This window comes from Manis javanica, chromosome 7 (assembly GCF_040802235.1).
Source record: "Manis javanica isolate MJ-LG chromosome 7, MJ_LKY, whole genome shotgun sequence".
NCBI classification, from domain to species: domain Eukaryota; kingdom Metazoa; phylum Chordata; class Mammalia; order Pholidota; family Manidae; genus Manis; species Manis javanica.
In genome coordinates this window covers 18,987,553-19,275,910 of record NC_133162.1, presented here as the reverse complement: position 1 = coordinate 19,275,910, position 288,358 = coordinate 18,987,553, and the positions used below count along the sequence as shown (strand labels likewise).

General features: G+C 39.4%; 1 protein-coding gene, 1 long non-coding RNA gene and 1 pseudogene across 13 annotated transcripts in view; 2 read left to right on the top strand and 1 right to left on the bottom strand.

Moving 5' to 3' along the window:
• Window positions 1–18,067, bottom strand: part of LOC140850559 (uncharacterized) — an 18,324-nt gene extending 257 nt beyond the window's left edge. Inside the window, exons 1-3 of the long non-coding RNA XR_012133493.1 lie at window positions 17,912–18,067; window positions 15,824–15,953; window positions 1–2,072 (exon numbers count right to left, since the gene is read on the bottom strand). The exon at window positions 1–2,072 is cut by the window's left edge and continues 257 nt beyond it. This is a non-coding gene — a long non-coding RNA (uncharacterized lncRNA). The remainder of the gene's footprint in view (window positions 2,073–15,823; window positions 15,954–17,911) is intronic.
• A 56,010-nt stretch (window positions 18,068–74,077) lies between these two features.
• Window positions 74,078–238,353, top strand: ADD3 (adducin 3). Of its 12 annotated transcripts, none has more exons than XM_073240445.1 (16): window positions 74,559–74,680; window positions 181,707–181,841; window positions 206,941–207,164; window positions 219,650–219,788; window positions 223,506–223,657; window positions 224,587–224,667; window positions 225,655–225,804; window positions 226,278–226,421; window positions 226,532–226,630; window positions 227,720–227,902; window positions 228,482–228,739; window positions 230,049–230,165; window positions 230,630–230,716; window positions 233,615–233,738; window positions 235,356–235,451; window positions 236,069–238,353. In XM_073240445.1, the coding sequence occupies exons 3-16, from the start codon at window positions 206,970–206,972 to the stop codon at window positions 236,359–236,361; spliced, it is 2,118 nt and encodes a 705-aa protein (XP_073096546.1). In that variant the 5' UTR covers window positions 74,559–74,680; window positions 181,707–181,841; window positions 206,941–206,969; the 3' UTR covers window positions 236,362–238,353. The 12 variants fall into 12 exon arrangements, with proteins under 12 accessions (XP_017532997.2, XP_036857183.1, XP_017532978.1 ...); XM_017677482.3 differs by lacking the exon at window positions 74,559–74,680 and adding an exon at window positions 76,555–76,798; XM_073240446.1 differs by lacking the exon at window positions 74,559–74,680 and adding an exon at window positions 179,172–179,188.
• Window positions 119,236–120,451, top strand: LOC118968902 (E3 ubiquitin-protein ligase RNF13 pseudogene; annotated as a pseudogene).
• Window positions 238,354–288,358: the final 50,005 nt, after the last annotated feature.

Here is a 288,358-nt window from a genome sequence, read left to right as displayed (position 1 = left end):
CAGTGCAGGGACTGTCTGTGTAGTTTAATGATGAACAATAAATGACTTGTAGAGAATTCCATTATATATTTTCTGCATGAAAGAATGACCCCTAAATGTGCAGTCCTCAAAAGTAGGGACCATAGCTCTCTTGTTCACTGTTAGGTTCCTGGTGTTTAGAATGGCACCTGGCAAAGAGCATTTAGGAAATGTTTGCCGCATGAAAGTGACCATATTTTTAAAGCTGATCTACACCTCTTGCTTTGGCCTTGATGAAGACTAACATTACCTATATCACATAGGTTCTGCTGCCTGCAAGAACTTGAAGTTCTAATTGTTATTCAATAAGCATTTAGACAAGCTAAATTAGGCCCTGTAAAACAAGTATGGAGGAACTAAAAGATACGGTGACTTGGAAGGCAGCAGATGGCTCTTCCACATCCCCAAATTTATGGAGCCCAAAAGAGAGAGATTGTAAATAGAATGATGGTTCTGAGACAGGGACTGTGGATGTAGTCAGAGTAGGGTGGGGGCCTCCGGAATAAGCAAGGCAAGATATTTACAGTCAGAGCAATGTAACTACGTGCAAGGAAACCTCCTACCAAAATTCTGTGTTAAACATTAAGCTCTAGAGTCATTCTTCAGTGAGATCAGTTGATACTCCCCAAATAAAGGAAAGTAGGCCATGTTTTTATTATGCTATTCATTTGTAATCATGTGTAAGATTCACTGTAGCATGCTAAAAGAGACTTAATGTCTCATCAAGGACAAACATTCTAAAACTGCTTTGAACAAGTCCACACCCTAAGCCCTTTATCAGTTCCCAAAAATCCTCAACTGCCTATAAATCCCCTAGACAACACACCACCCCTCGGTGTCTTGTCCCCTCCTAACGTGTGCCAGGGGTTCTATCCTCTCACTGTATCTCTCAATAAAAGCCTCTCCTTGGCTCTCCTACCCTGGGTGTTTGCTAAGTTCATTCTCTGACTCCAGAAACAAGAACCCTGGCATCATTTTCAGCCCACATCTGAGAAATGGTGGGGAAGATCAAGTTATAAGAGAAAAAAGGAGATGTCACAGAGATAGATAAATGGGACCTAAAAAGAATAGGTATTTCATAATCATATTGCCTAGGAAGAGTTTCCTCAGAATTCATGGCATCTGGCTTTAGGAGCAAAAGAGAAATACTTTGTGTTCCCTGAACCAGATTTGAATTTCTGTTTACAGGATAACAGCACGCCTCCCACTCTTGAGCTTTTTGTAGGAGAATCTCAGAGAGGAGTTGATGAGCCAGTTTATCACCAGGGGGTGACAACACTAAGGTTATTATGTCAGGCTCTTCTGGCCCTGTGGGCCTCACATGTTTGAAGAGGTGGGACAATCACACTAACATTTACTGAGTGCTACATGACTGGCCCACAACATCCCAGTGAGTGAAGAACTGTTATCCTCATTTTTCTGGTTGAGGAGACTAAGGTTTGCAGAGATTAAGTCACTTGCCCAAAGTCCTCAAGCTGGCCAGTGGTGGGACTCTGTGGTATACATTCAGGCATAAAGATGGATTCCTAGTCCCCCAACACTTAATCAATACGCGATATGGAAGGGACCCCAAGGATCAGCTCATTCAACCTCCCAACACATGCAGTAGAGAGAGAGAGAGGCAGCCAGACTGGTCATTCAAACTCAGACTGGTTAGGTTTTATGCAGTCAGACACACTGTGTGTGGAAACAAGTTATGGGTTGAATTGGGCCCCCTCACAATTCATAAGTTGAAGCCTCAGCCCTCAGTACCTCAAAATGTGGTCTTATTTGGAAATAAGGTCACTGCAGATATAATTAGTTAAGATGAGATCTCACTAGAGTACTGGACTGCTAAGCTGACATGACCAGTGTCCTCATAAAAAGGGGAAATTTGGACACAGAGGGAATGCCATGTGAAGATGACAGCAGAGATCAGGGTGATGCACCAAGCTAAGGAGCGCCAAAGATGGCCAGGAAACCACCAGGCACAGCATGGCACAGATTCTCCTTCACTTCCCTCAGAAGGAGCCAGCCACGCAGGTACAGTAATCTTGGACTTCCAGCCTCCAGAACTGTAAGACAATAAATTTCTGTTTAAGCCATCGAGTTTGTCTTTGCTACAAAAACCCTAGGAAACAATACAAAATGAGCTCTAAATGGACAATTGTGTCAAGCGTGGAACTGTTATTTTGGCCACACAGCATTCATCCATTTTCCTTCTGGTAAGCATCTTACTAGTTCCCTCTGAGGATTCATCTTTCCTCCTTCCCTCCCTCCCTCCTTCTCTATCTTTGTTATCCTGGTGTTAACACCTGTATTCCAGGAGTCTGTCCTAACCCAGGTGTAAACCACAGTGATAGGCTGAGATTGCTATCAGACTAGGGCAATGAAATTTCCACAGTGAGAGCTGAAGCCAAGGCTTGTCCTCTGCCACGCAGGAACCTGGATGTGTATTTTCTTGATGTCTCTACATGCAACATGTGAATGGCACCAAAGCAACAGAAGACAGAGCAAAGAGAGAGGAAGAGAAGCAGAAATTTCATAACATTATTTGAGCCCTGAATCCTGCTATGCCTGAAACCAGATGTCCTCTTGGGTTTTTCAGATGTCAGCCAAAATATTTCCTTTTGTGTTTAAGTCATTTTGACATGGATTTTCTGTCACTTGCAATGGGTTGCTCACTGAATCATTTAAGTAAGTTATGTTCCATCTGTACAACTGAATTTCATGCATGAAGTAGATAAAATTTTATTAATATCAATAATTGTGAACTATGAAATGGAAGTAGACTATAAAATAATGTGAAATCCCATTTTTATAATTATATATGTATGTATATTGATATAGGTACATTTTCCAGAATAAATAAGAAGAAAATTATCCACAAAATATTAACAATACTTATCTTGAGGTTACCAGAATTTGCAGTGATCTTAATTTTGCTCTGCTTCTTTATTTTTTTGCTATTTTTTAAAAAGAAAGTCAAAGTACTAATCATTTCTCTGACCCTTTGTTCTTTGAAGACAGAATAAAGGACCTGTTCCCCCCTCCAAATGCGAGCACCCCAAGCAATACTCACCCTCCAGGGCTCAATGTGATGGTTGATGCCCTGCCCATCTGTTGGTGTGTACTGGGGAGAGGGGACTGACCTACAACCCTTCTGGTAAACCCCCAGATGAGAGGACTGAAAAAATAGAAAGTCTTGCAGGATATCAAACCAAACTACAATTTCAGAGGAGGATTTTAACCTTTTAAACACTTTTATTTGTTCTAATAAAATTGATGGTTAGAAGGACCTGTGAGTAAAGACTTTATGAGTAAAACTTTCATAAATTGTTATAATAGGGCCTTATTTTTTGTAAAGTTAACTGAAAGACAGGCTTGTGGTTACACCCTAGAAAGGAATGGGAGCATAAAAGCCAACTTTCAGGATTGTAGAGATTGCCAAAACAATGTACTGTAAATTAAGGGTGGGAGAATGCATTTGGCTCAGTTCAGAATCCACTCACCCTTTGTATTCAATGAAAACTGAACTCAGACCTTTTGATATCTGAGTTCTATTTACTCTTGGCAAAGTTCAGTTCTCTGGTTCATGAAAAAAAAAACTTTTAAGAGGCCCAGAGGGTTTCTTGGACATCAAATTGTTCTTGCACAAACAACATATTGATGAGCTAAGTGTAAATGAATCAGAAACATACAGAGTAAGTGACTAAAACGCACAGATCCTCCCAAGCTAGAGAACAAAAGTCTGAGGGAAGCACTATGCTTGTTTCTTCCTTGAAGGAATATTCCATTTTACTATAGTTTACCCCTTTCTCAAGAAGTCTTTGAAGGACCTTTGTAAAATGTATGAAGGAGAAGAGAGTATACCCAGCTGTTCCTGACGCTGACTTTTCATAGTCTCTTTATGGCTATGCCTTGAAAGCTTCACTTTGGATAGATGCAGCATGGCCTAGAGGTCAAGGTCAAGAGATAAGTTCTGGCCCTGGCTCTGCCATTAAAAAGACATGTGACTTAGAACTGGTAGACCGTCCTCTTCTCTGGTTTCCTAAGAATTGTGGTTTTACCAGCCACCTCTAGACCCACTGTGCATTTGATCAAATCCTAATTGAAGGACTTGAAGTTGGCAGTCTGGCAGATATGTTTTCTGTGGCCCTAACTGAATTCTTTTTATAACAGTTTTATTAGGATGTAATTCACATACCACATAATTCACCCATTTAAAGTAGGCAATTCAATGATTTTTACTATAGTCACAGAATAGTGCAACCATCACCACAACCAATGTTGAACATTTTCATCACCCCAAAAAGAAACTGACACCCTTTAGCAGTCACTTCCCCACTCAAGGCAACCACCAATCTACTTTCTATCTCTCTAAATTTGCCTCTCCTGGACATGTCATATAAATAGAATCATAATATATGGTCTTTTGTGACTGACCTCTCTCACTTAGCACAATATTTTCTAGGTTTGTCCAGGTTGTAGCATATATCAGTAGTTGATTCTTTTTTATTGCCAAATAATATTCCATATGATGTTTATCCATTCAAAAGTAGATATTTAGATTATTTCCACTTCTTGGACATTGTGAATAATGCTGCTATGAACATTCATGTACAAATTTTTGTGTGGACACATGTTTTCATTTGAGTCTATACCTATGCATGGAAATATTGTCATATAATCACTCTACGTTTAACCTTTTGAGGAACTGCTGAACTGTTTTCCAAAGGCACCATACTATTTTACATTCCCACCAGCATGTATGAGGGTTCCAATTTCTCCACCTGCTCTCCAACATCTTATCTTTTCTTTTGATTCTAGCCATCCTAGTGGCCATGAATGGTATCTCACTGTGGTTTTGACATGTGTTTCCCTGCTAGGTAGTGACACTGAGCTTCTTTTCATGTGCTTATTGGGCATTTGTATATCTGCACTGGAGAAATATCTGTTCAGATCTTTTGCCCATTTAAAAATTAGGTTATTCGTTTTTTTATTATTGAGTTGTAAGCATTCTTTATACTAGCTGCAAGTCCCTCATCAGATATATGTTTTGAAAATATTTTCTCCTATTCTGTAGGTTGCTGCATTTTTTACTCTAATTAGATGGCAGCATTTAAAAAGGAAAAGTTTGCTATTTAAAATCTACATCTTTAGCTTCTTTTGGAAAATCAGAAGATTGGTTTGGCAACACTGGTCCTTTCTTCCTTTCTTCTATGCAGCAACAAGCAGCATGAATGGAGCAGGGTCTACTCCCTTGTGAGGGGACAGGAAGCCCTCCATTTGACCATAGGCCTTCTGTTTTATCTGTCAGGCCCCTGTAGACATCCTAGTTTGTGACTCCTTCTTCTAGGAATTTAACAAAGCATGGCCTGGATTTCACCTCCACTGAAACTACCTTGCAATTGAGTTAAATCAACTACTTGTTGCCAGAATGTTTTACCTTTGGCACTTAAACACAGAATCCCCCAAACTTGGCACCAATAGCAAATCCTTCACTCTTCCTATTTCATGATCTGGATTTTGTAAGGCATGAGACAACACACTAGGGCTTAAGCAAGGCCTCCAGAATTTTGGCAGCCCTCTTGGTACTGATGTCATGAGTGTCCCTTGCCATAATGCATCCTCAATACTAAATCAAAGTAGCCAAACTCAAGCAAATGGCATTGAAAAAGAGAGTAACAGGCTGCCTGAGTGTCAAAGCACTGCATAAAAATATCAGAAAAAAAACTTAGTGTTTATGACCATAGCCAAGAATAAAAATCCCATTTCTGATTGTTAACCATCTCCTTCCCTAATCATAATTTGCCTGCTAAAAGCAGGTCCTTCTCAAAATAAAATGAGAATCTCTAAGAAGATATATTAGTAACTTAACCTAGCAATACCATATAACAGGCTTTTCTCCTGTTTCTCATTAACCTTTATTTAACTTTTTCTTCAACTATCCCTTCATTTAAATATTTTTATCCTTACTATTTTTTTAATAACTCTACTGAAACATATTTCACATACTATAAAATTCACCCTTTTACAGCATAAGTAGTTTTTAGCTTACTCTCAGAGTTGTGCAACCATTGCCACTAAGTTCAGAACATTTCCTCACCCCAAAAAGAAACCTCATATTTATTAGCATCAATCCTTATTTCCCCATCCTCCACAGCCCTAGGCAACTGCTAATCTGTTTCCTGCCTCTATAGAGTTGTCTGTTCCTGAGCATTTCATATAAATGAAATCATGCAATATTTCACCTTTTGGTCTGACCTCTTTCACTTAGCATAATGTTTTTAAGGTTCATCTGTGTTGTAGCATGTATCAATGCTTCACTCCTTTTTATTGCAAAATAATATTCCCTTATTAATGATTATACATTGAGCATTGAGTCCCCTATACAGAATTTTATTGTTGTTAACAACCATTTGATCAATAAATAGGAGAGATGCCCTCACAAAAAAAAAAAAGTACACACTTCCAATTGTAAAATAAATAAGTAACCGGGATGTAATGTATAGCATAAGGAATATAGTCAAAATATTGTAACAACTTGGTATGGTGATAGCTGGTACCTAGAATTATCATGTATATAAATGTTCAATCACTGTGTTGTACACCTGAAACTAATGTAATACTGTGTGTCAACTACCCTTCAATAAAAAATAATTATCATAAAAAATAAAAATAATAATAATAATAATAATATTCCTTTATTTGGATATGCCACATTTTCTTTATCCATTGAAATGAACATTTGGGATATATAAGAAACTCATACAATTCAAAAGCAACAGAACAATCTAGTGGAAAAATGGGCAAAGGTCCTGAATAGAGATTTTTCCAAAGAATTCATACAAATGGCCAACAGGTGTATGAAAAGGTGCTCGCTAATAATCAAGGGATATGCAACACAAAACTACAATGAGATACCACCTCACATCTGTGAGGGTGGCTAATTATTAAGAGAACAAAGGATAAGTGTTGGCAAGGATGTGGAGGGACAGGAACCCTTGTGCATTGTTGGTGGGAATGTAAATTGGTGTAGCCATTATGGAAAATAGTATGAAAGCTCCTCAAAAAATTAATAATAGAACTACCATATGATCCAGCAACCCTGCTTCTGGGTTTTTATCCAAAGAAAATAAAATCATCATGTTGAAAAGATATACATGCTCCTGTGCTCATTGCAGCATTAGTCACAATAGATAAGACATGGAAACAACCTAAGGATCCATTGATGGGGATGGATAAAGAAGAGGTGATACATATACACAATAGAATATTATTTGGCCTTTAAAAATAAGGAAATCTTCCCCTTTGAGACAGTACAGATGAACCTGAAGGACATTACGCTAAGTGAAATAAGCCAGACACAGAAAGACAAATATTGGATGATCTCACTTATATGTGGAATCTAAAAAATAAAAAAGTCAAACTCACAGCAACAGAGTAGAATGGTTATTATCAGAGGCTGGGGTATAAGGAAAAAGAGGAGGTATTATAACTGTCCCCAAGTGTTTGCTATGCTGGGTTTGCACAAACTGCTTTCTAAAGTGTCTGCACTGATATGACCATCAGCAATGAATAAGGGTTCTAATTCTTCCACATCCCTATCAGTTCTTACTATTCTCTATTGATATATTGGCCTTTCTTCCTCCATCAATTCTTCCCATATTTCATATTAAATTACTAACGGCTTTTGTCCCTGAGGAAGAAAGGTGGCACTTTATTTTAGACTGAATCCTTACTTAGACACCCATTTTAGGGAAGCCATTGGAAAAAATTATACTTCAAAGGTCTCCCTTACTATAGCAAATCAGATTTGTTTCCACAGTGCACTGCAAGCCTGTCTCTAAGCACCCAGTTAGATATTTTAGATATAAACAAAAGGAAGCAATTCAACCACTTAAATTAAAGCCAGAGATTCATAGAATTTTGGAACTAGAAGGAACCCTACAGATCCCTTCACCAGTGCTTTTCATTTTATAAATGAGGATTTTCAGAACAAGACATTCATGTGAGCATGGTCACACAGCTGGCTTACTGCAGAATAAGACTGGAACACAGGTCTTCTGATTCCCTTCTCAACCCACAGCCTCTCAGTCAGCTGTGCAAACCCAGCTTAGCAAACACTTGGGGCAGTTATAATTTCAAGAACAAGGTTATGCACTGGGTGCCCGAGAGCTAAGTATAGGCCACAGATAGTTTAGCTTCTCCTATGTGGTACTTTTAAGATTTTTAAAAAATAGTTACCAACTTATTAAAATGAAAATATTTCACAGATCCCCCCACCCCACCCCCCATGGGAAAAAAAATCTATTAGTATTGGGCCTGTGGTTCCTGCTTAAATTTTGTACCAGGGTGGAGTTGAAGAGTGCTATCCAAGTACCCACTCAGTGGACCTTGCACATCATGCTACTTGCCTAGTTCCTGAAAATACTAGATTTGGAACTCTTAATCCAGATGACTGAGACATATGTGAGGTATTGGTGTTTTGCTGTCTGTAGGAGTATTCTAGATAATTCCACCATAAACATCTTTGCTGTGAGCATTCTTGTCACATAACTAATTGTCAATAAGGCAATTTTTTTGTAAAGGATAAAATCATGAAAAATAAAATAGGGACATTTATTTAAAAAGGCATAATGAAATATGAGAAATGAATAACAAAATGTAAAAGACTATTGCAAAATACAAACTATATGACTATATTTAAAATATATGATATAGATTGCTGGCAATATTACACAAATAACAGTTTATTTTGTGTACTGTACCTAAGCATTTGTCTTCAAAGTCTGTCATTCATAGTATTATACTATTTTTTTTTTTTTTTTGCTTATTGATTCATCTCCTTGTTTGGCACTGTACTTTTTTCTTTTTTTGCTAAAATTTCTTACTTCATTAAGAAAGGTGTTCATTTCCAAATACCAGGATACGTATTTGTGACTGTACTTAGTGTTGTATTGTTAAAGCCTTTTCCACTGTTGTTTGCTTTTGGCGTATTGTCACATCTCCACTGATAGATGTTCCAAAGTTCTATGGGAAAGGTGGGTTCAAAACTTTCTACCACTGTATAGGCCATTCTGAGAGCTCAAATTTATATACAAATTTTGTCTGTGTCAGTGGAGAAATGAAATCAAACTGCCAGCCAGCTGATGAAACCACTAAACTATCAAGCCACACTGTCAGCCATTTTTAAAAAATTTTTTAGGGTAAATTGCCTTACAACCAATTAATTGTGCAGTGAAAATGCTTGCAGCAAAGGTGTCTACAGTGAAGAAATCTACAGTGAAAATACCAAACACGCTGCAGAAGTACTCCACTTTATATGGTCCTGGTTAAGAGAGAGAAAAACAGGCACCAGACAGGAAAATACTGGTGGGCAACTGAGATCTTTGCAGGTTTGGAGGGCTTATTGGGGAAGCAGATGGTCGAAACAGAAACACCAGAGAGCTTCAAGCAGACTGAGGAGGAGTCTGTGGGGCCTCCAAGGGGCCTCCCTGTGGCCCAAGTTCACAAAATAAGCAGCAGATGCTGCAAGGCCTCTGCAGATTTCAAAGAGAAATAAAGAGCACCAATTCCCACGAGAGAAAGTCTGGGAACAGCATGCAGTCTTGTGAGCTGGGGCCCTACACCTCCCCAGGTGCAAGGAGCTAGGGGATACTTGTTCCATCTGGGTTGCTTTGCTGTGCAGCACATCAGCCTTCCTAATCAATTGCTAATTGATGATTGGGAAAAGAATACCTGACTCTAAAATCTGTTCTGAAGACTAAACAAAAGAACACAAGAGAAGCACTTTGCACCATGTCCAGAGCCCAGAAAGAACACAGTGAATGTTAGCTCTATTACTGGCGAACTCCCAAAGTGCATTTCAAAAATCTGATAGCCACACATCTTCATAAAATCACGACTGTCAAAACTGGAGGGGTCCTTGGAAATTATCTAGCTCACTAAACTTATGAGAAAAGCAGTTTCCTCCATAAGATGAGGTGGTGGCCCTGACCAGTGTGTGGTCCCATCAGTCTAAGGTTTTGTCAATGCTCTTATTGTGTAAAGCAAGGCGCACCTGTAGACACCAGATTAGATTTGCCCACAGGGCAGGATTTACTGTTATGCTAAAGAGTCACCTTTCCTGGCAGTTTTGGCTCACTACTTAATAGTTAGAATTTAAGAGGCCCCTGGGTGAGGCTCAGAGACACAGGAGCTGGGAACATATAGGGGAGGGCATGATTAACATACTTTCCCGCTTTGCTGCAGTTGCCTGAGTGTGTGAGGAGTGGGATGGATGGCTTTCAGGTTGGAGTTCAGCACAGCTGTAAAAACAGCCTGTCGCCATGGCTTCCCCCAGTTCTTTGGCACAAAGAAGCTATGGAGGGGCTTAAGGAAGTAAGAGCAAAGGAGAAATTGCTCTTAAATGGAGAGAGTAAAACAAAAGGTTTCTATTGTATGACCTCATCACCAAACAGCTTTCTTCTTTTCTTTGAAATTAGGTGGAATTGGAATCATGTGAGTGTTAAGTAATTTTTTAATGTAATAGATTAAAAATATCTAAAGAATATTTTGTTGTATGCCATGATCACCAGTTCTCAGGGCCTGTCAACAGCAAACAGACTTGAGAAGTCTAAAAACCTTAAGCTGCTGTGCTGAGCAAAAAGGTTCTGTCCCTCCCTCCAGCTCACCAATGCCCCACTCTCTGAGCTTCACCTTCATCTTCTAGTCGCTCAAAGGGGCATTCCTTTATGCCTCAGGACCTTTGCACCTAAGGGGCTGCAGGTTTGCTGGGACAGCAACTGTGCTGGGCTGAGAGAGGGAGATGGGGAGACTCACACAGAGCTTAAAGGAAAGGGGATCCAACTGATCTCTCAGAGAAGCAACAGGATGATCTGGAAGGCAAAGGGGTCCTGGGTCTCAGAAGACCTGGTTCTGAGAGCTAAGCTATGTGACCTCAGGGTCACTAACCCCACTAGGCCATTGTCTTGCCTGAGGGTTTCAGCCCCAGGCAAGTTCACTATGGATTCAGTGAGACTGAAAAATGACAATGGAACATTCTTGGGGTAAAAGGCTTTTACCTGGCTTTGTTCTCACATCAGTAGGTCTAGCACTAGAATCATGTCTGCAGGTCCATAATCCTCCTCGGTCTCTGCCTTCACTCAGAGCACTGGGCAAAGCTCTTTTATGACTATAATTACTCAGTCAACAGTATCTCATTGCCTACGGGTGTGGAAGCATTAACCTAGCAGCTGGCCAATTACATCATCAAGTAGGTTAGGGTTAGTTGAGGATCCTGGCCACAGGAACATCCATTTTCCCCACAGTCATAATCCTCTTATTTGCAATATAGAGGACTGAGTGTGTTCCAAGCCGTGTTCCTGCTCCAGCATTCTGTGACTCTATGATCAAGTGAATGACCAAGATATTCATCTCCCAGGTCTGCACACCCAACAGACAAACAGACATGTGTTCACCAGAAGGCACATACAGTTGTATTCTAGCAGTAGTCATTGTAAACTGTGGATAAAATGAGAGTTCCTGGGGCCAGGATTCTCACCTGGGCCTGGCTGACTAGCTCACTGCACCCCTGTGGGCAATACATGGCTGTTGACTCTATAAAAAGAGCTCTGCCCAGTGCTCTGGGCACGACAGTGACAGGGCTGCAAGGCTGCAGGAGAGCAGAGCGGAGGCTGGAGTGGTAGCAGCGCCAAGGACAGAGGCCCAGAGGACAGCTGTGCAGGACGACTGTGCAGAGAGGCCCAGAAGATGTCTGTGCAGGATGGCTGTGAGAGAAGCCTAGAGGACAGCTGTGCGGACAGAGGGGCCCAGAGGCAGAGAATGGCTTGCTGCATGCAGACTCACTCTGAGTGAATGGGATTTTAGTGACTGATTTGCCACTGTGAGAATAAAGTTGGGTATAACCCTTTCACCCCAAGAACATTTTGCTGTCATTTTCTTTGGTCACACTGAATCCATAGCGAACTTGCCCGGGACTGAAATCCATTGGCAAGATAAAACCCAAATCAGAAACTATGCAAATGTTCATGAACAGTACAATGGATCAATTGTGGCACATCCATAAAATTGAATGGTGGAAGCCATGAACAAACTACTGTTACATGCACAACATGAATGAGTCTCATAAACAGGATCCAGACACCTGAGAGTATATGCTGTATGAATCAGCCTTTATAAAGTTCAATAACAGGAAATGCCCTTTTGTAACAATAGAAGTCACATTATTGGTTACCCTAGCAGGGGAATAGTGACTAAAGGAGAGAGAGTGGGGCTTCCAGGACACATCATGTGCATGAATGTATTGACTTGTGAAAATTCATGGAGCTGCACTCATAACTTCTGTACTTTCCTGTATTATTATAGCTCAATTAAAATTTTACTTAGAGCACTTTTAAGAAAAATTACAGGAGACTATCTTTAAGATATTGGGGTAGGGAGACATTTCTTAAAGGTGATATAAATAACACAAATAATTAAGGAAAAGATTTATTAATCAATTACATAATTTTTTTAATTAAGAGGGAAGCAGAAACAATGACAGCAGTGATTCTACAAAGAGCTTTATTATAAGTGTAGGGAAAATGGAAGTTACCAACGCCAGTATCCTCACCTGATCCTAATCTACGTGCCCACTATGTATACACACTGATGTAATAGTTATCCCACTACGCAGGTGCATGCTTGCATACCCATTGGCAATAAGCCATTATTGCCTGTGTTGCTATATAAAGAGCTCCGCCCAGTGCTGGCAGAGCAGAGGCTGATGGCAAGAGCAGATGCTGGAGAAGGGCAGAGCCTGAGTGGAGACAGAGACAGACTTGCTGCATGCAGGCTTGCTGGATGCAGACATGATCCTAGCACTTGACCTGCCACCATGAGAACAAAGGTTGGTGTAAACCCTTTACATTCATCATTTCATTGTTGTTATTTGGTCTCAGTGAATCCAGAGTGAACTGCTCACAGGTGGGAACCCTCTCCCCGCCCAGAGCTACATAAAGAATAACATCCTGAGTAGATGACATTTACTTTGCTATGAACTACGCCAAGCCTTTTGCAAAAATTACCCATTGAGCCCTCACAACTACCCTGAGAGATCAATGCTATTATCATTCCTATTTGCAAATGTATAATCTGAGACTTGGAGTCACATTGCTTACCTAAGGGCACTTGGCTAGTGAGCCGGTACTTGAACTTAGGTGGGCCTGACTTCTGGGCTCTTCTGCATTCCCCAGTCAGCCTAGGAGGTTCAGAGGGCCTGGCTGGAGGGAGATGAAGGTCACAGGTCCAGATTCCCATCCTAGTCCAACCCCAGTAGTGTTTTCAAAAAGAGCAGATAAGTAGAGTTTTGATGCCAAGCCACCACTCCCGAGATCATGAGCCCCAGGACCAGTCTGACCTTTCTCCTCCCAGTGTTCACTTGGCGCAGGAGGCTACAGAGCACCTAATGTGGCTAGTATGAGGGAGAAATTGAATTTTTCATTTTATTTAATTTTACTTAATTTACATTTAAATAGCCACATGGAGCAAGTGGCTATACTGGATAGCATAGCTCTGGACTATGCTGACTCCCTGTATGGTCTTGATTTTATTCCTCCAAGAACCAAATACAAAGTTGATTGGTTCTCTAAATATTGTATTTGCTTAAGTTGTTTTGGGAGCTGAACTCTTAGCATAAAAAAGGAATTAAAGGTAGGAAAAACTTACTTTTGTGATAGGCACAGAGCAGGTTGGCTTCCTGCTAAAATCAGTTGTCTCTCTGAACAGGCAGAGGCAGAGCACAAAGCCTGGAATGCTTGGAACCTGAGGCGGCTGATGCGGCTCTGCGGAGAGGCCGTGGGCTGGGGTGTGATTCCAGGGAAGAAGCTAATAGCTCCCCTGTGACAGAAACAGCGCCTAGCGCCCAGATGAGGGCGGCTTCAGCCCTGGCCAAGTACTAAGGCTCATCTGAGGCCTCCTGCATTTCCCGGAATTCTCTTCCTGCACCCCAGAAGTGGCTCACGCTTCCAGTAAACGCCCAGGCAGAGTGTGGAGAGATTACAAAGCAGCAGACAGGAGGGAGCTGGAGAGCGCTGAGTGCTAATTAGAGGCCTTAACCACAGCATTCCTGTGAAGCCCTGGTCTCCAAGCTCCAAAACATCCTCATTGAGATGTTCTCTCTGCAGCACTGACCGAACAGCACAGGTGGAAAGAGAAGGTACCTGTGTGCCTGGGCACAGGCCCAGTCACCGCAGCTTGTCCTCAGGCTCTGCCCACCAGCCTAGGGCAGCAAGAAAATGGGGTCAGCTGGGGCACTGCCAGCAGCAGATGGAGAACAGAAGAGGCATGCGTCCATGGAGACAGGAAGATGGAAGGCACAAAGGGACTAAAGCCCTTAATGTTCATCAGATCCTCCCATGGCTCAGGTGCTCTCACTGGTCAAATAGGGATTTTGAAACAGATGAAAGTTGAGTTGTAAGATGAAGACAGGCGCGAAAGGAAGAGAGGGTTTGGGGAGTCTGGACATTGTGGCAAGTAGCCCACACATTAGGCAGTCTGGGAGGTGCTTATATGGAATCTGAAGAGGCCCCAGTAGCTTCCTTTAGGGTGAGGTGGGAGGTGGTGAGGCACGGAGACACCCACTATCACCTAGGATGCCCTAGCCCCTGCTGGGAGATGCCCTGGGCTAGCCTGGTGAAGGGGAAGAGCAGGAAGGTACCTGTGTGCCTGGGTGCATTACAGATGAGTGCCCTGGAGTGCCACCATCCTTACTTAGTCTAGAAGGAAGTATTTGGGGTCTATATGCTGTGGTATGCATACCCCTGTATGCATCTGTAGTAGAAAACTCCAAGCCCCACCTCCTAAAAATACCTACACCTGCCCTCTTGTCCAGAGAAAGAGCATCAACAGGTTAAGGGGCCCTTTCAGGCCCTGTCAGGAAAAAGACAGCCACCTCCCACTTCTGAGTTCTGCCTTCTCTCTTCTTGACCTTCAGAGAGGCTCTGCATGGTGAGGTCCCCTGTCACTGCCTCCAACACCTCACTTCCCCTCTCTCCCACCCCTCGTGTCCCTCTGCAAGGGTCACCGTTGACCTCCCAGCCACCAGGCCAAGCAGACACTGCTGAGGTCTCATCTGACATGGCCACTGAAATGACCCATCCCACCCTCGTGAACTGTCCCTCCCCAGGTCTTTTTGATATGTGTTCTCCTCACTTCCTCCAGCCCCCTTGGCTGCCCCCTTCCTTTTCCTACTTTTGTAGATGTCAGGCCTCCTTCCTGCTCACACCCTCCCTGGGGCTCACCCTGCTCTGCCCCTGTGTGTTTTCCCTGAACCAAATTTCCTCCACTGTCATGTCTTTAACTATCATAGTTGTATCTCCTGCCCAAACCTGATTTTATGAGTACTAGGTTCAAATTCCTAACTTTTTACTCACCAGTATTGCCCAAATATTCTGCAGGCACTTGAAATTCAACATGTCCAAAATTAGAATTATCCTCTTTTGTATCCTTGAAATTTGATTCTCTTGTTGCATTTACAAATACCCAGTGCCATTCTATTAATAAAAAGCCAGCACCTAATGAGATGCATTTTTGCACTTTCTGTTAACAGTATAGGGGTTTCTGTGCAGTCAGGAGCACATATGTGCACACACACGCTCACACACACACACACACACACATGTGCATCTGGAAAAGATGGTGCCAGGCACAGCCCTTGTTTACCAGAATGTCCCAACATCTTGGCCACAAAACTTAGTTTAGGAATAGGCAGCACATGGCCCAGTTTGAACTAGTGAGATCTGAGGAGATATTCTCTGGGAAAAAACTGCCTCATACTTACCAACTCCATGGACAATAGCCTTCCTCCTGATGGACAGAAATAAGGGAGCATGTAATTTTCAGAACATTCTGGCAGCCATCCTGTGATCATAAGGCAGCTAGTCTTGGAGTAAAGCAGCCAGCCTAAAAGTCTGAGAAGAAAAAGGAAAGAAATTGGGTCTTTGGTGAACTTCTGGATCAAGCTGCTCCTAAAGGCCACATTACCACTGGGCTAGTCAAAAAATTCCTTTTACATTTTACTTCTGTTGGAACTGAATTTTCATTTGCAACCAAAAGCATCCTAAGTGAAACAACTAATGGTAAGTCCTCAATAACGATTGAATTGGCTGACCCCTAAAAATGCATTGATTATGCATTGGGCTCTAGGCAATGTAATGCCTTGATCCATTAAGACCCCTGATCTCACTAAGAAAGCACTTCAATGTCAGACTGCTTATTGTAGAGGTTTCCAGAAACAGGCTTTACGAAGTATCTCAAGTCATACCATGGAGGTAGCTAACCATGTTGCCTACACATGAGCCTGGTTTTTTCTCTGTCAATTTTCTTGGCTCTAAATAAGGGTGATAAAACTTGCACTTCCTTTTACTGCCCCTGCATCATGAAAAAGTTGGGAAATCAGAAGTTTTAAATTTTGTAAGTTGTTTTATTTTTTTCCACAGCAAAAAATTCAGATGCTATATAAAGCAGTCCCTAATAACTTCACCTTTGGAGGGGCAATTTCTTCCTTGGAAAAGTTGTGAGAAGAAACCTTAGGTTGGCTGATTCTAATGAGGTATCAAAATCACAAAGAAAACTTCAGCTCATTATGTTCAAAACAAGCGTATCAAGCTACAAGAAAATCTGGAAAATGAGAAGGTAGAACTAGATCAGAGGTTTTTGATCACACTGCTCCCAAACACTGTCACAACCCATTTGTAATGTGTGCTGTAATTTCTTACTAATAGTTGTCTAAATATCATGTTTGCTGTAGTGAACATCTGTTGGTTTTGCCCACCCAGCTTCCATTCTCCTAGGTTCTGGTTTAAGGCCCCTCAATTTTCCTTTGGGAAAAACCCCATACCCACTCTTAGATGACGTGGTTGAGATGAGGCTGGCCCCATCTCCATCCCCCATTCCCCTGTGGAAAAGACGGACAAAATATAGTCCAATCCAATCAGCATATTCCATTGACCAGAACTCAATGGCTGATTCAGGGATGGGGAGCAGTGCTTCCAAGTCAGTCCAATAAATCTTAATTCTGGGATTTATGCTGGAACTATTGGAAAAACAAAGCTCTCTTTTCACAGAGGGTGCTAAGCTTTGAGGATACAAGCCTAGGGCTACCAGCAGCTATTTATCACTCATGAAGAGATTCTGTCTGAAAACGTCAATACAAAGAAAAGTAGAACTTTTAAAATAATATGCTCATGCATATTATTTTTAATTAAAAAGCTAGAATTTAGAGAGAGATAAATTGTCCAAGTCCTGATGAACCCATTTGAACTCCTGGATCCAGCCATAACCGAAGCATCTGCCCCTAGATATTCTCTTACTACACAAGTCAGTAGATTTTATCCTTTGCCTAAGTCCAGTTTGTTTTCAGGTTTTATTATATATGAGACCTGAGTTTGGATTTTTGGAAAATAAACTGAATGAAAATAAATTGAGTGAAATCAAGGTGACCTTTATAACAACATCTCTCTCTCTTGCATCCTGACATGCTTTATTGAGTGAGAAAGAAACGGAAGAGAGAACCAACAGCAGCAATAACATTCGGCCTATGGTTTAAGTGTCTGTTGAAGTGAGAGACCAAAAATCTGACCCTACGAAGAAATGTGTCCTGTTTTTGACCACAATTCCTCTGTGGGTTTTCACAAGACAAAGGTTGGAAACCTCTTTACTGTGTTATGTCTTAGGTTCCTTCCAGAGTGTGTAAATGACTTTTATCACCACAGCACTTTTCTGCCTACAGGTTTTTGGATTTCCCAAAGCATGCACCCAGTCCACTCACAGGCACATTCGCACTTACACAAGCCTAAGCACGCAACGGCAATCATGATGCCCCTTCATAGAGGGAGAAACTGAACCCAAGAAAGATGCAGTGACTTACCCAGCCGCAGAGCAGGAGCCACTCAGGTTTGCTCGTCCTAACCAGCTCCCTCTTCTCCCACTATGAGGGCAAGATGAGATCATAAAGAGAAAAGGACTTTGGAAAGAAGGAAAGTCTATCTAGGCCAGATGTATTATTATAAAGCCAACCCTAAGTACAGGATGACCTTGTTATCACCCCTGGACCAGGGACACTTACAGCCTGGGGAGAGCATCTGGGGCTTCCTTCAGCAGGCTTGCATGTTCCTGACATCACCTTCTCCAGAGGGGACCCATCAGGAAGAAAAGAGTGACATCTCCTTCATTTCTTAAAAACATCATTCCCCAGTTATGCTTGGCTCAGGCCAATCTGAACAACAGAAGGTAATAGTATAGATGTCAGGATTCAAAATTTATAGACAGTGTGGACATGTGTGATGGTTGGTTTGGGGAAATGGATTTGTCACATGCAAGATATATGGCACCAGATAAAACATCCTGACAATATTACATGCTTGGGGAGGGGAGAGGGGGGCATACGAACATATTATTTTGAAAACACACTGTTATGACATTTTACAAATTCCAGAGTGAATGCTGAGCAGATCCAGAGGCTGCTGCGATGCGGGAATGTGCAGCTGTGCAGGAGCAGAAGAAAAATCATCCATTGTGCATCACAATATGAATTTTTCATTTTCTTCTCTCTCACATCATGAAGCTCAATGCATTTTAAGCAAATCTGATTGAAGTATATTTAAAAGTACGCAATGTAAAAGTAATGATAAAAACATTTTTTTTGGAATTTTGAAAATACAAATACTCTAAAATTAAAAATGTGTTCAGAATTGCAACATTTGTAACCTAAAAGCCCAGCAAATTGGAAACTCCACTTACGCTCTTGCCAGCTGGCCAACATAAATAGCTGCCATCCTTTGCCAGGAGGAGTCTTGCATCATGAAATTTATTTGTTTTTTACTTATATGAGGTCTTACAAAGTGCAGCCCTCACTTAAAATGCAACTTCCTCATATTCAGATGCATTAAATATTTTTAGAGGGCTTATTATGTATAGGCTTTCACACATCTGTCACTTTGAACTTCACAAGAGCCTACAAGGTAGATAATACCACCCTTATTTTTTGAAGAGAAGATGGAGTCCTAGAGGATTTGATTAACTTGCTGAAGGTTACAGAGGCGGAAGGATGCAGAGCCAGAACTCACAGGCAGGGTTTCTAACTCAAACCACAACCGCCAGCGGCTCTTAGGGCCTAATTCATCCCTAATCCAATCAGCTATGACTTTGGGGGTGGAGTGGGGTGAGGAGAGGGTCCTGCGGTACTGAGCCTCCTACCTATGCTCAAGGAAGATCTTAAGACTGTTCCTTTAGCAAGGAACAGGAGGGGTAGGATTGCCAAATAAAATCCAAGATGCACAGCAGTGAGATTTTAATTTCAGATAAACAATGAATAAATTTCTAATATAACTATGTTCCTAATATTGCATGGGATTTGCAAATATTATTTACTGCTTATCTGAAATTAAAATTTAACAGGGTACCTTGTATTTTTATTTGTTGAATCTAGCAACCCAATGCCGGGGAATCATTAAGAGTTGTAGATGTGCTTCTAAGCCTTGGCCAGTTCAAAAGAGAGAGGAGGTAAAAGAGCCAAGGTCACAGAGGCAGAGAAGGACATCCAAAGCGATTACAGAAGTTGAAGATCAGGAAGCAGGTACCAGGGATGGTAAGCCCAGGCCTCCAGAAGAGAAATCCGCAGGTGGGGGAAGTAGTAGGAGGGAAGTCCTGAGTACATACCTGATGGAGAAAGCTATTGTCCTCAGCTGGCTTCTAACTGACCTCCTTGGGCAGCGTTGGGGAGGGGACACCAGAAGACAGGAAGGCAACAGGGTTGTGCTCCTGAGAGATCAGTTCATTCAAAGACACAACCAGTACCTGTCAATAGGAATAGGGAGATGTTAGGGATATTATCCAGTTCCAAGAACAAATTGGTTTACAAGACGCAGGCAGCATCCAGAACGCCAGCATGTTTAAGCAAAGTTGAAGCAGAAACTCAGTCGTTTTAATTAGGCAAAGGAAGCCATAGGCTGCAGTTCAGTGAGCAAGTGTGTCTCTGGGACATACCTCATGCCATCAGGATACTGGGCCCTGATGAGCACAACAAACTTGATGTCCTACTTCTGCAGGCTAGAGACTCTGGCCAAGTGTTTGCCAAGGAAATGGTGGGCTCAGGAATGAGAGCAGTTAGAGCTGTGGGGAAGCCCGCAAGAGAGGGCTGGACTTGGAGACTCAGACTGCAGTCATTTATCCACCTTTCTCTCCCTGGGGGTGTTGGGGAGTTTTGATATAATGAGTTGTAAGAAATACTTATTTCCCAGGTATATTTGATCATCATGCACATTCCTGAAAACACTTCAGAGCCTTAAGAGTGAAATGGGTGTCTTGTCATGTTAATGAGAGACTTTTAGAACCCACCCAAGAGTGGGGGATGGAGGTTGAATCAGCCAGTGGCCAATGCCTTAGTCAATCATGGCTATGGAATGAAGCTCTCACAACGCCCCCCCACCCCCACCCTGGAGAGTGTGCTCTCTTGTGCGTCCTGCTTCTCTGTTGGAGAGAATTTCTGCACTTGGGGAACGAGAATGCTTCCACTTGCCAACAAGCCAGGCCTCAAGCTCCCTAAAGATAGAAGCTCCTTTATTTGGAACCTTTCCCTAAGTATCTCTTCATCTGGCTGTTAACCTGTATCCTTTATTAAAATGGTACAGGTAAATATATTTCTGAGCTCTGTGAGAAGCTCCAGCAAATTAATCAAACCTAAGGGGAAGGTGGTTGGAACCTCCACTCTGTAGCCAGTTGGTCAGAAGCACAGGTAACAGCCTGGGTCTTGCAACTGGTGTCTGGGTCAGGGAGTGGAGGGCAGCCTTGTAGGATGGAGCCCTTAATCTGGGAAATCCGGTGTTGTCTCCGGGCAGATAGCATCAAAATTGAGTTGAGTTCTTGAACACTGTGTTTGAGAATTGCTGGTGTGGTATGTGGGAAACCCCCCACCCCACCACACACACACACATTAGTATTGGGTCTGGGAAAGGAGCTCCTGCTGTGTAACACAGGAATCTAATTAGGCTGAACTTCCTCGAGCTGGGCCTGGGCATGTAGCTGAGAGGAAGAAAGTCTGAGACCTGGATGACTGGGGAGCAAGAATCAGATACGAAACAAAGGGTCAGCTAAGAGGATCAGTTGAGATGGCAGGGGACAGTTGGGGAGGCAAGGTCCAGAGAGACCCTCTGAGATAAACATCCCAGAGTGCCTGCATAAAACCTGCAGGCGAACAGGTAGGAGTGAGGGTCACTGCCTGATTTGGACTTTGGTGTGGCTTTTGGTCTTTTTGCATCACAATACACACTTTATATATTGATCCAGTATACAAATAAATAACTATGGCATAATTTCACAGAACAATGTTGGCCTTTACTAGGTGGTTTTTCTATCAGGAATTTGAAATTAGACCATTGAAATCATAGTTGTATGGAGGGTGGTTCTTGAGACAAGTTTGTAACATATGGTTATACAGATTATAGACTACACGATTCTAGGGGTTACCAATCACATAGTCTATAGTGTAAAAGGTGTCCCCTAGAGTTGCTTGGTATACAATGTATACAACTGTCCATGACAACTCGGCAGGAGCTGGAAGTTAATTTAGTTCTAGGGGTAAAATAGCTATATTTCATCATGTCCATGAAAAACATTTTTATGATATTACCAACTGGAACCAGAATTCATTTTAGGGAAAGAATTATCTTTGTAGGGGAATATACCTTGATAACCTACTTAGGGAATCTTTCAGTAACAAACATGCATTGGTGCTGAGGCATCAGAGAAGGAGGGAAGCTACACTTCTTGAGACAAAAGGAAATGTTTCTTGGTGGAGAACAACTGGAAATAGAGCAATGCTGTATTAGCAGGAAGCTGATAGGCCACTGCCTGGAATGACAATCTATAAGCAGCAGTGAAACCTCAGTAGGGGAATAAAAATGCCACTGGAAACATAAAGGAAATGTGAAATTTGAGGTTACCGAACCTTCTCTTAGAAAGAGTAAGTTGGTAACATACTTTGATAAGCCACACAGGTTGGAATGAGACATCAGGGACATGATTACATAAAACGTAATTGGTTTTAAAGCAGTTTCCTCAGAGAGTGGGTCAAGCTAATCGCAATTCTCTTATTCTACTGAGTGAGCTGTGCAAGTTTGGAGCCAGCACTGAATTGTTCAGGATGACGGAGCAGAGTGTGATCCCCTTCCATGCTTCCCCGTGAACCCCAGGCAGGTCATCGCCTCTCCTCCAAATACTGATTCGAAAAGAATTCTTATTATTAGTATTGCCATTGTGCCAAATTATTAATCTGTCCATAGTATTGAAGAGCTTTTACCTGTTCTTGGTATATGTAAAGAGGAAAGGGAAAAGCGGGGAGAGAAAAGAGTGAAAACTAAGGAAATCATTTCAGACTAGGTGACATGAAGAGCCCGCAAAACTCCCCAGAGGTGGGTGACTTAAGAATGGTGATACCTCTGTAAGAAATCCAAACTTCAAATTGTAAAATAAATTAGTCAGAGGAATGGAAGTACAACATAGAGGATATGACCAATAAGATTGTAATATTTCGGTATGGTATCAGGGGTAACTACACTTACAGTAGTGAGCAGTCAGTAATGTATATAATTACCAAGTCACTACATTGTACATCTGAAACCGATATAATATTGTATATCAACTACATTCCAATAAAAACAAGTAAATAAATATAACCGTTAAAAATAAATTAATAATAATAAAAGAATGGTGACACCTACTGTATCACTTAAGGTTTGCACTACTGGGGTTGTGAGCTCTTCCTCTATTTCTTCCTCATCATTTCCTCAACACAACCTCTCATGCTCATAGTCTGTGTGAGAGGTGTATGTGATATGCTTGTGTGTGTAAGTCAGGAAAGAGTCTGAATTTCATGTCTGGTCGCTGTGGAAAAGAACAGAGACCCTATGAGCTGAAGAACTCAAGAGAGAAAGGAATCCATAAGAACAGAAGCTCGATTGGGCATGCAGAGACCTCTTGGAAAAGGCTGTGGATAACCACAAAACAGGAAACTCAAAGAAAAGGGAAACTCCAGCTAACATCTGGGTTACATACTAAGGAGCAATAGAAGCCAGTCTTCAGAGAGAAAGGGTTAAGCAGACACAGAGAGACCATGTTGCTTCTTGTATTAATTAAGTTGGCTAAGCTGTGGTAACAAGTATACAGAATTTTATAACTGCTCGATAATAATATGAGTTTATTTTTCACTTGCTCAACAGTGTAAAGACAGCTCTCTTCCATGTGATGATTCAAGAATCCAGACTCCTTCCGATTTGTGGATGCACTGTCCCCTAGGGTCTAGGACCTCATCATTATCTATATGCAGCCAGGAGAAGGGGAATGAAGCAAGGAGGGGACACACAACTTTCTTGACCTAGAAATGGCCTATATCACTTCTACTCACATTCTATTAGCTGTAACTCACATAGCCACATCTAATTGCATGTGGTAGCCTGGGAAGTGTGGTCCAGTCGTTTGTTCAAGAAGAAGAAATGGATTTTTAGTGAACAGTTGTGAATCTATCACAGTCGGCTCTTCCAGAGACAGCTGTCCATTTGCCCCTCATACCCTTCTTCCCACATAGCAAGCCTCCATTCATGCCTTCTCAAGGAAGACACCCCAAGGCTCCATTTGATCACTACACGCACCTCAAAGTCTGGGACTTTTGAGAACACAATGCCTCCTCGATTAGGTCTACATGTGCCACCTCATTACCCAGCAATTGATTAACTAAAACACCAATTATCTGCCCCTCTAACACATATCCACTATACACGTCATCATGGTGAAACAGGGACTTGATAGCAACAATAAGACTCCCATTCAGAAAAAGGGAGAATGGGAACAGCAGAGTCCTTCCTTAGCAGCACAATGGACCCCTGCAAGGTGGGCAGGGTGGAGAGGGTATGAGGGAATAAGTTTCTTGTTTAGTCCTTTTCTCTCAGGGAGGAATTCATTTTCTGTTTTCTCTAGGGCCTCTTTCCCCACACTCTCAGATATCCTTCCTTGTCCATTATCCTCTTTGGCCACTTCCAAAGTACCCTTCTTCAAGACTATAGAATCTTCATAGCCCACTTTCTGCTCATGTGCATTCAGGACCAAAGGGTAAAACTCAACCAATCAAAAATGATTTCATCTGAGCTTGTGACTTCCTTGGTAATGCAATTCCCTCAAAAATTTAGTAAGCTTCTCATTTATTTGCTTCCAGTAAGTTCCAAGTGCCAGTAACCACAACCAAAATTCTTTCCTGGACAAAGTTCTGAAGCCTAAGTTATTTGCTTATTTGTCTCCATGGCTTTTTCTCAATTTAATGGCAGCTACCTTGAGACCATGTGAACAATAGATTTGGGTGGAAAGACTACACCCTTAATTTGATCTTTGCTGTAGGAGTTGAGCTGCTATATTTAACTAAGAATTCTTAATGGACTTTGTCCTCTCCGAGTCTGGGGTTTTAACTGTTTGGTTTTAATTTTTCTCTTCTCATCCTATGTTTTACTGCTTGGGATCCAGAATCAATAGCTTTTCCCAGGGGTTCATTCCTTTTTTTTCTGCTATAAGCTGGTCAGTTATTGCCAGGGATCATATTTTTCTAGTAATAACTTGTAAGCAGCAAGGAACACAACTCTAACACATGCTAACATTCTGTTTCTTTCTAATGGCTTCCCTGGAGCCCTAGGCTCATCTTGGTTTGCTTTCCAAGTGAGTGTGGTAAACAGTTTTAACAAATATTTTGCCACTGTATAACATGGGTCACCGTTTTTGCAGCCTACTCTCTTTTCTTGTCTTTCATTGCACAACACTGAGTGCCACATATTTTAACATTAGCACTTCCTAACACCAATTTCTGTTTTACTTAAGGTAGGTAAACTGCTGTTAAAATAGACCAAAAATGTAGAATGACTTGAGCAAAATATAAATTTATTTCCCACTCAAGTAACAGTCTGAGGCAGTTACTCCTGATCACTGGGTCACTCCCCTCCACACAGTGACTCAGGAATCAGACTCCTTTATCCTTGGCTCTGCCACTCCAAGAACTTGCTCACCATTTACATACAGTCTCAGAGGATAAAGAAAGCGTACAAGGACACACCTGCTTATTAAAGCTTTGACCCAGAAGTGGTCCACACAACTTCCACTCACGTTGCGTTGACTAGAACTCAGTCATTGGCCACACTCAGTTACAGGAGAAGCTGGGAGATTGGTTCCCAGCGGGACAGCCATTTTCCAATAACAACTCTATAGTCTGGGATCATAAACTACAGCCCACAGGCCAATCGAGCCTACTGTCTGGTTTTTGTTTTTCTTTTCTTCCTTCTCAAGTGCTTTTATTCATTTCAAGGAGGCAAGTAAGCTTATCTTTTTGCTCTGTTTTTTAAAAAAGTTTTATTGGAACATAGCCATGCCCACTCATTTGCATATTCTCTGTGGCTGCTTTTGCAGTCATAATAGCAAAGCTGAATATCTGTAACACCAACAACATGACCCACAATGCCTGAAATATTTCCTATCTGGCATCTACAGAAAAAGTTTGCTGATCCCTGCTTTACACTCTAGAGGTTGGAACAGTTGCAGACATCCTGTCACCACACGGGGAGTCTGGAACTGCTGGGGCCACCACATGAAGACTGAAAATGGAGCCAATCAAACAGAAGGCAGAGCCTAGATGGAGAGAAACCAAGTCCTGAGAACCTCATTTGAGCCAGGAAGCCAGCAACTGCTAAAGCCAGCCTAGCCTTGGGCTTTTTAGTTGATCCAAAATATTTCCTTTTTCACTTAAACCTATTTGAGTTGAGTTTCTGTCTCAACAGAAAGGACCCAAACTGCTAAGCTGTGCCACCCTAGCAGTGGCAGGCTATGGGAGAAAGTGATGCTTATCCTAAGAATCAGTCAGACTTAGCACACCGGTGAGTCAGGTTTAAACTGTGAACAAGTGCTACTGAGGTGTAACCAACATGGGACACTTCCCCAATTTAACCCTGCAAGCTGTTGACACACTGATCAATAGGCACTTCCTTTGAATATTTCATGTCTCCATGTGAGTCGATCAAATTTCTCCAAGAGGGTGAAGTAAAAGCAGGGGTTCAGCAAGGCCGCTGCTTAACAATCCCTCAGCCCCTAAGAGACCTTGGATAAAACCCGGTCAAGTAACAAAGCAGACATTTTTTCAGTCCAGCCTGTCCTGGAAAGGCCCTGTGTCACCTACACAATGAAACATAATAAGCGGTCTCTCTTTCAAGCCGAGCCCTTGGAGCTCTCTGCAGGTGCACTGGCAGAGCATGGAAAGGCTGGCAAAGGGCAGGTGGCTTTGTTCTCCCTCTACCTCCTCCTTCGAAGAAGTGGGATGGTGGTGTTACATAACATGAACTCGGCCTGATTCCTCCAGAGTACAAAGGAGAGCAAAATATTTAAATGTCTTCAACATGCAGCAGACTGAAAGGATTATATATGATTGACCATATGTAGAACTCTTTAGACACTGACAGATAGACAATACACTGATGTCACAATATTGCTTAGACTTCCTGTAAGGTTCCCCTTATGAAGGCAAATACTTTAAATGATAAGTGTCTTCTAGAGTAAGATCAACAGCAAATTCTCTATATCTAATAATTCTTGGCATTGGCCAAGCAACCCCCTTCCATGTATCTCCAAGAGCTTTGCAAACATTTGCTGCTAAATAACTTTATACACACACATGTGACTGTACTTAAGTTTTAAAAATCTCCCTAGTGAATAAGCAAAAATAATTATACACACTCCATTTTAATTAACAAACACATATTTCTATAACCACATATGTCCCGTGACATGAATAAGAAATACAACACTCAGGAGATGGAAATGAGTCTGGCTGCCTTTTAACCCTTTGTAAAAGTATGGGAATGCTGTGCAAAGAGTGTGGTTTCTGAGCAGAAGAAGTACAAAGGACAAGAATGCTATAAGCTCCTGAAGCACAAAGACAGGAGCCCTGGAAGCTGTGAGCATATGGATAGCAATACATGCACCTTGCTGAGCTTAGTCATACCTGTCCGGGTCCCTTGGGGTCCATCAGTGAGGTCTCAGGGTTGGAGGAGGATGAGAAGAAGTTTGATCCTGGAAATAAACGGAAGCCAGGCCAAAAAGAAATCATGGTCATCCAGGAGAAAAACACAGGGCTGAAGCTAGAAATGCAGAGGTGAGGGGTGAGGCAAGTTCATGTGCAGAAAAATAAGCCAGAAGCTGAAAAGGTGAGGTAGGGAAATCAAGTGCAAGGTGAGTTAGGGCAAATGGTCCAGCAGGAAAAGTATATATTGAGAGAGAAAAGAGAGATTTATTTTCAGAAATGGATTCATGCAATTGGTGGGGCAGGTAACCCTGAAATCCACAGAGAAAGCCAGCAGGCTGGAAATTTAAGTTAGAGGTGTTATTACAGGCTTGAGTATGAAATTTCTGAGGCAAGCCAGCAGAATTTCAACTCAGGCAAGATTTCTATGTTACAGTCTTAAAGCAGGATCCCTTCTTCTCCAGGAAACCTCAGTCTTTGCTCTTAAAACCTTCAAGTGCATGGGTGAGGCCCACTCACTTTTTGGAGGGTAGTCTACTTTAATTAAAGTCAACTGATCATAAATGTTACCCAGATCTCTAAAGTACCCTTACAATATCATCTAGAACAGTGTCTGACCAAACACCTGGGCACCATAGCCTAGCCCATTGACACAAAAATTAGCCATGATGTGGTGTTTAAAGGTGCCCAAGAGAACCAGATGTCTACTAAATTCCTTATACCATAGTGAGTTAGGGCTAGGAAAGATTCTATAGATAATGAATCTAAGAACCAGACAATGGTGAAGAGTGAACCTTCAGTCATCCAGGAGAAGCTAGGACTTAGGTCTTACAAATGCCAATCCAGAGCTTTTTCTCAAACTCTGCAGCTAGGCACCCTAAGCCCCAGTGCTGACTCCCACACAGTTTCTTTTTTTGACCAAACTTGGCTGCGTGTGAGAACAGACATATGCCTTTAAATTAGTGCCAGCTAGATCACATTCTGATCATCCAAATATCTATTTCTTCAATAACTTCAGGAGGAAGTTAGGGATAGTGGAGGCTAAGGACAACAGCAAAATGCAAATGTTTCCAAGAGTCTGGAAAACATATGCTGACTTGGAGCTTTGCCCTCGTGGATTTTCATTCTGAGTCAACTACAGCTAAGCAGTAATTTCTTTGGAAATTCCCATTTACACTGATGTTCCTCTATTTGCAAAAATGAATTGCATCAGCATGAACTTGCCTATCAATATAGGGTCGTTCACGTTTCCATTTGTGAGGGCTGAAATGGCAAAACCAGCTTGTTTCTAGCTTTTGATGAATGAAGTAACAGTGTTTGCTGTTGGGAACCATCTGGCCCATGCACAGCATGGAATGTTTGCATCAAACCCTGCCTGGTATCCCTCTAAGGTCAGAATCCTCCTATGGCTATGGTGTTTCCAGGAAGTGCTTAGAGCAACAAAAAACTTGGCAAAACTAATCCACAAGAGCATCATGAATGCAAAATCTCTTCCCACAGCAGAACAATTATCAAACAAGGCAGGCACTTTTCTGTGGGAACCAAGGTGTGCTTGAAGAAATCACCCAGAGGCCAAGGCAGAGAGAAATGATCTGTTACCATTCTCCCAATTTGGCCTGCTTTTATTTCTCTAAAATCACAGTTTGCAATGTGTGGGTGTTACCATGCTGTTTTTCCCCTGGCAGATATGAAAAGCCAGGTACTCCTTTTGAGCAAGTATTTGTCAATTTGAGTGGTATATACTGAGTTATCATAATAGCTAATTCAGGGCTTATGTACCAAGGAGTGTTCTAAGAATTTTACATGAACCAACTCATTGAATACTCACAGCCACCTATTATTATTTTCATTTTTTAACTGGGAAGATGAAACAAAGGTTAAGTTAGAGGAAGATTGAAATTTCCTCAACCAGTGCCATAGTTCATCAGTTCTAACACCTATTTTTGTCACATTTGAACATGACTGAAATTAGGATGTACCCTACAATTGATGACATATTAGCATTGTATCATAATTTAGTTGATGGCTTTTTTTCTTTCGTACTAATGCTTAAAGTAATGATGTGTCTTATGGTCAGTAGCATCTTAAATTTGATGAGATGGTGGGAGAGCCAGGATAAAACACAAGCTATTTGGTTCTAGAACTATGTTCTCAGGCCATGCAGTGAGAGGTTCCACCACCTCAGAGAGAAGGGGAAGCGAAAAGTAGCCTTCGATTTCAGCCAGGAATTCAGAAGTATGAATAGGATTTCCAAGAAGACCACCCCATTTACCTAGTTCTTAAATTGATAATTAAAAAGCAAAACTTTCACTTAGTTGGTTTTGAAATGGAAAAAGGCAAGGCAGCCTAAAGCAGTTTCCAACTCTTTTTTTGTTTTTTTAACCCTCCATGCTTTTTGATTAAAAAAAAAAAACCCAAAAACCAAAAGTTCATACTGGTTCCCTCCTCTGACACCTCCAGGAATTCGGATATACTGATCTTACCATCACCCCACTCAGAGTGAGAATCTTTGCCTGAAGAATATCTCTTCTGCATACAATCATGCATGAGATTTGATCCACCTTTCTCTTTCCTTATCTTCACATGCATAATAATATCCACACGGCAAGAAACTTAACATTTTTTAAAGACTGAGGGTGAGTCACAGGGGAAAGAGGGCGAGTTAGGTTTGTGTGCATGTGTTTGCTGTGTGTGTGCACTAGTGCTGTGTGTGTTGTTTGAATTTTTTGTTTCCTTTTTGCTTTGTTTTATATTTTGGGCGGATGGGAGAGAAATCCCTATACTGAAAAAAAGAGAGAGAGAAAAATCTGTAATGTAAACCAATTTGTATTCCCAGTTTTTCTATTAACCACACACTGATTTCGTTGTCCAGGAAACTGGAGGGAGTTTCTGGAGAATTAATTACCTCATTCCAAACCAAGGGGTCACTAAACGCTCTCTATTCAACTCTGTTTTCATAGGAAACAAAGGCCCTTCCTTGTAGCTCACCTGAGTCTCTAGTCTGAAACCTGAGCCTTTACTCATTCCTGGGATTTTGGACTTTCTGCTGCAAACCATATGTGAGGTTATAACGGGAAAACCCTATAGTTACAGTTGGGGATGGTGGGTGAGAAAGGGTGAGGGCACAAACCTCCACATGGGACAATCACAGCTGTAACCCAAAGCTGCTAGAAAAACATATTCCAATAAAGTAGAAAGATTGTTTTCATAGCCCTTCAACTTTGACATTTGTCTCTTAATGGTTGGAAGTGTCTTTCCCTGTACTGCATGTCATAAGTAGGCTCTTTCTGGACATCTGCAAAAGCTAGTGGCAAGCTGCCCTGGCTTGTAATCTGCCTGGCTTGTGTTCCTTGCACCTGGAAAGTTCTTTTAATTAGATGCATTTTCATTCTTCTCCCTTCCTTGTAGAGATACCACATACAGAGGGCCTGGAGAGAGGTGGGGGCTCCGGAGTCACTAACCCAGACTCAGGTCTCTTAGGTGCTTTTGATACTGCTGAGGACCCACCTGGGACTCCAGCAAAAGATGCCTCAGGGATCCAGATGAGAGCACCAGGGGAGAACATTCCCTCCCCAAGGCACAAGAATGGGAATGAAGGCTCACTCACGTTGGAAAGAAGACCTGAGTCCCATACTCCAGTTACCAGTCTTAGCCAAATGAAGCTCATCACCAGGCATAAGAACATAGTCATTGTCCTGTAACTAGAGGACATCAGCAGTGTTCCCTTAAAAAGAAGTGGCAGAGAGCTGGCTCATGTCAGGATGGTGGAGGAGAAAGGGAACAGTATTTGAAATCCAGCATAACCAAATTTGAATCCTGGCTCTGCCACTTACTCGCTGGGTGATCTGCAGTGAATTACCTGAGCTCTCCAAACCTCTGTTTCTTTCTCCATAAAATGAAGATTACAGTGTAAAATAGGATTCCTATGAGAATTAAATTATCTCATGTATTTACAGAGCCTGGCCCACAAATGCGCAGAATAATTGCTCTGTCCCTGTGCAATGCACAGGGCTTCATGTCTTTGCATGAGGGGATTAGGGCCACACCTTTGCTTGTGAGGGAGCATGTATGTCTCTGAAATAGCTGTTTTTGCTCCTTTTTCTGCTCCCCAACAAAGCTCAGACTTATTCCATTCCTCAGCTTTTCTCTGGGGCTCAGTGGACCTCAAAAGTTAGATCCATGCTGCTTCCACTTCCCCTAACAAGAGACCAGGAACGTGGACACCTCCGGCCTTCCAGGAACGGTGCTTTCTGAACCAATCTGGGTTCATGTCATGAACCACTTGCTGTCTTGTACACTTTCAAAAACAACCTGAAGTGGTATCCTTCTTTCTCTTCTATGAATTTATTCCCACATCACAAGCATATTTTAGATGCCACATGATCTATTGCTGCATCCATTAATTCTTTTGGTGGCCTAGTAGCCTTTAAAATCTTCATTCTGCCGGATTCAAGAACCCCACCTCCTCTGTGAAGCCCTCTCTGGTTGCCCAGCACCCACTGTGCCCTCCCTTCTCAGAATCCCTATAACATGCTAATCAGGACAACATGGTTTGGCAGGGAATGCACCTCTTGCTCCATAGTGCCACAGTCCTCTCTCTTGATTGCTCTTGAGTCTCTCAACTAGGGTTGCCAGATAAAATACAGGATGCCCAGTTAAACTGAATTTCAGAGAAGCAACAAATACCTTCTTAGTACAAATATATCCCAAGTATCGCATCCTGTATGTTTATTTGCTACATCTGAGGACAATAAGGCCAGACTCTTATGTTTCTGATCTATAGTAGCACTCAGCCTGGAAGTGAGACTGTTCTGGGCCACATAGTAAATAATTACTGGTAACAACAATAATAATATCAACTAATATTTATTAAACATCAAGCACCTACGTTTGCCAGTTACTGAGCTAAATAATAGTCCATGTCAGGGAGAGGGCATGTTTACATAAACATGTCGTTGACAACACAAGGTGGAATATGATTTATTTTTAAAGCAATGGAGCTTAAAGAATGAGAGGAATGCCTCTGAGCCATATAACCCTGCTCTGTCATTTACTGTCCCTATGATCTTGGGTGTCCAATCTTTCCTTATTCTTCTCATTTATAAAATGATGTCTTTCCTGAAGCTGTTTGACAGAGATAATACACTAGAAGTAAATGAAATAATACATTAGGGACACAGCATGGTGCCCAGCACATAGTAAATTCTCAGAAAGTGTTAAAGATGCCCTGGTGGTGGGGATGGTGTCACTCTTGGGATTTAGAGAGGGAAGCTCTTTGGCCTAAGTGGTCAAGAGAGCCTTCAAGGACTGGTAAATTTAACAAGTCTGGGGCAGTTCCCAGAAGAGCAGGGAAGTGAATGGCAATTTTAGGAAATGGAGAGCAGACTTATTTGCCAGAAATCAGCAATCCAGCTGCTTCAGTCTGCATGGGATTAATTAAAAACTTTCTTTTCCATCAAAAATGCTCTGTAAATCTAAATAAATGTTAAGACCTCATAGATTAAAAAAAAGAAAGATTTGCTGTCTTAACTAGAGTGATATATAGGTCTAAGGGCACAAGTTGAATATTTAGTGATAGAATGGATTTTTTTTTTAAAAAAAGGGAACACTGTAGACCTATACCCTGAAAATTATAAGACACTCTTAAGAGAAATTAAAGAGGACACTAACAAATGGAAACTCATCCCATGCTCTTGGCTAGGAAGAATTAATATCGTCAAAATGGCCATCCTGCCCAAAGCAGTATACAGATTTGATTCAATCCCTATCAAATTACCAACAACATTCTTCAACAAACTGGAACAAGTAGTTCAAAAATTCATGTGTCAACACCAAAGACCCCAAATAGCCAAAGCAATCCTGAGAAAGAAGAATAAAGTGGGGGGGATCTCACTCCCCAACTTCAAGCTCTACTACAAAGCCATAATAATCAAGACAATTTGGTACTGGAACAAGAACAGACCAGTGGAATAGAATAGAGACTCCAGACATTAACCCAAACATACATGGTCAATTAATATATGATAAAGGAGCCATGGACATACAATGGGGAAATGACAGTCTCTTCAACAGATGGTGCTGGCAAAACTGGCCAGCTACATGTAAGAGAATGAAACTGAATCACTGTCTAACTCCATACACAAAAGTAAATTCAAAATGGATCAAAGACCTGAATTTAAGTCATTAAACCATAAAACTCTTAGAAAAAAACATAGGCACAAATCTCTTGGACATAAGCATGAGCAACTTCTTCATAAGCATATCACCCTGGGCAAGGAAAACAAAAGCAAAAATGAACAAGTGGGACTACATCAAGCTGAAAAGCTTCTGTACAGCAAAGGACACCATCAATAGAACAAAAAGGTACCCTACAGTATGGGAGAATATATTCATAAATGACAGATCCGATAAAGGATTGACATCCAAAATACGTAAAGAGCTCATGCACCTCAACAAACAAAAAGCAAATAATCCAATTAAAAAATGGGCAGAGGAGCTGAACAGACAGTTCTCCAAAGAAGAAATTCAGATGGCCAACAGACACATGAAAAGATGCTCCACATAGCTAGTTATCAGAGAAATGCAAATTAAAACCACAATGAGATATCACCTCACACGAGTAAGAATGGCTACCATCCAAAAGACAAACAACAACAAATGTTGGTGAGGTTGCGGAGAAAGGGGAACCCTCCTGCACTGCTGGTGGGAATGTAAACTAGTTCAACCATGTGGAAAGCAGTATGGAGGTTCCTCTAAAAACTAAAAATAGAAATACCATTTGACCCAGGAATTCCACTCCTAGGAATTTACCCTAAGAATGCAGCAGCCCAGTTTGAAAAAGACAGATACACCCCTATGTTTATCGCAGGACTATTTACAATAGCCAAGAAATGGAAGCAATCTAAATGTCCATCAGTAGATGAATGGATAAAGAAGATGTGGTACATATACACAATGGAATATTATTCAGCCATAAGAAGAAAACAAATCCTGCCATTTGCAACAACATGGGTGGAGCTAGAGGGTATTATGCTCAGTGAAATAAGCCAGGCGGAGAAAGACAAGTACCAAATGATTTCACTCATATGTGGAGTATAAGAACAAAGAAAAACTGAAGGAACAAAACAGCAGCAATCACAGAACCCAAGAATGGACTAACAGTTACCACAGGGGAAGGGACTGGGGAGAATGGGAGGGAAGGGAGGGATAAGGGTGGGGAAGAAGAAAGGGGGTATTACGATTAACATGTATAATGTGGGGAGGGCTGTGCAACACAGAGAAGACAGGTACTGATTCTACAACATCCTACTACGCTGATGGACAGTGACTGTAATGGGGTTTGTGGGGGGGACTTGGTGAAGGGGGGACCCGAGTAAACATAATGTTCTTCATGTAATTGTAGATCAATGATAACAAAATAACAAAATATATATGCTTTCAAAAAAAAAGGGAGCACTGCATACAGTTCTAACACTTGATTTTTAAGGTTATCAACATGAGATCCTATTAGCCAAGGCACTGAGATATTTATTGACTATGAATCTATGTATCAGCTGACCATAAAAAGAAATGTACTGTTTTGGTAATGAACCTTGAGAATCCCACCTAAAGTCCTTTTGCCCCCTTCTTTCCTGCAGGAAGACTAGAATACAGACATGTGGGCACAGCACTTGGGCCTTTCACAGAGTCTGGGCTTCTGCTGAGGCTTCTGCTCAGAGCCGGGGCTGTGGGAATGAAACCAGAGAGGATGCCAGATGGTAGGGTGTGGGAAGTCTCTGGCTGGAAAGGGATGGCCAAGATAAACAAGCGACTGGAGGTCTGAAAAATGAATGGATAAACATTCAGACCAAAGTCAACAGTACTGGAGAATCCAACCCCGTCTCCGCAGCCGGGGAGGTTTTGCCACACGAGTTCAATCTCAAGTCCTTGAAAGAACTTTTGTCGATCTGATTCTTAAGCATCCCTGCCTTGGGGCTCTGGGTTCCTGAGATTACACAGTTCCTGTAGCGATGCAGGAATTGTTTCATCAGTATGATGAATTCTTCTGTAAAGTTTCTGCTTAAAACTCGATAGGTGACTGGATACTAGTTGGCATTAAAGAGGTAATGTTCATTTTAAATGTATGATCATGGTATTGTGTTTGTGTTTTTAAAACAGTCTTTATCTTTTAAAACTATATATGGAACATTTACAGATGAAATGATATGATGTTGTATATTTGCTTCACAATAATCTGGGGATGGAAGCTGGGTATCAGCCACAAATTGTTAATTGTTAAAACTCAGAGAGAGTTATATTATTCTCCTCACTTTTGTATTCGATCTTTGAAATCTTCCGTAACAGAAAGGTTTAAAGAAAAGTCGTCAAAGACGCATTTCTTTTATAGCATAAAAAAATCCATACCAGAATTGGATAATAGAATATATGTCTGACTTTTTTTTTTTTTTAGCACAAAGGATTTGGGTTTCAGTTCCACATAGAACAAAATGAAACGGCACCTGGCAAAATTAACCATTTGGAGCTCTGAAATAGACATCTTACTTCTGAATATTTCACAGCAGAATGTGTATACTTTCCTATATATTCGCAGATAACATGCGAATTTTTTCGTAGTGTTATTGGTATTCTCACTCTCCCAAATCACTGGATTGTGGAGACCTACTCTTGGGCAACAATGAATTCATGGAGTAGAACTTAACGGTGTGGATCTGAGAGATGCTTCAGACTTGCGATTATTAGCTATTCCTTGGTCGGCCGGGGGCCCTTTTGCGGTTTTGTGGGCCCCTGACACAGACTGGGGCAAAAAGAGGAAATGACTCCTTGAAAGTAAGGAGTCCAACACGCTAACCAGAAAGTCCCGCTGGAATTCTCTGAGCCGAACTCATTTCCTCCCAGCCTTCTGGCACGATGGGTTTCTTTGTTTATTTGTTTTGTCTTTTAAATCCCGAATAAATTTGAATTATAGTCGCTCTGTGCTGTTTGCTGTGGGGAAAAACAAAAAAGCGAACTGTTTAGAATCTTTGTTTAAACTGGAATAACTGATTCAGCTTTGAAAGTAATACATGATCGTTTCCTGGCCAGCAAAAGCCCCCAAGACCTGTGTGAACAAAGTTAGTTTTTTTAACAAAATGCCTCGACTTTGCTGTGGTTGGGGGCTGGGTAGAAATGTCCTGCTGTTTCTCTAAAGTACGGTTGGCACAGTCAGTGGCTATATAATCTTACTTAGTTTGCAAACGTTGTTAGAAAACCAGCACGTGTCCTATCATATTGTTTTTAACGTAGTAAAGAGTCAGATGATACTGTACAGCTCACACGGCCGTGTGCAGGCCCGGCTGCTCTGCTCACCGAGTCCAAATCAATTATGCTCTAATCAGGACTGTTTCCGGAACTGGTCGGATGAAGGTTAAGAGTAAAAAGAAAAAATTGCTATTTCTTTCCAGATCCTGTTTGCCTCAGCAGACTCCATCTGAGACACATCCTGTCTCACCTCTGGCATAGCAGGGGAGGCCACTGTTCTGTTGGACTTCCGACTGTCCCTGATCTGTGGCATCCACTTTTTTTTTTCTTTTTTTAGGAAGAGCTTGAATTAGAATTAAAACTCAGTCATCATCTTCAGTGTATAAGGATACACTATTTAGGCTATTTGTTCGCTCAAATAGTGGTCCCTAGTGCATCAGCACCCCCAGGATGCTTACCTAAAACCCAGCCCTGCCTTGAGACACAGCCTCTAGGAAGGTGGTGTTCTAACAAACTATCCAGGTGATTCTGAAGGGTAGTCAAGTTCAAGAATTTGCATCAGGATGAGAACTGCTCAAATCCAAGTTCCTAATCTTAGGTTACTGACTCCAGCCAGACCCAACTCTCTTATTTACGCTCTAATGCTGGAAAAATTGCTTTGAATTTTGGGCACCTAGAAGGGACCACCGAAAGAGTTACACCTGCCTGTTGGTACAGGAAAACTTAAGGAGAAACATCTATACGTTCCCAAGGAGTGGTGGGAGAGAAATGGAGTGCCAGCAGGAAGGCTGCTGCCGGACCCTGATCATGTCCTCACCAAGAGTCAAGTGAAATTAATTCCAGGTCTTTTGTGATCACGATGGCCGTATCTTTCTACAGATGTTAAAATATCTCTCTTAGTCCTTTTGGGCTGAGATAACAAGATACCATAGACTGCGTAGTTTATGAACAACAAAAATTCATTGTTCACAGCTCTGGAATCTGGAAAGTCCAAGATCAAGATGCCAGCACGGTCAGCTTCTGGTGAGAGCCCCTTTCCTGATTCAGAGGCACTGTCCTCGCATGGTTGAAAGAGTTAAGCATCTTAAGGGAGCTTCTCTTAGAAGGCACCAATCCCATTAACAAGGACTCCGCCCTCATGACTTTCGCACTTCCCAGAGGTGATGTCTGGGAAACACACACATCTATTTTGCAGCCTCATATTGGAGGTCAAAGTTTTTTTAGTATTTTCTAGTCCATGAAGTGTGCAAGCTGAAGCCATTGGCATAATAGTAGTAATTTATAGTTACAGTATTAGAATATAGCATTTCATAAAAATATTAATATGATAATGATTTATTAAATTATTTATTACATAATAGTAATAATAACAAACATCTCACAATCATTTCTAGCTCTGAGAACTTAAACAAGTTACTAATTTCTCTAAAACAGTTTCTTCATTTAGCAATGAAGGTGGGGTGGGAAACAAAACCTTCTTCCTGAAGTTGTGAGGATTAAATAATGAATAGAAAGCACTTGGAGCCTTGAATCCAGGGCATTACTGATATGTGGAACATGGTTATAAAGAGTTGCCAACAGACAAATGCTGCCGAGAGGTTACATAAGGCTGGAAGTGTGCATCGACTCTGGCAGTTGAAAGATCAATGAAGAGTCAGAGCTCAGCAGAGAATTACCAGCAGAAATAGGAGCTGGCAGGAGGGGAGTGGCAGCTAATGGGGAGAGGAGGTTGGTAGTGAGTACAGTGAAGTTGGGCACTATGTGGTTGTCTCAGAGCAGGCGAGGTCTTAGCTAAGGAAATACCATCTGGCAACAAAAAGGAAATTCTGGTCCTTTATCTGTATTTTCTAAATACCTATGAGAGAAAAACTGTGTAGTATGGTATTTCTTTTCTTTTTTGTCGCCCTAATCCTACTTGTAAATGGGAGGAGATGGAGAGTGGGTCCCTTTTGGAACTCTGTTGGGAAAAGATAAGAAGTTAGTAAGTGGTAAGTGCTATTGAAATGAATGTTAAGAAGTGGCTCATTTCATCTTGAAAAGGGAGACGTTACAAGGATTTTTCAACACTGATGATGGAAGTAATGCATCATGTGCTCATTTATCATCTTTTGTTTGGTTGAATGTTTCTGGGGAATTTCAAACATATAGTAAGTCGAAAGACAACATAATGAACCCTATAATCATCTTCAACAATTATCAACTCATGGCCAATTTCCCTGTGTCTCTCCCCAACATTATTTGAAGCAAATACCAGACACCATCTCATTTTATCTCTAAGTATTTTGGCATGTATCCCTAAAAGATAAAGATTCTTTTTAAACACAAAACTGCAATACTGTTGCCATCCTAAACAATTAACAATAATCCCTCAACAACACCAAATATCCAATTAAGTGTTCGAATCATCAGTGGTCTCATGAATATCATATTTTCTTTAGCAGATTATTTAATCAAGATCCAGGTAAGAGTCATACATTTTGATACATTCATACATTTGTCTTTCACTGTCTGACTTATCTTACTTAGCATAATGCCATAAAGTTCCACACATGTCACAAAAAGCAGGAGTTCCTTCTTTTTTATGGCTGAATAATATTCTATATTTCATACATATTGATTTTTTTTTTGAAAAATCAAAGGACCTCCCTCCATTTCTCTTTCTACCTCCTTGCAACTTACCTATTGAAGAAATGTCTTTCTTTCCTTCAGCCCAGATATTGCTGATTGTATCCCTGAGGCAAAGTGTAACATGCTCCTCTCAGTCCTTCCTAACTTCTGTAGTTCCTAAAAATTGGGAATTGCATCTGAAGGCTTAGTCAGATTCAGGTGTGATTTTTTCTCTTTTGGCAAAAGACTATTTCAAAATGTTTGCTTCCATCAGAATGGACTTAATGTATTGTTATCTCTTTTTTGTGCTGTTAGCAGCCACTGCTGTTCAATGACATGTCTCTCATGTTCCATGTTTTAGATTTTCCACCTCTTTTATTCACTGTCGTCCAGTGAGCTGTTACTTCTGCTCAAGGTAGAGTCACAAGTGAAGGTGTCCCAGCTTTGGACCTCTGAGAATTTTCAAAGATCCATCACCCCAAAGCTATGCGCTATGCTTTTCTTAGAATTTCTTTTTCCAGTTTTCTTGAGATATAATTGATATATAATATTGCATTAATTTAAGGTGTACAACATAATGATATTATCTATATATAATATGTCACATTGTGTATATATATATACATATATATATATAGCAAAATGATCACCATAATTAAGCGTAGTTAACATTCATCACCTCACAGTTACAATTTTTTTTATGTGATGAGAACTTCTGAGATCTACTTCCACAGCAACTTTCAAATATACAATCCATTATTGTTAACTATAATCACCATGCTGTACATTGCATCCCCAGAACTTAATTATCTTATAACTGGAAGTTGTATGTGGGATGACTTTCATACATTTCCCCATTCCCTACCCCCTGTCTCTGGCAATGGCCAATCTGTTCTGTTCCTGAGTTTCATTTCTTTAGATTCCACATAAGAGAGATTATACAGTATTTGTCTTTCACTGTCTCACTTATCTTACTTAGCATAGTGCCACAAAGTTCCATCCACATCACAAAAAGCAGGAGTTCCTTCTTTTTTATGGCTGAATAATATTCTATTACACATGCATACCACCTTTTCTTCATCCATTCCTCTGTCGATAGACGCTTCACTGTTTTCATGTCTTGCCTATTTTAAATAATGCAGCCAAGAACATGGGGATGCAGATATCTTTTCTAAATAGTGATTTCATTTCCTTCAGATTTATATCCAGAAGTGGGATTGGTGGATCATGTGGTTGTTCTATTTTTAATTTTTTGAGGAACCTCCATACTGTTTTCCATGGTGGCTGCACCGATTTACATTCCTTCCGACAATGCACAAGGGTTCCCATATCTCCACATCCTTGCCAAAGCTTATTATCTCTTGTCTTTTTAATGATAACCATTCTAACAGATGTGAAGTCATATCTCATTGTGGTTTTGATTTACATTACCCTGTTGATTAGTGATGTTGGTCACCTTTTCATGTGTCTGTCGGCTATTTGTATAATCTTCTTTGGAAAAATATCTATTTAGCTCCTCTGCCCAGTTTTTAATCAGATTGTTTTTATTGAGTCATACGAGTTCTTTATAGATTTTGTGTATTAACCTTTTATCTGACTTGCAAATACTTCTCATTACATAGGTTGCTTTTCCATTTTGTTGATGGTTTCCTTTGCTGTGCAAAGCTTTTTAGTTGTAATCTAACAACGTAATACAACTTGTTTATTTTTGCTTTGTTGTGTTTGTTTTGGTGTTTCATCCAAAAAACCACTGTCAAGACCAATGTCAAAGAGTTTACTGCCCATATTTTCTTCTAGTTTGATGGTTTCGGGTCTTATGCTCAAGTCTTTAATCCTTTATCTGTATTTTTCTGAACACCAAGAAGGGAAAAATAGCATAGAATGATATTTCTTTAAACCCCATTTCTTTCTGATGAACTTCACCTTGTTCTTGTGTTTCTTTTAGTAAAACTATTCCCACCCCCCAATCTTCTCCAAAAACATTCTTGTTGGTTAATGTGCTTTGATCTCCTCTCTACCTTCCCTTCTGATTCTGTATCGAGAAAACTCAAAGAACCACTCATCTCAATGACAGAATCCTTAAGGACAGAACAATTCACAAATACACAATCTCCTTGGCTATCAAGAGTGGGGACAGGGTGGGAACTCTGCTGTGTAATCATTTTTGTCCCTTCACAAATGAACAAATAATAAATTACACCAGACCAAACTCCACTGGGATGCAGAGACCCATGAAATGTGCCAAGGGGTGTACCTAAGCAAAACCGAGGTGCTGTGAGAAGACTATGCCCATAAAAATGGTGTTCTACATTTAACATGAATTAGTTGACCACAGGCACTTTGCTGGACCAGCCAGAGCAAAGTTTGTGTACAGAGACCATTATAGGGCTCCCCCAGCAACTGTGTTAAGAGAGTCAGTTAATCTCTCTGCATGCAGAGCTGGCATTTTTGACCCTGAACCACATACCATACTGTGGCATGCTGCCTGCTTCCATTCTGCATAAGCAACCCATGGCCAAAGCCTGTGGTGAAGTACTAGGAGAATCCTGGGCATCAGGCCCCACATCCGGCGGTGAGCACTTTATGGGCAAAAGAATACAGGAGCCAGGGGTAAGGGCTGGTTGCTTAGCTCTGAAAGCATGCCAAGTTCCTTGGAACAGATGCCTCTCCCAGCATCTCCTTCCTACTCCCTCCTCTGGGAAAATTAGAGCCCATTTTAACAAGGCAGAGAGGTGGAGATTTGACTGTGTGTTAAAGTTGGTTATATTCAAGATGATACTCTGGTATGTAGGGGTGACTTGATGATAGGGGGAGTCTAGTAAACAATGTTGCTCATGTAATTGTAGATTAATGATCCCAAAGTTTTTAAAAATTAAAAAAAAAAGATGATACTCTGATTTATTTAAACATGTAGTGCAAATAACTGGTTCATGTGTTTCACCAATTCAAAGGAAAGATGGATATCAATGTAAGCAATAACTCTTTTTACACCAAGAGACTCAGACTAGGAGAGGCCAAAACAGCAGAGCTCTGGAGCTGATGGGGGCCAAGGCCTTAGGATTACACAGAGCTTGTCACGTCCTGATTTCATCAATTTTTCTCTGTGTGTCCTTGGGCAAGTTGCTTAATCATGCTAAACACATTCTCTTTATCTGTAAAATGAGGAAAAGGAACCATGCCTTCCTCATAACATTGTGTGAACACATGTGTGGTACACTTGGCATTGTGCCAACCAGAGTGTAGTTTCAATAAATAGTTTCTGTGATTGCTACTAAGAGTTCTCGGAGAATCAGACTTCATGAATGTGCACATTTTCTTTTAATAAATTTAAAACTTTTGGAATAATTTTACATTTATGGAAAAGTTGCAAAGATATTCCAGAAAATTCCCATGTACCCTTAACCCAGATATTTTTTAATGTTAACATCTTACATCACTGTGGTATATTTGCCAAAACAAAGAAGCCAATATTGGTACATGACTATACTCTAAACTATTACTATTAACATTATTATTACTATTAAGCTCAACACTTTATTCAGATGTCACAGTTTCCTTTTCCCGGATACAGTTTGGAGTATCACACTGCATGTAGAAAAAGTGTTTTCAATTGACACAACAAACAGCAGTATTAATCAATAAATTAATTACTTCAAGGTCAAAACCTAAGTGTGCCTTTCTAAAATGCTTGAGAGATCTTAAAAATCATTTATTCTCTTAAACCTTTATTTTTGTAAACTTACTGAGCTCTTAATTGGCACAGTAAATCCTTTTGCATGGTTAGCAAAATAGTCCAGTGCATGTTAGCATCTGCCTGCATTATCACAATATTCAATTTATTCAGATTTGAAATTGCTACGATTTTACTGTGCACATAATCCTGGCTTACAAATAGATACCGTATCTGGCACTTAGTAGGTATTTATCAAATAAATAAACTGTTTATTGAACCCACACTCTGGAGGGCACAATGCCAAGTGTCCCACACGTGTGCTCACACAAGGTTATGAAACAGGCATGGTTCGTTATCCTCATTTTACAGATAAGGAGAATGTGGTTTAGTGTGAATATGCAACTCGCCCAAAGACACACATGTGTCACTAAGTTAAATGTTAAAGGGGCTTCAGTTCCCCTGACAGCTTGATCTATTTACACGCGCAGTTGGGTGGATTTTGCCTGGAGCTGGGTCTTGTTTTGAATGATCTCTTAGAACCTGACTTTGCCTTTGCTCATAGAACCTGCATAAGACTATTCAGAATCTAGGTGAATGAGATTTACTGTTCCGTGAACTATGAATTTCTCTACCATCTTCCACTCAGCAAGGACCAATTCTAATATTGAATGTATATCAGTTTTACATTATACATTCAAAAAAAATATTCATGGGTGTGAATTCAATTTCTTGGAGGGTAATTGTGGTAGTTGCTGTTTTAAGGAATCGTATCAACCGGGGATGATGAGAACCCCTAGGGTAGCTCTGGAGATGAAAACGACAGACAGAAGGGTGCCCGGCCACCCATGAGCTTCACGGCATGACTGGGTGGTCTGCAGCAGCCACTCTGGGACCTCAGGAGTAAGTTAGTACAAGACAGGGGTGGCAAGGACATGGCTTCCTTCCCCAGTGCTTACAAAGGCAGCAACACATCCACGTGGTTCATTTAATCATTCCTTTATTCAACCTAAAATACCTACCAGGCAACCTCTATCGACCAATTAGTAGATCTCTGCTACTGAAAGTGTGGTCTGTGGAGCATCACTTACTTGGGGGTTTGTTAGAAATGCAGAATTTCAGGGCCCACCCTAGTCCTCTGGATCAGAATCTGCACTATAACAAGATGTGTTGGTGATTTTCACATGAGAAACACTGGACCAGATGATGGGGTAAGAGCCAGGGTCATGTCAGGAGACAAATGATAGATTTATTGAAGGCACTATTAATAAAATTTCAGTCTGGTACAGGACAGCGATAAAGAATGGTGAAGCAGCCTGGAAATAGTACTAGCAGAAAGCTGTTACCTTCCCAGCAAGAGCCGTAGCTGCAGGAGAGAGCTGCTCAGTAGGACCAGTGGTGTTTGGTGGAGGGAAGCCAATGTTACCAGAATGTGCCTTGGTGAGGAGTGAGCCAGGGAATAAATGCCCAGGCTTTCTTTCATTTTCCTGACTGTGCCCCCAACCCACAGCCAAACCAGAGGGCACGGGAGTCCAGTTTGGGTGCATTGTGGAAAAGTCATATGCCCTGGGAAGAGAGCACAGTGAGAAGGGGGGCAAGGGTCTCTGTAGTACCGACAGGGAATACCCATCACACCAAGAAACACGGCCTCTGTTTCAGGGAGTTTGGTCTCTAGAACACCTTGCTACCTGTGGTGTGGAGATGATGATAGCCCCTATTGTTCCAACTTAAACAAAAACTGTATTTTCAAAATGGCCTGAATATATTCTGTGCTTCTCCTAAATCACCCTTTAACAAGCTAACCATATTTCTGAGTAACTATTATGTGAAAGGCAATCAACTAGACACTAAGAATGAGAGAGAAGTGTTTATATATGGTCCCTCCCTTTAAGAAGTTTGCAATTTTAGGAAGTCAGTGCTTCCCACATAAAACTTTGCAGAGAGGCTCAAACGATCAACCAAAGAGGCAGTACAGGGGGCTGAGATGCTGGAACCAGACGCTGGCTTCCAACCTTGGTCCTGACACTTTACTAGCTGTGCGGTGTGGATGTTCTGCCTAACATCTCTGTGTCTCTGTTTCTTCGTCTGTGAATTTGGGATGATAAAAAATAGTTACCTGCCTCAATGAACTGTGGTGGGGATGTGGTAAGGATTAAATGACTTAGTATGTGAAAAATATTTTCAGTGGTGCCTACTGTATCGTCAACTGTCTATGTGCTAGTTGTTGGAAGCTAAGATAGAACCACGTTCCCGGTGGCATAGAGTTTAAAAGAGAAGAGGATCAGGTCCATGATGTAAAGTGGCCCTTCTAAAGGTATGTATTGGAGTAAGTTGATTAAATGAGAAAAATAATAATAAAATGATTGTACAGCTGGCACAAGGATAAGGAAGTATTGAAAAAAGTGTTTGGGAAACCCTGAGCCCCAGTTACTTCTACCCCTAGATTCTGTGCAATGTCTTGTCAGAGTGTCCTTTGAGAGATTAAGAGACTTCCTAAGAGAACAGATTCCTACAAACCTTTCTGGTTTAGAAAAAAACAAAGTAGAAAAATAGGAGTCCTTTTAAGCAGTGGAAGTTGTTTGTGTATTCAAAACTAACTAAAGGAATTTTAGATACATACAGGGCACAGCTTCTCTGGGTAAAAGTGTGCTATACAACTGTGCTAATGGAAGTCATGCACAGACATCTGAGGGCAGAAGTTAGCTCTTGAGATTTTGTTAAGTTACCTCTCTATAAAGATTCCCATTGTTGCAGGATCTTTTGGTTAGATCCAGTGCTGGTTTTTCTTTGCTTTTTGATGAACTGTTGACCTAAATTGTATTTCTAATCTCTAAGCATTTAGTGGAAGACCATTAGTGATCGGTTAAGCACACACATGCACACATACACACACACACTCATCTATTACATTTTCAGACCAATGGAATTACAGAAGGAACCAATTTGAAAAGTTATCAAATTAAAACCCAGAAGAGCAAGATGGGTTTTATTGTTAGTGGTTGGCATGACAACTTGATATGCTAGAGAGTAATATGTGCTGAGTTCATGTTGTTGGAGACTCTGACAACTTCAAGGCCAGGCTTTTGCCTCTAAATCTTGTTGCCTAGGTAATGCAGCATAAGGCCAGAGTCCACTGAAATGAATACCTCTGACAGCTCATGCCAGCAGGAGCTATCTGATTAAAAGGGATCTTTTAAAAAAAGAAAGCAGTATTTTAACAAGAGCAGGAGAAGAATGCAAAGGCGGGATATTGAAATATGGGCAACAGAAAATCTGAAAGGAAAGCAGCCAGTGGGTGCCAAGAAGTAACTAAATAAAGGGGTCTGTTTTATTAGCAAGGAGTTGGTGACATGTGACGGTCTGCAGGCAGGGATTCCAGCCTGCTGGGCCATTTGGTTAGCGAAATGATACTGCCCTGGTGTGGTTCCCTGGCTCCAGTTCCACAGAATGATTTCACTTGATTGGTGGCCATCTGCCTTCCCACCACAGACTTTGATTTGACAGATTTTCTTCTCTGATAATACATGAAAGGAAATGGTTTCTGAGGGACTCTATAGGTCACACATCAGTCTCCAGATGAAAAGGGAATCCACAAAAACCTCAACCCAGAGAAGAGATCACCAAAATGTCACTGCCTTTGGCCACTAGAATGGCATTTTAGAAATTCTCCCGATTGGCATCCTAGCAATTTGTTAGTTGGTGATTTATAGGGTGATTCTTAGGATCCTGATTTTATGGGATCCTTGTTTTCTTAGCATTATGTGCGAGTTTACCTGGATTTGCTCACCATGAAACTCTGGTCCTTGGAGTTTGTTATGTTCTGAGTATGGAGAAAAAGAAAGCATTCTCCATGACCTATTTCCCAAAGGGATTTGACCCAGACCCCCCGTGGGCTCACTCTAGTTTGCACTTCCAGGGATTGAATGAGGGGCTAATCAGTAAATGGGGACATGCAATTAAGAGGGTGAAAGGTAGAATCTGAAAGGAATTCAGAATCCCAGATCCACAGTTCTTATTTAAAGTTCTTGTAAATTCAGAACAGAATGTTATTTCATAAACAAATGAGGGGATGAAAATGTACTATAACTATCTTACCTCATACAGATAGCCTCTATAGTGTACACTGTAATGAAGAAGATATTGGCCTTAGAATTACTGACTGAAATCCAGCTCCCTCCTCTGCATTGATTTGCTGAGGCAAAGTATTCAACATGTTGGTCTTTGTTTGTTAAGCTGTAAACAATGTGGCTTACCTGAGCCCTTTACTGTAAGAGTAGTTCTCTGCCTGGAACTACATTTGGATTTTAGCCAAATCACAGAGAGAACTGTTTTTAGAAATTCAGATTTTCTGGGCCCATCCTGATCTCCACTGAGTGAAAATTCATGCTTTTCAAAAGCCTACACATGATTCTGATTTGCGTCTCTGTTTAAGAACACCAAAGATTATACATAACTTGTAAAGATGAATGAGCTAAGACAGACACACCTCGGAGATACTGGGATTCCGTTTCAAACCACCACACTAAAGTGAGTGTTGCAATAACGAGAGTCAAATGAACTTCTTGGTTTCCCAGTGCTTATAAAGGTTAATGTTTACACTACACTGTAGTTTATTAAGTATCCAATAGCATTATGTCTAAATAAACAATGTACGTACCCTAATTAAAAAATATTTTATTGGCAAAAAACATTAGCTATCATCTGAGATTTCAGTGAGTCAATCTTTCTGCCATTGGAGGGTCTTGCCTCAGCGTTGATGGCCTGTGACTGATCAGGGTGTGGGTGCTGAACACTGGGGTGGCTGTGGCAATTTCATAACATAAGACAGCAATGAAGTTTGCCACATCAACGGACTTTTCCTTTCAAAACTGATTTCTCTGCAGCATGCCATGCTGTTGGATGGCATTTTACCCACAGCAAAACTTCTTTCAAAATTAGAGTCAATCCTCTCAAGCCCTGCTGCTGCTCTATCAACTAAGTTTATGCAATATTCTAAATTCTTTATTGTCGTTTCAACAATCTTCACAGCACCTTCACAGGAATAGATTCCATCTCAAGAAACCACATTTTTGCTCATCCCTCAGAAGCAGCTTGTCACCCATTAAAGTTCTATCAGCAATTCAGTCACATCTTCAGGCTTCATTTCTAATTCTACTTTTCTTGTATTTCTACCACATCTGCAGTTACTTCCTCCACTGAAGTCTTGAACCCCTCAAAGTCATCCATGAGGGTTGGAATCAACTTCTCTGAAACTCCTGTACTGATATTTTGACCTCTTCCCATAAGTCACAGTTGTTCTTAATGGCGTCTAGAATGGTGAGTACTTTCCAGAGGTTTTCAATTTACTTTGCCCAGATCCATTAGAGGAATCTCATCTATGGTAGCTATAGGCTTACAAATGAATTAAACAACAAGTCAAAATGACATCTTGACCAATGGGCTGCAGAATGGATGTCATGTTAGGAGGCATGAAAACAACATGCAAATCATTGTACATCTCCATCAGAGCTCTTGAGTGACCATGTACATCGTCAATATTTTGGACGGAATCTTTTTCTCTGAGCTGTCAGTCCCTACAGCGGGTCTCAACTATTCAGTAAACCATCTTGTAAACAGATGTGCTCTCACCTTGCTTTGTGGTTCCATTTATAGATCTACTCTGCACAGACAGAGTAGATCTGGCATAATTCTTAAGGGCCCTGAGATTTTTGGAATGGTCAATGAGCACTGGCTTAAACTTCAAGTCACCAGCTGCATCATCTCCTAATGAGAGTGATTCTGTCCTTTGAAGCTTCAAAGCCAGGCACTGACTTCTCTTCTCCAGCTATGAAAGTCCTAGATGACATCTTCTCCCAGTAGAAGGTTGTTTCACCTGCATTGAAAATGGCTGCTTACGAGCCACCTTTAATTTCCTGAGCTAGATCTTCTGGACAACTTGCTGCAGCTTCTCCAGCAGCACTTGATGCTTCACTCTGAACTTTGATGTTATGGAGTTCAGGTCTTTTCTTCTGCAGCTTCCCCAGCTCTCTCCAACTTCACAGAGTTGTAGAGAATTAGGGCCTTGCTCTGGGTTAGGCTTTGGCTCAAGGGAATGTTGTGCTGGTTTGATCTTCCACCCACACTGCTCAAACTTACTCCATATCAGCAATAAGGCTTTCTTATCATTGGTGTGTTCACTGGAGTAGCACTTTTAATTTCCTTCAAGAACTTTTCCTTTGCATTTGCAACTTGGCTTTTTGGCACAAGAGGCTCAGCTTTCAGCCTGTCTCAGCTTTCGACATGCCTTCCTCACTAAGCTTGTTCATTTCTAGCTTTTGATTTAAAGTGAGAGATGTGGGACTTTTCCTTTCACTTGAACACATAGAGGCCATTGCAAGGTTATTAATTGGCCTAATTTCAATACTGTTGTTTCTCAGGGAATAGGGAGGCCTGGTGAGAGGGAGAAAGATGGGGAATGAATGAGCAGTCAGAATCTACCACATTTATTAAGTTTACTGTCTTATATGGGTGTGGTTTGTGGCCCCCCTGAAGCAATTATAATAATAACACCAAAGATCACTGATCACAGATCACTATAACAAATATAATAACATAATAATAATGAAAAAATTTGAAATAGTGTGAGAGTTACCAAAATGTGACACAAAGACATGAAGTGAGCAAATGCTATTATTGTAAAAATGGCACCAATAGGCTTGCTTGATCCAGGGTTGCCACAAACCTTCAACTTATAAAAAAATGTAATATCTGGGAAGTGAAATAAAATAAGTTATGCCTGTATATGTGAGTTGTTTTAAGCTACTTAATGAATCAAAGGAGAAGGGTGCTGCTAGGTTCAGCTTAATTTTTTTCAGGTTCTATTTTTAATATTTATAACAGGCCAAAGAAATTAGGAATGTAGGAAAGTTGGCTGCATAAGGTGGTTCACATTTCCCTTTACCATTTGAAGTATTTGGAGATGTCCAAGCTTTAAATGAAGAGCTCTTTGAAGTGGCTCTATTTGTTCATGGTTTGCAATATTCTCCTCAGTCTTTATTGATCTAGACAGAATGATAATTGATATTTATCTAATACTTAATGGCACTATTCTCAGTGCCTTATAAGTGCTGACTCATTTGATCTCATCCCCTTACACACACACTGTGGAGAGATCAAATACCTGTCTAGGGCCTCATGGGTAATAACAGGCTGAGGTGGGCTTTGAACCCAGAAGCCCCCCTCCAGAGCCCCACTCTTAATCACTGTGCTAGTCAACCACTTGGTAGTCACACATTTCCAGTGTAAATGATTCCACTTTCTCAAGTGAAAACAAAAGACTATGTATAAAATTTTTCTAGGGCTGGATCATCATTTCTTAAATGTGGGCTTTAGACTTTATACATCTGAATCATCCAAGGTGCTTATTAAAAATGTGGTTTCCAGAGATGATTTCCAGACCTGTTACACTAGAATCTCAGTTATGAATGAGGGCTGTGAACTGACATTCAGAAAATATACTTCTTAGAGGATTCTTTTTTGGCCCCCAAATAAGATTTGTATATATTTAGGTTGTACGAAGTGATTTTTTTAGATGTAAAATATGATTCAATATATACATAGACATTGTGAAATGATTGCTATAATCAAATTAATTAGCACAGTCATCACCTCATATAGTTTCCTTTTGGGTGTGTTGGTATGTTGAGAACACTTAAGATTCATTTTCTGAGCAAGTTAGGGGACTCTCCAACCCAGCGAAGCTTATGAACCACTGGCCTGGATCAACATTTGTGGGTCACCGTGATGGGAGATGAGGATAGATGGAACACCTTGGGAGCCATTAAATCAAAGCTGTTTTCCAGAATCAGACACTGGGCACTGCCCAGGGTGGAACATTCAGGCTTGTGGCTGCATGGACGTTTGTTTCCACCCAGAACAACTGGTTGTTATCTGTCACAGAGGGAATCCAGCACACTGACAGTATGAATTTGCCTTCAGGGCCCAGATCTGATTTCCCCTCAAGGGGGTCCTCTCAAGGGGTCCCACTTGTTGGTGGCCTGTTGATATTTTCCTTGTGAAAATCTACAAATGCCAGGGAGGTTCGGCATCACTGCACACACTGTCTCAGGCACAGTAGCAGAGTCAGGGAGCAGACTGGAATGTGGTCTGGCCCCACTGGGGCTTTGAATTAAGCTGGAACTTGCAGACTCTTGCAAGAATTCATGGTGGTGTCTTTTTCAGATGGGCAAAGAAAAGGAGGACAAGAGGCTAATCCAGAGGGTTGGGGTTTTGTACTTTGGATGAATGCCATAGAGATTCTTTAAGGAATTGAAAAGTTTTGGTGATTTATTGAGGTATAATTTATATGCAGTAAATTTCACCTTTTTTGGAGTGTACAGTTGAAAGAGTTTGAGGACCTATTCTCAACATCACCCCATCAATGCCAGTTATGAGTTTTAACTAATGTATACAGTCAGTTAACCAACATAAAGTAAGATACAGAACATTTCCAACTCCCCCAAAAGTTCCCTGTACCCCTTTGCAGCCAATCCCACCCCCCTTCTCTCAGTCCTTGGCTACCATTGATCTGATATGTGACTGTATTCCAAAATGACATAAATGGAATCTTAAAATGAGCAGCCTTTTGTGGTTGTGTATGTCAATAATTCTTTCCTATTTATTATTAAGAAGTATTCCATTGTATTGGTCACCACAATTTATTTATTGATTTACTAGGTGAGGGGCATTTTCATTTTTGGGTAGGCATTGAGATTTAAATGAGCACTAATTCAGCAAGCATTTATTGAAATGCATACAAGTAGACTCTGAAAAATGAGATGTTTATGCCTCGGCTCTGATAAAAATAATCATTTCACTGGAAATTGTATCTGACACCTAAAGAAGAAGGAACTTCGTTTGTGGCCCTGGAAACAAAAGGAAAGGAAGACAATGCCATTAAACAGTGTTGGAGTTATAAGAGCATTTTGACCTTTGAAAGCCCTGAAATGATACTACCATGCTGAGACACATGAGGGCGCTCTAACCAACCAGCATCAGTAAACACTTTTTTTTTTTTTTCATTCTAACAAAGGTTGTTTGTTTAATTTATTTAGAATGCTTTGTTGAAAACCCTGGTGAATTCTCACTCCCACCCTTGGTCTCGTTGGCCACTCTTGGAAGACAGAAAAGAATTTGGCATCAAGTGAATCTGTGTTTGACTAATCCTCAGGGGTGTATTGTCCCCAACCACAGTTTTATGGTGAGGCTCCGTTCGGCTTCCCTACTTAAACTTACATGCAAAGGCTTCCCAAGGAACTCTAGATGAGAATACCTCATAAATCACACCGTCCCTAAAATTCCCTTTTTATTTTATTGTTATTTTTCAGGCCTTCCCAGAATGTAGTATACAAATGTTAAAAATAATTACTGGGCAACATTTTAGAAAGACTTAGGAGGCCCTCCTTTCACATGGGTCAACAATTTAGCTGGTTGAAAGTTTTCATTTTTGTCAAAGGAACCACTGTGATCCATGGAGAGGAAAGCTATCTTTATAGCAAAGCAGCAGGGAGGGAGGAGAGAGAGTTACTGGAAAAAAGGTTCTGGATACATTTAAAATTTTTTGAAAATCAATGAGTCATTTGTTACAGCGGAACGAAATACAAAATAAAAGACACTTCATATCAACAGCATTAGAATGCTCTGATGGGACTCTAAATGAATTTAGTGCTAGAGTGCATGATTCTCTTGCAAAGTCTTAGGAAGTCTTAGGGACCCCACTCTAAGGGAAAGGGGATTGATTCCATCATTTGCAAGGATGCCTCTGCGAGGACATTCTACAGTTAACAGGATAAAACGTTCACTTGAAGAAAAAAAACTTTTACTCAGTCAAACCTCTCCAACATAAAATACGATGATTGCTTCAAGGAGAAAATTATCTTTGGCTATTATATCCAAATTATATAATAGCATGGCTTTAAAAACAGGAAGAAGATAATGAAGAGATAATTCTAAGGACAGGGTGTGACCCTGGCCTGAATTCATGGATGCTTGGCCCCAGTCAGGAGGACCACCCCGGAGTGCTCTCTCTTCCCACTTGAGTAAAATCCTGAACCATTCAACCAGACCTGGGCCCTTCACATAGTCCACCAGAGACCCTCTCAATCCCCACCTTCAAAAGGCATTCTCCCATTCTATTTTTTTGTCCCTTGGATCCAAAGCTCAGGAGCTGCTGTAATTAAAAGGATGGACCAATGAATCTTAGCTGGCTATACGATCTTAAATACATTACCTATCTAGACCTCAGTTTCTCCTGCTGCAAAATAGAGATTGCAGAAGTATCTATTTCAAGTCTCCATAATAGTCCCTATCTTAAGTTGTTGGGAAGATTTAATGAGAAAATGCATTAAAATAATGTAACCCAGTATCTGATACATAATAAGCCCTCAAGACAAATTGACATTATTATCATCATTATTATTTCTAGTTTGGCTACTGTCAACTCTGATCTGACCTCCCCATCGTGGTAATACATCTCCAGACTCCTGTGGTATGAATCTTTTTAGTCAACCAAGACCTTAGGCTCTCCTGTCCCTGCATCTCCACCGAGGATTGTCCTCCCCTCCCACCAGGGCTCATAAACAAAATGCAGCTAGTGCTAATAATCTTGTTCCATCACATATCAGAGTTGTGCTAAGAATTCCAGGAATGTCAAATGCCATCACTTTAGCTAACCATCATTTGGAATGGATTTACTTTATAGGTGACTCACCCTCCAGTCTATTATAAATTCTTACACTATTCATTCATCCAGGGAGAAACATGACTTCAAGGGCACCTTCTGCCCATCAATGATCATTTTCTTATAAGTGAGATGAAGAAAGAATACAATGTGAGTGGAAAGGTGTTCTGTTTAAGGAGGGGAAATGCTTTATTTTTATATCATTACAGTTATGCATTACAGTTATATCATTACAGCAAGCAATAGAGTCAAGGCTTAAGCTGACGATTGTAACTCTAAGTTTTGCAAGAGAAATCGAACAGAGGGAAAAAGGAAATCCAAAGAGAAGGTGATCCTAGTTTTGCAAAACTGCCTCTGATGATAAAGTTCTGCAAAAGAATGAGGAGAAGCAAAGTGTCTCAAAATGTATCTGTTAACATTTCCCTTTTAAGAATGGGAGGGAGAGTGTTTCCTACAGACATTTCAGAATAAGTGACAGTCAAGTTGTATTTTAAACAAGTTTTCTTGATTACTTAGAGTAGTGCTCAGGAGTGTAGATTCTGGATCTGTCCAGCTAGGTTGACACTCTGCCTCTGCCCCTTAAACTCCCTGTGCCTTGGTTTCCCCATATGTAAAATGGGGATAATACTATTGTCTATCTCATAGCACTGTCATTAGAAATAAATACAATCATCCATTTATACCACCAAGCACAGTAAAAAGACAAGAACATAAGAGAGTAGATAAAGCAAAGAGGGACCTTGTCCAGACTAATGATGAAAGACCATGTGAACCCACAAGTATGATTAATTCAACCCCAAGTACCTGAGGTCCAAGGAAAGTAGTAAGTTTTAGTACACGGACTTTGGCATTGTGTTTGTTCATTTGGTACCTTGTGGCTTATTGCCTCATTTTCCACTGCCTCTCATTAGATGAGTTTGCTAGACAGCCAAGTTCGGAAGAAAAGGCATAGCAAGCAAAAAGGAGCTGAAGCAATTTTACATATGCATACAAGTCAGTCCACAAGCCAAAGGGATTTTAAAGAATCCTCAAATTAACTCTCGGAGGTTGGAGAGGTTAAATGGCCTGCTCAAAGTAATGCTGTTAAGGAGTTGCCAAGCCAGGACTAGAATCTGAAGGCATCTTAGGGTCCTCCCCAGTACATCAGACTGCAAAAGGCCTGGAGATTGTAACAGTAACACTACCTTATTTCATATCTTGTGTCCATTGATAAATGAAAGAGAAGCTTCTATGCCGGCATCCTTTGAAGTTCAACTCACAATAGGCCTTACACTTTAAATAGGTCACTCTGTGTCACCATGGTGACTCCTCCAACTTCTCCTGGAATCATCAGCTGTTTTCTAATGAGGGCACTCCCCAGAACTTGCAAGTCCACCAACCAGATTAAGTATTTCCCAGTAGAAAATACTTAGCTCCTGAAACAGCTTAGTCAGCGATTGCTTGTCCTTCACTACTTCTCAGGGAGACAGTCTACAGCATGCTCTTACATTTGCTTTAGATGACAGAAAGTTCTTTTAAAAAGACTTTTTGATTCTACTGATGTCAAGTCCACTTCCCTGGGTTTTGTGTGACGTATATATTGAGAAACAATCACCTTCCTGCCTGCTGTCTTTCTAACTGAGCACTAAAAAGCCTTGTAACAGTATGGCTTCTCCTTAAAAAATTAAAAAAGAATTACATATGATTTAGCAGTTCCACTTCTGAGTGTATATCCTAAAGAATGGAAAGCATGGTCTCAAAGAGATATTTATACACTCATGTTCATAGCAGCATTATTCACAGTAGCCAAAGCTGGAATCAACCCACTGATGGATTAATGGATAAACAAAATGTGATACATATGATGGAATATTATTCAGCCTTTAAAAAGAAGGAAAATTCTTATACATGCTACAACATGGATATTTCAGGATGCTGCTAAATAAAATAAGCCATGCACAAAAAGATAAATGCAGTATGATTCCACTTATATGAGATATCTAGAGTAGTCAAATTCAGAAACAAAGTAGAACGATGGTTACCAGGGACTCGGAGTATGGAGAAATGGGGAGTTGTCATTTAGTGAGTATAGAGTTGAAATTTATAACATGAAAAAGTTCTGGAGACTGGTTGCAAACAATGTGACTATACATAACAATACTGAACTATACACTTGAACTGGTTGAGATGGCAAATGTCATTATATGTGTATTTTACCATTTTACCACAGTTAAAATTTTTGAAAAGTAAGAGAGTGGGAAGGGGAAGCATCTACATCCCATACAATTTGTTAGGAGAATGTGTACAATTATTTTAAGATCTCATTAGTCTCATACTTCTCAGTCACAATTGTGAAGCTCCCCAGGCAAAATCTCAGGGCATGGAGGCCATCGGAAGCATCAGCTTAATGCTGTGTAAGCAGACAGCAAATGAAAGAACAGTGAAGACCAAGTATTTATATGTTGTCACTTGAATTTCACAAGTTTTCACTCAGCTCATATTGTTCTCCAGTTAGAGATGTCTGTTCTTCTAGGTTTGTCAATATTCCCAGAATTTCTTTGTGTAAAATATATTTGACCAAAGCTTAGAAACTAGGATGTTATTTCACAGGAAAAATTAGGTTAATCTCTGCAACAGACAAACTGAAATCACTGAAGCTCAGTCCTCACACATGACACAGTTCACAAAAGCATTTATACCTACTTTTATGGGTTGAATTGTGTCTCTCCCCACCAAAAGAAAAGTTCTGTGGTGAAGTCCTAAACTTTAGTACCTCAGAATGTGACCTCATTTGAGAATAGGGTCCTTGCAGATGCATTTAGTTCAGATAAGGAATAGTATGGGCTCCCCAGTCTGATATGACTGGTGTCCTTAGGAAAAGGGGATTTGGACATAGACACCAGAAGAAGGACATGTGAACATGAAGACAGATCTGCAATCCAAGGAATGCCAAAGTTTGCCAGCACACCACCAGAAGCTGGGGTGAGGCATAGCACAGATTCTTCCTCATGGCCCTGGGAAGGACCTAACCCTGCCGAAACCTTGCTCTTGGACTTCTAGCCTGCAGAACTGTGAGACAATAGATTTCTGTTGTTTAAGTCAATAAAAAAAGAAAACAAAAAAAGAAAAGCCTTAGCATGAGCTTCCCCAATGACACCATTTCCCTTTTCCATGATTGTTTTGCCTCTTAGCTCTTTCTTTTTGCCAATTCTTTTCCCTCCAGTTTCCCTGCCTGCTGGGGTTTTCACTTCCATCATGCATGATGGTGTATTTAAAATGGTTAGGCTATATTTTTATTTAATTTCATTAACTTGTTTCCTTTTATTATAAGAATAATATATAGTCATGTTTAAAATTTTACTTTCACATATTTCCTAAAGGAAATAAAGTGAAAAGAAAGAGACCTTGCTCTTGATCCCTACCTGAGCAGCCCTTCTCATCACTTCCTTGAGGCAGTCTCTGTTAAAGTTAGGGAGTAGTCCTCCAGAATTATTCGTGCCTGTTCATGCATGCATGTATGATTTTAAATTTTAGACTGTATTTTTAAAAGATACAGTGTAATCAAATAATGCAAGCTGTTCTACAACTTGCTTTTTTTCAACTTACAATACATCCTGAGCAGCTTTTCCTATCAGTACATATGCATGCCTCTTTCTGTGTGGATATTCCTTAAGTTATTTAATCAATTCACCAGTAAAGGGTATTGAGATTATTTCCTGTTTAGCACTATTATAATCAGCACTGAAGTGAGTACTCTTGTGCTTGTATCTTTGAGGACTTAATTGGGTGCATCTACAGGATTAACAATTCTGCACCCAATTTACAATTTACAATCACAATATCACAAGGATAAATTCCGAGAAGTAGAATTTCTGGGCCAAAGGGTATATGCATTTTATACTTGCAGAGATATTCTCCATGGACCTTAGTATCAGACAAAGCTGGGATGGAATCTGTGCTCTGTCACTTCTAGCTGTGTTACTTCAAATAGGTTACTTTATTCATCCCCAACTTCAATTTCCTTGGCTATAAAATGGACATAATTTAAAGTCTATCTCAGAGTTTTTCATGGATGAAACAATATGCATAGTTCACAACAGTTAGCAGTCCACTTACAGACATTCATCTCTTTCTTTCTCCTTCATTGTCTAACATCCTTGGGTTTTTGCAAAAAATCCTATTTCATTTCACATCAACAAATAGTTATAGAACATCTAATAAATGCAAGGTCTGACAAATGCTGGAGGGACTCTATTTTTTTTAAGCACTGTCTTCTTTGGAGCTTATGATGTTATGCAGGGGAAACACATCTCTGGGGCCTTACTCTCTGGTGAGCCCTGACTTAATGTCGTTGGAATGAATGAGTAAAGGAAGGAATGTTGTTGAATGACTTAACACCACCCAGTCTGGAAAAGAGCTCAGTGGAGGCCCTAGCATCATAACCTGGAATGTGGAGTCAGGAGTGATGGAGATGAAGCTTCTCAAAACATTTCCTCCGAATCCCACCTAATACCAGGGAAGCATTGAGGCTGAAGGCCAAGGCATTTGGCTAAGAAATGATTTGACATCTTGTGTTTTATCTTGAAACTACACATAAAATTTGTAATCTCTCCTGTAACATATCATTTGCTTCCATACAAATGGCACCCTTCTCTTCAATCCTAGAGTAAAAGGGACACACCAGCATGATGCACCACATTTATCAGGGGGCTCATGTTCCTCTTGACATGCTGTCAGGGTTTGAACACCTGAGACTGAGAAGCATGAGATTAAGAGATATGCTGAATGACCTCTCACTTCATGCTTCACCATCATCTCCCCATCTGCCCTACGCACCCATCTCGTGCCCTCATCCCTCGCAACTTACTGCTAAAACTTTCCTCCACCCATGTTGCCTCCTCAGTCCTGATTTTGTTTTCCTAACTAATCAAAATTTTATGTTGAAACTCCACTGCTCAAAAAATATATAAGACAAATAACTGCTAAATGCCTCCAATAACAATTGGAGGTCATTTAAGTCTTGTGGGAAACCCTTCATTTATTCACATCGTGCTGGCTTTGGTCTGCCTCTTCCCTGCCTTCTGTGACACAGCCTCTCCCAGGGATGCAGCTTGTTTCATTTAAATCCTGACAAGCACCCAAACTAATGCCACGGTCAATTAGTGCTGCTCTGTTCTGAACACTCAGTAAAGGGCTCTTCTCTGTGTTTAAAGGACTGCAAATGGAACATATGTTTTGAATTGCTTCTCCAGAGTTCAGGGTGACTCTGAGCTGTCCGCCTCTTCTCCATTCCCATTGCCTGGGCTCTGGGTCAAGCCCTCATCATCTCTCACTTAGGTTATTGCTCCAGCTCCCTACACGGTTCTTCTTATCTTTCCAACCCACCCTCCCTGAAGCTGCTGGAGTGACTTTTTTTTAAACAGAGGTCAGCCTGTGCCATTCTGGTGCTTAAAATGTAGGTGACAAAGAACTACAACTACATGCAATGACATTACATTTCACTTATCAACATAAGTGAAAGAGCCAGACAGAAAAGAGTACATTTGTTAAATAAAACACAAAACTCAGCAAAACTAATCTTTGGTGTTAGAGGTCATGATAGTAGCCAACAGGGATATGAAAAGCTGCCCAACATTATTAATAATCACAGAAATGCAAATCAAAACCATGAGACGTCACCTCACACCTGTTAGGATGACTGTTACTTAAAAACAAAACAAAAGATAACAGTGTTAGTGAGAATGTGGAGAAAAGGGACCGCTAAACCACTGTTGGAGGGAATGTGAACTGGTGCAGCCACTGTGGGTATGGTGGTTCCTTGAAAAATTAAAAACAGAACTACCACATGGCCCAGCAATCCCACTTTTGGGTATGTATCCAAGGAAACTGAAATCAGGACCTTGAATAGTACCTGTACCCCCATGTTGTTTGTAGGGTAATTCTCAATAGCCAAGATATGGAAACAAGCTGTTGACATATGAATGGACAAAGAAAATATAGTATATATATGATAGAATATTATCCCAGCTTTAAAAAAGAAGGAAATCCTGCCATTTGCAATAACATGGATGGATGCTAAGCAAAATAAGCCAGACACAGAAGAAAGACAAATTCTGCATGACCTCACTTATATGTGCAAGTTAAAATAGTCAAACTCATAAGGGCATAGAGTAATGGTGGTTGCCAGGGGAAGGGAAATGGAGAGGTGACAGTGAAAGGGCAAAAGTTTCAGTTCTGCAAGATAAAAAGTTCTGGAGATCTACTATACAACACAGTGCCTGTAGCTAACAATACTGTATTGCACACTTAAAATTTTCTAAGAGGGTACAGCTTATGTTAAATTCTCTTACCACACACACACAAAGATAATTATAATAAAGGGGCAGGAGGAAACTTTGGGAGGTGTTAGATGTTTATGGCCTTAATGGTAGTCAGGAATTCATGTCATGCACTTATCCACAAACTCATCGAGTTGTATACATTAAATATGTACAGCTTTTTACATGTCAGTCATACCTCAGTAAAGTGGTTAAAAAGGAAAAGAAGTCAGGATAGTAGCTATATTAGGTAGAGGTAGAGAACAGTAATGATTGGTAGGGACTGTGAAATGGGCTTCGGAGATGTTGTTTATGTCCTACTTCTTGATCTGGATGCTAATAAAATAGATGTGTTCAGTTTATGAAAATCTGTCAAGCTACACACTTGTTTTGGGCTCTCATCTCCATGTCGAATTCCTTCAATAAGAAGTAAAAACAAGTAAACAGCATTGGCTGCTCTCCTTTAGCATGATACACAGGCTTTCACATTACATCCCACTTCCCAGGATCCAGTCACACCAGATGACTTAATGTTCTCCAAACACAGCAGATGTCCTATTTTTTCCTGATGCTGTTCTCTTTGACAGGAAGCCCTTCCATAAAAAGTCAACTTATCCTTTGATGTGCCACTCAAATATCATCTCTTCCATGAGATTTCTTCCTGACCACCTTCAGCACAATTGTTTCCCTTCTCTGTGCTTTCACGTTACTTTGTTATTTCTTTCTTACAGCTGCAGTGACCATACTTTAAATATGTAAAAAACAGGATTCATACTCTGAAATGTATGAGTTATACTTAAGGGGTCAATAGGATAGAATACTGGGATAAGGGATGGCCTGGAACATCTGGGCTGTGCAAAGCACATTGTATTATAGTAAATTCTCTGGAGCTGTGTCTCCACCTACACCAGAGGTTCTTAATCTTTTATGGGCCATGAAACCTTTTGGCAGGCTAGTAAAGTCTATGGACCTCTCTTTTTATAAAGTAAATTTTTACTGAAATACAACTATAGGTGCACTGATTATAGATAGATAACTCCATGAATCTGTACAAAGTGAACACATTCATATTGCTAACATCTGGATCAATAACCCAAAGATCACACACACCCCTCTCAGCCACCATCCCACAGAAGAGTAAACACTACCTTGACTTCTAACTCCAGAGATTAACTGGCCTGTTTTTAAACTTTATATAAATTGAGTCATACAGTATGTTCCCTTTTGTGTCTGGTTTCTTTTTCTTAATCTTATGCTGGTGAGGTTCATTCATGCTGCGGAATGTAGCAATTGTTTATTCATTCTCACTGGGGGTAGTATTTCATTGTATGAATATACCACTACTAACTAATCTATCCTTCTATTGAGAATATGTAGTTTGTTTTCAATTTTTCATTGTAATGAATAGTGTCTTATAGACATCCTCGTACGTGGTAAATATATGTTATGTGCTCATTTCAGAATACTGCTTTTAAATTCATAAAATAAATAGGAGCACAAAATAAACTAACATATAGCTTTCAAAATATAAAACAAACTTTGAGATATAGTTACATATGTGCTTCTTTATTAACACAATTCCCAGATCTAGCAGTAGGTCTAATAACTATTATAATTTTGAAGTAATGTGTACAAAAATGAAATATCAAAATTTCTGCAAAACTACAATATGCTATGAAAACGTCTGTGATTTCTGTTGGTGACAAAGTCACATATATTGTGACTACCTCTGTGATTTGTCAAGTAAATTCATAATTGAAAGAATTAATTATGAATTAATTAACCTCAGTTAGAGATTATTGAAAAATAGAGCTGTGATTTTTTTTTCCCCATCCAAGTTCTGGAAGTCCCTGAATTCACCTCTCATCTAGACTTAACCATATTAAAAGCAAGGATCATACCCCAACCATGTTAAAAATTCAGAATCTGACCCAAAACTTAGCATTCAATAGGTGCTCAATACATTTTTTTTAGTGACGAACTCATGAATGACTGTAGCAAACTTTGGTAGGTACTATACTAGACTCTTTAAATGTACTATGTGCCAGGTACTGTACTAGGCTACTTAAATGTTCTTAAAATTCTCACAACTTCTTGATTACTGCCCCCATTTTACAGCTGAGGAATGGAGGCTTGGCAAGGTTATGTAACTTGCCAAGATTTTACAACCAGTGTCGGGCCAGGAATTCAAACTCAAGTATTTCTGACTCCAAAGCCCGCAGCTGACTACTGACTTTTATGTCTTATTGAAGAAAACTGAATGAAGAGATTAATGAATAAGTGAAAGAACAAATGAATGGACTTAACCAATCACACCTTCTACTCCCTAATTCTTACCACCAGTGGGAAAATTTTAAGAGGCAACAGGCTGGAATTTGTGATGAAGTCCATGGGTGGTAGAATAATAGATTTTTGTGTGAGACAACTTGGTCCCTTGAAAAAAATCAAACCCAAGTGCTCATTAACATCATTCTTTAATCAACTGAATTGGCATGCAGCAAATGTTAGATGACAGAGGTTCACAGTGCTTTAGAAAGCCAACTCCTGGACCTCCAAGCTTTATTCAGAGTAACCAGGATTTAACTCCAAGTGCACACAGAGTTTGTGAAATAGAATCTGATGACCAGGTCTCACCTTCTTTCAAGGAAAACACTCTTAACAGTCACACTCCAGTTAAAATATTTTGCTCTGCCTGAGGTCCGAAGGGAGCAATAGAGAGATATAAAGGCACCTTGGGATGTCAGGGATTCCAGATTCCTCGAGGACTTAGGTGGGTGAGTGCCTTTCTAGGGAATTAAACAAGATGATCTTTCCATTCTGAGGTTTTTTTAAATCCAATGGAAACAGATTAGTTTTATCCATTTCCTTTGAAAAGGTATTCTCTGATTAAGGACTCTTAAAATTTAGGAAAAGATAACTAAGTGCTTAAATATGTTTCTGAATTTAGCTGTTCTCTTTTCATTGCTTTTAAAAATTATACCAATGATGTTTACATGTGTAAAAGTGCTCAGATATATAAGCATAACTATAAAATCAAAGTGTCCCTCACTCTCCTAATTCCATGACTCAGAAGTAACTACTGTTAACAATAACAGTTTCTTGTATGGATTTCCAAACTTTTCTCTAAAATATGTCACATATTTACATCTATTTGCACACACAAATAGATATACAGTACACACATATACTTACATATATACAAATACAGCATTACTCTTTGTGTATTGTTTTACAACCCACTTTTCTTTAACACTATATCATGGTCAGGCCAGGTTAGTATATCAAGGTCAACATCAGGTTTCATTAATGCTGCCTAGCATTTCATTTTATGGGCCCATTATAGTTGTTTTTACTGTTCTCCTGTTGAAAGATTTAGATTTCTACTTCTTTTGTTTGCTACTGGAAACCACATGGCAGTGAACATTTTGTAACTATCTTGTGTAAATGCTCATACAAGTATTTCTGTGGATAACTTCTTTTAAGTGGATTTTCTTAGTCAAAAAGCCACATGTTTTAATTTTTGATAGTTATGGCTAACTTCAAGAGGAGACACTTTGAGGTTTCCAATCCTAAGGAGACTTTCCATGACGTTTCAACTGACTCTGAGACTCACAGCTCTAAATATTTCACTCCTATACTTACAGAATTCCTTTTACTCCAGGAGAGTGAGCATGTTCCCTGTATTGGTACAATCTGTCCTCCCAGGGCACATTTTAGCTCCTACCCAAACTATGGTTTATTTCAGAAGCAAATGATTTCTTCAAAGCAAAACTCAGAATCTCCTCATACTTCAGAGTAAAGACTAAACTCCGCCTCTACCATGGTTTACTATTTTCCTAATTAGTCAGCATATACTGTACTCACCCACAATTTCATTAAATCCATGTTCAATCTACTTTTTTAATTGCACAGGCAAAAGAATATGAGGATTTATTGGGAAGGGAAATCTATAGGAAGTGATTGTTTATTTAGGACTGGAACAAGGGGAAAGGTTGAGAAACTTTCAGAACAAACCATTGTAACAAGAACCTGAAATCATGCCATAAACTCTTCAGGCCACAATAAATACTGATTTTATTACATTTAAAAAATAATAATTCTCTTAAGTCTTTTAAATAAGCACTCTTTATGAGATGACATTTTACATAAATTATTTCTAATTGTCCCAACAAACGTACAGAGAAAGTTACTATGTCTCAATTAGACCAATAAGGAAACAGCTGGGTTTCCTTATTGGTCTGATATAGACCTGACCCAATTTGGTTAAGATTTTGCAGCTAGTTCAATGCCTGAGATGGGATCCAGACTCAGGTTCATTGGATTCCCTTTCCACTGTACTATGTTATCCCTGTTGCCAACTCAGAACTTCACAGGAAGCACCAAGACCAGTGATTGGAGGTCCTGAGGATGCAAAACTTACAGAAGAGGTAGCTCAGCCGAAAGAGGATAAGGAGGTAAGGAGAGCCCTGTCATGGGGAGCTGGGTGATGGGTTTTCTGTCAGGAATATTATAGGTGAAATTCCTGCAGTGGGTGAGTCTGGATCAAATGACTTCCAAGTTCCTTTCCAAGTCTACAGATACATAATTTGACTCCCACACCCATTTTACAGATAGGGAAACGTTCGTCCAGAATCATGAACTTGCTCAAGTTCACAGCCAACGAGTAAGAACCAAAGCACTCTTCTACTGACCTTTCCACAGCACACACCTGCTTCCAAGATCGTAGACTTCCTAGCACTTTGCATAATTTTGAATCTCTTTACCCATGTGTTTATGATAATGCTAACCTAGGTTCCACATTGATATCTACAGTGAATACATGATTGGGGCAGGAAGAGTCATGCCTTGCCCCTGCTGTCTCAGAATTCTAAGAGCAAAGACACAAGGAACAGGACCATTTGGTGTTACACTGCCTTCTTTCTTTCTTTTCTTCTTTTAACACGTTGGATTCCTAATCCAGTCATAAAGTATTAATGCGATATATAAAGGAAGTAATGGCAAGAGGGAAGGAAGGCTGGCATACTCCCAGAAAATAACAAAAGCCAAGCCCAGCCAGAGGTACTGTAAAAAAAATGTGGCAATCTTTTAAAAAGCAGTCAAAGTTGGATCAATTCTACATCCCACTTCACAGGAAAGAAAAAGGAAAAAGGCTAGGACTAGTCAGCAAGCAACCACCACTTTTGGACTGATGTTGTGTCACTGCCAGACTGCAGGGAGACTGGCTCAGAAAACCCACACTGTAGTTGAAGAGCCTCTGAATGTTTGAGAGTATGTAATTTAATGTATGTGTCACCCTCACTCCGTACCCAGGTTGCTCCCAGATGCAAGTCCCAGCTGGTCTCTCAATTACCCTCCCTGGCAAAGAAGTAAAACCCACCTATCAAAAAAAGATAGCGGAGAGAGATTTTCTGGTAGAGGTTGCCACCCATCCCCCATCCCAAATCCACTATAACAAAGGGTACGCCCTTAAAGGGAATTTGAAAACAGAAAGGCCTGCCCATGCATTTGGAGACTTGATTCAATCCTTAAATTCTTACTACTTTGCTTAAATTCTAACTTACCCAGTAAAATCTGGGTTGAGTAAATTTCTGTCAAGGCCGCTGGAAAGGCTTACCATTTAGTTAACAACATCCAAACAAGTTGGCTTCTGGAAAGCCTATTTATTTTGGTTACCTTGCTCGGGTAGTTTTCAAAATGTAATATTAAATATTCAAAATGAGGGTCAGAGGGACTCAAGTACAGGTAGGAGAGACCAGCTACTGTTTCACTAATTGGCCAAGCAGTGTTGGAAGCTGGTAAGGGAAGTTAAGAACCCAGATTGTGGAGCCATTTTATTACCTTGGATTTGAAACCCAACCTCTGTCACTGAACAATTTGATCTTCAGCAAATTAATTTCTCCACACCTCAGTTCCCTTGTTCCTAAACAGGGATAATATAATACTTCATAGTGTCGTTATAAAGATTAAATGAGATATCTCCATTAGTATCTGGAACATAGTGTTCAGCAAATGTTTATGACAATATTTTATGTTTTAATGATAAGAAAGGTGATTCCCCTCCTCCCAGTTTGAAATGAAAATGATCATTCATGTAGACTGTATGTAGATTCATATCCAAATGTTGCTGGTATGTTTAGTTTTCACAAAGCAACTAGTATTAAAAACAAAAAAATTTAAAAATTGACTGCTTTTTACATTTGATCTCCATTTATACCACATATAATCTGCAAGTGATTAGATATCATTTTTATTACTCCTGCAAAACTATAACATGCTCCATATCTCTCCCTGGGCGTGGTTCACGCTCAGCATACTGTTGGCTTTGTTTGGCATCCTACCTGTTGTGACTTAATTTCAGTAACCACTACAAATGAGGTTGTGAGAAACTTGTTTTCTTCAAAAAATATTGCTTATAAGACATGAGTTAAATCACTAATTTCTTAGAGTCTTCAAGAGTTATAGGTCTTTTTTTAAATGGGGGGAGGGGAGAGGTCAACAAATGACTAGGATTTAACCCAAATGATTAAAAGGACAGGATGTTCTTTCCTTCCCCTTAGGGGCCACAGGAGGAAATGAGAACTAAATTTAATATTATGAGTTGTCATGTTCATAAATTGATGTCTTAGGTTTATGTGTCCTAGTAACTATGCCCTGCTTTGGAAAGGCATACTCTGAAAGTTTGGTCTGAAGATACAAATTCAGGACCTGAGAGGGCTGAATAGAACTATGAAACAAAAGTTTTCAGAGTTCCCAGCAAGGTATTTATCTCACGTGAACTCAAGCCAATTCATGAAGTGACATTTATGTGCCATGTCCCATCCATCTTTTTCCTTCTACCTCAGTGTTAAAACTGATGTCAAGCCATGAGCTCTTCCATTCTCCTCTGCCTGATGAAGTGTGTTGTTCAGGCTCTGCTATCAAAAGACATTTACACTCCAGGGAAAACTTAGGTCATGTATTACTGCTCCCAGGAAGGATTTGTTTTCAAAACTTTACCTCTAATAACAGATTGCAAGCTGTGTAATCACAGTGTCACAGATTACACTGCAAGCAACTGAGACCATCTAATTAAATGTATTTAAAGAATAAGGCTCATGGTTCATAGAATTGAAGGAAAAGCTGAAGAATCAGGTCTCAGAAAGGGCAGGAGTCAAATCATTTCTGTGAGATTTTTGCAGCAGTATCTAATCACATTATCTTTAGGAACCTCCCTCAAAATGAACTCTAATTTTTCTTAAGTCTTTGTGTCCCTCTTCTCAATATTCAAATGCTGGGGAGAGAACATCTGGTTGGTCCAACCTGGGGCCAACCCCTTGCTCCGGGGAGGTCAGGGTGCCAAAACTGCAGCAATGGGGTAAAAAAAAGGTTCCACAGAGGGATACTGAAGCACTCTTACTGGAGAAAGGAATAGATGTGCAAAACAAAAATATTTCCTATTATCACCAAGTAAAAGAATTTCACACACCTGTAAATAGGGGTGAGACACACCCACTGGAGATGTGGTACAAGAGGAGGACGTCCCAGCACTTAGACATCCATCTTTTGTCACATTTCTAGGTGATCCCTTCCTGGCCTCCAATGATACCATATGAGTCAAATGAGAGGAGGTCCCCCCGGAATCTTTCAATGCTTTTCTCTCAAAAGCCTTTACATCAAAACTTTATATGATTTGACTGTATTTAAGAATACCATTGAGTTTCTGAAGCCATACTTCATAGTCTTTTGGGATGATGCTGAAATGTGGTTTCTAAGGTCAATATTTGAATAAGCAGTAATCTATCTAAATCACTGGTTTAGACTAGATCACTGCCCATCTGTAGTGCAATTTAAATATGATCTTTCCTGGGTGCTACCCCAAGTCTACTAAAGCAGTCATGGTGGGGACGGTCAGGATGGAGGTTGATTCTAACCTTTTAGTAAGCTGCCCAGGTGGTTCTGATGTGTGGTGAAACTCATCAAAGCCAACACAACAAATCCCAATATTTACTGAGCATATACTTCGTGCCAGCCAGTGTTCTAGACTCCAGGGATACAATGATGAACAAGATAAACAAGATTCTTGCTCTTTTGAAGGTTCTTATGGGGAGGAAATTAATGATGAACAAGTACAAAAAAATAAATGAACAAGATAATTACAGAGTGGAGTAAGTACTCTGAAGAAAAACTGGAGGGTAATCTCAAGCCAAACGTGACCAAACAGAACTGTTCACTTTTACCTGTCATGCTAATTCTCAAGTCTTTTCCTTCTCAGATAATGGTGTCTCCATTCACCCACATGCTCAGGCCAAAGGCCTGGAGATCATTCTGGGTGGATTCCTGTCTTTTCTCCTTTTCCTTAACCCCCATGTGCATTCTATCAGCAAGTCATGTCAACTCTACCTCCAAAATACTCCCCAGTTTCGATCACTTCTCCTCATCTTCAGAGCCACCCTACAAGAAGATCCCAGTTCCTCAGTGTGGATTTCAATGGCTTCCTAACTGGCCTCCCTGTCTCTCTAATCACCTTTCTAGCACCTATTCTCCACATAGCAGTCAGAGTGAAATTTCAGAAATGTAAATGAGACCCCATTCCTCCTTTGTTCAAAACCTCCCAAAGGTCAGGCTCTTGCCCTGACCTACGAGACCTACCTGATCTAACCCCCACCCAGCTCTCAGGTCAAATCTGGGGCCTCTCTGTCCCTTGCTCACAGTGCTCAACCACCATGCCCTTCTCAGTACCTCAGACATCCATGCTTTTTCCTGCCTCAGGACCTTTGTACTTGCTTTTATTTCCAGCTGACAACTTCAGATTATTTGGGTTTCAGCTTGAATATTACCTCCTCAAAGAAGCCTTCTTCATCCGTCCTACCTAAAGTAGCACCCTGTCCACTAACACCCCCAAGTCATTGTCAGTGGTCCATTTTATTTCCTTCATAGCTCTTAGCACCTGAAGATAACCTTATTTACCAACTAATATCTGGGCTTCCCCAGTACAATAAAAGTTTCATGAGCATAAGGGTTTTGTCTATTGTATTCACTGCTCTATCCCTAGCACCCAGAACAGTGGTTGGCACATAGTAGGAGTTCAATAAAAACTATTGTCCCAATGAATAAAAATGAGTGAATTAATAGAAAGTAACAGGAGGTAGAGCTACTTAGACAGGCAATTAGTAAATGAAGTCTGGATTTTCAGGGTCCAGGGTTGGGGGGTGCTACATAAATTCTAACTTTGCCCAATACAAATTCTTTATTCCAAGCAAACAGACTTAGTTACTGTTCTATCAACACATTTCATACTTTCCTAGTCTGTTCAGTGAAGAGCCCTAGGTCACACATTTACTGTAAGCATGTGCCTGAGCAACATGCCTTTGGTAACTGTAACAGTGATTATTTCCTCTTGTTATTATCAGTAAAACTGTAATACCTATGTCTTCATAATTATTAAAATAAAAAGTAATATTATTGATAATAGGCAGCTATTTATCAAATACTTAGCATTTGCTAGGAGTTTTATATTTATTATCTCATATGGGGTGATTTTGCAATCTAGTTGCTTCATACATTTTTGTTTTATTTCCCAACTAGATTTTTAGGACATAAGCTATGTCTTAGGTTTTTGTTTTTTTTTTAATCATCCCAATGCCAGACCAGTGCATAGTTTACAGTGCTCAAGAACTATTTGTTGCAAATGATGTGATGATTTGTAACTCTGAAATTCAGTGACTTGCATTATGTCAGAGCATAAGTTGATTTGGAAAATCAGACCAATTTGGCTTGCGATTTTAAGCTTGGGTTTAGTTATGTCAGTTGCTTAAACAGTTTGCCTATGAAATCTTTGCCTTCCATTCATTAAAAAAATACTTGGAACGTCATTAGGTGTTCTTTTATAGGCAAAGGCTTCTAGAATAGGTACATGATGGTATTCATTTGTCTGTATTTCTGGCATGTTGATAAACTCCATTTTAGCAGTTGCTTATTCCTTCCAAGAGACTGGTTCATATGTTGGAATCTAAGCACATAGAGAATATACAAAAATATGACATAATGAGCAGTTCCTCTCTAGAGTTGGAAAGCCCGGGTTTGAATCCCAGCCCTGTGAATGCTTTGCTCTGAGATCCTGGGTGAGTTACTTATCCTCTAAACTTCAGTTCCTTCATCTGTAACATAAAAATAATAGCCCCTACCTTTAAGGATTATTGTAGGTATAAAATGAAATAATACATACAAAGCATTTAGTGCTGGCAAACTATGAGAACACAGAATACTGATTATTGAACTACTAGTTCATATTCCTCTACCAAGCATATTAAGGACACTGGGCAAGAAGAATGCACCTGTAAACTCCTTTTTGAATGAGGAGTGAGGGAATGAACGTATACTTAAGTTCTATTATGTGTCAGGCATTAGAGTAGAAGCTCTCCCCATTTAAAGCTCACAACACAGTGAAAAAAGTATTATCTCACAGATGAGGATACTAGGACTCAAGAGAGATTAGTATCTTGTCCAAGTTTATGCTATAGAGATGGTGGAGCCAGGGTTAATATATATATATGTATTGAAATATTATACATATTATAATATTACTTCTCTGATACCTTTCACATAATGAAAAAGGGCCCACCTGCATTTTCTTCACTGTGTCTCTGAGATTCTGTACACATTTAATTTTTTCTGTAAGATAGCAGTGTCCAAATTTTGGTGTATATGAGAATCACTTGGAGTGCTTTAAAAAAACCCAGAGTACACTTTAGAAGATTCTAATTCAAGGATAAGGCCAGGAATCGGCATTTCAGGAACACTCCTCCTCCCAAGTTTTTCTGATGCAGGCAGCTCCTGATCACATTCTAGAAATAATGCCATAAGGATTCAAACACCTGGTTTTAAGACCATGTACTTCAGACATATCTAGTAAAAATTAGCTGCTGAAATCTTAAGGCATGTGAACATGAAAAAGATCTGTAAGTAAACTGACATAGTTTTGGTTTCACATAATAATTGCATACTTTGTATTCATTTTACAGTTTTTCCACACAGAAATTGGTAATTCTTAAATTGATTTTGTATGAGTTTTATGTCATACCTATGAGTGGGCCTCTCAGTCTGAGTATCTTCTTACTAGCAGTTGTTTATTAGTTATTTGTGTAGCTATGATGATTTTAAAAGACCCATCAAATGGAAAATTAATAAATGAAGATAACTACCTTAAAAAAAAAGGAGGACTGTGCTATTTCATGAATGTGACAGAAATGTATCAGACCAGATTACTTAAACAGTGGTATGAGGCCATGTCAGGTATATAGCTGAAGTAACTCCTTTAAAATAAATCATATAGGTCACATAGTACTAATAAAATCTGTTGATGAATCCTTGAGTATTGTCCTGATTATGTCTCCTTGGGGATGGAGAACTCATTAGCATGAGTTCCATGTCAGCACTTCCTGCTCTGTTCCCCAAGTACTTTCTAGACAGGCTTGGCATAAAAGGGGGATCAAGATGTATGTATCATGGCCAAGTTTCAAATGAATGGCTCATCTAACCCCACTGATTAAGTACCTGACATTATGTAGTATAAAAAGGCTCTTTTGCTTCACTGGGTTACTTTTCCTTCTGAGAGCTTCAAAAAGGTACACTGTAGAGAAGGGACGAAGGGGGGCTCCCTATATAAATTCTTGGCTCTTTGTATTCATTTGCAGACCCACATTTCCTGATCCAGAGGAAAATCAAGGTTGAGAATTTGTTAAATTGAGAGCAGTAGGGTGTGTGTGTGTGTGTGTGTGTGTGTGTGTGTGTGTGTGTGTCTGTGTGTCTGTGTATGTGTGCATACACACAGGGTGACAGATAAACCTGTTTGTTCTCTGCAATAATAAGTTGGAAAACAGGTTGTTTAGGGTAAAGTCCCTTAAACTAGATAATTTATTTTAAATATATGTGCCGGTAATAATACCTTATATTTATACGAAGCTTTGTAAAGTTCAAAGCATTTTTTACATTTGTTATCTTTGAACTTCACAACAACCCTATGAAGTATGTACAGTAGACATTATAATCCACTTAAAAGGTGTCTAAACTGAGGCACAAGTATGTCAAGAAACTTGTTTGAGGTCACATAACCAGTTGGTGTCACAGCTAGTACTAGAGCACTGGAATTTTGAAACATTAGCATGTGTTTTCTTGGCAGAAAGTGTCCTGGCTACTGATTGATCTACCCAGAGTTCATGTGGAGATTTTTGGCTACAATTTAATTGGAGAATACAAATCATGGATGCCTAAAGAGCTCTACAGAGAAGAGATTGTTTCCCTTAGATCAAGACTGTGTTAGAAAAGGGAGGTTAGAGAATGGAGTCAGTTGTTTTAGACGATGCAAATTACAAACAAACAAAAACACTTTGTAATCATTTTCGGGATATTTTGGGGGCTATTCATGCATTAATTTGTGTATTCATTTTTAAAAGTATCTATTAAGTGCCTTTATATAAGAGACTGTGTTCAGCACTTTGGGGAAGATACAAAGAAAAGCATTTAATTTGGGGGAGTTGCTTTGCATTATGCAGGTAATCATTTTATTCATTGTCCGTTAGCAACTAGTAGATGAAATGAAATACTTTCTTTGCAGAAGAGCAAGATAAACAAAAACAGATGAATCAACTGTGCAACTAATTTCCTTCAATTCTCTCCCTGTAGGGAACATTTTTGAAAAAATCAAGGTGGTAAATTGTCCACCAAGGTACACAAATCAACAAGTCTGCTGTGTCATCTGATATAGCACAGACTTTGACTGTAATGTCCCCTTGAAACTAGGGAGAGTGAGCTTAGGTTAGTGCCAGGTTCCTTATCAGGAAAACTAGATCAGGATTTAAGGGGAAATGTTAGTATCTAGTCCAAAAAGCATCTTCCAAAAAGTATTTCTGAAGGCAAGAATTAAGTCTCTACAGTATTTTCCCCTGCCTGGCTCCAAAATGATCTTTTCTTCTTGGCAGGCATGCTTGAGGATGTAGTCAAAAGGGAAGAGAGACACCAACGAGTGTGGGGAAAACACTGACAGAGTTGATGGCCCTGTCATTTGGGTGGAAGGTAAGGAAGGGTCATTTCCCTGGAGAACAGCTGGGTTTTTTTGTGTTTTTTTTTTTAACAATTCCCTGGACGAATTTCTTTACTTCCTAGCAAAAACTCTCCCAAACCTGAAGGCAAAATCTGTGCTAATAGTTACACACATTGTGAGTACTTGTTTGATATATTTCTTCAGTTTATACTACATATACACAAGTAGAGTCATTGAGTCAAACTACCTCTATTTTGTTGTGACAGTTCCTGCTCAGCCCCCAGGATGGGCATGTGAAACAATGTGTATGTCCACACATGTTGTTTATTTGCCTTTAGTGTTTGTGAAGGGTGGACTCAGTAAACTCCAGCTCTCTTCCTCTGTCCCCATTTTGCTTCTCTGGGTTTCATTTCCTCCACTTAAAAAATTACAGGGTTGGAGTGAGTGAGTGCTAAACTCTGTTCCAACTCTATCATCTGATGATGCTCCAGTTTTTAAATATGTTTTTGTTATGATGAAACATACATAGTGTACTCCAGTCCCTTGGTGTCCTTAGTAATATAGTAGGATCCTGCTTTAGGAAAATTGGTCAGAGTTGGGTATAAATTTGTAAGTCAGATAAAATCAAGTTTATTCACTTCAAAAAAGTGATTACTTGATTTGCAAAATAATCATCAACTAGAGGTAAATAAACTCAGGCTATATACTTAAAGATTTATTTTTAATCCAAGTTTTTAGGAAAAATAATTTAGAGTGAGTCACACTTGAATTACATAAAAAATATAAACATATAAGTATCATAAAATCATAGTATTTTGGAATGCTAAAGGAGAATTTCAACCTAACATCCTCATTTTACAAAATAGAGAACTAAGCACCAAATACTGTTACTTACTAGCTCAATATCACAAAAGTAGTTAATAAAGGCTGTGCAAAGAAAATCAACTGCAGAATACTTTCCATATTTTTCTCTGTTCATGTTTTGAGGCCACACCTGTTCATTTACCAATGAATAACAACAACAAAAATCACAGATGGTCAGTGCTTAAAGCCAGGAATACTATTAAAAGTAAAATTAAAAGTGTAATTCAGATTCCCAGGTTCCTCAGGTATGGGCACATCATGTGTTAATAGTCTGCATAGTAGATTTAAAGGAAGTTAATCTACTTACAAGTTTCTTAATTTTGTTGATCTTTGAATTGCCACTGAAACTGCATGTACTCCACTGTTATTTCAGAAATTATTTTAGATATATTTTTTATTTTCCTGTAACTAAATATTGTTATTTTTTATAACATGAGTACACATTGAAACCTATCAGTAATATATTTTCTAATACGGATGTTCACTGAAATTCCAGGTATGCTTATAAATGTAGTAAGACTTAACTCTATTGCTCCTAGTCATGTAAAAGAGTTTTATTTTATTACTCTTTTTCATATTCTTGTTTTAAATACTAATACCCTTCGTTTATATAGTTTTATATTATTCTTTTTCATATTGTTTTAAATACCAATAACCTCCATTTACATAGTTAACATTTTAGTGCAATGATCGGAAATTAAATATTAGCCCCAAATATTAAAGTCACATCGCTCATTTTTGCTACGAACCCCAAGGTCTGAAGTTAGCAGGGCTCTTTAATGCTTCTAGCATTTCATTGACTCACACTAAATCGGTCCCTCCATCACCCAGTTAATTTTAACCTTGACCTCCCACAGCTGTACTGCTTTAACTCAGTCCAAAAAAACTCCCTGCTTCCACCCCTTCTGCTGCTCATGAAGCAAGAGGAAGAGGAAAACAAAACTCATTCCTTTAAGAAAGATTCCGCCTCCTCTCTTATAAGCAAGCGCCTCACGGTAACTGTGGAGTCTCTACTAAGGCACACACTACTACTCAGCACTGGGAGAAGCTGCCGCCGCCGCCGCCGCCGCCGCCGCCGCCGCCGGTCTGAGGCTGCAGTGGGTTTCTGTGCAGCACTGCAGAATCCACACCTACAGAAGACACACACGTCTGCTACCGTGCACACAAGAAAGCCTTGGTTCCTCAGCGGGTAAGCAGGTTTTTATCCATTTTGTCCAGAGACTGTGGGAAAGCGAATGATCATGGAAAAGATTGCTCATCAGACATGCTTAAAATGGATTGTCAATTTGTCTCCCTGGGTTTGGGGGTTGGGGGGAGAAGTCTAGATTTGTGACTAGCAAATGCTCTGAATAGTGGAGACTATTGTTTGATATGTGCCCTTAACGTACTTTTTTTTTCTGCTCTTCATAAAAAGACTAACCTTGATTCATGAAAAGCTTTTCATTTTTGGATTTTTAAATGCAAGGAAACATCCAACCACTCCCAATCTCTCTCTCAAACACTGCAGATATTTTTAAATGTCTAATAAAATGACAGGCTGAGCATTTTCCAAATATTTTCTCCCCAAAGCCGGGAAGCTTTCCCCACTATCCTTAGGGGTATTTAAAAATCACAGGCATGGTTGGATTTTGAGCAAATGGGAGATGGTGGTAGGCTTAAATTTTCTGTAGCTTTAGTTCGGTGGAGAGAGAAAATAAAGATAAATAAATCACAGTTTATGCAAAGACAAGATTCACTTTCCACACTTCCTATGTGGGAAGAGGAAACTACATTTTAATTAGCACATTTTTAGGGAAGAGGGAGGGGAGGAGGATGAGGGGGATGGCGTGAAGTATTTGAGGGGGAAGAGAAGAGTGCAGAGGAGGAAGGAAATGAAGTGGACTGTCGCCAGTGCTTTGGAAACGAAGGGAGATAAGGGTGGGGAATGAAGTTTGCTCTATTTGTTAGGGTGGGGTTGACTCAAGGGACCATGAATAACCAGAATGGCGCTCGGAAGGGTTTGCTTGTGAGTGGATTCGTGCCGGTGGAGGACACATGTGGGGGAGGGATGTGCAAGCCGTGGGTGGCAGAGAAAGGTGTGCAATGCTGGGAGGTCTATTCCGAGAATAGGTTGGGGTGAGAAACGTGTCTGGGTGGCGCGGGTGGGAGGACCGGTATCACCTGTGGATGCATCCACTTTCCCGCAATTGCGTGTTGCAAAGTTTACCTGCCCCTGGATTCATTTTGAAGGCAAGTGATACCTCCACTTTTCAATTCCAAGAAGTCAGCTCTCATAAGGCCAGGGGCCAAAGTGGGGGTGGAGACCCTCAACGGGTCCCAGCGGACGATTGAGAGGGCCCCTCCCCTGCGCCTCCGTGGAGGTGAGCAGAGGGAAGAGGCGCCCCAACAGGCAAGAGTGCAGAGAAGAAAATCCAGGCCCCTCCTATGGGGGGCGTGCGGAGGTTGATTCTCAGCAGTGGCTCCCCCTGAAGACCCAGCAGCCGGGGTAGGAGCGGCAGGCTGACCAGAGGCGACGGAGCACGCATGAGAGGAGACGGGCTCGCCCAGGTTAGGGCGAGCGGGATTTCCGAGGCTCCCTTTCTCCCCTTCCTAGTCCAGTTTCCGTCGGGGTCGTTTCCCCCTTCAGCCTTCAGGGGACGCCGCAGATCAGAGCTGCATTGCTGGAGGAAGACGATGAAGAGGTGCCAGGCAGCCGCCCAGCGCCAGACCTTCCCAGAGGCCCGGCCACAAGGCCCATGGGGCCGCAGATCCGCAGACTCGGCCATTGCCGGCGATGAAGGGGCTGTCGGGGCGGAGCCAAGACTCTCCCAGAGGCGCGAGGGGCCGCGAGAGGCGGGGCTTAATGGAGGCGGGGCCAGGAGCTTCCTGTGACTGCTAGGGGCGGGGTCAGGATGCTCGGGGCTCTAAGGGGCGGGACCAGGGGCGCTAGGGTCTGCAGGGGAGGGCCTTAGGGGGCGGAGTCGAGGGCATTTCGGGGCGGGACCAGGGGACGCTCAGGGGATTCTCCGCCAGTCCCGCCAGAGCGTCAGCCGCTCGCCGGTAACGGTCGGCAGAGCCGGGGGTGGGGAGGGGAAGAAAGGGGTTTAAATTATATTTTAAAGAGCAACGAGATCTAGAGGCATTGCGTTCCAGGTGCCGCCGCTTCCTGCTGCACAGGGCTCGGCGCCCGGGTCCCTCCCGCCTCACGCCCCCTCCTCTCTCGAGCGGTGGGGCGCTTAAGAGGCGGCTGCGGCGGGTCCAGCGGCGGCTGCAACCCGGCGGCCGCTGAGGAGGAGGGAGAAGCACAAAGCCGGTTGCGCGCGGCGAGGTAATCCCGAGCGGAGAGAAGTCGCCCTGGTCCCGCCCCTCCTCCCAGCGGGGACGACGGGCTGGGCTGCGGGGGCTCTTCCCGGGGTCGCGCGGCCGTCAGCGCGGCCGAGGGGACTTCCTATTGGCCGCCCCTACGGCCTCAGGTGAACTCTCCCCGCGAGGGGCCGCAATTCGATCCCTGGGCCGGTCTGAGGGGAGTGGACCTGCGGGGCGGGTCTCGGGGCGCTTCGGACTGGATCCGACCCTCTCGGGCGTCCTCTGGCTTCCCCAGGAGGGAGGTAGTTTTAAAAATCAAGAGTTAGGTGAAGCTTCGGTGGCCCGGGGACCTGAAGGTTGAAGGTGCGCTCCAGGAGAGTGGGAGGTTCCCGCGCTTGGAAAAGGTGGAGGTAAGGGAGGAAGTGTTGGTTTGTTTTGTTTTCCTCATTTAGAAGAACTTCTGTTATTACTTGAAAGGGTTCGTCCACCCTTTTCCTGTAATCCGCGACCCTATCCTCCCAACACCGACACCCCCCCCACCCCTACAAACGCATATACGTTAGAGATTGCGTTTCCTGCCCGGGGTGACAAGCAGAGTTGGCACCAGGTTTTCTTTGCTGGTGTTTGGGGCACGTCAGCCTCTTTGGAGGTATGCTGTTAAAGTTGAGGCAAGACCATAGAGACCGGTAGAATAAGCTAGGCCTCTATTAAAATGGCAAGAATGGCCTCAGGTGAACTTTTTTTGTTGCAGAGATTTAATTCCAAGTAGGTGCCCGTTTAAAATGGAAGTGTAGTAAAACCACTGATTTCCTTGGCACATGTGCTGTTGCATTTGACCTACTAGACGTGGTGTGGAGAGAAAAAGAATTTAACTCAATTAAGAGGTTTTGCGTGGAAATGATACGCAAATTAGGTGGAGTTGATAAGATTCTGGAGGTTGGAACCAGCTACAGAAACGTGTGTGCACGTTTGTGTTAAATTATACGACATTTTATATTTAGCAGTTTGAAATGGTTGCTTTTCTTGGAGTGCGTCTGCATCATGCCGAGTACATCCTAATTTTGCCTTTAGAAGACTTTTAATGAGGGTGTTGTTAAAGAGTAAAACAAGACTACAGCATAATTCGTCTTTTTTAAATTAAGATGCTTGACTATTAAAACATTGTGTAATTAAGGTACAGGACTGACATGTATAGGGTTAAATTACTGTTGGAGTTTACATATGAAGTTTTTATATCTAAATTTCAATTACATTATAATTTACCTGTATCTCTTCTTCCTTTGCTTAAAACGAGCAGATTAAGTTTGCAGAGGGGTATCCAGAAAAAAATGCCCACTTTTGCTACCATTAACCCTTGATCTTTCCAAAGAGTTCAGTCTGCTAACTCTTAAAATTGACCTCATGTGCTAGCGTGACCTCAAGTGCTGGCATGTTGGTAATGGTTGCTTTTAAAGAAAGTAAGTGATGTATCTATTTTGAATGTTAAAAACAGTTTAAAAGTTCTTGAGATAGTGAATGCCTCATAACCAACTATCTTGCAGCTTTTTACATGTATGATGATATCAAGGAATATTTGTTCAACTTTTGACATAGGACATAGGTGATCATATGACAACTGGGAAATACTTATTTTGCATGATAAAAGGATTTTATTTTCTGAATATAAGTTTTACACCCTGAAAATCAATGAAAAATTATATTGTATGCTTTGCTATTTCTAATCCCTTTTTTTCAGTAATGTTATATAGGGATGAATGTGAATTCTGTTCAGTGATGTTTCAAGTGTGGATTTTGTCTTTGTAAAACCATAATGTCTTTTGAAACTAAGAAGACATAGGATTAGTGTCAGTCTACCTCCTACACCAGTCCTAAAACCTAGATACAGGGTGGGGCTCAACTTCTGAGGTTGTGAGGTTTCCTGAAGTAGGTGTATAATGTGTGAGTGTTTTTGTCATACCCAAGCCTATGTAGGCTGTTAGCTGTTTAATCTCTTCTATCTCAAAGCAGTTGGTTAGATGTGCCTGGCGGCACTTACGCATGTCAGGGTTTAGGAAGCATTTCTGTTAAGGGAAGAAATCACATAAAAGCATAGAAACCCAACTCTGAACAAATTGAGTTTGTACAATGTTTGGGAATGATAATAACAGAACCCTGGCCTAACTGAATTGTACGTATTTAGAATAGTCTGGTGCTCAGTAAGTGCATTATGTACTAGCATCATCAGTACATAAAATGACACTTTTTTGAAGGTGGTTATGTCCTGCCCAGCAAATAAAGACTCAGCAAATACTTGTAACAACCAACATTATATTTGCTCTACCATCTGTGCCAGCACAGAGTTTTATATGATTTAATTGACTTAATCCTCACGACAACCCAATGACTAAACAGAGACATAAGTTAAATATTTGGCCCAAGGCATACCGTTACTCAGTGACAAAAGCTGGTTCTGAACCTGGAGTATGGCTGGAGAGTGAGTCCACAGAACTAGTGGGCCCTGCTGCTGTTGTGTGTGTGACACTGGCAGAAATAGTTGAAAATCAGTGAAGGTCTTAGTAGCCCCAAGACTGCAGGTGTACATGTGGCATGTTTTTAGCCACACCGTCCTGTATTAATACTACCAACAGGTTATGTTTAAATCTGAATGTCAGTGTTTAATTTGCATTAACTAGAATCACCTTTTGAATTTGGAAGAGAATTCTCTTTTGATTCATGTGACATGTTTGGCTAAGAAGTTAGATTTTGGGCTAGAATATGTTATCTTTTTGATTGCTAAAGAGTTAAAAAGTGTTTTTTTTTGTTTTTTTTTTTAAGCTTGCCAGGTATGTAGTAGGGCTCCAGCTGGCCCAGTGGACACTAAGGCCCCTTGGAGAGTTTCTGGTTTGCAGTAAATCAATAGGCCTGATCTTCTGATTATCAAAACCATATCAACCTGAGATGGATTTTAACTTAAATTTGTTCTAAATTCCAACTGAGTTGCCTCCTAAAATTAGCCTTAAGTGAAAAGATGTAACTTGTGGGTTATACTTTGTTATTCCATTCCTCAAGGAACTGTGTGTTGCTGAGTCATCAGTGTAGTTGATAGGTCAGCAAATTAATTAAACCGAAATTAGGAGATGCTTTAAGTAATGTTTAGAATTATTATTGTAGAAAGCTGAGATGTCTGTCCTTTGTTGACAATTTAGTGAAATGTAATGTTAGGAAAAATATTTAAAAGCAAGTACATAGCAAATTAAGAAAGCTCAAGTTGTACCGAAGACACAGGTTACTAATCTCTCACACTAAAACACTAATTTGGGGACTGTAATTTTTGGTGCTATTTCAAATCCCTTTGGAAATACTAAATATGTGGAGTTTGCATAAAAAAATTTTAAATGTCTAATCAAGAGTGCAGTTCTTCCTTTTAAACATAGACCCCCTATTTGAAATTAATTGAGCAGTTGTAGACTGTGATGTCATTTGAGATTCATGCCCTGATATTTTCTTTCATGCCTTCTAGGTTAATGCTTTATCATTTGATCTTGGGGTCCATGCCAGTATTATTTATAGATGAGATTGTTATGAGGTCTTTCAAGTTCTGTCAGTGATCAAATAAATTCTCTTGGCCAGAAGCCAAGACAATCTCAGATTTTTACTCTAATGGGTTGTATATATTCAGAATCCTCTTTAAATCACACAGGTTAGAAGTCTGTCATTGTCTATGGCTTGAAAGAAAAGTCTGCTCTTCTTATATAGTAATTAAATGAATTTAATTCATTTTTTTTCTTCTCACAGTAACTAGTTATGGACAAATGTGTAACCATACTACTTGAAGGATACTCGTCCTTTCAGGCAAAGTTAAAAGTTATTCACCCAGCATTCATGTAGTAAATATTTGAGTAACAACAATGTGCATAGAACAACTTTAAATGAAAATTAAACTGAAAGTGTGTGTAAGGCAGAAAGTTGGTGGACTCTATTTATCTCATGTGTATTTTAATAATGATTTTTTAAATATCTGGACAAGTCTCGCAGTTCAAAATTAAGTTAATTGCACAGTTGGAAACATTTAAATGCTAAGAAAGTACTGTTCAACTTACCCTAAGGCCTTAGGTGATAACATAGATAATGAGAATTAGAGTTTCTTGTTTCCTTAGGCTTTTTTTTTGTTGGGTATCTTTGAAAAGCTGCATTAATATTCTCTTTCAAGTTTCTAGGACATTACTTACTACACTGAGGAGCAATTAATGAAGTATCCCAGAAACCTTAAAGAATGAATGTGGCTTTCATTGTTGTCTAGTATAACCCAAAAAGTAGTAGCACAGTCACCAAAAGGTATCAAGTGAGTGAAGCCCATCTTTGATATTAAAAGGCTTATCATTCTTATAAATTTCCTTCGTAGGAAACTTTCTTTCTTAATCTATACACTAGTTTTAACTGTGCCAAAGCTGAACTGTTATTGTAAAAGATACATAGGCTTTGACATGTAGTTATATCTTTATAATGAGTTTAGATCTAAATTGAGCTTTTACCTAGTGTCAGACTGATTCCCACTGCCACCATATATTTTACTTGTTTTTAAAAGTTGGCTTTAGTTAAAGCATAATTGAAAATGGTAAGAGTCCCTGATATAAGATGAACTTTGAAACCTTTGTTTCAAATTGCCGGAAACTGGGCCTGAGGGTACTGGTATATAGGCAGTACATTAACTAGCATTTAAGATCGCTATGTCCTCAAACAAGGCTACAGTTTGAACCTTAGGTTATGAAACTCTCTTTTTCTGCCGTAGGCATACATGATTTCCATAGCATAAAAATTAACCATAGCCAGCCAGGCAGGGGTTTTTAAGAAACTTAAGGGTAATAACAACATAATATTCTCAAAACCAGTGTCTCAAGAAGTATACCATCTATATTAATAAAACAATAAAAAAAGTGGTCACAATGTGCATATGGCAAGTAGACATCATGGCAAGTAATGGATTAAGCAAGATGAAAACTTCAAGTAACATACATGAAATTGTTACTTTACTCTTTGTGCAAGCTCTTATACCCCTTTAAATTCTTATAGTTTATTACTTCCCCATCCCCCACCAAAGAAGTGCTCACCTCTTTGGCTGGAAGAGGAAAGGACATTGCAGGTGTGACTTCTGGAACCTGTTTAATTCAGTTCCCATGTCTGATGTTGGTTGCTTTCTAGGGGAGCTGGAATTTTAACAATGTAGAAAGCAATCAAGTTGGAGAAGTGCTGAGTTTTTCAGTATCTTGGGGACTTGGTGTATGCCTGTAGTTTACCACCATCAGCAGTGTTTCTGTGACATTCTTCCACAATGGCTCAACTCATCCTGTGCATGGACAGCATTTCCTTTTTCCTTTTCCATACAGTATTCTCATCCTGTCATCTTCTGACTTCCTGGAATGACTAAGTGCCATAGCAAAAAGATGGGTTTACTCAGTATCCTTGTGGAGACAATAATCAGGCTTACTTGGTATGTTTAAAGTAGTGTTATTTGGGGATCAAGTCCTCCTCAGGGACTCTTTAAGACTCCTTTTAATCCTTCAGAAATTGGAACCAGCAACTGTTAGCTGCACTGTCACTTCTAATCTCATTTGTCTTATTAGTACATAAAAAGATTCTGTAAGGTCAGCCTTTTCAGTATCTAAGGAAGTGGTTAGGGAAGGGTGATGGTCAGAGCTCAAGTGGAGTTGTGAATTGGCTTAAGTGCATAGGGTGAGCGCCACAGGTGAGTTGAAGGGGGAAAAGAGACTGACACTGAAGGTGATATATTGGTCTTACTCCTTATCCCCACTCCCAACTTTTTAAAAAAAACTAAAACAGTGTTCCTCTTACCTTGCCTTCCTCCTGTGACTTTTATTGACATAACTGAATTTTATGTCCCCTAGAGAAAGGTAAAATTTTTAAGGTATTCCTATCCAAATGTGGAAAAGTTTGGCTTTCAACTGGAGGTTACAATAAAAGGAATTTCTTTCCATCTATCCCGTAACTGTCTGCTTTATAAATTTCAGAGAAGATCTCTGAAACAAGAATGAGACACCTTACTCATTACATAATAGTTGGGAGCCATTATGTATTAAATATTAAAGTACATACCATTAATGAATCAGAAATCTATACTACTTTAAATGCATCTTTTTCGAAACTAGATCTATAGTAATTTTGTATTATGGTGTTTAAGTGGATTTCAAAAACCATTTTCAACCAAAAAATGTTGAAAGTAATATAGCTTTCATTGGTTTTAGTACATGTTGATAATGACAATATCATAGTTCCTTAAACACTTTATTATTAAAAACCCAAATGAAATATTTGATAGACAAGGATGTGGTTACTGGCCACTGAAAGGCTATCAATTCTATAGCAGAATGTAATAGGAAAGGAACATTTTATGCCTGACTAAGAACAGGGTATCTGCCTGGCTTATAAAAGGCTCTGAGAAGCTGATTACTTGGAAATCACTTGAGTTAGGTGATTTTATATTATGTTTGATGTTTTATAATCTGAACTTCCCTGGGCTCATTAAAGTGCCTGGCTGGACCATCGGCTTTTGATGAATGCATTTCTGGAGGGATTGTGACTATCAGTTAAGTGCTTTGAAGAGAGAAGCCTGCTTTGAATCCCACCTGAATGTCATGGAGCATGTTTCTCGTGCTTATTTCATTTGGGCTCAAAGGAAAGAGTGCCATCTACTGAATGGCCGGCATCAAGTTGCGCAACCCCAAGTTTTCTTTACTAAACTTTCAGCTGGCTAGTGAGAAACCAGACTCAGCTTCATTGAGGGATTTGACAGGATCTTAGTACCCAATGGAATTGTTGTTGCCTAATTTTAATTTTGCTTCCCATCAGGAGGTCTCAGCACATGATGAAGAATTCATTTGTTGGAATGCATGGGAAAGGAGAAACTTTAAGTAAAGTTGTTGAGACTTTATATTAAAAAATAGTCTAGGTGGTGAAATCATTAAATTAAAAATGATAGTTATTTTAATGAGGCATGTTTCATTAGTACTTCTGGTTATTGATGGATGCTGCAGACAACAGTGATGTTTAAAATCTGTTGGGTTTAAAATCATCGAATCATTTGCTGAACTAGAGGTAAGGGTGTTAAGAGTACTTGAATACTTTGATCTTTTTTTTTTCTCTTGTCCTTTTACTTTGTCTCAGTTTCTAAAGGAGTGATTCCTGCTTGAGTGAATTCACTGTTTCGAAGTGGATTTTGTTGTTATTTTGGTTTACTCAAGTGGCCTCCTATATTATTTTTGTGTCCAGTTTTTCCTAACCTTCAGAAACTGCCTATAGCAGTAGCCCTGGGTAGAACTAGAGGTAGTAGAATCAGTTAGTTACAGGTTTGTGGAGGTTTATGATACCTAGAATAGTCCTGTCAGAGCCAGGCAAGAAGGAAGTTTGACAATATGAATTGAAAGGAAACTTTGAAATTGTTGCGATAAGAAGAATATATCTTTGTCATTATATGTTTATTACATAGAGTTACTTAAGTAATCAGTAACCATTGTTCTCAGACCATAAAACCTGCCAACGAAGTTTAGTTAAGTAACTTGCCCAAGATCATATGGTTAATAAGTGGCTGAGCCCAGATTTGCGCCTAGGGCTAATTCCTTTGGACACTGTGCACTACTGCTGATTTATTTAAGCTCATTCTGGTTGGTGACTGCACAAAAGACTTGAACAAAGATTAGAATATTTCTGTCTTTTCTGGAAAATATTGGTAATTGTTTAAGAGGGTGATGAAATGGTGTAAATAGGATTGAGATTTCACTAGGATTGAGATTTCACTAGAATGAGGGAGTATGTATGAGATAGACCTTCAAATATTTGCTGTTTGATTTTGTCTATAATGTTCATTTCTTTGTTCCTTTGTCTGTATTATTTGTTAATTTAAAACTACAGGAATAGTTTGTTATTGAAACATTGAAGTGAATCATCTCACATTGCTTAAAATATGCTACTTCATGGGAGGAGGGGTTGAGTTTCTGAAGGTTTTTGAGGCATGGGGTGAGGATTTGCTACTTGTCTTTGTATATTATGCTTATTCCTCCATAGTTTTAGGTAGTAGCATTTTTTGATAAGGCAGTAATATTCCATGCCCATAGCACAATAAAATTCAACCATGGGCCAGTCTGAGGTCCTGGGGGAATTTCAACTTCTTGTGCACACTAATGTGTGCTCTGTAGACCAAATGGACCAAGTGAGTACTGTACCTCATGTGTATGTACTAATACTTTTGAATGCATATATCCTGTCAATTAAGAAATATTAAATACCTGACTACTATATAAGTGTGTATTTGGTTTTTTAAAACACATTTTGACTTTTAAAAGCATCCTTATTACTTTAAAAGGTTGGGAATTATTGTTTTAGAACCAAAAGCTTCTAAAATTGCAAATTCAGTTGTGATGGTGGTATATATTCTCAACCCAGTGACTCTCTTAGGGCCTCTGTTCTTCCCCTTATGTGTAACAGAATTGTGCTTTACCTTCCAGAAAACCCCCATAGGGATATGAATTACATGATTCCTTGGGATTATAACTCTGCTTTCTAGTCAAACAGAAAAGGTCAGCAACAACTAAGACTTGCAGGAAAAAGATGTTACTTGCCATTGTGTGGTGCCTGCTGACTGGCAGGTAGAGATAACAAATGCTGTAGGTTATCTGGTGTAAAAGAGTACTGTAGATGGAGTGGTCAGAAAAAGATCCCCAGCAAAGGTGAACAAGAGAGGGCCTTGAAAAACAGAACAGGATTTCACTAGGTTTAGGCTATAGAAGGATGTTGGCAAGAAATTACTGTTCAAAAGAATCATCGTTCTTTTACTGTAGCATAATGGTAGATTGTTCTTAACAGTGGTCCAAAGTCTCTTCCCAATGTAAGATACTTGAAGACTACAGCATGATCTTAGCAGTAATAGTGCCAAGAACACACCTCCCGAGGAGATATAGTGCAATATTGCCAGGCTGGTGGTGGTGAAGATCATTTAGATTGTAACAATACTTTCTCTGAACCCCACACAAAAATGATTGGCTCATAGAAATATCCTTATACTGCTATTTTAAAGCTAGTAATGCTTAAGAAAGTTGGTACTTGCAAAAATCTTTAGAAATCCTCATCATTCCCAACACTGGACAGGAAATGCTCCTTTTGAGAAGAGGAGTACATTTTTTTTTCTTAATTCTGAATATGTCCATTATTTCCTTTGTTTGCTGATGGCTGGAGTATAGCTCCGTTGATGGGCTGTTACAACTTTTAAATCTAATGTTTAAATCTAATGTAGATAGATAGAAAGAGTTGTTCATATTATGAGATACAATCATTTCCACTAATTTTTGTAAATAACATTGGATAGTTTTAGAGGGTTTGTTCCAAGTGTCTTGGTTCTCTTAAATTTTGTAATGCTTATTACTATTTGAAAAATACTTTGTGTAGCCATTCAAGGTATTTTGAGCAAGTTGGTCTTTTTTTTTACTTTATCTTTTTTTTTAAGTTATCTTTTTTACTTTAGTTTTCTTATATATAAAATATGTGAGAGGTTGGGATAGAGCATCTTTTGAAGTTGCAGTGATTGTACTTCCAAGGAAGATAAATTCACCAATTAGTGGTTTAGTTGAAAGGTGGCCTGAGAAACTGTGATTGTACTGTGTGAAGGTGCTGAGAATGGGTCTAACCGAAGGCCAAGGTCATGAAAGCCCTTGCTTGGCTCTATGTATATGTGGAAGTTGAGAAAGGACATCAGCATTCCAGGAACTTGTGGACTCCCAGAGTTTATTTCAGTTCTTCAGAATCTAAGGGCCCTTGGCAATAGACAATGGTAGATCCTTTTCAAAAACAATGAAATGAGCAAGTTTTTCTAAAACAAACTATGGAAACATTGTGACATTTCTCTAGAAATGGTGCTTTCCTCCCATCCCAACTTTTATTATGTTTGGTATATTCCTCATAAATTTTCCCTGACTGCTGTTTAGCTCTTTTCTGAGCAGCTTTATACTCCCCCTTTCATTTGTTTCTTTATTAAGGAAATACTTATTGAGCAGTGTGTGCCAGACCCTGTTTTAAGTTATGGGAATTCAGTAGTAAGCAAAACAAAAATCTTCCTGCCCTAATGGAGTTTCTGTTCTTGGAGGGAAATAGAAACAAACAAGTAAAGTGTATGTTATGTTGGTGTAAATGTGGAGAAGTATAGATCAGGGAAAGAAGATTAAGGGAGTGTTGGGGATAACAGCAAATCTAAATAGAGTGGCCAGATGAAGTCTTCACTGAGAAGATGACATGTGGTAAAGACTTGAAGAAGGTAAGGGGCCATGTATGTGATGTCAAGGGGAAGATCGTGACAGGCAGAGACAGCACTGAGCCCAAAGGCTCAAGCGTATCTGGCATGAATGAAACAGAATGAGGGACAGGTGGTGGGGAAGGCATTGGATGACTCTGAACACAGGTGGGATGTGATCTGATATATATTTTAAAAGGAATATTTTGGCTGTGTTTTGACACCAGACCATAATGGTACACTAACCTTCCTGAGATATGTCTGTCTAATAGAGGTGGTGAGATTTGACTGGAGGCTGGATATACTTGGATGATAGAGCCAGTGGGATTTACTAACTAGATGGGGGATATGTGTGAGAAAAAAGTCAACCTTGACACTAAGGTTTGTGGCCTGGGCAAAAGTTTGTAGGAAGAACAAGTGTGGTGGGCCAGAGAATAGGAGTTTAGCTTGACAGTGTTAAGTTTGAAATGTCTATTAGACATTATTGGGGATGTTTATTTGACGGTTGTTGTGAGTGGAGATCAGTGTGTGGCTATTGCTGACTATACAAGCTTGAGAGTTGTCATTATTTTCCTCTTTAATTTTTAAATATTTGCAAATTTAACTCCTTTGATGACTTGAAACCCTTTGTATTAAGGGTTTGATGTATTCCTTATGTTTTGAAGGGGTTTAATCAGTTTTGTAAAACCTTGAATTTACTTTAACTTCTAAGGACACTTGGTCCCCAAGGAAATCTTTTTCTCTAGGGATAGAACAATTTGTTTTTAATCAAAATCTGAAAAAAGAAAGTGTCTGCCAGACCCTGTTTTAAGTCCTTTAAAAATGTGTGTGTGAATGTAAAATGGAACAGTTTGGCTGCTCCTTAAAAAGTTAATATGGTTTAATGGTTAAAAATAATAACCTACAGTTACCATTATGTCCCAGCACTTCTACTCCTACTCAAGAGAAATGAGAACATGTTCACACAAAAAACTTATACACCAATGCTCGATAGCAGCATTATTCATAATAGCGAAAAACTAGAAACAGCCTAAATGTGTGTTGACTGAGTAATGGATATATACAAGTGGTATGTCCATGCAATAGAATATTATTCAGCCATAAGCAGGAATGAAGTACATTCTACAACATGGATGAACCTTGAAAACATTATGCTATGTGAAAGAAGCCAGACACAAAGGCCACATATTGTCTAGTTCTGTTTATATGAAATGCGCAGAATAGGCGTATCCATAGTGACTAAATGCAGATCAGTGATTGCTTGGGTCTGGGACTAGGGGAATCAGGGAGTGACTGCTTAATGGATATTGGGTTTCCCTTTGGGGTGATGAAAGAGTTCTAGAACTAGATAGTGCTGATAGCTGCACAGCATTGTGAATATACCCAAAATCACAATTTACAGTTTAAAAGAGTAAATTTTATGGCATGTGAATTCTATTTCAAATTTTTTAAAATATAGGAAGAAAAGCATGTGCACTCATGTACACAAGAACAACTAAAACAACTTATGTGGACGTCATGTCTAAAATAGAACTGCTTTCCTGGTAGAAAGTTAATGAAGCAAGAATTACCACACTAAACCTGGTTTAGCTTGGTTTGCTTAGAGGCTGAGTTAAGGTACTTAGGTCATCAGGTAAAAGCGGGGAGGCAGTTTGTGAGCCTATCCTTGGCAAGTCGTAGGTGAATCTAAGTTTTTTTAATACCCAATTTCACAGAGATGGCCTAGATGAGCAAAAGAAGGCTTTATGACTGTCATCTCTGGGTTCCAGAGAGCAGGGACCAGTTTATAAATAAGTTGTTAGGTCTTAAATCAATAAAGATGGTTGACTTTTTTTCTCCATACCTATAATTTAAAAATATGGAGAACTCAATTCCAAATAATTTTTTTTTAGTCAACCCAAGATGATATTTACATTCTTAGACACATTATAAACAACAAAAAGTTGCCTGCTGAGGAAGTTTACGAGGACTAACTTTAACTTTCATGTACTGTTTATTCTATTTTATTATGAGTACACACACACACACACACACTCACTCACTCACTCACTCACTCACTCACTCTTCTTCCTCTCCCAGAATGAAAACTTGTGGAGAAGAGGCCAGTATTATTTGAATGGCTTGATACATTTTCAGCATTTTAAGGGAAGCATATATGGACCAGACAAGAACTGTAGTGGGAAGGTAGATTATGTAACTGACTCCACCAACAGCCTGAGATCTATGCTACAGCAACAATTTAAAGGAGGTGCAGGTGGGCACAAAAAAGGGAAAGGTTTTTCCTACTGGAGGGAAACAATTCATGGAGGAAGATAGCATTTGAGCTGAGCCTTAGAGGATCTCTCAAATGTTGGAAGAGAGTGAATTACAGACCAAAATAATAGAATATGCAAAGGGACGTAGGTCTGTGGGATGGATGTGTGGGAGAGGAAGCAGGAAAGGTGAGGTTGAGAACACTAGATCATGAAGTCTTGGAGTGCTGTTTTAAGAAATTTAGATTTAAATAAATTTGTATTTTGTTCTGTGGCACTTACATTAGCTGATGAGAGGCTAATCAGATGTGTCTGAGATTTGGTGGTGTGAAGAATGTTGTGGTGGAGACAGTGTTGGCAAAGAGACAAATTAGGAGGCATTTAGAGATAAGCAAATGAACTGAGGTGCAATGGCTTTGAGGAATGGGATATTTTGGAGGCAAAAATCCATACAACATGCTGAACAGTGCAGAGGATGAAGGAACATCTGATCACCAGGGGTAGAAATTTAAAGGCTACATTTTACTCCATACAGAGGGGAGATAAGCCTGTACTTCTAGAAATTGAGTTTTTGAAGGTATCTTTTCTTTATCATGCATAAAAGACTTAAGAAACGTAGCTATTAATTTTATTTAAATTTTACTGCTTGTCAACCATTACCCAATTGTTCAGTCTTTGGATTTGTTTTCGTTTGTGCATTTGGAAATGGTTGAATAGTCATCATTTTGGCTAAAGAATAGTTTTTTGTTTCCAAGTAAATCTCCCTTGCTGTCCTCTGTTTTTATGTTTCATTTTAAATTTTTGTGTAGTGGAATAATAAAAGAAGAAAGACTTGAAGACACTGGGCATTGCAGTGTCAATGCATACTCTTATTACAGGAAGTCTTGTGCCATCTTGAAGTTTCCCCCTAAGAAGCTTTATCTTGAAACTTCAAAAGTAAATATATGGTAAAAATCTATAAGAAACTATCAGAAACATCAAAAGAAACACATGCAAAATCATTTGTTTTTGCTGTGTAAATTTAATGGAAAGTCCAATCCAGTAAGACTTTTTGCACATTTACATAATGAAACAACTAACATTTGGCTCATCTGATATTTCTCACAGCTTATTTACAGGCAAAATTTGCCATGTTTGTTTGTTGTAGTTCCCTTTAATAAGACATGTAACAAAGAGGGTGTTATTAGGACATAGTGATTTTATAAATGGGTGGATATATAAAGGGAAAGAAAATTTGACAGAACTAATTTCTAAAATATAGCAGGGTACAACTTGGTTTCATGTTCAAAAATTTTAAGTATTAAATATGTTTAAAATAACTTATTTAAAAGCAACTCAAAAATACTTCATGGGCATAAAATAAAGTGTTTAACAATCAGAATAGAAAGCATTCTCACTGATTTCTTTTTAAAGCAAGAATGATTTTATTAACTTGGTTTATAAGCTAAAACAGTTTGAGTCATATTTTTATAGAATCAATTCATTTAAAAATATTTGAAATTAATTTTTGAGTAAGAGACATATGAACATGGAACAAAATCCAGAAGTCACCAAAGATTATACAGTGAGAAGACAGTTGTCACCCAACTCCAAACCACTGAGGTCTCCTCCTTTCTTGTACTATATTATTCCAAAGGTATTTTTCATTGTTTGTTTTTAAATTCCTGAATCAAGACTGCCTTCCTACCGGTGGCAGATGAATTGCTGCATAAGAAATAGAGCTTTAGGCTCAGAACAACCTGGGAAAATAGCCAACCTTGTTCTCCTAGGTGTAGTTTCCACATCTATTGTCTTTTTTTTTTTTTTTATTAAAGAGTGTCCTTTCCTACCTTTCCCTCCACTTAAGGCAGAGGTATGGAAAATGAGAGGTGGTAATTGTAATCATCTGTCATTCATATCTTATCCTAGGCAGTGACAAATAACTTTAAGGAATGATACATGCTGACAAAGCAAATTCCAGTTGAGAACTGCTCCCACAGAAAAACATTCTCTAGTAGGGAGGGCAGAGAAGGGGTCAGGAATGGTCAGCCTTTACCATCTTTGTGCATCTCCCCATTATGCCAGCTGTAACTGGACCTCTTCTAAAACTTTTAATTTTTAGTACTTGTCATTTTTTTTGTTGACTCTGCCTTTGGCCATCCACTAAGTCAAAAGATTTTCTCCCAAGCCTTGGGATTACCTGACTCCAAACTCAGATGTTACTAGAGTTGGTTTCTCTTCTACTTTTGAATGGTATTTAATAGAATGGTATTCCTATACAGAAACTATAAATAGTAGTCTTATATTATTCCTTGAGTAGGGAGGAGTCTTTAAAAAATTTTTTTAGATTTCCAATATATTTATTTTTGTACCAGCATCTTTTATTGGGCATTGATTCTCAATTAGGATATGAAAGGATTCAGCAGTGATCACACTCCTCAAGGAGGAGTACCCTGTAAAGGTCATAGTTGGCTATGCAGAAAGCACTCTTTGCACTGGACCCTCAGCAGTGGTACTTGCATGATGGCTGCTCATATTCAGGTTCCTTGGAAGAAAGGTAGAAGTTGGCAAGCACATACGCTGCCAGCCACAGAAACTCCAGTAATGCTCCCTTTCTTCACATTGACATACTTGTAATACCAGTAGTAACCTCTTTGAAGCCCTCCAACAATACTTTAGGATGAAATCCTGCATCAGTATCCAGCTGGGCAACTCCCCTATTTTACGTCTATGAGTTTCTTCTCCACCGGTGTAACTGATGCCATCTTGAGTCCTGGGTGTCTGCTGTCTTCCAATATTTTTTGCTGTGGTAAATTACACAAAAAAATCTAGCATCTTAGCCATTTTTAAGTGCACGGTTCATTGGCATTAAATACATTCATAAAATTGTGTAACCATCACTATCCATTTCTAGAACTCTTTTCATCTTGTAACAGTGAACCTCTGTACTTGTTAAACAATAACTCCCCATCCTCCCTCCTATGTTCTTAGATCAAAAAAATGGTTTTAAGATCAAGGTTTTGGGTGATATAAAATTTATTATTCCTGTGCCTAATCAAGATTATATTTGGAACTCTATACATGTCTGTATTATGTGACAAAGGTTATGATTGACATTCAAGCCCCTGGAGTTGAGACAGAAGGCACAGAACCTGTAGAATTTCACTCATATTTAAGTGTGAAGAACCACAGATAGCTTCATTATAATTGGAAGGGACCCTACCCTTCACCTGTGCAAATTCTATGTTGGTGGGTGTGAGAGGGAGTTTGATAATTATGGGAGAGGTGGGAATGTGCACAGTGGTGTTAGCAGACTTGTGCTTCCATTACCAGTAGAAAGGAAACTTCCCCATTAATGGAAGTAGGGGCTCCCCATGTTTACAAGTCTCCTTGGATGCTTAAATTCTGCCGTTGTGTGAATCATTTAGGCTTGCTTATATGAATAGAAATGGGGGTTCTCTGTAAACTTTAAAGTTTGGAGAGGCAAATAGTAAAGAGGGAAATGAAATCTAAACTCAGAATTTTATGGATGAAGGACCGGTCTGGTCGAATGAAGTGACATGTTTAAGGTAAGACATCAGTTGTGGCTGATGTAGAGACTCACAGCTGGGTTCCTGACTCTCGGCCCATTGCCTTTTCTACTTTATCACATTACCAGCCATCTAAACTCATTCATGTGATTTTGGGGTGGGGTTGTTCACCAGAATTCTCCTTGATGTTCCTGAGAGCAGGGTTTACACAGGATGAGAGACCTCAGTCTCAGGATTGGAAGCTCCTTTTCAAGAAGTAGTTGGTACCTGTCTTTGCTTTTGGTTTTTTAATCTTTCATTGAATTGGGCAAAGTTTTGTGAATAAGTTTTATAAAAATTTGGAATTTGTCATGGACTTAATTGTTTTGACAAAAAGCTATGCTGATCTTCTGTATCTCGTTCCAGTTTTAGCATGCTCACTCCTAAAGCAAAGTAATGTACGTGGTTAATGTTTCTGACATGTTTAGGAACTCGATACTGGAAATTCAAACTAGATGTATTTGGCTCCCTTGACTTTATTTTCTTTTGGAAAAGAACATATTTAAACAAAAAACAGTTCCATTCTCCAGTGAAAAGTAAAAGTTTTAGGTCATTTGTTTGAGTAAAAAAGATTATAGGATTTATGGCCCCCAATTTTCCATTATTTTCAACTAACTGGGTCATTACATAATGCACATTGTTTTTGTTTGAGGCAAGTTATGCTCAGAGACTGAGATTGTGTTTGCCAATAATTTATTTAACACAGGTTCACTGCAGGAGTTTTAATTTGTAATAATATTTCGTAAGCCAATAGCATATAAGATAATGTCTCATAATAAGCCAATAAAGAAATAACTCCAAAACAATGATAGATTAATTACAGTATTGTTCCAGGCAAAGAGGAGATGAAAGATAAAGTCCAATTTTAGTTGAAGTGTGTACCTTTCTGTGAGTTGGTTCTTGGTAGGGTCAGTCCTTCCAACAAAAAGTGGGGTCTTAGCGGCTGGCTTAGGTCTCTTTCTGCTGTAAGGTGACAGCACCAATGTTGACAGGCAAGGGGGTGTGCTCTGAACGTTATTACTACAGGGACCATTGCATGATATGCACCACTGCCTATGAGAAATGCCAAGGCAGGATCAGAGACTGGTGTTCTTTCTGAAACTGCTACACGGTGTAAACCACTGCTGACCAAGAGTAGCCTGGCCTTTCTCAGAGCAAGTGCCTCAAGATCTTTGTAGAGCTATGTTATCAAAAAAGAGTAGCCTTGCCCAGAGTGAACACTGTCAGTAAATCCTCACAAATTGTTGTTTATTTAAAGTTTAAATGCTCATTATGTTATAGCTGCTCTTCCATAAGTTCTAATTAGTAAGTCTCCAGCAGTGCCTGTCATCAGTTGAGCTGCTGAGTGCTTACCAACAAGTGTTGATGACAGCATCCTGATAGAGCTTCCTCGGTGTAAACAGATTCACCCTTAAAACAACTTAAGTCAAAGACAAGTGAATCTGAAATCATAACAAAGCAATATACAACACACAGTGAAGGAAGAAACTTTTCGCACTAGAAATGTTGATGTTTAATCTGACTGATTAAACTCATTTATCAGTAAGCGTTTTAGCCATTAAGAATGCATTTTATTTATGTTGTATCATACCAAGGACTTTGAACGGAGTCAACCGGTTTGTTCTTATTTTTTCCATGTTTTGCTATGGCATTCGGCTTTATTACAACAGTTTTAGAAGGCAACTTTCAAGATAACCTGGTCTTTTCAAAATAAATCCTTCAATAATACATCCTTCTGAGAAACTGAAAAGATTTATTATGGTTGGGGTCTAAATAAAGTATAATTGCTTCTGATTTTACTTTGAGTATAGAAGATGTCTTTTAATCTATTTCTAAATCAACTTTAGTAGGAATAGGTACAAGGTCAAGACACTTCCTGGAGAACTTTGAATTCAGTATTTTGTTAAGTTTATTTGAAGTGCTTGGTTACTAGCCATGTTGCATGGTGACAGTATTGGTGTTTAAAACCCTGTTAGGTCAATTTTTATGACGACCATGTAATATTTACTTTAAGTTAATTATCAGACTTTTCATTAAGTTAATTTTAAAGATTCTATTGGTGCTTTATTCCTGAACTTTTCCTCTCCAGAGAATGAAATGTCAACTAAATAAAAAATTAAATTACCTAAAATTCCTTGGTCCTCAGCTCTAATGAGAGGAGCAAATGATTAAGGATACAAATGGGTTTAAGGGATGTATTAGAGCAGTAACTTCTAGGTGGGTCCTAAAGTCAACATATGACTCCTGTATCTTCTATAGTCTACTGTGCTTAGAATCAGTATTTCAAATAAAGGCCCTAATACCTTGCACAATTCTTTATTTATTTATTTATTTATTTATTTTTATTTTGGTATCATTAATCTACAGTTACATGAGGAACATTATGTTTACTAGGCTCCCCCTTCACCAAGTCCCCCCCACATACCCCTTCACAGTCACTGTCGATCAGCACAGTGAGATGCTGTAAAATCACTACTTATCTTCTCTGTGTTGCACAGCCCTCCCTGTGCCCCTCCCCACATTATACATGCTAATCATAAGCCCCCTTTCTTCTTCCACCTCCTTCTCCTTCCCTTCCCACCCATCCTCCCTTGTCCCTTTCCCTTTGGTAACTTAGTCCATTCTTGAGTTCTGTGAGTCTACTGCTGTTTTGTTCCTACAGTTTTTGCTTTGTTCTTATACTCCACAGATGAGTGAAATCATTTGGTACTTATCTTTCTCTGCCTGGCTTATTTCACTGAGCATAATACCCTCTAGGTCCATCCATGTTGTTGCAAATGGTAGGATTCATTTTCTTCTTGTGGCTGAATAATACTTCATTGTGTATATGTATCACATCTTCCTTATCCATTCATCTACTGATGGACACTTGGTTGCTTCCATTTCTTGGCTATTGTAAATAGTGCTGTGATAAATATAGGGGTGTGTCTGTCTTTTTCAAATTGGGCTGCTGCATTCTTAGGGTAAATTCCTAGAAGTGGGATTCCTGGGTCAAATCGTATTTCTATTTTGAGCTTTTTGAGGAACCTCCATACTGCTTTCCACAATGGTTGAACTAGTTAACATTCCCACCAGCAGTGTAGGGGGGTTCCCCTTTCTCCACAACCTCGCCAACATTTGTTGTTGTTTGTCTTTTGGATGGTGGTGATCCTTACTGGTGTGAGGTAATATCTCATTGTGGTTTTAATTTGCATTTCTCTGATAACTAGCGATGTGGAGCATCTTTTCATGTGTCTGTTGGCCATCTGCATTTCTTCTTTGGAGAACTGTCTGTTCAGCTCCTCTGCCCATTTTTTAATTGGATTGTTCCCTTTTTGTTTGTTGAGGTGAGTGAGCTCTTTATATATTTTGGATGTCAACCTTTTATCAGATCTGTCATTTATGAATATATTCTCCCATACTGTAGGATGCCTTTTTGTTCTGTTGATGGTGTCCTTTGCTGTACAGAAGCTTTTCAGCTTGATATAGTCCCACTTGTTCATTTTTGCTTTTGTTTCCCTTGCCTGGGGAGATATGTTCATGAAGAAGTCGCTCATGTTTATGTCCAAGAGATTTTTGCCTATGTTTTCTCCTAAGAGTTTTATGGTTTCATGGCTTACATTCATGTATTTGATCCATTTCGAATTTATTTTTGTGTATGGGGTTAGACAGTGATCCAGTTTCATTCTCGTACATGTAGCTGTCCAGTTTTGCCAACACCAGCTGTTGGAGAGGCTGTCATTTCTCCATTGTATGTCCATGGCTCCTATATCATATATTAATTGACCATATATGTTTGGGTTAATGTCTGGAGACTCTGTTCTGTTCCACTGGTCTGTGGCTCTGTTCTTGTGCCAGTACCAAATTGTCTTGATTACTGTGGCTTTGTAGTAGAGCTTGAAGTTGGGGAGCGAGACCCCCCACCCTACTTTATTCTTCTCAGGATTGCTTTGGCTATTTGGGGTCTTTGGTGGTTCCATATGAATTTTTGAACTATCTGTTCCAGTTTGTTGAAGAATACCTTGCACAATTCTTAAGCATAAAAGATAAATATGTTTATGAAAGTATATGAAACCAAAAGTTGGAAAGTGGCTTTTAAGATTGGGGAAGGACATGAGGGAGAAGGCTATATTTGGTTTGTTACCATAGGAATTGATATTTATTTGCCATTTGTGATCAGAAAAATTATATGATTTTCCCTAAATGTTTTTCTTTTGCTAGCCCACTACATTTTTCTTTTAAGAGGTTTAATGATAAACTTTTGGGCCTTCTGTTCAGGGGTAACATTTTTGTACAGATGGATGGCCTTTGTACAAGCTACTGCATAGTTTCACCTGAAGTGTCATAGGAAAGGCCTAAATATTTGTTCCCTCCACCTACAAAATACATATGGAATTTTAAATTTTCCAGTAGCCATGTTAAAAATGTGTGTGTGTATAAAGTTAATTTTAGTAATGTTTTATTTAACCTAATATATTTAAAATAATATATTTCAACATGTAATCAATATAAAAAATTAATGAAATATATTTTGCTCTTATTTTATACACCCAAAGTCTTTGAAATCCTGTGTGTATTTTACACCATAGCACATCTCAGTTAAGACTAGCTACATTTTAAGTACCCAGTAGACACATGTAACTAGTGGCTTCCAAACTGGACAGGCAATCCTAGAACATCTCCCTCTTTTGTTCCACATCAGTGTTGAGGGTTCTTCCACTAGCAATTTATTTTGGAGGACTAAAATCTTGCCAACTCTATGTGTAGTCTTCTGTAATTGAATGGAAAATGAAACACTTCAGGGAAAAAAAACATTTTTAGTCATGTTAGTTTAAACCATTTTTTCCCCTTTTATAATGTAATGACCCAAAATAGTACTACTGCAGAAATGCAAATATTACTTAATCAGAACTTTAGAAGGCAGGTACAAATAGGATGGGTTTTGCTCTCAGACTCTTCCTGGCCTTGAGCAAGTTACTTAGCTTCTCTGAGCGTTTTTACTTTATTCCTATGTAGAATTAGGATGAAAATACCTATGTCTTCAGTTGCTTTGAGGATTAAAGAAGATGATGTGTAAAATATGTCATATGTACCTGGTACATATAAGATGCTCAGTTAATTTGTATTGAATAAAGAAATTTGTTTACTTACACCCTGCACTCCTGAATCCCTGATTGTGAGAAAGGAAGGGAAAGGAGTCAGACCTAAAATGAATGTATTATATTAAAGAGACTGATACTGTTAACTAAATTTGCCTAGGATTCAGTGTTTGTTCAGAACAAACTAGTTTCTAAGCATTCTGGCTAATTGAGATTTTAATTCAGGACCATCGTCAGAAAGTTTCAGAAAATAATGATGTGAAAGTCCATACTCTGTTTAAGTAGTAAGAAGTGAATTTTGCCAGTTTTATTTCAGTATGCTTACTCCATTAATCAGTAAAAATAGCATCTGTAAATGTTTCTAGGTAAGTTTCAGTTAAAGAGAAAAGTCTTAATGATTAAAGATACTTGTTTTGGTCTTTTCCTAAACATGATACAAGTGTATCATTTTCCATTCTTTAAAAGTATTATCAGAGGGGTTATTGCAGTTTGGAATTTAAATATGTTTTGCATCTACTTTGAAAGTCTAGTATACAAAGGAATAATTTACTGGTGACTGTAAACTGGTGTAGTGATTGCAATTAAGGGAAATGTTTCTGAATGGAAAGAAAACTACCACTTGGTGACTAGGCTTACCTTATAATGCAAGTGACCTATTTTCTTGTTCAGACATTAACATCAATTTGTTTTTTTTAGATAGAATGGGGACTTTCTGTGACTTTAGCTGCATGGTGTGTTCTGAATCTATTTAGTAGGAGGGAGTTTTCAATCATAAATTTCTGATTTGCTATGCATTTTAAGAACTTTATTTGAAAATTTGAAACATCATTGAATGTGGAAAAGCATGGAAAGTTCTGAGTAAATGATTAGATTAGATACAAACTTTTCAAAGTTTTATAGTCACCCAATGTGTAGGCCACATCTGTGATGATGTTCTTTGAAATCAGTTACATTTGAAAACCCAGTTCTCTGCCAACAGCATATGGTTGCACTTTATATTGCATACTATAAAAGTACTTTCTGAATTGAAAAAAAAAAATAAACCATATGACACAGACTTTTCTTACCTGATTGAAAGTTGTTTACTACTATAGTTGAACTTAAAGCAAACTTAGATGCCTAAAGGCATAATTGTCCAAATGCATGGATTATTGTTATGGAACCTCAGAGATAAAGAATTCTTATATTTATCTGCTTTTTAAAATTGTCCAGACTTTTACATTTTTCTAGCGACTTCCTTAGAGAGGTTTTATTTGCCAAAATTCTTTCAGGTTTATGAAATTTTAAAGGTGGAACCTGATTAGAAGAACTCTAGTAATGGGCAATCAAGAAATCATGTTGATTGATGTAAGTGGTGTATCCCTCTATCAATTTCATAACTGGTCCTGACAGCTGTACTAGTTATATACTTGTGTACATGTCCACAAAGCTGATTACGTGAGCTTTTGATATACAGGCGTCTTGTTATAGCCATCTAGGGTTTGGCAACCTAGAGAAGATGTGTGAGATGATTTTAAGTGGCATGCATCTAGATAAATCTGAGAACTAAGCAAAATGTCTTTGGTGCCTTAAGATTTCCTTCACAGCACCCTCTTTACCTTCCCTTTGCTTTCTTCCTCTTGACATCTCAGATGGCTAACCTGTGCCAGGTAATCCCTGTTGAAATGTTAGTGGGTTAGTCTAAGGCTTTTCCAGAGATGTTTACATTTTAAAAGTGAGATTTTTTGTTATTTAGGATCCCTAGTAAGCTAGTGGAACAACAAGTATTAGGGTAGATTCTTTGGACTGGGCCAGGCTTGGTGCCAGGATTGCAGAGCCCCACTGTCCATTATGGTAGCCTCTGTAAATGTGGCTATTGACCAATTGTAGTGGTCCATGTAACTCAACTCAATTGAGATGTGCCGTTAGCACAAAAATACACACTAGATTTCTAAGACCTAGTAAAAGAAAATATAAAATGACTCAGTTTTTATATTTATTATACTTTGAAATAAAATTTTTATGCATTGGATTAAATGTATTAAAGTAATTTTGCCTGTTTTGCCTTTTTTAATATGGCAACTAGAAAATTTGAAAATGGTTGTATAGCTCACATTGTATTTCTGCACAATCCTGTTACAAAGACAAGAGGGTTTATGTTGTGTTCCCACTGTTGGAAGCTTGCAGAGGTTCAGGGAAATGCACCTCCAGAATGCCTTAGCTACAGGAATGCCTCAGCTACAGCTATCTAGCTCAGTTGGCTGGGCCACTTTGTGTTACTGTAATGTTTTGAGGGCTATTGTCTCTAAGTAGCCAATGCCTCTCCTTCTCTTAACAAGCCCAACCATGAGGTATTAAAAAAAAAAAACTCTGCTCACCACCTCTAATGGTTGCTAACTCCTAAACAGTTTCTTGAAGGTAGGTGATTTTTTAAGAAATTTATAGCTACTATTTATTAGCCCCTGCCTTGTACCAGATCCTGTACCAGGTACTTCACATAAAATCTTGGATCCTCACATGCGTTCTGCAAGATTGATATTATAAAAGAAAGAAAGATACAGTTATGTTGTGACTTTGCTCTGGGTCAGCAGAATAAGGATTCCAACCTAAGTCTGTCTGATCCTAAGGCCATTGTTCTTTCTGTTGTATTGTGTTTTCTTTTGACTACGTGTGGCCTTCATCTTGAATCAAAGTATTTAAAGGGTCTCTTGCCAGGTGGTGTTGACTGATCCTTGAGTTGAATTCCACTGTCTTGATGAATGACTTCAGTGCCTCTGACTCCAGACTATCCTCCTTCCCTATCTGGTACTTAGACATTAATGGAGAGACTTAAGCTTATTGACAGTCTGTCTGTTGAGCAAGACAGATAATCTCAAAGCTTCTTGTGAAAGAGTATCTCTCTACCTTCAAAATCAAAGAATTTCAGACGCCTTCAGGAAGAGATAGAAGAAGAGTATCTTTCTCTAAATGCCAGGAATATCAAATCTTAGATTTTAGAGACTAGCCATTTGAGGAAAGGGCTTTTTATAGACAAAGAGGGCTGATGTATAATGGGATAGAATAAGTGTATTGAGCTGGATAAGTCTTGAGTAATCCTAGGTCACCTCTTAATGGCTGTGTCCTTGCATTAAGAATGAAAACGAGGGAAATTGCCCATGTGTTGTCATGCTGGTCTGTAAAGAGTATCTGAAAGCCTGGATGCTGCCTTCCCAGAGGCTCAAGCAAGTCATGGTTACTTTGGAAGGATCAAGAGAGAAAAGGAAGAACAAAGAGGTTCAGAGAGTAAAATTAGACTGGAGGTGGGCCACAAGAAGGTCAGGCAAATTCAAACTGCAGAACACTTTTGTACATATACATGCACATTATATTTATAATACTAAAAGCTTTGTAAACTGTAAAAAACTAAAAAACTGAAAATAAATTGATTTGCTAGAAAAAAATAAAATTTCTAACTAGATAGTGTGGGTTTAATTTTCCCAGCTCTACTAATACATTAACTGGGTAACCTTAGGAAATTAAAGAATCTGAGATAATCATTGGCTGTCCTCCTTTCTGGATTTCCTTCATGATTTAATAGGTCATGATGAGTTTGAAAACACCTAATGCATGCTTATATGCTGTAGAGACATACCTCATTTTATTGCCCTTCAGTTTATTATACTGTACAGGTGTTGTGTTTTTTGTAAGTTGGAAGTTTGTGGCAATTCTGAATTGAGCAAGTCTATTGGTGTCATTTTGCCAGCAATAGCATTTACTCACTTTGTGTCCCTGTGTCACATTTCAGTAATTCTCACACTATTTCAAACTTTTTCATTATTATTATATTATTATATTTGTTATAGTGATCTGTGATCAGTGATCTTTGGTGTTATTATTATAATTGCTTTGGTCGGGGGGCACAAATCACACCCATATAGGACAGTAAACTTAATAAATGTTGTAGATTCTGACTGCTCATTCATTCCCCATCTTTCTCCCTCTCACCAGGCCTCCCTATTCCCTGAGAAACAACAGTATTGAAATTAGGCCAATTAATAACCCTGCAATGGCCTCTATGTGTTCAAGTGAAAGGAAAAGTCCCACATCTCTCACTTTAAATCAAAAGCTAGGAATGAACAAGCTTAGTGAGGAAGGCATGTCAAAAGCTGAGACAGGCTGAAAGCTGAGCCTCTTGTGCCAAAAAGCCAAGTTGCAAATGCAAAGGAAAAGTTCTCGAAGGAAATTAAAAGTGCTACTCCAGTGAACACCAATGATAAGAAAGCCTTATTGCTGATACGGAGTAAGTTTGAGCAGTGTGGGTGGAAGATCAAACCAGCACAACATTCCCTTGAGCCAAAGCCTAACCCAGAACAAGGCCCTAATTCTCTACAACTCTGTGAAGTTGGAGAGAGCTGGGGAAGCTGCAGAAGAAAAGACCTGAGCTCCATAACATCAAAGTGCAGAGTGAAGCATCAAGTGCTGCTGGAGAAGCTGCAGCAAGTTGTCCAGAAGATCTAGCTCAGGAAATTAAAGGTGGCTTCATAAGCAGCCATTTTCAATGCAGGTGAAACAACCTTCTACTGGGAGAAGATGCCATCTAGAACTTTTATAGCTGGAGAAGAGAAGTCAGTGCCTGGCTTTGAAGCTTCAAAGGACAGGCTCACTCATTAGGAGCTAATGCAGCTGGTGACTTGAAGTTTAAGCCAGTGCTCATTGACCATTCCAAAAATCTCAGGGCCCTTAAGAATTATGCCAGATCTACTCTGTCTGTGCAGAGTAGATCTATAAATGGAACCACAAAGCAAGGTGAGAGCACATCTGTTTACAAGATGGTTTACTGAATAGTTGAGACCCGCTGTAGGGACTGACAGCTCAGAGAAAAAGATTCCGTCCAAAATATTGATGATGTACATGGTCAAGAGTTCTGATGGAGATGTACAATGATTTGCGTGTTGTTTTCATGCCTCCTAACATGACATCCATTCTGCAGCCCATTGGTCAAGATGTCATTTTGACTTATTGTTTAATTCATTTGTTAGCCTATAGCTACCATAGATGAGATTCCTCTAATGGATCTGGGCAAAGTAAATTGAAAACCTCTGGAAAGTACTCACCATTCTAGACGCCATTAAGAACAACTGTGACTTATGGGAAGAGGTCAAAATATCAGTACAGGAGTTTCAGAGAAGTTGATTCCAACCCTCATGGATGACTTTGAGGGGTTCAAGACTTCAGTGGAGGAAGTAACTGCAGATGTGGTAGAAATACAAGAGAAGTAGAATTAGAAATGAAGCCTGAAGATGTGACTGAATTGCTGATAGAACTTTAATGGGTGACAAGCTGCTTCTGAGGGATGAGCAAAAATGTGGTTTCTTGAGATGGAATCTATTCCTGTGAAGGTGCTGTGAAGATTGTTGAAACGACAATAAAGAATTTAGAATATTTCATAAACTTAGTTGATAGAGCAGCAGCAGGGCTTGAGAGGACTGACGCTAATTTTGAAAGAAGTTTTGCTGTGGGTAAAATGCCATCCAACAGCATGGCATGCTGCAGAGAAATCAGTTTTGAAAGGAAGAGTCCATTGATCTGGCAGACTTCATTGCTGTCTTATGTTATGAAATTGCCACAGCCACCCCAGTGTTCAGCACCCACACCCTGATCAGTCAGCAGCCATCAACATTGAGGCAACACCCTCCATCAGCAGAAAGATACTGAAATCTCAGATGATAGCTAATGTTTTTTGGCAATAAAATATTTGTTAATTTTAGGGTATGTATATTGTTTATTTAGACATATTGCTGTTGCACTTTACATGTAGGCTACAGTGTAGTGTAGACATTTCTACATGCACTGGGAAACAAAAATTCATTTGATTCTGTCTATTGCAATACCCACCTTTATTCTGGTGGTCTGGAACTGAACCTGCAATGTTTCTGAGGTCTGCCTGTGTACATATTGTTACTGTTATTTACTCTTTGTCTGAAGTATTGCTTACCTGCAACTTTATTGAGAGGAAAAATGTGTACCCACGAAATCCCACATGATTAAGGAAAGTTAGAGTTAAATGAAATGATCAACCTAAACAGGGCTAATTTGGCTCTCATCCTGAGGCTTTATCAAAGGGACAGTGGCAGCCTTGTGGGTGGAGGGAATGTGGACCTAACTGCTTCTTTAATTTTGTCATTCATCCCTTTAACCCCTTTTAAAACTTGACGTTTTATATGTTGATTATAGAACGGTGAGTGCGCAAGCATACACTGTGTTCCTTTTTTAAGTGGAAAGGCTTGTTGAAGAGCTATTTTTTTAAAAGATTTTGATATATTCATAGTAATAAACCTATTTTGCATTTCTTTGAGGTTCATAGTCTTCAATTTCCGGCCTAGTTTGTAAAGGGTTGCTATAACTACCAGATGGCAGTCTTTCCTAATCCAGTGCTAAACGCTAACAGACTAACACAGAATAAATGTGGGTAGAATTCAAGCACAGAATTTGAAGTATTATTTAAACTGCTCATCTAGCAAATTCAGCATGAAGAGGATAAATTAAATATATTCATGTTACCATACCACTGCTTGGTTCTCAGGGCAATCCCGGAATGTATTTTTAATTTTGTTCCATGTAAAATGCTGGCTGGGTGCAGGGATATTTTGCCAAATGCCAGTTTGAAATTCACTTGGAATCCATCCAGCTGGCTAATCAGTTGTACTAATCAGATGAGCCCATTTCTGGGGAATGGAATTTCGTAGCAGAAGCAATGTTCCTAAAATGTAGTTACTTGAAATTAATTTTCAATTTTAAAATTCTCATTTGCTATATTAAAATATAGTGTGAACATTATACTACACAGTAAAACTACTTAATGTGTTTTTGTAAATAATATCAGGGACAGTAAGTTAATTGCATTATATTCATTTGTTTTTCATTTCTGTTTTGAGTTCCTGGGATCATAACTTGTTTTTTCCCCCTTAATCTTTGTGAACAGCAAAAATACTGAATTGCAGAGGGGTCAAACCTAATAACTGTAAGGAACTAACTTTTGTGCAAAATAAGCTCTAAACTAATACTCTGTTTAAGGTAAGCAAATAGGCCTAATCAAAGACGACTTGGCACAAATGAAAAGGAATTCAAACTTCATAGAGGGGGATTAGATCCAAAGAACTAATATGGGTCCTTTTTAACCTCAAGGTTAATCCTGTGTAAGAGTAATGCATTGTCATTTTCTCATTAGAAACCTTATGCCCCAGAGTAACATTTCTCACAGTAGATCAGTAGTTCTGAGATATTTCCCAGGAAAAAATAGTTCCAAATGTGTTTGGGAAACTACTTTCTCTTAAAGGTTTATAACTCACATTAGTATAGCAAAAACTGAGAAGTATTGCTAAATACGGGGTTTACCTTAAAAAAAAAAGTGTTTCTCAAATAGGTCTAATAAACTAGGGAAATCAATCTCTCTAGTAAAATATATTAATATCCCATGGAATCTTGTTTCTTAGAGCACACTTGGGGGAAACAATGCCCTTAAGTAATGTGTTAACATATCTCAGTTTACTTTTGTAATTACTCTTTAAAAAAAAATCACAATTGAAATTTTATTTGGCAGTTATAGATATTTAGCCTGGGGGATATAATACTTGGGTTTAAAATTTTTGTCTTAAAATCAGTGTTATAAGACAGTTTTGCTTAGAAACATTCATTTCTATAGGGTATGTCTTTAAATTGATACTGACACTATCTTTGGGGGGCATTTTGATGCTTTTTGTAAATGTTATTTACCTTATATATTTTTTCAGGAGTAAAATGCTTTAAATTCAACTATTAAGTTAAGAGACATTTTAACATAATTAAACTAGTCTGTAGTTGTTTTTATTTGAACTGGAAGGAAAACTGAAGATTTCAATAATCCAAGTTATTGCCATGTAATTAATTCTATGAAATGAGGTTTTGAGGCTGTCAACTTAGACAGTGATACTCTAAGGATAAATTGCTTATCTATACCAAAGCCTATTGTTTATATTCTCTAGTCTGAATACACATCAAGGATCTTAAGCATTTCTTTGCTTTCCATGAAATTCCTTAATGTTACAGCCAAATGTTGGTCTTGAATCATCTCCAGGTTGAAAAACTGAAAAGTTGTGTCATACTGTGAGTAATAGAAAATGCTAAATATATTCAAACTTCTAAGCATGAGCCAGTGCATAAATTAAACCAAAGAGCTTAACCAGCCATGTTTCAGGATTTGGGACATGTAATATATAAATGTAACCTCCTACCCGAAAAGAAATAGTTCTCTTACCATTAAACCACCAAAATCAAACCACAAGGCAGTATTTTATTTTCAGTTGTATTTGGAAGACCATGTATCAGCTGTGGTGTGCCATTTGCTGAGTAACTGAAACAGGCATGTTTAATACTAAGTAGCATTTATGACTAGACCTTTAAACCATAAATGGATTGGAGGGATTCTTTCATACTGAAATATAAAATAGATGTTTTTCCTTAGTGTTGTGTTAGTACCAGATCCTTAACTCTTGTGGAACCTAAGGTAATTATCTCATCCGTATGGTCCTTTCTTCAGTGGGTCCATCCACACACTGTGGTCCTGCTGCTAATAACTTTTCATCGATATTCCCTGTCTACCTCCATCCCCCACCCCACTGCACTCCACCCCATCAACACTTCATCTTTTAAAGGAATTACAGGTAATAGGGAATAGACTCACCAGAACCATCTTTATTCTGCAGATATTTGCTTGATTAGGGTGATTAAACTAACTCCACTAGAAAGGAACTGCTCAGCAACAGAAATGGGATCAAAAACTTTAAAGCCAAGCTAGACTGGCTGACTAACCAGAAACTGTACCCCTGAAGCAAGCTCAGCTACTTGCTGCAAAGAATAGTGGGAATCCTTTGAGACTGGTGCTTCTCAGATTTCAGCATGCAAGGGCTGCATTGGGGGAGGCCACAACCCCACACCTTCTGACTCTGTAGGTCTGAGGTAAGTCCCAACCGAATTTGCACTTCTTAACAAGTTCCCCAGCAATGTTGTTTCTGCCAGTCTAACAATTTTGAGAACCACTGTTTTTTAGACTAGGACATTTGTTTGAATCTTCTCTTCCCTTCTGTCCTATTCCTCCCTTACATCACCACTGTTCCCCTCAAAGCCTGCTGTCTTCTGTTATGGACTGTCCCAGAAACCCTCTTAATTAGTTTTTTGACATTGGTTCCTTTATTTTTTTTTTAACCATCTATAGGGAAGCAGCATTGTACAGTGGAGTCAATTTCTATTGTAACTGGATGGAATTTTTACCAGTTTTGATGTGAACATCCCGTTTCTCAATTCAGAAGCTACATTTTCCTTTTAAAGTTGTCACATTTCAGTTTTTAAATAGATGCTACCCACTCTCTGGGGTACTTTCATATATGTGATCTTTGAATTCACTTGGCTTTTTAAGGCATAAGAATAGTGTTTCATAGAGGGGTGTGCAGATGATTGCCCAGCACTGGAAAGTACTATCATGACTGTCCTGCTGAAGTTAGAATTGGGTGAGGAGAAACAGACTACCCCTTTATGGGCAGCTGTGGTGTTAGCCACAAACAGTACAACCTCTTTTTTTCTGTTACATGTGAGTCCTTTCCTGGGCTATGGTTTAACCACATCAGTGCTTTTTGCCTCCCAAAAATAGCCAGGTACTGAGTTCCAGGGGTGAGCAGATGGGTTTTCTGGGGATGAAGTATTGTAGGAGCGATAGGTGCATCATAAGAAAGTACGAAAATGCTAGTTGGAAAGAACTGTTCACAGACCTTAGAGGTCATCTAAGTTCCTTTCCTCATACACAGTCAAAAGCGGAACGTTTCCCGGACTTGCCCAAGGTCATGTAGCTAGTCAATGACAGATCACTTGACCACCATTCCTGTCTTGTCGCAAGGCTTCTGCTGCTCTTTAACACTGGCATGAGGGGAAATTTTTGTGGCCGCTCAGGTAGTGACTGGCCACATAGTGCAGGTTAAGAAATTAACAGCATATAATGCTTAGTTTTTCCATCATAGTGTCTTCGGTGATTTAAAATTTATATAAGTCCAGAGAAATTGGTGCCATACCATAACACTATGTGTATGTATGTAGGCAACACTATATTTTTAAAAATAATGTTTATTTCTATTTCTTGTGTAAAATAACACAAGCCCATTGTAAAATACTTGGAAAACACAGATACAAGTTAATAAATCAAAACCAGAAATAAACCACCCAGAAAGAGCCTGTTATATTAGAGCCTGTTATATTAGGGTAGATTAATTATGCTTATAAACATTTCCAAAATTTGTGACTTAATGCAGTGGTTTACTTTTTACTATGTGCAGTTCAATATAAACTAGGAGTCAGGAGGTAGGAAAAGCTTTGTTCTAAGACCCAGGCTTATTTATCTAGTGACTCCATCTCCCAGGGCCAATCCTGCACTGGATCTTGGATCTTTTGCAACCAGCTAGTTGAGTGAGGGGCGAGAGAGATCATGAAGGAACCCAGAGCAGTTTTTATGAACTAGTGCCCAAACCTTGCAGAGCAGCGTAAAAAAAAAAAAAAATGTATCTTGTTTTATTAGAACATTGACTTATCATTTACCCCTGGTCATGAAGTATTACTGGAATATTATGAGCCCTTATAAACTGTTTCATTATTAAGTGTTATTTTTAAATGGATTTGATAGGTAGCTTCTCTACCTATTTAAAAGCACATTTGTGTGTGTGTTAAAATGTTTATGTTCTTTGACTCAATCCTTCTCCAAAGACTTTACCAACAGAGCACAAATGTGAAAAGTTGTATGTATAAGGATGAAAATTGTATCTGTAGTAAAGAACTATAAAAAAACATGAACGTGTTTGAAAGTGATGGGTCAAATTTTGGCACTACGGACAACACTGGAATACAATGCAGCCATTAACAGTGATGATTTATTTGCTTAGATGTTATAATAAGTGAGAAAGGTAGGTTACAGAATAGCATGTATACTATGTAAAAATGAATACATGAATATATGTGTGTATATGAAGAGATAGATGTGTTTTGGTGTACATAAAGAATATTCACCAAAATGTTAACAGTGATTGTCTCTGAATTCTTAAATTTGGTGATTTTTTTCTCATTTCAAAAATGTCTCAGTAGTGTTAAAGTTTAATGAGCATGAATTATTTTTATAAAATCTATAAAATTAGTAAAATATGCCCAGGGTTATATATATATATATATATATATATATTTACATATCAGATGTTCTCTATAGTATCTTGAGCTTCAAAGGTACACATTTTTCTAATTATTGTGGAGAAAATTATAAAGTCACATTTCATTTGTAGAGGAAGTTCCAGTGTAGTAAAAGTTCCAGACTCTGTATGTAATGATCCTTTTGCTGATAAAGACAAGCTTAAATGCTTAACTATAAATTTCAGACATAGGAACCACATTCACATAGGGATTGGAGGTCCTGTTTTATAATATATTCGTGGACTGTTGCAATGTTTCCTTTCTGAATCATTTCTCTCAGTTATTGTCATGGGTACTTTCTGTTTTATTTACCACTAGATCATACTTGTCTGTTATATTCTTAGAAAACTGACTTAGCCTGTAATCACAGCTAAAATGTAGGTACAGGTTCTGAAATAACTCCAGGAGCCCGTGCTTCCATCCCTTCCCTCACCTGCCTCCCTTCTTTCCATCTCCTCAGCCCTTCCTCACCTTTCACAGATACCAGGTACCCGAATGCCTTTTATGGTTCTGTTTTTTAGTGTTTGGATTCTTTCCTTTAAAAGCTAGTATATTACTCAAGTTTGAAAAATGCTGCTTTGAGAATTTCTGGCTTTATGTGGGAGATGGGGGAAGAATTTGTGCTTCCAAGAGGAAAGCATACTCGAGTACTCTCTGATATTAAAATAAGCAAAATCTAAAATGCTATATTAGTTACCTATTGCCATGTAACAGATCACCCCAAAACTTAACAGTTCAAGACAACAAACATTAGTTACTTCCCACTTGCTGTCGGTCAGAAATCTAAGAGCAGCTCTGGTTCTGGCTCAGGGTAGCCCTCTTGAGGCTACAGGCAAGCTGCTGGCTTGGGCTTCAGTCATCTCAAGGCTTGACTGGGGCTAGAAAATGGGCTTCCAAGCTTCGTTGTTGGCACGCCTTGTCTTGCCACAGGGCTGTCTTGAGCATCCTGAATACATGGCAGCTTTATTCCTTCAGAACAAGTGTGTAGGGTAGGTGTGTAGGGTGACAGGAGTGGAGGTGCAGGGAGGGAGGATCCAGATTAATCTTCAAACATACCGTTGCTGCTGTCATATGCTATTGCTCACAAGGCAGGTCATAATACAGTGTAAGAGGGACCACATAAGAGTGTAAACGCAAGGAGGGTAGAGTCATTGGGGGCCAGCTTAGAGGCTGCCTACCTCAAATACCAATGGTGTTTTTAGGAAAATCATTAAGGAAGTTAATTGTTTCACAGATTTCCAACCTTTATTTTCCAAAGGGCTGTTAGACAGTGCAGTGGTGCTTGTTTGGATGAGAGACAATACCCTCAGTGGTAAATGTGATACAGCTTGTTTCTCTACCTAGGGAAGATAGATCATGTAAAACTCTTGCCAAGATTGAGAGGTTATTAAGGATCCAGCTTACCTGAAACATGATGGCACAAATTGACACTGACAGAATTACAAGGCACACATTCAGTTGAGTCAACTAATGTATGTATACTTATACAGTAATTCTTAATTATTATCTATAATTGGGAGTAGTTAATTGTGAGTCTCAAATATTCATTCCATTGTAATATAAAGCAGATAGTAGTTTCATAACAGATTTTTATCATGGAGAAATTTACATGCCATGTTAAAGAATTTGGACTTCATTCTTTGGGAAATAGGGAAGCATTGAAGGATTTATAAGAAGTGGAGTGATGTCAGTGGTCAGATTCGTTTTAAAAATACCATTTTGGCAGTGGTATTGAAAGTAGACTGAGGGATGAAAGGTTGAAAGCAAAGAGGTTATTACAGTATTCTAGGAGAGAGAAAGTGAATGCCTGAAATAAATCAGTAGTCTCATAGAAAGAGACTAGCCCTCAGAGAAAAAATGGTAAAATCAGAAGGAATGGGTTACAACCTGGATGTGGCAGTGAATGTCTGGCTAAAGAAACTCCAAGATTTCTGGTATGGATAAAGAGAACTGGGACAAAGATCTGTTCTGTCTCTATCTCTGTAGAAGAATCTGGGTAATAGGAGTTTGATTTTTCAACATGTAACGGTTGAGCAATGTGAACAGCAGTAGGAGATCTTAAGTGAGCAGTTGGACATATAAATCTGCACAAGTATGAAGTTTGATAGTACTGGAAAAACAGATTTGTGAATTGTAAGAGGAGAAATGATAGTTGAAGTTGTGGGAGGCAGATGAAGTTGTCCAAGGTGAATGTACATGAGTGAAAGAAGAATGACAGAACTTTGTTGAATGCCAAAGTATAAAGTTATTCTTTTTATAATTGCACTCCAGACTAAGAGAATACCAGTGTAGGGACCCATTCTAATCCTGGCTCTGCTTAAATTACATTGATTGAAGTACCAGGACTCCTGTGTGACAGATTGCTTAAAATTTCTGAGCTTAACTTTCTTCATCAGTAAAATGAGGGAGTTGGTTCAAATTAGCAGTTCTCAAGCAATTTTTTGATGGATTGTGTTTAACAGGTGTTAACATGCACAGCACATTACTACAGATGTGCTCAGAATTATGTATAATTTCACTGCTTTGGCTTTCCCTGTCATATAAGAACTGCAAGTAAATGAGAGTCATGTTAATATAAGGATGACTTTGGGTCTGTTCCATTATATATTTCAAAAAGCATCTATTTCACAAACTTGAATAACAAGTTATTTAATCAGTTACTTAATCAGCAACAAGTTAGTTGTGATAGATAACCTCACAGCTGATAGGTATGTCCCAAGGAAATCAGACTTAAAACCCCCAATCTAGTTAACACTGGGGGTCACAGCCACTTTGAGAATCTAATAGAAGCTGTGGACTCTACCCAGAAAAGTACACATATAATTTTTTGTTTTTAATTTGAGCGACTCTAGATTAGTTTTTCTGAAGTTTATCTACAGAATCTCTTGGGCTCCATGAAGCCTGTGTTAAATTCCTTATCTAGAAAAATCTCCTTAAAGATTTTCTGAGTTTGTATGTTGCAAAAGGAGACCTTATCCTTTGGAAATACTCATTTTGGTTAGTCTTGCCCAAGTGACTTGGAGGTGTTCAGGAGTATATGTTAGGTGAGCTGAGAAATAATAATTCTTCATGATTATGTTTTAGTGGTGTACATTTGGTGAGCTGAGAAAGAAAAATAAATAATTCATTTCAATTAAAATAGTGCTATTTTTAACCAGAAAGTATTCTAGAATAACATGGAATGTGGATTTTAGTTAGAATTAGCACCTAATACAATATTAATAATAATTACAACCTTGCAACTGAATTTTGTCTGGTACTTTTTTCCATCAGTTTTTTTCACTTCTTAAACTCAAGAACCAAATCTAATTCTCTGACAATTACAAAAAAGTACAACTCCAACAATTTCCATCATCCAATTATTTCATAAGAAAGCTTCAACTAATGGTGAACATTGATTTTGTTCTCTGTCTAAAATTTTACATATACCAACAAATTTAAATTAGTCTTGAAGTAAACTACTTTTTAAGACTTAGAGAAAAAAGTGAAATGCATATTTTTTTACTTCAGAGTTTTAATGGGTAACTTTTCTTTTTGATAAATTATTATGTATTTCAGCTTTATAGCAAAATGCATGCACTGGGCCAGTAATGATTAATCCTGATTTTAAAAACTTATTTCCATTCTGTGGATCAGCCTAGGGAGGACATAGTAATTTTGGTTGTGTTTGAATTGCTTGCTGGGAACCTTTGTCTGGTTGTTGGGCTGATTCAATTTTCAGTTGAACTGCCTGCTCATTACAGGTGGACCCTTCCTCTTCCTGCTCTTCTCCCTTTTTTTCTCATATAGTATTTGCGACATTACTTGAGGAGGTCTCAGCCTTTAAATCCAAATGAGTCGTTTTTCTCCTGAAATAATTTTAAGCATTAAAAAATAGAGTTAATATATCCATCAAACCTTTTTGATATTTTAAAATCATGTCATAGAAACTCATCAAATCTGCAGTGTAAATTTTTTAGAAAATGAGTGTTTTAGCTGTATTTGAGTTAATGTTTTTAGAGACAGCTATAATATTATATTAAAAAAATCAACCTCCCTTCAGTTTTTTCTAACCATCCTGTTTTTTTAAAATATAACTAGTCTAAGGACTTTCTACACATACTGTGCCACTACATTTGGGTGTTTCTACAAATTTCGCTTGTGCATTTGCTGTTATTTCACTTTTAAGGGTAAGTTACCCAGTCTGCTTTTTTTTTGTTTTAGTGTTTCAGCCAAGGATGAATAGCTTGGGAAGAGTGACATGGTAAAAAGAACATGTTTTTCTTTAAGGGAGGAAAAAAACACCATTGGAGCCATATTTTTCCACAAATAAATTCTCCCAAAAGTAAATTGGGAAATTTTAAAACCAACATCAATCACTTAAAACTGAGATGCTATTTTCAAATTATACAGTGGGGTTCTAAATTCTTATTTCAATAAATATTTTAATTCTTTGTACTAAACAGGACAGAGGATACAAAGATAAATCAGAAATAGATCCTTTCCTCAAGGAATATCATGTCGCTTGGGGAAGATATGCTGTGGACTTAAATAACTACAGTGTGAAGTACAAAGTGATAAGGCCAATCTGTGGCAGCTCAAAGGAGGATTGATTATTTTGAGTTTGGAAGGACTGCGAAGATTAGGGAAGATATTCTTATGAGTATTGTATTTTATGATAAATCTGTTAAATACTTAGTAGGAAAAGGAAACTTCTGGTTATATAAATGAAATTTTATAGTTTGAGTATATCCTATGGGAAACCTTAAATGAGAATGTGTCATTTTGTACCATTTGTCTTCTGGCCTGTTAGACCATCAGCTCCTTGACAGTAAGAATCATGTATTTTTATCTTTGTAGAACTTTATACTTGATTAGTTGTTTAGTACATGAATTTTGAGAGAATGAGCTAGCTAGGCCCTAGAAATTTCTGTACTGAATATCAAAGGATTTCATGTACTTTTGTGTTCTAGTCTAATGTAGGTGCCGCCCTCTGTAACATGTGCTTCAAAACATGAAAAACATAGAATAATGAGAACATCCCTAGTTGATATTCACATGAGATTTTTATTCCAGAGATAGTGATGTCATGGGAAGAGGAACAAATATACTCTTTCACAGTCAAATTATAAACTGCAGAAGTAATAATGTGTGTGAAGAGTACATAGTGGATGGAGTTTTCAAATTTTTCCTATGAAATGTAATAATGACCTTTTAATTCACAATGGAAAACCATTGTGATTTGTACTTTGAACTAGGTAACTTTACAATCTTGTCAAACGTTACTTCTAAAAATGCTGTACCTAATAGTATTCATGGAAAATATGTGCATATCTATATATGACAAATATTAATAGCCATACCTAAAAATAGATTGTTATGTGCTTTTGGTGAGGATTGGATTTTGACTGCAGCCTTACAGTGGAATCTTACTGTATAACACTCCCTGGCCAGAGGAAGAACATCAGAAATTCGGGGCCAAGACATAGCTGACTGCTTGCCTTGAGTACTTTAGCCAACACACATAGTTTGAAATAGAGTATTGATGCTGGTACTTCCACCACACTTTGTTCCTGATGGTGAGCGTATAAATTGTTTTAGGGTCCTTTATTGCTGTTTAGCTTTTTAGAGTTTGAGCTATTTTGATAAATCAAAAATTTGTTAAATTTTACCTACTTATGTAATTCTAGAGACTGGGAGGATCAAAAGCTTTGAAGAACATAAAATGCATTCTAAAGTGAAAATTTTATATAATGTCCATAAATATATAGGTTAATTGGAAAGCTGTAGTTAGATGAGCATGGGATCCAAATCTAGCTACTTAGTTGTGACCTTGGCGAAGTTGCTAAACCTCTTTAGGTTTTATTTTCCTCAGCTACAAGATGGAGATAATAGTTGTCTCCTTAAGTTAGTGGTGAGCATTAAATAAAATATGTATGTAAATTACTTAACATGGTATCTTATATATGGTAAGTCCTTCAAAAATAGTGTTATGATGAAGCATTATAAAATAATGGTTTGAAAATCATTTGAAATTAAAATAAAGAATAAAACTTGAAATACTGTCATAATCCAGGATAATTCATACCTCTTTTGGCTTGTTTTATGGAGTTCATACTCAATCAGTGCTGAAATCTAGTGTGATTCTGAAGTAATATTTACTATAAGCCATGAGGTTTGTCCATAGGTAGCAAATGCTGACTTCAGATGAAGTACTTGTTATCCTAAAGCCAGTGGAATGGAATTTTCACCAGGTCACTTGGTGGTATGTGTTTTAAGGGTCATGCTTTTCTAGTGTGCTCTGAATGAGGTTAGCTAGTTCAAAGTAACTAAATATATATTACTCATTATTCTTTAATATTTACCTTCAGGGCAGCTGTAAGACCCCTCCTATTGACAGATCTTTTTTTTAAGCTAATAAATAACTTAATATCTAAAAAATAAATGTACCAAAATAACACACTTTTAGCAAACATATGAGTAATATGGGGTTTACTGTAATGTACTTAAAGTTGGGAGACTTGGGTTCTATTACATGACCTGTGGCAAGAGAGGCTTAGCTAACTCAGCCTCTATTTACTCAACTGTAAAAGCACACTGTAACACAGAATTGTTACATAGAATTGTCATGATGGTCAAATTTTTTTTTATGTGGATTCATATAAGTGAAAGTTTGCACAAACCCTATCTTATAATGTTTATTCTTCTTTGAATCTTAAATGTGTTATTTTGGGGCCAATGAGAGAAACGCTTGTCATGCACCTTATCATAGGCCTTTAGGAAAATAAGAAAAGACAACCATGGGAAGAAGACTCAGTTGCAGAGCAAAAAATGAGTGAGATACTTTTCTTAGAAGCAGAAGTGAAAAAAAAATTTAAATTGCAGTGATTTCTCACTAAAAAATTTCATGCTCATTCCCAGTCAAAGAACATCTTAGGAATGTCTGGGGTGGTAAGGTAAAAATGAGTATATTTTAAAATAATATTCAACTAATGAGAACCACCAGCCCACTGGAAACAAACACATTACAAAAAGATTTACCTAAGTATGGTATTTACAAACATTAAAAAATGTGCTTAAGTATAATATGAAGTATATTCTGTCTCAGGCCACATTATATTGCTCTCAAAAATGTCTTTGGATGATATGGAAAATGGATCCTCATATATCAGCCAAAGTGTAAGTTGGTTTATGCTCTTTGGAGGGCAGTTTGGCACTGTCAAAATTAATATTGCTCCAGAAATTAACCCTTGCATGGCATGTATGGTTAATTGACTTTTAACAAGGGTACCAATACCATTCAATAAGGAAAGGACAATCTTTTTCAACAAATGGGGAAACTGGATGTCCTCATGTAAAAGAGTGAAGTAAACCCTTATACTGTACAGTAGTCCACGCTTATCCATGGTTTTGCCCTCTGTAGTTTCAGTTACCCATGGTCACCCATGGTCTGGAAGCAGAGGATCCTCCTTCTGACAGAGTCAGAAGGTCAGTAGTAGCTTAATGCTGTCACAATGCCTGGGTCATTCACTTCACTTCATCTCCTCACGTAGGTATTTTATCATCCCATGTCATCATGAAAAGAAGGGTGAGTACAGTACAATAAAATATTTTGAGAAAGACCACGTTCAGAACTTGTACTATAGTATATTGTTATAATTGTTTTATTATTAGTTATTGTTGTTAATCTCTTACTGTGCCTAATTTATAAATTAAACTTTATTGTATGTGTCTATGTATAGGAAAAAACATATTATATAGAGAGTTCAGTACTATCTCCAGTTCCAGGCATCCACTGAGGATCTTGGAACATACTCCCTACAGATGAGGGGGACTACTGAACATAAAAATTAGCTCAAAATAACAAAAGCCTAAACTAAGAGCTAAAACTATAAAACACACACTTAGGAGAAATCAGAGGGGAAATTCTGATGACATTGGATTTGGTGATGATTTCTTAGATATGACATCCAAAGTGCAGGAAATAAAAAAGTAGATATATTGGTCTTTATCAAAATTAAGTTTTATACATTACAGAACACTGTTTAGAGTGAAATATTTACACAATGTAAGGGAACATTTGCAAGTTACATATATGATAAGTAAGTAGTATCTAGCATATATATATCACTTCTACAATGCTACAACAGAACAAACAACCCAATTCGAAAACAGATAAAAATGAGAGTCTAATAGACATTTTTCCAAAGAAGATAGACAGATGGCCAACAAACACATGAAAAGATGCTCATCATTAATAATCACTAGGGAAATGCAAATCAAAACCTGAAATGCCACTTTATGGCCATTAGGATAGCTGTTAACCAAAATGATAAATAACAAGTGTTGGTGAGGTTGTGGAAAAATTAGAAATTGCCGGCAGGAATGTAAAATGTTACATCTGCTATTGAAAACCAGTAGGCAGTTCCTCATAAAGTTAAATGCAGAAATACTGTATAATACAACAATTCCACTTCTAGGTATCTACCCCAAAGAATTGAAAACAGGGACTCAGAAACTTGTACACCAATGCTCATATGCAGAATCCACAATAGCTAACAGTTGGAAACAACCCAAATGTGCCTTGACAAATAAATGGATAAACAAAATGTCAAATATACACACAACAGACCTTTAAAAGGAATTAAATTCTGAAATTTCAGTCTGAAGACCTGAGCACACCAAGGGAGCCAAGTGGTGTAAATCCCAGTCCGAGGGCAGGAGATGAGATGAGATGAGATGTCCCACCTCAAGCATTAGGGCAGAAGAACAAAATTCTGCTTCCTCCAGCTTTTGTTCTATTGAGGCCTGCAAAGGATTGGATGATGCCCACCCACGCTGGGGAGAGCAATCTACTAAATCCACTGATTCAAATGTTAATCTCATCCAGAAGCACCCTCACAGACATGCCCAGAAATAACGTTTAATCTGGATCCTCTGTGGCCAGTAAAGTTGACACATAAAGTTAACTGTCACAGGCACTAGGCCCTTTCAGATACAGGGCTCCTGGAAAAGTTGGAGTAGGAAAGAAGAATTTGGTTTCATTAAAGAAACCATTGTTCAGTACAGTGCAGCAATAGCCACATTGTAAGGAAGTATAGCATGTTCTGTTGAATTAGTAAATAATAATGAGAATTTCAATAATCTATTCTGAGATGGGCAAAATACCTGGTGTAGAAAATGAAAAACACATGGGAATAACTTCAAAAACAGTAGGGAAGATAGAGCTTTTACTTTAGTCAGTGGGCAAATATTGCTTCCCAGTAGTATAGTAAATACAATTCAGATGGCTGACTGCATAAGATCATAGCAGAAGGGGGAAAAGTAGACTCAGAAATTTACCATAGGAATTTTTCTACATTTGCACATTTAGTTCAGTAGTAGTAACAAGGATTTTCTTAGATTCACTGTAAGTAGGTGAACTTAAATAATACTAGTGTCTGCCTGGGCTTAGTGTGAATATTTCTTTTTTGTGGCAGATGATAATGGGATATGAAATAGCTTTTCACTTTTCAATGAGCATTTCTCAATATATCATTTTTTTATTGTTACTATTAGAAACTCTACATCAGGATTCTGTAGGGTGACTTGGTGTTTAGATATATTTTATGTCTGCATTTCTAGTAATATTCTACTAGAATCTAGTCATGTGCTTTAATACCCAACACTTCTTTTTCTAGGTATAAACTTAAAGTAGTAAAGTTTGTATCACAGAATGTGCTTGAATTATTCATTTGTTTGTATAGTTTGATTTTTGTTGTTTTTAACTTAAAAAGGTAATTGGAATATTTACTGACCATTAGCAGTCCAATCTTGCTGAGAAGTTACTAGAACCACTGATTCCTTTTCCTTGAGCATTAATGTTTTCATTGCATACAGAAATAAGAATAGGTGAGATTCCTCTGAAACAGAAATTGTAAATGAAACTAATTCTAAAGTATATGCTGGTCATGAGACTATTAATAAGTTTAAATTACATGGAAGGCAATTTATCAATATTTATCAGAGGTTAAATTTGCCTACCCCTTGCAAATTAAATCAATTACATTTCTAGGAAGTTACCTTACATTTTCCTTCCCAAAAATTGCAGAGTTGTATGTACAAAGATATCCATTACTGCAGAGTTTGTTATGATTTTTTTAAAAAACTGAAAACAGGGATGACTGTGGCATAATCATACACTGTGACCTTTGAAGAATGACATCGTTCTCTCAATACTGGCTTAGAATAAAATGTCCATGATATATTGGATCATTAAAAACTCAGATGTAGAACAGCATATGCAGTGTGATAAAAGTTTTTTTAAAAAGTGTGACCAAGGGGGGGGACGGTGCGGATTTTCAGTCATGAAGTCTGGATAGGAACTTCTCCCGCAGCAACGCGGCTGACCAGCCTCTTTGTGTTTTGGGGTCAAGCTTCCAGGTATTTTTGCAGCGAGATGCTGCTCTCCATAGGAATGCTCATGCTGTCAGCCACACAAATATATACCATCTTGACCATCCAGCTCTTTGCATTCTTAAACTTACTGCCTGTAGAAGCGGACATTTTAGCATACAGTTTTGAAAATGTGACTCAGACGTTTGATGATCTTCCGGCGAGATTTGGTTATAGACTTCCAGCTGAAGGTTTAAAGGGTTTTTTGATTAACGCCAAACCAGAAAATGCCTGTGAACCCATAGTGCCTCCACCAGTAAAAGACAATTCATCTGGCACTTTCATCGTGTTAATTAGAAGACTTGATTGTAATTTTGATATGAAGGTTTTAAATGCACAGAAAGCAGGATACAAAGCAGCCATAGTTCACAATGTTGATTCTGATGACCTCATTAGCATGGGATCCAACGACATTGATGTGCTGAAGAAAATTGACATTCCATCTGTCTGTATTGGGGAATCATCAGCTAATTCCCTGAAAGATGAATTCATCTATGAAAAAGGGGGCCACATTATTTTAGTTCCAGAATTTAGTCTTCCTTTGGAATACTACTTAATTCCTTTCCTTATCATAGTGGGCATCTGTCTCATCTTGATAGTCATTTTCATGTGTAAAAGCAAGAAAGTATAGAAAGTGTGAAAATGAGTCAAGGAAACTTCATTTAAAATGGAGTCAGGAAGCCCTGATGGGATGCTCTCTCTCATGTACCACTCCTTGCAGCCTTCATAACCAGCAGGAAGAAGGAGGATCTCCCCTTCTTCCACAACAAAGAACTGATCACCACTTACAGCCAATGAGAAACTGCCACGACCTCAAACTCTTGTTCTTCTCTAATGAACTTCTGTTCAAATCAACTTAGTTTGCTCCTAAAGTCTATAAAAGCCTACCTACCTTCCTTTTGTCTCTTTGGACTTGCCTGTGGTTTTCCATAGTTTGATTGTCCCAAATTGCAATTCCTCTGCTATTCCTAAATAAATCTGTTTTCTGATAAAATAACTGGCAATTGTATTTAAGGTTGACAAAAGTTAGAACTACAAAAGACAAAAAATACCCTTGCCAAAGTAGGAGTAGATGTAAATACCCATAAGCTAATAAAGATTATTGATTAAAAATTTTAAGTGAATATTGTTAAATGGTGAATTATTAGAAACCTTCCCTTGAAAGGTAGGAATAAGAAAACAGAATGCCTACTGTTTGTGCCTCCTGTTTAACATTCTGCTATTTTTTTCTGGTAAAACAAGAAGAAAAAGGCAGGATAAGGATGATAAATACATAAACCAAATTTTAATTTGCTTTTTTCTTTTTTAATAATAAATGGGTGCTGAATTAAAAAAAAAAAAAAAAGTGTGACCAAGGATCATGGGAAGATGGCAGTGTGAGTAGTTCAGAGGAAATCTCCTCCCCAAAACATACATATTTATGAAAATACAATAAATACAACTATTCCAAAAGAGACACCAGTGGATGCAGTACAACAGCCAGGATACATCTACATCTGCAAGAACTCAGCATCACATGAAGGGGGTAAGATACAAGTCGCGGCCAGGCGGGACCTGAACACTTCCCCACCCCAAAACCTGGCAGGAAGAAAGGAGTCGGAACGGAGTGGGAGTGAAAGCCCAGGACTGCTAAACAACCAGCTCTAGAAATCCGCACCTGGAACGCAGACATAAGGTGCACAGGGTGCTGGACATTAGAGAAATGGAAAAGCAAAACCTGTGGGTAGGTCCCCGCAACCAATGCCCCTGAGACAAAAGAAAAGTGAGTGCTTTCTGCAAGCCTTAAAGAGACAGCGACCCCATAGCTGGATAAAGTTGTCGTGGCACACATAGCCAGCATCTGGGAATCTTGGGGAAACTTAGGTGCCCTAAACCCTGGGGAGGCAGTGCAGCTCTGAAGCCTCTCATGGCATAAAGCAGCCTGCCAGTTGTTCCCCCTACTGGCGCGGACCCCGACACACCGGCCCAGTAGCGGGAGAGTGGCAGCGCGTGCCAGGGACAGCGGCGCTGGAAGGGACCGAGAGCAGATCCGTGCACCAACAGCACCAGAGGAGACCAGGAGAGGCTTGTGCAAGCCCGCAACGGTGCGACCAAACAACCCGGGTGTGGCTTGCGCGCACCGGCGGCAGGAGAGCCAGAGGAGCCCGGTAGAGATGCGTGCACACCTGCAACAGAGCCAGAGGGAGCAGGCGCGCTCCCAGCAGCTGACTGGAATCCCAGCCCAACACACAGCCACCCGGGCCAGATCCAAAGGCCACTGCTGGCACAGAGCTGCCCAGCAGGGACATCGCTAGCACAGAGGAGTGCACCGGGCGTGCCTGCCACTCCCCGCAGGGCTCTGCACTGCTCTGACAGACACCCCACCCACAGCAGCTTAGGGGACTAACCTGGTGGCTGCTCCAGGAGTGCGGGTAACCGTCCCAGGCAGCGGAGAAGGGCAAGGCATCCAGCAAGCAGGAAAGGACTTTCTTCTCCCAGCTGGCACACGCACAACCTGCCTACAGCCACTGCAATCACCATGAAAAGGCAAAAAAAGTTGGTCCAGACCAAGATAATTCAAACAACACCTGAGAAAGGATCTGCAGAGGCAGACCTAACCAGTCTCCCTGAAAAAGAATTCAAAATAAAAATCATAAACATGCTGACAGAGCTGCAGAGAAATATGCAAGAGCTAAGGGATGAAGGCTGGAGGGAGATTACAGATGTAGGGAGGGAGATTATAGACGTCTGGAGGGAGATTACAGAAGTGAAACAAACTCTGGAAGGATTTATAAGCAGAATGGATAAGATGCAAGAGGCCATTGATGGAATAGAAACCAGAGAGCAGGAACGCAAAGAAGCTGATACAGAGAGAGATAAACGGATCTCCAGGAATGAAACAATATTAAGAGAACTGTGTGACCAATCCAAATGGTACAATATCTGCATTATAGGGGTACCAGAGGAAGAAGACAAAGAAAAAGGGATAGAAAGTGTCTTTGAAGAAATAATTGCTGAAAACTTCCCCAAACTGGGGGAGGAAATAGTTATGCAGACTACAGAGGCACACAGAACTCCCTAGAGATGGGATCCAAAGAGGACAACACCAAGACACATAATAATTAAACTGGCAAAGATCAAGGACAAGGACAGAGTATTAAAGGCAGCCAGAGAGAGAAAAAAGGTCACCTACAAAGGAAAACCCATCAGGCTATCATCAGACTTCTCAACAGAAACCTTACAGACCAGAAGAGAATGGCATGATATACTTAATGCAATGAAACAGAAGGGCCTCGAACCAAGACTACTGTATCCAGCACGATTATCATTTAAATATGACAGAGGGATTAAACATTCCCAGACAAGCAAAAGTTGAGGGAATTTGCCTCCCACAAACCACCTCTACAGGGTATCTTAGAGGGACTGCTCTAGATGGGAGGACTCTTAAAAAGAGCACAGAACAAAACACCCAACATATGAAGAATGGAGGAGGAGAAATAAGAAGGGAGAGAAATAATCATCAGACTGTGTTATCAATAGCTCAATAAGTGAGTTAAGTTAGACAGTAAGGTAGTAAACAAACTAACCTTGAACCTTTGGTAACCACGAATCTAAAGCCTGCAATGGCAGTAAGTACATATCTTTCAATAATCACCCTAAATGTAAATGGACTGAATGCACCAATCAAAAGACACAGAGTAATAGAATGGATACAAAAGCAAGACTCGTCTATATGCTGCTTACAAGAGACTCACCTCAAACCCAAAGACATGCACAGATTAAAAGTCAAGGGATGGAAAAAGATATTTCATACAAACAACAGAGAAAAAAGCAGGTGTTGCAATACTAGTATCAGACAAAATAGACTGAAAATAAAGTAACGAGATAAAGAAGGACATTACATAATGATAGAGGGCTCAGTCCAACAAGAGGATATAACCATTATAAGCATATATGCACCCAATACAGGAGTACCAACATATGTGAAACAAATACTAACAGAATGAAAGGAGGAAATAGAATGCAATGCATTCATTCTGGGAGAATTCAGCACACCACTCACTCCATAGGACAGATCCACCAGACAGAAAATAAGTAAGGACACAGAGGCACTGAACAACACACTAGAACAGATGGACCTAATAGACATCTACAGAACTCTACTTCCCAAAGGACCAGGATACACATTCTTCTCAAGTGCACATGGAGCATTCTCCAGAATAGACCACATATTGGCCACAAAAAGAGCCTTAGTAAATTCCAAAAGATTGAAATCCTACCAACCAACAAAGGCAAACTAGAAATAAATTGTACAAAGAAAGCAAAAAGGCTCAGGAACACATGGAGGCTTAACAATGCGCTCCTAAATAATCAATGGATCAATGACCAAATCAAAATGGAGATCCAGTAATATATAGAAACATACAACGACAACACAAAGCCCCAACTACTGTGGGATACAGCAAAAGCAGTCTTGAGAGGAAAGTATATATTTAAAGAAGGAATATTTAAATCCAGGCATATTTAAAGAAGGAAGAACAATCCCAAATGAATGGTCTAATGTCACAATTATTGAAATTGGAAAAAGAAGAACAAATGAGGCCTAAGGTCAGCAGTCGGAGGGGCATAATAAAGATCAGAGAAGAAATAAATAAAATTGAGAAGAATAAAACAATAGAAAAAATCAGTGAAACCAAGAGCTGGTTCTTCGAGAAAATCAACAAAATAGATAAGCCTCTAGCCAGACTTATTAAGAGAAAAAGAGACTCAACACACATCAACAGAATCAGAAACGAGAAAGGAAAAATCACGACGGACCCCACAGAAATACAAAGAATTATTAGAGAATACTATGAAAACCTATATGCTAACAAGCTGGAAAACCTAGGAGAAATGGACAACTTCCTAGAAAAATACAACCTTCCAAGACTGACCCAGAAAGAAACAGAAAATCTAAACAGACCAATTACCAGCAATGAAATTGAATCGGTAATAAAAAAACTACCCAAGAACAAAACCCCCGGGCCAGATGGATTTACCTTGGAATTTTATCAGACGTACAGAGAAGACATAATATCCATTCTCCTTGAAGTTTTCCAAAAAACAGAAGAGGAGGGAATACTCCCAAACTCATTCTATGAAGCCAACATCATTTAATACCAAAACCAGGCAAAGACCCCACCAAAAAAGAAAACTACAGACCAATATCCCTGATGAACGTAGGTGCAAAAATACTCAACAAAATATTAGCAAACTGAATTCAAAAATACATCAAAAGGATCATAGACCATGACCAAGTGGGATTCATCCTAGGAATGCAAGGATGGTACAACATTCGAAAATCCATCAACATCATCCACCACATCAACAAAACGAAAGACAAAAACCACATGATCATCTCCAGAGATGCTGAAAAAGCATTCGACAAAATTCAACATCCATTCATGATAAAAACTCTCAACAAAATGGGCATAGAGGGCAAGTACCTCAACATAATAAAGGCCATATATGATAAACCCACAGCCAACATCATACCGAACAGCGAGAAGCTGAAAGCTTTTCCTCTGCGATTGGGAAAAAGACAGGGATGCCCACTCTCCCCGCTGTTATTCAAATAATCCAATTAAAAAATGGGTAGAGGAGCTGAATAGACAGTTCTCTAAAGAAGAAATTCAGATGGCCAACAGACACATGAAAAGATGCTCCACATCGCTTGTCATCAGAGAAATTCAAATTAAAACCACAGTGAGATATCATCTCACACCAGTATGGATGGCTACGATCCAAAAGACAAACAACAACAAATGTTGATGAGGTTGTGGAGAAAGGGGAACCCTCCTACACTGCTGGTGGGAATGTAAATTAGTTCAACCATTGTGGAAAGCAGTGTGGAGGTTCCTCAAAATGCTCAAAATAGAAATACCATTTGACCCAGGAATTCCACTTCTAGGTATTTACCCCAAGAATGCAGCACTCAAGTTTGAAAAAGACAGATGCACCCCTATGTTTATCGCTGCACTATTTACAATAGCCAAGATATGGAAGCAACCTAAATGTCCATCAGTAGATGAATGGATAAAGAAGATGTGGTACATATACATAATGGAATATTACTCAGACATAAGAAAAAACAAATCGTACCATTCGCAACAACATGGATGGAGCTAGAGGGTATTATGCTCAGTGAAATAAGCCAGGCAGAGAGAGACAAGTACCAAATGATTTCACTCCTATGTGGAGCATAAGAACAAAAGAAAACTGAAGGAACAAAACAGCAGCAGGCTCACAGAACCCAAGAATGGACTAATAGTTACCAAAGGGAAAGGGACTGGGGAGGACGGGTGGGAAGAGAGGGATAAGGGCGGGAAAAAAGAAAGGGGGTGCATTATGATTAGCATGTATAGTGTGGGGGGGCAAGGGGAGGGCTGTGCAACACAGAGAAGACAAGTAGTGATTTTACAGCATCTTTCTATGTTGATGGGCAGTGCTGTGAACAGGAATGTGGGGGGTACTTGGTGAACGGAGGAGCCTAGTAAATATAATGTTCTTCATGTAATTGTAGATTAATGATACCAAAATAAAATTTTAAAAAAAAGAAAAATCAAAAACTAGAAGGGAGAGAATACTCCCAAACTCATTCTATGAAGCCAACATCATTTAATACCAAAACCAGGCAAAGACCCCACCAAAAAAGAAAACTACAGACCAATATCCCTGATGAACGTAGGTGCAAAAATACTCAACAAAATATTAGCAAACTGAATTCAAAAATACATCAAGAGGATCATACACCATGACCAAGTGGGATTCATCCCAGGGATGCAAGGATGGTACAACATTTGAAAATCCATCAACATCATCCACTACATCAACCAAAAGGCCAAAAACCACATGATCATCTCCACAGAGACTGAAAAAGCATTCGACAAAATTCAACATCCATTCATGATAAAAACTCTCAACAAAATGGGCACAGAGGGCAAGTACCTCAACATAATAAAGGCCATATATGATAAACCCACAGCTAACATCATACTGAACAGCGAGAGGCTGAAAGCTTTTCCTCTGCGATTGGGAACAAGACAGGGATGCCCACTCTCCCCACTGTTACTCAACGTGGTACTGGAGGTCCTAGCCACGGCAATCAGACAAAACAAAGAAATACAAGGAATCCAGATTGGTAAAGATGAAGTCAAACTGTCACCATTTGCAGATGACATGATATTGTACATAAAAACCCTAAAGACTCCACTGCAAAACTACTAGAACTAATATCGGAATTCAGAAAGTTGCAGGATGCAAAATTAACACACAGAAATCTGTAGCTTTCCTGTACGCTAACAATGAACTAATAGAAATCGAAATCAGGAAAACAATTCCATTCTCAATAGCATCAAAAAGAATAAAATACCTAGGAATAAACCTAACCAAGGAAGTGAAAGACCTATACCCTGAAAACTACAAGACACTCTTAAGAGAAATTAAAGAGGTCACTAACAAATGAAAACTCTTCCCATGCTCCTGGCTAGGAAGAATTAATATAGTCAAAATGGCCATCCTGCCCAAAACAATATACAGATTTAATGCAATCCCTATCAAATTATCAACAGCATTCTTCAATGAACTGGAACAAATAGTTCAAAAATTCATATGGAACTGTCAAAGACCCTGAATAGCCAAAGCAATCCTGAGAAGGAAGAATAAAGTGGGGTGATCTCGCTCCCCAACTTCAAGCTCTACTACAAAGCCATAGTAATCAAGACAATTTGGTACTGGCACAAGAACAGAGCCACAGACCAATGGAACAGAATAGAGACTCCAGACATTAACCCAAACATATATGGCCAATTAATATACGATAAAGGAGCCATGGACATACAATGGGGAAATGACAGTCTCTTCAGCAGATGGTGCTGGGAAAACTGAACAGCTGCATGTAAGAGAATGAAACTGGATCACTGTCTAACCCCATCCACAAAAGTAAACTCCAAATGGATCAAAGACCTGAATGTAAGTCATGAAACCATAAAACTCTTAGAAAAAAACATAGGCAAAAATCTCATGGACATAAACATGAACGACTTCTTCATGAACGTATCTCCCCGGGCAAGGGAAACAGAGGCAAAAATGAACAAGTGGGACTTTATCAAGCTAAAAAGCTTCTGTACAGCAAAGGACACCATCAATAGAACAAAAAGGTATCCTACAGTATGGGAGAACAGATTCATAAATGACAGATCCAATAAAGGATTGACATCCAAAATATATAAAGAGCTCACATGCCTCAACAAACAAAAAGCAAATAATCCAATTAAAAAATGGGCTGTGGAGCTGAATAGACCGTTCTCTAAGGAAGAAATCCAGATGGCCAACAGACGCACGAAAAGATGCTCCACATCGCTAATCATCAGAGAAATGCAAATTAAAACCACAATGAGATATCACCTCACACCAGTAAGGATCACCATCATCAAAAAGACAAACAACAACAAATGTTGGTGAGGTTGTGGAGAAAGGGGAACCCTCCTACACTGCTGGTGGGAATGTAAATTAGTTCAACCATTGTGGAAAGCAGTATAGAGGTTCCTCAGAATGCTCAAAATAGAAATACCATTTGACCCAGGAATTCCACTTCTAGGGATTTACCTCAAGAATGCAGCACTGAGTTTGAAAAAGACAGATGCACCCCTATGTTTATCGCTGCACTATTTACAATAGCCAAGATATGGAAGCAACCTAAATGTCCGTCAGTAGATGAATGGATAAAGATGTGGTACATATACACAATGGAATATTACTCAGCCATAAGAAAAAAACAGACCCTACCATTCGCAACAACATGGGTGGAGCTAGAGGGTATTATGCTCAGTGAAATAAGCCAAGTGGAGAAAGACAAGAACCAAATGATTTCACTCATGTGGAGTATAAGAACAAAGGAAAACTGAAGGAACAAAACAGCAACAGAATCACAGAACTCAAGAATGGACTAATAGTTACCAAAGGGGAAGGGACTGGGGTGGATGGGAGGAAGGCAGGGATAAGGGTGTGGAAAAAGAAAGAGGGCATTACAATTAGCTTGTATAGTGCTTGGGGGGTATGGGGAGGGCTGTGCAACACAGAGAAAACAAGTAGTGATTTTACAGCATCTTACTATGCAGATGGACAGTGACTGTGAAGGGGTATGTGTGGGGGACTTGGTGAAAGGGGGAGCCTAGTAAACATAATGTTCTTCGTGTAATTGTAGGTTAGTGATACCAAAGAAAAAATTTGTTAAGGGAGTAGAAAATAGTGGACACTATTCAAATATTTTTAATAAAACAATCTTGATAACATAAAAAAAAGTGTGACCAAGAATGTTTCTGTTTTATATGTGCTGAGAAAATGTATGAAAGTACACCTGACAAACTGTGATTAAAACTTACTTATAAGGATTGGTGTTTAAATATGTGGATGTATTACTTTTATAATTTTCAGAACTTATGAGTATAGTATAAAGATTAAGAGCTATAACTCTTAGTTATGAAATATTTGAGTACTACCAGATAATGGTACTATTGTTTGTTTGTAATGGATGGAGCACTGGATTTAGAGTTAGGAGTCTTAGATTCTTTTTCTTATTCTTGGTTCAGAAGAAACTTTTTTTTCATTTTTAAGTGAAATCCATGTACAGTATTTAGCATGTAGTGAGTGCTCAATAATATTAACTTTTATTTACGATGCTACTGAAAACTTCTTTGACTGACATGTTCAAACTGGAAAAAAAATAGAAGGAAAAGAATGAGGAATAAACTGTGGTAATGAAACATCCAAGCAGATGTATTCACAATATTTGAACTGCTGAACTTGTTGCCCAAGTGTTCTGAATCATTTTGGCATTCTGTGGATATAAAAAGTAATGGTAAATGAGTGGCTTTACATAGACCACTCAGCTGCTTATCACTGTTATCCTTAATTTCAGAAATACTATGTGCAGTACTTACTGAACATTACTTTATGCATATTTCAATTTTTTTTTCTCTTCAAGTTGATTTTTTTTTTGGTATCATTAATCTACAATTACATGAGGAACATATGTTTACTAGACTCCTCCCATCACCAAGTCCCCGCCACAAACCCCATTACAGTTACTGTCCATCAGTGTAGTAAGATGCTGTAGAATCACTACTTGTCTTCTCTGTGTTATACATATTTTAATTTAAGCGCTGAACATAAGAGTTCAATATTTATCACAGTTGATCAGAAATCTGGGTTGCCCCCAAGTGTCCGTGACGGATAAATGGATAAGCACAAGGTGGTATGTACGTTGAATGGAATATTAATAAGCCTTTCAAAGGAAGAAAGAAATGAATAAGCTACAACCTAGATAAAACTTGAGGACACTGTGCTAAGTGAAATAGGAGAGTCGCAAAAAGACAAGTACTGTATGATTCTACTAACATGAGATACTTTCACTAGTCAAAACCATACAGATAGAAAGTAAAATAGTGGTTGCCAGGGGTGGGGGGGAGGGGAAAATAGGAAGTTACTGGGCGGTGGTGGTGATGACTGCATAGCATTATGAAAGTATTTAATACTAGTGAGCTGTACACTTAAAAGTGATTAAGATAGTAAATTTTGTGTTATGTGTATTTTCTAACAATAAAACTGAAAAAAAATGGGTTGCCAAATTTCAGTATATGTTATCTCGATGATAGTATTGTCTAGGACTAAAAATCTTTATGAATATTTACAGTGTTAAGAGCATGTTTTTCCACGATTTTTCATATTGTAAGTCTAAGAAAAGTCCAAATAAAAAAACCCTGAAAATCTAGAAGTTTAAGTGATTAAAGTATGGTAGCACCTACCTAAGAATAGAGGCTAGCTAGCATCAGAATACTTGTCTTCCAGTCCTAATTCTGCCATTTACTCCATGTCCTTGATGCATTTCAGTCTGTGTAATGGAGATATAATTTTAGAGTTGTTTTGAGCATAAAATGAAACAATAGATATTAAAGTATATTGTAAACTAGAAGGCCCTGTGCACACACAAGGAGCTATGTAATCTTTTTCTAATCTGGACTTTCTTTGCATGGTATGTTTTATTAGAGACATAAAAGCCAATCATGCCAGTTTTCTTAATGGAATGAGACAGTAATGGTAAAATGGAACACTTACTGTGAATTCATGCCAACCACTATGAAATCTTTTGGCCTAGCTAAACATGCAGACTAATATAGTGCCTGTGGTAACATATATAAGTTTATAACCTGAAGACTGTTGAATTGCAAACAGATTTTTATAAGTCATCAAAGACATCCAAAATCACATCAGAGTTCCAAGTGTTCTTAATGAGATGACTAGCTGCATTACCCACCCTCCCTCAGTTTCAAAGTTTAGGTTTGGAGAGGAAGACTTAATCCTTGAGCTGACATAATTCAAAAAGGGTTGGGATAAGGCTCAAACATATGTAATATTTAGTTTCATGAATAAATGGCATATTAGAATTACTGGCATTTTGCATTTGCAAACTCTCTATTCCTGTATTGAGTGGTATGTTTTCTAGTCATTTGGTTCCTTAATCATCAATTTTGGAAAAGAGCAGTAATTACAAAAAGCAGGAAAATGCAAGTGAGAACTATCAAGGATTAAAAAAATTAGTCCTAATCTCCTTTTATATTAGGAATTAAAATTATTTTGAAGATGACAACCCCATTGAAGTTAGAGATTTTTCCCCTCATCACAAATAGTAGTCATCATTTTTAGAAGTAGAATGCCTTTCCCTATGCTTTTGAAAAAAATGAAATTTTTTGCAAAATAATTCTAGGATTTGCAGTATGAAAAATTAACTTTGTGGTTTAGAGTGTTAATTTGCTCTAAGAGTTAACTGAAGGAAATGGAAAATGGACAAATGAGATTTTTCATCTAGTCAGGACTGAATAGATCACAAAAGTATTGATTGGAAACCAAAGGCATAAATTTAAAATCCAAGATCCCTACCCCCAAACCCTTACCAAGTGAACCTGAAGTTACTTTATAGACCACCTTCCTCAGAAGTAACCTCACTCACTGTGCACCTAGAGCAAATGGAGAACTGTTTCCTTTGATTGGTCGTCTTTAGCCTCCAAAGGGATTATTTGGACAGTGGCTATTGCTGGTGGGAAGAGGAATTATAGTTAGATTATTTTTAGTTCTTTCCAGACCTATGTCTTTATTAGAAACTGTTTGGATTCCTGTGTTCAGTGACATAAGGAAACACTAGGTTATTAACAGTTTCCAATGATTTCCTCAAGAGTTCCTTTGGTTGCAAAATCTTTTGATGCCTTTGTTGGTAAGATATGGACTGAGAATAGTGACTCAGTGACACAGATTCTTAAGTCTGTTATATTTGCGTATTCTTCCTTCACACCCCCAGTTCTCCCTTTCTCTACTCCATTCCACCCCCCACTTTTCTAATCTGGTATTATGTGACGACTAACTTTTCTTGTGTTGAGTATATTACATTGTTATGAATCCAAAAATAATTGCCAATAATTTTCCTAAATAGTTGCTCTGAAAAAGTCTCCTTTTCTTTGACAAGATGCAGAAAAGCATTTTGACTTAGTTAAGAAATGTTTTCATTTTGTGCCACTACATCTTTTTTCTTTTAATTTTTTATTAAGGTATTATTGATATACACTCTTATGAAGGTTTCACATGAAAAAAAAATGTGGTTACTACATTTACCCATATTATCAAGTCCCCACCCATACCCCAATGCAGTCACTGTCCATCAGTGTAGTAAGATGCCACAGATTCACTGTTTGCCTTCTCTGTGCTAGACTGTTTTCCCCATGAACCCACACACCATCAATGCTAAAAATAATAACCCTCAATCCCGATCTCCTTCCCTCCTCACCCGTCCTACCACACCCCTCCTCTTTGGTAAACTAGTCCCTTCTTGGAGTCTGTGAGTCCGCTGCTATTTTGTTCCTTTAGTTTTGCTTCGTTGTTGTACTCCACAAATGAGGGAAATCATTTGACACTTGTCTTTCTCTGCCTGGCTTATTTCACTGAGCATAATATCCACCAGCACCATCCATGTTGTTGAAAATGGTAGGATTTGTTTCTTTCTTACGGATGTATATATGTACCACATCTTCTTTATCCATTCATCTACTGATGGACACTTAGGTTGCTTCCATTTCTTGGCTATTGTAAATATTCCTGCGATAAACATAGGGGTGCATCTGTCTTTTTCAAACTGGGCTGCTGCATTCTTAGGGTAATTTCCTAGGAGTGGAATTCCTGGGTCAAATGGTATTTCTGTTTTTAGTTTTTTGACGAACCTCCATACTGCTTTCCACAAAGGTTGAACTAGTTTGCATTCCCACCAGCAGTGTAGGAGGGTTCCCCTTTCTCCACAACCTGGCCAACATTTGTTGTTCTTTGTCTTTTTGGATGGTGGCCATCCTTACTGGTGTGAGGGGATATCTCATTGTGGTTTTAATTTGCATTTCTCTGATGACTAGCGATGTGGAGCATCTTTTCTAGTGTCTGTTGGCCATCTGAATTTCATCTTTGGAGAACTGTCTGTTCAGATCTTCTGCCCATTTTTTAATTAGATTATTTGCTTTTTATTTGTTGAGGTGTGTGAGCTCTTTATGTATTTTGGATGTCAGCCTTTTATCGGATCTGTAATTTATGAATATATTCTCCCATACTATAGGAAGCCTTTTTGTTCTATTGATGGTGTCCTTTGCTGTACAGAAGCTTTTCAGCTTGATATGGTCCCACGTGTTCATTTTTGCTTTTGTTTCCCTTGCCTGGGGAGATATGTTCATGAAGAAGTCTTTCATGTTTATGTCCAAGAGATTTGTGCCTATGTTTTCTTCTAAGAGTTTTATAGTTTCATGACTTACATTCAGGTCTTTGATCCATTTCGAATTTACTTTTGTGTATGGCGTTAGACAATGATCCAGTTTTATTCTCTTACATGTAGCTGTCCAGTTTTGCCAGCACCATCTGTTGAAGAGACTGTCATTTCCCCATTGTATGTCCATGGCTCCTTTATCTTATATTAATTGACTATATATGTTTGGGTTAATATCTGGACTCTTTATTCTGTTCCACTGGTCTGTGGCTCTGTTCTTGTGCCAGTACCAAATAGTCTTGATTACTGTGGCTTTGTAGTAGAGCTTGAAGTTGGGAAGCGAGAATCCCCTGCTTTATTCTTCCTTCTCAAGATTGCTTCGGCTATTTGGGGTCTTTTGTGGTTCCATATGAATTTTAAAACTATTTGTTCCAGTTCGTTGAAGAATGCTGTTGGTATTTTGTTAGGGGTTGCATTGAATCTATAGATTGCTTTAGGCAGGATGGCCATTTTGACGATATTAATTCTTCCTAGCCAAGAGCATAGGATGAGTTTCCATTTGTTAGTGTCCTCTTTAATTTCTCTTAGAGTGTTGTGTAGTTTTCAGGGTAAAGGTCTTTCACTTCCTTAGTTAGGTTTAGTCCTAGGTATTTTATTCTTTTTGATGCAATTGTGAATGAAATTCTTTTCCTGATTTCTCTTTCTGCTAGTTCATCTTTAGTGTATAGGAAAGCAACAGATTTCTGTGTATTAATTTTGTATCCTGCAATGTTGCTGTATTATGATATCAGTTCTAGTAGTTTTGGAGTGGAGTCTTTTAAGGTTTTTTTGGTACAATATCATGTCATCTGCAAATAGTGACAGATGACATGATATTGTACAGTGTCTTCTTTACCAATCTGGATGCTTTGTACTTCTTTGTTTTGTCTGATTGCCATGGCTAGGACTTCCAGTACTATGTTGAATAACAGTGGGGAGAGTGGGCATCCCTGTCTTGTTCCCAATCACAGAGGAAAAGCTTTCAGCTTCTCGCTGTTCAGTATGATGTTGGCTGTGGGTTTATCATATATGGCCTTTATTATGTTGAGGTACTTGCCCTCTATGCCCATTTTGTTGAGAGTTTTTATCATGAATGGATGTTGAATTTTGTCGAATGCTTTTTCAGCATCTCTGGAGATGATCATGTGATTTTTGGCCTTTTGGTTGATGTGGTGGATGATGTTGATGGATTTTCAAATGTTGTACCATCCTTGCATCCCTGGGATGAATCCCACTTGGTCATGGTCTATGATCCTTTTGATGTATTTTTGAATTCGGTTTGCTAATATTTTGTTGAGTATTTTTGCATCTACGTTCATCAGGGATATTGGTCTGTAGTTTTCTTTTTTGGTGGGGTCTTTGCCTGGTTTTGGTATTAAATGATGTTGGCTTCATAGAATGAGTTTGGGAGTATTCCCTCCCTTCTATTTTTTGGAAAACTTTAAGGAGAATGGGTATTATGTCTTCTCTGTATGTCTGATAAAATTCCGAGGTAAATCCATCTGGCCCGGGGGTTTTGTTCTTGGGTAGTTTTTTTATTACCGATTCAATTTCATTGCTGGTAATTGGTCTGTTTAGATTTTCTGTTTCTTTCTGGGTCAGTCTTGGAAGGTTGTATTTTTCTAGGAAGTTGTCCATTTCTCCTAGGTTTTCCAGCTTGTTAGCATATAGGTTTTCATAGTATTCTCTAATAATTCTTTGTATTTCTGTGGGATCTGTCGTGATTTTTCCTTTCTCGTTTCTGATTCTGTTGATGTGTGTTGAGTCTCTTTTTCTCTTAGTAAGTCTGGCTAGAGGCTTATCTATTTTGTTGATTTTCTCGAAGAACCAGCTCTTGGTTTCACTGATTTTTTCTATTTTATTCTTCTCAATTTTATTTATTTCTTCTCTGATCTTTATTATGCCCCTCCGTCTGCTGACCTTAGGCCTCATTTGTTCTTCTTTTTCCAATTTCGGTAATTGTGACATTAGACTATTCATTTGGGATTGTTCTTCCTTCTTTAAATATGCCTGGATTGCTATATACTTTCCTATTAAGACTGCTTTTGCTGCATCCCACATAAGTTAGGGCTTTGTGTTGTTGTTGTCATTTGTTTCCATATATTGCTGGATCTCCATTTTAATTTGGTCGTTGATCCATTGATTATTTAGGAGCATGTTGTTAAGCCTCCATGTGTTCCTGAGCCTTTTTGCTTTCTTTGTACAATTTATTTCTAGTTTATACCTTTGTGGTCTGAAAAGTTGGTTGGTAGGATTTAAGTCTTTTGGAATTTACTGAGGCTCTTTTGTGCCCTAGTATGTGGTCTATTCTGGAGAATGTTCCATGTGGACTTGAGAAGAATGTGTATCCTGTTGCTTTTGGATGTAGAGTTCTATAGATCTCTATTAGGTCCATCTGTTCTAGTGTGTTGTTCAGTGCCTCTGTGTCCTTACTTATTTTCTGTCTGGTGGATCTGTCCTTTAGAGTGATGGTATGTTGAAGTCTCCCAAAATGAATGCATTGCATTCTATTTCCTCCTTTAATTCTGTTAGTATTTGTTTCACATATATTGGTGCTCCTGTATTGGGTGCATATATGCTTATAATGGTTATATCCTCTTGTTGGACTGAGCCCTTTATCATCATGTAATGTCCTTCTTTATCTCTTGTTTCTTTCTTTATTTTGAAGTCTGTTTTGTCTGATACTAGTATTGCAACTCCTGCTTTTTTCTCTGTTGTTTGCATGAAATATCTTATTCCATCCCTTGACTTTTAATCTGTGCATGTCTTTGGGTTTGAGGTGAGTTTCTTGTAAGCAGCATGTAGATGGGTCTTGCTTTTCTATCCATTCTATTACTCTGTGTCTTTTGATTGGTGCATTCAGTCCATTTACATTTAGGGTGATTATTGAAAGATATGTACTTACTGCCATTGCAGGCTTTAGATTCGTGGTTACCAAAGGTTCAAGGGTAGCTTGTTTACTACCTTACTGTCTAACTTAACTCACTTATTGAGCTATTGATAACACAGTCTGATGATTATTTCTCTCCCTTCTTATTTCTCCTCCTCCATTCTTCATATGTTGGGTGTTTTGTTCTGTGCTTTTTTTAAGAGTCCTCCCATCTAGAGCAGTCCCTCTAAGATACCCTGTAGAGGTGGTTTGTGGGAGGCAAATTCCCTCAACTTTTGCTTGTCTGGGAATGTTTAATCCCTCTGTCATATTTAAATGATAATCGTGCTGGATACAGTAGTCTTGGTTCGAGGCCCTTCTGTTTCATTGCATTAAGTATATCATGCCATTCTCTTCTGGTCTGTAAGGTTTCTGTTGAGAAGTCTGATGATAGCCTGATGGGTTTTCCTTTGTAGGTGACCTTTTTCTCTCTCTGGCTGCCTTTAATACTCTGTCCTTGTCCTTGATCTTTGCTATTTTAATTATTATGTGTCTTGGTGTTGACCTCTTTGGGTCCCATCTCTCGGGAGTTCTGTGTGCCTCCGTAGTCTGAGCAACTATTTCCTCCCCCAGTTTGGGGAAGTTTTCAGCAATTATTTCTTCAAAGACACTTTCTATCCCTTTTTCTCTCTCTTCTTCTTCAGGTACCCCTATAATCCGAATATTGTACCATTTGTATTGGTCACACAGTTCTCTTAATATTCTTTTATTCCTGAAGATCCTTTTATCTCTCTGTGCCTCACCTTCTCTGTATTCCTGTTATCTCATTTCTATTCTATTAACAATCACTTGCACCTCATCCAGTCGCCTCTTAAGTCCTTCCAGAGATTGTTTCATTTCTGTAATCTCCCCCTGACTTCATCCCTTAGCTCTTGCATATTTCTCTGCAGGTCCCTCAGCATGGTTATGACCTTCATTTTGAATTCTTTTTCAGGAAGATTGGTTATATCTATCTCACCAGGCCCTCTCTCTGGGGTTGTCTGGGTGATTCTTGACTGGACCAGATTCTTCTGCCTTTTCATGGCAATAGAGGTAGTCGTAGGCAGGTGGCATGTGTGTCAGCTGGGAGAACAAGGTCCCTTACTTACTGCTTGCTGGTTGCCTTGCCCTTCTCTGCTGCCTGTGCCAGTTACCCACACACTGGGAGCAGTCTCTGGGTTAATCCCCTTAGTGTCATGGGCAGGGCAGCCCTCGGGGTAGCCCAGAGCCCTGAGGGGAGTGGCAGGCACGCCACTTTTATTCTCCTGTGAGAACAGCTCCCCTTTGCGCCTTGCCCAGCCTCCTCTGTCTGTGCCAGGGAACCGCGCACCGGTGACAGCCTCTGGGTCTGGCCTGGGTAGCTGCACGCCGGGAGGAGACTCTGGAGGGTTGCTGTGAGTGGGGCTGTTCTCCGGCAGCTCCACCACTGTGCTGTGGCAGTGCCGGCCAGGGAGAACGAATGGCAGGCTGCTTATTGCCGTGAGGGGCTTTGGGGCTGGGTTGCCACCCAAGGAGTTGGGGCACCTGAAGTTCCTTAGTATTCCCAGCCTGCTGGGCTGAGTGCCAGAATGATTCCATCCAGCTGTTAAGCCCCTGTCCCTTTAAGACTTTCAAAAAGCACTCACTTTTCTTTTGTCCAAGGGGAGCCGGCTGTGGGGATCCGCTCGCACATTTTACCTTTCTGTTTCTCTAATATCCAGTACACCATGCAATGTGTGTCTGTGCTTCCGGTGCAGATTACTAGGGCTGGGTATTTAGCAGTCCTGCACTTCCACTCCCTCCCCGCTCTGACTCCTCTCCTCCCACCGGGAGCTGGGGTGGGGGGGAGCACTTGGGTCCTGCTGGGTCACAGCTTTGTATCTTACCCCCTTCATGAGGCACTGAGTTCTCCCAGATGTAGATGTAGCTTGTCTGTTGTACTGTATCTTCTGGTCTCTCTTTTAGGAATAGTTGTATTTGTTGTATTTTCAAAAATATATATGGTTTGGGGAGGAGATTTCCGCTGCCCTACTCACGCTGCCATCTTGGCTTCTCGATATTTTTAGTTCTTTGAGGAACCTCCATATTGCTTTCCACAATGGTTGAACTAGCTTACATTCCCACCAGCAGTGTGCCACTGCATCTTTTATCACTCTATTCATAGATTAGAAAAAGATGTCTTAAATATGGAAATTTGGAAGGTATTTTTTGTAACATGGGTTGAGCTGTGTATGTAAATATAATGTTAAAAGGCAATAAATACATTGTTTGGTTAACAGGCAATATAACAAGAATTAGAAATGGGGTTTTGTGGTTTCTGTTTGTATTATGATTTTACTTTTCCATTATGTTATTTTTTTTTTTTTTTTTTTTTTTTTTTTTTTTTTTTTTTTTTTTTTTTTTTTGTGGTGAAAGGGTTATACCCAACTTTATTTCCAGATGGCAGGTCAGTCACTAAAATCCCATTCACTCAGAGCGAGTCTGCATGCAGCAAGCTAGTCTCAGCCTCTGTGCCCCTCTTTCCTCACAGCCATCCTCTGGGCCCCTCTGTCTGCACAGAGGTCCCACACAGCCGTCTTCCAGGCCTCTCTGCACAGTCGTCCCAAACAGCCATCCTCTGGGCCTCTGTCCTTGGTGCTGCCACCACTCCAGCCTCTGCTCTGCTCTCCTGCAGCCTTGCAGCCCTGCCACCATGTCATGCACAGAGCACTGGGCAGAGCTCTTTTTTTTTTTTTTTTTTTTTTTTGAGAGGGCATCTCTCATATTTATTGATCAAATGGTTGTTAACAACAATAAAATTCAGTATAGGGGGGTCAATGCTCATTGTACAATCATTAATCCATCTCAAGCCTAATTCTCGTCAGTCTCCAATCTTCTGAAGCATAACGAACAAGTTCTTACATGGTGAACGAATTCTTACAGAGTGAATAAATTCTTACATGGTGAACAGTACAAGGGCAGTCATCACAGAAACTTTCGGTTTTGATCATGCAATATGACCTATAAACCATCAGGTCAAATATGAATATTCATTTGATTTTTGTACTTGATTTATATGTTGATCCCACATTTCTCCTATTATTATTATTATTTTTATTTTTAATAAAATGCTGAAGTGGTAGGTAGATGCAAGATAAAGGTAGAAAACATAGTTTAGTGCTGTAAGAAGGCAAATGTAGATGATCAGATGATCAGGTGTGTGCCTATGGACTAAGTATTAATCCAGGCTAGACAAGGGCAGCAAGACATCCACGGATGCAGAAGATTTCTCTCAAAGCAGGGGGGGTGAGGTTCTGAGCCTCACCTCTGTTGATCCCCAAATTCTCACCTGATGGCCCCCCTGCGACTGTGCCTGTCTTAGGTTGTTCCTCCCTTGAGGAATCTTACCCGTCTCTGGCTAACCAGTCATCTTCCGGGGCCATACAGGGAAATGTAAAGTTGGTAAGTGAGAGAGAAGCCATATTGTTTGCAAAGGTTAGCTTTTTACTTCTTTGCAGATTTATGCCCTGTGGCTTCTATGCCCAGCACTTGTCTCGAGGTATCTTTACCACCTGGAGGAATTATGATACTCGGTAACTTCGATATGAGGCACGAATTCTATTTAAAGTTTGTAATTAGGAAGGAAGAAGAAAAGCTATAGATGTAGCATATGAAGGAAACTTGGGAGGATTGATTATTTCTTTGACATATCTTCTTGTATAGTACCTTAAGTATGTATAGGTTTTAAACTACTAACTAATTTGCACACACATATTGACATAATAGGAATACGGTGACATAAACAAAGCAAATCTATAATTACCAGCCATCTCCAGTGAAGCCAAGAAAACCATTTAGGCACCCTAGGCATTTGTGAAAATTTATCTATGATCTGATGGATATTTTCCAACTGTACTTGAACCATCAGACAAATTAAAGCAGCCCATTTCTGGGATCTGTTCACATCCCATATGTTCTTTTAACCATAGATAGTCTATAGTCATGAGATTTTGGGGTGCTACAACTTGCACCCCTCCCAACTCCTGGTTGAGTTCCAACAGTACAGATCCAGTCAAATTCGTTGTCTCACTGTATGCACATGCCAGCCTAGACATCTCCCTCCTCCTTCTCATGGCAAGTCCAGGAGATGGTGGGCTGGATGCAGCCACAACCGCAGCATCGTCCGGATCCCTGTGGAGGCTTTTTGATGATCATCCCCCGGCACGAGTCCTCTAGAGAGTGCTGATGCCGGAAGCTCCTCCTCATATCGTATCTTAGTTCATTTTCTGGGTATCCAAGCTAGGCCTTGATCTTCTGCGTAGAAACAAACAGACCCTTTGCCCACACTTTGACATGCCCTCTATACCACTGTGCAGAACTCATTGGAGGTCAGCACACAGTAACTGCTTTTTTTTTTTTTTTTTTAATTAAGAGAAAGGAATATTATCAGAAAAGAGTACCTCCATAGCTGATCATCTGACACCCTTTAAGTGATCAACATTAAGGATATTTAAAGCATGCGTTGATCTTTGATTTACCAATAGTTTTATCCTGTTAAGGAGTAATCCCCCTTTTCTTTCTTTCTTTCTTTCTTTTTTTAATTTTTAATCTACACTTACCTGAAGAATACTATGTTTACTATGCTCTCCCCTATATCAGGTCCCCCCTAACAACCACATTACGGTTACTATCCATCAGCTTAGCAAAATGTTGTAGAGTCACTACTTGTCCTCTCTGTGTTGTGCAGCCCACCCTCCCCTTTCTCCCTCCCCCCCATGCATGCTAATCTTAATACCCCCCTTCTTCTTCCCCCCCCTTATCCCTCCCTGCCCACCCATCCTCCCCAGTTCCTTTCCCTTTGGTACCTGTTAGTCCATTTTTGGGTTCTGTAATTCTGCTGCTGTTTTGTTCCTTCAGTTTTTCCTTTGTTCCTATACTCCTCAGATGAGTGAAATCATTTGGTATTTCTCTTTCTCCGCTTGGCTTATTTCACTGAGCATAATACTCTCCAGCTCCATCCATGTTGCTGCAAATGGTTGGATTTTTCCACTTCTTATTGCTGAGTAGTATTCCATTGTGTATATGTACCACATCTTCTTTATCCATTCATCTACAGATGGACATTTAGGTTGCTTCCAATTCTTGGCTATTGTAAATAGTGCTGCGATAAACATAGGAGTGCATCTGTCTTTCTCAAACTTGATTGCTGCGTTCTTAGGGTAAATTCCTAGGAGTGGAATTCCTGGGTCAAATGGTAGGTCTGTTTTGAGCATTTTGATGCACCTCCATACTGCTTTCCACAATGGTTGAACTAATTTACATTCCCACCAGCAGTGTAGGAGGGTTCCCCTTTCTCCACAGCCTCGCCAACATTTGTTGTTGTTTGTCTTTTGGATGGCAGCTATCCTTACTGGTGTGAGGTGATACCTCATTGTAGTTTTAATTTGCATTTCTCTGATAATTAGCGATGTGGAGCATCTTTTCATGTGTCTCTTGGCCATCTGTATTTCTTTTTTGGAGAACTGTCTGTTCAGTTCCTCTGCCCATTTTTTAATTGGGTTATTTGTTTTTTGTTTGTTGAGGCGTGTGAGCTCTTTATATATTCTGGACGTCAAGCCTTTATCAGATCTGTCATTTTCAAATATATTCTCCCATACTGTAGGGTTCCTTTTTGTTCTATTGATGGTGTCTTTCGCTGTACAGAAGCTTTTCAGCTTAATGTAGTCCCACTTGCTCATTTTTGCTGTTGTTTTCCTTGCCCGGGGAGATATGTTCAAGAAGAGATCACTCATGTTTATGTCTAAGAGGTTTTTGCCTATGTTTTTTTCCAAGAGTTTAATGGTTTCGTGACTTACATTCAGGTCTTTGATCCATTTTGAGTTTACCTTTGTATATGGGGTTAGACAATGGTCCAGTTTCATTCTCCTACATGTAGCTGTCCAGTTTTGCCAGCACCATCTGTTGAAGAGACTGTCATTTTGCCATTGTATGTCCATGGCTCCTTTATCAAATATTAATTGACCATATATGTTTGGGTTAATTTCTGGGGTCTCTAATCTGTTCCACTGGTCTGTGGCTCTGTTCTTGTGCCAGTACCAAATTGTCTTGATTACTATGGCTTTGTAGTAGAGCTTGAAGTTGGGGAGTGAGATCCCCCCTACTTTATTCTTCTTTTTCAGGATTGCTTTGGCTATTCGGGGTCTTTGGTGTTTCCATATGAATTTTTGAATTATTTGTTCCAATTCATTGAAGAATGTTGCTGGTAATTTGAGAGGGATTGCATCAAATTTGTATATTGCTTTCGGCAGGATGGCCATTTTGACGATATTAATTCTTCCTAGCCATGAGCATGGGATGAGTTTCCATTTATTAGTGTCCCCTTTAATTTCTCTTAAGAGTGACTTGTAGTTTTCAGAGTATAAGTCTTTCACTTCCTTGGTTAGGTTTATTCCTAGGTATTTTATTCTTTTTGATGCAATGGTGAATGGAATTGTTTTCCTGATTTCTCTTTCTATTGATTCGTTGTTAGTGTATAGGAAAGCTACAGATTTCTGTGTGTTGATTTTGTATCCTGCAACTTTGCTGTATTCCGATATCAGTTCTAGTAGTTTTGGAGTGGAGTCTTTAGGGTTTTTTATGTACAGTATCATATCATCTGCAAATAGTGACAGTTTAACTTCTTCTTTACCAATCTGGATTCCTTGTATTTCTTTGTTTTGTCTGATTGCCGTGGCTAGGACCTCCAGTACTATGTTAAATAACAGTGGGGAGAGTGGGCATCCCTGTCTGGTTCCCGATCTCAGTGGAAATGCTTTCAGCTTCTCGCTGTTCAGTATAATGCTGGCTGTGGGTTTATCATATATGGCCTTTATTATGTTGAGGTACTTGCCCTCTATTCCCATTTTGCTGAGAGTTTTTATCATGAATGGATGTTGAATTTTGTCAAATGCTTTTTCAGCATCTATGGAGATGATCATGTGGTTTTTGTCTTTCTTTTTGTTGATGTGGTGGATGATGTTGATGGATTTTCGAATGTTGTACCATCCTTGCATCCCTGGGATGAACCCCACTTGGTCATGGTGTATGATCCTTTTGATATACTGTTGAATTCTGTTTGCTAATATTTTATTGAGTATTTTTGCATCTACGTTCATCAGGGATATTGGTCTGTAATTTTCTTTTTTGGTGGGGTCTTTCCCTGGTTTTGGTATTAGGGTGATGTTGGCTTCATAGAATGAGTTTGGGAGTATTCCCTCTTCTTCTATTTTGTGGAACACTTTAAGGAGAATGGGTATTATGTCTTCTCTGTGTGTCTGATAAAATTCCGAGGTAAATCCGTCCGGCCCCGGGGTTTTGTTCTTGGGTAGTTTTTTGATTACTGTTTCAATTTCTTTGCTTGTAATTGGTTTGTTTAACTTTTGTGTTTCTTCCTTGGTCAGTCTTGGGAGGTTGTATTTTTCTAGGAAGTTGTCCATTTCTTCTAGGTTTTCCAGCTTGTTGGCATATAGGTTTTCATAGTAGTCTTTAATAATTCTTTGTATTTCTGTGGAGTCTGTCGTGATTTTTCCATTCTCATTTCTGATTATGTTGATTTGTGTTGACTCTCTTTTTCTCTTAATAAGTTGGGCTAGAGGCTTATCTATTTTGTTTATTTTCTCAAAGAACCAGCTCTTGGTTTCGTTGATTTTTGCTATTGTTTTATTCTTCTCAATTTTGTTTATTTCTTCTCTGATCTTTATTATGTCCCTCCTTCTGCTGACTTTAGGCCTCATTTGTTCTTCTTTTTCCAGTTTTAATAATTGTGATGTTAGACTATTCATTTGGGATTGTTCTTCCTTCTTCAAGTGTGCCTGGATTGCTATATACTTTCCTCTTAAGACTGCTTTCGCTGCATCCCACAGAAGTTGGGGCTTAGTGTTGTTGTTGTCATTTGTTTCTATATATTCCTTGATCTCTATTTTGATTTGTTCATTGATCCATTGATTATTTAGTAGCATGTTGTTAAGCCTCCATGTGTTTGTGAGCCTTTTTGTTTTCTTTGTAGAATTTATTTCTACTTTCATACCTTTGTGGTCTGAAAAATTGGTTGGTAGAATTTCAATATTTTGGAGTTTACTGAGGCTCTTCTTGTGAGCTAGTATGTGGTCTATTCTGGAGAATGTTCCATGTGCACTTGAGAAGAATGTATATCCTGTTGCTTTTGGATGTAGAGTTCTATAGATGTCTATTAGGTCCATCTGTTCTAGGGTGTTGTTCAGTGCCTCTGTGTCCTTACTTATTTTCTGCCCGGTGGATCTATCCTTCGGGGTGAGTGGTGTGTTGAAGTCTCCTACAATGAATGCATTGCAGTCTATTTCCCTCTTTAGTTCTGTTAGTATTTGCTTCACATATGCTGGTGCTCCTGTATTGGGTGCATATATATTTAGAATGGTTATATCCTCTTGTTGGACTAAGCCCTTTATCATTATGTAGTGGCCTTCTTTATCTCTTGTTACTTTCTTTGTTTTGAAGTCTATTTTGTCTGATATTAGTACTGCAACCCCTGCTTTCTTCTCACTGTTGTTTGCCTGAAATATGTTTTTCCATCCCTTGACTTTTAGTCTATGCTTATCTTTGGGTTTAAGGTGAGTTTCTTGTAAGCAGCATATAGATGGGTCTTGCTTTTTTATCCATTCTATTACTCTATGTCTTTTGATTGGTGCATTAAGTCCATTTACATTTAGGGTGACTATTGAAAGATATGTACTTATTGCCATTGCAGGCTTTAGATTCGTGGTTACCAAAGGTTCAAGGTTAGCTTCTTTAGTATCTTACTGCCTAACTTAGCTCGCTTATTGAGCTGTTATATACACTGTCTGGAGAGTCTTTTCTTCTCTCCCTTCTTATTCCTCCTCCTCCCTTCTTCATATGTTGTGTGTTTTGTTCTCTGCTCTTTTTAGGGGTGCTCCCATCTAGAGCAGTCCCTGTAGGATGCCCTGTAGAGGTGGTTTGTGGGAAGCAAATTCCCTCAGCTTTTGCTTGTCTGGGAATTGTTTGATCCCACCATCATATTTAAATGATAGTCGTGCTGGATACAGTATCCTTGGTTCAAGGCCCTTCTGTTTCATTGCATTAAGTATATCATGCCATTCTCTTCTGGCCTGTAGGGTTTCTGTTGAGAAGTCTGATGTTAGCCTGATTGGTTTTCCTTTATAGGTGACCTTTTTCTCTCTAGCTGCCTTTAAAACTCTTTCCTTGTCCTTGATCCTTGCCATTTTAATTACTATGTGTCTTGGTGTTGTCCTCCTTGGATCCTTTCTGTTGGGGGTTCTGTATAATTCCATGGTCTGTTCGATTATTTCCTCCCCCAGTTTGGGGAAGTTTTCAGCAATTATTTCTTCAAAGACACTTTCTATCCCTTTTCCTCTTTCTTCCTCTTCTGGTATCCCTATAATACGAATGTTTTTCCTTTTGTATTGGTCACATATTTCTCTTAGTGTTGTTTCATTCCTGGAGATCCTTTTATCTCTCTCTATGTCAGCTTCTATACGTTCCTGTTCTCTGGCTTCTATTCCTTCAATGGCCTCTTGCATCTTATCCATTCTGCTTATAAATCCTTCCAGGGATTGTTTCACTTCTGTGATCTCTTTCCTGACATCTGTGATCTCCTTCCGGACTTCATCCCACTGCTCTTGCATTTTTCTCTGCATCTCATCCCACTGCTCTTGCATTTTTCTCTGCATCTCATCCCATTGCTCTTGCATTTTTTTCTGCATCTCTGTCAGCATGTTCATGATTTTTATTTTGAATTCTTTTTCAGGAGGACTAGTTAGGTCTGTCTCCTTCTCAGGTGTTGTCTCTGTGATCTTTGTCTGCCTGTAGTTTTGCCTTTTCATGGTGATAGAGATAGTCTGCAGAGCTGGTACAAGTGACCGCTGGAAGAGCTTCCCTTCTTGTTGGTTTGTAGCCTTTTCCTGGGAGAATAGCGACCTCTAGTGGCTTGTGCTGGGCAGCTGTGCGCAGACAGGGCTTCTGCTTCCTGCCCAGTTGCTTTGGGGTTTATCTCCACTGTTGCTGTGGGCTTGGCCTGGCTGGGGCTGTTCCTCCAAAATGGTGGAGCCCCGTTAGAGGGGGAGCAGCCAGGAGACTATTTATCTCCGTAAGGGGCCTCTGTGCTCCCTGCTGCCCAGGGGGTTAGAGTGCCCAGAGATCCCCAGATTCCCTGCTTCTGGTCTAAGTGACCTGTCCTGCCCCTTTAAGATTTCCAAAAAGCACTCTCCAAACCAAAACAACAACAGCAACAATGAGAGAGGGAACAGAAAGGAAAAAAAAAAGAAAAAACACGCGATTTTTTTTTTTTTTTTCCTCAGGTGCCGGTCCCAGGCACCCGCGCACTGGTCCTGCTGCCCTGTCTCCCTAGCACCAGGGTCCCTGTCCTTTCAAGGCTTCCAAAAAGCACCCACCCACCGGTCCCGCAGGGAAGGAACGCTCAATATTCTTTGTCCTCAGGCACTGGTCCCACGCACCCGCTCACCAGTCCTGCCGCCCTGCCTCCCTAGCACCGGGGTCCTTGTCCCTTCAAGGCTTCCAAAAAGCACTTGGCAAAAAGAGAGAAAAAAAAGGGGAAAAACGCGCGATTTCTTTCGTCCTCAGGTGCTGGTCTCAGGCACCCACCCACCGGTCCCACAGGGAAAAATGCGGGATATTCTTTGTCCTCAGGTGCCGGTCCCAGGCACCCGCTCACCAGTCCCGCCGCCCTGCCTCCCTAGCACCGGGGTCCCTGTCCCTTTTAGGCTTCCAAAAAGCACTCGCAGAAAAGAGAAAAAAAAAAGGGGAAAAACGCGCGATTTCCTCTGTCCTCAAGTGCCGGTCTCAGGCACCCGCCCACCGGTCCCGCAGGGAAAAACGGGGGATATTCTTTGTCCTCAGGCGCCGGTCCCAGCCACCCGCTCACCAGTCCCGCCACCGTGCCTCCCTAGCACTGGGGTCCCCGTCCCTTCAAGGCTTCCAAAAAGCGCTTGTCAAAAAGAGAAAAAAAAAAAAAGGGGAAAAACGCGCGACCTCCTCCGTCCTCAGGCACCGGTCTCAGGCACCCGCCCCCAGGTCTCGCAGGGAGAAACGCGGGATATTCTTTGTCCTCCGGCGCTGTTCCCGGGCACCTCCTCACCGGTCCCGCCACCCTGCCTCCCCAGCAACGGGGGCCCGTCCCTCTAAGGCTTCCAAAAAGCGCTCGCCAAAAAAAAAAACTGCTCCGGTTTCTCTCCACCCGCCGGGAGCCGGGGGGAGGGGCGCTCGGGTCCCGCCGGGCCGGGGCTTGTATCTTACCCCCTTCACAAGGCGCTGGGTTCTTGCAGGTGTGGATGTGGTCTGGATGTTGTCCTGTGTCCTGTGGTCTCTATTTTAGGAAGATTTTTCTTTGTTATATTTTCATAGCTCTATGTGTTTTTGGGAGGAGATTACCACTGCTCTACTCACGCCGCCATCTTGGCTCCCCGCCCATTATGTTATTTTTTTAATCATGGACTATACTTCTTTTTAAATTGAAGTATAGTTGATATACAATCTTATACTGGTTTCAAGTATACACCACAATGGTTCACCAGTTAACCACATTATTAAATCCTCACCCCAACTAGTGCAGTTAATTGTTAACATAGGAAAATGTTACAGGATCATTGGCTATATTCTTCATGGACTATACTTTTATCAAGTACATTCTTGGAACATACTAATGGAACATACTTAAAGCTTTTAGAATGTTCACTTAAAGAGAAAAGGTGTATATACCAAAAAGTGAGGATGCTGGAAATTATAGCACATGGTATAAATATTTAGAAATGCTTATGACTCATCTGTGAGATGAAAGCAACCAAGAAGGGATCAGTGACAGCCTGAAGGATTTGGTAGTAAAATCCTTGAGCAGAAGGCTTAGTGGTGAAGTAGAAGAGCACAGGGTTTATAAACTAGAGAATAACAGGCTCTCTAGATGCAAGTTTTAAGATATCATCAAGTATATTCTCTAGAAAGATCTGTGTAGGTCCAGAATGAAAACTCTTTAAATAATTTTGTAAATCAACTTCTCTAATTTTTAATGAGATATTTAAGTGAAGGGAATGCCCTTTCATGGGGAAAAATTGAGTTCTGTTTTGCCCTTACTAGATAATTTGAATTGCTATTTAAATAAACTTATATGGAAATGTGGAATTTAAAGAGATTGTATTTTTCTTTATAAAGGACTTGAATTTTGCTTATTTTTTGGTTTTCCCTTTAATTCCACAACATTACTAATAATAACTGTCTTTGGGTTAGGGCATTTCCTAATAATTTGGCCTGTATTCTTCCCATTGAAAATCAAAGCATCTTGATTCTGGACTATTTGATTTTTCCCAAACATATACTTGAGTAGTGGTGCCTAGCTACTTCTTGCTAATTTGGACCTCAGTGTGACTTTTGATCCTAAAATTAAAAAGGTAATACAGTGAGAATTTTTTAAACAATTAAGTTCTTCTGCTATGATTATCTGTTGTAGAAGGAGCTCTGTGCTTCATGTGGGTCAGCGTATCCCAGGATGACTGTTCAGTCCCCAGTTTGTGTATCCCAGATGCCCAAGAAGGAGTCAGAAATGGCAAGCTTGATAGCCCCCTGTGCAGGGGTTACCCTCTGACTAGGGCAAGGGATGGGGAGGTGCTTTCATGGATAGCAGGTAGATCTCACCTTCCCACTGAGAAAATTGTCCTATGTCCCCAGTGAATCCCCGTACTTTGGGTTGGTAGGTTTGGGAGAACTTAGAGCAATCTCTTTCTAGGGATTTTTTCTTTTTATTCTCCATTCCTTTAAGCACCTGAAGTTGAGAACGAATGCCCTAGTTCACTAGTACTCAAATAGGACTATTCTTTAGAGTCATCTAAAAGCTTAAAAAAATAGTGACGTCTGGGTTTCATCCCCAGAATTCTGATTTAAATGCTTATGGGGTGCATCCTGGGTATTGGGATTTTTCTAAAGCTTCTTCTGTGATTCTGGTTTGCAAAGTGTTGAAAACCACTCCTTTAGTCAGTAAAACTAAACAAAGGGATTTTTAGAATAGGTGCTTCATAATTGTGAATAATGTAAGCTCCTTGAAGGCAGGAAGCTTGTTGTCCACTGTGTGTCCAACTTGTAAACTGGTATCTAGTGCATAGTAGGCACTCAAAGAATATTATCTGTTGAATGAAAGAATAAGCTTATTTAATTTATTTAAAGAATAGACCATTCAAGTATCAATTCTTTGAAATAATCTCTACTATAAGAATTAGTGATAAGTTAATGATGAAACATGGATCCTTTGTATATGTGTAAGAATAGCTGAAACTAGATATTCATTTAAAATATATAGATAAAAATCCCTGCATGAATATAAAGTGCAGATATGTTCTTATCATTCCCCTTAAGTGTATTTGCAATTGAGATAACCCACTGGCACAAAATGACTTTCCCACTGAGGCGAACTCCTACCATGAAATGTCTCCTTTAGGTATTTTCTCCTTTATCTCTGAAAAAGATTTTTTCTGCTTGCTGTAGGCATGTATTTGCTCTTCCTGTATGTGTGTGTGTATTTTAAATAAAGGCAGTGTCCTGTTCCTTTCCTTCAGGAAACACCTTTTTTTTCTGTGCGATGCAGTCAGTTTTGTCATTTCCACTTTCATGTGAACTAAGAAGTCATCCTTTCCTGTGACAAGGAAATTTCCCAGCTGTTCATAAATTGTGGCTCCTGCTGTGGGAGAGGGCAAAATCTCAGAAAGAGTTCCTCCTGTATTCCACGTGTTCTTTTACTGTATTTTCCATCCAGCTGATCTTTTCAGTTCTCATGTACTATCTAATTGACAAGATGGGACTTCCTGTTTGAGAGTTAGCCCCGTTTCTGTGTATCAGACCCATGTGATAGATAGTACTTTGTGAGGACTCTGGCAACACTGCTGGGCTCTCTGATTTGTTTAAAAGGTAAGCTGGGAAAAATCAAGAGCTTGAAAGGGGTATTATTTTGAAAGAATTCTCTAGTGTTTTTTTGTTTAAGATGCTTACCACTTGCTCTCTAAACAAGTGATATGCTCCCCATTTGAGCATATCACTGCTTCCTTTGTTTTGAGCCTCTCATTTATGTATGTAGAACCACCATTTGGAATATGATCCCGTGTTGATTGACCTGAGCGCCCCCCACTCAGTGTCTTAAGTATACAGCTGACTACCACAAACACATTCTAAGGTAGTGTTGTAGAAGGGCCTACCACAGTATAGGTTATTGTTGGTTCCGTATACACCATTGCTTTTGCTCAGGCTGCTCCTAGTGCCTAGAACATGCTCTCGCTGCTTCTTTGCTTAGCTTACTCTTACCCTTTTAAATTATAATTTATAAATCATATATAATTTATAAGTCACTTATAAATTACATGTTAGCTCATTATGAAATGCTCCCTTCCTGCCTCCATTGCCTTGGGCCTGGGTTAGGTGTGACGTTTGTGAGCTTACATAGTATCCTGCAAAGGAAATAAAAGGAAATTCTGGTGTTTTAACTGTATTTTGGTGCCATGGAAACAACTGTCAGAAATGGGAAACATCCATACAAGTACGAATTTCTTAAGGGCCGAAGCTGGTTTTGTCATTCTTGCTTGTGGATAAAATGAAAGTTCCTGTGGCCAGGATTCTCACCTGGGCCTGGTTGGCTGGCTCACTACACACATGTGGGCAATACATTGCTATTGACTCTATATAAAGAGCTCTGCCCAGTGCTCTGGGCAACATGGTGGCACAGCTGCAAGGCTGCAGGAGAGCAGAGCCGAGGCTGGAGTGGTGGCATCGCCGAGGACATAGGCCCAGAGGCAGGGACCAACTTGCTGTATGCAGACTCACTCTGAGTAAATGAGATTTTAGTAATTGACCTGCCACCGTGGAAATAAAGTTGGGTATAACCCTTTCACCCCAAGAACGTTCTACTGTCATTTCTTTGGTCACATTGAATCCATAGTGAACTTGCCAGGGGCTGAAACCCATTGGCAAGACATTGCTATAACCTGTTTCTTCAGAGGAGTACAACCAACATGACATTTTTATTTGGGAATATCACGATTAAAGGATATCTTCTATACTCTCAAAATGCTTGTCATCTGTGGACTTATTGACACTTCACCAAAACTATTTGAATGGCTGTGTTACACAGGCCTGGTTAAAGGGTGAGTGTGTGCTGGAATAGAGTTGGGACTTGGGAACATTTATATTTTTAAGATTGCTACTTTCCTGTTCAGCTAAGGAGAGTCCTGTAACTTTGCTCTTAGCTAAGGAGATATCCTGTAAGCTTGACAGATCACAGCTCTATCCTGTACTTTGTGTAAAAATGTATTTGTTTTTCCTTCCTGTTCATTTAATTTTTCTAATTTCCCAATATATTAAAGTTTATTTCAGTATTTCATGTAGCAAGAGGTAGGATGTATGCCCAAATGAAAATGTGAACAATGGTTAAATATTAGGTTATAGGCAGAGAGAAAATTAAATATGGAGATTGTGTGCTGCAAAAATTGAACAAGGAGAAACCCCCTCTGAATAAATTTTAAAAGAAGATCCTAAGCACATTTGGATGTTTTAGACTAGTGCTATAATTGTAGCAGTCTATTCCTTTTATAAACCATACAATTCCCTTATAAAGAATCAAATACTTATTCTATATTCTATCCATTCCACCATTTTATTCTCTCGAAGAGCTGTAGAACAACCTCAGGATGTTATTTCTTTCATCTTACTATCCTAAAGATCTTTGATTGCCACTGCAACATTATTAATTGCCCAGATCTCCTTGTTTCTTTGAGATTCTATGCTCTGACGTCTGTTAAAGCCTAATACACTAGTAGGTTGCTCAAATCAGCACAGATTCATTTCTTGACATGGGAAAGATAGCTTGGAATGTTTTCCAGTATTTTTCAGTATTTGGATACTGAAAATACTGTCTTTCAGTGTTTCATCTCAGTTGAGGTAGAACATTTCATTAATGTTAGGAATGACAATTAAGATGTTCTGTAGGGGAGAGGATTCCAATTTGAGCATTCCTTCCTGAGCAGCAGCTTTAAATTTGATAAGAGTGGAGAGTACTGGCCTGAAGTCAGGAGATAACTATTCTGTATCACCTTAGGTAACAGCCTTGTGTATTGCTGAATTCTTACAGGTGAAAAACAGAATTGAACCTAGATGACCTTGAGGTCTTTTCAGCTGTTTATAACAGAGCCTGAGCTCTCTGCTAGGACAAAATACAGTTGACTTTCTCATTGTACTAGTGTCTGTTTCTCCCAAAGACTCACTATATAATAATGAAATGTGAAAAGAAGGTAAGCCAGTTCAGCCATTTGATATAGAAGAATGAAGCCACAGTGTTCTAGATGGTGAGCTCATCCAGCAGAACCGCAAATTATGGCAAAGGTAAACACAGGTAATGCTGATGGCCACCTGGCACTGTAGGTAGTAGGATTGACTTATTATTCGATGATACTTTTATTGGTATGGAAAAGTATTTATTTTCTTACTACTAGTTGATCTTGTGGAAGTCTGAGACAATTGGAGTCAAGCTTTTCTTTAGAAGCAGAATGAGAGCATCTTCAAGTACTTTTATAAGCAGGGAAGCAAATTGGTACTATACTTCCCACAGGGTAAACTCTTCCTACAGTGCACATAAATGCTGAATACACAGATGAAATAAAAGTGCTTGTGAGGAACAAGGAATATACATTTCCATGGAGACCTACCATTACAAATGGACTGGCTAATGTAGGATTAACTACAGTTGACCCTTGAATGTGGGAGTTAGCGCTGACCCCCATGTAGTCAAATCCGAGTATAACTTGACTACCCGAAAACTTCACTGCTAATAGCCTACTGTTGACTGGAAGCTTACTGATAACATAAACAGCCATTTAACACATATTTTGTATGTTGTATGTATTATATACTATATTTTTACAGTAAAGCCAGAGAAAAGAATGTTCAGATTGTCACAAATCTCCAAAAAATTTTCCAGTATATTTGTTGAAAAACTACCATGTGAAAGTGGACCCATTCAGTTCAAACCCATGTTGTTCAAAGGTCAACTGTATTTGCTTTTTCTTGTGCATTGCTGTTACCTTCATAGAGGTGGTATAATCACCCATGCAAATTTCTAATCTGTGATACATTGTTGAGTAGACTTATTAAAATATTAGCATTATATGAAGTCTTCAAGGGCATCTTGTTCAGCCTCTCACTTTCAATTGAGGAAACTAAGGCCCAGGAAGACTGAGTAACTTGGCCAAAATTGTGCTGTGAATTAGAATTAGGCTTAGACCTGAAACTAGACCTAGTCCTGGATTTTTCCTATTGAGAATACAAACTTAGACTTTATATATTCTAAAGTATGAAGTATATCCCCCAAATTTTCAAAATGATAAGAAGTTCCAGTGAGTTAGTAAATGAGACTAAGTCTTCGATTTTTTTTTTCCCTAGGAATCCTCCCCCTTTGCTCTTCAGTAACATCAAAAAGGAACACTCTGCCAGTAGATACGTTTCCAGATCACATTCTCATATCAGGCTCTTGGACTGTGAGATAAAACATGTTAGGCAAAAGTAGGATAACATGAATATAAAGTTTTTGTACAGTAAGAATCCAGAAAATTCTCTTATGACAAGGCAACAGTGTATAATACTGAAATGTGCTGGTTTTGAACAGGAATTTCTGAATCTTAACCCAGCAAAGAATGTGATAAAGGGAGAAAAAAAATTCCTGATTATTTGCTGTACATTGGCAATTACATACAGTTTTTTTCATTTTCATGATTATTTAGTTTTGAGTAATGTCTTAATTTTTTAAATGACTATAAGGCCCAATTTATATTTAAATGTTTGTGACTGTTGGAAATGTTTCCAGTTGCTGAAAAAATAGTTTCAGATTCTTAAGATTGGAGAAGCTGCTAAATGGAATATATCAATACTGGAATGGAATGGAATGGAATATATTAATGGATAATGGAATGTATGAATACTTTAATATCTCTGTTGGCCACACTAATTGAACATTGTGATCATTTAAGCTACACTCTACATTTCAACCCGTTCATTGTATTGTAAATGTGGAGAAGTAGAATATGTACTATACTGATTTCTTTTTTGAGAATCTCTTAATTTATTATGCCTCCATGCTGAGAAATTAAAATTGTATGGATTGCCTACTTTGTTCTTATTTTTATAGGATATAATACAAGTTAACCTGTAAGAGAGCTTGGATGGTTTCTTTTTTTTTTTTTTTTCTATTTTTATTTTGGTATCATTAATACACAATTACATGAGCAACATTGTGGCTACTAGATTCCCCCCATTATCAAGTCCCACCACATACCCCATTACAGTCACTGTCCAACAGCATAGTAAGATGCTATAGAATCACCCCTTGTCTTCTCTGTGCTATACTGCCTTCCCCATGCTGCCCCTCCTATATTATGTGTGCTAATCGTAATGTCCCTTATTCCCCTTATCCCTCCCTTCCTACCCATCCTCTCCAGTCCCTTTCCCTTTGGTAACTGTTAGTCCATTCTTGAGTTCTGTGAGTCTGCTGCTGTTTTGTTCCTACAGTTTTTGCTTTGTTCTTATACTCCACAGATGAGTGAAATCATTTGGTACTTGTCTTTCTCCTCCTGGCTTATTTCACTGAGCATAATACCCTCTAGCTCCATCCGTGTTGCAAATGGTAGGATTCTTTTCTTCTGAATAATATTCCATTGTGTATATGTACTACATCTTCTTTATCCATTCATCTACTGATGGACACTTAGGTTGCTTTCATTTCTTGGCTGTTGTAAATAGTGCTACGATAAACAGGGGTGCATATGTCTTTGAAATTGGGCTCCTGCATTCTTAGGGTAAATTCGTAGGAGTGGAATTCCTGGGTCAAATGGTATTTCTATTTTGAATTTTTGGAGGAACTTCCATACTGCTTTCCACAATGTTTGAGCTAAGTTACATTCCCACCAGCAGCGTAGGAGGGCTCCCCTTTCTCCACATCTTCACCAACATTTGTTGTTGTTTGTCTTTTGGATGTTGGCCATCCTTACTGGTGTGAGGTGATATCTCATTGTGGTTTTAATTTGCATTTCTCTGATGATTAGGGATGTGGAGCATCTTTTCATGTGCCTGTTGGCCATCTGAATTTCTTCTTTGGAGAACTATCTGTTCAGCTCCTCTGCCCATTTTTTAATTGGATTATTTGCTTTTTGGTTGTTAAGGCGTGTGAGCTCTTTATGTATTTTGGATGTCAACCCCTTATCAGATATGTCATTTTTGAATATATTTTCCTATACTGTAGGATACCTTTTTGTTCAACTGATGGTGTCCTTTGCTGTACAAAAGCTTTTTAGTTTTATATAGTCCCACTTGTTCATTTTTGCTTTTGTTTCCCTTGCCTGGGGAGATATGTTCATGAAGAAGTTGCTCATGTTTATATTCAAGAGAGTTTTGCCTATGTTTTCTTCTAAGAGTTTTATAGTTTCATGACTTACATTCAGGTCTTCGATCCATTTCGGATTTACTTTTGTGTATGGAGTTAAGACAATAATCCAGTTTTATTCTCTTACATGTAGCTGTCCAGTTTTGAACAGCAGCTGTTGAAGAGGGTGTCATTTCCCCATTATGTACCCATGGCTCCTTTATCATGTATTAATTGACCATATATCCTTGGGTTAATATCTGGACTCTCTATTCTGTTCTACTGATCTATGGGTCTGTTCTTGTGCCAGTACCAAATTGTCTTGATTACTGTGGCTTTGTAGTAGACCTTGAAGTTAGGAAGTGAGATCCCCCCCTGCTTTATTCTTTCTTCTCAGGATTGCTTTGGCTATTTGGGCTCTTTTGTGGTTCCATATGAATTTTAGAACTATTTGTTCTAGTTTGTTGAAGAATGCTGTTGTTATTTTGATAGGGATTATATTGAAGCTGTAGATCGCTTCAGGCAGGATGGCTGTTTTGACAATATTAATTCTTCCTAGCCAAGAGCATGGGATGAATTTCCATTTATTAATATCCTCTTTAATTTCTCTTAAGAATGTCTTGTAGTTTTCAGGGTATAAGTCTTTCACTCCCTTGGTTAGGTTTATTCCTAGGTATTTTATTCTTTTTGATGCAATTGTGCATGGAATTGTTTACCTGATTTCTCGTTCTGCTAGTTCATCATTAGTGTATAGGCATGCAACAGATTTCTGTGTATGAATTTTGTATCCTGCAACTTATCTGAATTCAGATATTCATTCTAGAAGTCTTGGAGTAGAGTCTTTAAGGTTTTTTATGTGCAATATCATGTCATTTGCAAACAGTGGCAGTTTGACTTCTTCCTTACCGATTGGATGCCTTGTATTTCTTTGTTTTGTCTGATTGCTGTGGCTAGGACCTCCAGTACTATTTGAATAAAAGCAGGGAGGGTGGGCATCCTTGTCGTGTTCCTGATCTTAAAGGTAAAGCTTTCAGCTTCTCGCTGGTAAGTATGATGTTGGCTGTGGGTTTGTCATATATGGCCTTTATCATGTTGCCCTCTATACCCATTTTGTTGAGAGTTTTTATCATGAATGGATGTTGAATTTTGTCAAATGCTTTTTCAACATTTATTGAGATGATCATGTGGTTTTTGTCCTTTTTGTTTATGTGGTGGATGATGTTGATGGATTTTCGAATGTTGTACCATCCTTGCATCCCTGAGATGGATCCCACTTGGTCGTGGTGTATGATCCTCTTGATGTATTTTTGAATTTGGTTTGCTAGTATTTTGTTGAGTATTTTTGCATCTATGTTCATCAGGGGCATTGGTCTGTAGTTTTCTTTTTTTGTGGTGTCTTTGCCTGGTTTTGGTGTTAAAGTGATGCTGGCTTCATAGAATGAGTTTGGTGGATTGTTTCTTATAAAAGTTCAGATTAGGAAATGCTTTGGTTTTGTGAGAAAGAGGATTTAGCAATGTTTCCAGAGAGATAAAATAGCCAATAGAAAAGATGGCATCAAGTTATAAGCTCATCCTACAAAAGAAAATGGGAGGTTTTTCTCTGTTTTAAATTATCTTAATTTTTTCAGAAAAACATTTAAATGAAATTGCACATATATATGGGAAGTGCCCAAATCGTAAGGTACAGCTTGGTAAATATGTACAAAGTGAACATCCCATTTAACCCCACCAATGTCATGAAGTAGGACGCCAGAAACACCCTGATGTCCCTTCTTATGCATTGCCCCCTCCCTGTAAGGCAGCTGTGATCCTGACATTATCATAGCTCAGTGTTGTCTGCTTTTGAGTTTTACATAAGTGAAATAATTCTATATCTACTCTTGTATCTGGCTTCTTTTGCCCAACATTTTTCTGTGAAATTCATCCTTGTTGTTGCATGTAACGAAAGTTCATTCTCAAGAGTTCAAAATAGTATTCCATTTTGTGAACATAAAGTAATCTACCCTTTTTGTTCATGGGCAATCAGATTTTTTCCTATTTGGGGCTGTTAAAAATAATTCTTCCATGAACATTTGTGGTATGTTTTTGGTGTTCGTATGTATGTGTTTCCCTTAGGTGTATTCCAGGGAGTTGAGTGGATGTGTGTCCAGCTTTTGTAGATAGTGCGAGTTTTCCAGAGTATCTGTAGTAATTGACACAAGGACTCACAGTGTTTAAGAGTTCCAGATGTTCCACATCTTTGCCAAAACTTAGTATTAAGAAGTTTTTGTTTTTGTTTTTACTTTCACCATCCTAGTAGGTAGATAACAGTATCTCATTGTAGTTTTAATTTGTGTTTTCTTGGTGACTAATGATGACGGGCATTTCTCTGTGTTTATTGGTGGCTTGGATATATTCTCTTTTGCGAAATACCTGTTCAGATCTTTACTAATAGGCAAAATTAGGTTATCTTTTTTTTTTTTTTTTTTTTTTTTTTTGAGAGGGCATCTCTCATATTTATTGATCAAATGGTTGTTAACAACAATAAAATTCAGTATAGGGGGGTCAATGCTCAATGTACAATCATTAATCCATCTCAAGCCTAATTCTCGTCAGTCTCCAATCTTCTGAAGCATAACGAACAAGTTCTTACATGGTGAACGAATTCTTACAGAGTGAATAAATTCTTACATGGTGAACAGTACAAGGGCAGTCATCACAGAAACTTTCGGTTTTGATCATGCAATATGACCTATAAACCATCAGGTCAAATATGAATATTCATTTGATTTTTGTACTTGATTTATATGTTGATCCCACATTTCTCCTATTATTATTATTATTTTTATTTTTAATAAAATGCTGAAGTGGTAGGTAGATGCAAGATAAAGGTAGAAAACATAGTTTAGTGCTGTAAGAAGGCAAATGTAGATGATCAGATGATCAGGTGTGTGCCTATGGACTAAGTATTAATCCAGGCTAGACAAGGGCAGCAAGACATCCACGGATGCAGAAGATTTCTCTCAAAGCAGGGGGGGTGAGGTTCTGAGCCTCACCTCTGTTGACCCCCAAATTCTCACCTGATGGCCCCCCTGCGACTGTGCCTGTCATAGGTTGTTCCTCCCTTGAGGAATCTTACCCGTCTCTGGCTAACCAGTCATCTTCCGGGGCCATACAGGGAAATGTAAAGTTGGTAAGTGAGAGAGAAGCCATATTGTTTGCAAAGGTTAGCTTTTTACTTCTTTGCAGATTTATGCCCTGTGGCTTCTATGCCCAGCACTTGTCTCGAGGTATCTTTACCACCTGGAGGAATTATGATACTCGGTAAATTCAATATGAGGCACGAATTCTATTTAAAGTTTGTAATTAGGAAGGAAGAAGAAAAGCTATAGATGTAGCATATGAAGGAAACTTGGGAGGATTGATTATTTCTTTGACATATCTTCTTGTATAGTACCTTAAGTATGTATAGGTTTTAAACTACTAACTAATTTGCACACACATATTGACATAATAGGAATACGGTGACATAAACAAAGCAAATCTATAATTACCAGCCATCTCCAGTGAAGCCAAGAAAACCATTTAGGCACCCTAGGCATTTGTGAAAATTTATCTATGATATGATGGATATTTTCCAACTGTACTTGAACCATCAGACAAATTAAAGCAGCCCATTTCTGGGATCTGTTCACATCCCATATGTTCTTTTAACCATAGATAGTCTATAGTCATGAGATTTTGGGGTGCTACAACTTGCACCCCTCCCAACTCCTGGTTGAGTTCCAACAGTACAGATCCAGTCAAATTCGTTGTCTCACTGTATGCACATGCCAGCCTAGACATCTCCCTCCTCCTTCTTATGGCAAGTCCAGGAGATGGTGGGCTGGATGCAGCCACAACCGCAGCATCGTCCGGATCCCTGTGGAGGCTTTTTGATGATCATCCCCCGGCACGAGTCCTCCAGAGAGTGCTGATGCCGGAAGCTCCTCCTCATATCGTATCTTAGTTCATTTTCTGGGTATCCAAGCTAGGCCTTGATCTTCTGCGTAGAAACAAACAGACCCTTTGCCCACACTTTGACATGCCCTCTATACCACTGTGCAGAACTCATTGGAGGTCAGCACACAGTAACTGCTTTTTTTTTTTTTTTTTTAATTAAGAGAAAGGAATATTATCAGAAAAGAGTACCTCCATAGCTGATCATCTGACACCCTTTAAGTGATCAACATTAAGGATATTTAAAGCATGCGTTGATCTTTGATTTACCAATAGTTTTATCCTGTTAAGGAGTAATCCCCCTTTTCTTTCTTTCTTTCTTTTTTTTTTTTTTTTTAAATTTTTAATCTACACTTACCTGAAGAATACTATGTTTACTATGCTCTCCCCTATATCAGGTCCCCCCTAACAACCACATTACGGTTACTGTCCATCAGCTTAGCAAAATGTTGTAGAGTCACTACTTGTCCTCTCTGTGTTGTGCAGCCCACCCTCCCCTTTCTCCCTCCCCCCCATGCATGCTAATTTTAATATCCCCCTTCTTCTTCCCCCCTCTTATCCCCCCCTGCCCACCCATCCTCCCCAGTTCCTTTCCCTTTGGTACCTGTTAGTCCATTTTTGGGTTCTGTAATTCTGCTGCTGTTTTGTTCCTTCAGTTTTTCCTTTGTTCCTATACTCCTCAGATGAGTGAAATCATTTGGTATTTCTCTTTCTCCGCTTGGCTTATTTCACTGAGCATAATACTCTCCAGCTCCATCCATGTTGCTGCAAATGGTTGGATTTTTCCACTTCTTATGGCTGAGTAGTATTCCATTGTGTATATGTACCACATCTTCTTTATCCATTCATCTACAGATGGACATTTAGGTTGCTTCCAATTCTTGGCTATTGTAAATAGTGCTGCGATAAACATAGGAGTGCATCTGTCTTTCTCAAACTTGATTGCTGCGTTCTTAGGGTAAATTCCTAGGAGTGGAATTCCTGGGTCAAATGGTAGGTCTGTTTTGAGCATTTTGATGCACCTCCATACTGCTTTCCACAATGGTTGAACTAATTTACATTCCCACCAGCAGTGTAGGAGGGTTCCCCTTTCTCCACAGCCTCGCCAACATTTGTTGTTGTTTGTCTTTTGGATGGCAGCTATCCTTACTGGTGTGAGGTGATACCTCATTGTAGTTTTAATTTGCATTTCTCTGATAATTAGCGATGTGGAGCATCTTTTCATGTGTCTCTTGGCCATCTGTATTTCTTTTTTGGAGAACTGTCTGTTCAGTTCCTCTGCCCATTTTTTAATTGGGTTATTTGTTTTTTGTTTGTTGAGGCGTGTGAGCTCTTTATATATTCTGGACGTCAAGCCTTTATCAGATCTGTCATTTTCAAATATATTCTCCCATACTGTAGGGTTCCTTTTTGTTCTATTGATGGTGTCTTTCGCTGTACAGAAGCTTTTCAGCTTAATGTAGTCCCACTTGCTCATTTTTGCTGTTGTTTTCCTTGCCCGGGGAGATATGTTCAAGAAGAGATCACTCATGTTTATGTCTAAGAGGTTTTTGCCTATGTTTTTTTCCAAGAGTTTAATGGTTTCGTGACTTACATTCAGGTCTTTGATCCATTTTGAGTTTACCTTTGTATATGGGGTTAGACAATGGTCCAGTTTCATTCTCCTACATGTAGCTGTCCAGTTTTGCCAGCACCATCTGTTGAAGAGACTGTCATTTTGCCATTGTATGTCCATGGCTCCTTTATCAAATATTAATTGACCATATATGTTTGGGTTAATTTCTGGGGTCTCTAATCTGTTCCACTGGTCTGTGGCTCTGTTCTTGTGCCAGTACCAAATTGTCTTGATTACTATGGCTTTGTAGTAGAGCTTGAAGTTGGGGAGTGAGATCCCCCCTACTTTATTCTTCTTTTTCAGGATTGCTTTGGCTATTCGGGGTCTTTGGTGTTTCCATATGAATTTTTGAATTATTTGTTCCAATTCATTGAAGAATGTTGCTGGTAATTTGAGAGGGATTGCATCAAATTTGTATATTGCTTTCGGCAGGATGGCCATTTTGACGATATTAATTCTTCCTAGCCATGAGCATGGGATGAGTTTCCATTTATTAGTGTCCCCTTTAATTTCTCTTAAGAGTGACTTGTAGTTTTCAGAGTATAAGTCTTTCACTTCCTTGGTTAGGTTTATTCCTAGGTATTTTATTCTTTTTGATGCAATGGTGAATGGAATTGTTTTCCTGATTTCTCTTTCTATTGATTCGTTGTTAGTGTATAGGAAAGCTACAGATTTCTGTGTGTTGATTTTGTATCCTGCAACTTTGCTGTATTCCGATATCAGTTCTAGTAGTTTTGGAGTGGAGTCTTTAGGGTTTTTTATGTACAGTATCATATCATCTGCAAATAGTGACAGTTTAACTTCTTCTTTACCAATCTGGATTCCTTGTATTTCTTTGTTTTGTCTGATTGCCGTGGCTAGGACCTCCAGTACTATGTTAAATAACAGTGGGGAGAGTGGGCATCCCTGTCTGGTTCCCGATCTCAGTGGAAATGCTTTCAGCTTCTCGCTGTTCAGTATAATGCTGGCTGTGGGTTTATCATATATGGCCTTTATTATGTTGAGGTACTTGCCCTCTATTCCCATTTTGCTGAGAGTTTTTATCATGAATGGATGTTGAATTTTGTCAAATGCTTTTTCAGCATCTATGGAGATGATCATGTGGTTTTTGTCTTTCTTTTTGTTGATGTGGTGGATGATGTTGATGGGTTTTCGAATGTTGTACCATCCTTGCATCCCTGGGATGAACCCCACTTGGTCATGGTGTATGATCCTTTTGATATACTGTTGAATTCTGTTTGCTAGTATTTTATTGAGTATTTTTGCATCTACATTCATCAGGGATATTGGTCTGTAATTTTCTTTTTTGGTGGGGTCTTTTCCTGGTTTTGGTATTAGGGTGATGTTGGCTTCATAGAACGAGTTTGGGAGTATTCCCTCTTCTTCTATTTTGTGGAACACTTTAAGGAGAATGGGTATTATGTCTTCTCTGTGTGTCTGATAAAATTCCGAGGTAAATCCGTCCGGCCCCGGGGTTTTGTTCTTGGGTAGTTTTTTGATTACTGTTTCAATTTCTTTGCTTGTAATTGGTTTGTTTAACTTTTGTGTTTCTTCCTTGTTCAGTCTTGGGAGGTTGTATTTTTCTAGGAAGTTGTCCATTTCTTCTAGGTTTTCCAGCTTGTTGGCATATAGGTTTTCATAGTAGTCTTTAATAATTCTTTGTATTTCTGTGGAGTCTGTCGTGATTTTTCCATTCTCATTTCTGATTATGTTGATTTGTGTTGACTCTCTTTTTCTCTTAATAAGTTGGGCTAGAGGCTTATCTATTTTGTTTATTTTCTCAAAGAACCAGCTCTTGGTTTCATTGATTTTTGCTATTGTTTTATTCTTCTCAATTTTGTTTATTTCTTCTCTGATCTTTATTATGTCCCTCCTTCTGCTGACTTTAGGCCTCATTTGTTCTTCTTTTTCCAGTTTTAATAATTGTGATGTTAGACTATTCATTTGGGATTGTTCTTCCTTCTTCAAGTGTGCCTGGATTGCTATATACTTTCCTCTTAAGACTGCTTTCGCTGCATCCCACAGAAGTTGGGGCTTAGTGTTGTTGTTGTCATTTGTTTCTATATATTCCTTGATCTCTATTTTGATTTGTTCATTGATCCATTGATTATTTAGTAGCATGTTGTTAAGCCTCCATGTGTTTGTGAGCCTTTTTGTTTTCTTTGTAGAATTTATTTCTACTTTCATACCTTTGTGGTCTGAAAAATTGGTTGGTAGAATTTCAATATTGTGGAATTTACTGAGGCTCTTTTTGTGAGCTAGTATGTGGTCTATTCTGGAGAATGTTCCATGTGCACTTGAGAAGAATGTATATCCTGTTGCTTTTGGATGTAGAGTTCTATAGATGTCTATTAGGTCCATCTGTTCTAGTGTGTTGTTCAGTGCCTGTGTGTCTTTACTTATTTTCTGCCCGGTGGATCTATCCTTTGGGGTGAGTGGTGTGTTGAAGTCCCCTACAATGAATGCATTGCAGTCTATTTCCCTCTTTAGTTCTGTTAGTATTTGCTTCACATATGCTGGTGCTCCTGTATTGGGTGCATATATATTTAGAATGGTTATATCCTCTTGTTGGACTGAGCCCTTTATCATTATGTAGTGGCCTTCTTTATCTCTTGTTACTTTCTTTGTTTTGAAGTCTATTTTGTCTGATATTAGTACTGCAACCCCTGCTTTCTTCTCACTGTTGTTTGCCTGAAATATGTTTTTCCATCCCTTGACTTTTAGTCTATGCTTATCTTTGGGTTTAAGGTGAGTTTCTTGTAAGCAGCATATAGATGGGTCTTGCTTTTTTATCCATTCTATTACTCTATGTCTTTTGATTGGTGCATTAAGTCCATTTACATTTAGGGTGACTATTGAAAGATATGTACTTATTGCCATTGCAGGCTTTAGATTCGTGGTTACCAAAGGTTCAAGGTTAGCTTCTTTAGTATCTTACTGCCTAACTTAGCTCGCTTATTGAGCTGTTATATACACTGTCTGGAGAGTCTTTTCTTCTCTCCCTTCTTATTCCTCCTCCTCCCTTCTTCATATGTTGTGTGTTTTGTTCCGTGCTCTTTTTAGGGGTGCTCCCATCTAGAGCAGTCCCTGTAGGATGCCCTGTAGAGGTGGTTTGAGGGAAGCAAATTCCCTCAGCTTTTGCTTATCTGGGAATTGTTTGATCCCGCCATCATATTTAAATGATAGTCGTGCTGGATACAGTATCCTTGGTTCAAGGCCCTTCTGTTTCATTGCATTAAGTATATCATGCCATTCTCTTCTGGCCTGTAGGGTTTCTGTTGAGAAGTCTGATGTTAGCCTGATTGGTTTTCCTTTATAGGTGACCTTTTTCTCTCTAGCTGCCTTTAAAACTCTTTCCTTGTCCTTGATCCTTGCCATTTTAATTATTATGTGTCTTGGTGTTGTCCTCCTTGGATCCTTTCTGTTGGGGGTTCTGTATAATTCCATGGTCTGTTCGATTATTTCCTCCCCCAGTTTGGGGAAGTTTTCAGCAATTATTTCTTCAAAGACACTTTCTATCCCTTTTCCTCTTTCTTCCTCTTCTGGTATCCCTATAATACGAATGTTTTTCCTTTTGTATTGGTCACATATTTCTCTTAGTGTTGTTTCATTCCTGGAGATCCTTTTATCTCTCTCTATGTCAGCTTCTATACGTTCCTGTTCTCTGGCTTCTATTCCTTCAATGGCCTCTTGCATCTTATCCATTCTGCTTATAAATCCTTCCAGGGATTGTTTCACTTCTGTGATCTCTTTCCTGACATCTGTGATCTCCTTCCGGACTTCATCCCACTGCTCTTGCATTTTTCTCTGCATCTCATCCCACTGCTCTTGCATTTTTCTCTGCATCTCATCCCATTGCTCTTGCATTTTTTTCTGCATCTCTGTCAGCATGTTCATGATTTTTATTTTGAATTCTTTTTCAGGAGGACTAGTTAGGTCTGTCTCCTTCTCAGGTGTTGTCTCTGTGATCTTTGTCTGCCTGTAGTTTTGCCTTTTCATGGTGATAGAGATAGTCTGCAGAGCTGGTACAAGTGACCGCTGGAAGAGCTTCCCTTCTTGTTGGTTTGTAGCCTTTTCCTGGGAGAATAGCGACCTCTAGTGGCTTGTGCTGGGCAGCTGTGCGCAGACAGGGCTTCTGCTTCCTGCCCAGTTGCTTTGGGGTTTATCTCCACTGTTGCTGTGGGCTTGGCCTGGCTGGGGCTGTTCCTCCAAAATGGTGGAGCCCCGTTAGAGGGGGAGCAGCCAGGAGACTATTTATCTCCGTAAGGGGCCTCTGTGCTCCCTGCTGCCCAGGGGGTTAGAGTGCCCAGAGATCCCCAGATTCCCTGCTTCTGGTCTAAGTGACCTGTCCTGCCCCTTTAAGATTTCCAAAAAGCACTCTCCAAACCAAAACAACAACAGCAACAATGAGAGAGGGAACAGAAAGGAAAAAAAAAAGAAAAAACACGCGATTTTTTTTTTTTTTTCCTCAGGTGCCGGTCCCAGGCACCCGCTCACTGGTCCTGCTGCCCTGTCTCCCTAGCACCAGGGTCCCTGTCCTTTCAAGGCTTCCAAAAAGCACCCACCCACCGGTCCCGCAGGAAAGGAACGCTCAATATTCTTTGTCCTCAGGCACTGGTCCCACGCACCCGCTCACCAGTCCTGCCGCCCTGCCTCCCTAGCACCGGGGTCCCTGTCCCTTCAAGGCTTCCAAAAAGCACTTGGCAAAAAGAGAGAAAAAAAAAAGGGGAAAAACGCGCGATTTCTTCCGTCCTCAGGTGCTGGTCTCAGGCACCCACCCACCGGTCCCACAGGGAAAAATGCGGGATATTCTTTGTCCTCAGGTGCCGGTCCCAGGCACCCGCTCACCAGTCCCGCCGCCCTGCCTCCCTAGCACCGGGGTCCCTGTCCCTTTTAGGCTTCCAAAAAGCACTCGCAGAAAAGAGAAAAAAAAAAGGGGAAAGACGCGCGATTTCCTCTGTCCTCAAGTGCCGGTCTCAGGCACCCGCCCACCGGTCCCGCAGGGAAAAACGGGGGATATTCTTTGTCCTCAGGCGCCGGTCCCAGCCACCCGATCACCAGTCCCGCCACCGTGCCTCCCTAGCACTGGGGTCCCCGTCCCTTCAAGGCTTCCAAAAAGCGCTTGCCAAAAAGAGAAAAAAAAAAAAAAAGGGGAAAAACGCGCGACCTCCTCCGTCCTCAGGCACTGGTCTCAGGCACCCGCCCCCAGGTCTCGCAGGGAGAAACGCGGGATATTCTTTGTCCTCCGGCGCCGTTCCCAGGCACCTCCTCACCGGTCCCGCCACCCTGCCTCCCCAGCAACGGGGGCCCGTCCCTCTAAGGCTTCCAAAAAGCGCTCGCCAAAAAAAAAAAACTGCTCCGGTTTCTCTCCACCCGCCGGGAGCCGGGGGGGAGGGGCGCTCGGGTCCCGCCGGGCTGGGGCTTGTATCTTACCCCCTTCACAAGGCGCTGAGTTCTTGCAGGTGTGGATGTGGTCTGGATGTTGTCCCGTGTCCTGTGGTCTCTATTTTAGGAAGATTTTTCTTTGTTATATTTTCATAGCTCTATGTGTTTTTGGGAGGAGATTTCCACTGCTCTACTCACGCCGCCATCTTGGCTCCCGCTAGGTTATCTTTTTATTATTATTATTATTATTTTGATGGTTTTTAAAATATTCCAGATAATCTTCTATGAGATTAAAGTGTGATCAGTCTAATAATAGCTCTCTCTCCCCTTCTGAACAATGCAAGGAGCTTACAGCACTGTAATTACAGAACTTATTCTCTGTTCCCAGTTATGTGATATTATTGACAAGGATTTTAGTTCCATCTTGTTTTTAACTCCCTGCATTTTTAATTGCTGTTATTTTATATAGTATTTTAAAAATTACTCACTGTTAACCAATTTCTTTGCTCATTCTTTCTTCCATCTCTGTTCTTCCCTATTTTAATTTCTTTCTTTGAAAGTTCCTTTAATGAGTTTATAGTACTGTTTAGTGAGATCATGTTTTATTTTACCAACTTTCATATACAATTCTAGGCTCATGGTTATCATCTCAGCACTTTGAAAATATTCTGTGTCTTAGGCATTATTTATTTTTTCTTTTGAAGTCTAATTGTCAGTCTTTTATAGTTATTTTTTCTTTTGAAGTCTAATTGTCAGTCTTTTATAGATACTTGGTCTCTGGACAGCTCTGGAAAATTTCTAGCCGTATCTCCTCAAATATGACCTTTCCCCCATTCTCTCTGTTTCCTTTATAGGAACTCCAGTATGTTGGATTTCTGTACACTTTGTGTCTTTTAGCTTCTCTTTTACATATTCCATTTCTTTGTCTAATCTGTGCTTCATTCTGGCTAGTTTTTTCAAATCTATATTCTAGTTTATTATCTTTCCACTTGGGTCTAAACTACTGTTTAATCCATCCAAGAGGTTTTTTTCAGTTACTGTATTGAGTAGTTTTCCAGATCTACTGGTCTTCTTTTATAACATCTTGTTTCTCGTGTTTCCAACTTTAAGGAATTTGAACATTGTAAAAATTCTTATTTTATATTTGTTCAGTGTTCTGTTGTCTGCAGTTCTTTGGGGGAGGTGTGAAATTTTACTCTTGTTGTCTCTGCTGACTTATGTTTATGTGGTTTGTTTACTCATGTACTTTGTAATTCTGAATTTTGAACTTGGCAGGATTTTCTCTCTGGGAAATCTTAGCCTATTTTGAGAAGATGTCTTTCTAGACAGGATTTGTTTCCTTCTTGCCAGGTGTCTGGAGAGTACTACCAACCTAGACCTCTTTATGTTACTCTCTTGGCTTGAGGTTTTTCTGGACCTTGCTGGTGTGTAAATTCAAATTCCACATTCTTGGATGAGTAGGCCAATTTTTACAGATTCTCAGGGGAGACTTTTTCCTAACTTAGCATTGTGGAAAAACAGATAAGGTGTGTTGTTTGTTGCTGGTTTTTTTCCCCTTTGTTAGTAGACAGATGTTTTTGTGTGTGTACCTTTTAACTGAGGGTAGTACCCTTCAGGATTCTGGCTTTGTGTGTGTTGGCAAGGGGGATCTATAACAACTCCCTACATTATAGAACTTTCTACCCCTATAACTTGTGACTTGAAGGAAACCTGGTTTCTAACTTAGCAATTTTTTCTTCACAGCATTGAGCTCATCATTTTCAGAAGATGACCAGGCAACTTTTATTTTTTACTTCTGATGTTACCCTACTAAATTGGCTGTGATTATGATTGAAATTATTTTATAACTTTTCAGTTTATATTGCTTTGTGGTGTAATTAAATATCTAGGCTTTTTTAATATTACTGGAAGCAAGAGTACTTTTCTAAGTATTTCTTTATAATGGTATCTATATAATGGCTTTATATTGAGAGAGGTGTGCATATTTAGATTCCTTTTTTGAGCTCTAGCTGCAGGTTTTTGTTTTTAAATCAGTGAGGCAAAGTGCTAAAGCTGCAGGTCTGTTCTGACTGTGCTAAAAACACTGGTCTAGGCGCACCAACTGCTACACGTTTATCAGGTACGTCTTGATCTTTGTGTCATGGCAAAAGCTAACACTTGTTGAATGTACAATGTTCCTTTTCCAGTTCCTGTAGGAGGGGATTAACTAATGCTTGGGAGAATGAATAGATTTGATTAATGTAGTTAATCATCTGCGAGAAGCTTTTATTTTTTTCAGCTTTCATTTGTGGGGATGTAGCAAAGGTAATAACTATTAAAGTTGAAATTGCAGAAGGTAATTTGCTTCTGGCAGAAGGCCTTTCCAAAATCCTTTCTATAGTTTCCAACCATGTGATTGAAAAATACAGTTGTATTATCTTACTGCTTCCCACTTAAGAGTTGTGTTTCTTTTTAACTTAAAAGCAACTCCAAAGGTACTAGTTTGGGCCTTTTTTCTTACCTCTCACCCTCCCATTTTTGTTTAAACCATCATATCATTTATTATATTGGGCCAGCAGGAATCAGTTTAACGGAGTTGAGAGCTGTTCTAGATTAATGTCTTGGCAACTTGGAAACAGCCCACAGGAGGCACAGTCCTACTAATCCTGGAGTAAGTTTAAAGACTTAACTATTGAGAATTGTTTCTATAAGCTGCCAAATTGAATGTTTGAGTCAAGAAAACTCTTACATTGATCCACATACCCCAGCATTCTTTCAGTATCTTTATGGGGATTGTACTGTTTGAAGAAGGATGGCATAGTCCACGTACCTTATTATGACAATCAATAAATAATGCAGTTCTGGGTTTACATAGACTTTACATTGCTTTTCCTCAAAGTTGTCAATTTTTCATTTTCATATATAAGGTATTAATCTTTGGTTTCATATTTTTTAAATGTTAGCCATTTATTACATCTAAATTTTTTCTATATTGGAAAAACACCCCTTCTTTTTCCTTTCCTGTTTGTAGGATTGCACAACCTTTCGGTTAAACAAAACCGAAATTGTTTACTTGCTGCCAGTGTTCCACCCCCTGGAAATAAACCACCCAGCTCGGGGTGGGTGTGCCAGCCTTATACTGCAGTTATGGCAGGTCATCTGCCCCATCTCCTGTCGCCCGTCTCTCCATCTGCTTTCCTAGGTCCTCCTTTTCCTTCTTCCAGTTTTTTGTACTACTCTTCTCGCCTCCCTTCTCAAAGGCTCGAGAGCAGTTCTCATGAGGTTTTGTTCCCTTTTCTCTAAATATTCTGAGGAAGTTACTTCTACACTATCCCAGGATATGCAATTCACTGAGGAATTCCTACTCCGGAATTGAACCTCTCATTCTGAACATTTTGCAGGAGTTTTTTTGGGGGGGGATGGGGAGTGTCAGAGTTTAGGTATTATAGCTGTGAATTCATGAGTATAAAGTACAGATGGGTCCTTGCTTTATATGAAATATGTGCTCTATATAGTGGGCTGTATCCCAATAAAATAATGTTAAATGCAGGGGAGATTACTATTTATAAGAACCTGACAAGGAATCTTTAAATAATTAACATAATATAAATAATCTCACCTTCATTAATCTTACCTTCATTTCTCTGTTTTAGAAGCTATTTTTTACTCATATAATGTGTTGTTAATAATGATCTTCATAATATTCTTCATAAAAATGGGAGATTTGTTAGTTATGTGTACTTCAGCATGCAAACAGCATACATGTTAACCCTATGGCTCTGTCAGATCAGTAGTAACCTGATCAAAACGGGTGATCTGTTACTAGCAAGTTAACATGGCTTCCCTTTCATCTTTTGTCAGATTACCCCAGTTTTCCAATCCACAAAAGCAGCCTTTCTCATATGTATTAACATCTTTCTAGAGCACTGAACTTGAGAATTTAAGTGCTGTATGAGCACAATGCTTATGATCAGTTGAGTTTTCTTTTTTTGTTCCCAGCCCCTCCCATAAAACTACCATGTTTATACTTGATGCCTTTAAGGGTTTGAGTCTGTAGGGCATGGTATGCCTGTGACAAGTTGACCGTGTCTGTTTACTGACCTTGGTATTAACCTAGAACATTCTTATGCCTCCTTCCAGGATGATGTGGCAGCCAATTAGTTTGACTGGCTTCAAAATAATTGGTCTTAATTATTTCTAAGTCATTGGTTAGTGCAGTATAAGAATAAGCATTGTTCTAAAAAAGGATATAAATGGCTTTTGAGTTTCTTTTCTTAGCATGAAAGTCAAAAGATTAGGGTGAAAGCAAAAACACATGACACACAATAGTATTATTTGCTAGTAGATTGTAGGGTTCCTGTAGCTTAAATTATACAAACCACTCTAAGCTGTTAAATAGTGACAATTTTGATTTCCCTTTTATATTAGTTACAATCTGTGATACTAGTATTTAAAGTAAAGCCATGTGTTAAAGTACAGGTTTACTAAGTATTTTGTCTTTGGGTATCTTTATGCCAGGTTTGTATATACCCTGTACCCACTCATCCTTTTAAGACCAAGCTTCAATGTAACTTCTTGGGAACCTTTCAAAGGGGCTCCTTTCTCTGAGTGTGTGATATGTCAACTATAACACAACACAGTATACTATATAATTGTTTAAGAAGCTATCTCTCCCTTCTTCCTCTCCCAACCCACTAAGTTACTAATATTTTAGGAACAGGGATAATGTCTCATTCATTTCTTGTGTTCTCCATCATACTATCTTCTCAATTGTAGCACAAAAATAGGTGTTGAATGATTTGTTGTTAAAAGAATAAATGAATTTAAGCTGGAAGTAGAAAGGTTTGTTGATGAATTATCAATTTAGAATTTAAAGATAATTTTTAAGTCTAAAATCAGAGATTAAAATCCCTACAGCCATAGATTTGGCACAGAACAAATTGATAATCTCCAACTTTAGTAATACTTGTGGGCAGAAGGTATGATGCAGTAAACTAAAGTGCCCCTAAAATTCAAGCAATAGTTGTTTATAGGCCAGTTTTATTTTTGTGTTTTTAATTAAACCTCTCATTATGCCATCAGTTATCCTGAGGAATTAGGAAGGTGAAAAATCTACCAACCATTCGAAAATACTTTCACTGAGAGCAGGTGAAACTGGGAGGATTGAGGAATGGGAGTGAAGGGAGAAAATTTCTAAACCTGTCTCTCATTCTGTCTTGGGGAGAGCTTATAATGTATTTGGGGACTTGAAGCTCTTTTTAGAGGATGGCATAGAGTTCTTGTGAAGGCTAGGCAGCATGTAGCTAGAGCTTGATCTCAAAGAAGTAAGATTATTAGTCCTGTAAGTCATGGGACTTGTCAGGTTGGCCACATGCCTATTTTACAGTAGTGTTGGAAGCTAAGTAATTGAATTTTGAGGGGTGAAAGCAAAATGTCCCAAGATTAAATAAATTTCGGTATGGCGTTTTTTTTTCCCACCTGGTAAATTATTTGAAATCTGAAACATACTCTTTCAACTAAAGAGATGTTGTCTCATATTTAGAAAAAGCAACAATAAAAAAGTGCCTACATGGTCCCATACCCTTGGAGCAGATCAAAACAAAAGTAATAGTTTTAAGAAATTGCATGTGTCATGCATGTTTCATGCATTGTTTGGCCATATTACATTTTATTTTTATTTCTTTTCTGTTCTGTTTTAGGTTCTCCCCAAAGCAGTAATTATTTGTGAATACAGTTTTTTCATAGCACATATGTATTTACTCTTCACTTTTTATTTTGTATGTGTGTGCTTTGTTTTGCTTTAATGTAGTCTTTATCTTCCTCTAAGTAGTGGTTAATAAAATGAGTTGTTTTTGGAAGTATTAAGCCATGGTATAGTCAAAACCACATACTGTTTTTCCATTTGAAATTTGGCAACCTTCAGATAGAATACAAGCTCACTAGTTTGGTTAATTTTTGTTTTAAATGGGATCATACTTAATCTTCAGGTCTAATGATTTACTGAATTTTAGCCTCAATATTAGGCTTAGCTCACCAATTATCATAGGTTACGTTGTATATGTTTTTCACCCAGAAGAAAACCAATTTTGAACATTAGCTTTATTCTACTTATCCCTAGCCTTGCCTTTTCTAAAATTGTTTCCTCTTTAAATCCTGGATTACCTCTTTTAACAAATAACCACCTATCAAATATTAAATAGGCAAAGGACATTTTTCATTTACCATCCATAATATATTTGAACACACCCAGTGCCAGGTCCTGAGGACCAGTTGCTCACAGCATGTGTAGGAGCTCCACCAGGGAACAGACTTGTGCGTCAATGTAGTAAGCGCTGTGTGGGCTTGAGGCCTACATACGCTTCAAGGCAGAGGCTCCTGGGAGGCTTCCTTCTTTGTTAGGGAGGTGAAACCAGGGATTCGTAAAGGGAGTATTACAGAATGCAGCCGGAGGTGGCTACAGACAAGGGTCATGTTTCACCAACTTGGCCAGGCTCTCGCTGTCTTCTGAAGCACGTACACCATGGTCAGCATTTTTGTCAAGGAGTTACCCATGTTGTGTTATCACTTCTGAGAACAGTTTGGGAGAAAAGCCATGAGAGAGAGAATAAGGTATCCGATTTAGCACTCCTACGGGTCTAGGGCTATCTCTGATTTAAGTTTTGTTTCTCCAGGAGGAAGATAACTGTTCCGTGAAGATAACTCCTGTATAGAACCTCACACACCTTACTGCCTCAACTTTGGTTTTTTTTTCTTTTTTATCCAGGCCTTTTTTTCTCCCCTTGAGTTTTATTCCCTCAGCTGAATCTCATGTACTGTTTGGTCTCCCCACAAACTATCTGGGTTTTCCTTAACCCAGAGCCTCCCCACACTGTGTGTAAAATTGGCCTATTATGAAAATCACTTGTGATGAAAAATCACTTCACTCCTTTTTATCTCTGTTTCCACTAGTTGTGTGACCTTATTTGCTTAACCTTGCTAAGTCTTGGTATGCTCATCTATCAAAAGAGCATAATGGCACCACCTGGCAGAGTTGTTATGGGATAAGTATATGCAGCACATTGCAGTCTAACTTGTTCCAGTGGCACTTTAACTGCTCAGCAGCAGTCAGTCCCCTGAGAACACAGAAGTTTGCACACAGTTGGCTTTTAATCTTAATGCCCTATGATCACCAACCTGCCCCCCCATTTTCCTGGCATTTCTCTTTCCTTTTTGGTGACTGTTTAGCCTTCGTTTTTTTGCTCCTTTGATCATAATTGGATACCTAACCTGGGCATATCCATTTAGCAGACCCTTAGGGATGGATTCTACATGCTAGGCTCTGGGCTAGGCGTTTGGGATACAGGTGTACTCCCATTCAGGTAGGGAAGACCCATGGAAGCAGCCAGCTAGGATGAGGCATTCTGTAATGCTGTTACTTAAAGCATTATGGAAAAAGATGAAGGAGCTTTAAAATGACTCTGAGTAGATCAGAAAAGTGGGTTAGATTTTAACTGGGCCTTGAATTCTCACTTGGTGAGCAAAAGGAAAATCATACTAGACAAAAGGAGCTGTTTATACAAAGACAGATAGAGATAAAAGAATATAGTGTGTCAGTAAGTAATCACTATGAGGCCACAAGTCTGCGCCTCCCTTCCCCTGCCACTCCAGTGCTGTCGTAGTAGGAAGGCAACAGGAAAACAAGTGGCCTTTTTTTTTCCAGATGTAGAACACCACTTGCCTCTCTTACTACACTTATGGATAGTGCCTGCATTAGGGTATGGGTAGGGACTTGATAATACAGGTAAATGTAGTAACCACATTGTTTTTTCATGTGAAACCTTCATAAGTGTATATCAATAATACCTTAAAAAAATTTTTTTAAAAACACCACTTGCCTCAGTAGTGAACAGAGTTCTGCTTTATTTGCTGTTATTCTGTTTACATATGCAAAATAAGAGCCAACCTAGGAGTAGCACAAATGCTCAGAAGCAGTATGTGAATGTGCATTATTGAAGTGGGCCTGTCTGGTACTGTCCATTCCTCCATTTCCTGTGTTTCCTTATGCTGTCTCTTACTACATGCCAGGCACTTTACAAAGCTCATCTCTTTGAATCCATAGTTTATGTGCTTAAAATTTTCCTTGCTCTGTAATGAGAAAACTGAGATTCAAAGGAGTTTAAAAAAAACAAAACCAAAAAACCTGTTTAAGATGCATAGCCTATAAGTGGCAAGGCTCTTCCTCTAAGCCAGCATTTTCTTCAAAGCTTCTGTGTACTTTAACCTGAAATGAAGTGTAGAACTGCTGTCTCAGAGTCTTAGACCAGGCCCCGTCAATAAATTACTGCCCAGTTGGATGACTGGTTCAGGCAGCCAAAACTTTCTCAGTTTTGTTTTCTTCACCTAAGGGTAAGTAATTGGGAGCAGATGTGTCCACACATCCTTTTAACTTTGATTTCTTCTTAGGTTCCCTCCATGTATTTCATTAATGTCTGATTTGTGCATCCAAGTATAAGTGATGTGATGTAATGGAGAAAGTTCTAACGCACAGGTTGCAAGGACATGAGTATTTGGAGTTGTTTAAAGTCACTTTTAAAATTAAAATCATGATTGCCTCTGGGAAAGTAGAAGAGGGGCTTGCCTGGAAAGAGGCATGAGAGAACTTTCTGGAGTGAAGGTAGTGTCCTGTATCTTGATAGGAGCTTGGGTTATAGAAGTTGAATAAATTTTATATCAAAAAAATCCATAAGCAGATTTTGAACTCCAGTTAATGATGTTTATGCTGAAGTATTTGGGGGAAGAGGGGAAGTATACGGATGTCTGTAATTTACTTTAAAATGCCCTAAAAATATGATTGATTTATCAATGGGTAGAGAAATGGATAGATGAAAAGATAAGTATAGTACAGTGTTAATGGTAGAATCTAGCTAGTATTTATATAGTGTTCACTGTAAAATTTTTACAAATTTGCTATATGTTTTAAACTTTAATAAAATAATATAAATATTAATATTAAAAAATATAGTGAATTGTGAGAAAAATCATTTTTAAAGTGAGTCAACAATTTTTATGTCAATAGCATCTCCTTACTTGAAAGTTTCCCTTAGTGCCACTCAGGCTCCAGTTAGACTGTCGAGTTTAAGTGCCCTGATTTAAACAGCCCTGTAGACCTTTTCTTTCCTTAGCCAACCTTGTAGGGGGGAGTTCTTCATTTCACACTCTTCTGAATGTCCCACAGAACTGAAGCTTTACCTACAAGTTCATCCCTGTGACTATTTGAGTCACTGAGAGTTATTCCATATTTCTAGAAGTCACCATCAGCCAAAGATGAAGCTTTTCTACTCCTTCCCCCTCCCCCCGACATATATCCTTGATCAGATGATGTTTGTTAAGGAGAAAAAAAAAGCCCTTATTGGGTCTTGTGCTTTGCACACAGTCTACCACATGTTTGGGATGCCTTGTATTTCATTAACAAATCACACTTCGTTCTTTCACAGCACTGTAGTTGGAGACAGCTCCTCATTGTGCTAGTTTGAGTTCTGGCACTTGAGAGCATCTTCATTCTCAAGCTTATGGGATGTTGCTCTTGTATTTGGAGCAAAGAGCTTATCTTCTCTTCATCGGTTAAGCCTCTAGTGATGCCCCAAACAAGTGTGCCATCTAAGCTGTTTGAGAATTAGGAGTTCATAAACTGAGCAAAAGGGGAGTGGGGAGGCCTTTAGAAGAATGAATTCAGTCATGTGGATACCTGGTTTCATATAAAAAAAAAAACAGTAAGATAGCTGAAATGTGTTTTGAATTATTTTGCTGTAAAAATGTCATCTTTCTTTTTTCTCTTTCATAACTATAGTTAACCACAGGTCATTTTACATACTGAAAATACAAGTTATTTTACATACTGTATGTTTGAAAATACAATATAACAAAATGGCATTTGTAATATTTAAACGAAAGAAATATTTGAAATGAAATTGGAGTTGGAGGGCCGGGTGGGCAGGGGTAGGATACTTCTTGACTTACACCTGAGCCCATACCATAGTTGTTAAACCTCTACTCAGCAAAGAATATTTTTATTTAAAATCCACAAAACTGGTGGGGAGAGGGAAGGAGAAACTTGATTGCTTGAGAGTTGCCCTAGAAGATTGGATCTGTAAATTTACATGAATCCCTGAAACAGGCAAGTGAATGTGAGTGCCAAATAAAGTATGAACTAACCGAGAAAAACTTGCTTTTCTGCATGACTGTGGTGAACGCACTGGTTCCCAACAACTTTCACATTTATAAGGATTTTTTTTTAAAGGACTAACTACACATTGGGCAAGCAACTGTGTAGTCCAAAAAGCATTGGCTGGATTTAATGTACTGGGGGCTTGTGGATTCCCAAGAATGTCACACCTTGTCTGTGCCAATAAATCAGAGTGTTTAATTCTTGATACTAAATCTGATGTCACTGGCAGATTTCCTTTTCATTGGAAGGACGATATTCAGGAGGGAGAATATTTTTTCATGTATTTTGTTCTTTCTGTGTTTTGGGTATAAAAAGTATGTGTTTTTTAAGCTATGAAATAATACTGGCAAGTCCTAGGAAAACTAGATCTGGATTTCATTTTGTCTCTTCAACTCTGTGTGATCTTGTGCACATTCCTGACATGTTACAAACAGCTTGTCTCTGAATGCGCAGTATCAGTTTTCAGTGGTGAAAGCCCCGAAAGGAAACAGACTGATTCCTCCATGCACAAACAGCTGGGCAGTTGTGGATGGAATTAATTGCTGATATATATTGGCTGTGTTTTTCTTCTCCTGTCATTTCCTTTGCAGCTGTGAAAGTGAAGTTTGACTTGAAAACAGACATTTCCAGCAGTGCACATCCAAAAAGTATCAAGATGGGATTCTTCAAATATAATATCCAACTGCTCCCTTTGAATTGTTCAGTCTGGGGGTGAGATGGGGAAGAGCAAGGGATAGTAGCAGGCCCTTCATAATTATATATATGGTTGAAGAAATAATCAGGCACTTGGACTATGAAAGGAGTATTTTGGAAAGGGTTAATTTATCATCTGGCAGGAGTGATCTCATAATCCAACAGAAGGGTTTGTAGATCAGTCAGCACCCTCTCCCTAGGATCCTGAGAGGGTCTTCTAGGCCATGTCTCAAAATTTTGAAATATTCAATATTCCAGACTGATGTATTTTTCCATTGTGAGGGAGTAGCAGTTGACATGGGTAATATGACAAAATATATCATTAAAAATATTTTCTTGTTCTTTTCCCAAAGCCCTTTCCATAGTTTGTTTTAAATTCTATGTAAATGATTAGCTAGCTCATTTTTTACATGATTGGGTATTTTGCTTAGAAAACTTTTTTTATATTTCATGAGTTACAGGAGTTCAATTAAAAGTAACTGTTAAGTTTAGCACAGAGAAGACAAGTAGGGACTCTGTGGCGTCTTACTACACTGCTGGACAGTGACTACAATGGAGTATGGGGGGGCACTCAATAATAAGGGTGACTGTAGTAACCACATTGTTTTTGTTGTGAAACCTTCATAAGAGTGTATATCAATGATACCTTAATAAAAAAATTAGTAAGTACATAAATAAAGTAACTGTTAAGTCTCTGAATGTGCATATACAGAGCAAGTATTGATTAAAATCACTTTGAACAATAATCTGATGTTTGGTAACAGTTTGAGTAATTGATAAATTATTTTAGGCATGGTTAGGGATTTTTAGCCAATATGTATACATCCTACTGAATATCATATTTAGAAATGAGACATTTTACAATCAAAACTATCATAGGGGGTGATTGTAAAAATTTTATAGTATAAAAGTGATTTTCACTAAAATAATTTTCCGTTTTGTGTATTCATTTTAACATTCAACCAGAGCAGGTATATAAATCAAATCCCTCATTTTTAAGGCAACTACTATTAGTAGTTGATAAAAAATGATTTTTTTTTTGTTACCACTCTGCTAGAACATTGATAGAGATGGTAATGTTTATGTTCATGTTTGGTCCCCAAATTGGCCAAATAGGCCAAAAAAAAGTACTAGAGTGTGAGCAGTGTTGCTGACACCTTGAGATATGTAGAAGCTGCTGTTGCTAAACTTAGATGTTGGCACAGCTGGACTTCCTTTGTAGTACTCTACTTCCACCTAACATTCTGTTTGTTGAGCTAAGTGATATACCTTGCATTTTATCTTTACTTTTTTCACACACACAAAAAAGAAAGTCCATTATTTCATTTCATGGCAGGAAAGCTGATCTACAAACATGAACTTTTCCCCCTTTTCTTTGAGGAGGCTTAACCAATTAATTCTGACTCTGAGGCCCTGAAAAATGTTGTGGCAATATTAATGTGCAGTTTGCTCCACTGAAGTCGGCCTGGGTGTGTTGTTTCCCCCAGAGTGGGCTCCACCCTTGCTCTAACCGCACTGAATGTGGCTATCTCACTGTTTAAAACAAAGTTCATTTTTAGGGCAGCATTGCTCAGAATTGCCACACAAAAACCAGCTTAAGAAATATACAGCAGCTTCAATTTTTTTTGTAAGTAATGAATTGTTTATTGTAATACTGATAGTGCACAGTTTAGAGGGAAGCACAGATAAGATAGATGGTTAATTTTGTGCCAACTGCTAGTAACATGCAATATTCTTCTTAGGGAGGAACCTGTGGCCTTATCACTCAGCTGAATTTTTTCCTATTCACTTGACTTTTTTTTTTCTTAGTCTATTGAATTGATGTTGCTTTTAATTGTTTTGGGATAACATTGACTGTTTAAGGAAAATACTGGTTGTCTCCCAAATGTGCTAATTATTTGACATAGAAATACTTGAAGTAGTGTACTGCACTGAATCTATTGGACCCGTTAATAGCATAATCTAGCAATACTGTATTTCGAGACATCGTGGCATGAACTTTGTGGGTAAGAGTGGGTTCATTGAATTAAAAAAAAAGGCAGCATCTGAAGAGCCTTTATTTCTGCCATAATGATGCTTTGTCCTGCTGCTGTTGGGTATTTGTCAGAAGAGTTGGAGAAGGCTGCAGCCCTAAGTTCTGTTCCATGCCTTGTCTGTGCCTCTGTTCTTTCTAGAGTTTGTGACGTGAATGGTAAGTTGAACTATAGGGGAATTATTGTTATTCACTGAGGTCCATGTTGAGCAATTTTTTTTTAGCAGATGGGGTCTTTGACTTTCCCCCCCTACATATTGGGGTTCTGTTTGTAGCTGGGTTTTAAATGCCTGTGAATTGTTTAATTATGCATTGACCAAAGTGGGCATGTTGAAAGAGAGGCTGTGCTTTGTGATGTCCGTACTGACTCTTGTCTTCCTCTCCGGCATGTTCACTGTGTACCCTTGTTGGGTAGACACACCCATTCAGTACAAGCAAGTTTAACCACTTGTCTTAGTTGAAATCAAAGCTGAATGTTGAAAACAGCAGATTTCTGTAAAGCTTGCAGGAGTGATAGTGTCATCCTTTTTTTGGACTTAGACTTGCTTCAGCTTCCTCTTTGTAACTTGGTAGTAATTATGTTTAGTTATTTTCTAATGTCAAAATGATGTAAGAATACAGTTAACACTGGGTATCATAGAGAAAAGCACTAGCCTGGGAATCAAGAGGCTGTTTCTTTGGATGCTAGTTTTTTCACTTGTAAAACGAGAAACTTGGGTTAGCTAAGATCTTTTCCAGCTTAGAATACCCTAATTCTCTTTGTAAAGACATATACCTATTCCAGAAATGCTAAACTATTTCTTTATGCTAATGTATTAGAAATAAGAAAAAATTTTCAGATGTTAACCCAGAATCATTCTTATAAATGACATGAAAACTAAAGCTTTGCCTAAATAAGTTGTGTCTATCAGAAGTTTTAGAAATCTGTCTTTTAATACCTGAGCAGTATAATTAACTATATAAATCATCTACTCAACAAGAATATAAAATTTCAAGTTGAAATTTCAAGTTGAAACCAGGTGAACCTTTTGGCACAAGTGTTGTGTAGACATTTCATATTAAACATTGCCTGTACTAAACATACAATTATTAGTTACATAGCCCTGAGTAAGTGGCTTTCAAACTTTTTTCAGTACATTTTGCATCATGACCCCCAGTATACACACCACATACACACTGCTTACTCTGAAATAAATTTCTCTTACAGCACAGAAAACACTCGTTATATTCTATTTTATTTTATTTTTTTAATGTTCATTTCAGTCTGCCATTTGAAAGAGCTAGATGATCTCTACTATCGCCTTGAACTCTGGGAGAAAACAATTACTCTTAGTCTTTTACAGTTTCTCCAGGCAAAGCTTACCACCCAGTTTGCTGTTAAATACTGAAATTAGATATTTTCTAAATAATTTTATTTGGAACTCTTATAGGAAGTCAATAGCTAATATCTCTAATCATGCCCTAATTTTTTTTCTTGTAATGCTTATGTAAAATAAAGAAAATGCAGTGAATCTTTTTTCATCAAGCCCTACCTAGCTGCCTCCAAGTCCCTTCCCGTTTACTCATATATGCTATATAATTTATATCTTATTTATACATATTGTATTAGTGAAAAGTAACACACATATCTTTACATGAAAAGGGTTGGGAAGTCTTTTCCAGAGAATTAAATATAATGTGTCATGTGGATTAGATGTGGAGTATCAAATTACCGTTGAGAATCCCCATCTTTATCTTCCTTATTGGAGTTTTCTCAGGGCTCTACAACATACTTCCAAAAGGTACTGATTTTATAACTTGAAAAATGCACATGGTAAAAAGATGAAACAATACAAAAGCATGTGACAAAATGTCTTTCTCACCCTAATCCCTGAGCCTTATCCTCCAAAGGGGAGTTTCCTCTTTTTGTCCACAAAATTTCTATGAACAGAGGACATTTTTTTAATTCAAATAAAATTATACTATGCATACCATTATGTATCTGCCTCATTCTTTTTAATAGCTGTATAGTACTTCATTGTATGTATAGTACTAAACTATAATTTATTTAAACATTCATCTTTTGATAGATTATCTGGATTATTTCCAAGTTGTTCCCTTTCTCCCCTGTCAGATATGCTTATGCTGTCAGTCTTCTCTCCTACCTCCATTTGGGAGTAAAACACAGAACCCAGTGCTACAGGAAAGGGGCAAGTGCTGTATGGAAATAGAGAAACCCCTCTCCACTTCTCTGGCTAGAACACCAAAGGTAGGCCCCACTTTCCCAGTCATTCATTTTTCAGCAGATTAATGAAATAATGTTGGGTTCAGGGTATGGTAACTCAAGTATGAGACTGTGAGCAGATCACTTAACCTCCTTGGTCCTCAGTTTTATCATCTATAAAATGAGAGGTTGGAATTGATGACTTCTAATTGTCATATATATGTACATAGTATTTTTGTTGAAACATTGATTTAAGCTCCATAACCCAACTTATATGAAGTTTCTTTTATTTAAATTAACATCTTTTGTGTATATTGTGTGGTCTAATTTATTTGACTTGCCATATGGCCTAAGCTATTTGAAAGTTTAAGAATGTAAAAAAGAGAAGTTGAATATTATACTGTATTTTACATAAGCTCTCCACTCTAAAAAGCCAATTTTGAAAGTATAAAGCCCATTCTAGAAGTACTAGCAAATCCTTTTATTAAGCTTGAACACCTGAAAGAGAAGATTCTAAGTGAGGTGATGTTTGTTTTTAAAATGGATCCTTACAATTTTCAATGAATCCTAGCATTCAGAGCTAATCCTAAGGGCTTTGTAACTTTTCTTCATTCAATCCCCTTGTTTAAATTATTTTCACATTCTAGCCCTCTAATCCATCTCCTTGTTTCGTTGAATGCTAAAATTGATATTGCTTGACATAGCTAAAGCTTTCTTATTTGGTGCTGAGGAAGCATCCTTAAAGGTGCACTGTACACTATCAGCCTGCTAGCAAAGTTACCAAGTTACATAGCAAAGTAAGGTCTTTTTGCTGCCTCACACACAAGATGTTTAGCATTGCCTGTTTCACCATTTTATTCTTATAATTCTGTCAAATGACAGCTATCCTGAAAGCAAAATGGTATAAGAATTTCATCATTTGATTTGTGTAATTACAACAGGAAAATAAAATACATTTTCTTGGCCCAGAGGTAGGGAAGCCTTTGTGTTTGTGCTCGTTGCCCTAGCTGCTTGCATAAGGTTTGACATATCTTGAATAGGTATACTTCTCTGAAACCTGAGATATTAATTATTATCCAAGTAATAGTAGATAATTATACTACTGGTATTCCACATTAATTTTCATATCAATTGTTTGGCATATGGTTCAGGTTAGCAAAATATATTGAGGACCTTCTAGGAGCCAAGCACTAATTAGGTGGTGAGACTGCCTAGATGATAGACAGTCTAGATGGAATCTATAAAATGACAACTGTTCCTATATATTCCATTGTCGGGGTTTTCTAATCTCCACTGGTAAGAGGAACTGAGCAGAGAAAAATTTTCACATTTGATAATAGAAGAAAACAAAGTATTTTTCATATTTAAAAAGGGAGTCTTCATGTTTTATTAAGGCAGTTACTGTGTCAGTGTGGACGCATGCTTTGCTATTTGTACATCTGCCAGTGACAACAGTTTCTCACCAAATACTACACGAAATAAAGTCGTGATGCTTGGACTAATTGAGCCTCAATTTTTGCCTACTAAAATATATCTGAGATACAAAAATTTGCTGTAGTATTGTACCTCATATTTTATAGTGATTAAAACTTCTGCATGTATGAAACTAACCTTGAAAATGGTCACCGTTGTCTTGACACATCATGATAATCTTCTTTGTCAAGTTATACCCCATCCATTGTGGCATTAACAAATAAGGAAATTCTCCAGTTAGAAATATACAGGATACTTCTGTCTACAGGATGTTGAACAAACTTTGTGTAAAACACTTGAAACCATTTTAGAAGAACAGTCCTTTGATAGCACAATCAGTCAAAGAGCTGTCGTTTGAGCTGAAGCAGGAAGATGTTTTAAACAAGAAAGAAGAAAACATCTAATCGTTCCTCTGGTCTGTTGTGCAATCCCAGAAGGGACTGCTGTTTCTCCTTCAGAGCCTGCTTTTGGCTGGGGCCCTGTGACACACAGTGGGAATTCGCTTCCTATCAGGAAACGCTGTTTTTCAATGTATTATCTTGTTGAGACAAGACAGTGAACAATAGGCTATTAATGTATTAGAACAACAAGTGTCATAAGTAAGCCAATATTTGCTTTGTTTTGAGTGTAACCCAAAAAAAAAAACTTTGGCCGAGCTTCAGAATACATTGGGCCATCAGTAACTGCTGGGCATAAAAGCCACAACAGTTAAAAAGCCCAAAGAAGAAAAAGTGCTTTAATAATGGCAATGAGCATTTGCACATTTACTCTATTCACTTCCTGTCCATAGAGAGATAAGAATAATTAAATGATTTCAATGACATCTTTCAGGTGTATTTTCATTAATGTCAATTTAAAAGTCTGTTTTGAATTTTGGAAGCCACACCAAAAAACTGGTATAAAGAAAAAAAGAGAAAAAAAGTCTCAAATTAAAGTTCTCTTAAGTAGTATCAAACTCTATTATAAGGTATATCACATTCAGTTTGGGATATTTATATTTAATCTGATAATACTGCTTATTTGAGGGACTGACAGCTTTTTTAAATCTGTTACTTTCATAATGATTCCAAAGAAGAAAACTCCACTCAGGGTGGTCAGTTAATATCAAATCCTTGCTAGACTTACGTGATAAGAGTACAGTAAAATCTCAGAGCTGGAAAGTAAACCTAACGGCCATCTGGTCAAACCATCTTATTTCATACATGTGGAAATTCAGACCTTTCCTCTTCATTGAAATCTTTATCTTAATCCAAAATTCTGTATATCAGCAATCCTTAGTAACCCTTAGATAGCTCATGTTTATCTTTAATTTGGCAGTTGTCCTAAACTGGTTTTTACTTTAAGTTATCTTTCAATGTGGTAATGTTTTAGTTCTGTGATTAAACAGGAAAGTCCTTGAAGAGCAGGACCAAGACCTATGCCTTAGTTTTCTTTATACGCTTTACCAATCAGCTGAATAGTGTTTGCTGGGTGATTGGATCAGTAGGTTTTTTTTGGGATCAGATGACATCTTTGTAGCATTATTTGTACCTGGTCTCTAAACTCAGCAGTAAATATAGATTTTTTTAAATTGTTCTTTTTATACCTTTCACCTTTTTTTGTAATTTCACTTTTCAGTCAGCTTGAAACATTCTTATGCAGGTCACAATACTCATTACCTCGACTATCTTGGGTACCTGTCCTGATCAAACCATGATTAGCCCAGTTTTTGAGTGTTGCTCTAAATTCTCTGCCCTAGTTTATTCTAAGGTGAGTAGAGAATGGGATGTTATGCGTCATAGCACTACTCAATTCACTCAGTTTAATAAACCCTTATTGACTAACTGTAAGTGGACAATAAAGAAAGGGAAAAGATGTTGACCCAGTTTGTGGGGCAGACAGGCATACTCAGATAATTTAGAAGCAACACAGACTATGACAAAGTGCTTTAGGAACTCTAACAAGTGGCCACTTCTGGTGGAGGAGATTGGGGAAAGTTTCATGAAAGGAATAGGCTTTTGAATAGGACGTAAAAGTATGGATTAAGATCCGGCTGGATGGAGATGAGAGGGGAAAACAGTAACTGTGAGAAATAAGGGGAGCAAAGCCCTCGATCAGGGAAATGACTTTTATTTAGGAGAGTCATCATTTTCCTCTAAGTCTTTGAGGGATAGACATTGAAGCCTTTCCCATCCTATTTCAGAGCCTTATTTTTAGAAACTCCCAGGCTCATCCCTAAGTATTTTTTTAAAGATGGGACTCCAGGATGCTATTTTTTTCCCCTTGAGGAAGGACTAAGAAAATAATGTTTTTGGAAAAGTTTAGCAACAGATAGCTTTGTGTTTCTCAGTTGTAACCATGAACCCCAAGGGTTATAGTATCGATACTACTGTTTAGATGTTTAAAATTATACTTTCCAGCACTTTACAACTCTGTAGACTCCTGACTTGACAATAGAGATCAAAAGTAGACACAAAATATTTACCAACCTCTGGAGAGCTACTTAAGTTACTAAACTGTGTGAAGATAGCTTTTTATTTGACATAAAGTACTTGATGTGAGCTTTAAGTCCACCTAAATAGGCACTATAGATCTAAGCTTTGAGTCTAGTCTTTGTGAGCCCCAGAAAAAACAAGAATCCTACTCGAAGCCTGAATTTAAAATACAGCATCAGTTTAAGTGGATCTTTCAGGCGTGTGTGAGAGGGCACAGTACACGAAGTCATAAAGTTTACTCTCTAGTGACTTACCACGAGAGCTTGAAAGAGAAGCGTTCTCATTATTTTTAAATGATATAAATGGCTGTAACCTCTTATGAAAACGCATACATCTGTTTTGTATGTTGGTAACCCTGAATGAATACCTACAAACCCTTTAAAATCAAGAACTTGGAGTTTGAGGCATTAGGTTCACATTTTATTTAATGTACAGTAGCTTTTGAAATTAGTGCCAAAACCTTTTGCTAAAGTTTTTTTTTAATGCAATTTATACTTTAAATCTATTCTTATTTGACAAATCATATGATCTACATTCTGTGTACCATATGCTACTCTAGATAATGTGGCAAGTCTTGAGTAAGATGAGTTGAGGGACACCTTGAGAATGACCTCCTCTCTCGGGACCTGTTTCTTCATAAGGAAAAATGAGGGAATAGGACTGTCCTGTTAAGCTCTAGTATCTATAAGTTCTAAAGATGCTATTCTTTTTACCTTTAATTAGGTAATATTAGGGAAGATGTTATTTATTTCTTGAAAGAGTTGTTTGGATTTATAAATGTCTCTTATTCTTATAGAGGTATCTTTATCCCTTTAAATCTACATTTCTGTTGTTCTTAATAAACTTTCCTCCATAAGTTAAATAAGTTGATTTAATGTTTTCTCTTTTTCCCCAAATTTGACCTTGGACTTCTTAGGACTTCTTTCAGCTTTTCTCACTTTTTATTGAGACTTCTGTTTCCAGCTGTGGATTAGAGACATGGTGGTTATCTCCCCATCTTCTCCAGTCTCCTTTCTGTCTCTTCATGACAGAAAAGAATCTCAATCTCTCTTCTGTGAATTAATTATAAACATAAAAATGTATGCATACTTTTCCAGACTCTTATTCATATCAACTAGGCCTATTTTTCAGGCTAACTTGTGTTTTATACCCCAGGTCAGAGCCTAGACCTCTTCAAATGAATTAACAAGTCTATATGGCAATAAATGTCCAACACCAACATTGTTCTACGTGACATATTGGGACATATGTAATCTAGATCTGGGGGTCAGAGGACTCCCCCCACCTCTTTCTAAAACTCACAATTACAGTTTTAGTTTAGGTTAAACTTTGTGAAAGATTAAATCTGGTGAGTGGGGGACTTTACTTATTGATTTAATAATCAAATTCCTGAGTATCAAACTCTGTACTTTATGCTTTTATTATGTTCAGGTAAGCTTCATTGTAAGAAAATCCAATCTATGAAAATACATATTTTGCCAGGGTTCACATTAGACGTAGGAACTTAGAGGTGGAGCCTGGGGTAAGAGAGGATTTGGAAACATTTATCAAAGGATCTTAGCTGGTATAAATTTGAAATGACTCTAGAGTTGAAAACATCATTGGGGATTAGGGGTAGAGATGGGGTTGGTGGAAAGTAGAGATTCAATGTTGTCCAGTGGTTAAGAACACAAGATCTGGAGCCAGTCTACTTGAATGTGTGTCTCCACACATACTCTTGTGTGACGTTGGACAAATAAGTTCTCTGTGCTATTTCTGTGTGCAAAATGAAAATGGTAATAGCACTTACCTCTCTAGGGTTATAATGAGGATTAAATGATTAATGAGGATAAATAAGGATTAAAATATGCTACATTCTTAAAACCATAGCAGAGGACAGTAGAACTCAGGAATACCCCTCTCTCTACATAAAAACATTTTCATTAAAAAATGTTCTTTAAAATTCTAATTGAACTTGTTCTATGGAAAAATGCACAAACTAAATTCCCAAGAAAGATGGTGTCAGTGATGGATTTGAAGTGGCTGAAAATGCCTGCCAAGGATTTGGAATCCAGGCAGACCCTTGAGGACAGGCCGAACTCTAGCAACATGCAGCAGGAAAGAACACTGTCACACACCTTGTATCACAGGGCACATACTCCAGGATGATGGTGATTCGACAGCAGGTGTCAAACCCTGCCAAGTAGGCAGACCAAAGGGACAGGGTATTTCGGCAGAGCAGTGATTGACAGAAGTCTAAATGGGCAATCAATACCAGGGAGGTATACATGGCACCTACTCTAAGCTGAAGTGTTAGCTATCATGTGATCTCAGGAAACAGGAGAAACAGAGAGTAGAGTCTAAGACAGGCCTGGGGAATGGGGTTCAGGCGTAGGCCTTCATTTCTGAAGGTATTTGGAGTTATCTGATAGAGAAACAAGAAAAGGGATTTGGGCTGCTTTGAGTGGAGGTGCTGAGAGACTACCAGGAGTTTGATTATTAAAAATCAGATAAACGTATTGCCACCGTGAAAGTCAAGACATCAGAGTGGGAACAGCATCAGCAATTCATCTTGATGCCAAACTGCTAAACTAGTTTCTCATGATCGCAAGAGCCCAGAGCTGGCGTGGTGCTGAATTTGCAGGGGAGAGGTTAGTGGGCCCCTCCTGTGGGGAGAAGGGCAGAAATGCAGCGGGTATGTGCACAGGGCAGGGAACCTGCTAACCTGAGCATGTGGCTTTTTAATCCACCATTGCCATCAGACTGTAATATTTTATAACTTGGTAGCTGCTTTAACAGTGTTTCAGCTATGATGGGAGCAGGAGAGCCCACTGCATCTTTGTGGCTAGCCTTCCTTGTGACTCTTCATGGTGTTTTACAAAGAAATTTTAGCTCGGAATCTGGTGTAGCAGGAACATTCATATCTTCTTGCTTCAGGTTTTCTTGGAAACATTGTTTGTGAAAGCTGTGCCATTGTGGAAGACATCTGTGTCTTACACTGCCCTTACAGATTTCAAAGGTTCAGGTTTTTGATTCCTGTTATTTCATGCTATTTTGATTTCTGTTATTTCTAAAGTACTAACTTTGATTCTGAAAAGGTGTGCTGTCTGTCCACATTGTTAGGATAGCTAAATAGGTATCCATAGGATGGAAATTACCCTGGAGCAGTATGTGTGTTAGCTTCCTAGCCTGCCATAACAAAGCACCACAAAGTGAGTGGCTGAAAACAACAGAACTTTCTTCTCTTAGTGTTCTTGAGGCCAGAAGTCCAAAGCCAGGGGGCGCCAGCCAGGTTGGCTTCTGCTGGGTGCCCTGAGGGAAGAGCTGCTTTATGCCTCTCCGGGCTTTGGGTAGTTGCCAGCCCTCCTTGGTGTTCTCGGCTCGCAGATGCAGTCAGTCCAGTCTCTGCCTGCGTAACCAACCACATGGCTTTTTTTCCTCTGTCACTTTTCTCTTATAAAGATGCTACTCATTGGATTAGGGCCTGCTCTAATCCAGTATGACCCAATCTTCATTTGATTATGAATTAAGACCCTATTTTTCAAGTAAGGTCGTATTCTGAAGTAATGACATGAATTTTAGGGGACACTATTCAACCCAGTACAGTATGTCATATCAGACTTGAGAGCTAGAGGATGATGCTTTTGAAAACTAGTTTCACAAAAATAGATTTTTTCTTTTACAAAAATTAATTTGAGGTTGATAAACATCTCTTTTCATGGACTTCTACTTAAAACGATTATCAGATTTCTGAAATGGCAGGTTATGACCAAGTATTTTTTTTATTAAGGTATCATTGATATACAGTCACATGAGAAACATTATCATTACTAGATTCCCCCCATTATCGAGTCCCCACCACATACCCCATTACAGTCACTGTCCATCAGCATAGTAAGATACTATAGTCACTACTTGTTGACCAAGTATTTTTGAAAGTGATTTTCAAGCACTATTACTCGAGTTTATGAAGTTGCATTTTCATGGCAACTTGTTTCAGTATTAGACTTTCCACAGAAAGAACAAATGAGGTTGTAATGATCTTGAAATCCCTCCTTACTAGCCAAAACCTGATGGTAGCGACTCCTTCAAATCAGACTTCTTTGCAGTAATGATGTATTGAGTTACCTACAGCTTTTGGATTGACTTTTGCAACTGTATTTTATAAGTTGTAGCCATACAAGCCAAAAATCTTTAGTTGAAATACCTGAAATAATAGACCGAAATGAACACTTGGGACTTACTCATACACTGTGTTAACATTTTTAAAAGTTTTCCTCTCTAGTTTTTAAAATAAGGAACTTTGTTTGCCTCTTTTTTTCTTTTCTTCTTTTTTTCCGGGTGCTCCTTCAGCCTTCCTCTTGTCCCTCGCTGGATACAACAACTCCCTTAGGAATGGACCATTAGAGGGATTGTCCACAGTAGCAAATCAATTTTCTACAGTAGACTTGGATAAATGTTTTATTTTGCAAACTCAACTCATTTTTAATAATGAGCTTTGTAGCATTGCTTGCATTTCTTCAGAATGAGGAACTAGAATTTCTGAGTTCAAAACCCTTGACAGATAGATGTAAGACTGGAATTTGAGGGAGGTAAGTTTTCTCCATTACTTACATTCTGATAGTCATTTTGGAAAGTTGCCTGAGGTCTCTAAAGTAGATATGCAGTTATAGGTAACAGTGAATTTGACCTCAGGCATTGCTCTCAAAAAGATGTCAAAAGCAAGGGCTTTAAATTTTTCAGTCTCAGTGCTGCACAAATAATTAAACAGACATTAGTTCATGAAGTATGTGAGAGTTGATGTTTCTTTAAAAAAAATTGCCAAGAAGGACCGCTAAATAGAAAAGAGTCAGAAATTTAAGGTAACTCCAGAAATTGAAAGCAATGAATCTTTCTTTAAAAATCATAATCTCCAGTGATTCCACTTCTGAAACCTCTCATTCATCATGAGCTGTCAAGTTCTTGATAGTTTTCCTGGATTTCAATTTTTTAAATTTCACTGATACCAGGGGACTTCATAACAGAAACTAAATGTCTGAGAGGCACATTCAAGTAATCAGTCCACTAGTCTCTGTTAACTTTCTCTTAGAGGGAAAAAAAATAATCCTCTTATTTTTCTACCAACCATTTCCAAAACTGTTGAAGACAAATGATGACTGAGGGAATATATACAGAATGTTCATCATATTTTATAGAAAGAGGGTAAAGGCACTGAGGCCTTGTGTTCTTGGATTCTGCAAGATACTTGAGGGATTCCCTCTGTGGTTGAATATTTTACTTGTCATTTTACGAAACTATGTATTTATTTATTTAAAAATCATTTTTATATGTGCTTTTCCAAATGATTCATTCAACTTGAGCTAAGTATAGATAATGATTTAGATTGAGTTTGTACTTGAAAAAAATATACTTCCTCTGAGCTTTTTTAAAAATAATTTTTATTTTTTTATTATTAAGGTATCATTAATATACAATCTTATGCTCAGATTTCACATGAGCAACACTGTGGTTACTACATTCCCCCTTTTATCAAGTCCCCACCACATACTCCATTACAGTCACTGTCCATCAGTATAGTAATCTTCTCTGTGTTATACTTCCTTCCCTGTGCCCCTCTATATTATGTGTGCTAATCATAATGCCCATTTAATCCTCTTATCCCTCCATTCCTACCCACTCTCCCCAGTCCCTTTCCCTTTGGTAACTGTTAGTCTATTCTTGGGTTCTGTGAATCTGCTGCTGTTGTGTTCCTTCAGTTTTCGCTTTGTTCTTATGCTCCACAGATGAGTGAAATCATTTGGTACTTGTCTTTCTCTGCCTGCCTTATTTCACTGAGCATAATACCCTCTGGCTCCATCCATGTTGTTGGCAAATGGTAGGATTTGTTTTCTTATGGCTGAATAATACTCCATTGTGTATATGTACCACATCTTTATCCATTCATCTACTGATGGACACTTAGGTTGCTTCCATTTCTTGGCTATTGTAAATAGTGCTGTGATAAACATAGGGGTGCATATGTCTTTTTAAATCTGGGACCCTGTATTCTTAGGGTAAATTCCTAGGAGTGGAGCTCCTGGATCAAATGGTATTTCTATTTTGAGTTTTTTGAGGAACCTCCATACTGCTTTCCACAATGGTTGAACTAATTTACATTCCCACCAGCAGTGTAGGAGGGTTCCCCTTTCTCCACATCCTCACCAACATTTGTTGTTGTTTGTCTTTGGAATGGTGGCCATCTTAACTGGTGTGAGGTGATATCTCATTGTGCTTTTAATTTGCATTTCTCTGATGATTAGCGATGTGGAGCATCTTCTCATGTGCCTGTTGGCCATCTGAATTTCTTCTTCTTTGAAGAAGTGACTGTTCAGATCCTCTGCCCATTTTTTAATCAGTTTATTTGCTTTTTGGTTGTTGAGGCATGTGAGCTCTTTATATATTCTGGATGTCAACCCCTTTTTGGATCTGTCATTTATGAATATATTCTCCCATACTGTAAGATGCCTTTTTGTTCTGTTGATGGTGTCCTTTGCCGTGCCGAAGCTTTTTAGTCTTATGTAGTCTGATGTGTTCATTTTTACTTTTGTTTCCCCTGCCTGAGGAGATATGTTTGTGAAAAAGTTGCTTGTGTTTATATTCAAGAGAGTTTTGCCTATGTTTTCTTCTAAGAGTTTTATGGTTTCATAACTTAGATTCAGTTCTTTGATCCATTTCGAGTTTACTTTTGTGTATGGAATTAGACAGTAATCCAGTTTCATTCTCTTACATGTAGCTGTCCAGTTTTGCTAACACCAGCTGTTGAAGAGGCTGTCATTTCCCCATTGTATGTCCATGGCTCCTTTATCATATATTAATTGGCTATATATGTGTGGGTTTATATCTGGGCTCTCTATTTTATTCCATTGTTCTATGCGTCTTTTCTTGTGGCAGTACCAAATTGTCTTGATTACTGTGGCTTTATAGTAGAACTCAGAGTTGGGGAGCGAGATCCCCCCCTGCTTACTCTTCCTTCTCAGCATTGCTTTGGCTATTCGTGGTCTTTTGTGGTTCCATATGAATTTTAGAACAATTTGTTCCAGTTCATTGAAGAATGCTGTCAGTATTTTGATAGGTATTGCATTGAATCTATAGATTGCTTTAGGCAGGATGGCCATTTTGACAATATTAATTCTTCCTACCCAAGAGCATGGGATGAATTTTCATTTATTAGTGTCCTCTTTATTTTCTCTTAAGAGTGTCTTGTAGTTTTTATGGTATATGTCTTTTGCTTCCTTGGTTAGGTTTAATCCTAGGTATTTATTCTTTTTGATGCAATTGTGAATGGAATTGTCTTCCTGATATCTCTTTCTGCTAATTCATCGTTAGTGTATAGGAACATAACAGATTTCTGTGTATTAATTTTGTATCCTACAACTTTGCAGAATTCAGATACTAGTTCTAGTAGTTTTGGAATGGATTCTTTAGTGTTTTTCATGTACAATATCATGTCATCTGCTAACAGTGACAGTTTAACTTCTTTACCAATCTGGATGCCTTTTATTTCTTTGTGTTGTGTTCCTCTGAACTTTTTGTACATGTTTTCAAGTTTGTAACTCTGCCTCTTGCATGGCCATTATAATTGATAAATTTGACAGATTTCTAATGAAATATTTTTTTTCAAGTTATCAATAAATTTTATTTCTCCTCCTACCAATGTCTAAGCAAGGAACTGCCTCCTCCCCAAATCCCACTCTTCAAATACAGAAGTCTGGCTCACTGTACTGTGTAACAGGCAGTGTTGATCAATAATATATTCTTCATCAGGTATTAGTGCTTTAGTGATGAAAAGTTTATATTCTTCCTCTGCATTGTCCATCAGTGAATGGCTTTAGTCTTGAGTGTCTACCTAGCAAGCATCTACTTGAAATTTTTGTACTTACTGCTATACACTTACATTTTGAACAATGTATATTATGGTTACATCTAACTATTCCTATGTTCCAATTGTACAAGCGCAGGAGGTGTTTTTCATGTTTGCTGAAATAGTTTTTCTTAATTAGCAGTATTATTTTTATTTATGAAAATCAAAACTTAAAACCAAAATACTCTCATAGCTGTGCCCTCCAATTGACTGTTTTCTTTTATCTGTTTTTTTGTGAATGCTGAGCCAGCTATCAACTTCCATTAAATACAGCACACTTAGTAACATACTGGGTGTTTCTTCCATAACTAGTTTATTTTGTTATTGTTGGTATTTTTTTCCTTGACTTTAAATTAGATACTTAAGTAAGACTCAGATTAATAGTATCTTTTACTAATCAACCATAGATTTATTGTTTCCTAGACTTTTTAGAATATAGTTATTTTAAAGATTACTTAACAAATAATTTCAAAAGAAAAAAAAGGATTCAGAAATCTAAGAATTGATTTGATTCAATCTTAAGATTTTGGCAGTAGGCCAGACAGTTAAGTTTCTACATTTATAACAATGTAATAGTCATATAAGAGTTAAATTTTGCTACTTTGAGAATATTTACCATTTCTATTTTGGTGCTGAATATTGTGCTCCTATAATGTATTTCCAAGCAGTGCAATAAAGAAAGGCAGTTGTGAAGGTTGTAATAGCTATATATACTTCTGGGAAATGACAGGTCTTTGAACTAGTCCATCTTTTTTGGTCAGCTCTTCCACACTTGTTAAGATCTGTAACCATGAATAATTCCTTACTTGAAGAACATTTGGTAATATGAGGTAAATTATTAAACCTCAGTTTCTTTATCCATGAAGTGGGGATATTGCTGATATCTTTTTCTGAGGATTGATTTGTTTCATTATAAATAAAAAACTCTGAAAATGATGCTAAATTAACTTGAAAGGTTAAATTGTAAACTTGAATATAATTTATTATTACCTGAAGCACAATCAATATCATTTTAATAACCTTCTAATAAAGATATAGTGGTCATCTATTGGGTTATCGGTCACAACTTAGAAAATACTGATCACTGTCCATATGGTGGTCTTTTCAGAGGGACTTGAGCCAGTGTAAGGGCCCTTATCCTGCATGTAGTTTCTTTTTGTTTAGAACTCAAAATTGTGTGAAATGTTTCATGGTATTTTATTTTACCATTTATCTTTGCCTACCTCATTAAGCTTCTTCATCTGCCTGTCTTCTGATACTCCTCACTTTCATGTATTTTATTTATCTGGCTTGCTAAGTACTTATGGATAAGACCAAGTATACAGGGTGACCAATTATGAGGAAGCAATATTATGTTGTGGAGAAGAGCCCTGGACTAGGAGAACATGGATCACCCCTGAAGATGCTACATGTACAATCTTGGGCGCACCTCTTTGTGAAGATAATCTTTTATTAGTTATCTAATATAGAAAACAAGAGTTTTGGACTCGATGTTCTCTTAATTTTTGCTTCAAAGCCTTGAAAGAATTTAAGTGAAAACGCAGATCCTTGATTTATTGGTAATATGTTTATTCTTTTCAATTTTTAAAAATGTAGTTAAGGAAAATGTGTTCCTTAAGTGAAGGAAACCACCATTATACAACTACCTCATTTCTACGCCTACTTTTCTGAACATGGTAGACAGTTTAAGTGGTACCTTTAAGACCATTTACAAGCATTACAGTTTTTATCCCTTCCTTACAGACTGTTCCTTTTAGTCAATAGTATTTATAAAATACCTGAGTAAACGGTATGATGGACCTGGTTTTTTCCTTATATTTCATGGAAAGAGTACATTTTGACCATGGGGCAATCTGTGAATGACATCGCAATGCTGATAAATGTCATGATTGTGATTTTATAGCAATACCTGATGTTTGAGCGTGGTGGCTTTAGAAAAATCACTCAACACCTCTGAGTACAGTTTCCGATCATCTGTAAGATGTGATTCCTGAGTCTAGTCTGAAATATTCAAAGAGAGCTCTCATAGAATCAGTAGCTGTTGTGACAATAAAAGCCTAGTGTTTTGCAGGATAATTTAATCTTCCATTTGAGCACTTAGAAGTATCTTCCCTATTTCTTGGTGCTGCTCAGTGCCATTTTTTGTTTTTTCATTTTTCTTGACTTTTATCTACTTCTAGTCCAGTTTTCCAGATCTTTCGATTTCCATGTCAGTTGTATATAAAATCTTGGCTGGCAGTTGCAAGTAGTTCATGTGTTTTAGAATTTAAAATGAATAAAATTTCACTGGTCAAGATGAGGTGTAGCTTCTCATAGTTTGTGCAGAGTCTAAGTTGTTTTCTAGAACATTACATACCTTCACAATTTTACAGTAACTTTCATCAAGAAAACTAATGCAGTAAACCAGCATTTGTTGTTGTTTTGACCAAATGTGCTTTGAGGTCTGGCATATCTTTGATTATTGTTTTAAATATGGAACAATAGGCCTGGTACTTGAAAGTACAGCCATCTTTTTGCTTATGTTGTAGAAAAAGTTGTTAAAACTGCCAAGAAAGTTAAGTTTGGAAAGACTTTTTATTAGTAAAAATTTTTCATAAGATTGTTTTTACTATTCCCAGCCTAGAAATAATACAAACCAGATTGATTTGGAAGGAGTTGTAATACAGGAATTGTGATATAATTCAGTCTGCCATTGTAGAGACTACAAACGTAAGCAAAGAGATCTGAAAATTCGAACTGGAAGTAGATAAGAGTCAAGGAAAAACAAAACAAAACAAAACTGACCATTGAATAATACAGACAACACTTTCTAAGTGCCCAAGTGGAGAAAAATCTATCTCACAAATCACTAGGATCTTATTGTTATAACCTGCCATAAACATTTCTTTGTTAAAAAAATATCCCTCCCATCTCTCTAGCACATACTCATCCCCCTTATCACATACACCCCCTACATCTTTTCCTATTTCACTCACACATGCACACAAACCCCTACCTCTTTTCCTCTCTATTTCCCATCTAGCCATAACTTAGAGTTTCTAGGGTGGTGTTTTTCAAACTGTGGGTCACAGCCCATTAGTAGATCATGAATTAACTTGACCAGCATTTGTTTTCTAAATGTAGTATATTCAAACAGAAAGTATCAAAATGTACTGCATACTAAGGGAAAGTATGTAATGAATTTACTTCAGTCATTTATCTCATGTATTTGTATGTGATTTCAATATAAAATGTATTTCTTATTGTGGATTGTTCTTTTAGAAAAGCTTAAAAGCCACTGTTCTAGAGTGTTTCATCTATTTGTGTCTTGAACCTAATGTTCTTTAAACATATATGTTGGATGGTTACTACATAAATATTCGGGTAAGAGTTTTAAAACTAGAATTTTGTTAATGTTGATATCTTGTTTCTAATCTGCATGGCCAGAGGAAAATCCGTAGTGTTGACAGTAAATCTTATAACATTACTTTAAAAAAAAATCTGTTTCTACATTGTTTTCCAGTCAAAGCACACTGTTGAAAGACTAATTTTTTTCACTTAATGGAGTTTATGTTGGTTTGCACTGGTTATATGGCTCTGAAGTACTAGAAAGTATGGCTGTATATATGTATGAGGTATTAAAAGTAGGGTTGGTTGATTTTAAAGAGGAGGAGCCCTGGAACTGAGTTGTTTCACATATCACCTGGAAGCATAAATATTTATACTTACATTAGTTGTTAAGAGAAACTAGAATCTACCACTTACTTCCCTTAAAACATTCCTCCTTAGGAGGCAGTACAGCAAAGATATTGACTTCCATATGTGTGTGTGTATGTGTGTATAAAACCTTTCCAACCAATCGTTGGCATTTGAAAAGAAAATTATTTAATACCCCTGGGTCTGGGTTGTGATGTAGACCTTGGGCACTTTATAGATAACAGATCAGATTTAAATCCTTGGTCCACCACTTGCTGGCTCTTTGACCTGGGACAAGTACTTCTCAGTAGCTTTATCTCCTCACCTGTAAAATGGAGATAATGACACCGACCTTATAGGATTATGAGGAATAACTGAGCTAATGTAGGTGAAGTCCCTGGCTGTAGTAAGAGCTCAGTAACTGATAGTAGTTTTTAAAGTAAGGAATAACTAACTATTGCAAACTAAGCTATCTCAAGGTTCCTTATCTGCCTTATTATGGGACTAGATCAGAAGTGAACAGTGGGATAGATCACAGGAAAATCTGTAGGGTCTTTTGAGATAGCCCTTTTATTTTACAATTGATCACAGCTCCTTTATGATGTAATTGCCCATTTACCTTGTATTCCTCTCTCAACTGCAAACATAGGGAAGACCTGTGTTTTATCTGCTGTTGTATCCCAACATAGTAGGACCTTGGCATATAGTGGATTCAGACTCTTGGTGAGTGAATGTCCCATGACCATCCTAAGGTCACACAACAGTTGGTGGCAATGTAAAGACCTGAGTCCTGGTCTCCTCAGTCCAGTACTCTGTACCTTTATGCTTTGAAAGAATTGCATAGAAGGAAATCTCTAGAATATAATAAAAGTTTTTTAGTCTAATAATCAGCTAAAGACCCTAGTACATCTTAACTATATTCAACTAAGTGAAAATATCTCATAGAAAACGATCATATTTAAACTGATCTGACTACAGCAAGATTTTTTAAATTTCCATTACAAAGCCAACAGTTGACTTAATTATTACCATTTGCTATGTCTCCTGACTTACTTAGAAAGACTAGTACTGAAATCTGAATGATATCCATTAAATGCTTTTTTATAGTATTTTATTTTGTCTCCCAGGGGTTTAATATTTTAGCTCTCCTTAAATTGAGCAGATTTTAAGTTCCAAAGCTGCTCTAAACCAGTCATCATGAGTATTTTGCAGTAACCAGTCAATGCTAACAGGATCTACGAATTTTTATTCAAATGCAATTTAGTTGTATTGACTGAACTGTTTTAAAATACATTCTGGTACAGAAACTATCTAAAACTAACTACAATTTCAGCTTTTCCCTGCTACAGAAGGTCACATTTTTATGTAAAGTAGAAACTAGCAATCTGCCTTTTTCCATTATTGTGGAGTGGCCTTTTTTTTTAAACTAAACTTTTTTATTTTGAGAGAATTGTTAATTTACATATAATAATAGTTAATACAGAGAGATCCTGTTACCCTTCACTCCCTGCCCCCACTGTAACATCTTGTAAAACTAAATAGTATAACATCACAGTCAGGATATTGACATTGACATAATCCATTGGTCCTAATTCCATTTTTCCCCATTTGACTTGTAGTCTCATGCATGTGTTTGTGTTCTGGGTAGTTTCATCACATGTGGGTGTCCTTGTGTCCACCACCACCACAGTCAAGATACAGAACAGTTCTATCACTACAAGGATCCCTCCGGTTGTCCTTTTAGAGGCATACCCACCTCCTCCCCACTCTCCCTCACAAGCATATCCCTCCTCCATTCCTGGCAACTACTAATCTGTTCCCCACTCTTTAATTTTGTCATTGGAAGAATATCATATAAGTGGAATCATGCTCTATATATCCTTCTGGGATTGGCCTTTTTACTCAGCATAATTCACTGGAGATTTACTCAGGCTATCATGTAGAACAGTGATTCATTCCTTCTCATTGTATTTATAATGTTCCATAGTATGGATATACCATTTTGTTTAACCATTCACCTGTCGGGAAATCAAGATTGTTTCCAGTCTTTGTTACATACAAACAAAGCTACTATAACCATTTGTATATAGGTTTTTGTGTGAACATGTTTTCCCTTTACTGGGCTAAATGACCAGGAGTGCAATTGCTGGGTCCTGTAGTGGTTGCATATTTAGTTTTTTAATTTTTAAGAAAATGCCAAACTGTTTGCCTGTGGCCGTACCATTTTGTATTCCCACTAGCAATTGTGAGGGATCCAGTTTCTCTGCATCTTTGCCAGCATTTGAGGTTGTCACTGCTTTTTGTTTTAGCATTCTGTTACTTGTGTACCAATACCTTGTGATTTTCATTTGCATTGCCTTAATGACTAATAATTTTAAACGTCTTTTCACATGCTTATTTATCGTGTGTGTGTCCTCTTCAGTGAAATGTCTATTCATGTCTTTTCCCATTTCCTAATTGAATTGGGGTTTTTGTTTGTTTTTAACTATTATGTTTTGAGAATTTGTTATGTTATACATACTAGTCCTTTCCTGTATGTTTGGTTTGCAGATATTTTCACATGGTCTATAGCTTGTCTTTCCTTCCTCTTAAGAGGGTATTTTCAGGCAAATATTTTGAATTTTGGTGAAGTCCAGTATGTTAGTTTTCCTTTTATAGATCATGTTTTGGTGTCAAATTAAGAACTCTTGGCCTGGCTCTAAATCCTGAAGATTTCCTCCTGTTGTTTTCTAAAAGTTTTATAGTTTTATAATTAAGTCTGTGATGCATTTTGAGTTAATCTTTTTATTGTGGGGTAAAGACATAAAATGTACCACTTTAGGCATTTTAAAGTGTACATTCAGTGGCATTCAGTATATTCCCAGTGATGTTCAGCCATCACCACTCTCTAGATTCAGAACCTTTTCATCACCCCAGACAGAAACCCAGTACCCATTAAGCAGTCATTCCTTATCTTTCTTCCCCTAGCCCCTGAAAACAGCTTGTCTGCTTTCTGTCTCGTTGGATTTGCCTAGTCTGGTTATTTCCTATGAATAGAATCATATAATAGGTGGCCTTTTTGTGTCTGATTTCTTTTTTCAGCATCATGTTTCTAAGGTTCATCCATGTTGTATATGTATCAGTACTTCATTCCTTTTATGGCTGAATAATATTCCATTATGTGGATATACAACATTTGTGTACCCATTCATCAGTTGATGGACATTTGGGTTGTTTCTACCTTTTGGCTATTGTGAATAGTGCAGCTATGAGCTTTTCATGTACAAGTTTTTTGAATATACATTTTTAGTTCTTTTGTGTGTATACCTCGGAGTGAATTAGTTTCAGTTAAATTATGAGACTTAGGTCAAGTTTGTCTCTTTTTCTTTTTGCCTCTGGATGTACAATTGCTTCAGCACCATTTTTTGGAAAGGCTATCCTGGAAAGGCCATTTTAAAGAATACTGTCAAGCGTTTGGAGAATCACTAGAATGTTTATAGTGTATATATATATATATATATATATAGTAGTTTTGAAGAAAACAAAAGAATTTGTAATTGAGCATTATATTAAGTTATTTTAATTTTATATAAATTTATTATTATTGTATATTCTTTATTTTACTAAAGTTTAGGCTTGGATCTTCCTAGTGTAGATAAAGCAATTGTATGTTCTGTGAAAGAAACATGGAGGCGATGATGGAATGATAAACAAGTGGGCTATAAGGAGTTTTATCCTATGGATGAAGGGAAGCCATTTAAGATTTTAAGAAAGAGAAAGATGTGATCAGATCAAACATGGAATTTAAGAACAATCACTGTTGTTAGGATGGAATATATATTCTTGTCAGGAAACACTGGATGTAAAGTTGTAGTAAGGTTTTCACACCTGTTGTAAATGAACTCACATCTATTTCCTGTGATACTCTGACTCTTAATCTTGGAAAACAATATGAGAAAAATAAATTTCAGATTAATAAAACTGGGACCACTTTACCTGTGCTTCTTATGAGTTGTTGAAATTTTTGTTAAATTTATTCAAGCATAGGAATTTTAAAGTGTACAATTCAGTGGCATTAAGTTTAGGAACCTAAAATGTTAGTCCTGAAACTAGCTTGAAGTGAGGTTGTTTATTTAAAGAGGTCTATTTAGCTCCTAGCATTAGGGACCTACTTAGTATTGCTCATTTCCTTAGACTGCATTTTTTCCCAGCTCCCAGAAAAGAATAGACATGTTTTAACATCAGTAGGTGACATAGGCTTGATTTCCTCATATTAAAACAGTTGAACTTCATTACAAAATACCATGATGAAACCTCTGGGTAAATTTTTAGTGGAGAACAGTATGTACACTAAGAAATAATGAATACTAATATATTTTTAACATGTCGCTTTGAAAACTCAATTTTTTAGACACCTGACGTGGTACAACTTGATGAGAAACGGTAGCAAATAACTTTTGCTTAGCCTTTTAGGTCTGTTAGTAAGCATGCAACACCTCCTAAACAAGCATGAAATTCACCCATTTCTTTAAAACTCATGTAACTTTTTACTATAAGAATAATTTATTAAAATGCTTTAAGTTACCAGTAGGACTAATCAAATTTTTTATTCAAAATCTTTAAGCAACATTGATCCTACAGATGTGTTATGTTTATTCCGCTACTAACTGTATTCCATTTTCCAGGGTATGTACCCTCCTTAGTGTGAGAAAATGTTGTGTCTTCTGGTAAGCTTCCCCTTGTGGCAGGTAAAATCCTTTTCACTGTGTTTAGCAATCTCTGAACTGACTAGGAGGTTACAGAGGATTTGCTTCAACATTCCATCCATATCTCTAGTGTAAGGCCCGGTGGTATAGTAGGTGCTCAATAAATAGTTTTTGAAGGAAGGAAGGAGGACCTCTGATATATAGTATATCAATATATATTATATAAAATAACAGCAAGTTACTTTACTGTGAGTGCTCTGCAGAGGGACTCATTTTATCATTTCAGACTAATTTGGAGATTTTTCTCTAAGCATAGAAATCACTTATTTTTATAATGTCTAAGCAAATTTATTAGATTGAGTAAAAAGTCTTTAGTATTTTCTCTTTAGTAGTATAATCTTCCAGGAAGGTTTTCAGTAATAGGTATCCTTTGAGTAACTATGCATGCTTATCTAATTCAGTTTGCTTCTCTCATGTTTTTTCCAGCTTTATTGAGATATAATTGATATAACATTGTATACATTTAAGGTGTACAGTGTGATGATTTGATACATGTATATATTGTGAAAGTTATCACATCCTTTACCTCAATTGCCATTTTGCTGTTGCTGTTATGGTGAGAATGTTAAAGCTGTTTTCATACCAGCTTTCATGCATATGATACAATATTGTTAAATATAGTCACTATGTAGTACCTTAGATCCAGGAACTTACTCATCTTATAACTGGAAGTTTGCACTCTTTGACCAACATCTCCCTTATCCCCTCAGTCTCTGGTAACTACCATTCTATTCTTTGTTTCTATGAATTTGATGTTTTTAGATTCTACATTTAAGTGAGATCATACAGTATTTTATTTTCTCTGACTTACTTCACTGAAAGGTTTCAAGGTCCATGCATGTCACAAATAGCAGAATTTCCTTGTTTTTTAAAGCTAATATATTCCATTGTATATGCTATATTTAATAAATAAGTTATATAGATATTAATATATATCTAATATATGTATACTGTGTTTTTTAATCCATTCATCTGGTGATGGGTATTTAGGTTGTTTCTGTTTTCTTGGCTATTTTGAATAATGCTGCAAGCTTCTCTCATATTTTTCTGAATTCTGTTTATGTTCAGATAATCTCATGGATCCTAAGTTTTTTCAAAGCTTAAAATAACAGTTCAATCTGAAGTCATTGGTGTGCAAAATTACAAGTAGTGCTTATGATTGGCCTAACAGTTATTGTTCAGCATCTGTATATAGAAAAACACTTAAACGACAAGCTACTGTTCTTATTTTTTATTCTGTATCTTTAATATAAATTCCCAACTCTTACTTCAAGTACATAAAACTTGGAAATTTTTTGCATGAAAAAGCTAAGTTAACTAATGAGCTTCTGAAGTTTTAGAAGGTGAGAGTATTTTGAGTCCTTTCTTTCTGTTTTTTTAATTAAGGTACCATTGACATACAATCTTACGAAGGTTTCACATGAGCAACATTGTGGTTTCAACATTCACCCATGTTATCAAGTCACCCCCACCCCACTGCAGTCACTATCTATCTGTATAGTAAGATGCTAGAGTCATTCCTTCTCTTCTATCTTGAATCATTTCTAATCTTACTTCCTTTTTTTGGTTTTATTTCCTCATTTTTGACAGCTTGTATAAGCTTTAATTGTTAAATATTTAGAACAGAATGTAGACTAGAAGTCTTAAAATTTTGTAGGGCTTTTATGTTTTGTGATATATGAAATAGTAGGTGTCATTGTAAAGTGAACTAGGAGACAGCAACTGTGACTTTGAATATTGCCTAATGTGCCTGATACTATACTTAAAAAGACATAAGCAGTATGATATTTGGCAGGATGTTTAATACACTAAATCTCCAGATTATCAAACCTCTATCTCATTGTGTAGTTGCAAAGATAAGTATAAGATAGAAAGGTGAAAGAGCATGAAGTGTTTTATATATATATATAATTATATATATTTATAATTGTGTGTATATATATTATATTTCTTATATAAATATATATTTTATATATTTTTTAAATTATATATATATATAATATGTTCCTTTATTACTAAAGTGGATGGTTAAATGTATCTTCTTTTACCTTACTCGTATAAAAAGAAATTCATCATAAAGAGTTCTTCACACTATAAGCTTGCATAAGTTTTTTCATAAGCTTTTCTAAACCAATGCGGGGAACAATGAAATGAATGTACCACCATAGTTCTTTACTTTTTTGCTGTGTTTTCTTAAAATTATTTTTAAAAGACCAGCAAATTCAGTTAGACTTAAGTTTATTATCTAACTATTCTTTCATTAGGCTAAATAGTGCTTTTGTGATTGAGGAATAGGTAAAATCCAGTTGAAGGCAGTATTTGAGAACTGTCTTTTTAAAAATGACTTAAGAAACCAGTGGTGGCCTACTGTGGTAACGAATTGATTTCTTTGTTAAGTGATGTCCCAATTAATTGAGTACCCACTTAGTGTGTACTTGGCATTAAAAGTCAACTCAGTATTTACTAATATATGTTATTTTGCTTTGCTTTTTTGTTTAACTTTAATTCTCCTTGAACATCCTATCTACTAGCAGTAAACTGTTTTAAGGAATTCAAATCTCTAAGAAGAAAGTGGTCTTTGCCTTTTTTCTTATTATAAACAGCTTCTAAGAAAAGTAGATTCCAAAGACTGTTAGACCTCTTGACTTCTGATATCCCAGCTAGATATGAAAAAAGAAAGGTTTCTTACAGTTGGTGCTCTGTGCACCACATTTTTGAATAATAGCAAGATGATAAATACCACAGGTTGGTAAGCTAAGCTAATAAAAAGCAAAACCTAATATTTGAAGAATGTAATATGGCCAAGGTCACCCCATTAGTAGTGGATGTTGTATAAAAAAGAAAAAAAACTGGTCATTTATCCTGTGAAGGACATATTTAGCAATCACATATTCATTCTTTAGTTGAGTGAAGAATTCATTCTTTCAATTTTTAAATGAATTAGGATGTGGAAGACTCAGTAATATAAAAGCTCATTTTTTACATTTCCTTCATGATTAGTTGCTTTCTAGGCACAAAATCAGAATTCTGTGAAAGTGATATGTTATCAAGTGTTTTAAGCCATATTTCATGAGTGTTTTTGTATAGTACGCTAAAAATTTAGGTACCTTATAAAATGTTGTGTATGAGATTGATGTTGGCAAGTAGGAGAAAACAGAGTTTTAACAAACTCTGTTTTGTTTTGACAAAATTTTTTTTAACAGTGAGTTTACATTTCCAGGACCAGAATTAATGCAAGAGTTTTTAATGTCTTATAATTAATTTACTTAGGCTACACTGGGTCAAGGCAGCTTTAGAGAGTAATTCTGTCAGAGAAGACTAGTATATTAGAGACAAATACAGTGACCCACTAGTCGTTACTAACATGTTTGAAAGATCAGAGACCCAAAGTCTCTGGTCTTATTCAGGGATTCAGATCTCTGAGAAGAAAGTGGTCTTTGCCTTTTTCCTCCTGGATCTGTCTAGGAAAGTGTCCTGTTGGAACACTGAGCTGTGAAGAATCTACAGAGTTGCAAGTCTACAGACTTTGTTTTCTCTGTAATGGAAAAAGAATATTTCAATATTTTTCATCTATGTTGAACAAGTTGCATTTGAATGTAGAGAAAATTGTGTTAAGCAAAACCAACTTTACAATTTGTTTTTTCCTTTTCTTCTTCCTTGTTGCAGTTTTACATGTTCTGTACTCAGTTCAAAAGGACAACTAGGGAGTTAACAACCATTTGATCAATAAATATGAGAGATGCCCTCTCAAAAAAAAAAAAGAACAACTAGGGGAAAAGATGTACTAATCAGTGTTCTCCCTTTCTCTGCATTGAGGTTTATGCCACTCTACTTCCTCTAAGGTTGGAGGAGGCATTCCTTTAGCTGGCAGTGACTGTGACTGGCCGCTCGGTCAGTGCTGCTCTGAGAGCCACTCATGATCCCCTGCCAGTCTACAGACTGTCTACTCTCAGTCTGTGATAAGCACAGAATATCATATTAAATGTTGAGAAACTTCTTGCAGTTTGACATTGTCCTGATATCTAAGTGCATGATTTTGTGTTTGATAAAAGTATTGATTCACAGCAAATTGGAGAAGGTCCTTCACCATAGACAGTTTGAAAAGCACCAAACTAGACAACCACTAACTTCTAACGCAGCGATTACAGGCTGGGGCAAGGGGGAATGTTAAGTGACTGTCCTGTTGATCCAGCTGTATGTGGTTAGGTACCCAGCTGTGGCAAAGCCCAAATGAATCCATTTCCCCAGCATAAAGTCCAGGATCATCCTAAATTATCAGTGATAATCATGCTAATTCAGTCAGTCAGCCATTCGTGTAGTTTCTAAATACCTTTTTACTGTTTCTTACTTGGATTTGAAGCACTATCTGCTAAATGTTATGTAACAACCTTACTAATTTCTGCATTTTCCCTGGGAAGTCATTGAATCATTTGAAAACCTTGAAGCTGTATTTCTCTTCTATGTTAGTAAATCACACTCTGGTATAAAAAAACAGTGTTTATTAGACATGGCTATAAAGTTTGGTCTAACATAAATGGATAAGTAAGAGCAAGAGAAGCTCTACTGACAGTACTAATTGTGAAACTTTCTTAGATACGGCATTTTCCTTTGGGATATTTCAGTCATTGCTCCTTTTAAAATTTCAGTTAGCAATTGATGACATAATTGAACCACAAGTTTCTGTTAGCTCTGAAAATATTAATTTTCAATTTAGCATTATAATCTAAGATATTTTGACCTTAATAATACATTGTTCTAATATTTTTTGAGGCGTTACTTTTTAAAGAAAGTTGCCACTATTACTCTAGAGCAAAAAAAAAGTTTGGCTCGTCCTATATAAAATTTGAAGTTGTTAATGAATTTATCACAAATGTCCTTCATTTTATTTTTTAATGTAGATACCAAGGGGAATCGGCAGACTTGAAGCATGAGTTCAGATGCCAGTCAACCCGTGATCACCACTCCTCCTCCTCCCAGCATGCCTCACAAAGAGAGGTATTTTGACCGCATCAATGAAAATGACCCAGAGTACATTAGGGAGAGGAACATGTCTCCTGATCTCCGACAAGACTTCAATATGATGGAGCAGAGGAAACGTGTTACTCAGATCTTGCAAAGTCCTGTGAGTTGAAATAACTAGAAGGCTATAATTTTTCTTCCTCTTTGATAAGGTAGGAGGTATCTTAAACTACTCTCAGGTTAGAAGAGGGGTGGAGAAAGAGTAACTACTTGCCCCCCATTTTTCAGTGGCAAAATGAACACATAATCTATATATTTAATTTGCAGACCTCTAGTAACATGCTAGCATTTTCTTGGTGGTATAAGTTTTGCTTGTGTCATTTCTGAGTATCATGCTTTATTAAAGGAGGACAAAAGCTGCTACAAAGCTCAAGGACACCCAGTTCAGACTGAATATCTGTAAAGAAAGAAAGGCATGGCTGAAGTGTTAGGAAGTGAGTTGGGTATATCCCCTGCACATATTTTCTTCCTTTGGGTACCTTGACATTTAGAGTAGCATGGGAGGACTGAAGGTTTTGAGGACGCCTATGTTTTGGCAGCCTGATGTTACATACACCTAATGCAGGCCCCCACACGTGCATACACATCGAATTAAAAGTGGTTTATAAACTCAGCCCACGCTGAAAATTCTGTCCGCACAGTAATATCCAGACTTTGTAAATTGTATTCAAGTTATTAGTTTTCTTACAAACCCTTAGTGGAATGCAAAGGTCACATGATGTAAATGATGGAAAATAAGAGAATGGCTTGATTTAAGATTTAAAATGAATTTGTAACTTAATGCATACTGAAGATCATGGGCTCCTTAAGGCAGAGATCAGCACACACAGACACATGATGCCCAGGTTGGGGTTATATCAGGTTTCCAATTTAGGTACTAAAATAAGCACCAAGGCATGAGCTGCCTGAGGTAGCCTTAGTAAATCATTTTTGTGCCCTTGTGAATTTAATCACAGAGGTTGAATCCAAAGCCAAAGGAGAATTCCACTCGGAGTAATTCTCCTATACCAGTGACCTAGATAAAAGTAAGCACAAGTTATAAAAGCAGTGCAGGCTTTAAGGAATTTAAGTGTATCTTAAATTTAAAGCTACATTTAAATAAACCCTTAAACCCTTTCCCAGTGGAATGGAACCAGAGAATTCATCATGAGGGAGTAAATGTTCAGTGCCTTCTTTTATACAAACCTGAATTTCTATGTTTATAAATGTTTGACAGGTACATTTATTATTTGGATCAAAACAGATATATTTCCTCCTTAAAGAAATCTCACTTTTAAGACCTAACTTACTAGCTAAATGACTGCAGTAACATGTAGTAAAAAGTAACTGAAAGAATAAGGTGAAGTTCAGGTTTCTTTCAAGGATGTTAAATATTGAGATTTCTTTGGGAAGTGCTCCAGGGACCATTCAATTCTAACTGTAAAGTTTAAAATAAAAAAGTACTAAGCTACATTTCCATGTCAGGGTTTTATTTAATAATTTCCCCACTAAACTAAAGACAGTATAACTGAATAGATTATCTAATTTTGTTTATACCTCTGTATATCCATTTTTAAATCAACTTTGAAGTATCAATTTTATTTATGCTTCAGGGAACTTAATAAAATAATGGGAAAGGGCAGACATAGGTTGTTATTTCTATATTCATGTAGTGAGATTGATCATTTTTAGCCCAGTGAGGAACAAAGATGAAATGGGTTTTGTTTTTGTTTTTTGGCAAAAAAAAATCACTAGATTTTTGCTAGTGAATTTAAAATCTTGTTTTCAGAAGACTTGGAAAAATATATAATTTTGTCTTCCTGCCATGTTTTAGGACAGTGATTTTCAAATTTCTTTTAATACAGTGGAGGAATTTTATGCACCAAAGGAACTGATGTGTGGTGGCCTATATTAGTTTTTTATTGCCAACTAACAATCTCTCCAAATTTAACAGCTTAAAACAATAAGCTTTTATTATCTCATTGTTAATGTGGGTCAGGAATTCAGGACCAGCTTCACTGAATGGTCAGAACATCAGCCAGGGCTGCTGTCATCTGAAGGCTTGAATTGGCTGGAGGTTTTTGGTCTTAAGATAGGTCACTCACATGGCTCTTGGCAAAAGGCCACATTTCCTTGCCACATGGATCTTTATCTGAGGCTGTTTGAATGATCTCCCTGAGGGCAAGTATCTGAGAAAAAACAAAGAGGAGCCTACAGTGCTTCTTATGACCTTATCTCAGACATTAAACACCATCACTTCCACCATACTTATTTAGAGGTGAGTCACTAAATTCAGCTGTACTTAAAAGGGGAGAGGAATTAAACTCTTATCTTTTGCGATGAGGATTGTCCATTGTCTGATCACAATTTATTTACCTTTCTCCACATGCAAAATATACTCACCTTGTCCTATCACCCCTGCAAAAGTCTCATCCCATTACAAATTAGCCTGCATCCAGAAATTTATCTAAATCTCATCCAGGTACAGATTATGCTTCTCAGGTGTAATTGCTTAAGTTCAGCTCCTCTCAATCCATGGATCTGAGAACTAAAGAGACAAATTCATCTGTCCTCCCATACACACCCAGTGGTCAGGCAGGCTATAACTGCTATAGACATTCCTGTTCAGAAAGGGGAAAAATTAGGGGTACAATGAAGTAATTGGTCTGTACCAATTCTGAAATCCATCTGGGCAAATGTTTGGAAGTTCCCGTGATGAGTTCCTGTCATAAGTCCTTCTGCTTACTAGTAGGGAAAATGGAAGTTCCTATGGCCAGGATCCTCACCTGACCCTAATCTATTTGCCCTCTGAGCAGATGCAGTGATTTAATAATTGGCCTACTGTAGAGGTGCACACTTACACACTGTTGTGTTGCTATATAAAGAACTCCACCCAGTGCTCTATGCAGCTGGAGGAGGCAAAAGCAGACACAGATAGTGGACTTGCTGGATGCAGATGTGATTCTAGCACTCAACCTGCCATCATGAAAATAAAGCTTGGTGTAAGACCTTTTACCTCCAATGTTCCGTTGTCATTATTCAGTCTCACCGAATCCAGAGTGAACTTGCCTGAAGCTGGAACCTCTGGCCAGACACTAGCAGTATTCCCCTAGCTCTTGGCTCTGCCCTCTGGGCTTTTCCACCTTTGGAATCATTCTGCCTTTTCCTTGAGTAGCCTGTGTTTGCAACTGTGTTTTTCTCAGCTTGCTTCCTTTATGTAGAGGTTTTCGGAGATCAAAGGCCTATTTTCTTTTTGTACTGTGTTTGTTCCTCTAAGCCCAAACTTGGAGTGTTTCTGCCAAAATAATTCTCATAAAACTTTTGAAGGTCTCCTACAAATTTTGAGTTCATTCTGTGAGATAAAACCTGTAACCAATAAATAACAGAATCAAAGATATTTTTAATTCATGTTTGTAAGAAACAAATTTGTAAACCTTCTGTTTAAAATGCTGAGTTTAAATATTGCTTCTCTCTCACGTACCAACTTTACATTTCCCTATTTGGCCCCAGAAGATGACTGGTTAGCCAGAGATGGGTAAGATTCCTCAAGGGAGGAACAACCTAAGACAGGCACAGTCGCAGGGGGGCCATAGGTGAGAAATTGGGGATCAACAGAGGTGAGGCCTAGAACCTCACCCCCCCCCCTGTTTTGAGAGAAATCTTCTGCATTCGTGGATGTTTTGTTGCCCTTGTCTAGCTTGGATTAACTCATAGTCTATAGGCACACACCTGATCATCTACATTTGCCCTCTTACAGCACTAAACTATGTTTTCTACCTTTATCTTGCATCTACCTACCACTTCAGCATTTTATTAAAAATAATAATGTAATAATAAGGGAGAAATGTGGGATTCACATATAAATCAAGTATAAAAATCAAACAAATAATCATATTTGACCTGATTGTTTATAGTTCATGATGCGTGATCAAAACCAAAAGTTTCTGTGATGACTGCCCTTGCACTGTTCACCATGTAAGAACTTATTCACTATGTAAGAACTTGTTCACCATGTAAGAACTTGTTCGTTATGCTTCAGAAGATTGGAGACTGTTGAGAATTAGGCTTGGGGTTGATTAATGATTGTGCATTGAGTCCCCTATACAGAACTTTATTGTTGTTAACAACCATTTGATCAATAAATATGAGAGATGCCCTCTCAAAAAAAATAAATAAATAAAAATAAATAAATAAAATGCTGAGTTTATTTGGGGAAAAAAGGAAATCAAGAGAGAAACTAATAGAAGCAAAGTATAATACTTTTTTTTAAGCACTTACTATGTGCCAGAGACCTATATTATTCATGAAATCCTATTTAATCCTTAAAACAACTTAAAGAAATATTAATACCTTGAGTTTATAAATGAATAAACTGAAACTTAAAGACATTAATAACTTGCTGAAGTTTTTACAATCTTAGATGATAGGGTTTGAACTAAACCCCAAAGCTCACACCCTTAACCACTAGACTGTACTTCTTAAAACATTAAAAACAATGAAAAATTTCACCCATGTATTATTGTTTCATTCATCTTTAAATTCTATTGCTCAAATTAATTCAATTCAAGAAGAGTTTCCAATCAAGACATTTTGGTGTATGTAAATTTGGATGGCAAAAGTAACACCTTACTGCCTTGAGCTGAGAAAATAAGAGTGAATAATTTGTCTCATTCTTACTTCAAGTAGTACTTCTAGGAATCTCACAGACTTGTCATATATATATATTTTTTTAATTTAAGAAAGTATTTCTCTTAGAAATCAGTTGCTGGTGAGTAAACTCTTTTAGCTAGAAATTTTAAGGCAGTAGAGAACCCACAAATTTCTTGGAACAATATACTCCCCATATGTGTGGCTACAGAGACATGGATTGTCATTTACCCCCTTGTCTCAGATTGAAGTATCCAGGGCACACTGTTGGAATTAAATGATGCCTCATCAAAGAAGGAAGCCCTGTAAGTTGAAAAGTCAGATGGCCCATTATGCATAGTAGATATATAATAAATTTTGCATACATGGATGATGGATATAGGAATAGCTAGGTGAGTTTTGAGTCATTTAACACTTGAATGTTGTCCAGCAAGCTTCTACTGAATTTGACAACTTAAATGGAAAACAATTGGTAGGTTTCAGAAAAAGAATGGAAGTTCTTAAGGCTTGTCACAATAGGAAGCAATTTAGACTTGTTGACAGAAGTGTGCTGTTAGTCTGAAACATAAGACAACAGGAAGGTAGGTGTGACAGCTCAGGCACAGGACAGTTTTCCTAATAACAGGGCAATGTGTAATGCTACAAGCTATTTTGAAGATAGGAGAAACTTCAAAGCTATATGCATTTTAGAATATCACTAATTAAGGCCTAAAATGTTAATAGAGTGATGTAATTAGAATGGTTGGTCAAAATCACCATGGTTTATCTGGTCATTTTGGAAGTTTAAGATACAAGTACTCTTTATTAACTTTGTTTGCATTTTTATTATGTAGCAGCTTTAAAAAAAAATTATTCTAACCTTTAGCATCAGATGAATTAAGACTTAGATACAGGAGAAATACCATCCAGAAGAAAATTTGGTTTATTTGTTTTTTTCTCCTCTCAACAGGATCAGTGGTAATCTATTTCCAAATGAATACATTTGTTAGTGGAGAAATTCCAAGTAAGTTTGTTATGCTCCTAATCCTGTTTTAGGAGAGACCTAATAACATAATTGCAGGGTGCCTTAGGAGCAGCAACTCTGTAATCTTTTTTTTCTTTTTGCTCCATTTTTTCTGTCTAGTAATATTATGAGGTAGAACATCCAGATGTGGATATTTAAAATCCATCTCAGGTACTTATCAGTATTTTGTTCTGAGTTCTATAAGACATTACTTATAAATCAGCCTGTGTGATTTTTTTTTTTTTTTTAGTCTAAACTGAGATAGTTCATCAGGTCAGTTTCTTTGGTCACATTGGTCCTCTTCTTTGCAATTTAATTTTTTTTTTTAATCTTTCGCTACTTTCCCCTGGAAGTTGTGATCTCATAGAGATCTGATACTTCAGATCTTAGATCTTAAGACTAGGAAACCTTAAGATCTGATATTTCAAGTTAATTCAACTTTTGGTATGCTGTGTATGTACTTACAGTATACTGTTACCCTATATGAATCTCAAATCTCTGAATCTTTCATATTTTTACAAGTTTATTTTTATCCATAACATGATGTCAGAGTTTACAAGATCACCCTTCAATACCAGCAGAAGATGTATAAAATAATAGGGTGAGAGATTCAGATAAGGCTTTTAAGATACCCTTTTTCTAACTTAAACTTTTTGTTTTTCACCAAGTGATTTTGGTTTTTTTTTTAGAATTTTATTTTGGTATCATTAATCTACAGTTACATGAAGGACATTATGTTTACTAGGCTCCCCCCTTCACCAAGTCCCCCCCACATCCCCGTTCACAGTCACTGTCCATCAACATAGTAAGATGCTGTAAAATTGCTACTTGTCTTCTCTGTGTTACACAGCCCTCCCTGTGCCCCCCCACACACTACACATGCTAATCGTAATGCCCCCTTTCTTTTTTTCCCCACCCTTATCCCTCCCTTCCCACCCACACCCCCAGTCCCTTTCCCTTTGGTAACTATTAGTCCATTCTTGGGTTCTGTGCTTCTGCTGCTGTTTGTTCCTTCAGTTTTCTTTTGTTCTTATACTCCACGTATGAGTGAAATCATTTGGTACTTGTCTTTCTCTGCCTGGCTTATTTCAGTGACCATAATACCCTCTAGCTCCATCCATGTTGTTGCGAATGGTAGGATTTGTTTTTTTCTTATGTCTGAGTAATATTCCATTATGTATATGTACCACATCTTCTTTATCCATTCATCTACTGATGGACATTTAGGTTGCTTCCATATCCTGGCTATTGTAAATAGTGCAGCGATAAACATAGGGGTGCATCTGTCTTTTTCAAACGGGAGTGCTGCATTCTTGGGGTAAATTCCTGGAAGTGGAATTCCTGGGTCAAATGGTATTTCTATTTTGAGCATTTTGAGGAACCTCCATACTGCTTTCCACAATGGTTGAACTAATTTATATTCCCACCAGCAGTATAGGAGCGTTCCCCTTTCTCCACAACCTTGCCAATATTTGTTGTTGTTTGTCTTTTGGATGGTAGCCATCCTTACTGGTGTGAGATGATATCTCATTGTGGTTTTAATTTGCATTTCTCTGATGACAGGCGATGTGGAGCATCTTTTCATGTGTCTGTTGGCCATCTGCATTTCTTCTTTAGAGAACTGTCTATTCAGCTCCTCTGCCCATTTTTTAATTTGGTTATTTGCTTTTTGTTGGTTGAGGTGTGTGAGCTCTTTATATATTTTGGATGTCAACCTTTTATCGGATCTGTCATTTACGAATATATTCTCCCATACTGTAGGATACCTTTTTGTTCTATTGATAGTGTCATTTGCTGTACAGAAGCTTTTCAGCTTGATATAGTCCCATTTATTCATTTTTGCTTTTGTTTCCCTTGCCTGGGGAGATATGTTCAAGAAGAGGTCACTCATGTTTATGTCTAAGAGATTTTTGCCTATGTTTTTTTCCAAGTGATTTTGTTTTTACCATACTTTTTTGGACATACTTTTGATGAAAGAGCTATCCAAGCTATAATGCTCTGGGAATAAACCAAGTAGAATTTTGTCTTGAAATAAATGACTTTAAAATTTTATAACATTCAGTGAAGATTCATTTCTTATTTTAAAAAAAGATGAATTTCTCCCATTAGATGATGGATGGACAGACCTAAATTACACAGGAGGAATTTCCCATCAGGAGATAGACAGATAGACTGTTTTGTAGAGCTTCAGATTCCATTGCTAGTAACCTATGAAATGGATTTTGCTATCAATAACTCAGTCAAGATAGAGATCAGATTCTTTACTTTATTTCCTTATATCTAGGAAAAGAAAATTTTTTTTTATTAATTGGACACTGAACTAGACACCCAGGGAGACTGTAGAAACATGGAAGACACAGCCCCAGTCCCAGTCAGACATTATGGTGTGGTAGAAAATAAATACATAAAATAAACTTAAAAAAATAAATCACAGTCATGACCGACACCCTGAGTGTAGAGGAGGCAAATGTTAAAAGAATTCAGAGTGGGGTGGGAAGAGAAGAAATAATGGAGGTGCCTCCTAACTGGGGTGATTAAAGGAGAGACTTCAAGGAGAAGGTGGCATTGAAGACAAGTGTTGAGTATCAGGTAAGAATTCATTAGGTGGAAGCCAGCATTTCCATTTGTTGAAATACAGTGAGCAAGGATAGAAAAGTACAAGTTGTGATTGGAGAATGCTGAGCAAACCTCATAGCCAGACCAGAGCATGAGCTAGTAATGGTACATAGAGCCAAAAAATTGCGTTGCAGAGTAGAGAGGTCCTGGGGTACCATTTTGACTTAAGTAAGACTATTTTGACCTCATCTAAGGAGTCAGCTCATTTTCCCATCATTTCAATCTGTTGATAACAAAATTTTTATATGTACAGAAATGCACATACTGCTTGTTTTGGAACTGGGTTCACCAACACTGACTAACTCTATGTCACTAGGAAACTCACTTAACTTGAGCTTCAGCTTCCTTTTTCGTAAATTGGACCTCATGCAGTGTTGTAACAATGAAATGAAATAACATAGAAACAGATAGTATAGTGCCTAGCACATAGTAGGCAATGATTTTTTAGAAAACTATGCGTAAAGTTATGTACAGTATTACTAAAAGCATTTCATGCTTTTGTGACATGTTAAAGGTTGTAATCATAATTGCTTAGACTGTTTTTGAATGTCTCAAAGAATCTGTCACCGTGATCGTGCTCCGGCTTAATCACATTCATGAGGTCGTGCACTTGAGGTGGAATAACCCCCACTGCCTCCTTTTCTCCGCTCTTCTGTATGTGAGTGTATCCGGTGATTTTGTGTATGTGTTGTTTGGTACTTTGAAATCTGGCTCTTCTCTAGTGGAGACTGGGGAATTGTTGGCTTCGTCTAACTTCAGAAGCCCTGCATGTGATGTAGCTGTCCTAATAAGTTAGGACTAATAAGTTAGTTTCTCAGTCTGCCCTGCTGGGAGAATTCCTAGCTGTGGACAGGAACTTTGGTTCTCCAGGATCATCATCGTCTGCTGTTTATAATTTTCTTGTTTTATCTCTTATTACAACCTAATGCTATAATCTAGCCTGAGAAGTTTACACAGTATTTCTGATCACATCCTGCCTGCTCCCTTATTATTTATGTGATTTCAACAACCCATCTCTGATAAAATTAGGAAAAGATCCTGTGCCTGACTGAGAGTTCCAGACTTTTTATTCCATTTACTTATGGATTATTTATGAACATTAGATTTTAGTAGGAATGTGATTACCTTTCCATCATAAAGATAAGTAAAAGTTTTATTCTTTCATTATATTTTAATGAAAGTTTAAAGTTTGCTGATAAATTTTTAAAAACCAGCTGAAATAATTTTATGCCATTAGTCATTTTTATACTGTTTTATAACTCAGGTAATTAACCAATATTTCAAAAATATTTAAAACATTAAAAAATTAGAAATATTCGTGACAAAATATATTACAGCCTTTGGAATAGAATTCTTATCTGTTGAAGCACAGTTAACTGTATAAAAAGCTGGGGAAATTTCATTTACTTTGAAAATTATTTTCTTTTCCTAAACTGCATAGAAGCTCTTCAGTAGCCTTAAAAGGGAAATTCATATTTTTCTCTTAATTTATTTCAGAAGGGCTTATACATCCTTCTATGACACGGTGGATCTCCCCAAAACTTGAGGATGGTATTCACCATATTGTAGGATAACGAGTAAATAAATTTTTCATTTTCACTAATGAAAAAAAGCATTTGACCTGAGTCCTTTCCTCTGACATTTACTAGTTATGTGACCTGGGACAAACTTTTCAACCTTTTTTATTTAGCTTTCTCATCCCACCTAGCAGAAATTGTTCATCAGTTTCATAAATAGCTGTGATTCTGTTGAGCAACTGGTAGGTTTTTAATCTTAAAACCATTGTAAATCAGCGTACTGAGCAGATTGTCCTGATTCATGTTGGCTCTTCAAGGGGTTAGATAAAATTTGGCCCATCTCTAGTAACTACGTGCGATTTTATAGCATGCGTTTTGTGTCTTAACCTCATTTTTGGCTTTGTCTAATCTCCCTTTAGCTTGATTTTTCTTTCCTTTATTTAATTTATTTTTGTATCATTTTAATCTGTGGAATCTGCCTTAAATTCTTCCTGGCCTGAAACAGCATGGTGTGGGGCATTCAGTAGAATAAATAATGTCTACTTCTCGGAGCTATTGTAATATAAATAATGAGTGATATACATAGTGGGTATCATCCATATTTTTTAAACTGAATCAAAGAATATTGGTTATAGCTGCTTTGAACTGAGGAAAGCTTAAATTGAATTTGGCTTTGAAGGGAAGATAAAAGTTTCCGAAGAGCACAGTGGCCCGTTGCCAACTGTCCAGAAGTTTTTTGTAGTTTATATAAAGATAAGTGAGTATATCTGGACGATTCTTTCCCTTTCAGCCTTAAACATGGTAAAACACTCATGTTACTCATCTATGTGAAGGTTTCATCCATCTATAATCAGCCCACAAGCACTTTATATTCACAAGATCTTAGAAATGTATTTAATGGGATTTTCTGATAAATGTGTCTTGGTAGAGGATATTTTATAGGGTAGTTTCTCGGGTTTAAATCATATTTACAGTCAGTGGAATTATATGTTTAGAATTTGTGTAATTGTGCTAAGAAGCCTTGAATTTGTAAAAGAAAACCATGTTAATTGGTATAAACTGTTTCATGAACTCAGAATTCAAATATAGTCATAAATATTGTTTTTAAAGTAATCACTGAAACGCCCACTTATTAGCAGAAAGTACAGCATCTTTCTTCAGAATTTCTGCTGGTCTCTGAATTGTCCCAAGAACTTTAGTGGCTAACGTAGCCCAAAAGAGTTCACCAGGGGCTTCCATATCCGAGAATGTGGTGTGTGGTATATACACGAGTCTGCATTGCATATGTGAAAGAGTCACACCAGTCCACCACTGTACCTCCCCGCCATGCACTAGTGGTGTTGAATGTTGGTGTCAGCCTGCCCAGCAGAAGATGCAGGCTGCGTTGCCCCAGGTACCTGTTCAGGCCACCATGGTGCCCCATGGTTGAGCTCCCAAGGTTATAGCTGTTAGCACTCAGCTCTTTCAGTTCCTGTCACAGATGCCTCTCACCTGTTGTTCTAAAAGCAACATAAACACTGAGTCAGGACTGGTCCTAAAGTCTCCATTTCCACTTCCCACCATGGGCTCATATGCTATTATGTTTTTAAAAAGAAAGTCCTTATTTCTGAAAACCTCTGAGTTATTCAGCCACCGTCTAAACAGGGCCTCTAGGAGATTATTCTCAGTCTTACAAGAAGGGCTGCCTACTGTCCATGACTCAAAGGAGATTCACCCTTCTAAGGAAGATTTCCCCAGTGATCTCCAGCTTGTTCATACCCACCCCTCTTGGAGGCAGTGATTCAGAAGCAATTTTGTGCCTTCTCCCTCTTAGGTGAAATGGGAAAAAAACTGAATTTAATTTTTGGCAGGGCATTCTGCTACACCTGTAACCAGTCTCAAATGGAAAACAGGTTTTAAATAATCTATCGTGCAAGAGCCTTCATGTTTAAAATGAAGAAAATAGACATGAGTGAGAGAAAAACAATGAATTTAATAAAATAAATATTGGTTGGGTGTGATGGAGACACAAAACTAGCTACTTCTGCTAATGTGAAGGATTGGGAGAGGTTTCAAATGGTGAATCATTAACTCCTCAAGGGTAACTAAAATAGATATTTTTCTCTTAAGGGCTCAGGATTTTTATTTATATAAACACTGTTTCTGCCTCCCCTCCCTGCCCCTGCCACCCCTCCATCCCTCACCCCCACTGAAAAGAAAAGATACAGCAGAAGCCAGAACCAGAACATGGAGTACACAAGTTGGTAGAATCAGTCCTTTCTTAGTGTTGCAGAAAGGGGGAGTTACCAGTTAGTTCTCAGCTCTTCTTATCAATTTACATTCAGAGTTTATGGAGCTAAGGAATTGGACTGGAAATCGTAAAATGGGAGCCATGATCTATCTCATATGTCTTAGTGAGGACTTCTGCTATGAGTCACTCCATAGTCACGAGTTGTGCCCCGTTCACATGGGGCCTCTCTGCTAACCTAGGTAATGAGGCAGCAAGGCAAGGAATGGGTCCCTTTTTCATCAGTCTGTCCTTGGTACTCTAGTTGAGTATTAGCAGAGTTGTTCTATCTATACCTGTTTATTGCAGATATTTTAATAACACATTTGCTTTAAAGATTAAGAATTCCTAATGATTTTTTCCTACCTTGAAAGCAAGCTTCTTGTTGCTTGTTCCAGTGTTTTATTATTTTGTGTTTTATATTTGTTTTAAAATAGTGTAGATGAAAGCTATTCAAAAGAGCAGTGGGAGAAAGAATGATCATATCAGAGCAAGTTATATGTAGACATTCTTCTCCAAGTGAGACGTATGTGCTCAGTGGTTATTTTTGTGTATTACAGGCCTTTCGGGAAGACCTGGAATGCCTTATTCAAGAACAGATGAAGAAAGGCCACAACCCAACTGGACTGCTAGCATTACAACAGATTGCAGATTATATCATGGCCAATTCCTTTTCGGGCTTTACTTCACCTCCCCTCAGTACGTCAGTTTCAGGAAATTTTTTAAATTATAATTTTATCTCTACTTTGAACACTCTACATCTCTAGCAGTGTATTCTGCTTTGGTTCAATCCTTGTGTTTATAGCATCTAATACTTAGAATAACATAGTGTTAGAATCTCTTACTATTTCATTTCAAGCAGGCATTTACTGGACTTTGTGAAGATTACAAAATAGTTGCAAGACATGGTCCCTGCCCAGGATAAATGTGTGTCTTAGTTCTGAAGACACACCATGAATGCACAGAAGATTAAAACTGCAAGATAACTATACAGGAAAAAATTACACAGCAGTTCACAAGAAATTATCTAATGACCTTTTATAAGTCATCATGCTATGAACTCGGAGTCAGAATTGATTATTGGCTGAAGTGGACTGAGAAAACTTTATGTAAGTCAAGAGGCCTGAGCCAATCAGGCTTCAAAGGATGGAGTAGTTAGAATGTGGTATAAAAGAGGTGTTCAGGACATTTTATTCCTTTTCATAGCTCTTTAGTGAGAGCACTGGTCTGGTGAGCTGAACATTGTAAGGATACCAGGAATCATGAGGCTTTGAGCTCAGGGACTTCACAGCTCAATGAGGCACGCACAGAATGCACTGAGTCCCAGGGCAGCCCACAGAGTGCCCGAGGACACTGTCAGGGGCCGTTCCATGTCAGAGATGAGGGGTTTTCTTTCCATCTTTTTTCTTTTCCTTCTCTTCCTTCCTTTGTTCTTCTTACCTTTTGTTGTTCTTGGTTAAAGATTTGTAAGTAGGAGTTCAGTGAGTTCAGGTGCTTTCCAAATGGAAGAATGATATAAAAAGAGACATGTGGGAGCATGCAAGGTAGGAGTGTTTTGTAAAACTCCAAGTGACTAGTAGGTTGAACCATACACACTGGTTAAAGAATCTTGAAAGAATCCCAGTGTGATGTATAAGTGCTTGAACTAAAGTAGTGGCTGTGGGCACAGGAAGGGAGAAATCAGTGAGAAAAGCATAGGTAAGGAGTTAGGTAGACTTAGGTTGTTGTGGTGAAGTGGGGTGTGGAGGGGAGAATTATGAGTTCTAAAATCACTCGTTCTTCTAGCTTGGAGAAACATTCTTTCAAAAGAAACAAAAGTTGAAAGGCTTGAGCTGGGTTGGTTGGTTCTTCCCACAGTATTAAGTAGCTGTTATGTACCCTTAGCCTGTTGGGGATGGAGGTACAGTAGTGAACAAGACAGACAAGATGCCTATGTCTGTGGGGACAGAAAATAGATGACTTGAAGAACACGGTCAGAAAAAGGCAGTGTTTTGCAGAGATTTAAATATGGTGATTTGATAGGAGAAACTGGGTAACTGCTTTAGATCGGGGGATCAGAATCTCTCCAAAGAGGTGACATAAAACTAATCTGAATTGAAAGAAGAAACAAACCATACCAAGATCAAGAGAAAGTATTCCAGATAGAAGGAACAAGAGCCAGTGTCAGGTGGGAACGAGGTGAGGAGGAGTTTGGTGGTCTTTTCAAAGAACAAAAATAAAGACTTGTCTGGGGCATAGTTTTTGAGGGGCCAAGTAGAGCAAGTGAGGTCAGAAACAGAGGCTAAATGACCTAGGGCTTCACAGCAAGGGTTGGAAGTTTGGATTTTATTTTGACTTTGGAAAGCCATTTTAAGCAGGAGAATGATGTGGTCAGACCACTATAGTTTCTGTGGAAAGAATTAACTGGGAGGTTTCATGGTACTCTAAGACCAAAAAAAAGGAATGTCCAGAGTTTGGCTTGGTAAATGAAGGAAGTTCAAATTCAGGCACGCCAGAGTTGCCAAGAAAGAGTTGCCAAGACACTGCAGCAGTTCGAAATACAGTCCTAGAGCTGAAGAGAGTGGGTTGGTAGGTGGACATAAAGAGGTATTACTCAAAGCCCTGTTTGTTGATTAAATAATCCTGCAAAGAGTGTTTGGAAAAAAGTATAAAGAAAAAATTACAAAAGTTGGAAGAGGAAGACTAGGTAGGGAAGACAGAAGTAGTAAGAGGAACTATCCTTTGAGTGTTCTAGATACCATGGCAGGAAAGGGGAGCTTCAGGGAGTGCTGGCTGGAATGCACAAAGGCATGGCAACAGGAAGGCCAGGACCCAGGGTCAGAGGTCAGGAAATAGAAATCAGCCAGTTTGGCTGGAATATTTATGTTGTGTTGTGAAAAGTGAGTGTTCAAGTTGGAAGGGCAGAAGAATAGGAGGTAGGTTAATGGCTGACTCTGAACTTCTCTCAGAAATTAATACTCTTTTGTATGGCTTACATAGTAAAACTATTTCTTTGAATTAGTTTGCAACATTTCAGAGTTAGAAGACCTCAAGTTAGAGTCTTGATTTGAGACTTCTCCTTAATGTTTGAGAATCTGGGACCCAGATTCTCACAAGAACAGCTGGCTGGTGAGTGTAGCAGCCCCTCCAAACCAGGTATGGGAGCTCTCATAGCCTGCAGACTGCACCAGGCCCAGCTTATGCATTTACACTGATTTCCTGGCCCCTGCAGGCCTTCAAGTTTGGGGTCCTGCAAAACTTTGAGCAGGGGAATAGTGAGGTTAAAGGTGGTGCTTTAGGAAACGCACTCTGATGGCTTTTTACAGAATGGATTTACAAATAGAGGGACTAAAGGCAAGGACAAGAATGGGAAGGCTTCTTGCAAGGGTTACATGCAAGATAAGGCCCAAACTGGAGTATGGAAATTGAGGGGCCTTGTGAAGAAGAGAGTGATGGAACTTGGTGATATATTACATATGGTGGCCCAGGGAAGGTTAAGAGGTAAAAGTTACTTAGTGTTTGGACCTGCAGGCATTGTAATACCAATATTAGACAAGTATAAAGAGAAGAAAGAGAGAAGGTAAGAAAAATCAGGGGAGATAAAATAATTTTAGGTCTTTTAATTTTTAGGGTATTGTGTCGTAGGCAGTAGAAACAGGTTGATAAATGGGCAGCAGGGCCTGGTCAGAGATGAAGATCAGGATGTCATCCACAGAGAAATAACAGCGGGAGACTTAAAGAGTATAGTGTTTTTTATGGAGAAAAGTAAAATGAGAAACAGTGGAAAACTGAGCTTTGGGAAAAGACACAGTTGGAGGAAGGAAAGGGAAGAGAACATATTGAAGCATGAAGAAGAGGCAGGTAAAAAGGGAGCAAGAGATCCGGATAGTATCCCACAGGCCTAGAGAAGAATTCCAGGAGAGAGGGGAATGTGGGGTCAAGGAGAGTGAAGACTGAGCAGAAGTTTAATTTAGCAATTGGGTCATTAGAGATCAAGACTAGGTTCTGTTGCTTGGTGAGAAGCCAGACTACTGTTTTAATGCATTCCTTTCTAAAATGTTTTTTGTTTGAATAAAAGTCAAAAGACTTATTAGAAAAGTAGCTTTCTGTTGAGATATTTTCGTCATAAAATTGGCAATAACCTAATTAGTATTAACACTTTCACTGTTGGAGTCACATGACCCTTTTCCTCCAGTGGTGTGAGCTTAACGCCCTAGCAAGTCACTCCCTGACAAGTTCTAAATGAAACAGCAAAGAGGACAGCCTGTACTGTAGTCTTCCTCTGTGCCCTTCTCTGAAGGAAGATAAGCTAATGAAACATTGTGTGGGTTGGTAAGTGTCAGATCATTGCTGGCAAAGCTGGACACTCCCAGACTCAGGCTGCTTTCAGATTAGGGATTACCTGACCTGAATTTCTCCCCAATTTTTCCTCTTTAGGTCTTGGCATGGTCACACCTATCAATGACCTTCCTGGGGCAGATACATCCTCATATGTGAAGGGAGAAAAACTGACTCGTTGTAAACTTGCCAGCCTGTACAGACTGGTGGACCTGTTCGGATGGGCACATCTGGCAAATGCATATATCTCAGTGAGTTACTTGGCCTTCAATTCCTTTCTGTTTTAAATCCCAACTAGAAGGCAACTGTGTTCTTCTTACCTTTACTCAGAAGTCAGTTTTCAGAGTTCCCCCTGAACCTAATGTGCTGGGTCACAGCCCAAACCTGACTTAAGCCTTATCTCGAGGGAGAGGCCACAGTTATCCCACCTTTCTTCTTCAGTTACTGTCTGTGTTGTTTCTTGAATTCAGTCATAGAACCTATGCAGGAGGAGATCTTTCTGATAGAATTTTCCATCTCCGTGTTAATTATATCTGAGTATCAGTTACACTAACAAGCTTTCGGGATAGGAAAGAGAGGGGGTCAAGGAAGTTTCCTCTCTGGTCTTTATTTTTTTGACATATTTTGCCCCTTCATCATCATTTTGTTTTCAGATTGCCGTACTTGAAACCAAGACAGTATCTGCAAGAAAAAAGTATGAAAATACTGTGTGATGGAAATAGCACAGTTGTTAGCTGCATCTTCCTACAACTTTCCTCCCTTCCTCCAACCCATTCCTTAGTTTCCCCTTCCATCTCCACCTTAGACTTTCTCCTTTGCCCATTTTTCCTTAAATCCATGTTGTAAATCAGGATTATAGTTATTACCACATTAGGTTGAATAATATTGGTGTTTGCTTATCATGAATGTAGCTGACCCTAAACAATCTTAGAACCCACAAAATAACACTTTAGGTAAGTCGAGTAAATGAGAAACTAATGTCAGACTTCAGCAGGACTTGAGTGTTGAGGGAAGGAAACCTTTCAAGGAAGGTTGCTTGTTGCCTCTTTAATTTCTGCTTTGTTGTTTTGTGTTTTTTTCCCAGATTTCTTACTCATAAATATAATCCTAGTCATGTTTACATTGCAAAATACAAATACCTCACAGTAATTCCCTATTGTTTTTTCTTTCTTTCTCCCAGGTAAGAATAAGTAAGGAGCAAGACCATATAATAATAATTCCCAGAGGCCTGTCTTTTTCTGAAGCCACAGCCTCCAATTTGGTATAATTTTCATTCCTTTGTTACTTTTTCTTTGTTACTTTGTGCTTTTCTGATAGTTTTTAGCATTTAGACAGGACGGAACAAGAAAATGTATAAATGGAAAAACATTTAATAGTAAGCAGGGAAGAATATACAAGTTACGTTGGTTTTTAAGAAAAGCGTTAGGCAATATTACAATATCTTTGTATGTTGACAATGGTAGCTGCACTTATTGTGAGCATTTAGTAGTGTATATAATTGCTGAATCATTATGTTGTACACCAAAACCAATATAATTGTATGTCAACTGTATTTCAATTAAAAAACAATAAATAAAAATTTTAACATAAAAGAAGAAAAGTGTTATGGTTCAAGAAAAATGGGTAGTTGAAGAGACTAATAAATAAGTTGGTCTTGGCAGGTTCATGTTTGAAGGGAATTTTTAGAATTTTTTTTACCTTGTACACTCTGATATTTGTTTTAAAAAAACATACACAAAGTCTATATATATTTTATAGGTAGACAAAGTTCAGCTGTTGTAAATACAGAGTTCCTATTGGCATTTTATTTTTCCATGATTGTACTAGCCACTGTCATCAGCCTGTGGAACAGCAGGTGCTACCTTAGTCTGGGTACTGCGGTGTTAGCAGGTGGAAACTTTCCAGCCAGTTCGGTAAATGACAGACTTGTCTAGACCTTTAGTGAAGAGCTTAAGTTACTCAGTTTTTTGGAAACAAATTCTTGCTAAATATTAAGATTTGATGCAGGATACCTGTTTTTGTAAATAAAGTTTTATGGGAACAAAGCCACACCTATTCTTTTACAGATGTGTATGGCTGCTTCTGTACTACAAGGCAGAGTTGAGCAGTTGTAGAAGAGACCCACACATTCTAAAATATTTACTGTCTGGCCTTTGACAAAAAAGTTTGCACCCTCTGGTTTCGCTTGCTAAACCCAGGCAAACTCTGATACATGTGTACCAATTAAATGTCTTTCTGATTTTTCCAGGTGAAAGTCAATATAATAGGAGAAGTGGTTGATCAGGGAAGTACTCATTTGAAGATTGATCATACGGGGTTCAGTCCCCATGCCGCAATCTATTCCACACGTCCTGATGTTAAGTGTGTGATACACATCCATACCCTTGCAACAGCAGCTGTAAGTCCCTAAAGGGCCAAAACCAACAATGACTCTTAAAAAATGTATTATTTTCATGACTTTCCTTACATGATACTTTACTGTCTGCATTATTTCAGACTCTGCCATTCAAAGTCATATTGAAAGTATTAACCCTCTATGTACCCTGAAAGAAAAGGCCCTTCAGACCAAGTGTTGCTATTTAGGAAACAACTGGATTGATAGCATTTGCATTTTTTAACTGCTCCATTTAATATTTGGGTCATTGAGTTCTTTAGAACACAGCTTCTTTCATAATTGGTACAGCATTTAAATGGAGCTGTTTCTCCTAAGTCCTTTTTTGGCTGGGGAAGAAGTGAAGAACTAAAGTGGAGGGTGGGCTGGAAAGGTGAACACAGTGAATAGGCCAACGCTTTCTGAGCTGACTGAAGAATCAGGTTTCTGTGGAAGTGTGCTTAGAAACTAAATGTGTCATCTTGGCATCAACCCAATAGGTATCTTCCATGAAGTGTGGGATCCTTCCAATTTCTCAGGAGTCTCTGATCCTGGGAGATGTTGCCTATTATAACTACCAGGGGTCACTTGATGAACAGGAGGAGAGAATTCAACTGCAGAAAGTTCTGGGACCAAGTTGTAAGGTATGAAGTAGAGCTTCTATCTGAGGAGCTATTTTTGTTGGTGTTGTGTGGTGAAAACACTGTGAGCTATGCCAGTTATTTGAAGTGATTGCTTTGGAATTCTATTTTAGGTGCTGGTACTCAGAAACCATGGTGTGGTGGCACTTGGAGAAACAGTTGAGGAGGCTTTTCATTATATTTTTAATGCTCAGATAGCCTGTGAGATTCAGGTAGGAAAAATTACCATCCCACCCCCTTTTTTTGCTTTGTTATTTGCTTATTGAGTTGGGTTTTGTGTTTAATTATGTCCAAAGTTATATTGGTTGGTGGCTTTTTGTTTGGCTTTGTCTTTTAAGAGTTCTGCTTTACTTGAGTAAAGAGGGCTAACTCAGTTCTTCAATTGAAAATATTAGGAAAGAAAATTAAAATTCACATATAGACACACACATAAAGTAAGCCTCATAAACATCATTTACTCCATAATCCTATTCTTTAAGACAGTATAATTGCACATTTCTGTTTTCACCCTCTAGTGGTATAGTACTAATTGAGAGACAAAGGCAACTGCCAGTCGTCAAAGCTCATATATATTGTGGTCATTTTTACAAAAAGTGTAAGAGCAGGGCCAGAAGTTTTATAAACTCATGCATTTTCCAATGACTACAGAGCCTCAGCCTCACTACTGTAATAAGTTGGATATTTATTAACCACTCGTCTCCTCAAAGAAGCTGAAAGTACTTAATGGCCCTAATTTCCCTCTTCAAAATCAGATCCTCTTAAGGCAAATGTATTATTGGAAGGGTCACAAAAAAGAGGAAAAAATTCTACCAACTTTAACTTGTTTTAACAATCAAATTAGGTTTTTTTTTCCTTCATGGTCAAATGAGGCAATGAAAAGTTAAGATAAAGAGCAGACATCTTCTGCTTAAATATTCTTAAATTCACAGTATAATGTCTATATCCCTTTAAAGTTATAATTTCCAGAAAAAGCATTAACTGGATAGCTACAGGAACACTGCAAGAGAAGAACTTTAAAATTTGGCAGGAGAATTCAGTTTCTTCAAATGTGTTAAAAGGTATGGCTCTTAATGTGTTTTCCGTCAGGGAGGATCAGAGTCCTAGACAGTAACTTTTTCAGATAGCTGGAAAAGATACTTCAGCAGCCTGCTTTCACAAGTATATTGCCTTGTTTTTGTTGTTAGTAGCCTGAACAAGTATTATGGCTATTTGCTGAATCAAAATTGTGCCTCTTTAAAAGTAAAATGCTCGTTATAGTCTTCACAGTCTTGTGCCTCTGTGTATTTTGACATTGATTACAGGTGCAGGCATTAGCAGGGGCAGGTGGCATAGACAATCTCCTTGTCCTGGATCTGCACAAGTATAAAGCACTCACTTACACTGTGGCAACATCTGGAGGAGGAGGAGTGAACATGGGTTCCCATCAAAAATGGAAGGTTGGCGAGATTGAGTTTGAAGGGCTGATGAGGACTCTGGACAATTTGGTAGGTGAAAATTTGAACATAAACTTGGATTTCGTGTCATCAGATTCAAGAGCAGATGCTTGCATCACCTCTGGTATTGGAAGATGCTCCTTACTCCTCAGGAAGCTGAGTCTGACCCTAGGAAGATATGTCAGTGTAATTTTGCTACATTTTTAAGAATCAAACAGTGAAACATGCAGATGTCATCTTAGATTCTACCCTGTTCCACTAACAGTCAGAAGGCAGATTGCCTTCAGCTCCAGGAACAAAGACTTCAGTGAGCACTGAGATTTGGCTTCCAGAAAACTGGTTGTAGTTAGGAAAATGTTTCTGGTCAGCTGTTTTGAAATTACCTTTGTCAGGAACAGTTGTGTGAGTGGAAATTACATTGTCAGCTGGAATCAGTTTTAACCAAATCTTGAAATTTACTTAATTTCAACCTTAGTGTTATGTAGAAGTTATGTGGGGTTTGGAAGGATGTTTTCCCCTTTGTTTTTCAACAAAGGAGTCTTTTTTAATTATTTGTGTAAAGAATTAGAATCCAGATACTATGTTTGATACAGATTTGATTGCTTCAAATGCGATTTTTTCCCTCCCTAGGGGTATAGAACAGGCTATGCTTACAGACATCCTCTCATTCGAGAGAAGCCTAGGCACAAGAGTGATGTGGAAATCCCAGCAACTGTGACTGCTTTTTCCTTTGAAGACGACACGGTGCCCCTCTCCCCTCTCAAATACATGGCGCAGAGACAGCAGCGTGAGAAAACAAGGTGGCTGAACTCCCCAAACACGTACATGAAAGTGAATGTGCCTGAGGAGTCTCGGAACGGGGAGACCAGTCCCAGGACCAAAATCACAGTATGCCGCTGCTTTCCATTGTTTGCCTCTACTAAAGCTTTTGCTTAGTTACTTGTGAATTGAATGTTCTATGTCAGAAATACTGGGAGAGTAGAATATATATTACTAGCAATAATAATGTCACTGTCATTTATAGAGTATTAACTGTGTGCAAGGCACTTTGTTGTAAGTGCCATACATGAATGATCTCATTTAATTCTCCTAATATAGAGAGGATGCTTTTTTTCCCCCTCATTTTATATATGTGGAAATGGAGGTGCATCAGGGTGAGCCAATCATTTTGTATATGGCAAAGTCAGGATTTGAATGCAGACAGTCTGGGTCTGGAACCTGGTTTTTACCCTCTATGTGATAGTGCCTTGTAGCTTATATTGTACCAGTGAATCAGAACTATAAAAGTTACCAACACATAATGTGCCAAAGTTTGTGAGTACTGCACACAGATACCCTTAGGCCAAATCTTGTAGATAGAGAAATTGATTATCTTTTTCAGCAATTTGCTTCAGATTTGGTTTAGTTTTAGAGTGCCTATCATGAAATATCCTCTAGATACTCAAAATTAGTTCATCCTATCATATAAATCAATATATGATTTATTCAATATGGAAATGCCTAGGCATCAGTGTTTTTCCCCTAGTTTATAAGAATTCTTACCTCCTGGTAAAAGAACATAATTAAACTCATAAGTTTCCCAGAGTTACTTTTACTGACAGAAACTGATGGCCAGCCATCATTAATCTTGAGGAATATTAGCATTCTTTAAGGGATATAATGTTGGGTAAATGAGGAGAATTATATAAGGCTCTTCCATCCCTATGTTCTGTTATCCTGTAGATTACTCCCAGGTTATCCCCTTTGTAAAATGCTGATCAGGGACTTGGCCTTTTCTGTCAGCCAAAAATAAAACCAAAGTGGAAAAGTGAATCTTCAGAGAATCCTTGAGTCCTTGTTGGTGACTTCTTAGCCATCCTTGGTTGATGAAAGTTCAGTGTGGGCAACAGCTATGAATGTGAATTATGTGAGATCAAGCTCTGTATCCAGGCTTGAAATACTCCCAGCATCATATTTTAAAATGCCAAAAGGAGATTAGAAATCAGTATTGATTGAGTATTCCTGTGAATAGTTATGACATTTTTTTTAAGTGAATGCTTCTTGCGAGTCTTTCTAATTAGTACAGGATATACACCAATTGCCCACTAAGTTCTGCTTAGTGAAGTTCTTTAAAATATTGAGTCAGTGAACAGCTATCAAAAGCCTGTTCTATTTCCTAAACACAAAGCTTCATTTTAGAAAATTTTTTTATTTCTAGTGGATGAAAGCAGAAGATTCTTCTAAAGTTAGTGGAACACCTATCAAAATTGAAGATCCAAATCAGTTTGTTCCTTTAAACACAAACCCAAATGAGGTACTAGAAAAGAGAAATAAGGTAAGACGTACATGGTCTTCTGTGGCTGGGGGAGGCATTTTTGTGCTGTTTTATGTTAAAATCACTAGTGATTGAATCTTATTTTATACCAAGCTTAGGGGTTTGAATACAGAATTTGAAATTTAATTCAGTGTAATTTTAGCTTGTGTTCAATACCTCTAGTTCTGTGCTAGTTACTGGTGAGCAGGCTGCATGGGGAAGAAATGTTAAACATAATTTCTGCTGTTGAGAACCCTGGCATTTGTGAAAAATGTAGTTCTCTAATAGTATAAGACAACAGGAAATCACATGTCAAAAGAAGTGGAGGAAATTAACGTGAGTTGTTAGGATGCTACAAGAGGGCTTTCTGTAGGTGGGAATTATAGAGGCTCTTCCTCTAGGATGGTCAAATAGTAGGCCTTTAGGAAAAGAGAAAGTAAAGGTCATATGCATAGTTGCCCCCAAGAACTTGTTTTTCATTTCAGATTCGAGAACAAAACCGGTATGACTTGAAAACAGCAGGACCACAATCTCAGTTGCTTGCTGGAATTGTTGTGGATAAGCCTCCTTCTGTAAGTCCATGAAGCAGTATTATCTTTGGTTTTGATCTACCACATTAACTTTTTGGCATTTTATGACTATTTATTTTTACTAAAGTTAACATAAGCACAAGTTAAAAAGTAAAGTAATCCATAAGACTTAAAATGTTACCTTCAATCCCAATTTCTAGGGGTTTTCTTCCAGCATTTACCTTCATGTTTCTGAAGATCATCTTTGTTCTGCCTTTTCTTGGTTTACCAGTTTTAGACCTCAGCTATATTTTACCAGATCAATCATCAACTGTAAGAAGCACTTGTTTTGTATATATCATTAAAAGAGAAAAAAACATAATGGGTGTGATTGTAGGAAGTCATCAATTATGAGTTGAATCCCAATTTCAGAAATGGGAAGATGCGGGGGCGGGGGAAAGCGCATCTTAGAATTAATGAAAGACAATATGACTTCTCTTATGGAAGATGAGGATTTAGCCTGTTCATACAATGCCTTGTTTTCTTATTCTCCCAGTAAAGATATATCACAGTTTCTTTTGTTGAATCAGCTTTCAATGTTTATATTATTAAATGTTTACTGCTGAGCCAGGTTTACATGATTACTTTTCCTTTCTCATACAAACTTTCCTCCCCCTGGAGTTAATAATTGCCACCTTTTCTTGTTGGCTTAGTGTTTGGGGTCACTGGCTTAGTTCTTCCCAAACTTTTCAACAGAATTATAAAGTCCCTCTTAATATTATTTTCCCAAGGGCCAAAAGTAGCAGATAATGTCTCAGTTCCAGCCCTCTGTCATTCTGGTCCCTATCTGGGCTACTTGTCTTCAGGCCAGCTGCTCAGGCTCAACCTCAGGAGACCTGTGTCCCCTCTTTCCTGTATCACGTAACTTCCACCTTCTTGACTGACTCCTTCCTCATTGAGCTCATCTCTTAGTACCTTTCTGGAAAAGGATGCATAGGAAGTAGCAGAATGAAATCCTATATTCTACCTTCAGATGTGCATAAAATAGAGAATTCTAATTTAGACATAGTTTTCCCCCAAAGATGAGAAGCATCACTGTATTGTCCCCTAAACTCCATGCTGCTGTTGAGAAGTAGGAGAGCATTGTGGTTCATGTACCTTTGGGCCTTGTTTTTCTTTTAGACCTTTTCTGCATGCCTGCTGTTCTGAAATTTTATGATGCTGTGCTTTGTAGTAGATTTTTTTTTAGTCTTTGTTCTTAGCATTTATAAATGTAACCCTTTTTGATCTGCAGTCATATCCTTCAATTCTGGGAATTTCTTTTTTAAGTATTTCTTCAAATAGTTTTTCCTTCCAGTTTCTTTTGTCAGGATATACTGTTAAATTGATCTCCTTGACTGAGCCTCTGATTTTTTTTCCTTCCCTATTTGCCATCTCTTTGCCTTTTTATCTTACTTTCTGGGAGATTTGTTGACTATTTTCTAACCCTTCTGTTTGATTTTCTATTTTGATTTTTTTATATTTTTATTTTTAAGACTTCTTATTCCCTGAATTTTTAAAAATAAAATCCTGAACTTTCATAGAGATAATATTTTCTATTATTGCTCCAAGAGAATCAATTTTAAATTTTCTTCAGCTGCCTGTAGTGTGTGTGTGAGTTCCCTTTTTCTTGTTTATCCTGATCTCTATCTTCTATCTTGGAAGCTTTCCTCAAGTGTCTGAAAATTGTGGTAGTTGCTTGCTTAATGTTTTAGAATGGGACACCAAAAAACACACAGAAGCTGTGGGTGTGCAGAGCTTGGTAATCCGGGAGCCTCACTGAGGGTGATTGGATGTGGACTGGGTTGTTTCTCTGGATAATCCCCAGATCTTCATATCTTTGATTCTTTTATCTGGGACCACTCAATTTATCCAGAGAATTCGCCAGGCTCATTCTTGTCTTCCGTCATATTTCTGGAAGCCCTCAGCTGTGTTTTGTGTCCTCACTCAGTAAGTTGCTCTGAAAAATAAGCCTCTGATCTCAGAGATGGGAGAGAGGTAAATGCTTGTATGGAATAGGAAAGGAGACCTGAGAACCTACCTGTACCTTACTCAGACTTTTAACCTGTCCCCCTTTTCAGCTCTTCTTCACTCCCACTTTCTGTGGTTCCTGAAGCCTCTAGTTTCTTGCCTTACCAGACCTCCACAGAGCACGTCAGCATGTGTCTCGTTTCGCATCCTTCTTTGCTGGCTTAAGGCTTCAACCTTCTCAGCTGTACTACCATGCTTCCCACTGCTTCCCATCTGCCAAAACATGTGCTAATGTTTCTCATCCTCTGTTGTCTCCTCTCCCATTCTTTTTGTCCTTAAAAGTTTATACCATTTTTGTTATTGTTCCTTTACTCTCATCTTAGTGAGGTTTTGGGAGGGATTTTTAAAAATGCATGGGCTCAGTCTGCCAGGTTTAACTCAAAGTCTCATTAATCTGTTTCCTAGAGCAAATAGCTACAAATTTATTTTCATAGCAAATTAAAAGAAGTTCTTTTGATACAGTTTCTTTTCCTAAGCCTTTTTTACAAAGGCTTTTGAAATGAGGAAATTCTTGGTTTTTAAGGTATTTCTTAGTTATGGGAAGCTTATTAGAATTGCCTTAGTTTTATTTTATTTTTTTTAAGTTTTTTAAATTGACCTATACAGGCTTTTAAGGAAACAGCACTGGAAATTTTAGTCCATTGGATCAGTAGTCTAAAATTGCACATCTGATATAAGTATTTTAAACAAAGCAGGTTGCTTATCATTTATTATGATTTCTGTGCAGTGGGATATCACAGACACCAATATATGCCTTTATATGTATGTGAATGAAGTTGAATATATATGTAATTATATTTATAAATAAGTATATAGGTATAAATATGTAAGTATGTAAGTATACAGGTATAAGTAAAGCTCTTACTAACGAGTCAATGCTTTTCTTTTAAGACCATGCAATTTGAAGATGACGATCTTGCCCCACCAGCTCCTCCCAATCCTTTTAGTCATCTCACAGAAGGAGAACTTGAAGAGTATAAGAAGACAATTGAACGCAAACAGCAAGGGCTAGAAGGTCAGTTAATTTTTAGTTTGAGCCTAGGATAACCACACTGCTAACAACGGAGCATCTGAAGTTGGGTGATAGAAGACAATCGATGTTTTCTTAAAATGTTCCTTTTACAATTGATTATTCTGTGTCATCTCTGCCAGTCGTTACTGACCATAGGTAGAGCTGAAATACAAAGAGCCACTACGGATCATCTATGTTAACATGTAGGGAAAATGGTTTTCCTCAGGAGGTAGTGAAAAGTCTTCCGTGGTAAAGTGAAATCCTCAGATGGGTAAAGAATTATTAGCTAGAGTACATGACGATACGTTAATAGGTCTAAACATTCAGAGAATGTGGCTTTTTAAAAAACATTTTGACATAATTATAGATTCACAAGTATGTGGCATTAATGCTTTGTAGAATCTCTGTTGTTCCTGGATGTCTCAAAGTGCCAATATTGTAATTTCAAAATTAAAATATAAAGCAAACTAGAATTTCCATGTGACTTTCCTTAGGCAATGGGCACTGCTGAGCTCGAGTTTTTCTGACTTTAGAACCCTAAGTAAGGATTATGTTTAAGAAGTTAATGAAAACACCCCAGCTAATTAAATACTAGCCTTTTTTTTCTCAAGAATAAGAGATTCTTTATAGCAGGGGTTTCATTCCTGGGTCTTTGGATAATCTTTAGACAGTCCATGAGCCATCTGAAAAATATGTGCTTAATTTTGTACAATACACATTTGGGGAAGGGGGATTTCGGCATGGGGGACAAGAAGTCTGGGACCCCAAAAAGGGTAGAGCCTCTGCTTTAGAACATCCACAACATAGAGTTGAAATTTTTACCCAAAGGAAAATAGAACCAAGTGTTCAAGAGTTTCTGTCCATGTTAGTATCATGTAAGAAGAGTGACGGCATCCGGCTCATCCAGGGAACGATTTTTATCAGTGTTTTAGTGCCTTTGACACAAAGGGAGTCATCCTGACTCATTAATATAATTACCCTAAATGTCCTAAGTGGTATTACCGAGTTTGTTTCTTATAACATAAGGTTGGAAACTTTCTATATTTTTGTATTTTGTAAACTTTCCCTTTTTAATCTCTTATTTTTTGAAAGCCTAAAGAAGCCAGGTAATAAATATTGCACTCTAGAACCATTACCTTTTATATATAACTTTATAAATAGTTTCCTTCATATCATTATGACTTTCTGAGTTAGCTCACTAATATTGGTCCACAGGAATCACTAATTGGATATTCAAAAATTCCATGAAGCATTATGCCTCATTAATGTAGCATCATTGGTGAGGCTTCATAATTCTTGTCATCTGGCTGCTCAATATATTTTGGTTTCTAACACTCTGGCAAAAGCTAAATGCAAACATTTTATTTGCCTGGGCTGCCAGAAGCCATGTTTCCTTAGTGAGCATGTATGTAAAATTACTATTAGCTGCCAGAAATGTTAACACATTAACCTCCTCTTAAGTGCTTAATTATCGATATATGGGGTAACTGTTAGCATGCTCAGCTCATTGCTAAAGAGCCGATCGTCTCTGTTTGCAGGCATTTGATGTATGTACTAACCTCCCTTGAAATCTTATGCTTCTTGTTTTGCATGGCTTTTAACTCAACTCTTATCCAACAGATGCTGAGCAGGAATTACTCTCAGATGACGCTTCATCTGTTTCACAAATTCAGTCTCAAACTCAGTCTCCGCAAAATATCCCTGAAAAATTAGAAGGTATTCACTGTAATTTCCCATAGCATTCACTGAATTGGTCTCAAGAGTCTGTCCTTCCATTGTGTGTTTTCATTTAAGGAAATCCAAACACCCGACTGCAGTTAAGTTTGCCGTGGATTTTACTTAAAGCTCCAATAATCTTAGTTTTATTAAATGGAGTGCCACTTCTTCAGTGTTTCTATTGATTTACCTTAATCTGGATTTTGGCAACCTGTTCTGAAGAATTTGTGAAATTAAAATTAGTTTGTCATATGCCTTCCAATCAGAAGCATGAAATCATTTTTCAGTTTTGATTGCCAAGTGATCCCAAAGTTAAAGAAAAACCTGTACTGTCTTCCTCATTTATACTGACTTGATTTACAATGAATCTATCAAGTCATGAAACTGGACTTACCTAGCTTTCATTCTTTAATCTAACAACTTTGTCCGCTTCCCATTTATATACCACTTAAGAAAATAAGCTTACTAAGAGATCCATAGTCTGTTACAATAATGATCTCTTCGTTGGAGCTAAAGTAATGCTTTAGTACATTGCTTAACATATTTCAGTTGTATAAAATCGAGGGACTATGTTAACTATATAAAATAACAAAAAAAAAAAACCTCCCTTTTCGTAGAAAACCATGAGCTGTTTTCCAAGAGCTTTATCTCCATGGAAGTGCCGGTCATGGTGGTGAATGGCAAGGATGATGTGCATGATGCTGAAGACGAGCTTGCTAAGCGAGTGAGTAGGCTAACTACCAGCACGACCTTAGAGAACATCGAGATTACCATTAAGTCTCCAGAAAAAATTGAAGAAGTCCTGTCACCTGAAGGCTCACCTTCAAAATCACCATCCAAGAAAAAGAAGAAGTTCCGCACTCCTTCTTTTCTGAAAAAGAACAAAAAAAAGGAGAAAGTTGAAGCCTAACTGAAGTATTTTTATAATTACTATTATTACAATGTAACGTTGCACATTTAAATACCACATTTAAGTTGATCATTAATATGCAGTGGTAAACCAGATTGGGGGTATGCAGCAAACTGGACTTTTAAGAACTGGAAAGAGGTTTTACTAAAAGAAAAACATATTATGAAAAATACTTTAAATATCATCTCTCATTTTATATGTAAAAAAAGGCTTTGCATTTTTAAACAATTGCTAGTTTTAAGTAGCTCTGCCCTCATGAAATATTATAATTCACCACAAACAGATATCTGTCTGAATTACTTCAGGCCTTCTCCATAGTATCTGTTGGAAGAAATTACCAGTGAACAAGGAAGAGAATTTTTATTTCTCAACACCTGATTCATTTGGTAATCAGATTATAATTTTTTTATGATGATTATCAGCTGTACCTTTTGGTTCCCATCGTTACAGTGGGCATTAACAGAATGCTTTAAAAGCTTCTAAGATAAGAATCTACAACATTAGTATACACTGGCATATAATTTTTTTTTAATTTGAGAAAAGATTCATTTGGAACTTTATTCATTGTATAAAATGTTCTCACCTGAAGTAGCTTTGCAACCTCCCAAAAAAAAGGTCATTTTAGTAAACTATAATTTTTGAAAACTTCCTTTTTTATTAGTTTAGAATGCCCCTTATTTTTCAACAAAGGGGATTTTGTACACATAACATGGTTTATTTAGTTTAACTCTGACAAAAACGATTTTTGTATGTTGAGATGTTTGTATACCATTCAGTACAAAAGTGTCATTAAACATATTAGCTAATCATTTAACAGTAGAGCATATTTGAGGCTGCTTGGTACTAAGTATACTTCAATATAATTCAAGAATCCAGGGCCTTGATATCAAAAGGGGATTAGAGCATTTAAAAGCATAGCTAGATTCATATTTGAACCTTTTAAATCTGTTTTTCTCTTAATATTGCTAATCATTGGAGAAGCTCTCATAAGATAATCAAATTGAAAAGGAAGAAAATGAAAGAGAAAGTGAAAAATGAAGGGAACAAAAGAAGTGGCATGAAAAGTATTCTAGTTTGGATAATAACTCATAGCCAGGATAGGATTTGAAGTGTAATTTATCAGTAGAAACATGTCCCAAATTTATAAACTTCTGCTTCTCTGTGAAAATCATTAGGTTCAATATCATTGTTGATAGTTGAATTTAGGAGGTCAAATCCTTTCAACTCATGTATCTTTACAAGGCAGCACGAGAAAAAATCAGTGGGTCTAATCCCCCTAGTGAGAAAACTACCACTTCCTGATTTTTACAAATTTGTCCTATCTTTTCAGTTAACTTTCTTTCTGATGTAAATACAAATTTAAAACTAGGCTTAATATAGTTTTTTTTTCCCCTTCACCCAAGTCGTGTCACAAATCAATGTAAAATCAAAATCAATGATCCAAAATGGTCAGTGGGTAAAAAATAACCCCAAGTGTTTCTGGGGGGTTGAGTTGGCATGTAAAAATTACATTGATTACAGTGTGTTCTGGGGCTGGTTCTCTTTGACTGTGTATGTATGATGATACAAAGTTGAAACAGAGCCTGGAAATTTCATTCTAGATCTCACTAACTACTGGAATCAGTGTTTTAATCTCTTAGTGGAAACTTTCAGTTGCTTAATTCTGTATTTGAAGTTTTTTTTTATTATGTTCTACATCATTTATGTTGTATTACAATGTATGTAGAAACAGTAACCTGTGAACTATGCTTTTCCATAACTTTTTAAAAATATATATATCTTAAATGAATGCAATGTGCATAAATATTTTTTAAACACAACAGTGAAAACTATTTGCACCTTTTGCTAATGCCTCTATTTACTTGCTTTGGCATAAAGAATGAGCCAGTGAACCCCTGTGTCCTGTGGAAAATGTATAAATGTTATCTGATATTGCTCTTAGATGTAATGCTAATTAATGTTAAATCACAAATAAACAGTATTTTAAATAGATGGATTTGGAATAATGAGCTTTCAATTGAGGGGTGGTTACTTAACCTGAATTACTTTCTGGACTCCTGCGTTTTATACTTCAGTGAGATTTTGAGTAAAATCTGAATAAGAGATGTCCTGATAAAGTTATTCTCAAATTACTTGAAAATCAACTATATGATTTTTGTCTCAGCTCATATTGGCAGAAATATTCCCCAAGTGACCTGTTACTTGACTTGATAGGTTATGGTTGACCATAACTGTATCTCTGAGAGCCTAAGATCTTTGAAGGACTTAGCATTCTGATCCTCAGTCTCAATTCTACTGTTCACATCTTTGGTTATAGAATAGGAAATGTTGCACAATATGTGCTGAGCTTATACATTACCCTTCTCTTTGCTTTTATTTATGTAACAATGTAGCAATAAAGAAAATAGCAGAAAGAATAGAAAATAGGTTACAATTCTGCATTAACATTCAAAAAATGTTCTCTTTCAGCTCTTGTTCAGTTATATATGTATTTCCTATATATTAGTTGTCATGGTATGAATGTAATTTTATTCTGGGTTTTTTCTACTTAAGATAATCCAGCCTAGAAGACTTCCACACTAAATCCCTCATATGAATGATTTATTGTGAAATTTTTTCCCCACTTTGTCCTAAAAATAGAGCACAGGAGGGGAAATTGTGGTGATTTGGGTTCTGGTTAATTGAAGTTTTTTCTACAATTACCCATTATAAAAATAAAAGGTTTGGGCAGGGAAGAATAGATTCATAGTCTTAGGCATATTTAATCTCTTTACCTTGGTTTGTAAATAACCCTGTGGTGAAAAATTGCTGCTTTAGGAAGATGCTGATTTCAGAATTCCTTTCCATAAAACAATAACGACGATTACCTTGAGTTCTCACTGGAGAGTTGACACAGCATGAGAGGTAGCGTGCATGGCCTCTGCCTTTTCCTTTGTTAGTATTTCCATTCAGCAGGGAATAGAAAACTGAATGGATCAGATTGACAGTATGGTTTGTTTGTTTTTGTTTTCTTTGTTTGGTCTTTTGTTGGACAGAAGCAGAAAACATAAGCTGGTTATTTTTTAAACTGAAGAATGTATACACATCCTAAGTGCTGTCTTGGCCAAGCCAGAATTTTAAAAAGAACAATCTTCTTTGTGGCCACTAGAGGGTGGAGTAGACCTAACAATCCATTGTGTTTCTTGTCCTTGCACTTCACTTCATTAAATAGTCTGTAGGCACCACCATGTTTGTTGTGAAATACCCAGAACTTAGTAGAGAAGACTTTTCCTTTGTTCCTTATCATTCTCCTCACTAAACTGTTCTCAACTTTGTTGTGTTAGCAGATCCCATTTCACCAGTGCACATCCTACCAGCAGAGACTCCAGTGACAATGGAGAATACATTGAAAAATTTTGATGTGTGATCTCAGAAAGAAACCATGGTAGAAAATGACTCCTCAGGGGAGTTTCATGCCTGTGGGTGGCAATATAATGCCCCCTTCAATGACCTACATTTTTTGACTGGGGATATAATTGGTAATATCTATCATTTTTTGTTGCTTTCTGTGTATTAAAGATATACTAAGTGCTTTAATGATTTCCTCATTTGGCCTTTCCAGCCTCCCAACAATGTAGATGTTACCCCGTTTGTAGATCATAAAACACAGGGTTGTAGAAAAGGAAAAGGAGGTGCTAGAATTTCACCCATAGAAAGTCAGATTTCTAAAATTACTGGTGCCATCTGTGCGCCAGATCCTATGTGGCTCCAGTATACATTTTTATGGAGTTTTTTAGGATAAGGGCCATTCTTACTTTGGACTACAAATCCAGCCATGGTAAGTTCATATTTTAACACTTGATGGGATGTAGTTTTAGGATAAAGTATTAACTTTTGATTTTGAACACTTTTTTTTCCCAACAGATCACCCCAAGAACAAGGAAATTGATGCATCCCTGGGAAGCAGGAACAACCTGTGGTGATACCGTTATTCAGGGTCAAGAACCAGCTCTGAAATCCACCATGACACATGGAAGATGAGGTATCTATACCTTCACTTACATTGCAAAAAAGACTTGAGGAAAAGCCCTTCATCGTTTCCTTTTTTTTATTTTTCATTTTTATTTCCAACATTGGGGTCAGTGAGAGACATTCAAAGGAAAGTGTTATTTTAAAAACCTGAAAGGACTGTGTAATCTAGTTATAGAAGTAGTTTTAAAAATAAATACACTGATGCTCAGTGAAATAAGCCAGGTGGAGAAAGACAAGTATCAAATGATTTCACTCATCTGTGGAGTATAAGAACAAAGGAAAAACTGAAGGAACAAAACAGCAGCAGACTCACAGAACCCAAGAATGGACAACAGTTACCAAAGGGAAAGGGACAGGGGAGGATGGGTGGGAAGGGAGGGATAAGGGGGAAAAGGGGGCATTACGATAAGCACGCATATTGTGGAGGGGGAGGAGCACAGGGAAGGCAGTACAACAGAGAAGACAAGTAGTGATTCTATAGCATCTTACTACGCTGATGGAGAGTGACTGTAATGGGGTATGTAGGAGGGACTTGGCAATAGGGGAAGTCTAGTAACCATAATGTTTAAGTAATTGTACATTAACAATACCAAAATAAAATAAATCTAAAAAAATATTTGGATAGAGCCCATATGAATGCTTACTATAATCTAGAAGAGGTAGAAGAAAAAATAAAAGTAGCTGCTGAGTACTTGAAACAATAATAAATAAATAAATACACTGTATCTACTTACAACTTTATTTAAATGAATGTACTTGGAGATGATTTTTCTTGGAGAAAAATCCAGTGTACATGCTGGAGATGACAAGGATAGGCCCTTGGGGGAACTTTTGATAGAAAAAACTGAATTTACAATTTCGGTTGTTTTTTAAGGCATTTCATTTCTATGAGATAACCATTAGGGGGCAATCCTGGATCTAGATTTGGTTTTAGCTAATTAAGGAAACTTCCTTCAAAACATCTTTGAGCCTGGATTTAAAACTCCATTCTGATTATGCATTGCTAGATGCAGTCTCAGACTGAGAAAAGTTTACAGATGCCAACGTACTTCATTCATTCTGTACACCCTGGTTCTCTTGTTCTGACTTAGGAAGAATCAGTGCCCCAGAGAAGCTATGCTTGTGCTCAGGCTACTAAGCCACGATTCCAGCCAGGGGCTTCAAGTCTGCCTCTCGCACTTTTCTCCTATAGTACAGTCTCCTTTGGAAACCCATTAAGTCAGGGATTGGTAAATACACAGTTTCCTAAAGTTCCCTATAAATAATGTTTAGAACTTTTATTATGAGAATAGTTTGGAGAAACATATTGCAGAACTGAACCCATATGTTATTTACAAATAATTGTTTTTCCTAAAATGTCAAGTCTGTTAAATACTCTCAGAGTTTTTTGTGTATTTTCAAGTTAAGTGCTGATTTCCTTTCTGCTGCAACCTGTGATATTTTTAAATGCCATTTATACTTTTGATGACAAACTGGCACCTTTTGATATTCCTTCAATAATGAAAAATGTTCTGTTTTATCCTGCAGGAAGATAGATGGGTATATACCCAATCCACCATTATTTTTAAGGCATGTATAATTTCGGCAGGGGTGAAAGTTATTGTTTGAACTAGCTTTTGTTTTATTGTTTTGCTTTATTCCTACACAAACTACTTTAGGTTTTGTCATTTTCCAGGGTCAGTCTTGGTCTTGCTTATTATGGTTTTTAAAAAAAAAAAATCCCTTATTTTTCAGTCCCAAGGAACTCCTATCACGAGACAAAATACAAGTTCCTTGCCAAATTCCATACTTTAAAATCAGTGGCACAGATTTTATTAATTGGGATGTACATTGTAGAATATTAAATTTCTAAGAAATCATTTGAAAAAAAATTTTAATGTGCCTTTGAAGTGACAGAGAACTAATATGTAATACACAATCTTATAGGTAGGATTTTTCCCCATTGTCGGTTTACTTTCATTAGACTGCCCCTCAAAAAGCCAGTACAAATGTGAGCCCTATGAAAGACCAATTTGGAGTGCTAATTAACTGGGCTTACTAGGCCAAACAGTGCCCTGTCAGGTTGATATGTAGACTTAAGATTTTTCAAGGAAAAATATGAATTTCCCAAAACAGTAATATCCTAACAAGTGGGGATGGGAATGAGGAAGTAGTATGAGTATAAAATGAAGGAAATGAGAGGTAGACTGTTTTTTGGATTTCCCTCGGGCACTCTTGACTTTAAAAAATCTTTTCTGGGTTTAAGAAAAAAAGTTGGCAGTGACCATTCTAGCCTGGGCCTGGAGCTGCGCCGCACCCTTTTCAATGATTTGCCAGAGTCATGTCTCTCGTTACTTACTTAATGTAAGGGCATTTGCTTTCATAAACAGGATCTAACCAATGGTTCTTTTGAAAAGAAATAGCTTCGGAAAAATCTTACTGTGCGGGAGCTGCGGAGGAAGTCGTTGCATTCTATAACTCACCCCTTTCCTGTTGAGAAACGCTCTAGGGCTGGGTTGCAGTGGTGCCTGGTTTGATAGACTTTGACTTCAGAATAGATGACTTCCTCCGTTTAAGGAGAGAACACATAGATACAGCCAACTTGTAGGCTGGCACAGGCAAAACCTTCCAAAAGTGTTTACTGGACCAACAAGTTGAGATTAAACATTACTTCCTACCTGATTTCTATTTTGGAAATGTTGGCTTTAATTGTTTCAACTCAATTAAAGGTCATTTGAGGCTATTTAGACAATTAAAATGTATTCTAATAAGATCTGCTGGTCCACAGGGTGGGAGGGGAGAAAAGTGGGGGGAGGCTCCCACTGCATCTGGATGTTTGAATGTGTTAAGCCTTTTAAAATATGTTGTGTGATAATTGAGATGCTTCAGTTTTGAAGTATTTTTTTAATATTTCATATTTTAGAACTATGTATATGAAATGATTTTGTATAAGTATGTTCTCATGTCTCAATTTTGACCTTTAGGTTAATGTTGAGCAAGAGTACATACACATACACTTGCTAAAGTCAAACTGAGCATGGCTCAGTTAAGTACAGAAGAACAGGGCAGACTGGGTGGGGCAAGTTCTGGAGTTCTGCCCACTTGCTGAGCAAAGTCAGGCTATTGGGGGAACAGCTTGAACTGAAGCAGCTAGTAGGAAGTGCAGCCCAGCAGGTGAAAGATGGAATGTGGAGGATGTGGCGGTCAACCAAAAGCTCAATCTGGTAAAGTGGCCTGCGTCAGGGAGGTGTGAGTCCCTGCCAGGGATCTGGAGCAGGAAAGCAGGATTGCAAAGGTCTTGTAGCATGTGCAGGAGCCCCAGCCACAGGCTAGGCTCTGAGAGCAGCACTTCCTCTACTTCCTGTGGTGCAATGGCAAGATCAGGGCAGGACCCCAGGTTTAAGGGCCTGAGTATAGTTTAGGACAGGAACTCAGATGTAAGGAGAATGACAGATGGGGATCCTTTTATCAGAGCTGAGGTATAAGATACTGCTCAGAATCCCAGGAGCAAGGCAGTGCTCGGAACCAAGACACAAGGTCGTGGCTGGCCTAGAGACAGGCATGGCTTGTTGCTGAGTGAGCCAGAGCCTGGAGCTACAACTGCCTTAGTGCCCCCACCTCATCAGGACTAGTGCTGGAGACCACAGCCAGGGCAGGGGTCAGGCAGCCAGACTCATGTCTGAGGAAAGGAGTGCTGCAGACGGGAAGGGGCCCCACCCAACTTTCAAATGGAAGCAGCCCCTTGCTATGACAGACTTGGCCGTGTAAGAGTGCCACAGGGCAGCAGGAGTGGGTTATTAATATTTCACACCAGAACCTACCTAGGAGGACTAGCAGCGACAAATGAACAAGGGCCAAGTGCTACTGAAACACTAGCTGTGAAGACAGCCATATGTTCCTTGTGAACTAATCTTTCCTATCTGAAGACACAGTTTTGTCATAGAAAAATTGGTTCTGCTGATGACTCTGGCCTCCCTACTCATAGACACTGTAAGATGCTCCTCAAAGTACTAATTGAATAGAAGAGAATCAAAGAGAGTGGTCAGTGTTTCCTTCTCCTGAAATAAATGTGGTCGTGACTTTAGCTCTCATTCTACAAGGTACATCCTCCATCACCCTCTGGCTGTGGGAATAGCCTTTTGCCACTGAGTCAGAAGGGCTCTGATTTGTCTTGACACATTTGCCCAAATAACGACCTCTCAGTTCACTCCTCCTGCCTGCTACTAGAGAGAATGGCTTCCTTGGGCCCTTCCCTGTAGGAGTTCACGTCTGTCGTTACCTGTTTGAGTCTTTCAGTCATCTACTCCCAACAGTTGTACAAAGAACATCCATTCCTACTCGCTGGCACACAGAGCCTCTTTACATTCATATGCCATAGGCCCTGTACCTGGCAGAGGGTTGCACCCTTCCAGATGCCTTCCTAGCTCTCCATCTGGCCTGAGGATGTTTCTCTCATGACTTTCTTCCTTTACCAAACTCCAGTAGCCCTTTGGGATCATACTTACCTCAGCCTGTCTTAAATTAACAGCGTCCTTAAATTAACATGTCCTCCACCATGCTTGGCCAAAAATAGATTCTGTGTTTTGCTCACAATGAACAATACTGTTCAAGTTGATGGCATATTAATAATATGTACATAGCAAAAAGATGTCCTTACATATCTTAAATTTGAAAAGTCAGGGAATAACTAGGGGGGAAAATCCTAGTTAGAGTTATTAGTCTGATCTGTAAGGCAAACAACAGTAATAATGCTAGTTTATCAAGCGCCAACCATGTGTAGGCATTGTACTTTGTGTCTGAGTTACAGTATCTGCAGTATGGAGTTATTGCTGTCGCAGGGAGACTGAGACTTAGAAGCAAAGTAACTTGTTTCATATTACCACCTAGTAAGTGGAAGATCAAGATTCAAATCCAAGTCTGGTTCTTACTGTTATGCCAGGTGTTCATGAGATGCAGCCTTTTTATCAGCTGATAGGAAAGTCAGTTATTAGGCAGCAATGTCAGAGATGTCTTCCCGAAGCTGTCTGCTGGCTGAAGGGGCTTTTACGTGAGGGAGCATTTACCCCGGGGCAGATTGCCCGGGGCGGCCCCACTGGCATTCACTCATCCGCAGTGGAACGGGTCCTCCTGTCCAGTATAAAGTGTGCTTTTGGTTAGGAGCCCAAAAGGACAACTTGGGGTATACACAAAGACTAGAAGACTGAGTGTTGGTCTTAGCAAATACTATTACAGGTATGCTATTAAATAAACAGTGATATGACCGCTATATCCTGATCAGCAGTGTGGTTTTCTAATTCCTGTATTGCCTATTGGATCTTCACTAATTGTTTAATTGAAGGCTGCTGTCATTGATAGAGGTTGTTGGCACATTATAACTGAGTGTGTAAAATGTTCAGAGCTAGAATTTGCTGAGCACTAAGTGCTTTAAATGGATACGTTAATGTAATTCAACATTAATTGAATTAAACTATTACCCCACCCCCACCCCATTTTACAGATGAGAAAAATTAAGTTTGGAGAAGTTGTCCAAGGTCACACAGTAAGTGGCATAGCTGGGGTTCAAACCTACATAATCAAACTTGAGAGCCTATATTTTTGACTTTGAATCCCAAGGACAATTGTTTGTTATCTTACCATCTTAATTTACCTGGCTCTCTGGGGAGAGCAGATACCAATTAAGTAAACTATTACATTGTACCGTGTTTGTGTTTTCTTGCACCTTGGTGTTAGAATATTCTAGCTGTGGGTGCATGATATGTTACACATTATCTTATTAAAGTTATGCCAATAATGCTCTCAAATTTCCACATTGAAACTGTAGCCGGTTTTTTCTTTGTCCAATAATAAATCATTGTAGTATAATAATTTAGAGTTTATGCTCTGGAGTCAGAGACCTGACCTTGATTCTGAGTTTTTCACTTTTCTATAAAACGGGTATAATAATTGTACTAATCTCTTAGGGTAGTTCTAAGAATTAAGTGTGATTACAGTATACATAAAACTTAGCATGGAGCCCAGTGTTAAGCCCTCGATTAATGTAGGTATTGTTAATACTCTCTTTTCTGGTCTCCTTTGTCTGCTAGAAGAAAATGCATATTAGGAAAGAAATCAAGCTATAGCTGGCTTATCCCTTTCCCCGTTAACCATTCGAAATGTTGTCATTCCTATTTTTTCCTGAATTATTTGCACAACTGCGACTAGATTCCCCATCTTTGAGAAAGAAAGGCAGATGATGACAGGGAATGAACAGAGAGCCCTATCTCACCCTTTTCCAGTGAAAAACCTTGCTGTGGAAAGGTGATGGACGAAGGAATTATGCTGATTCCTCCCAGACGGGTACTCCGGAGCAGCAACTTCAAGCATAATGAAAATGCCTAGACCTAAGGCAGCTTCCTAGCAAGTCCTGCGGGACTGACAGGTCATTGTGAGTCTGACATGTGCAGTGGAAGTAACCGCTTGTGGGTCTCCTGCAGAAAGGATGCCATTTCCTAGCTGACTTTGCCCCGTGAAAGCTGAGTGCCACCATGCAGGACTGCTCTTTGGGACTCCACTGCCACATTTTGGTGAGCTGAGAAAGTCCTCTGTGAACAAGCTTAAAGGATGCTTCACAATCTGGTTTCTATCTTGCTGATTCCCTGGTGACGGAAGTTAGAATTGTTCTCAAAGCAATCTGGAGAAGACCCAGAAAAGGCAGGTTTGTATCAGGCCAGGGCTGGGCAGGGCATTAAGAAAATAAATCTTTTTAAGAAAAGCCTGCGTATACACACAATGTAATGGAAGAGGGTGCAGGGAGCTGACCACAGAATATGAAATCCTGCAGTTTAAAAAATTAAACTGTACACTATGAATATTTCATATTTGATATAGGGGAAATGCAAAAGAATACACCTCAAACACCATATATTTAACTGGTGATTTCTTGGTGGTGGGATTATACAACTGCTTTTTATTTTCTTGACCCTCTTTTATATTCTAAATTTTGAATAATAAAGTATTAACTCAAAATCAAGAAATTATAATTAGAAGAAATGTTATGTTTAAGTCATAGCAATATTGAATAATAAAAAGCAGAATGCAGAACGATGCCTATAGTATGCTACCATTTGCATAATAAAGGGGGAAAACAATATTATATATAAAATATTGTATATGTATATGTATAAACTACCCTGGAAAATTAAACCAGAAATCAGTCACAGAGCACCGCTCATGAGAAAGGAAACTGACCTGTAGGGGACAGGGTGGGATGGAGACCTTCCCAAAAAATGCTTTATAGTTTATTTTTTGTCTAGTACCTATGTAAAAAGTTTTTTAAGTACAGTGTATATTTTTTTCCCAAGAGTTCCTGAAAACTGCCAAAAAACTAAGTGAACTGTATGTTCACCATTTTCAAACATGCTCAGTATGATTACAGTAGGTAGAATGTGTGCAAGATACTAAGATACCATCCACCATACTCTATGGTGCTATTTATCTAAAGGCCCACATGTCAAATCCATATCATCATTCAGAGCAAAAAAAAATTAGTTTTAACATGACCCATCACATTTCCATTTTTGCCTTGGCTTCTAAGAAGCCTTAGGGCTATATTTTGTCTTATAACCAGACTTTCTGGTTGAAGGGAACTGTCACAAACTTTTTCCCTGTACCCACCCCACTTACTACCTCACTCTCATCTTTCAGATCTTGTTCTAATAGTTTCCACTTCGTTATAGCTGCGCCTTTATATGCAGCTTCAAACCTTTTGGAAGGCAGTGAATATGTACTACTTATTGCTGTGTAATAAATCACTCAAAATGCTGAGGCTTAAAACAACAGAATGCATTTGTTATCTTTCACAGTTTCTTGGGGTCAGAAATTCGGGAACTTTCTGGCTCGGGGTCTTTCAAGAGGTTGTGGCCAGAGCTGCAGCGATCTGACGGCTGGGCTGGGCTGGAGACTCTGCTTCCAGGATGCTTGGCAAGTTGGCGTTGGCTGTCGGTGGGTGAGAGACCCTCAGTTCTCCTCGCATACGTGTTCTCCTGATAGTGTGGCCCAAGGAGCAGACAGTCTACGATGCCGAACACACGAGGCCGGCATGACCTCACTTCAGCAGCCACACACCTTCGCTTCTGCCGTATCGTCTCCCATTAGAAGCAAGGTGCTAAGTCCAGCGCATCTTCAAGGGAAAGCTATTAGGTTCCACCTTTTGAAGAAAGGAGCGTCACAGTGTTGCTCATGGGAAACCCTCGTAAGATTGTATATCAATGATGCTTTAGTAAAAAAAAAAGTCAAAGAATTTGTAGTCATATTTAAAAACCACTGCAGGGCTTACTGATCAGAATTAGTCAATTAATATCAAATTAGTCAAATGAGAAGGAAAAGACAATGAGAAATGAAGGCCATTTGTAGATGGAACACCCGCTGAGTGCCCACTGGGTCCTAGGCCCTGTGCTTCACAGACGTTATTGTGTTTAATTCCATGCACACTTAGTTTTGCAGATCAGGAAAGTGGAACTCTTAAGAATGTATAACTTGTCCACGGTCACATAGCTAGTAAGCGTCAGAGGAGCACGTCAAGGACATGTCAGCCTGAGGCCACAGCTGTGCCTGTCACCCTCCTCAGTGGAAAATAGAAAGCTGCCTCAATTTTTGTTACCTTGACTTATCTAAGTCATGACCATTTTGCCACCAGCGAAAAATGTGATTAATATTCCAAGTTGAATGAATTCTGACAGAGCTGTTTAACTCATTTCTGAATCCTCTGGAATCAAACAGGTGCTGATTCTCCATCAGAAACATACACACACACACCACCACCACCATCCCCTTCGGTGGTATTTGCCCTGTCTGGAATCAAACAGGTGCTGATTCTCCATCAGAAACACACACACACACACACACACACACACACGTGCTGATTCTCCATCAGAAACACACACACACACACACATACACATACACACACACACCCCTTCGGTGGTATTTGCCCCGTCTGGAATAAAACAGGTGCTGATTCTCCATCAGAAACATACACACACACACACGTGCTGATTCTCCATCAGAAACACACACGCACACACACACCACCTTTGGTGGTATTTGCCCCGTCCCAGCAGTGCCATGCCTCTCCCCACCCCTGACTTTGAAAGCCAGCCAACTTCTCTTCCCATTGCAGCTGGCTGTGACATGAAGGCCACGGGGTCAATGGAGTAGGATGACACTGAACACAGGGGCATGTGAGGATAAGGCCCTCTCTCTCACAGGCACTGAGCCAAGCCCACAGGGTGGAGATCAGACAGCCCATCTGCCCTGGTGCCATGCTGGAATGCAGGGGCCTGATAAGGCCAGAGATCCACCCACCCATTTCAGTGTTCTCTTCCAAATACAGATTCCTCCCAACACTGCCCTTCCAGCCATTGGCTGTCACGTGGGTACTTCATCCAAAGGTAGCTGGCAGCCTCTGGGGCTGCAAGATGGGACCTGATCCAAGGAAAGACCAACTCTTCATGGTGCCAGGTTTCTGGCCAGGGCTGTGGAGAAAGTGCTGTGAATTCCTACCACTCCTGCCCCCACTTCCCTTCTCAGCATTAGCCACCCCATTCCTCTTAGGAAACCAACTTTTCTGATGGAATATCTGGCTAACACTGTGCATCCTGCTGAGTGCACATGCTGGAGAATCACTGGAATTGTTGGAACTTTGAGGAGGAAGTAGGTCTAATGGGCCATTAACCAGGGCTCTGGTCCTAAGGTTACCAAAAACCATTCCAGTGAAAGTGAAAAGGAGGAAGACCGTCCACTGACTCCCTCTTAGGAAGTATCTTTGAACCGTTTGTCATTGGAAGAATATGTGATGAAGTCCTTGGATATATAAAGGGAAGGTGTGGAGACCTCCCACATCAATTTACCTCCAAGGTAAAAATCTGCTGAACAGCGGGGCTTTTTCTCTGGGTGTGTTCTGTGCATCCGAAGCCCATTACTGCTCCCACCCCACCCCACTTGTGCTCCACCCTTGTCTCTGTGCTCAGTCTCTTCTCTAAGAAAAGGAGCAACAAATACTGAGGTTACCAGCAGGGGACCACCACCAAGTTAGCTCACGTAGAAGGACCAGGGTTTGCATGCACTGGTTCGAGCCGTGTGTGCATGGGGCAGGCTGCCCTCAACAGGGCCTCTGGGTGGCTTCAGAGCCGCTGCTCACCCGGACAGGGGAGATTCTGGGAGGTGCCGAACCCATTAGCCAGCTGCTGGCTGTCCACCTTCACCTCAGACTTTCTTCTGGCTTTATGATCAACAATCAGGGCTGAGTTTTACCTTTCCTCATAGTTGGGGCCAATCCCTCCCTTGGGACTCTCTGAACATCTCTACACCGAAGCAGGGTGAGCTCAAAATCCCACCAGGAAGGCAGCTGTGAGTCAGGGCCAGGCATGTTCTGTGCAAGTGAATAAAACCTCTGCCTAATGGCCTCTGGCTCCGACTGTCAGCCATGTTTCCCTGAGGCCCAGGAGGGTGCGGTGTGACCCTGGGAGGGGCGGCCTAAGGGTAGAAAGTACAGGAGTGATAAACTCCCCTACCGTGTGGTGACCCTGCCGTATCCAAGTCAGGGCACTGGGTGCTCACCGGGACAGCCATTACTGAAGTACCCGGGCAGGCTCCATTGTGTCCTAGGGCCCTCAGGCCCATCAGAGCTGGACTATTTGCCCAAGATGGTGATCATACAAGGGGTCAGGATTCAAAGGCTGGTGTCTGCCTCCTGAGCCCTTCGAGCCACTGGGGCCCTCCTGGGAAAAGGCACGTCTCCACTGCTTGGAACCTCCAATTCTCGCCTCTCCTGTGAGGATGGAGGCTGGGTCCTCCCAGCCTGGGAGGCTGTCGGGCAGTTCCCGTGATCAGTGTTTGAGACAGGCTTTTCCAGAATGAATGTGGAGCCTGAAATCAGGCTGTATGTGTCCCTCAAGAAGGCCAGATGAGAAGACGCTAGTTGTGAGTGCTCAGGGCTGGGATCACAGCTGATGGACTCTATTCTAGGAGGAGGGAATGAGGTGAGGCAGGGGCTGAGTGGCTGAGAAGCAATTAAGCATGTGAACTTTGTAGCCAAGTTCTGCCTGCTGCGGCCAGCTGAGTGACCTTGCACAAATTTCTTCTCTGAACTCAGTTTTCTCAACTTTAAAGTGGGGCTGAGTGTGTGTAGCTCGTAGGTTTAATGGTGGTGGTGAAACAGGATGAGCCAAAAGTGCCTGGCACTGGAGCTGGCACACTCCAGGAGTCCAAACGCCATCACTAAGGGGCACGTGAGGCCCGGCCCTCCCTCAGCCCCACCTCACTGTGCCTCATCTATTCCTGTGTTTACTTTTTTTCCACATTCTTTCTTTGCTCTTCCCTCTTTTGGCTGGAGGCCTCAAGAGTGGCCAGAGAGATGTGGCTGAGTGTCCGGTGACACTCGGAGAGAGGTCACTGGACGCACCTGTTGATGGCCTAGACACTTCCAACCAGGAAGGTTAACTGAGCTAGGCCCATGTCAGTCAGGGAACACGTGTCCAGTGGCGACCACGCCCCCAGCCTCTGACCTACCCACCCATCGCCTCACTCACAGGCGCCTGCTCACCACCATCCCATGTCATCCGTGACCTCCACCCCACAACTGACTGCAAAGAGACCATGGCCATGGTCAGCTCTGGCTGGAGGGGAGGCTGCAGACTGCCTTTCTCCCCACTCCCCCAACCCGGAGGAAAAGGGAGGCATGGGGAGGGGCCAGGGATCGCCACGCTTGGCTGTCTGGCTTTCTGTGTGCAGGGTATTAAGGCTGCCTAATTGATAGTAAACACGGATAAAGACTCTGGGACAGAAAAGGAGGGGGGTTCACTGGGATGGGGCAGGCCGAGGCATGGGGTAAGGGGTGGGGGAGTGAGGGTCTTGGGAGAAGACCAGCTGGCTCCCTGCCATGTCCCCATCTGGGCCTCTGGCAACTTTAAGCTGAGTGAGCAGGGCCTCATGGACAAAGACTGATGTGCACATGAAGGGGGACATGGGGAGTATGGCCAGGGGAAAAGTGGACACAAGGGGTTCTCTGTATGAGACCTGGCAGCCTGGGACTCCCCTCCTGGTCTCCCTCCCCCATTCCTTGACTCTACAGGGGGATCTTGCACCATCTGCACATGGCCCCCTAGCTCACCTGCTCCTGTGAGGCAGGCCTGGGACAGCTCAAGTGGGAGTGTTGCTTTTTTCCTGTAAGAGGCTGGGGTCTCTGCAGCCCTGCTGATGGTGGCAGTCAGGGGAAGGCCAAGGCTGCTTGGAAGAGTCTGGCTTCAGCCACCAGCCCTGTGATGCCCTTGCATGGCCCCAAACCCAGAGGATCTAGGCTCCTGGCTCAGGGAGAGGCTCTGAATGAGGGAGGACACAGGGGTCTCTCTGCCGCCCACCTGGGCCGGTGTGCCACCCTCACCCCAGACATGGGCTGGCTTGCCGTCTCCATTCAGCACACTTTGTTCCCCAGGTTTCGTGTTGTGCCCAGCCCTCTGGGGAGAAAGAATCAGAAACTTCCCAGTCCCTGTTGAGCAAATTCTCCTCCTTCACCTCTGCCTTGCTCCTCAGGGAGGCCTTCCTGCCCTAGCCTGACCCCCCTGAGCTCTGAGCCACCAATCAAGCTGAGCCTCTTGCTGAGAAGAATCCTTGCCCTGCTCCCATTCCATTCCCATCCACCCCAGGCTTTACTGTGTAGCTAAGCCCTTCCCAGAGAGACACAAAGACAAAGCAGGCAGACCTTGGTTCAGAGTTTATCCCTGTTCTCTTGACTGGGCAAGTCACTTACTTTGAGTCTCAGTTTCGTGATCCATACCTGGGGAAGTGGGTACCTCCTTGCAGAGCTGTGAGGATTTAATAAGGTGGGAGCCATGGAGTGCCCTGCCCTAACAGGCCACATGCATCATTGATGGTACACTCATTTTTCTCCTGACTCACTCCAGCAGCCCCTTACTGGGCTCACTGCCCTGTCCCGGCCCCAGCAGTTTAGCCTCACCCTGCTGATGAGGGATTGCTCCAGTATACAAATCATGGTCCTGTCACTCTTCCATGACAGAGCCTATGACTTACCAGAAAGATGGAATCCAAAGTCCTTTGCATACGGGGAGCCCACTGGGGATCTGGCCCCATCCGTTCCTGGCTTTATTTCTCCCTCCATCAACTTGCCTCGCTCCAGCCTCTTGCTTTCACACCCTGTCACTGCCCGCCCATGCTCTTTCCTGGGAGTGGCCCATCCCGCCCCAGCTCACCTGGGAGGCCACTCCTCATCCTATGGAGAAGAGGAAGGGAAGCCACCACTCCAGACACTGTGCTGAGCATTTTCCTTGTGTGATCTCGTGAGATAGGTACTGGTATCATCCCCACTTATCAGGTGATAGAACCAGAGTCTCAAGTAGTTGATCATGCTCCCAAATCCGTGCCCTTCTGTGACAGCTGCCTCCCTGCTCACATGCTTCCTCCTCCCCAATGCCTTCCCCTATCAAATTGCAGAGGCTGGACCTGGCTTGGTGCTTCTGTTCAGGAAAAGTGCACCATCAGTCCAGCAAACATGGATCAGCAGTTCCTATACTTAAGGGGCAGGTCTGGGTGGCATGTGGAGCTAAAAATCAATGGGTGGGCAAACACAAGTACTGCCAAGGATGTGGAGAAATTTGAGTTTCCATACATTGCTCATGTATAGAGCAACCACTTTGGAGAACAACTTGGCAATTCTTCAGAAATTTAAATAGAGTTACCATATGATCCAGCAATTCTGCTCCTAGGTAATATACCCAAAGGAATTGAAAACATATGTCCACATAAAAACTTGTACACAAATATTCAAACAGCATTATTCATAACAGCCAAAAAGTGGAAACAACTTACATGTCCACAACTGATGAATGCATAAAGAAAATTTGGTTGTATCCGTACAATGGGGTATTATTCAGCAACAGAAAAAAGGAAATACTGATATGTGCTACAACTTGTATAAACTTTGAAAGCATTATGCTAAGTGAAAGGAGCCGTAAAATTTATGATTCCACTTATATGAAATGTTGAGACTAGTCAAACTCATAAAGGCAAAGTGATAGATTAGAGGTTTCCAGGGGTGAGGGGTATGGTGACTGCTAATGGCTCTGGGGTTTCTTTTGGGGATGATGAGAAAGTTCCAAAATTAGATAGTGGTAATGGTTGCAGAGTTCGGTTAATATGCTAAAAAAGCCACAATGTTCAACTTAAAAGGATTAATTTTATGGTAAGGGAATTATGTCTCAATAAAGCTGGCTTTAAAACAAAAACTAAATACAACCTAAATACCCAACAATAGGAGAGTGGCTGAGAAAATTCTGATACAACTGTCTGCTAGAATACTCTGCAGAGATTTCCAGTGATATAAAATGTTAAGATAAAACATTTAAAGATGATTGAATAGGCATAAAAGGCATTACAGAACTCAAAAGTAGAATGTTTGATTCCACTCCTAGTGAATGTGGTGTGTGTGGCTGCATAAGAAAGGGGAAAGATCACCAAAGTGTTACATACAAATCCCAGCTGGGATATCATGAATAAATTTTATTTTCTGATATTTCCATACAGTAAACATATATTAGTTGTATAATTTCTAAAAGGAGTGATTAAGAGACCCTCCAGGGGCTCACTGTCAAGTAAGGAAGACATATACAAATGTAGCAAAGGGAGGCTCAGAGGTCAGGAGAGAATGGAGCTAAGGCGGAGGGGCCCAAGGGAGATCTGCTGGAGGGGATGGAGTTTGAAATTATGGCTGGAAGAAGCATTTGGGGGCAAACCAGAAAAGTGGGCCCTTGGTTTTCCAGGGAATATATGGAGAGGTGCAAAGGGCATTTCCCATTAACTATCCCCAAAGATCCTGGTCCTAGAGCCCAGTTCATCCCCAGTGGTGAATAACTGAATAATTCCAGATAGTGGTTATGCCTTCCATTGCTCCACAACCCTTGGTGAGAAAGTAGGTATATTAGTCAAAACCGTCCCAAGATTTGCCCAGGTTGGCCCTAGCAGTGTGTGGATAGAATCTGGTCCAGGATTCCCTGCGGCAGCTACACTGGTGGGTGGAAGGGCATCCCCACCTTCCCAGCTAAGTGGATGAAGCGAGACAGGACACTGACCCTCAGTACTCTGCTGTTTCCCACTTTACACCTCATGGGCTTTTGTTTTGCATGCTGTTTCCTCTCAAGCTGGGGGGTGCCCAGTGGGCTGTGAACAGAAGCCAGAGGCCGTGAAATAAAGCAACCTTCAAGATCAACAGGAAGCAGGGAGAGAAACCACGAGGAGAATGACTTGAGGAAGGTGTGTGTTGGGTTTGTTCTTATTTTTAGTGGTCTTGGTGGTGATGGTGGTGGGTAATTGAGGCCAGAAGCAGGAAGCTGGGTTTCCCAGCCTCAGTTTCTGATGTTTGTGGGTCCCCTTGGGCCTGCAAAAAGGGATCCATCTCTGTGATGAACCTGCTCTTTTAAGTTGCCTTTGTCTTTGAGATATTAATATGCTCTTTTGAAACTGCTCTCAAAGGGGTCTCTCAAAGCATGAACAAAGCAGAGCATGCTAACCAGGGTCTGGCATTGTCCTAAAGTCATAGGATTGATTGTTAATGAGCCCCCAACACACACACAGGATGTTCGCTCATGACAGGGGAAGACAGCTCTCTTCAGAATCTCAAAGGGACCCCAATCCGCCCCTAGTTAAGAGCCACTACTATAAGAAGAAGAGCACTGGACTGGGAGCCAAAAACTAAATTGGATCTCAGCCTTGCAATTTATTGGCTGTAATAAAGTAATCTGCCAATAAAGATAGCTTTACTTCTTCATTTCCAGTCTGGATGCCTTTATTTCATTGTCTTTCTAATCTCCCTGCCTGGAATCTCCAGCACATGTTAAAGAAGTGGTAAGGGTGGATGTCCTTGTCTTGTTCCTGATCTTAGGGGAAAGCTTTCAATCTTTAACCTTTCTGACATTAGCTATGTACTAACTTTAGATTTTCTAGTCGCCACATTAAAAAAAAGTGAAATTATATTGACTATTTCATTCAACCCAAAATATCAAAAATATATCATTTCAACATGCAGGCTATATAAAAATTATTAATGAGATATTTAATTTTGTTTGCATACTAACACTTTGAAATCTGGCATGGATTTTATACTTTAAGCATCTTTCCATTCAGAGCAGCTAAGTTTCAAGTGCTAGTAGCTACTATATTGGGCGGCACACATCTAGAATATGCCTGGCTCAAAGTAATAATAGCTAATATTTACTGAACACTTACCATAGGCCAGGTACACCTATAAGTTTTTTCATGTATTAACTCAATTAATCTTTTCAACAACCATATGAATAAACTAAGGCAGGGAGAGGCCGTATTACTTGCCTAAATTGCCCAGCTAGAGAATGGCAGAGCTGGGATCCCAAGCTGGGGGGTCAGGTTCTAGAACTTGAAGTCTTAATTTTTTATAAAAAATTTATTGAGATCTAATTCACATACCATGTACTTCCCCCACTCAAAGTGCAACATTAGGCAGTTTTTAGTATATTCACAGAGTTCAGCAATGATCAGCACAATCAATTTCAGAACATTTCATCACCCCAGATAGAAAGCCCACACCTATTAACAGCCATTTCCCATTTTGCCCCAATCCCAAGCCCAACCACCGACCTACTTTCTGTCTCTATAGATTTGGTTACCCTGGACATTTCTGGAGTCATACAATATGTGGTCCTTGTGACTGGCTTCTTTCACTGGCATAATGTTTTCAAGGTTCATGCATGTTATAGTATGTATTAGTACTTCATTTCCTTTTATTGCCAAATGATATTTCATTGCACATACATACCATATTTTATTTATTCATTCACTGAGGGACATTTGGGTTGTTTCTACATTTTGGGTGTTATGAATAACACTTCCCTGATCATTCATGAGCAAGTTTTTGTATGGACATATATTTTCATTTCTATTGAGGAACTGCCAGACTCTTTCCAACGTAGTTGCACAACGTTATATTCCCATCAGCAGTGTATGAGGACTCCAGTTTCTCCACATCTTCACCGGCACTTTTTATTATCTGTCTTTTTGTTTATAATCATCCTAATGGGTATGAAGTGGCCCAGAGCCTAAACTCTTAACTATTATTCTGCACAAGAGACCCTCAGTGAATATGTTTTGAATGAATGAAAAAATAAACACATCTTGTCATTGTCAATTATGTGTTCTGAATAGTGGAACAAATGCTCAAGGCTTACTAACAAGGAGCTTTAACAGAAGAGAGGGGTGCTTTTCTCTAAACCAGCCATGGCCTGGCTCTGTCTGTGTCATCTGAGGACTGTTAAAAGTTCAGATTCTCAGACCCCATTTCCAGAGACTGATTTGGTGAATAAGATGGGGGCCTGTGTTTTAAAAAAAGCTTTCTAGATGATCCTGACGTGCAGCCAAGTTTGAGACCAGTAATCTAAAAGGGCATTTAAAGTATAATGCTCCCATTCGTGACAAGCCAGTCACTGGAGTGTCTTTCAGACAGGCAAGTACGTGGGGAAGGCAGGAGTGAGGCCTGGCTGGGTTTTGGACTCTGGCCCTGCTCAGTGCTGCGCTCCACATGCCAGGAGACGGAAGAAAAACAAGACTGAAGACTTGTTGAGAGCTCATCTCGTTCTCCTTACCTGCAACACCTCATCTGATCTTCAAAACAAGATCCTATGAGGAAGGTACTCTTATTTGGATGATTTTACACATGAAAAAACTGTACGTATGAAAAACTGAGCTCAAGCTAAGCAAGGGCTGCCAAGACGCCCGCCCCTCCAACTAGTTCTCCTCTCAGGCCATTTCTCTGCCCTGAGGTCAGGACGCAAACTAATATATGTGGCAGCTAGGAAGGCCAGGAAAGGAGCAAGATGCTTGCTGGGTGGGGTACATCGAGTGGTTCTGGGTGAAATATCTGAGGGAGGGTAGGAGGATGACAGAGTTTTGAAAAAAGGTGCTTCTTTGTGGCAGCGCCTTTGTAGTCAACAAGCCCTGCGACCAAACTGGGTCCTTCCTGCTGTGTTACACATTTGCCTTGCTTGCCCCTGAATGCACACCCCCTGAAAGACTTGCATTCAGCAAATATTCCTTAGCATCTAAGAATCAGGAGTAGATGCTTGCAGCTGCTATAGCTCATCTAGACATTATTTCCAGAGGAGGAAACCAAGGCTCAGACACATTGAGTAATTTGCCTAAAATCACGGAATCTACCAAAAAAGACCATGATTAGAGCTAATAAAAGAATTAAAGTTTTCAGACTCTAAGATCTATATAAGAAAATCATTTGTATTTCTATATGCTAGCAACGAATAGTCTGAAAATGAATTTTAGGAGCAATTCCACTTACAATTGTATCAAAAAGAATAAAATAATAGAAATAAATTTAACAGAGGAATTATAAGATATGTACATTGAGAACTGCAACACGCTGTTGAAAAAAATTAAAGATCTAAATAAATGGAAAGACACCCTATATTCATGAATTGAAAGACTTAATATTGTTAACAAAGCAATATTTCCTAAATTGATGTACAAATTCAATGCATTCCCAATGAAAATTCTGTCTGGCTTCTTTGCAGAAGTTGATAAGTTGGTCCTAAAATTCCTATGGCAATGGAAGAAACCCAAAATAGCCAAAATAATCTTCAAAAGAAAAAGTTGGAGGACTCACACATCCTAATTTCAAAACTTACTACAAAGCTAAAATAATAAACAGTGTAGTACTGACCCTAAGGATCCCCGTATAGATAGATCAGTGGGAAAGAATTGAGAGTCTAGAAATAAACCCACACATTTATGGTCAACTGATTTCACCAAGGGCACCGAGACCATTCAGTGGGGAAAAGAAGTCTTTTCAGTAAGTGGTGCTGAGGCAAATGGAGAAAAACATGCAAAATAATGAAACTGGACCCCTAACCTTACACCATATACAAAATGTGACTCAGGATGGACCAAATATCTAAATATATGAGCTGAAACTATAAAACTCTTAGAAGAAAATATAGGGATAAATCTTTGTGACCTTGGATTTGGCAGTGGTTTCTTACATATGACACCAAAAATACAAACAACAAAAGAAAAAATAGATAAACTGGACATCGTCAAACTTAAACTTTTGTGTTATAAAGGACATCATTGAGACAGTGAAAAGGCAAGCCACATGTATCTTGATCAGGAATTTATATCTATATATAAGGAACTATTGCAATTCAATAGTAACAACCCAATTTTAAAATGAGGATGGCTGTAATAAACAAGAAAACACAACAAATAAGGGCTGGCAAGGATATGGAGAAACTGGAAACTTTATACACTGCTGGTAGAAATATAAAATGGTGCAGCACTTTAGAAAACAGTACAGCAGTTCCTCAAAAAACTATATATAGTTACCATATATGACCCAGCAATTCAACCCCTGGGTATATACCCAGGAAAAATGAAAGCATATGAAATCTTTGGAGATAGAAGTTAGATCCATGGTTGCCAGAGCACGGGGGTGGGGAAGGGGGGGGTGCGAGGTGCGGGGGTGGTGGTGGGAGGAATGGAGAGCAACCGTTCATGGATATGGGATTTCTTTGGGGGAGACGAAAATGTTCTAGAATTAGTGGTGACTGCACAACCTTTCAAATATATTTTAAAAATTATGAATTGTACCCTTTAAAAGGGTGGATTATGTTTTATGTGAATTATGTCTCAGCTTTTTAAATGGGAAAAAATATATAGACAGTCCTCGAGTGTCTTACTGGTTCGACTTAATAATGTTTCAGCTTTACCAAGGTGCAAAAGCCATATGTATTCAGTAAAACAGTACTGCTGGTTTTGAATTTGGATCTTTCCCCAGGCTGCGATATCCGGTCTGATCCTCTCTCGTGGTGCTGGGCGGCGGCAGTGAGCTGCAGCTCCCAGACAGCCACGTGATTGGGAAGGTCAACAACTGACACGCTGACAACAATTCTGTACGCAGTCAACCATTCTGCTTTTCACTTTCAGTACAGTATTCAGTAAATTACAGGAGATATTCAACACTTTACAATAGGCTTTATGTTAGAAGATTCTGCCTAACTGTAGGGTAATGTAAGTGTTCCGAGCATGTTTTAAGTTAGGCAAACCTAAGCTCTGATGTTTAGTAGGTTGAGTGTATTAAATGCGTTTCTACTCAACTATATTTTCGACTTTTGATAGATTTATCTGGATGTAATCTCATCATACGTCCAAGAAGATCTGTGTATGTGGCTAATATGTTTTCAGGTATTTTTTAATAGATTTTATTTTTTAAAGCAGTTTGGGTTCACAGCAACACTGAACCAAAGGTACAGAGTTCCTATATACCCCCTGCCAGCTCCCCCCACAGCCTCCCCTACTATCAACATCCTGACTGGTACATTTGTTACAGTGATGAACCCACTGACACATCATTATCACCAAAATTCGTAGCGTCTGTGCCTTGACGCACAAGTTCTACTTCTAGAACTTTATCCTACACACATACACAGAGGTGTGCACAGCAGCTTAAGCACACAATTACCCACTGCAACATCATTTCTACAGGAGCACTGGAGGTAACACACATTTATCAGTGGGAGGTTAGTTAATGCATTATCATGTATCCATAAAGAGCCATAATATATAGCAGTAAAAAAATGAGTAAGAAAACTCTTGTGTACAGATAGGTACCAATTCCCCAAATCCATTATTAAATTAAAAAGTAAGGTAAAGACAGTGTGCAGATTATGTTAACTTGTATTTAACATTTAACCTGGGGCAGGGGTAACATATACCTTTCTTTGTAGATGCATAGATACTGTTGCAATTAGTTGACTCCAGGCAACTGGGTGATTTGACAGCTGGGATAGGAGAGACATTTTTTTATTTTTTTAGGAGAGAAAAAATGTTAATTGTATGTCCTTGTGTTTCTTTTGTATCCAGAGAGTAAATGACTATTCAAAAATAACAATAAAAGAAAGCAATAGAGCAGTTTCACCAATTTGAGCATGGGTTCCTTGGCCAAGGTTGACTTGAACCACAAGAGAAGCTGGAAGTCATGGGAGTGGGTGGCTATTTTGTCTGCACAATTGCTGTGTGAATAAGTTAAGCCCTGTTCAGGAGTTGAGGGAAGGGGATAACAAGGTTTCCATCCCCTTCTTACCTCCAGGGAGACTGAGCTGCTAAATATCCTTCAGCCTGGGCTTTGAACTCCTGAAACAGTCAGCACCCTTCTGCTGTCCCTGAACACAGCTTCAAGTGGGGGTATTTCCTCAGGCCTTCAGGAAAGCGGCCCTTCAGGAGCCGTGGGAGGACCTGAGGGCTGCCCCATCTGATTGGAAGTCAGGAGGCCTTGGCTCTGGCCCAGCTCTGGCCCTGACTTGATGTGGGATATCAGACAATTTGGTAAACTGTCTGTTCCAACAGTCCCCATAACACCCACCTTCCCAGCCTCCCCAGGATAAGGTGAGGATCATAAAAGAGAATGTGAAGCAGCCAGGCCTTGATTGCTTTCTGGGGAACACCAGTGCTCCCATGAGGGAGTAAGTGGCTCTGTGATCAGAAGAAGTCTGAGAAAGGCTGAGTGAACAGAGTCAATCAGGTCCTTCATTGCAGACCTTCTCAGAACCTTGAACATACTTAACTGCATGGTGACATGTCAGGTGTGGCTACGGTATGTATCACTTCCCAAAGTTTTCTGGCCACAGAATCACTTTGAAGAAAAACATAGTTAAAATCTCTTGGAAAAAAAGGTAATCCATGGAACACAGTTTGGGAAATGCTGATCAGTGGATGTAGGGTAAACAAAACATTATCAAAAGGCACAAGTGTAAAGATCATGACAGGTATAAATTCCTGCCATTAACACCTCCTATTCATTTCCCTGCTCACAGTGCTAGATGGTTTTTAAACGGTAGTAAACCATTAGTGGGTAGTGAAATCAATTTAGTGGGCCACAATCAGCTTTAAAACAAATGAATTTGAACAGAATAGAAAATTACAGCTCAGTGCATTTGATATGGGTGAGTATTGTTTTCTGAAACATACACACATGTGTGTGCATGCTGGGTTGTGACAGAAAATGTATTTCGTTCTGTAGGTTAAAGTCGGAAAGTTTCAAAAACACTGCCGTGGAGCTCCTCATCCAGATAGAGGGGAAACTACCTGGGGAGGGTGACCCCCATCTACTCCCTGAACCTGTGAGACTGCCTGGTGAGGGCTTTGGACACAGGGGCCTCCTCCCCAGCCCTGTGACTGTGGGATAGATTTTAGGATTAGCAGTGTCACCTTGGGGGACCCAGGGAGGGACAGAGGCCCCCTTTGTTATTCACAGTGCTCTAGAAACCCAGCTGATCTTTCATTTCTTTTTTAAAAGCTGCTTGCCCTCCCCAACCAGAAAGCACTGTACCACCTGGGAAAACAGGTTTGTTGACGCTCTAGCTTCTTGATTCAACTCAAACATTCAGAATGCAACTTAAACGCCAAGACTCATTTTGACTTTGTCTCTAGCCGCTGAATTCTTTTTTTCAAAAGCTGTGGCTTGACCTAAGTCATTTCCTCCTGTGGGAATTAATTCTCGGTGACAGGTGAGTATTGTTTAAAACTCTGGGGAGTTTCACACTGACCAATAATATAAATATCCTGTGGATCTTTATTTATTCCTCAATTAAGGTGTGCTTTGCCGAAGCCCCAGCTCAGCCACGGACCAGCTGTGTGACTGCGGGCTGGGGGTCTCCTCCCTCCGTGCCTCTGTCTTCTCTCCCCAGTGGGGGTAATACAGTCAGCCTCCCAGGGAAGTGAGGGGGATTCAGTGAGAAGGTCTCTAGTAGACGTTTATCATGTCCTGATGCATAGTAAGAGCTCAATTAAGAACTAATTTAGCCACCACTCCTTCTACTGCTTCTTGGAGTATAATTCATCTGTTTACTTGAAACTTGAAGTGATCTAGTCCAGCGCTCTGTGTCTCCCAAGGGACTTTTCAAGGCTTGTAATAGAGCCTGGTATTCAGAAGTAGGGGCCCAAATAGCTTTCTCTCACCTTCTGCTTGGGTGGGGAAGCCTCTAGTGTCATAGAGAGTTAGGTGGGCTGTCTGTGCCCTGGGGGAGCGCTCAGCACCTTTCTGAAGGTGACCTCAACCATTCAGGGTCTGCCCAGGCCTTTTACTGAAAGTCCCATGTCCTGAGCACCCTCTCTGTCCCTGGCAAATAGGGCTGGTTGGTCACCTGCTTCCCAGGTTCCCCTCTGGTGGCCCCCAACCAGCACTCTGCAGCCTCTTCCTCACAGTCACCCCTGCCCTCCTCCGACTCCCCTTGCCTGCCCCTGGGCTGGGCTCTGGCTCCCACAGGTCCCTGGTTTCAAATGCCCTGGGTTCACTGACAGTTCTGCTTGATGTACTCACCTCCTCAGGGGGACCCCGGGTCCCTGAGGCCAGGACTGTGTCTGGTCCTATCAAGTTCTTGTGTCTCTCAGCAGCTCTCAAGAGCCCAGAGGAGAGCCTCAGAAGGAGGCTCGGGTAAGGCCAGCGGGGAAGAGGGGAGGAAGGGACTGCGAGAGTATTAGGCAACCTGCTAGGAGTCAGGGGAGGCAGCAGCCAGGAGAAGTGCCAGGGACCCCTCCCCACTCTCCCACCTGTTCCACTACAAACCCGCAGTGCTCCTCTGGGATTCCACGCCTGTGCCACTGCCCCAAACAGGAGTAACCAGGAGTCCCCTCTGGAGTGCCACAGCCAGCAGGGAACGTGGTGTGCACGGGACCTTGGTGAGTCTTGGTCAGGGCCATCTCATCAGCAGCACTTGAGGCCTTGATTAAAACACCTCAGATGACTTAATCAGATCCCTTGTGGGTGAGGCCCAGCAGTCTGCTTTTGATGAGGGATTCTGATGCAAGCTCAAATGTGTGGCACCTCAGATCTAGGCATAGAACCTCCTTCACCTGACCTACTCCAGACACCCTCCCGGGCTCATACCTACCAGAAGGCAGATGCCCAGTAATTTCAAGGCAAGGGAGCAGGTGTGGCATGGGGTTGCCCAAAAGCATGCTCCCTCAGGAAGAAAGGTGCGACCTTTTCCCCAGCCTTGGCTAGACCACAGAATCTGGGATGGGTGAAGGGGAAAGAGCACCTCAGAGCAGCCTGGCCAAAGGCCCCAGGCCCAGAGCTTCCCTCTTCTAGTACGTGGCCTTCCTGGAAGTGTAAAGCCAAATCTTTGTTTTGGGTTTTGATTTTTTTTAAAATTAATCCTTAGGTATCATTCATCTAGAACCAGACCTGAAATGAGGATTTCAGGAGGGTCCCAAATCGCTAAAACTGAGTACACAGAGGGGTGCGGTGGGGAGGTGGGATGTGTGCTTCTCCGGAGTAAGGCAGTAGAGTCAGAGTCAATGGTGTAGACCTGGAGTTAAAGTCCCTGAATCTGAAGCCTGCCTATCCCAGTTTACAGCCATTGGCCCAGTCACTGCACCTCTCTGAGATGGTTTCCTCATCTGTTAAATGGGGATAATGATAAAGCCCTATAAGGTAGGTGCTAGGATTAAATGAATCAGTACACATAAAGCATCTAGAACAGCACTTGGTTCATGGTAAATACTACTGACCATTAGCCATTATGACAAAGTAATCACCTCGGGCACATCTTCAAAAGTCAACAACCCAAAGGATGTTAAGAAACACTGAAGCTCCCTGGGGGCCTGATAGGCAGCACCACGGGCTGGTTAGGAGCTGAAGCCTCTGCCAGTTAGCCTCACCCCTCTAAGCTTACTAACTCATCTGTAAAATGGGAGCAGTTGTGGTATCTGTTTCATGAGACTTTCATGAGGATTAACTGAGAGGCTGCAAGTAGGGTACTGGGCACGGTGTAGGACATGAAACAGCACAATCTCTCCATAAAGGCTCAAGCACCACTCCCAAAGTTTGGGAGCTGCAGGGGTTCCTAGGACACTGGACTTCTCTGCACTGTCTCCTCCACCAGCTTCCCCAAATGCCATCTTTAGTCCCACTGAAGAAGTCAGAAAAATGGTCCAAGGAAACCTCCTTCCCTTCACGCACACTGTCTGGTAAGGGAGAACTCCTCTCTAAGGGAGGACAGCGTCTCCGATGGTGGTGTCAGGGCAGAGAGAACCAGTGCATCCCTCTCAGAGCTAGAAGTTAAAGGTCCTCTCCCTCTCACCTCCTCTCCTGTTACTCAGCAAGTGTGGCTTCCCCCTGCTTTCTCCTGGTTACCAGGGCTCTTCCCAGCCCTGCTCCGTATCTCTGGGGTATCAGGGCAGCTCTAAAGACAGCTCAGGTGCCCTGGAGCCATCAGAAGGTGCCAGAAAGTCTGACACATTGGTTGAGGAAGGACCTGTCTAAAAATAGAATCACAAAAATCTCAGGCCACACAGAAGTTGGGAGCTCTGCACGGGCATCTGGTCCAGCTTTCTCCCAGTGCAGGCCTCCCTAAAGCCAGGCTGCACAGCTTTGCCCAGCATGTGCCAAAACAGCCTCTGAGGCCCTCCCTAGAGATTCAGCTGTGGTTCTTGGGTGAACTGGGTGAGCCACACTGGGGAATTGGGTGTTGAGCAGCTCAGGTGATTCCTATGACCCAGCCAGTTACAGCATCTCTGGAATACATCTGGGAATGGGGATTCCCAATTCCCTTTCCAAACCCTCTCAAAGGTGAAGAGGAGGGTGGACTTTGGAGCCAGATGTAGGTGGGGACTTCTGCTTTCCCACATGCTAACTCAGCCACATTCAACCAGTTACTCAACTTCACTGAGCTTAATTTCTCATCTGTGAAGTAGGGGCACTAATTAAGCAGGCATATACTTCCCAGGTGATCAGGAGGTTTGCTTAAGCCAGTGTAGGTGAAAGTGCTTAGCATAGTGCTTGGCACTGTCCTCCACAAATGGCCGCTGTGAGAATGATAATAGCAACAAGAAAGTGGTCTTAACATTTTTTTTACATTAAGTTGACATCTGCCTCCCTGGGCTGTATTCTCCAGGGCACTCTGCCCTCTGAAGCCCCACTTTCTAATCTCCTTTTTGTAATAGCCCTTCAGGCAGATGCTACATTCCACTGTTTTTGGTATATACTTAAGGTGTACAGGACCATATTTTGATATACAGCACACTGTGAAACGATTACCACAACCAAGCTAATTAATATATCCATCACCTCACAGAATCATCGCCAGTGTCCATGTGATGACACCTGAGACGGGCTCTCCCAGCAAATCCCAAGTGTACAATACAGTACCATCCACTGTAGTTACCCTGCTCTACATCAGACCCCCAGGACTTACTCATCTTGTAACCAGAAGTTTGTACCCTTTGACCAACATCTAACATCTGCCCGTTTCTCCCGCTCCCCAACCCCTGGTAACCACCATTCTCTTCACTGTTTCAATGAGTTTGACTTTTTTTAGATCACATATAAAAGTAAAATCACGCAGTATTTGACACTTTTTATGTGTGGTTTATTTCAGTTGCTGAATGTCCTCCGGGTTCATCCGTTTTGTCTCAAAGGCAGGATTTCCTTTCTTTTATAAGGCTAAATAATAATAAATAATATCACACATCTACACACACAAAACCCCACGGTCTCTATCCACTCATCTGTCTGTGACTTTAGATGTTCTTCCACATCTTGGTCACACCCACCTAGTTTCCCCCACTCCCCACAGGCTTTTTCTGCCCCTTGCACGGTGAGGATCCTCAAGGCTGAGCGGCAACCTCCCAGGTTCAATTTGAAGAGAGAGAGCGCTTTCCTCAGACTTTCTGTGGCGCCACAAATCCCCAGCTCTTCCCGTGTTTATCTAAAGGACCCTGTAAAAATGTTTGTGACCCAAAGGAGGGAAGGTGACTTAGTGGCAGCCAACAGCCCCTTAGAACAACGTAGCTTCAGACTGTGTTGGAGGAAGAGCTGCAAGAAAGGGCCCTGGGACCCGGGCTCAGCATCCAAGGGGCTGCAGCGGCGAGCCGCGGCGGGTCCCAAGTGCCCTGAACACAAACACTCCTCCTCCCCGCCCCTCCCCCTCCCTCTCCCGACGTCAGTAGCCTGAGCCCCAGGATTTCTGGAGTAACTGCTCCTGCTTTTCCCAGGAGGGAGAGGGGCCCCTGAACACTTCCCACGGGCTGGTCTTTACGGGGTGGAAAACGCTGTGGATTTTCCCAGCTCTAAGGGGAGGGCAGTGTCCACCCACAGCCGAGAGCCCGGCTCTGGGGCCAGACTGCTAGACGGACGGTGCCTCCACCGATCTAGGTCTCGGTGTGTTTGTGAAAAAGAGATCATAACTAGTATCCATCTCAGCTGGTTCCTCTGAGAAATAAATAAGGTAACCCGTATAAAGTACCTCTATATAAAAGCCTCTCCTGTTAGTACGAGTGTAAGCGAAGCTCAGAGCAGGGAGCGGAAGCAGAAGCTGTGTGGGCAACGGCCCCGCCTTGAGGGGTCTTCCCTCCCCACGGTCCGACCAGCCACAGCCCATCGCCTGTTTCCACAGCTGGGAAATGTTTGCTCTTACACTCTGGGTGTCACAGCTTCACGCCGGTTCCTCTAGAGACGGCAGGGGGGCTGGAGAGCCTGGAGAGGCTGTGTGTCTGTGCGGACAGGCGACCAATTCGGGACCTAAGGGTCCCCGAGCAGCTGCCTGTGGGAGGCGGGTGAAGCAGTGCCCCTGGGCGGCTCCTGGAGTTGCCCTGAGACCTTTGTGACCCTGGGATCCACCTACAGCGGCTGCCCCAGGAAGGGGACACCCAGTCTCCATGTCCTTTGCCTTTTGCTGTGGTAGGTCAGTTTGGGGACCCATGTGTGGGCCTCTGGGGAAGGAATGGGGTGGCTTTGCCACAGAAGAGGTTTCCTGGTGACCTGGCAGTTTGGGGGCGCTGGGAGTAATCACATCTCTTCCCAACAAACCTGAACTGTCAGTTCAGTACCAGCCAGGGGTGATTTTCCTTCTGTTTGCATTGGAGCTACGGGAGGGTAGGCCTGATGTGGCTGCTCCCGGGGCTGCCGAGAGGACTCCCCCTTGCTGCCTTCCTTCCAGCACATTGACGGGGTAGCCACTGTGGGCTGCTGAAGCCACCAGTGGCCAAAAATACATTTTTTTAGTTGCTAACAAAAAAGGCTCCTCTCTCCCACACTGCACAGAGGATCAGTGAACTTTCTAACAGACAGGAGATTAAGAGTCAAAAGAAAGCAGGGGAAAAAATCTTGCCCTGTTTCCCTGACGGGTTTGCTGCAGCTTGCTGAAATAGTCCTGCCTTTGGAATGTCCCCGCCCACCTCCCACTCAAGGCTGAGAATGGCCACCCTGAGCCCAGCGGAGTGAGGGCTATGTCCCGTCTCACGATGACTCCTCTTTGGAAGGCAATGGTCTGTCTTAGGGAGCAGGATCTTCCTTTCCTTTCAGGTTTAGCAATTCCCCAACTTGAGGTCTTGGTTGGCTCCTCGAGGCTCAGAGCCAGTGGGGACCTTGGCATTACGCAGCGAACCCAACCCTGCTTTCACAGATGAGGAACCTGAGGGGAAGTGATTCACCCAAGGTCACAGCCAAATGGGGAATCACACCTCATGTTTCAGAGTTGGACAGAGCTGTGTCCAAATCACCACTGTGTGATGCTGGAAGCACAACTGATCTTTCTGAGATACACGTTCATCCTTGGAAAATAAGACCTCTTCTTGCAGGGCTGTTGTGAGGAGGAAATTAGTATTTACCATGCCTGCCCCTTGGTAGGTCATCAACTAATCATGATGGAGCTGCCCTCCCCCGCCCCCAGCTAGGTTATCAGTCACTCTTCTCTGTCCTTGTTCCCACAATAGCTGTATTACTCTCTCAGGGCATCTTTCATAGTTTTTTTTTATTTGTCTCTCCTCTAACTGTGAGCACCTTGAGTGAAAGGATCAGAGAGGCACCAGCAGCCCCCATTCCATTCCTACCTACATTCCAGGCTGAGCCCCACAGCTCACACACTAGTGCTGCCCACACACTCCGGGCCACTCACAACACGATGGCAGACACCGTTGGCCAGTGGTGACAGAGGTGGCATCCTAAAGTCAGGTAGCAAGTCCTTGGCTTTCCGGTCTTGGCCTCTGCTCTGGGGGAGGGGCATCTGCTCCCTCTCCCTCTGTGTCCTGTGCCCCTCCGTCCTTCCTCCGCCCTCCCATTTCCATTCAGCTGTGAGAAAGACCCATACAACTTCAAAGAGGCAAATGGGGTGGTGAGGGCTGCGCTACGATTTGCACTTTTAAATAAACTAAAGTCTTTTATCTCAATGCTTCTCGAAGTGTAGAGCCAGGAACAGGCACCAGCATCCCCTGATGGGATTGTCCTCTGAGCCCGAATCAGGTGGTGGGGCCCTGGGATCTGCATATTTATGGGTCTGAAATACATCTCAGACTAAAGTTTGAGACCAGACAGACTGAGTCTCAAGCTATGCATTTGGGGAATCTAACTTGCTACCGAAGGAATTTAGAGCGGATAGATGCACTGGCCTCCTGTTAGCCCCCAGAAACATTCTTCATTGAACCTCCTGATACTAAAACTTGCCTTCTTGGAAGCAAATTGGATGTGTAGCTCACCTTCTCACCGCTCACCTTTGTTCTTCATCACCATTATACAGTATTTGCTATTATATTTTTAAAAAAACAGAACAAAATTTGAATACCTGACCAGCCTTCCCATGACAAACAAGCAGCCAAGTCACTGATGTGATTTAAAGGGATCCAGAAAGACCTCCCTGCCCTCCACCAACCACTTCCCCACACGGCTGGCCTGCATCTGAAATCCCATCATGGTTTGTGCCGTAAAATCTTTGGGTATGGCTTTCTGTTTCTGGGCTCCCCAGAAATATCTCTGGGAGTGCCAACTCAGCGGTGAGCCATCATTAAGCCACTCAAAGTCCACACCTTTTCCTAATTTCCCCACTACTGTGGACATGTTTTCTCATTTGTGCTTACTGGTGTTTTACACGCTGTTCTAAAAGCCAGATGGCATCTGTCTCCGTCTCTTGCTACTTTCTAGATTTTACCCTGCTTATTCAGCTAACATGACCAAAAAATTACAACCATGTCCATTTAAGTTAAAACAACTGCTATTTTTATTTTATAACGTCCTCCTGCCATCATTATCACTGTGTACATAAGATTTTATACAATTGTAACCAAGGTTTGAAAGCTGTTTTGCATTCTTCATTTACCCAGTATTATTTCATGCGCACTTTACCACAGATCTACTTACACCTCAGCACTCCCTTCTTAATGGTGAAGTAGTAGTTCATCATTCTGATACCGCAAAGTCTGCTAAACCAATTCTTTTTTGTTGGGCATTTGGGCAATTTCCAGATTTTCATCACTCTGAATCATGCTGCTATAAATACCTTTATACAAATAGCTTTTTAACTTTTGACCAGTTTCCTGGAGATGGCTTCCTCAGAAGGGCATTTCCCAGGACCCATTTGGATTTTGAGCTCCTGGAAGGCAGGAACTGCCCCCCCTGTTTCACTGAAATTTGTATCCCCTGTGCCTACCACTCACCCACGACAGAAATCTGCCCGCTGGGAGGTCCCTGTGCATTTTCTGACTGACATTGCAGTGGGATAAACCATCTTTCCTACAGTCCTTCTAGAAAGGAGTTTATCCTTATTCAAGAAATATCCTGATCCCTGAAGGATGAAACTGCTGGGACACATTGTCCAGTGATGGTTGGGGAAGAACCTCCCAGTGGTTGCGGAATGAAGGACCCGCAGTGCGCTAGGCTAGCTACCCATGTCTCAGCTGCAGACCTTTCTCCTAGAGAACTGTAGTGGGTTCTTTTATTTCCTGGCAGTGAGTGATGAGGACAACGAGAGTTTCTTTGCCCCAGTAAAAGGATCCTGGACTGAAAAAGTCCAAGACCTCAGGGCCAAGCAAAGGTGAGGTCTGAATTTTGTTTCCAGGAAATCAGAAACATTTCATTTAAAATATATACATTCCATGGTATTGGGAAAACTGGACAGCTACGTGCAAAAAAATGAAACTAGATCTCTGTTTTACACCATACACAAAAACAATCTCAAAATTAATTAAACCATAAGACTCCTAAAAGAAAACACAGGCAGTAAAGTCTTGAATATCAGCATTAGTAATTTTTTCTGGACACGGAAACGAAAGCAAAAATAAACAAGTGGAACTACATCAAACAAAGAAGCTTCTGCACTTCAAGGACACCATCAATAAAGTGAAAAGGCAACTTACTGAAGGGGAGAATGTATTTGCAAATGGTATATCTGACAAGGAGTTAACATCCAAATATGTAAAGACCTCATGCAACTCAACACCAAAAAAATCCCACAAATAATTTGATTGAAAAATGGGCAGAGGATCTGAATAGACATTTTACAGAGAAGACATACAGATGGCCAACAGACACATGAAAAGATGCTCAACATCACTACTGATTGGGAAAAGCAAATCAAAACCACAATGAGAAATCACCTCACACCAGTCAGAATGGCCAGTATCAAAGAACAAGAGATTACAAGTGTTGGCAGGGATATGGAGACAAGGGAACCCTTGTGCACTGTTGATAGCAATGTAAATAGGTGTAGGCATTATGGACAGCAATATGGAGGTTCCTCAAAAAACTAAAATAGAAATACCATATGACCTAGTAATTCTAGTTCTGGGAATTTACTCAAAGAATAGTGAACAACTAATTTAAAAAGATACACGCACCCCTATGTTTATTGCAGCATTATTTATAATAGTCAAGATATGGAAACAATCCAAGTGTCCAACAATAGAAGAATGGATAAAGAAGATATGGCACATACATACAATGGAATATTACTCAGCCATGAGATAGAATGAAATCTTGCCGTTGGCAACAACATGGATAGACCTAGAGGGTATTATGCTAAGCAAAGTAAGTCAGACAGTGAAAGACAAATACTACATGATTTCACAATAAAACAAATGAACAAACAAATTAAACAGAAATAGATTCAAGAACACAGAGAGAGAACAAGCTGATAGCTGCAAGGGAGGGGTATGGAGTGGATGAAATACATGAAGGGATAAAGAAGGACAAACTTCCTATTATAAAATAAGTCACAAGGATGAAAAGTACAGCAGAGGGAATAAAGGCAGTAATATTGTAATATCTTTGTATGTGACAGCTGGTAATTACACTATGGTGAGCATTTTATAATAGATATAATTATCGAGTCACTACATTGTACACCTGAAACCAATATAGTATTGTGTGTCAACTATACTTCAATTAAAAAAAACAATATGCTTCCCATAAATAGAAAAGCAGAGGTTAATGTCCCTGTAGTGGAACTCCTCGTGGACCCTCCATGCCATAACAACTGGTATTTAGAGCCAGCAGGCTCTTGGAGTCCCAGCCCCACAACTTACCAGCTGTGTACCAAAGGGCAAACCACTGACCTCAACAATTTCCTTTCAGGCTGTAGAGTGGGAACAATGCCGATCCACAGGGGCTCCACAAAGTTATTGTGAAATTCAGCAACATATATGTGAAAGTATTTGGTAAATACTAAGCAAATGCCATGGATCAGCATATGGATTATCATCCTTGGCTAATTGGATAACACTTCCTTTGTGCTTTTGAATGGGACTATGATCTGTGCCTTCTCTTTGGAGCATCAAACAACTGAGCTTAACAGTTCAACCTAATAAAAAAAATATGATTTCAGGCATCATGTATTGAATGTTACTTTATGTGCAAGACATGGAGCCTCCTGTGGAAAGAGAAGGAGAGTCTGCGTGATAGGCTCTTCCCGTCCATTACTTTATTCAATCCCTGCTATAACAGCGTATGATAGATGTTATTATTCCCATGTGATGGAACAGGAATACTTGCTAAAGGTCCATCTCTGTATATGCCAGAACTGGGATTTGAACTCTGTCTGACTCCAGGGCCTGTGCTCTTGCCCTGATACCTTACTCTCTATCTGCCTCTGGGAATTCCAGTCCAGATGGGTAATAGACCAAGACACATAGACAGTGAGCACTAGAGGAGGGGAAAAGTATAATAATAGCTTACTGTATGCGTCAGTTAGTTATTGCTGCATAACAAACTACTCCAAAACTTAGTGGCTTAAAATAAATAAACATTTCAAACAATAAGGCTTCTCTCTCACTTACCAACTTTACATTTCCCTGTATGGCCCCGGAAGATGACTGGTTAGCCAGAGACGGGTAAGATTCCTCAAGGGAGGAACAACCTAAGACAGGCACAGTTGCAGGGCGGCCATCAGGTGAGAAATTGGGGATCAACAGAGGTGAGGCTTAGAACCTCTCCCCCCCTGTTCCTAGAGAAATCTGTTGCATCCGTGGATGTTTTATTGCCCTTGTCTAGCTTGGATTAACACATAGTCTACAGGCACACACCTGATCATCTACATTTGCTCTCTTACAACACTAAACTATGTTTTCTACCTTTATCTTGCATCTACCTACCACTTCAACATTTTATTAAAAATAATAATAATAAAGAGAGAAATGTGGTATCCACATATAAATCAAGTATAAAAATCAAACGAATATTCATATTTGGACTGATTGTTTATAGTTCATAATGCATGATCAAAACCAAAAGTTTCTGTGATGACTGCCCCTGTACTGTTCACCATGTAACTTATACACTATGTAAGAATTTGTTCTCCATGTAAGAACTTGTTCTTTATGCTTCAGAAGATTGGAGACTGACGAAAATTAGGCTTGGGGTGGATTAATGATTGTGCATTGAGCATTGACTACCCTATACAGAATTTTATTGTTAACAACCATTCGATCAATAAATAGGAGAGATGCCCTCACAAAACAACAACAACAACAACAAAAAAAAAAGTACACACTTCCAATTGTAAAATAAATAAGTAACAGGGATGTAATGTATAGCATAAGGAATATAGTCAAAATATTATAACAACTTGGTATGGTGATAGCTGGTACCTAGAATTATCATGTATATAAATGTTGAATCACTGTGTTGTACACCTGAAACTAATGTAATACTGTGTGTCAACTACCCTTCAATAAAAAATAATTATCTACAAAAATAAATAAATAAATAAATAAGCATGTATTTAGCTCTCAAGTCTGTGGGTCAGCTAGGTAATTCTTCTGGTCTGGGATGGCCTCCCTTGTGCCGCTGTGGTCAGCTGTAGGTCACCTGTGGGTTGATTCATTGATTGTGGCTGGGCTTTCTCACATGTCTGGGACCTCACCCGGAACAATAAGGCTGTCTTAGCTCTGCTTCACTCAGTCTCTTATCATGGGTGGGTTGCCTGGGATTGATCCCATGGCAGAGGCAGGGTTCCAACAGAACAGAAGTAAGACCTCTTAGGGTCTAGGCTCAGACCTGGCCCACTGTCATGTCTAATGGCCAAAGAAAGAAACAAGCTAGCTCAAATTCAAGGAGTAGAAGACTAGATTTTTATTCTTGATGGGGGTTCTTGCAAAGCTGCATCCTAAAGGACTGTATTCAGGGAGGACATGAATTGAGGCCATCAGTGCAGTAAGTCCCCAGTGTTAACAGTTCTGTTCTATATGCTTTACCTACATTACTTTATGTACGTTATCTACATTCAATCCTCATAACACCTATATGAGATGGAAACTACTAGTAGCCCCACTTTATAGCTGGGGACATTGAGCTACAGATGGATTAAGCAGATTTGCCCAAAGTGGTACAATCGCTAAGTGACAGAAGCGCAATCAAAACCCAGAGCCACTCTCTTAGCCACTCATGCCTCCTGTGAGGTGTGTCCCCAGCACAGTGCTTCCCTGGGGAGGAGCAGAAACCAAGGCACTCAGGGGAGAGGCTACAGGTTAGCGGAACTGAGTGCCTGAATGTGCAGCTCGGGCAGGTGGTCACGTTGGCCCGCTTATGTGACCTAGTCCTGAAGATGCTGAGCAAAGAGAGGTAAGGGGCCCTAGAGGATGGTGTAGTTCGGCCTGGACCATCGGCCCCCATATCACTGAAAATGCTCATTCTGTTGCATTTAATTTTTTAGAAAGGTCCCCTGGCTGGGACTTCCCGTCTCTGGCTTTGTCTGCAAGTTGTCTGGGAAGAGCTGGGGAGCTCTTGGACCTCAGAAGCCCGGCCTGCCTCGTGTCCGTTCAGCATTGTCACAAAAATAGCCCTTCTCGGGGAAGGCAGGTACTTCCTCTGGCTGTGTTTCCCCTCTCCGCCCCGCCTGGCCCTCAGAAGAAAGGAGACAAGAACCAATTGCTGGCAGGATTGGGATGTGGCTGGTGAGAGGGCTTCACGGGGACTCAGCAGCAACAAAGGGAGGAAATGAATACCCAGCATTAGTAATTATACTGTATGAGTCCCAATTTGTATTTCAATATGTCATTTCCATAATAAAACTGCCAAAGCAGTAACTAATGACACAGACTCAAGTCAGGGAGTTGGGGGAAGAGGTAGGGGTGGGAGGGGCAAGGATTTTTCTTTCCCTAATAACAAAATTGCCTTTAGTAAGAAGCTCTTTCATGGCAGACAATCTGTTGACAAGGTAGATGTGTTCCAGGAGCAGAGCTGCAGGCCAGACCTTCTCTAGAAAAGGCATCAAGGTTGATTGGTCAACTGTTGGGAGCTCCCTGAGTTCCATTACTGAGTGGACTTGAGTTCTAGGGCAGGGAGGCAGCCTGCAGGACTTCCAGGCCACATAAGATCGATCTGAGATGAGCTTTGAGCTTTGGAAAGTCCAAAAGATAGAAGTAAGGGCTGGCCATCAGCTTGTGAATTTGGCTGTCCAGTCCAGGGTTCTGGAACCTATTATACTGCTGAAAACCTCCATGCCTTTGCACATGCTGTTCCTTCATTTGCAGTGCCCTTTCCCTTTTTTGTGCCTACCTGCTTCTTTGTTTGAACTCATCATGTGGCCCTCTCCCTAAGAGCCAGCCCTGATCACCACTCAGCAGCCTCAGGTTCCCTATGCTGGAGGGATCCCCACAGATTCAGATGGCCTCTGCAACTCTTAACCACACATGTAACCCTCAGTTCACATCTCTCCTCCCCCCCATTACACTGTAAGCCTCCTGAGGGCAGAGAGCCTTGTGGAGGTGGGGGGAGGGAGGGCAGGGATCAGGGGCCCCTCCAAGGAGGGGAGAGGAAGCAAATGTCATGACCTTCTCCACCTTCCCGGAAGACCAGGTGAGACTTACCTGGCTTTGCCCAAAGCTCATTTCCCCATTTAAAGATGGAATCAAGTGTGATCTTCACGGAAAATAACAGAATAAGTGTCTGGGCATGAAAAGATAATAATAGTATCCCATAATTGTATGATGCTTTACCAATGACAGAGCTCTTTGTGGACTGTTTCAACTGATTCTCTCATAACAACACTGTGAAGTAAGCAGTAGGTGTTACGACTATTCTCATAGCACAGAGAGAAAGCCAAGGCTACGAGGATAAGTGACCTGCCCAAGGTCACAGAGGTGAGTCTGCTGGGCTGAGACTTGCACCTTGGTCTTCAATTCCAATCCCAGAGCTCTTCACACCAGTACGGACTGTGTCAGAGGTGACTTCATGAAGTAGCTGGTCCTCGGGCTCTGATATTATCATGTCACTGGAACTAGAGGGCTCGAGTTACCTTTAGCTTAAATTTTTTGAAGTAGGCAATACAAAAAGATTTAAAATAATACATAGAGGAAGAACTTGACTTTTCTGAAACTGAGATTAGGTGAACGTTCTTCAGAAATACCCTGTAGTGAATTTTTAATCTTAAAGCCAGAAGTTTTGGGAAGAATAAAAGAAAATGAAGGAGGTGCACCTCAAACATGAGTTTTTCTAGTTGTGTTTAGTTCAACCTTCAATTCCTCAAAATCTCCCTTTTCATCCATTGCCTTGTTCCCTTCACCAAAAATCATACTTTGGTGCTTTATTATGAAAGGTAAAGCAAAATCAACCAGTAGCCAATAAGAAATGTCCTCCCTCAGCTCCATATTCTAGAAAAATCTTTTCCCCAATCTCCACGTCTTCTCTCAAATCTGATTGTCTGCTCCATCTCCAAAACTACCTGCTTCACCTGAACCCTAGTCTGCGTTCTCCTGGACCACCAATCACATCAGCCTCCCGGGGGTATCATCTTTGACCTGTCCTGACTCAGGCCTGTCCTCACCGAGGCTCACCAGGGTGAGCTCTCTAAACCCCCAGGTCACAAAACAGGGCTCATCTGACTCAGCCAGGTCCAAGTCCCCAACAGGGTTTAGCTAACAGGCCTAAGTAGGCAGAATAGGGGTAATGTCCTAAAATGTCTGCTCCCTAATCTCTAGAACCTGTGAGTAACTTACCTTACATGGCACAAGGGACTTGGCAGATGCGATTAAGTTAGGGACCGTGAAATAGGGACATTACCTTGGGCCATCCAAGTGGGCCCAATACAACAACAAGGGTCCTTATAAGTGAAAAAGGGAAGCGGGAGAGGGAGAAAGCGAGAAAGATTGATTTAGACCCTATGCTCTGGCTTAAAAGATGAAGAAAGGGGCTACAGACAGATGATCAAGACACACTGAAGAGGCAAGGAAGTGGATCCCCCCTGAAGCCCCCAGAAGGAACGTGCCCCCGTGGGGGTACCTTGACTTGAGCCTAGTAAGATCCATTTCTGACTTCTAACCTCCAGATTTGTAAGATAATAAATTTGCATTGTTTTAAGCCACCAAAAATTTCTAGTAATCTGTGACCCCTGCAGTAGGAAACTAATCCAAGGCCCTTCTAGGTCTTCTCTGACCTACCTTGCCAACCTTAGCTGCTGATGGTGCCCCTTCCTCACCCGGCCCAGCCTCTCAGCCCTCCAGTCACTCAGACTCCCCTCAGATACACCATTCATTTCCACACCTCTGGGCCTTTCAAAGGCTGTTCCCTCTGACGCCAATACTTTTCCTCTTTAGGCTGCCCATGAATTCTTCCTCATCCTTCAAGACTGATCTCATGTCATCTCTCTGTGAAGCTGCTACTGCCCCTGCAGGCTGGTCTAGCTGCCCCTTCTCCCAGCCACTGTGCTTCTGCTCTCTTTATATGAGCCCTTGAGGACATTTTGTCCATTGAGGTATCCTTTATGCCTAGAGTAGGCACTCAGTAAATATATGTTGAATGGCTGTGTCTTTCTTCTCTAATAGAATGGGGGATCCTGGTACCTAAACTTCCTTCCAATATATCGCAAGCATCTAGCACAATGCCTGGCACCTGGTAACTCCGCAAATATAGTCCTGATGGATTAATAGCAGTAAACTATGGTTTGAAAATGGATTGCTCTAAAGGCTCATTTGATTTTGGAAAAGTAAGTAAGATTGAATTCTCCCGTATTTCTTGGGAAAACGGGCATCCTCCATGCCCAGGCAGCACATGCCGCATGGCCATTGTGGCCTGGTCCCCCTGACTGTATACTTATCATGTGTCTGTTGCTTTCACACACATTCCCTGACAGTTTCTACAGAACCACCCTGTGTGGGCCCTGCGATGTCCCCCTTTGCCTATGAAGCAACTGGGAAGTCAGCCTTGGAGGTTAGAATCCAATCCATGTCTCTAAATGCGAAAGCCATGATTCTTTCCACCCAGCCTTACTGCTTGTAGTGACTAGCATTCACAGAGACTGTCCCCTCCCTCCCTCCAACTCTGCCTCCTGCCAATGTGTGTGGGGACAGGAGGAGGGAAAAAAGGAGGTGGTCAGGGTTGTATCTAAGTCCCAGACTGTACTGATAGATATGCTGTGTATGCACAAGAAACCAGGCGGCTGTCCAGGAGTGGGAAGAGCCCCCTTTGTTTACTGGGTCACTATGTGTCAGGCACTGGGGATACATCACCAAACAAGACAGGTGCAACATATACCCTGCTGTACTGTTTGGATGTTTCCATGTATATATTCCCCTTTGAAAATAAATATAACCATTTAAATTTGTAAAATAGAGAAGGGGGGCAGGCAATCACTCCTATACTATCGAATACTATTTCAAAAATTAGAAAGAATGCCAAGATATATTTTGTGAAAAAAATCAGAGTTTGTACTTTATTATTTTTTGTGCATAAAGCGGCCTACATCTACAAAAATCCGTATGTTTATGTTTGCACAGATAAATGCAAATATATGAAAAAAATCTGGAAGGATTGTGGTGACTGATCAAGGTTAGGTGAGACAGAATGAATGAGAATGGTACGTTTTACACTGTTCACTTCGATATCACTTTGAATGCGTTTTTGGATAAAAATACATAACTTTTTAGATTAAGAAGGGACCTGAGCTCCCAAGGCCATAGCTGGTCTCAGAACACGGTGGAGGAAGTTCCATCAGCCCTCGAAGGCTGCTGCAACCACAGGTTCAGACTGGCATCCCAAATCCAGTCAGGGTGAAAAAGCTCCCCCTTCTCTTTTCTGGAAGTAAAGCCAGCCTGCTGGCTTTGAAAACTGATAATGCTGTACCTGAAGATAAGGGCAGAGCGCTCAGGAAGGCTGGAGGGGGTGGGAGGGCCACATTGTTGATGGTGTCACCCAGGCACCTACTCCAGGAAACAACAATGAAAAGATATTGACAACTTTGACATGGAGGAAATTGCTTTCTTCTGTAGGAAAGAGCTCTGTTTTGAGGACAAAAAGCCACTTGCCCTGACAAAATGCTTAATTAGGAGATAAGCCAGGGAACTGTGGGAGGGGGGCTGTTTGCCAGGGGTCCTGGGGAGCGAGTACACAGACGCTGTCCTGGCGGCCCATGGTCACTGCCGATCAGGGCTTTGCGGGCTGCTGGACAAGCAGTGTGTAAGTGATTATGGTCAAGTTTCTCCTGGCCCCAAGACAAGCCACGGCATCTTTCGGGACCTCGGTTTACTCATCATAAACTCTTGACTGTCATTCCCACTTCACCAGAGGTGGAGAAGATTAAGCTTGCCTTTCAAGTTCTCAGCCCAGCCAGACACTTATCTGCTCAGTGGCTGGGGATTGATGTCCCTGTGATTATTATACAGGCAGCCCTGCACAATAGCTCAGAATGCGGGCTCTGAGGTCAACCCACCTAGGTCAGATTCCCAGCTCCTCTGTTACCAGCTGTGGGACTTGGGCAATCTCTTGACCTCTATGTGCCTTCATTTACTTATCAATAAAAGGAAAGCAATACTAGTACTTACCTCATAGAGTTATTGCTAGGATTAAATGAACCATATCTGTCTGGTAAGCAGTAAGTGCCTGGCCCACGGTGGTCAGCACCTGGCACATATTCGGGGCTATTAACATTAACAAAGAATAAATACAAGGTAACCATGTCCTGAGAGCTCAAACTCTTCTTTCTCACTAGATGGACTAGATGGTCTCTTTTGTCCAATCCTGTGAGACTGGAAGAGCTACGGAAGGACAACCCTTCTTCCTGTTGCCCAGATGGATGAAACAGGGCATCTCCAGCTGCCCTGATGGAGAGGTGAGCCCCAGATCCCCATTTCCCTGGTCCCAGGACCAGAGTGCTTTTCTCTAGGTGTGGCTCTAAGGCACCCTGGCCAGCCAGTCAGTGATGCGGGCCCCATGGTCACTTGCTCTGCCATTTTGAGTAGGAACCAGGATAGGGAGGATGACAAGTGTGGGCCTTCTGTGTGGAATTTGAAACTAGATATGGCCTAAAAACTGCCACCACTCAAGTTTTGGAGAATTTGGAAGGCCAAGAAGAGAGGATATGCATCTTTCCTGGTGGATAGGACCCTTGACAGAGGGTTCTGCTGTTTTTAATGGAATCTCTCATTCCCAAGAAGGGAGAGGGATACTCCTGGCAAACTGCCCTCTAGTATGGTGGGTGGTTGTTGGGGACACCCAGAGATACCTCTTCTGATCTCTGAGTGCCAGTAACAGATGTTCAGAGGCATGGTTACTACAGGGGCCACACCACACAAACCACCCTCCTCGGCCACCCACATCTAAAGAGCAAATTGCCACGGAAAGGGTCCAACATCTATCATCAGCCTAAACCTTTAGCATCAGTCAAGAGCTAATCAGGAGTTAGTTGGCAGCTCCTTGAAAATTAGAATGGCACCCAAGTGATGGAGACGCTGCATGTGTTTTGGGGATGGGGGAGGGACATTTTCATACACAGCTAATGGGAGCAAATTAACTGCAGGACAATTTGACAAAAGCTTTTTATAACCTTAAAAATGTGCAAAAGTATAACCAGCCATTCCCTTCCAGGAATGTATCCTAAGGAAATAATTAAGGCTGTGCACAAAGATTTTGCTACAGGATGTTTACTGCAACATTGTTTACAGCAGCAAAAAATATTTGGAAACAATTTAAATGTCTACCATTGGGAGGTTGGTTAAATAAATTATGGTACAATCATACAATGGAATATTGTTCAGGCATTAAAATATTGTAAAAGCATATTTATTGACCTGGAAAGATGTTCATGATTCATTATTGAATGAAAAAAAAGAGGTTACAAAACAGCCTGTACAATATGATCTCATTTTTTATTAAAAAAAATACTGTGTGTGTGTGTGTGTGTGTGTGTGTGTGTGTGTGTGTGTGTGTGTGTGTAATGTAGTAGTTAGGGAGAACATTCATTCTTTTAGGCACATTTAATACAGGTCCTTATGCAGAATGTTTCTGCATTGTGATAACAGCTTTTTCACTTAACATGTTTTGACTTTACCCTGGAGGGCAAGGTGGTGCAAATTAAGGGCCTGACATAGGAAAAGTAGGTGTGTTTGTCTGTGTATATCAACCAAAATGTTATTTTGTAGCAGCTGGAATGTGGATAATTTTTATTATCTTATTTTTCTCTTTTCTGTATTTTTGTGATGAACATTTACTTACTAAAACATTTTGGAGTTCTTAAAAAAAAAAACTAAAGGAAATCCAAGCTAGGTGGCTGGAGGATCACATGAGCTGGGAGGGAGGGGAGTTGAGAGAGCAGCCAGGGAAACTCCAGTTGCTGCAAATTCCTATCAGGGACGATGCCCATGACCTTACCTAGAGCGCTGGGGACACGTGCCACCGACTGCCAGACCCTGTTTTCTGTAGTCATGTCTCCTTAGGGTATTTGCGCTGACACAAGCTATACATTTCATTTCTGGGCAGATACTGGGTCTCCTCCACCCATGTCTGCCACGTAGCCACCTCACTTTCAGTGAGACCTGGAAAGGAGACAAAGACAAAGGGAACAAAAACTGCTGCTCCTTGGGAGAGCTGTCTCAGAACCTATGACAAAGAACTCCAACCCAAAGGGCTGTGGTAACACCCAGAAAGGAGAGCTCCTGCCTGGTACCAGATAGCACATCTTTTTCCCCAACTTTATTGAGATATAATTGACACATAACATTGTGAAAGTTTAAGGTGTACGATGTGAGGATTTGAAATACATATATGTTGTGAAATGATTACTACAATAAAGTTAGTTAACACATCATTACCTCACATAGTTACCTTTGTGTGTGTGTCCGTGGTGAGTACTTCTAAGATCTACACTTTCAGCAACTTTCACATATACAATACAGTATTGTAAACTGTATGTGGTCACCATACTCTGTATTAGATCCCCAGAACCTCTTCATTATAGCCAAAAATCTGGACTGTGACCACCTTCACCTATTTTTCCTTTGTCCCATTCCCAGCACCGGGGAACTGCAAATCATTCTCTGTTTCTATGGGTTTGAACTTTTTAATTTTTTAGATTTAGATTCCACATATAAATGAGATCATACTGTATTTGTCTTCCTCTGTCTGACTGATTTTGCTTAGCATAATGTGTCAAGTTTCATCCATGTTGTCACAGATGGCAGGATTTCCCACTTTTTATATTAAATAATATTCCATTATATATGAATATACACCACATTTTCTTGATCCATACATCTGTCAGTGGTCTCTTAGGTTGTGTTGATGTCTTGGCTATTGTAAATAATGCTGCAATGAACATGGGAATGCAGATACCTGTTTGAGATAGTGATTTTTATATCCTCTGGATATCTACCTAGAAGTGGGATTGCTAGGTCACTTGGTTGTTCTATTTTTAATTTCTTGAGGAAACTTCCTATTTTTTTCTATAGTGGTTGCACCAATTTACGTTTCCACCAACAGTGCACAAGGCTTCCCTTTTCTCCACATTCTCTCCAGCATGTATTATCTTTTTGATAATAGTATTTTAACAGGTGTGAGGTGACATATCATTGTGATTTTGATTTGCATTTCCCAGCACCTCTTCACAAACCTGTTGACCATTTGTATACCTTTGGAAAAATGTCTTCAGGTCTTTTGCCCATTTTTAATTGGATTATTTGTTTTTTTGCTATCGAGTTGTATAAATTCCTCATATATTTTGGGTATTAACCCCTTATTAAGTATATCATGGGGAAATATTTTCTACCATTTCATAGGTTGCCTTTTCATTTTGTTGATTGATTCCTTTGCTGTGCAGCTTTTTAGTCTGAGATAATTTGACATGTTTATTTTTGCTTTTGTTATTTGTGCTTTGTTGTCATATCCAAAAAATCACTGCCAACAAGAAAGGCGAAGAGCTTTCTCCCTATATTTTATTCTAGCCGTTTTACATTTTCAGCTATTACACTTACATCTTTAGTCCATTTCAAGTTAATTTCTGTGAGAATGTGATAGAGTTCATACTGCCTGCAAGTCAAGCAGATTGAGTTTCCTGCTTTATTCTTCCTTTTCAAAATTGTTTTAGCTATTTTCATTCATTTCCCTTTCCAAATAAATTTTAGAATACACTTGTTTATATTTTTTGCTGCCTGCTTTCAGAATTTTTTCTTTAGTTGTCAGAAGTTTTATTACAGTGCATCTTATCTGTTATGGATTTCTTTGGATTTATCTTGTTTGGTATTTGCTCAGCTTCATGAATCTGTAGTTTATACCTCTTAACAAATTTGGAATCTTCTCAATCATTACTTCTTCAAGTATATTTTTCAGTCTTGCCCTCCTTTTCCTCTCCTTCTGGGACTCCAATGACATGAATGTTGGATCATTTGCTACAGTCCCATGTGCTCCTGAGGCTCCGTTCATTTTTTTCAGGCTATTTTCTCTCAGTGGTTCAGACTAGGTAATTTCTATTGTTCTATCTCCAAGTTCACTTACTATTGCTTCTGTCCCCTCCGTTATGTTGTTGAGCCCATCCACTGAGCTTTCATTTTGGTTACTGTACTTTTCAGTTCTAAAATTTCCTTATGGTTCTTCTTTATAGTTTTTATTTCCTCCCTGAGACATTCTAATTTTTAATTTGCTTCAAGCATGTTCGTAATTGTTCATTGCAACATTTTTTTATCATGGCTGGTGCTCTGTTACCTATTGTTGACATTCATTGATTGTCCTTTTACATGTGGTTTGAGATCTTCCTGATTCTTGGAAAGATGAATAATTTTCTACTAAAACCTGCAAATGTTCATATTATAAGCCTCTGAATCTTTTTTAAAAGTTTTTATTAAAGTGTCATTGATATACAATCTTATGAAGGTTTCACATGAACAACATTGTGGTTTCAACATTCACCTGTGTTATCATGGCCTCACCCCACTCCATTGCGGTCACTATCAGCATAGTAACATGTTATAGACTCATTATTTGTCTTCTCCATGCTTTCATTCTTTCCCCATGACCTACCTGTTATGATTACAAATTAAAGTGCCCCTTAATCCCTTCTTCCTCCCCAGTCCTCCCTCACCAACCCCTCCCCTTTGGTAACCACTAGTGTCTTCTAGGAGTCTATGAGTCTACTGCTATTTTGTTCCTTCAGTTTTGTTTTGTTTTTATATTCCACAAATGAGTCTAGTTGTTCAGTACTTGTCTTTCTCTGCCTGGCTTATTTCACTGAGCATAATACTTTCTAGCTCCATCCATGTTGTTGCAAATGATAGGATTTCTTTTCTTTTTATGACTGAATAATATCCCATTGTGTATATGTACCACAACTTCTTTATCCTTTCATCTACTGATGGACACATAGGTTGCTTCCATATCTTGGCTATTGTAAATAGTGCTGCAATAAACATAGGGGTGCATTTGTCTTTTTGACTCTGAATCTTATTTAAACCTCCTGTTTCATGTGGCTTCCTCTGACACAGACATGTCAGGAGAAGGGGCATGCTGCCTTGTTACTGCTAGGTGGAGATAGGAGTCCAGATTTCCCTCTCATCAGTCTCAATGACACCTGAGGAAGAGAGCATTTTGTTGAGCTGTGTGGGAAGGTTTGTGGGGAGCTCCTGATGTGATCTATGCTAACACTGCAGGGAGGGAGCCCTCATTACCAGCTGGTAGAGATGAAGGTCTTGGCTCTTGGTTTGCCTTCTCTGACACCACTCTGGCCGGGAGAGCTGGGGAGCCTTGCTACAGCCTGGTTGGGGTGGAAGTCTAGCCTCCCCACTTGGCCTTTATTTGTGTGGGTGTGGGTGGAGTTTCAGGTTTCCTGTGGTGTTCGGCTGAAGCAGAGTGGTTATTATCTAAAAGGTTTTTATCTTGCCAGGCTGCCCCTTTCTTGGTCCTTTGGCTACAGAGAATAGACTTTTACTGCCCTTTTTTCTGTCTGTAGTTGGTATTTCCAGCTTGCTGACTTCTTCAGCTCCAAGTCTGGTATAAATTAATAAAAATAAAACCCAACAGAATTCACCGCTGTGTTGTTTCTTGGGTCTTGAGATCCCTAGCTGGTTGCCCTTCTTTCTCCATCTCTAAGAGTCTTCTTATGTTTGTTTTATATATCAAGTCCAAGGTTCTTTGTTCTGCTTAGTAGGAGGACTAGAGAAAAGTGTGTCTACTCCATCTTCCTAGAAGTGGCATTTCTTTCTTTTCTGTTTTTACTTATGCTTCTAACCAAAGCAAAAACCCACTGAAATTTCATTCCAAGTTTTAGCATTACTCATCAACATTTTTAAGTAATCAAAATCCTTTGCTTGTAGAATATCACCACATGAGATATTTTGGGGCCATTGTTCCAGAGAGATAATCAGGCCTGAATTATGCAAGGATCCTCTATAGGTAAATCTGTTATCACAGTAAAATGAACCTATCTAAGGATGTTAAATATTGACAATTCTAAGTGGGAAGGTGGAGATAGTTTTACATATAAACACCAATATGTGCAGCTATAGGATCTTGCTCTACCATCACAAAACTCCCATGTTGGCTAACAGTGTCCTCCCAAATGAATTAGCTGCAATCTTCCCAACCTTTTGGGTTTGCTTGCCCAGAGATATGCCCCAAATTCCCATTTTGTTTCTTTCAGCACAGCAAGTTACCAAAGCCAAATCAGGAACAAATCTCCGAATATTATTAACAAAGGAGGAGTTTCCTTTGAGTAGAGTCTTTTTAACTGTGTTTCCCAGAGATTTCCTGTGCAGCTTCAAAAGGAGTTCATGACTGCTTTGATTAGGACTTTTTCTCCAGCCCTAATTGACATAGGCGTGTTCTCAGAATATCCATTAGCATGGACGTTAGCCAGTTATGTCCCCTTGTAAAAAAGGGACACAACTCCTCCTTGGGATCCACACTAATAAAATGAGTTTCTTCATCAGAGGTGAGAATCAGCTGTTTCCCCAGCTCTAAGCCCTGCGGCAGGAAAACTTCTGGAAACCACAGAGGACTTTTCTGTCATTACTTGGTTTATTCTTAGGTCCATCTCATATTGAACACACATGGACAAACTGCTGTCTGTTGCAAACAGATTCTTTTATTGCACTATTATTTCAGTCATTTAGGGGCTTGGAGAAAGATGGGGGTGGAGTATGGCTAATGGAGACAGATGGCCAATGCAATTATCACTTGAAAAACAGGTTTGTCCTTCAAAAATGACAACAGCCGTGGATTCTCAATGGCAGGTGAAATTTGAAAAGGGATTAGGGAAGGATTACCTAAGAGAAAAAGAACAGGTGTATCTAGGGTGCTCCAGGCTTTTTTTTTTTTTTGAGGGGTGGGCACTTCAGTTTTTGAATGATGCCTTCAAAATAGCCCCTTCACCTTTCAGTTCCATGTGCACCCATAGACTTTGGCAGTATTAGTGAATTGTGAGCCATCTTAAAGAAGGGCAAAAAATAAAATATGTAAAGAAACTTCCCTCCAGTCTTTGAAGGGAAGACATTACTTAGTGTAGGGCATGCTGTACTTTCTAGCAAAACAGAAGTATATATGTACTTGAAAAACAGGCAGGACGAATGTCAAAGCTCTTCACCCTGCATGAACCCTGATGCTCCACTTCAGAACCCTGGGAATGGGTAGAAAAAGAATCTTAATCCTCTGCGGGGAGTGGCTGTGGAGTCAAGAGCAGAATTTCTAAAGAGAGCTGATCACAGAGCATCAGGCGTAGAAGTGACCATCTGCCCTGTATCCATTTTACAGGTGAAGAAACTTAGCCCTGTGGGGTGCAATGACCTGCCTAAGATCATGGCCACTTAGTGACAAAGTAACAACTAGAATTCAGGGAGTCAGGTCCCTTTTGTACAATCTAAGCCCTTTCCTTTATGCTGATCAAGGGCTCAATGCCCGAAAGTTGGGAACAAGAGGGTCTGAGCCCAGTGTTCTGTCCAGCAGAGGGACTCCTTGGGGTTAATACAGTACTGCAGCCCCACCCATATGATCTCCTTTTGCTGCCAGATCTTCGGAGAGGAAGCTCTGCAGGGGACATCTAAGAAAAGTAGCAGCAACAAATAGTAACAGCCACGTATTGAACACATCATCCATGTTAGGCACTGTGCTAAGTATTTACAGGCATTTTTTTCGGGAGTGGGGAGGAAATCTTCCATTTTTGAATAACACCCTCCCCTTCACCTTTTAGTTCCATTTGCATCCCTAGACTTTGGCAGTATTGGTGAATTGTGAATCATCTTAAAGAAGGGCAATTTGTATTTGATCCTTACAGTAACCTTGTGAGGTAAGTATAATCACCACTCCCATTTTGCAGATGAAACACTGAGGTTTGGAGAGGTTATACAATTTGCCCACTCTTATATACCTAAGTCAATGGCAGAAACAGAATTTGAACCCATCTCTGCCTGGCCCCAAGCCTCAAGCTTTTAACACCTGTGTTATATATCACTTCTCAAATGCAGACTG

What these genes read in the sequence shown, in the direction of transcription:
- ADD3 (XM_017677508.3), top strand. Translation starts at nt 74,406, where the DNA reads ATGAAGCAAGAGGAAGAGGAAAACAAAACTCATTCCTTTAAGAAAGAT. An exon ending in TTCTGGGACCAAGTTGTAAG is followed by an intron (nt 226,422 to 226,531) that starts GTATGAAGTAGA and finishes ATTCTATTTTAG; the next exon opens with GTGCTGGTACTCAGAAACCA. An exon ending in TATCCCTGAAAAATTAGAAG is followed by an intron (nt 235,452 to 236,068) that starts GTATTCACTGTA and finishes CCCTTTTCGTAG; the next exon opens with AAAACCATGAGCTGTTTTCC.